Source organism: Cervus elaphus, chromosome 11 (genome assembly GCF_910594005.1).
Source record: "Cervus elaphus chromosome 11, mCerEla1.1, whole genome shotgun sequence".
Taxonomy (NCBI): Eukaryota; Metazoa; Chordata; class Mammalia; order Artiodactyla; family Cervidae; genus Cervus; species Cervus elaphus.
In genome coordinates, this window is record NC_057825.1 from 36,374,488 (window position 1) to 36,609,841 (window position 235,354).

General features: G+C 39.3%; 2 protein-coding genes and 1 non-coding gene across 5 annotated transcripts; 1 reads left to right on the forward strand and 2 right to left on the reverse strand.

The window, feature by feature from the left end:
• The first annotated feature begins 30,453 nt into the window (after nt 1-30,453).
• On the forward strand, nt 30,454-218,839 carry LCLAT1 (lysocardiolipin acyltransferase 1). 3 transcript variants are annotated; one of them, XM_043917508.1, is made up of 7 exons: nt 30,454-30,618; nt 36,462-36,505; nt 103,010-103,178; nt 110,096-110,294; nt 136,737-136,883; nt 141,005-141,121; nt 214,751-218,839. In XM_043917508.1, exons 3-7 carry the CDS (start codon nt 103,014-103,016, stop codon nt 215,251-215,253), a joined length of 1,131 nt encoding a protein of 376 aa, XP_043773443.1. In that variant the 5' UTR covers nt 30,454-30,618; nt 36,462-36,505; nt 103,010-103,013; the 3' UTR covers nt 215,254-218,839. The 3 variants fall into 3 exon arrangements, with proteins under 3 accessions (XP_043773443.1, XP_043773442.1, XP_043773444.1); XM_043917507.1 differs by lacking the exon at nt 36,462-36,505; XM_043917509.1 differs by lacking the exons at nt 36,462-36,505; nt 103,010-103,178.
• Nucleotides 87,664-87,736, reverse strand: TRNAE-UUC. Its single transcript has one exon. It is a non-coding gene; the product is annotated as a tRNA-Glu (tRNA).
• On the reverse strand, nt 156,782-157,329 carry LOC122703318 (tumor suppressor candidate 2). The gene has a single exon (XM_043917510.1). It carries the CDS (start codon nt 157,242-157,244, stop codon nt 156,912-156,914), a length of 333 nt encoding a protein of 110 aa, XP_043773445.1. The 5' UTR covers nt 157,245-157,329; the 3' UTR covers nt 156,782-156,911.
• Nucleotides 218,840-235,354: the final 16,515 nt, after the last annotated feature.

A 235,354-nucleotide genomic window follows, 5' to 3' on the forward strand; every position in this document is an offset into this window, starting at 1 on the left:
TCTTGTTGATTTCTTTCCTTGGGATAAATTGCCAGGAGAGCACTACCTAGCTCACAGCGTGTGGCTGTGTCTGTGGGTTGTGAGACGCATTGTCATATTACTTTCAGAATGGGTTACAATGATTCAGATCACCACCAGTAATGGAGGGCTCTCCCTTGTCGCTCATAACCTGACTAGCACTGTATGTCACACTTTGTCTTAACCTCTCCGATTTTACAGTGTAAACTGATGCTTTGATGTTGCTTTTACCTACATTTATTTTGTTGCTCAAAAATCCAAATGCACCTTTTGGTCAACCCAATATTTAATTATAAACTTTTTTCCTTCAGTTTATAAGCAATCTATAGTTTTTATTGTTATAAATTAGTTCTCAGTTCCTTTTCTCATTTGCATATTGAGATCTTAATATTCTGTTCTGTCTTTCTAATGAGTAACTTATAAAATATCAGTATATACTCTTTTCCATGTTCAATAAAAATATTTCTCCAGTCTTCTCTTGGCATTTTATATTAGTTAACATTTTCCATCATTTAAAAACTCTTAAAATATTTATTTGAGCCTATCAGTTTTGATTATTTTCTTTATTGTTTCAAAACTGGCAAAACCTTTATGCTGACTTTTTTGGTAATTTTGCCCTATAATTTATCTGTTTATACATAATTCTTAGCCTATGTGGTGTTTCCTTTACGATATGACTGAGAGTATTGATCTAAACAGATCATTTTCCAAATTTATTATGAGTGATACAATGGTTATTAAAGTAAGCTTTTTTTTACTCTCTTATTTATCACATATCAGATTTATACTTTTGTATAAGTAAACCTGAGTTCTGGATTCTCTTTTCTTCTGTGTTGATTCATTTTCCCTATTTTGTGATTTTAAAAAATCAACCTGTTTTAATTATTTGTTTTTCTTTGTATCTCTTGTGTCAGCTATATTGACTGCCACGTAGTATGTGTTAAATGAATCTTTATTGACTTGTATTAAATTGATAGCACATACCATCCTAAGGTTTCAATTTTAAGTATTTTTTTATTTAAAAAAATCAATTTTTACCTCTCTTTCCTGGGTGATTGAATCATACAGAGGAGTCTTTTACTCTGTTATCTCCAAAACATCTCAATTTCTTCCTACATTCATTTCCTGTCAAGTACTTTTGAGAAGCGAGAGAAACTGAAATAATAGAATATGAGGGTAGGGAAGTTTCCAGCTGACTTGCACTTGTGCATGGTATCATCTGGTCCTCAAAGCATCCCCTAGAGGCAATCACTCTCTGAACAGAAGAAGGTAGAGCTCAGAAAGTTTCGCTCTCTGCCTAGGGTCATACAGCTTGGAACTGTGGCTCAGACCTGGGTCATCTGGTTCTCAGCCCAGTATTCTTTTTCTTTCTTTCTTTCTTTAATAGATTTTCTAGATCTAGGATTTTGTGCTTTAGTTATCTAGCCTGTACAGCTTATGAGCCGGTCAATATTTTCAGGCCAAAGGCTGACACGATGAGATATTTCAAAGCAACATTCTGGCAGATCACCCACAATATCAGAGAGACACAGCACAGTGCCCCACCCAGAACTAATTCTGACCACAGCACAGGCTACGGGTACAGACATGTGACGGGGGTGAAGGAAGCCACACACCCAATCTGATACATGGCATACCAGGGCAAGGGGAGGGCAGCTGGTGAGCCCTTATCACCAAGATGGCAGGCTGAAGGAAAGCTGCGGTGGCAGGCTTGAACTTGAGCACAGAACAGCTCTTTTTAAACACAAGCCTTGAGCCGACCACAGGGATCACAGGCAGAATGGCAAGCAGACAGGACTATAAATAGCAGCTGTGACTGGAATGCACAAGACAGGCCTGACCTGTGCAGAGTATAGCAAGGACCCTGGGGCAAGCATCAGTCTCCCCCAATGCTCCCTCCCGCAATGTGAGCACCCCCAACCCCCAACAGGCATCCTGGTCTCCCGCGGAGCCGTATCTCTGGGAGGCCAGTGCTCCTGGATCGATTTCTCCACTCCAGTCTTAAGAGTCAAAACTCAAAACGTCAAGTCAGCCTGGGATTTGGGGACAAGGCTCTTCTGGGTCTGTCCTGCAGGCGGCCGTGAGCTGATCCTTTATTTATGCTGGGTTGTCTGTCTTCGTTCAGTTCTGTCTGCTTCGCCAGATTGGAAATGGTTTGCTGGAAAAAATTATGGTGCTGTCTAACATGATGTAACAAGATGTCATCTTCTAACTCCAACGCATAAAATGGATTTACAGGAAGGAGGAGAGAGAAAAAAACAAAGCCCCAGGGAGCACTTGACTCAGATAAAAACCACTGGGTTTTGTTTGCGAATGTCAAAAAGCTGCATGTTATTTTACTTAGAAGAACATGAGAACATACTGGCGTTTCAGGGGGAAAGCAAAAGATATGTGCTCTCCAGCCCAGAGAAAAAGTTTGCTGAGAAAACTTAAGTTAATACTCATTTCACATGGCACACATAGACAAACACATCACCAATCCTACATAAAAATCACACAGACACACAAAGCAAGTGCCACAAATACCATATGCACAAACAGATAGTGCCCTCACCGTCCAAACCTCACCCAGACAAAACACATACTCACCACCCACACGCATCAGCACACATCCTCCAGAATCACCCCAGTGATGTCACCACAAAGGCAAACACCCATTATTTTTAATCAAGAATTCAGTAATTCCTATACCAATGGGCCATGGGAGTGAGCCTAGATTCTGGGTCAAAGCTTTTCTAAGGAACATCTGCCAAGTCTTACAGAGCTCTCTTTTATGAGGAAGCATAATGGAAAAGACAAAGTGGAAAAAGGGTCAAAGGTTTTGTGGTTCTTTTTAAATGTACAGTGCTTCTAGAAAGGCACATTCCAACCCAATGTTAATATGGTGTAGGAAAGAAACATGAGTAGGAAAGGACATGATAGAGTTCCTCAGCCATTAGTGTTTCTGAGAACACCAGTGCCTTATTTACGCATTCAAAGCAAGTTCTCGGGTGGCCTCTGGGGATTGTCTACATAAACAAACACACATTGACATAGAAGGGAAGGCACTCCTAGGGCAACTGGTGGTCGTTTTTCCTTTTAGTCCTTCCTAACCCATCAATAGAGTGGAAGACAGTGTTGGTAAAATGTCATGTATCAAGAAATTAAAACAATTGAATGAGTTGTATGCAGCATTTCCACTGTTCTGGAAAAAAATGAGTGGATATGCAAGTATGAGCTATGAAATTCTCGTTATGTAATGTCATGATCACATGGGAGAATTAAATGCTCTTGCACTTAAAAGTAGCATTGCATACTATAAAGTGAGTGAAGTGAAGTTGCTCAGTTGTGTCCGACTCTTTGCGACCCCATGGACTGTAGCCTAACAGGCTCCTCTATCCATGGGATTTTCCAGGCAAGAATACTGGAGTGGGTTGCCATTTCCTTCTCCAGCATACTATAAAGATGAATGGTAAAATTCATGCAGATACTTTTGAAATGATAGTTGTCTTGGAATGACAAGAAATAGGACATAAAAAGTGCTATGACAAGTCAAGAGGGAGATTGCAGGGGGAATAAAAGGAAAAACTGTATAATTTTGTACTTCTCATGGCACTTTTTCCTGCTGTTTTGAACAAGAGGCCCCACAAACTACACAATTAGCCCTGATTGTAAGTCTCTATCACTAGAACGTAGAACTCTGGTACATCACAGGTGAAACCATCTGAGTACAATGAGAGGCACATGTGGGTCCCAGTCCCCAAAATCCTGCGACTAGAAAGGCCTCTAAGTCTGATACCCATGTCTGCAGGGAAAAACGTCAATCCTTGAGTTGGCCCAGACAGATGTGAGGTCCTCTTCTTCTGAAAGTCTCGGCCAGGCAGGATGGGACTGGCGCTGGGAGGTACAATGACCTGTGAGCACTACCTGAGAAATGTGAAAAGGGTGAATCCAGGCTCTGAGGCCCCTGTGTTCAAGTCACTGTGCCAAAATGGAATCATCTGATGCAGATGAAAAAGCTATTAATTAGCTAACCAAAAGCTGTTTCCACTCTGACTAGCCTGGTCAGATGTTCATTCTGGATTCAGCTTTTCCACGACCATAGCTAAGGGTGCCAAGACACCAAGTCAAGCTGGCAGCCTCCTAGCATCTGAGCCTCAGCATTCCCTCTCCAGCTGTGGGTGAAACCCTGAGTTGCCAATAATGAGAACTTATCCCGTGCATCTCCCCTCTCTGGAGCACAGTGGGCCAGGGCTTGAGGCTTGAAAATTGTTACTTTACGAAACATAAGGTTGGCAGATTGATTGAAGGACCAGAGCTGATGAAGAAGTGATTCAAGATAAAACCTCAAAAGCAGGACCTGTGGGGCCACTGGATTCTTAATGCAACTGTGAACTCCAGAGAGCTCAGGGCTCTTTTGTTTCAAGTCAGTTGAACATTTATTGAGTTCCTATAATATACCTAGCCCACACCTGTAGGGAAATTCACAACACTTTTTGTTGTTGTTCAGTTGCTCAGTCATGTTCGGTTCTCTGCAACCCCATGGGCTGTAGCATGCCAGGATTCCCTGTCCTTCACCATCTCCTGGAGCTTGCTCAAACTCATGTCCATTGTGTTGGTAATGCCATCCAACCATCTCGTCCTCTGTCGTCCCCTCCTCCTCCTGCCTTCAATCTTTCCCAGCATCAGGCTCTTGGCATCAGGTGGCCAAAGTATTCAAGCTTCAGCTTCAGCATCAGTCCTCCCAATGAGTATTCAGGGTTGATAACACTTTTATTCACCAGGAAAAAATTAAGTGATAGGGAGAAGTAGAAGATTATGAGCAGTAGTGACCTTAATGGGTAAGGTACAGGCTCTTGATGTGATCGTCAGACCTGCTATTCCCCAGATGCTTAAATTTGGGCAAACTGAACCTCTACTTCCTCATCTAAAAATGGGGATGATAATAGTGCTTTCTTCATAGTACTGAGATAAAGATTACATAATGTGTTAAATTTAAATCTCTAGGCCCAGTTGAACACCATAAGTGCTCAACATCTGTTTGGATGGCGATGGTGATGATGATTTATGATGCTGATGACAACAAAAGGAGGAAGGGGTCCTTGATTTTCTATGAAATGTGGGGGAAGTATCTGTTTGCAGATATGTTTTTCCCAACCTTTAGTCATTTTTCTTCAATCTCAGAGTGCAAAGAGGAAGGTCTTGAATCTTGTGACAACCTAGTAAATATTCATTGGTGATGGAGATGCTGAATTGATGATCTGGGAATGGGACACCAATGGGTTGACTGAGAGGAGAATTTGAAAGGCAGTATTAGAAGCATGGGGTCCAGGCCTTGTGTAGGAAAGCCATGTCCAGCATCTAGCCAGAGGGGCAGCAAAGACCTAAATGAAGAGGACTTGAAGGTCAGATATATACAGAACTCAAGTCTGTGTGCAATCTCGCAGGTTCACACAGAGGTTAAAAAGGCCAGTTTTAAAATTCTACACTAGTGAGGCTAACCAGGCAATTCCTTGGTGCCCTTGCATGGGAACTGTAAAGTTTTGGGATCTCAGAAGCTGAGGTCCTCTGTAGCATTTGGGAGAGCTGTCATCAATTTGTCTGAGTCACCCCTGGCTTATACGCCCCCACGTGTGTCATGGACATAGTGATAAAGGACAATAGGGTTCTTTTCTGGAAAAAGACCAAGACTTCTAAATGCTTCCAATTATCCAGAGTCTTACAAAATATTCTTATCCCTTGTTCAAACTGCCAATTCTAACCCCTTGTCTTTCTTCATCCTGCTTTGTGTAATTGGATTTCCTATTTGGTTCACATATTTCCCCCTTTATTCCATCAAATTGGTTTCTATTTCCTTGCCTTGCACCACATCTGCCTTTGCCAACCATAGTAACTAAATAAAATAAATCTTGTTTTATTTGATTGTTTTGTCCTGTATTATTGCTTTGCCTTTGTTGTTACTCTACAACCAGGAAACTTGGATATGATACATTGGTTGTCAGCATCCAAAAGAAATAAAATGTTGCTCTCCCAAATCTCTTTCCGGCAGTTCATCACCAGCAATGTCTTCCTACCTTGAAACATTCGGTTTTATTGCTCCCCTTTATTTCCTGCCCTCAGGCCAATCCATGTTCTGCCAGTGCCAGCTTTCCTCTTGCCCCTCACACCCCACCTTCAAAGCCATTGTCATTTCAGGCTCTGATACGTGAGTCACAAGCTTATTGCTTTTCTGAGTTCCTGTCTTTCTGGCAGAGACCCTCCATGAGCTGCAATATTTTGCTTGCAATTTCCCCGAGTCCCTACCAGCCTTTATCGCGACAGAAAAGCCAAGGCAATAACTCTTCTGCCTTCTTTATCTAGATCCAGGGCTGTCTGTCTGGTGCAGAGAACCCTCCTGCATGTGTTATCTGAATCCTCCGTCTCTTCATCGCTTATAGAATTGCTCCTGTTTATGTTTAGCAGCATCCTGTGTTCAGATTCTCTCAGGATTTTTTTTTTTTTTTTGCTTTTGTTTTTGTATGGTTCCAAGTCTGATGAATCAGGAGAGAACTGATTGGTTATTTGCATATCAGTTCAGATAATGGAGAAACTCCATAGCTTATTTTCATTCATTTTTCTGATTTGATTTTCAGAAACAACACTTGAATGCTTTGGTTTTTCACACTTGAAATCTGCTAGAGTCTACCCTGCCTCCTTCTATGTACTCTTTTCAATCTGATGCCATCTCCTGGGTCCGGAGAGCTGAGTACCAGATAATATCTGTGAAGTAATTGTATCAATCGCAACAGAAGCAATGTTCAGATTTTATCTTCTTGTCCCCATGAAGGTGTTTTGTCACAGATTGGAACTCTCCACTTCTCTAAAGCAAACTGAAGTGGTGATCAAGTTTTGCAGCCCCTAAACATGCTTCTCTCCTTCCTAAGTGTCTGTGTGCTGGGTGGGAGGTGCACCTCCAGTGTCTTGCTGATTTTGAGGAACAATAGTGGGCTGGCATGTTCAAACCTACTCCGTAGAGAACTCCTTCTCAGTTTGCAAAGTCTCTATGTCCAGGACTCCCTGGAGGTCATTTTACTCAGTATGTCTCCTTGTCTTGCTTGGAGGAGAGACCATAGAGTGTAGGAGGTAATTCATGGAGTTAAAATGAGAGTAGGAAGTGATCCCCAGCATTAGATGTTCTGAGGTTCCCATAGACTTCATTAGCAAGAATGAAGGTTTCTTTTTTTTTCTTTTTCCCCCAGAATGAAAAATAGCGTTATTAAGTCTGGCACTTCCAAAGAACCAAAAAGAAGAAGAAAAAGGAGAGGGGTGGGCAAAGAGGAAGAAAGAGAGAAGGCTGAAAGGGAAGAGGGAGGGAAGTAAGAGGGAGGGAGAAAGGGAGAGAGAAAGGAGAAAAAGAGAAAGAAAAGAAAGAAAAAGTAGCCAAAGAAAGAAGCTATATCTCTATATTGCAGCCCCCCCTCCTCCCAGTCTCAAGCTATCATCTGCCTTGCAGGCAATGCAGGCCTAGATGGGTTGACCTATAGATTCTTTTGAAGCTGCTTTTTGCTTCAATTCCTTGAACCTCTCTTCTACTGGTTATCTCATCTAAGGAAAGCTGGAGCTAGATGAAGGGATGGGTGTATTTGGTGACATTCTGCCCTAATAAAGCTTAAATTTGAATGTTTAGATGAGAGCTTTAGAGTCTGGCCTTAAAACTGTAAAAGTAATACAAAGTGAGTCTAAATTCACTATTTACTGGATGTGCAATTTGGAGCAAAGTCACATAACCTCTCCGACTCTCAATTTCCTCCTCTGTGAAATGGCAATAATAATAGTACCAACTTGGTAAGGTTTTATGAGATTTAAATTAAATAATCCACAGTCCTTGACCCATGGTAAGTTCTTAGAAAACACTATCTATTGATCTAAATATATTTCAAAACTATTAGAGAATAAAAAAGAGATAAACAGTTCCAACAGAATATAATTGGTCAGTTTTACAGTATTTCCTGCTATGCATCTTTCCAGTGACCCCTCTCTTTTTTAAAACATAATTCTAATCATATAATTCTAATTATATAATCATAAATCTAATCATATAATTTGGGCTTCCCTGGTGGCTCAGGTGGTAAAGAATCTACCTGCAATGCAGGAGACCTGGGTTCAATCCCTGGGTTGGGAAGATCCCCTGGAGAAGGAAGAGGCTACCCACTCCAGTATTCTTGCCTGGAGAATCCCCACGGGCAGAAGAGCCTGGTGGGCTACAGTTCATGGGGTCACAAACAGTCAGACACAACTGAGCAACTAAGCACAGTCATGTAATTTGGTACCCTCATCATTCCAATTAACATTACAATAAGAATTTTTCATATGGCTACATAGACTTCATAACATATGGTTGGAGATTAGGACACAAACTGATTAAACACAAACCATGTTGACCTTGCAATGCCTCCCCATCAGATGAGGAAACCCCATTAGCCAGGAGGTGAGGGCACTGCAGCTGGCAGATAAGTAACAGCAGCCTGAGCAGCAACGTGGCTCAGCCCCAACTCCTCCCAAAAGAGCTGCCAGACCTCCTCCATTTGTCTATGCATCCCAGCATTCACAGAGAAGGCAATGTGTTACCTCTCAGGATAAAAAAGACTAAGCAGACCCCAACCCCTGCCCTTGGGAGCGCTTAGTCTCCTTGACAAGAAAGTAAGGGATAAAGTACAGGAGGCTTGCCACTCTACCAGAATTGTCACAGGAGGCTGTGAGTCAGGTGGGGAGGCTCACCTCTCTCAGAGTGGGGAGACCAGGGCAAGCATCCTGGCGGAAGCTTCTGACTTCTTACCCTTCATCTCTGACATCTTAATCCCCTCCTTGCTGTCTTTTGACCATTTGTTCACTGCCCTTCACTCCATTCTATTCATTTGACCCTCTGACCCTGCTATCTGCATTGCTCTCCCCAACTTCTGTTTCCTTTACAGTCTCTCTGTCATTTCCTCTTTGTGGTTGGCTGGGCTCCATCAAGTATAGACTTGGCAGGAGGTGACCTGGATGAGAGAGCAGCCAATTCAGTTCATTCAACTAATGTTTTCAGAGCTCTTCTAGACGCAAGATGTGCAAGGGGCTCTTTGGGTATGGAGGGATACACAGATCAGGAAATGAAACGGTTCCCTGCTTGGGAGGATCATTTGGTTCAGGGGGTGGAGCGGTAGAAAGAGTTGAAAACTGTAACAGCTAGACCTGTGAAGGTGCTTTGGTGAAGATACAAACAAGAGGTAATGGGAACACAATACAGAAACTCATGAATAAAACTGGTTGGTGGTGGGATAGAGTATCTGAATAATCTGATATTCAAAGTTAACTGGGCAACCCGTGTTTTTATTTGCTAAATCTGGCCAACTTATTTTTATTGAAATTCTTAGTATCAGATGTTAATGTCAAAATGCTATTCTCTTTCAGCCAGACCTCCTGGCCGAAGTTCATTTTCTTCCTGCTTCCATTTCATTATCTTCTTAACTATTTGCTCAGTTTTCTGGAAGATCTCATTGACTTTATTTTCCAACCTTCTACTACTTGTTTTTACTGTTTTCTACTTGTTTTCTACTTGTTTTACTGTTGTTGCTGTTTAGTCCCCGAGTCATGTCCGACTCTTTGTGACCCCATGGACTGTAGCCTGCCAGGCTCCTCTGTCCGTGGGATTTCTCAGGCAAGAATTCTGGAGTGGGTTGCCATTTCCTTCTCCATGGGATCTCCCTGACCCAGGGATTGAACCCAAATCTTTTGCATTTCCTGCATTGGCAGGCAGATTCTTTACCACTGAGTCACCAGGGAAGTTCTACCTTTTCAAAGAAATATTTTTTGTTCTATGGTTCTCATTTAATTGCGTACTATTCTTGTTTTATAGATTAAACACTTTTTCATATCTCTTTTTACATCCCCCACCCTCTTATTCCCTAAATTATCTCTTTTTCTTCTGAGTTCCTTTTTTTCTGTTCATTGAGTTAGTTTTTTTATGTTGGGTCTTTTCTCAAATGTCAGGTGATTATTGGTTGTTTGTAGGTATTTAAGAGCATGGTAAAAAGCTACTGGAAACTTTGAAGAATGGTAGAGGTTGAATAGTGGAGGAATTCCTTTTTATTGATGGGGTGAATCAGACATTTCGCTAGCACAGTGGAATCTCATTGATCAATTTCAGGAGGTTCTTGGGGCTGTTCTTTGTGTCGAAAGAAGGATTCTTTGAGCCTCAGCCTAGAAGGTGAACATCTGGTTGCTAATTTGCATCTCAACTCCTGTGATTAACAGATGTGTTTTATATTCCAGTGGTACCAATGAGCTCCTCTCCACACAATTTCATTTACTTCTATATTCTTTATTTCTGGAATGTCTTCCCTCCATATTCTCCACTTTACAAAATCTGCTCATTCTCCAAAACTCAAATATATAATGCTCTCCCAAGATGTTGATTCTTCCCAAATTGATGTGCAGACTCAATGTAATTCCAATCAAAATCACAATAGAATTGTCTGCAGAAACTGACAAGCTGATTTTAATAGAAATGCAAAGGTCCTAGAAGAGCCCAAACCACCTTTTTAAAAAAGGACAGAGTTAGATGACTAATTTTGATTGTGGTAATGATTTTGTCAACACAAATAATCAATAAACAAGCTATAATAGAAACAGAAATGAGTTTTATTTGAGCCAAACTGACTACAGTCCAGGAGACATAGATTCAAGAAGCACTTAATTGGGTTCTGCCAGACTACAAAAGTTATGAAAGTAGTTCATCAGGAATTAGGACTGGAGCTGGTAAGAAGTAAGGGTGCTTGTTAAGCAAGGATTGTTTGGGATCCGAAATGGCTGCATAGTTATTAATACAAAGGGAGACTTTGGCACCAGAAGGTTGAAGCTGGAGTTATTAACACTAGCAGGTGTTGTCTTGAAAATGGCTAGTGATGTCCTTGAGTTTGATACAGTTTGGAAAATTCAAGTTCTCAGTGATGAAGGAATGTGTCTGCAACCACATCCACTAGGGCTACCAGGCTCCATTGTGAATGCCTGAATCACTGTTACTCCATTTTGATTTTTAAATACATTCTTGTCTTTAACGGTTAAAGCAGATGTACAATGTATATTTGATAGGCTGAAGACAGGCTGTTCTTAGCATAAAGTTCAAGCCAAATCATGTATAAGTCAGAATGACTTCCCCACACCTTAGTATGTGAAAATCTCTCCCATCAGTCTCATCAGTGGGTCTTTGTCAAAATTTATGGAACTGCACACTTTATGTGCAATTTACTATATGTCCATCATAGTTCAATAACATGTTTGCAAATTTAAAAAAATCCTCACCTACATACAAAGGAGGTAGCCATAAAGTTTATTGGTTTTTTTAAATTTTTTATATTTATGTATTTTCATGTATTTTCGGCTGTACTGGATCTTTGTTCGTGTGCATGGGCTTTCTCTGGTTGCAGTGTGAGGGTTTCTCATTGAGGTGCCTATTTTTGCTGCAAAGCATGGGTTCTGGGGGCACGGGCTCGGTAATTGTGGTACACAGGCTTAGTTGCCCAGCAGCATGTGGAATCTTCCCAGACCAGAGATTGAACCCATGTCCCCTGCATTGGCAGGCATATTCTTAACCACTGGAGCACCAGGCAAGTCCTGCTATAAAGCTTAAAATTGAGGGGTCGGGAAATAGCAATATAAGCAAACTATTTAGAAACATGGAGCTAAATACCAGAAGAACTGCCAAAAAATAAAGAAGTAGAAGCTACCTCGGTAGGCAGAGCTGGGGCAGGGATGGTAGGAAATCAGTGGGGAGTAGAAACAAGTGAACGATGTTTTCCATTATGGGTCTTTTGTTTCAGTTTAATTTTTGAACAATGTTCAGGTAGTACTTGCTTTTCACAAATATCAGAAGAGAAAATTTTTTTTTAAAATATTTATCTTCTTGTTTGCACCAGGTCTTAGTTGCAGCATGCAGGGTCTTTGATCTTCATTGCAGATGTGAGTTCTTTTTAGTTGCCTGTTGCAGCATGTGGTATCTAGTTCCCAGATCAGGGATTGAACCTGAGTCCCTTTCACTGGGAGTACAGAATCTTAGCCACTGGACCACTAGGTAAGTCACAAGAAGAGAACATTTTAAACAAGAAAATACAGAGAGTATAAAGATTACTCAGGGTGGCATTTGGGGGAGTGAGTTGTGAAGAATGGCATCTGGAAGCAAGGGAGCTCAGTTCAGAAGTTCCTGCCATAACCTTGGCGGAAGGATGAACCTAGAAGGTATCTGAATGTAACCTCCCCTTGTTTGATGTGTGTTGAGAGTGATACCTCCTGTCTTCTCTCTCAGTCTGACTCCTATCACTCTCCCTGCAAGCCTCCATGCCCTCCCCTCCACCAGCCATCATGCTTCTTATTCTGAGGCATAGCTTTTATAGGAGGTGCCCAAGGTGTGCACGTGTGTGCACTTGGCAGAAGAGCTCCATGAGATCGGGGGAGGAGACCAGGCCCCAAGGCAGTGGGGAGGGGCTTCTCAGGATACTGTGAGCCAGCTGCATGGTTGCCAGAACCTGAATCCTAGCCTGGATTCATTCTTTACACAAATACGTGTTATATGCCTGCTACCTTACCCACTCCGGGGAGGGCCAGCGCCTGTAATCTAATTTCTGAACGCTGACGCTGGAAGCCAGTACCTTCTGGTCATTTTCATCGAGTTTTTTCCAGTTACCCATAGTCTCTCTTAATCAAATTCTTCCCTTCCTTTGAATTCCTACATTCTTTTCTTGCCTGGGCTGTTGACATTGGCTGTAGTGATGGAATTTTCCAGTTTCATAGAAACTGTAGCAATTTTAAGGTTATGGCTGCTCAGTAAACTCTTTGTTTCTGTTATAGCCTGAGCCCTGGAGCCCTTGATGAAACAAACATTTCAGGGGATGTAGGGCTTGTTTCCAAGCAGACACCACTGGTCAAAGCACAGATTACCACTGCATCAGTTAGCGAGAAATGCTGTCCCCGTTGCTGACTGATTCGGGTTGTTTGGACTTATGTTGCTCATTTTGTAAATAACTATAAGCAATTGATGACCACAGAAGTGGGTCCTTGGGGGTGGGGATTAATAATAATTCAAGATGACCATTTAAGGCAGTGAGGCATTGTTATGTGAACAAAGCAGGTCACAAATCACTAAGTACAGGATGACCCCATTTTTCTAAATATGTCTCTGTGTGTGTGCGTGCACGTGTGTGTGTGTGCATGCATACACAAAACTAGGAACATTAAACAGTGATTCTCTAAGACTTAGGGATTTATGAAAGATTTGTGCTTTCTTAATTTTTGCTTGCCTGGTTTTTCCAAACAAACATGTGTTATTTTGTAATAATATGAAAAACAAGTTATTTAAAAACATAAATAAAAACAGCAAGATCATGGACAAACACCATATGTTTTGTCTGAATTCCAAATCCCCCTGAGAGAAGGGCCACGGCCTGGCCTGGCTGGTGGGGGCCTAAAGAGCTGTGGGTCGTGGGGCAGATGAGTCTCCCATATGCTATCAGGGTACATCCAAACTGAGGAGCCAGCAGATTCATGCCCCTTTTAGGAAACCAAGTCCACAGCCATGAGATACATGGCCAGAGAGTTGACAAAACAAAAGAGACAGAGGCACATATTAACACTGTACTCAAAGGCAGAAATCCAGGCACATTCATTGATTCATCTACTGAGGATCCACTTTGGGTCAACACTGTGTTGAGAATCAGGGACTTGGGAGCAAAGGCAAGCAAGGATGGCCTGGGGAACATCTGACTGCTCAAGGCTTGCTGGGATGTGGGTCAGCCTGCATGAACTTCAAGATCCCCAAGAAGAATAGCCATGCTGGACCCATACTCAGGGGGACAGAAACACCACCACTGCAGTGGGGGCTTCCTTCCCACTTGGACCCCTCCATCAAGCCTCCACACAAGCAGTTTCTGCATGTTTCCAAGTTTGATAGAAAAACTAGGCAGCAAGGATGACTGTTAGGTGTGATTTCTAAAAATGTCTTAAAGCTATACAATACAAATAGGCACTCTTCCAAACATTATTTTCACAATAATGCTGTGAATGAAGTAAAGTGGGCCCTATTATCACAAGAGAATAAACTGGGACTTAGAGAAAATAATTGCCCATATTTGCATAGTGGTTGGGTCAGGGCAGGCCCGTAGTGATTGGGATCAATCTCCAGCTCCTCTCCCTTTCCCAGAGGTCAGGGGTAGGACAGAAAGTTCCAACCCTCTAGTCACAGGGTTGGTTCACCTGGCAACCAGCCCCCATCCTTAGGTTACCTAGGAGCTTTCCAAAAGCCACCCCATAATACTACAACAGAGGACATGGTTTTTGGGCCTTCTGTCCAAATATTTTCTGCATGCTATCTCATACTTATTTGTTCATCCATGTGTTTATCTGTCCACCAAACGTTTATTGCATACCTACCATGTGGGAGGCACCTTGTTAAGTACTGGGGATTCACTCAACTATGCTACTTCAGGCCTATCACTTGTGCTATTGCAGATATGTTCAGAAATTCAGGTACGGGCCCCAACAATTACATTCCAGCCTCTGACCTAGATCGATGCTCAGTCAATCTTGAATGCACTTAGAATTGCCTGGGGAGCTTTTAAAAAATATCAGTGCCCAGGCCCCATCCCAAACCAATACAATTATCATTTCTGCTGGTTTAAAAGCTCCCTCGGTGATTCTAAAGTTTAGGCAAAGTTTAGAACCGCAGTTCTTGGGAGCAAGCACAAAGCACGACCCTTTCAGCTGCCTTAAAGGAAGCAGCAGCTGCAAACACCTGTGAACCGACTGATTCTAACAGGACTCTTCTGAACCCTGGTCTTGAACCACCTTAGCTCAGAGAGTCCTCTTTCGTCATCAGCCACTCTCTGAGGGGTAAAGATTGAGTTGAGCGTGGTGGGTGATGACTTTGTAATAGACAGATCCAGGAGAACAAGTGTTCTGGCCTGACATCAGAGGCCCCAGTACATACCTCAACTTCATGCTGGAGAGAACTTGCTCTAGACATAAGGGCTTGGCTTAGCTCTCCATCACTATTACTAGTTTCTGTTTTGTTTTGTTTTTTAAATTCAAGTAGAGTTGTAAGAACAGGCTTCCCAGGTGGAACAAGTGGTAAAGAACCCACCTGCCAATGCAAGAGACATAAGAGACTCAGGTTTAATCCCGGGGTTGGGAAGATCCCCTCGAGGAGGGCATGGCAATCCACTCCAGTGTTCTTGCCTGGAGAACCCCATGGACAGAGGAGCCTGACAGGCTCTAGTCCATACAATCGCAAACAGTTGGACATAACTGAAATGACTTAGCACACATGCAGAGGTAAATGGTAGAAGAAAGAACTGAGAAGAATTAGACAGAACATAAAGAGGATCTTGCCAGGCTCATGCTTTAACTAGCTGAGATACTGAATCCTAGAGATGGGAAATGACTTGAAACAATTAGCGAACAATGCAAAACAGGACATGATTCTGTGCCAAAACCTGGCTGCAGGCCAAAACTGCCTACTCTCAGAGCTTTTGAGGACTAATGGTTCGCCATGGGTCGTGGTATACTAGCACTTTCTTTCTAGGTTGATTGACGTTCACATTTTCATTTCGCCTGAGGCATTTAGCTGGAGCAAATTCATAACCCAAATTAGATAAAGGTGGACGGGAGAGGAAGAAGAGAAAAGCAACATCCATCTGCTAAGGATCTATTGCATGTGTCTGCGCCTTGTAACAGCTCCATGGATCAGAAATGATTTATTACTCTTGTTTGACAGATGAGGAAACCGAGGCACAGGGAGTTAAGCTACTTTGCCTCAAATCATGGAGTGGATCAGGAGCAGTGGAACTTAACTGCGTCAGACTCTCTCTGCTGTATTTACCACTCATGAAACCATGACTATAAATCTTAAATTCACTTTATATAATAAATTCACTTTGGTAGATTGCCTGCAGGTCTATGAACTGGACATAGGGCTTTATGGTGACAAATGAAGATTATGACATCTGCTATTTCCCCTCCTCCTTTTTTTCATCATACTTTTGATTTATTCATTCCTATTTTTCTAACTTGATCGATGTGACCAACATAAGCTTAATGTGATCATCTAACGCACAGGGCCTTGGGTGGGAGAAGTAGACAGAAAGGTCAAGAAATAGGAAATGAACCCAAGGTGACCCCTACAACCTGAATCAGAAGCCTAGGACAGTCCCACCAGGGAAACAGCAACCAATGAAGAATTCCAGAGGAAATTGGAAACGTGAACCCTTTCTTCAAGACATTTTCAATTTATCTAGGAACAGAAGATGCTATCTTTTAAACACATGAATACATAAATGAGGGAAACATGGGTACATTTTCTTCTTTTGAGGAAACCATGGGACCGGTTTTGGGTTTCTGGGCCAACTGGAAGCGTCATTCTGTTTTATTTCACCACTTTGGATCAAGTGTGGTACATCAGTCAAAAGGGCTCTGTGATCTTGGTACAGCAAGCATTATTTATAACCCTGTTTACAACAGTGGGGGGCTTCCACATGCTTGCTTCCTCTTACTTGTTCATGAGCATCATCTCTCATCATCAGGCAGACAATTGAACCGCTGAGAGACCCAAATAACACACTTAAGTCAGATCCTGTGTGTTGATTTGCATTCTAGAGTCTGAGATGTTTCTGGCTGAGGCAAGACCTATTTAGTAACCTGTTAGCTCCATTTGGCATTTTTCTTAGATACCTTTCTCTCTCTCTCATGGAGAACATGGTGATTTTCAAGCTCTGCAAACTAGAATCTGTTCCAGGATACTCAGAAATTTTGACTAAAAGGAGAAAGGGAAGGAACTGGCCATTTATGAAGCATCTAACCATGGACTCAACAGCCCTAAGGGGCAAGTATTATCATCCCAAACATGATAAGAGGATAAAGGAAAGGGAACTCTATCACAGGCATAGATTTTCAGCATCAGGTTAACAGACCTGGATGTATATCTTAGTTTTACCACCTGCCTAGTTCTGTAAACTTGGCCAAAGACCTTGAGCCTTGGGGGTTTTTCTCATTTAATTTCTTTTTACAGCTTTATTGAGGTATAATTGACATACAGCTTACTGCATGTATTTAAAATTTGCAATCTGTTAAGTTTTGACATATGTGTGGTATACCCATGAAACCATCATCCAGTCAAGATAATCACATCCATCACCCCCAAAAGTTTTCTCCTGCTCCTCTGCAGGCCCCTCTTCCTACTCCCCTCCACCGTGGTTCCCAGCAACCACTAAGCTGCTTTCTGCCTGAGTGGAGTAGGCAAAAATAACATCCCCCCTCCCAAAGATGTCCATGTCCTAATCCCCTGAAAGTGTGAATCTATTACATTAAAGGCAAAGGGAGTTTGCAGGTGAGATTTTCCTGAGCCTAACATAATCACAAGGGAAAGAGAGAAGGAGGCATGAGGGTCAAAGAAGGAGATGTGATGATGGAAACAGGGTCGGAGTCAGTGAGATATTTGAAGATGATACACTGCTGACTGTGAAAGTGAAAGTGGAAGTAGGAGCCACAGCCAAGGAATTCAGGGGGCCTTTAAAAGCTGGAAGAGGCAAGGAAATGGATCCTCTCTTAGACCTTCCAGAAGAATGCAACATTCAGGAATGCTGACACTACCCAGTGTGTTAGGCTGAATGGTGACCCTCAAGAATACCCAGTGCTTATTCTTGTAACTTAAGAATGTTACCTGATATAGCAAAGGGACTTTGAAATTCTATTGGGAAAGGAATAAACACGTTTATTACATGAGCTAAGATAGGAGGGAAGAGGATTTAAGATGTTACAGGAAAGCCCAAAGGAATTTTTTGGCCAACCCAATAACTGCGTGTTCATCGGAAGGACTGAGGCTGAAGCTGAAGCTCCAACACTTGGCCCCCTGACATGAAGAGCCGACTCATTGGGAAAGACCCTGATGCTGGGAAAGATTTAAGGCAGGAGGAAAAGGGGGAGACAGTTGATGAGGTGGCATCACTGACTCAATGGCATCACTGACTCAATATTCATGAGTTTAAGCAAACTCCAGGAGATAGTGAAAGAGAGAGAAGCCTGGCGTGCTGCAGTCCATGGGGTCACAAAGAGGAGGATACGACTTAGCAACTGAACAACAACACAACAATAAATTAAACTGAGAATTTTGAGATGAGATTATCCTGGATTATTTGGGTGGGCCGTAAATGTCATCACAAGTGTCCTTAGAGGAGGAAGACAGAGGTTTTTTTTTATGGAAAAGAAGGTGATGAGATATTGGAAGTAGAGATTGACATGATGTTTATGAAGGTGAAGGAAGGGGCATGAACTAAGACAGTCACTAGAAGCTGAAAAAGGTAAGGAAATGGATTCTCCCCTCAGAGCCTCCAGAGGGAAACAGCATGGCCAGTAAAATTGATTTTGGTCTCCTGACCTCTAGTGAGAGAATGAATCTGTGTTATTTCAGGCCACCGAGTTTGTGGAAATTTGTTACAGCAGCAATAGGAAATGAATACACTGAGTCTTAGTTTTATATCTGTAAAGTGAGGTCAATACATCTTTTCTGGGGTTAGAGTAAAGTTAAATAATTTAATTCCATAAAGATGGAATTCTAGTCCTACTTTGCCTCTTATTCCTTTTTCCTCAACTCTGAGAGCATGTGGTCTTTGATGTAAGTTATCCTAACAGAGGTGGCCAGTATCAGCAAGGAAAGATTTATTTGTTGTAGGCACTATGCTAGGAAGACTAGGGGACAGACGAGCTGACTGTGGAGAAGGAGAGTAAGACCTGACCAGTTGGAGTCCAGGGCAATAAATTCACAGAGTTGGCCCCTGAGTAGAGAAGGCAAATAGGTAGAAAACCACCAAGGGAAGTAGGTTATGGGGAAGGGTTTCATTTTTAAAGGTGGGTTTTGTTATTATTCAGGACTGGTGAGACAACAGATCAGGGGATTGCCATTGAGAAAATAGGTTGTTACAGTTCCCAAGAGGAGGGGCGGCTACATGGGGAAGTACCTGATTCAGTCAGGAGGCGGAAGTGGTGGAAGAAAATGTGGGCAAAAGCCCTTATTGTGGTTTCCTTGGGAAGGAATGGGAGAGATAGGATAAGTGGTTTAGGATTGGTTGGTTTGAATAATTTCAGCAGGCTCTGGGGAATTTGGGCTCTCTCAACTAGTCTGGTACCTGGCCTTGGGGGATTAGGGCAAGGAAAATTGCCTAGAGTTGGATGTAAGGGTGTGTGTATGTGTGTATGTTTGTGTGTTGAGGCAGGTCAGGGTAAGCCCTCGATGGTTGGTTTACATATAAAAAGTATGTGTGTTCCCCACTCCTTCCGATCCTATGGACTGAAGCCCACCAGGGTCTGCTGTCCATGGGATTCTCCAGGCAAGAATATTTAAGTGGGTTGCCATGCCCACCTCCAAAGGATCTTCCCAGCTCAGGGATAGAACCATGACTTCTGCAATTCCTGCTTTGCAGGGGGATTCTTTACCGCTGAGCCACCATGGAAGCCCACATCAATAGCACTCCTAGGCTAGTTGTTTGCTATCTTTAGGAATGAGGCCTCAGATGCCAGTGCATCAGAAATGCAGAAAATAAGAAAATGTATTTAGTACAGTTTTCTGGATGGCCTTCCCAAGCAGATTATGTGGACATCAGGGGTGTAATTCAATAAAGGTCATAAATAGATGTTGAAAGAACTTGAATTGGGTCTTAAAGTTTATTACTATTTAGAAAAACAACAGACAAGAGGTAACAGGCTTTTCTTTTTGGAAGATAGCATAAGTAATTTCTCAGAGAATGACACTGGGCTGAAAGTTTACCTGCAGCATAGGATGTGACAGACTCTTGGCTGGTTGCTCAATTTCTATTCCCAACCTCAACTTTCTTTTGATACCTCCCCATACAAAGACTAGGATGACAGATAGTTGCATACTCTCCTTGTAGAGGTGGCCATGTGACTAAGTTCTGGCCAGTGAGACAATTGGAGACATTTGTTATGAAATTTCTGGGAAGGATATTTCTTCCAGGAGAAAAAGATAAAGCCTCACAAAGAGAACACCTTTTCTTCTGTTTACTGTTTCCTGCCCCTGGATATGACTGTGATGCCTGGAGTTATGGCAACCATCTTGCAGCTATGAGGCAGCAAGCATGAAAATGTAAAGTCAACATACTTTATATTGGCAAAGCAGAAAGATGGGAAGAACCTAGGGCCTTGCTGTCATCCTTGAGTTACAGAACCAATTAGGAGACTGCTTACCTCTATAGTTCAAATTAAGTAACAATAATGTCCTTGTGGCTTGCTGCTGCTGCTAAGTCACTTCAGTCGTGTCCAACTCTGTGTGACTCCATCCCTGGGATTCTCCAGGCAAGAACACTGGAGTGGGTTGCCATTTCCTTCTCCAATGCATAGAAGTGAAAAGTGAAAGTGAAGTTGCTCAGTCATGTCCGACTCTTTGCGACCCCATGGACTGCAGCTTACCAGGCTCCTCCGTCCATGGGAAGTTCCAGGCAAGAGTACTGGAGTGGTCCTTGTGGCTTAAGCCATTGCAAATTGAGTTTGATGATACTTTTGGCTGAAAGCACTCTTTACAGGTATAGAGAGTTTGCTGTAAATAATAGAAAGGTGAGCTTGCCGGGTGGCTCAGTTGGTAAAGAATCTGCCTGCAATGCGGGAGACCTGGGTTCAGTTCCTAGGTTGGGAAGATCCCCTGGAGAAGGAAATGGCAACCCATTCCAGTATTCTTACTGGGAAATTCTGTGGACAGAGGAAACTGGTGGGCTACAGTTCATGGGGTTATGAGAGTTGAACACAATTTAGTGACTAAACCACCCATCAGGAGAAAGGTCTGTGTTGGATGAGTGGCTAGATTTGCTTTCTTGCATTTTAATTTTTTTAGCCTAAGTGAGATCTCAGTTCATCAATATATCAGTTAGGGTTTTAGCAAGAAACAGAAGGAATGACTAGAGAGAGTTAAAGGGATTATTACAAAGGTGTAATCAAGGTGATGAAGCATCCTGGGGCTAGATACAATAAATTAGGCTGCTACACAGTGGGCCTTGCCCAAGGGAAAAGGAGGGAGTGAGGCCCAGAACTCCTGAAAGCTGGGCTATAGGAGAGAAGTGAAAGTGAAAGTCGCTCAGTTCTGTCCGACTCTTTGCAACCCCATGGACTGTATAGTCCATGGAATTCTCTAGGCCAGAATACTGGAGTGGGTAGTCTTTCCCTTCTCCAGGGGATCTTCCCAACCCAGGGATTGAACCCAGGTCTCCCGCATTGCAGGTGGATTCTTTACCAGCTGAGCTACAATGGAACCGAAGGAGAAGAGAGGTGGCCTTCAGTTCAGTTCAGTTCAGTCTCTCAGTCATGTCTGACTCTTTGCCACCCGATGGACTGTAGCATGACAGGCCTTACGTGGTGTATGAAGCCACCTCCAACCCTCTAATCCCACAGGGAGAGAGTCAAGAGAACAACACTTCTCTTTCTCAGTCCACCCTGCAGACTCCTTCCAGCCTCGCCTTGGCTTACTTAACTCTGCTAGAAACAAAAGACCAGGGAGCCAGGAGATGCAAGCTGGATAAGTCCTTGGTATAAAATGTAGGGGTGGGGATAGAGGAAGCAGTTAGAGGAGCAAAAAGAGAATAATCAGAATTCATTTCCACCACTGGTCTGTTTAGTTAATGTAAAATTGTCACTTCTAAGCTACTCCTTCTAGCACCAAGGCTCCTCCCAAACTACCAAAGACTCGGCTGCCTTCTCAGGAAATCAAAACCTTGGATTTCAAATACCTTTTGAATTCCAGAATATCACTGGGTGACACAAGGATGCTAAGTCCCAGCCATAGGGAGACTGCGGGTAGAAGCTCTAAGCCTCCAGTTCAGTATCTGTGGCCTCTGCCAGCTCTGGGCTGCTTGTTCCCTCCACTCATTACCACTGAAGAGCCGTCCCAGTGTTATTGGCTGCAGCTCACTTGGCTCTTTTCTGAGGTCTGTTATTGAGTGCATGTTTTGCACCTTATTGCTCTCACGTTTTGAAGAGGAGGAAGCCATTACAGAGGCATAGAGAGTACCCCAATAAAATAAAAGAGCAATAAGAATGAGGAATTGGGATTCCCAGCTTGTCACAGGGTTTCTCTGCAGAGAGACCTATTAAATCTGATTGTTAAGTTGATGGCTTATAAGGCTGAGAAATCCATCAGTTATGATACTCTGTTGCAGGAGTCAGGGAGGATTCAGAAACTTCTGGGGAAAATGACCTTCCTGGGCAGCAGAGAAGGTTAACCCCATCTCTTAAGCTCATAGGCACCTCAAAGGGGGTTTTCACTTTTTCCTTCCCTAAATTAAAATGGTAACACATACATCTGGTTAAAATGCTGTCAGTATGAAAGGAAATATGATGATGTGCCAATGTACTGTGTCCAGTTTCTCTTCCCAGCAGCAACTAGAGCAGTGGTTCTTGCAGAGCCTTCCCAGATATTCTGGGCATATCTGATCATAGATGTATTCTTCTTTTTTTTTTTTTTTTGGCCTCTCTGCATGGCTTCTGGGATCTTACTTGCCCACCCAGGAATGGAAACCCCACTCCCTGCAGTGGTAGCACTGTCTTAGCCTTTGGAGCGCCAGCGAAGCTCCGAAAAAACTGACTTTTACTTAGTATTTATATTGTGTCTAGAGCGGATGTTGTTGGTGCTCTACTCAGATGGGGCCCTGGTCTCCCAGCTGCTGTGACCACTGGCAGCTGATGGCTCACAGCTGCCCTTGGGCTCCAAGCATTCCTTGTAGCCAAAAAGGAGCTGCCTTACTCAGCTGGTTATGCACCCTATTCTCAGGCAGACTGCAGTTGATAACTGACTGATACAGGAAAATAACAGCCTGGACCCCTGTCTCAAAGTTGAATAACCCTGTGGTATAATTCATGCTCCAGAACTTCTGTTAGATCAGGCTGAAGTTAGTCTCCTGCTGAGACTAGATTCTTAATTTTTTCTGCTGCTTCTATTACTCCCCTGCTCTTGAGAGCAATACTTCAAAGAATAATCTGTACAAGGGTACTTGCTTTAGGTCCTGCTTCTAGGAAGTCTTCTTAAGAGCGCTGGGTCTAGAAAACAGACTCTAAAGATGGAATTCTGAAGATAAATCATTTGATGGCAGGATAGTGAGGAGGATCCATCAGTCACTAGTTATAGGTGGAATATCGATTGTTTCTGATGTGCTGTGGTGTGGCACATTGCTTCTAGTGAGCCAGGAAAGGATGCAGGTGGTAAAGGAGGCACTGGCTGGTGCAAAGTCCCTGGGGTTTGAGAGATATGGAGCAAATTAGTATCTACAAGGACTGTGGAAATGGGTGACTATTGCTAAGCAAGCAATGTGCATAAGTCCGAAGCCTTTTAAAAAAAAAATTTATTTATTTGGCTGTGCGGCATGTGGGATCTTAGTTTCCTAACCAAGGATCAAACCCGCACTCTGTTCATTGGAAGCATGGGATCTTAACCACTGGACAACAAGAGAAAGTCCCCTCAAAGGCTTCTTATAGAAGCATTTAAAGAGATTCTCATCATCTACAGCCAGAGGACAGCCAGGACTGAAGATCAGACATAGGACTTAGCTGTAAGAACAACAGACGTTCAGAGAAGGCTGTCTTCTCTGCTTGATAAATCACCAATGTCAAGGTCACCACCTTGATAGGAAACAAGTAGAACCCTGAGAAGACAAGATAAGTGCTGGCCAAGTTGTGAAGACAAGGGAGCCCTGGTACACTGTTGTGCTAATGCAAACTGATGCAGCTGTCATGGAAAACAGTATGGAGATTCCTCAAAAGATTAAGAAGAGAATTACTACATGATCCAACAACCCACTTCTGGTTATATATCCAAAGGAAATGAAACCACTATCTGAAAGATATATCTATACCCCCATGTTCATTGCAGCATTATTTATAATAGCCAGGACATGGAAACAGCCTAAGGGTCCACACAGATGAATGGATAAAGAAACTGTTTTATATACATATAAAACATATATATGCTTTTTTAATACACACACACACACATAAAAAATATAAAAAGAAGGGAATTCTGCCATTTGCAACAACATAAAAGAAGGCATTATGCTAAGTAAAAAAAAGTAAGACAGGGAAAGACAAATAGTGTATGATTTCACTTATATGTGAAATCTAAAAATAACTGAACTCATAAAAACAGAGTAGATTGGTGACTGCCAGAGATCAGGGGAGGAGTGTGCAGTAGGGAGAAGAGGTGAAGGTGGTAAAAGGGTATAAACTTCCAGTTATAAGACAAATAAGCTCTGGGGGTCTAATATACAGCCTGGTGACTATCGTTCACAATACTGTACTGTATACTTGAAAGTTGCTAAGAGGGTAGATTTTTATTTATTTATTTATATATGTTCATTTATTTTTATTAGTTGGAGGCTAATCACTTTACAATATTGTAGTGGTTTTTGCCATACATTGACATGAATCAGCCATGGATTTACATGTGTTCCCCATCCTGAACCCCCCTCCCACCTTCCCTCCCCATCCCATCCCTCTGGGTCATCCCAGCGCACCAGCCCTGAGCACTTGTCTCATGCATTCAACCTGGACTGGCGATCTGTTTCACACTTGATAATATACATGTTTCGATGCTATTCTCTCAGAGAGGGTAGATTTTTGAAAAGTTCTTACCACACACACAAGATAACTGTGAAGTGACAGATAAGTCAATTATTTCTTGCGGTCATCATTTCAGCAATATATGTGTATGGCAAATCATCACATTGTACACCTTAAATTTACATAGTGTTATATGTCAGTTATATCTGAGTAAAGTGAGAAAAAAACCCTGGAAATATGGGGATGGGATATCTGAGTAGATGTACTTGAGAATCCTAAAACTTCAGATTCTCTAAACTGTCTGGGCCTGCAGAAGCGGGTCTCTCTGCCTTGTTGGAAGAAAGAGGCAACGCTTACCTAAAAGAGATCTCACCTTGGCCTCACCAGGCAAGTTCTGGGGCTATAAGAAAGAGAAAGGATTCTATGCCACAGGGGCTATAGGTCCTCGCCCACCAGACTACATTCTGCCTACATGTAGAACCTGAGGTGTTGGATTAAGGGGATAGAGAACATAAAGCTAGTTTAGGGGAATTTGACCATGAGGCCTATTCCCATGACATAGTATTTAAGAACATGGTAGGAGCTCTAGGATTCAGTTCTAATATACTGCTGGCATGGTACTTGGAAGTTGGGAAAAGCAATGACCACATTAAATAAAGCAGAGTTGCCAGGACAGTCATAGCAGAATATAGATGTGGGAATCAAAAAACTCCAAGAAGCAAGCATCCTAAAATGCATCAACCAAAGAAGACCAGAAAGCTTTCAGTTGACTCTCTTCTTCAGGAGAGCCTGGACAACTGTCCAGGTGATAGCAAATGCTCTGGAAAGGGGACCAGCATCATTGAGATGCTCAGTTGTGCTTGTCCTCTGCAGATCAGGGCTCATGCTTTTATAGAATAAGATCTAGTAGCAGTGGAGAGGACAGGATCCTAGAATAGTAGAGATAACTAAGAGAAGCAGTAGTGACCGGATTACCATAATGGATAGTAAGGATCAACCTGACCAATGGCAATGTCTAGTAGAACACAGTATTTCTGGGGACAAGACAGATGGGCAGACAGAAAGGATACTGATTAACACACAATCAGTTCAGTTCAGTTCAATCGCTCAGTTGTGTCTAACTCTGACCCCATCAACTGCAGCACGCCAGGCCTCCCTGTCCATCACCAACTCCCGGAATTTACTCAAACTCATGTCCATTGAATCGGTGATGCCATCCGACCATCTCATCCTCTGTTGTCCCTTTCTCCTCCTGCCCCCTCCCAGCATCAGGGTCTTTTCAAATGAGTCAGTTCTTTGCATCAGGTGGCCAAAGTACTGGAGTTTCAGCTTCAGTATCAGTCCTTCCAATGAATATTCAGGACTGATTTCCTTTAGAATAGACTGGTAACACACAATAAGAAGAGATTAATAGTAGAAGGCTGGGGTCAACATTACTCCAATGAAAAGTTATAATAACTTGCCTGATTTAAAGACCTGAGCCTGTACTCAAACCTAGAATGCGTGAACCAAAGGAAAGACTACATGTCTATGAGAAAGAACCTGGAACACCAGGGCAAGTGTGTACAGATTTTTTTTCAGTTCTTCTCCAAAGTGATTTATGGTTATTTCCTTGGATGGGAAAGAGGACTAATCTAATATTTTGAGGGATGTTGGATACAGGGTCTAAGTTGATGAGGATACCCAAGAGTCCAAAGCACCATCAGGCCCTCCTGTTAGAGGAAGAGCATATTGGAATCAGATAATAAATGGAGACTTCACCCAGGTCTGTCTCAGAGTGGGCTCACTGGCTCCTTTTATCAAACTGACGGTCGTTTCCTTGATTCCCAAATGTATGATTGGAATGGATGCACTTAGTAGTTGCCAGGATCCTCACATCGGTCCTTAGACCAATAGTCTGTAGAGTGAGAGCTATTGTAATAGGAAAAGCCAAGTAAAGCCCCTAGAACTGTGTCACCTCTGCCCCAACCAAGTAGTAAACCACAACAATGTTCAAAGGAAGATCACATTCACGTGGGCAAGAACACAATTCTACTTTTATAGTCTTGCTCCAGGGCTATGTTTATTTTCCTGCTTTCTGTCATAATACATTCCAAAGGGACCCAGGCCATCTGGCCATTCCACAAAACATCACATTAGTCTATCATAGTGAAATACCATGTTGCTTGGACCTGACAAGCAAGAAATGCAAGTAATCTGGATGTCTTGATGAGATACAAGCTTTCCAGAGGGTGAATAAACCCCATAAAAATTCAGAAGCCTGCTACACTGATGAAAAATTTAAATGGCAATTATTACTTTTAACATTTTGAGATAATTTTAGATTGATAGGAGAGATGCAAGAAGAACACGGATTTCTGGAAGCATTTTACCCAGCTTGCCTTTATATTAACATCTAATATAAGCATAGAACATATATCAAAACTAAGAAAATAACCTTGTTGCTGGGCCGTGCTTCAGTCATTTCTCATTCTTTGTGATCCTATGGACTGTAGCCCAGCAAGATCCTGTCCATGAAATTCTCCAGGCAAGAATACTGGAGTGGATTGCCATGCCCTCCAGGGGATCTTTCTGACCCAGGGATCAAACCCGCATCTCTTATATCTCCTGCATTGGCAGGTGGGTTCTTTACCACTAGCACCACTGGGGGAAGCCCAACCTTGGTACAATACTATTCTCTAGAGCACAGGCTTTATGTGGATGGTGAAGAGGTCCAATGGTCAAAGGCATGCCAGAGATTTGTCTCCACAGTAAAGGACAACTTACCTTCCACCACTAAGAAAGAGTGCTTGGTAGATCTCTTCAGGTTAAGGTGGAAGGTTTCTAGTTTTAAGAAGGGCTCAGATCCATAAAGGACTCAATAGCAGGTCCAGCCTCATTACAAGCAGTCCTGCGATTTGTGCTCTATCACTTGACACATCTCATGATACTAGAAGTATCTGTGGTAGAGAAAAGGCCAACTGGAGTCTCTGGCAAGACCCAAAAGAAGAGACACAGCACAGCCCATTACAGTTCTGGAGAACGGCCAAACCAACTGGGAGAAACATACACATTTGAAAAGCATCTACTCTAGTGGTCCAACGATAAGACTTGGCGCTGGATGGGCTGGGACTGGGGGGTGGGGGAGGGCAGATGCCTGTCCAAATGCCTACTCCCCCCTCTGACAGTTAGGGGCTAACAGTTTTACAGACAGGGAATTCCCTGGTAGCTCAGTGGATAAATAATCTGCCTGCAGTGCAGAAACCTCAGATTCAATCCCTGGGTCGGGAAGATCCCCTGGAGAAGAAATTGGCAACCCACTCCAGTATTCTTGACTGGAAAACCCTAAAGACAGAGGAGCCTGGTGGGCCACAGCCCATGGGGTTGCAAGAGTTGGACATGACTTAGCAACTAAATCACCACCAGTTTTATAGACCTATAGATGGGGAGTGAGGTGAGCGGGGTGTATATGCAGAAACAGCATAGTCAGCTCTGACAGTTATTTGAAATTGATCGGTGGTCTGACCAACATCACCTTGATTAAGTACAATTAATCTTTAGTTCCAGGGTTGGTTTGTTCCCAGTTCCTTGAGGCCAGTTCTCAGAACTGTGGCAGCTTATGTCATGGCTACAGCCTGGCCATCATGTAGTTAACTTCTTCCACCTGGTAGGGGTTTTAGTATCTATAAAACAGCTCATAGGATATGGCTCAGAATATTATCTATAGTACTTAAGAAGGAAATAAACATCCTTGACTTTGCATAATGACTAACCTATAATTATTTGGTCTTCTTTGGTTGTTTTTCTTTGTTTCTGCATTTTCCTCACTTTTCTGATTAATCTTATTATTTGGCTAAAGTTTTTCCACAGACAAAAGGCAGGTGAAAGTTATGGTGAGGAAGGACCACAGAGTCCTGCTCCATTTCAAAGGGGGATAGGAGGGTCTTTTGGTATTTATAACAAATACCTCTGAGCCTGTGTTTAAGCTAATGAATTGACTCTGGGAAGAGGGAAGCTGGTTGCCAGAGGAACAAACCCTGAGATTAGAGGCTTGAAACTTTCAACTCCACCGTTCAACCTCCAGGGCAGGGACTGAGTTAATCATTACTGTCAGTGATTTTATTAATTATGCCAAGATTGAAAGCAGGAGAAGAAGGGGATGACAGAAGATGAGAAGGTTGGATGGATATGAATGTGAGTAAACTCCGGGAGTTGGTGATGGACAGGGAGGCCAGGCGTGCTGCAGTCCATGGGGTCGCAAAGAGTCAGACACGACTGAGTGACTGAACTGAACTGAATGAAATCTCCATAAAAAAAACACAACAGAGTTTCTGAGAGCTCCCTGGTTCATGTGAACCGCGGGGTGCTGGGACGGTGACACACCCAGAGGGGGAATGAAAGCTGAGTCCCCTGTCCACAACCCAGACCTTGCCCTATGCCTCTCTTCCATTTGACTGTTCCTGAGTTGTATCCTTTAGAATAAGCCAGTAGACAGACGTAAAGTGTTCTCCTGAGTTCTGTGATCTGTTCTAGCAAACTGAACCCTGAGCAGGGTATTGTGGGATGCCCTGACTTACAGCCAGTTTGTCAGAAGTACCCAAGGTCTAGACTTCCCACTGGCATCTGAAGTAGGGAGCAGAGTTGCAGAACTAAGCCCTGAGCCTCTGCGGTCCGCACTACTTCGGAGTAGTGAGTGTCAAAACTGAATTATCTTGCAGGACACTCAGTGGGTGTCCACAGAGCACTGGAGAATAACTTGATGTGGAAAAGCCACACACATGGTAAACAAGAGCTAATGCCTTTAGGCTCGACAGTTTTGACCCTTTCCTTCAGGTTCTACAGTTCCATTGTGCGATGGGTAGCTAAATTTATTCTTTTTAGGATTTTAAATCAGTGAATCTTTGTTGAAAACCAGCAGGAGGAAGGTACTGTGCAGGAAATGAAAAAAGGCCTAACTGCAGCCCCCACCATCATGGAGCTTTAGAGTTTAGGAGGTTAAGGAACATATGTCCCAGGACAGAAAGTGGCAGTGAAAGCCTTCTGAGAGGGATGCTCAGAGGACGTAAAGTTTTCCTCTGACTGGGAAAACTTCATGCTAGGGAGAGCTTGGTGCTGCGTGTCAAGAACCTGAATTCTAGGACTGGTTCTATTACTGATCTGCCTCTGTAGGTTAGGCTTTGTGGACAAAGAATATCACCAGCCATATCAGTGAAGACAGGATGTTGTGGCCATCAGCCACTCCCCCAACCCCCCCCCCCCCACCCCCCAACAACCCCAGATAGTTAAGGTGCCTGTCAGAGGAACTATTTCAGTGAGCCCAGACTCTTGCATCTTCCCATAGGTAGAAAAGTGCTAACTTCATTAATTTAAGCTGTCTGACTTTTAATTAACAGTCATCTTTTAATATTCCCACTACCTAGTTTTTATTGCAAAAGTTCCTAAATATCCTGGCTCCTCCCTTATCTCTCTGAACAGCCCCTCAGAGCGAGGGGCTGCCTCCTGGGCTTAAGTCCTCAGTATGTTCCTCCAGGAAAACTCAGTTCTCAATTTTTAGGTCATATATTCTCCCACAGTACAGTTTATAAATAAAGCTCCCCAGATTTCTATTGTCACTCTGAAACTCCAGGAGTTAGAGGGACAGTGACCTTCAGATTTCCTATTTCTTATTGCTACTCGCCCCTACACCCCCTCGCTCTCTATGTCCCTCTTCTTCTGGAGGCCAGATGGAGAAATGAAAGTGGTCCCTTTAAGGGAGCCCTCAGGGTCTGGCCCCGGGGAGCCCCAGGCCGGGGGCAGGGGCGGGGCTCCGGGGACCCGGGCTTCCCACGCAGCCGGGGACGCCGCTGCGTCACGGCGCTCACAGCCAATCAGGATGAAGCCTGCCTGGACGCATTACTAGGGCGACGGGCCCGACGCCTCCTGCTTCGGGATGAATTAGCGGCGGGTTCTGCACCCAGGTTGTGACCCCCACAGATTCTGAAGCTCACCCACGCGGTCTCCACTGCGTCGCGCGTAGTCTTCTGCTGGCCACAGGTGAGAAGCTGGAACCGTCAGGTGGGGGTTCCGGCGCCGGGAAAATGGCGGCGGTGGCCGGGGGATCCCCGGTTGGCGGAGGGGGAGCGGTCCCATGGGCTCTTCCCTGGACCGCCGGCCACCCGGGGATGCGGCCCCCTGTAACGGTCACTTAACGGGGAATTGGGGTCCGGATGCGGGTGGCGGTGCCACCATCTCAGGTGAGAGGAGGCGTGGGGAAGTGATTCCCGGAGGCTAGCGGAGGCGTCGGGGGCCACGGAGTCGCTCGGCCGGCTCGATGGGCCGCTTTGCTCGGTGTTTACAGAGAGAGCTCCAACACGTCCCTGCTACAGACCTGGGCGGGTCCAGGAGCTGCACCGCTGCGAACACAGTCCAGCCTGTCACTGTTAAATCGGATGTGCAAAAGGTCCCAAGTGGCCGCCACGTGCGAGGCTTAGATGTGAGCTGGAGAGGGCAGGGGCTGGAACTGGTTTATCTGTGTATCCTCCAGGCGCCTGTCTGTAGGTGACAGAATGGCAGTGCCACGAAAGGAAGGGTAGGCCCTGACGAGGGGCTGATGTCAAGTCCGATCGTTAATGCGAGTGTCTGAGCTCCTGCTTCTCCATTGGAAGAGAAGAAGTAAAAAGTTCGGGCGCTTAGGTGTTGGGGAGACATTCTTCCTCCTTGTACTTTCTCGGTTCGGGTGGGTTCCCCGGGGGCATTGCCCCTGCCTTCGAAGTTCTTTAGCTCTATCCCACGTGCATGTGGAGCATGTACAATTGAGGATTTGTTGCCAAAATCTTGGCTCTCTGTGCACCAAAGCCAAACAGAAATAGGGAGACAGTTATGGAGGAGAAAGAAAGAATGGCTTTATTATTTTGCCAGGAGGCAAAGCAGGAGCACAGTAGGCTAGCAGGAGAGGTTATACAGTCAGGCAGCAATATGTGATAAGGATCAAGGCAGTGACAGTCTTGTATTTACTTCTGATAAGTTTCAAAAGGGCGGGTGGGGGGGTTGCTAACAAGATGAGGGTGTGTACAGGGTCTCAGCAGGTCAGTCTCCTAATCTGGATGAGCCTCTCTGTTCCCTTTAATCTTTGCCTCAGGTGGTTTCCCTTGCTGTTCCTCCTGCCCTTTGGAACTAAGAGAAGGTCATGGGAGACCGGAGTCTTGCCTACAAGGAGTGGGGAACAAAAAGGCCTCCATGCCCAGGAGCCCCACAGGTCCCTGCTCAGTGTCAGACTGACATTCAGTTTAAGCTCAGGAATGTAATAAAGATAGACTATCTGTGCAGGTCTTACAGAAACGAAATTTTGTCCATTCCTGTCAGTCCCTTATTTGAGCAAAGACTTGTCATGATATATGAGGAAGCACAAATAATTAATTGAAGAAGGTTTTAAGTTTTTATTAAACTCTTCAAAAGAATACTTCGCCAGATGACTTTTACAACATAATTTGTGTTAGGTATTAAGATTCATTGCTTTGATGTATTTTTCTAGTTTCTATTTATAATAAAAAGATAACACTGGTTCTTTCATTAAGCCTGCTGTGGAACTGCCCTGCCAAGTCTTTGGGATATAAAGATTAATTGCTGATCCTGAGTGAGACAAAGAAGTTTGATTCACTAATGCAGGTGATAAGGACTTAAGTATAGTTGTGGTGGGAACAGAGAGCTGCAGGAATGCATACCAGGTAACAGTCACTTCTGCTGTGGTCCTGTGCAAGAAAGAAGGGGAGCTGATTGCAAGGTAGAGTGGGAAAGAGCTTTAGGCAAAGGAGAAGGCAGTGCCAAGTTAGGTTGGGTTAGTTTAAAAAAAAACTGTCTTGACGAAAGTCCTTTTTACAGAACTGTTGTATCTTTTGAGAGTAAAAGAAAAAGATTAATTTAATTTCCCCCCCTGTTTTTAAAAAAGCTCCTATTGTACATTGCATGAAATATACTTTCATGTGACAGAAAAGCAGGTTAAGTGATTTTTGTTTTCGGTAGCAGTCTTGGTTTGGTGGAGTGCCTTGTTCTGTTATTGAGAGAGAGCACAGTGGCACTTTTCATTTGTTATCTTTGGTGCCTGCTGTGCATCAGGCACTGTAAAAATGAGGCGTCTTCCTTGTTCTAATTTGAGCAAATGATGGTCCATTTCTTCCCACCAGGTGCTTTAGTCAGGCTGTTGATGTTGCTGAGGACCAAGGGTAAACAATGGGGAAAAACCCAAAAGAGACTTTCTTCCACACTGCATCTGTGGAGATTTGGTGCTGGGCTGGAGTTAGGCACAGTTTCTAGTTCCTACTCTGCCACTGAAAATATCTTAGGGAAATCATTATTTCCTTATCTTTGACATGGACAAAGCGTTTCTCCTCTAAGCAATATCACTGTGTTGTTGTGAGGAGAAAAAAAAAGTATAGGTAAAAGGACTTAAAAAGGTTAAAAGCACTGTGATGACAGTTAACATAGAAACTGTTCCAGGAGCCTGGTACGGGCTCACTCACTCAGCAACATTGTGCAGTGAGTACTTTATCATCTTTGTTTTACAAATGAGGAAACTGAGACACATGGAACTTTTATTTTCCCCAAATTGCGCTACTAGCGTCATGGTGCCAAGCTGTGTTCTTAGCCACTGGGCATACTATCTTCTGTAACATGCAGACCTTAATGTGTTAAGGGGATATATATGAACAGGCTTTCAATGAAGTAATTTGTGTGTGGTCTTTTAGTTGTGTAAATAATGACTGATTCATTCCATTGGCATCCAGTAGTGATTTATATGGTGATGACTACAGTTGCTTTGGTTAAGTGATATAGTCATCCCACCTTTGATGTCCATTATTTTTAAAAGTATTTTAAAACAGGGTTGTTACTGATTTCTAAGAGGAAGCACAAATCAATAATTGAAGAAGGTTTTAGTTTTTATTAAACTCTTTTGAATACTTTGCCAGATGACCTTTACAACATAATTTGTGTTAGGTGTTAAGATTCATTGCTTTGATGTATTTTTCTAGTCTCTGTTTATTAAAAAAAGGTAACATGAATAAAAGTGACTGGGACAGTCATTCTTTCATTGAGCCTTCATGGAACTGCCTTGCCAGGCCCTTGGGACATAAAGATTAATTGCTGATCCTGAGTGAGACAAAGAAATATGATTCACTGATGCAGGTGGTAAGGACTCCAGTATTGTTGTGGTGGGTACAGAGAGCTGCAGGAATGCATACCAGGTAACAGTCACTTCTGCTGTGGTCCTGTGCAAGAAAGAAGGGGAGCTGATTGCAAGGTAGAGGGGGAAAGAGCTTTAGGCAAAGGAGAAGGCAGTGTCAAATTGGGTTGAGAGGGCATGAATACCCAGTAGTCAGGCCAGAGTTTTGCAAAAGTTGGTGAGAAAGAAGCCAGGAAAGGTCAGAGCCAGATTATGAATTCTCAGCTGAGAGAGTGATTTTATCCTGTGGGCAGTGGGACCTATAGAAGGATGAGTAACATGACCAACTTTATGCTCTGTAAAGGGAACTTTGGTGATGGCAGGGTCAAAGACAGAGTGTAAGGAAGAAACCAGTTAAGGGCAGGTTCCGTACTCCAGACCAGAGAAGGTGAGGGAGTGAGGCAGGGCGTTAACTGTGACAGCAAAGTTCAGAGTCCACCACACACATTGTGAGGGCAGAATGGAAGATGGCTGGGTGTGAAGAAGAGTGGGGCGGGGAGGGGAGCACCTGCTGAGCGAGTGAAGGTAAGACTAAGGTGTTATATTTGGGGTGTTTTGGGTAACCATATGGTTAGAGATCCGAAGTACTGTTAAACATTTTAGGGAAAAGGATGGAGCAAGGAGTTCTTTGTTACTGGGTTTTGGGAAGCCTGTAAACCCTCTGAGGTGCTGGGTTACATAAAGTGTAACAGAACCAGGTTTAACAGAAGCCTCTAGTCTTCTGATTTCTGAGACTACAGAACTTTTAATTATATCCTTGAAGACAGTAGGGTCTAGTGTAAAGTGACCCATTGAAAGAAAGCCACTCAGAGGGAATGGGAAGAAGGTATGGTTGAAATAAAATAGTAGAATAACAAGTGTTAGAGGGTGTTTCCCACCCCCCCCCCCTTTTTTAACATTATGTTTTAATATATTTGTACAGAAGTCATATTACGAATGTAGTCGCAAATGAATTCTCTAGTTGTAAAACTGACAGCCGCTCAGGCTTCCATAATACTAGAGTTGTCTTATCACCAACAACATAACTTGAATGCATTTGAAATCAACCACATGGTGAAACTGTAAACCTTGCAAAGGTACAGGAATTCATGAATTCAGAGCAGGGCCAAGAACTGTTCAAACCATAAGCAGAAATCAAAGGACTACTGAGTAGAGTAGGCATAGATTTCTTTAAAAAGACTTAAGGCAGTGACTGTAACAATGATTGACAAATTTGACTTCAGACTTTGTTAAAATTGAGAATTTTCTCCATCTAAAGATAACATTAAGAGAATGAAGGGCAAAATACAGATTGGAAGAAGAAAATGGCAATCCATCTGGCAGATGTATGTATATTATATAAACTTAATAAGAAAAAGACAGTTTTATTTAAAAATGTACAAAAGTTTTGAATAGGCACTTGGTAAAAGAGAATCTCTGTGGCCAGTATGCATATAGAGAAGTGTTCAACATCAGTCAGTGGAGAAATGCAAATTAATTAATACAATAATGAAAAAACAACAGTGAGATACTACTCTCTGCCTTCTGGAATGGCTAAAATGAGAGACAGTGGCTTTCTTGGCAAGGATGTGGAGCCACAGGATCTCTTGAATGTTTTGGTAGGGATGTAAAATGGTACAGTAATCTTGGAAAACTGGCTTATCTAATCCTACCCATGACCCATCATTTTCATTCTTAAGTATATACCCAAGGGAAATAGATGTATATTCTACCACTCCCCCCAAAAGTAAAAGGATGTTCATAGCACCTTTATTCATGATAACCAAAAATTAGATGAAACCTAACTGGATGTTGACAGTAGAATGGATGAATAAGTTGTGGTTTATTTATATAATGAAAAATTACAGAAGCAGTAAAAGAGAAGGAACTACTGTACACATCAACATTGATGGATCTCATGGACTTAATGAGCCAGATAATTCATTGAATACTATGTGACTCCATTCAAATGAAGTTCAAAAACAGGTAACGACTGTTTCCAGGTCAGAATAGTGGTTCCTCCAAGGAGTGGTGTTGGTAATGACTAGAAGGGGCATGAGGGAACCTTCTGGGATGTTGGAAATGTTCTGTATTCTGAGATGGCATGGGTGTATGTATATGAAAAATTCAAGTTGCATATTTAAGATTTGTACAATTTCTCTTATACTTTAATTTAAAAAGAGGTGCTAGTGAGAATTTGGCAGTGTTAGACCAGTTAACTTTTGATGAGGAAAACCAGCAGGAATGACAATGAGAAAGGTGCTTTAAAGGAATATAAAGGGAGTATGAGAGGCTCTGGGGAAATGATGAAATCTAGATTTTTTTATTTTTTATTTTACAAAAATGTCTTTATATAATTGTCTTGTAAAAGGCAAATGTAAAATTAAGACTGTTATATCATGCTGTTTTACAGTTTGGTCTCCAAGTTATGTTCCAAACTCTGTACCAATTGATTAGTTCCTCGTCCTAAGAATTAGTGCATAGTTTCAAGTGTAACCTAGATTTTGGTAAATACAAGATATGTTATGGGAAATAAATTGATGTGTATTTTGTTTAATTTTGAGGGGAAAAATTCTAATCAAATCTCTTTTTCATCAATATGAAATGTGCCTGTTTAAGAGAAGTCACTGTGTGGCTTTTCCACATCCCTGCTGATTCCTGTTGGAGAATGAGCCCTGAGTTGTGATTCTTTTGGCTGCAGGGTCTTGAATGTCTTGAACGTGATGGAGCTAAGAAAAGCCTTTGGTGAGTTACCTGTAGCAGCAAGGTAAAGCTCAAAAAAGGCATTTGTGAGCTACCATCGTGATTTGACAGTGTTTATCACACCTCTCCCTGGTGGTGGTGGTGGTGGTTTAGTCGCTAAGTTGTGTCTGGCCTTTGCGACCCCATGGAGTGTAGCCTGCCAGGTTCCTCTGTCCCTGGGATTCTCCAGAAAGAATACTGGAATGGATTGCCATTTCCTTCTCCAGGGGATCTTCCCAACCCAGGGATCGAACCAGGATCTCCTGCATTGCTACTGAGCTACACCTCTCCCTAGGTCTCTCTAACTGACAGTGAGGACAAGGGGTGGGTGGATCCTATTGTGATGACCTGGGAGGCAGAAGTCTGAGGGGCAGCCACAGAGCTGACTGGAAATGATTAACCACGTTATCAGCTATAACTCTGTTACAGGTGAGGTTTCTGCACACGTACAATGCTCACTTCCTCCCAGGAAGGAGATGACTATTCTAGGGATGATGAGGAGCAGACTTATGCTATCCTTAGTTTTCCATTTCAATTAGAGATCACCTTCTTTTTATGTTTGTAAGTGAAAGTTAACCCCCTCCGGAGACCTTGTGGAGCAGGGAGATAGCTTATTTCTGTGGTGAGCTAGTGTCTACTGGTGTCATAAAGCAAATGATGGATAAGAGACAGGAATAAAGATGCAATGAGGGAAGAGATGTGAATGGTGGCAGCCATTCTTAGGCTCTATGTGGCCAGGAATGTGGACTGAAAGGTTTTTTTGTTTTTTTAACTCTGACAGTGGCTCTTTCCACACATGAATGTTAAGTATCTTGGGGAAGACATCTTTGTCTGGGTTTTTATTATTTCTGCCTTCCTTTTCAAATATGAACACTTTTATTAGATTTATTTTTTAAATTATGTAGCCTTTAAATAATAATTTGCCTTTTGAGGGTTTTGGAGAAGAACGATGGTAACAGGAGTGGCTTGAATACCAAAATGTTTATTTGTTTAATGTGAACATTTTTGAACCGTTACTATGAGCTTGATGATGGAGACAGAATTGAGTAGGTACAGTTTCTGCCACCTCCAGAGGCTCTAGGGGAGCCTCTGCTCCTGGCCTCTTCTAGCCTCTGGTGGCTACCTGCGTTCCTTGGCTTGTGGCCGCATCACTCATTCCTTGTCTCTGTGGTCACTGCCTTCTCCTGTTCTGTCTGTGGTCAGATCTCCTTCTGCCTCTTTTTTGAAAGAATATGTGTGATTGCATTTAGGGTCCACCATGATAGTCCAGCTTCCCAGGTGGTGCTAGTGGTAAAGAACTTTCCTGTCAGTGCAAAAGATGTAAGAGACACGGGTTCAGGTTCGATCCCTGGGCCGGGAAGATCCCCCAGAGGACAGCGTGGCAACCCGCTCCAGTCTTCATGCCTGGAGAATTCCGTGGACAGAGGAGCCTGACAGGCTACAGTCCATGGGGCTGCAAAGAGTCAGACACGACTGAAGCGATTTACAGGCATGATATTCCAGGATAATCCCTCCATCTTAAAAGATTTAATTTAATCATATCTACAAAGTTTTTTTTTTTCTTTTCTGCTTAGGTAATGTTTACAGGTTCAAAGGATTAATACCTTATGTGGGTATCTTGAGAGGGTCATAATATAGCCAAGGTATTTGTTAATCTGTGTATTGAAGGTGAAGAGATTCATTACTTAAAGTCACAAAGTTAGAATTAACTTCTCTCTCTTTATATATTTGTTTCCCGTCTGTGTACCACCTTTTGGAAGAAAGTAATATTCTGTGTTTATGTGGATTTGTTATAAAGTTTAGGGATTCTTTTTTGTTTTCTAAAAGACTTGTTATTTTGAGATAATTGTAGAATTACATGCAATTTTTAAGAAATAATACAAAAAATCCCCCATGTCCCCGTTATACAGTTTTTCCCAATGTACAGTATTACAATCAGAATATTGACATTGATACAGCCAAGATACTGAACACCTTCCCCACACGGATTCCTTATATGGTCCTTTGATAGCTACACATCCCTTTCTCTGACCTCTGGTTATCACTAATGTGTTCTCAATTTCTAGAATTCTGTCATTGCAAGAATGTTACTTAAATGGAATTATACAGTGGGTAACCTTTGGAGATTTATCTTTTTTTCACTTAGCATGATTCCCTGGACATTCATCCAAGTTGTTTTATGTATCAACTTAAATTTATTCAGTAGTTTATTCTTTTTTCTTGCTTAGTATTTCTGTATAGTCTTCAGTATTTTTTGGTATTGCGCGTGCATGCTCAGTTGTGCCTGTCTCTTTGCGACCCTGTAGACTGTAACACTGATGTGAAGAATTGACTCACTGGAAGAGACCCTGATACTGGGCAAGACTGAAGGCGGGAGGTGGAGGGGATGACAGAGGATGAGATGGTTGGATGGCATCACTGACTCAATGGACATGAGTTTGAGTAAGCTTCAGGAGTTGGTGATGGACAAGGAAGCCTGGAATGCTCCAGTCCTTGCAGTCACAAAGAGTCAGACATGACTGAGCAACTGAACTGAACTGAGACTGTAGCCCACCAGATTCCTCTGTCCAGGGAATTTTCCTCCAGGGGATCTTCTGGGCCCAAGGATGGAATCTGTGTCTCCTGTGTTGCCAGGCAGATTCTTTACCATAGAGCTACCTGATAATGGAGCCACTGAAGGACATCTTGGTTTTTTTTCTAATTTTTGGCTGTTTTCACTAAAGCTGCAGTGAACATTCATGTACAGGTTTTATGTGAACATAAATTTTATTTCATTGGAATAAATGCCCAGGAATGCAGTTACTACACCATATGGTAGTTGTATGGGTACATTGAACTCTTAATTCTCTTCCATCCTGATACTAATACCAAACTGTCTTAATTATCGTTGCTTTGTGGTAAGTTTTGAAAACGGGAAGTATCTCCTACTTTCTTTTTCAAAATTGTGTTGTTTTTTTCTGGGTCCCTTGTAAGGCCTTACAAATTTTAGAATCAGCTTGTTGGTTTCAACAAAGACGTCAGCTGTGGATCTGTTTGTCAGTGATTTTTAATACTGTTTTCATTGAATTGTACAACTATTACCACAATTCATTTTAGAACATTTTCTTCACCTCAGTAGGAAACCCTATATCTGTTAACAGGGACACCTCATCTTCTTTCATCCTCCTCTACCTTTGACCTAGGCAAATACTCATCTACCTTCTGCCCATGCTAGGCATTTCCTTTAAGTAGAACTACACAATATATGGCCTTTTGTAACTGGTTTCCTTCACTTCTTAGCATAATGTTTTAAAGGTTCATCCCTGTTGCAGCATATAACAATACTTAATTCCTTTTTATGTCCTAGTAATAGTCCATTGTATGGATACACCACTTTTTATTTATCCATTCATCAGTTGATGGACATTCATATACAGGTTTTTGCATAATTTTTTTGTGTAATTGTGCTGTAATTTTTTTGGGGGGGGTATATACCTGGGAGTTGAATTTCTGGGTCATAGGATAGCTTATGTATTTAATCTTTTTAGGACTTTTCCAGACTCTCCCATTTTACAATCCCCTTGCAGTGTGTGGGGGTTTCCATCCTCCTCCAACACTTGCTAGTATCTTTTTGATTATAACCATTCTAGAGAAGTTGTAATAAAACATTCTCTTGTAATAAAACATCTCTTAAAGAATAAAAAAAAATCTTTATTACGATAAAATACAATATTTTATTGTAATAAAGTATATTTCATAATAATTCACTCCTAAATTCTTCACCATATATCTTCTAAAAACAAGGTCATACATAACAAGAGTATAATATAATACTGTTTAATATAATACTGTTGTTTAATATACAATCCATACCTATGTTTCCTCCGTTGTCCTTTATAGATGTTTATTTCTGTATTAAGAATCCAATCAAAGAAGTGTTTTCATGTCTGTTTAGCTTCTTCAATCTAGAATAGTTGTAAGAAAACATTCTCTTGGATGTGAGGTGATCTCTCATTGCAGTTTTGACTTGCATTTCCCTGATGACAAATGATGTCATCTTTTCATGTGGTTATTAGGCATTTGTATATTTTCTTTGGGGAAATATCTATTCAGATCTTTTGCCCATTTTTTCCTCTGTTATTTTTTAAATTATGAAAATATAACATGTTTGCAAGAGACTTGGAAAATACAGAGCAAATTTACATGTAGATCTACTATATATTATAATTTAAGTAGATAAATTAAGATTTTTAGTTGGAGTTTCAATATCAAGCTCAAAAATTAATAGAATGACTATACATAGAAGTAGAAGGATATAGTAGACCTGAAAAGCACTATGAACCAATTCAACATAATTAAGATTTATACAACTTTGCCCGTTTTTAATTGGCTTATTGTCTTTTTACTACTGAGTTATACAAGTTCTTCATATATTGCAGTTAGAAGCCCTTTGTCCTTTGTATGATTTGTAGAAGTTTTCTTCTGTTCTGTAGGTTGTCTTTTCAATTGAAATGCAGTTTGCAGTTGATTTTCTTTCTTTTTTTTAAGTTTATTTTTAATTGAAGGATAATTACTTTACAGGATTGTGTTGGTTTCTACCAAACATCAACATTAATCAGCTTTTTCTGGTATGTTTATCTTGTATCTGCAGCCTTACTGAATTCACACTTTGGGAGATTCTAAGACTTTTTGGGACAGATTCTTTGGGATTGTGTATGTAAACCATCATGTCATCTGCAAATAGGGACAGGTTTATTTCTTCTTTCTGTATGGCTTTTGTTGCCTTTTTTTGCCTTCTTGCATTGAGTAGAATTTCCAGTACTGTGTTGTACAAGAGTGGTGAGAGTGAACATCCTTGTTCTCAATAATAGAGGCAATGAATGCAGTGTTCATTTTATTCATTTATCATTATGTGTAGTAATGTTTGCTGTTTTTTTAAAATAGATGCTCATTATCTAGTTGAGGAAGTTTCCCGTATTCCCTTGTTTTAATGAGAGCTTTTCTCTTGAACAGGATTTATTTATTATTATTATTATAGCTGTTACCAAGTTTTCTGGTCTCTTTTTTTAACTTTTTATTTTATATTGGGGTATAATTGATTAACAGTGTTGTGATAGTTTTGTGATGATAGTGTTGTGTATAGCAAAATGATTCAGTTATACATGTGTATATTCTTTTTCAAATTCTTTCCTATTTAGGTTCTTACATAATATTAAGCAGAGTTTCTTGTGCTACACGGTGGGTCCTTGCTGGTTATTCATTTTGTTTATTAAAAAAATTTTTTTTTCCTCTGTATAGCTCAACTCACTAAATTTTTATTTTAAATGAATTGGTGTTTATGGTATGTATGATGTCACAGACAGTGGACATACAACAGTTTATATTGTTGGGAACAGGCACAGTTGAAAAGTGGCTGACTTGCTACCCTTATATTACACAGGAGTAGGTCAGTTAGGGAGTTAAAATAACAGTCAACAGAATGCTTTTTTTTTTTTTTAAACTTTTTATTTTGTATTGGAGTATAGCTGATTAGCAAGCAATGTGGTGATAGTTTCAGGTGAAGAGTGAAGGAACTTAGCCATATACATACATGTATCTATTCTCCCCCAAACTCCCCTCCCATCCAGGCTGCCACATAACACTGAGCAGAATTCCATGTGCTCTAAGTAGGTCCTTGTTGGTTGTCCATTTTAAATATAGCAGCAGTGTGCATGTCAGTCCCAGACCCCTTAACTATCCTTTCCATCCAAAACAGGATTGATTTTTATCAGATGATTTTTTCCGTGTAGACTGGTATGATTGTATAAATATGTGGTTTTTCAGTTTGTTAGTATGTGGGTTACATTGATTCTTGGATATTGAACTAAGGATTTTTGTGATTATATTCATGTATTGCTCTATAGGTTTTTTTTTTTTTTTGTAATGTCTTTTCCTGGTTTTTGAGGGTGTTTTTTTTTTTTTTTTTTTTTGAGGGCTTCCCTTGTAGCTCAGTCTATAAAGAATCTGCCTGCAGTACAGGAGACCTGGGTCCGATCCCTGGGTTGGGAAGGTCCCCTGGAAACGGAAATGGCAACCCACTCCAGTATCCTTGCCTGGAAAATCTCATGGACACAGGAGCCTGGTGGGCTGCAGTCCATGGGGTCGCAAAGAGTCGGGCACGACTGAGCGACCAACACTAACACACTACTCTTCCTGGTTTTTGCATCAGGGAGATACTACATTCATAAAGTGATCTTGTGTTTTCCAAAGATATTGTGTTAATTCTTGAAACATTTGGCAGAATTCTCTAATGAAATGATCTGGGCCAGGAGATTTCTTTTTGGGGAGGTTTTTAATTACAAGTTTAATTTCCTTAATAGTTACAGGGCTGTTCAGATTGTTCATTTTGAGTGAGTTGTGTGCTTTCGAGGAATTGGTCCACTGATACACAAAGCCGGGCTCCTCACCGCTGCCGGGCAGAGGGGGGAGTTTCAGCTCCTCTCTAGGCCTTTACTGACAGACTCTGCCTCCTTGCTGTTCCCCACACGGCCTCAACTGATACCACTGGGAGGGGATGGCCTTCTTAGGCCTGGGGATAGAGAAAGTCCTGACTCTCTACTAGGCTGTCTCATACCATTCTGGTGGAGATGAGAAGGGGAGCGTCATTACTGTCATAGAAGTACAGGCTCTCCAGGTGTTCTCCCCGGATGCTGTGGGGCAGGGGACAGGGGTCCTTAGCAGGGCAAGGAAGTTCTGCCTTTGGTATCATCCCCACAGGTGAAGGTGGGAGGTAAGGGAGGGAGTAAGGGGGTGGCCTCCTGTAATGTTGAGGCACAACAGTAGATAGCCCGGTGAGAGGGAACGTTTAGGCTCCTTACTTGGCTTACCTTGTCACGGGGTGAGGGTGAGCTACAGTTTACTCTGTGGTTTTTGGCTGGAGTGCCAGTGGTTATTGTCTACAAGTTTTCTGTTTTGCTCTGCTACTCTTTTCTTGGTTCTCTGAAAGAGCAGGAACTTTATTTGTCTGCCTCCACTGGCATTTCTGGATGATTGGCTGCTTCAGCTCTGTGTCCATGAGATATTTGAGGCAAAAAGAAAACCCGGAGAATTCACCACCATGTTGTTCCACGGATCCCAAGGTCCCTCCCGAACTAAAGTGTCTTCTCTCCACCTTCAGAGTCTTCTTTTGTTTGTTTCACGTATAATGTCCTGAATTTCATCGGAAGGACTGATGTTGAAGCTGAAGCTCCAGTAATTTGGCCACCTGATGTGAAGAACTAACTCATTAGAAAAGACCCTGATGCTGGGAAAGATTGAGGGCAGGAGAAGAAGGGGATGACAGAGGATAAGTTGGTTGGATGGCATCACCGACTTGATGGACATGAGTTTGAGCAAGCTCAGGGAGTTGGTGATGGACAAGGAAATTTGGCATGCTGCAGTCCACGGGGTTGCAAAGAGTCGGACACGACTGAGTGACTGAACCAATAATGTCCAGGGTTTTTATTTGCTCTTAGCTGGAGCAGTAGGAGCAGTACATCTACTGGATTTTATGGAGCAGTAGTTGGACTGGGATTAATTTTTTTTTTTTAATGGAAGAAAACATAGGGTAGAAATGAAGATACGTAAATTGGCTAGTTAGACACTTATGTTAGTTTTGGGTCAGTTACTTGGAAGTGGCAGTTTAACTGTGTCTTCTTTTCCCCTAGAGAGTAACTCTTGTTTGTCATTATTCAGTAAAACCAAATCCTCATTCGTTTTAGATCTCTTTTAAAGAAGCTTGAAAATCCAATGAACTAATTTATTTCTGCATTTATATATATTATAAATGCATTGTAATTCTACATTTCTGGCTTAGTGTGTGATAGAAAAAAATTTATTGCAGTGAAAGTGTAGTTTTATAGAGGGACTAACTCAGTTTTTCTAATAGAGATCTTGAAGCTGTGGATTCTTTTCTTAAAGAAGTAAAAGGCATTGTGCGTGGTGGTGAAGAACTACATAAGGAAAATTTGTGGAAGTCTTTGAAATGTACAGAACAGATTATGGGGTATCTTGGAAACTGGGTGGTCTAAAACACGTTTCCTGGAGATTTGATCTATGGAATCTGCAGCTTTTATTATTTTTTTACTTATAACTTTGTAAGTTGTGAATAACTGACAGCAATGCAAATTACTCTTGTCTTTGGACATGCGGATTAATTTTGTTGGTTGGAGGTACTATTGATTTCTTTTCCTCTTTTGTGGGAGAAGCCGGTTTTAGATCTATTAAGCAAATACATTTCACCATTTCCAGTTACCTGTGTGTTTGTGTTCTTTGGATTCACTTTAGAACCAGATGAAGCATGTTATTTATTCCATAATTAATTGATGAGTTAAGTAAAATCATAGGTGTTCATTTTATATTTGTATGAGAGACACAATGTTATCTTTTTGTTTGTTTAAATTATCCTTTTAACAACTTGAATTCTGATGTGCTTGAATCCCACTGTAACACTTACTGTCATTGTGATTTGGAGCAGGGAGTTTTATCTTTTAACCTAAGTCTGTCTACCCACTATAAAAAGGGGTCACAGTGCTGTTTTCCTGTTGATGTTTTTGTGAGGACTGAAAGAAATGTTGTAAGGAACACCCATCTCACTGCACCTCGTACATCTTAAGAACTTTGTTTTTAATGTTATAAGGCTGTGGGCAACCATTTTACCTTCCTCAGACTTAATCTGTTTTTTAAAAAAAGGAACTTTTTTACTTGGTTGTTAGGCCATAAGTTTTACTAGTCATAATTGCAAAGAATGGAAGAAGTAGCAGTAGTTGCTTTTGGAAGGAAGAGCATTTTAAACATGCAAGTCACCTTGCTGCTCTGAGAAAGAGAAATGTTGAGTTGGATCTGGTGAACCATTCATTAGGACAGCAGCCTGGTAGTTCGATCAGTAAACATTGATTGAGGGGACCCTGCCGTGCTGGCCTGTGTACTAGGAAGAAGCAGTAGGGCTGGAAATGGAGCTTACCAGAGTAGCAGGAATATTCTTTTTGCCATAAAACAATTTGGAAAGTGGATCAGGATAAGATGAAAGACTTGGAGCTCAACACCCTGATGGATGTGGGCATGCTCACCAGTGAGTAGAACTGGAAAGGGCTGAGTTTTGTTAAACAGGGAGGGCCATTTGGAGTTGTAAGGGCAATTGGGGGCGAGTGGGGAGGTGGGATGATTGAAGAAGAGGGAGGAGCTGGAAAAATGGCTCCAGGATAACTGTTACTTAAGTTGACCATTCCCTCTGACCCTCACTATTGACCAGTGTTTTTACCTAGGGGTTTTTTGGGCTTTTGGGGGTTTAGGTAGATGGGAGCAGGATTGAGTTGGTGAACTGGTTGAGCTAAAAGAGGGGGTCCTTAGACTGAGAGAATTTAAGTCCCTTAGAATTTAGCACTGGTCTGGGAAAGACCTTGGCCTTCTGGGAAAGACCTATAATTGGAGCAAGCCAGGGGATGGTTCAAGGCAAGGATATCCCCAGCTACTCTTAGTTTAGGAGAGTGAAAATAATTCCAGCTGCACTACGAGGTGAGTATGGGGAGGAAGAAGACTTTCCTCTGCCTTCACAATCCTTCTGACTTGTCTAAGAATTAAATTGACATGAGACAGATTAATGGGAGAAATCAATCCTAACTTTGTAAATACAGGAATCCCACGTACATGAGAAGGTCAGAAACTTCACATCCATGGGGTATTCAAAGACAGAAAGGTAAAATGAGGTATGTATGTCATCTGAGCTGAGGGACTTCCAAAGTACACACGTGTGTGCTCAGTCGTGTCCTGCTCGTGACCCTATGGACGGCAGCCCGCCAGGCTCCTCTAGCCCGTGGGGATTCCCCAGGCAAGACTACTGGAGTGGGTTGCCATACTGGTCTCCTGGGGATCTTCCTGACCCAGGGATCGAACTCACGTCTCTTACTTCTTCTGCGCTAGCAGGCAGGTTCTTTACCACTAGCGCTACCTGGGAAGCCCAGGACTTCCAAAGAGAGGAAGGTTATTCACAGAACGGAAGAAGAAGAGCAGGTGTTGGGTAATTAGATGGTTGTCCTGTCTTAACAGATGGGGCCACTTAGATAGTTAATGCTGATAGTTACTCTTTTTCTGACAGAAATCCCCAATTTAGATTCTTCTTGGTGGTCAAGGGAGAGGCAGTAGTGATAGGTGAACAGTGATTTGTGATCTCCGAAGATCTAGCTTTGGGACCAGAAACGAGGCTTGACCACTCAGGGCTCTTGTGTGGCAGAAGTTCTATTACAGTGAAAGGGGACAGGAAAAGCTTCTGACATAGACATCAGAAGGGGGCGGAGAGTGCCCCACTCCCTAGTCTTTAGCAAGGGAATTACATACTTTTTAATTAGTTATTACAATAAATCAAAAGAAGGTCTCAAGGTTGTAAAAATTTTGTCAGACCCACTCCCACAATTTACATTTTAGGATAACAGGATTAGAACTTAACAGTAGGAAGATCCTACCAGACCCACTCCCATAATATATGTTCTGAGATGTCAGGATTAGTCAGAAGGTTTTCAGGGAGGAGAAACTGCCCTCAAGCAGGATACATTATTGTTATATAATCCCTAGTACAGAGTTTAAACTGAGTTGTTTGTTGTGTAATCATCAATTTAAAGGACCTAAAGGAAAAAATTCTTTTATGTGACTAAGACTAAGGAATTTAGAGGGAAAAAAAAAAAGTTTGTCCTTTCCTCCTCCTTGAATTCCAGATCCCTATCTCCTCCTCGAGAACCCCAGGCCCCTCTCTCCTCGGGGACCCCCGAACTTCTTATAAACCTGCCTAGGAATTGACTCTCTCAGTAGTATCTCTTGAGCCTCCAGAATCTGGATTGATTTCAGCTCAAAATAGTCTTCTCACAAGAGGGACACATCTTGGGGATGCACGTTCTGAACCTTTCCATGAACAAGGAGTTTATACATTGACAGATAACCATAATTATAACCGGCTTATACACTGATTCTCACTTAACAAAGTTAAGTACTACTATAAATGAAAGCAAGAGTCTGCCCAAACATATTTTAAAGTTTTTTGCATAGTAAAATAGTCCTTGTGATTTGGGGCCCAGGAGGTGGGGAGAGTGTTGTGATTGCTTGCTTTCTTACAGAAGGTCTTAAGGTTCCTCTTGCCACCATTGGAACCTGAATACCCCAAGTGCTGGGTGTGGGGAGGGGAGCTGCCCCCTACCCCATTCCTTCTGGAGCTTGAGATCTGAGCTCTGATTTTGCCTTCACTGTCCAAATTCTGGCTAATGGTGTTGTGGTGAGGGGAAAGCTGAAGCTTCAAGGACCCGGCTGGTTTTAGCACTCTAGCCTTGGGCTTCCCAAGTGGCGCTAGTGGTGAAAAACCTGATGCAGGTTTGATCCCCAGGTTGGGAAGATCCCCTGGAAGGAGGGCACGGCAACTCACTCCAGTATTCTTGCCTGGAGAATCCCATGGACAGAGGAGCCTCATGGGCTACAGTCCCTGGGGTTGCAAAGAGTCAGGCACAACTGAAGAGACTTTGCACTCACCCACTGCATCATGTCTTCTTTCTCTGGAGCCTGAGGGCATGGGTGCACATATTGGGCTCTCACTGCTCTCTGGCACTCCTAACCTAAGCACAGTCCTGCAGGCTTCCTGAGTTAATAAGCCTGTTCATCAATCTAGTCAGTACTTGAATGTCTCAGTTCCATGGCCCCTTAGCCCTTTTATACAGGAACCAGTGTGCTGGCCCAAATTCCACTTTGCCTTTCTTCTCCCACTTGTCACCTTTACTGGCTGAAACGGCTAGAACTTTCTTCTGTTAGCAACAAAAGAATAAGATGATGTGTAAGTTGTAGGGAAGAGTAAATTGTGATGCTTCATAACAGTGGGCAATTAACAACACAGTTTCTAGTTATTGAATGCGCTTTCTAAAAGCTGGCAGTAAAAGCTCTGAATGTCTGTGTAATTGTTTCCATGCTTGAAATGTTCATCCTGCTTCATGTATCTTTACAGGAAGCTTTCCTAAATTGATCATAGTTGTCCTGTTTATGTTGTGTTGTTGAAATGTTCTGTGGTTGTTCCATAAACTTTTCTTTGAAAAATAAACATTTCTGTTAGAGAGATGTATTATAGGTTTCCTGTTGATAGAAAATAAAATGATCCTTTTCTATCAAAGAACAAAACCCAGCATTTCTGTTTGGCATTTAGTCACGTGATTCTTTTTGAATCTTTATGTTAAAAATTAGGTATACCCTTTTGTTTAGAGTTCAAAATATTAAACCAAATATGTCCTAGAATTCAGCCCTTATATTTTCTGCTGTGTGTGGTAACTTGCTTTTTTTTTTTTTTTTGACTTAGATGGTTATGTAACACCATTAGCTGATATCCTCCTTTGAGTAGTGATGGCTTTTTTGGTTGTATGTTGTGGGTGGGGGCAGATTTTATCTCCATGGAAAACTCTGACAACTGATTCTGGCTGTGATCTCCCCAGTCACTGGGCTCACATTCTCTTTCTGTCTAGGGTCCATTTGAAATCCCTGGTCATTGCCACCAGTCTCAACTTGGCTAACACTAAATTCATTCTGAATCTCCTCTTTGTTTGCCTGGATATGCCTGTTCCTGTCTATTTAGTCATCCAGGCTTGAATCAATTTGACACCCCTTCTTTTTCCCCCCTAGTGTTTCGTCTTTTGTAATGCTTCTGATTTTTTTCCTTCCTTATCTTTATGCTTGTATTATTTTTGTAGCCTACTACTTGGTTTTTAAGATAATAGCTTCCATTTATTGTGTATGTGAGATAATAAAGAATATATCTGGTCTTTGTCCCTGGTTCCAGACACAGACCTTCAAAAACCCTTGGAATTTCCTGAGTTATAGGACTGTCCTTTGTTCATAAGTCCCCTTTAACCATACCTGAGTTTATGCTAATAAAGTGACCCAGGGTGGGCCCACACATAGTTTTAAGGGAGGGGCTGGTCATACCAGAAAGATTTTGCTCTTTTTTTAAATTTTTTGTGAGATTGTCATTTTTATTTAATCTATAACCTGAAGCTGCTAATTGGTTTTTGTTTTGTTTCTCTTAAAAATTATACTCCATTTATAGTTTCTATAAAATATTGACTGTATTCCTTGTGTTGTACAGTGTATCCTTGCAGCTTATTTTGTATGTAATAGTTTGTATCTCTATATCACCTACCCCTGTATTGTCCCTCCTCCCTTTGCTCTCCCCACCCGTAACCACTAGTTTGTTCTCTATATTTGTGAGTTTGTTTCTTTTTTTACTATATTCACTAGTTCATTTTATTTTTAGATTCCGCACATAAGGAATATCATCCAGTATTTGTATTTTTCTGACTTATTTCACTTACCTTCCAGTCGATCCACGTTGCTGTAGGTGGCAAAATTTCATTTTTTTTCATGGCTGAGTATTCCATAATCCATTCATCTATTGATGGACACTTAGGTTGCTTCTATATCATGGCAATTGTAAATAATGCTGTGAACATTGAAGTGCATGTATCTTTTTGAGTTAGTGGTTGTTTTTTTTTTCCCACTTATATATCCAGGCATGGAATTGCTGTTCAGTACAGTTCAGTCACTCAGTCGTGTCTGACACTTTGCAACCCCTTGGACTGCCGCACACCAGACCTCCCTGTCCATCACCAACTCCTAGAGTTTACTCAAACTCATACCCTTCTCCTCCTGCCTTCAATCTTTCCCAGCATCAGGGTCTTTTCCAACAAGTCAGTTCTTTGCACCAGGTGGCCAAAGTATTGGAGTTTCAGCTTCAGCATCAGTCCTTCCAATGAATATTCAGGACTGATTTCCTTTAGGATGGACTCATTGGATCTCCTTGCTGTCCAAGGGACTTAAGAGTCTTCTCCAACACCACAGTTCAAAAGCATCAATTCTTCAGTTCTTAGCTTTCTTTATAGTCCAACTCTCACATCCATAAATGACTTCTGGACAAACCATAGCTTTGACTAGATGGACCTTTGTTGGCAAAGTAATGTCTGTGCTTTTTAATGTGCTGTCTAGGTTGGTCATAACCTTTCTTCCAAGGAGTAAGCGTCTTTTAATTTCATGGCTATAGTCACTATCTACAGTGATTTTGGAGCGCAGGAAAACAGCCTGTCACTGTTTCCATTGTTTTTCTATCTATTTGCCATGAAGTAATGGGACCAGATGCCATGATCTTAGGTTTTTGAATGTTGAGTTTTAAGCCAACCTTTTCACTCTCCTCTTTCACTTTCATCAAGAGGCTCTTTAGTTCTTTGCTTTCTGCTGTAAATGTGGTGTCATATGCATATCTGAGATTATTGATATTTCTCCTGGCAATCTTGATTCCAGCTTGTGCTTCTTCCAGCCCAGCATTTCTCATGATGTACTTTACATATAAGTTAAATAAGCAGGGTGACAATATACAGCCTTGACGTACTCCTTTCCCCATTTGGAACCAGTCTGTTGTTCCGTGTCCAGTCCTAACTGTTGCTTCCTGACCTGCATACAGATTTCTCAAGAGACAGGTCAGTGGTCTGGTATTCCCATCTCTTTCAGAATTTTCCATAGTTTATTGTGATCCACACAGTCAAAGGCTTTCGCCTAGTCAATAAAGCAGAAGTAGATGTTTTTTCTGGAACTCTCTTGCTTTTTGGATGATCCAGTGAATGTTGGCAATTTGATCTCTGATTTCCTCTGCCTTTTCTAAATCCAGCTTGAACATCTGGAATTTCGCAGTTCATGTACTGTTGAAGCCTGGCTTGGAGAATTTTGAGCATTACTTTGCTAGTGTGTGAGATGAGTGCAATTGTGCGGTAGTTTGAGCATTCTTTGGCATTGCCTTTCTTAGGGATTGGAATGAAAACGGACCTTTTCCAGTCTTGTGGCCACTGCTGAGTTCTCCAAATTTGCTGGCATATTGAGTGCAGCACTCTTGTAGCATCATCTTCTAGGATTTGAAATAGCTCAACTGGAATTCCATCACATCCACTAGCTTTGTTCGTAGTGATGCTTCCTAAGGCCCACTCGACTTCACATTCCAGGATGTCTGGCTCTAGGTGAGTGATCACACCATTGTGATTATCTTGGGTAATGAAAATCGTGGGTCATGAAGATCTTTTTTGTACAGTTCTTCTGTGTATTCTTGCAACCTCTTCTTGATATTTTCTGCTTCTGTTAGGTCCATACCATTTCTGTCCTTTATTGAGCCTATCTTTGCATGAAATGTTTCCTTGGTGTCTCTAATTTTCTTGAAGAGATCTCAAGTCCTTCTCATTCTGTTGTTTTCCTCTGTTTCTTTGCATTCATCACTGAGGAAGGCTTTCTTATCTCTCCTGGCAGTTGTTTGGAACTCTGCATTCAAATGGGTATATCTTTGCTTTTCTCCTTTGCCTTTCACTTCTCTTCTTTTCACAGCTATTTGTAAGGCCTCCTCAGACAACCATTTTGCCTTTTTGCATTTCTTTTTCTTGGGGATGGTCTTGATCACTGCCTCCTGTACAATGTCATAGTTCTTCAGGCATTCTATCAGATCTAATCCCTTGCATCTATTTGTCACTTCCACTGTATAATCGTAAGGGATTTGATTAAGGTCATACCTGAATGGTCTAGTGGTTTTCCCTACTTTCTTCAATTTAAGTCTGAATTTGGCAATAAGGAGGTCATGATCTGAGCCACAGTCAGCTCCTGGCCTTTTTTGCTGACTGTATAGTGCTTCTCCATGTTTGGCTGCAAATAATGTACTCAATCTGATTTCGGTATTGACCATCATCTGGTGATGTCCATGTGTAGAGTCTTCTCTTGTGTTGTTGGAAGAAGGTGTTTGCTATGACCAGTGCATTCTTCTTGGCAAAACTCTGTTAGCCTTTGCCCTGCTTCATTCTGTACTCCAAGGCCAAATTTTCCTGTTGCTCCAGGTGCTTCTTGACTTCCTACTTTTGCATTCCAGTCCCCTATAATGAAAAGGACATCTTTTTTGGGTGTTAGTTCTAGAAGATCTTGTAGGTCTTCATAGAACCGTTCAACTTCAGCTTCTTCAGCATTACTGGTTGAGGCAAAGACTTGGGATTGCTGGGTCATGATAATTCTATTTTTTGTTTTTTTAGGAATCTCTATGCTGTTTTCCATAGTGGCTGCACGAGTTCGCATTCCCATCAGCAGTGTACGTGTTTCCCTTTTCTCCACATCCTTGCCAACCTTTGTTATTTGTGTTCGTTTTGATGGTAGCTGTTCTGACAAGTGTAACGTGATATCCTCTTGTGGTTTTATTTGGTGATTCTGTGATGATTAGTGAGGTTGAACATCTTTTCCTGTCCCTGTTGGCCATCTTTGTGTCTTCTTCGGAAAAAATGTCTGTTCAGGTCTTCTGCCCATTTTTAAAATTGGCTTTTGTTGTTGTTGTTTGGAAAGATTTAGCTTTTGATTGGGGGGTGGGAAGTACCACCCCCTGATCTCTGGGGTGGGGAGAGGGACTAGAGATTAAATTCAATCACCTGGCTAATGATTTAGTCAACCATGCCTGTATAATGAAGCCTCTCATATAAACCCTGGGATACTGGAGTTTCTGGGTTTTTGAATGTGCTGGCCGGGTGACACTTATGTCTTAAAGAGAGGGCATGGCATCTCTGAATCTCTCTGTCATCTCTTCCTAGACCTTGCCCTGCACATGCCGTCCGCTTGACTGTTGCTGAGTTGTATCCTTTGATTATAAACTATTATCATTTAAGTGTAGTTTTTGTTTTTTAGTGAGTTCTGTGACTCATTCTAGCAAATTATTGCACTTGAAGGAGGATCATGGGAGCCCCTAAATTTATAGCTAAATTAGACATTGGTTCCGATAGCTTGGGGATGTCTGAAGCAAGGGCAGTCTTGTTGGGTGTCTTGCCCTTTCACCTGTGGGATCTGATGCTCACGCTCAGTAATAAGCATCAAAATTGCATTGTAGGACCCCCCAGTTGGTGTCAGAGAATTGGTGTCCGAATACAGTGTGCTCACCCCCTCATCAGGATTGTGTTGTAGGTAATACTCCCTATGGCTAGGTAGGCTCTGGTTTTCTCATCCTTGTTTTATAGATAAGGAAAAGGAAGCCTTTAAGAAGCCATATTACTTGCTTAGAAGAGTTAGAAGGGTTAGAGAATGCAGTGCTTTCTGATTTTAACCCTTTATGCAACTGCCTCCCTTGCTTTAGATGTTACGGGCTTTTCCAAATCTAGATGAAGGAGTGCTTCTTCTAAAATACACTTTTATTACATCATTTTCGAGCTTAGGAACTTTATTTTCTAGATTATTGCAGGATAAAACCCACACTTCTTAGGCTGCTATCCAAGGCTCACCACGGTCCATCAGGCCCAAACTATTAACTGTCGCAATCTCTATATAGAAGCAAAGGAAACAAACAACTATTGTATTTCTTGGATGGGCCTCTCATCTTGTATCTCCAGTGAATTGCATTAGAGATGGAAGACATATCTTTCAGTTCCTTATAAACTATAACTGGGAAGTCAGAATATATTTAAAGATTGTCAGTATAAAAATAGCACATGCTGATCAAGTACAGATACTGAAATACTTCTGGAGTTCCAAAGAGCAGCAGCTTCATGAGCAGATGTATTTGGAGCTCAGTCTTAAAGAGATGGTAGGGTTTTGATAATTGTCATATCTGGGGAGAGGACCCTTGTAGGCCGGAAGCTCATGAATGGAAAAGAATGGAGTGGGTTACTGGACATGTATGGAAGGGTGGTGTTGATGGCAGTGAATAAACTTATCTGAAGGGAACCTTTTTCTGAAGACCAGGGTTCTAGTCCCTGTCTCAAAACATTATTTCAAAAACTGTAGCATAATATTTTAACTAACTGAATTTGTGCTCGGTCTCTGTTCTTTGAAACCAGAGTTGTTTGAAATGACCCCAAAACTATTTTAGGACCTCTTTAGGTACAAAGGTGGAATGATCTTACTGGTTAATACAATTTTACTTAAAAATAAGGTACAAGTACAATTGAGTACAAGTATAATTAAGGTACAAGTATAACCTTTTTATATGTCACCTGAGCTGATCAAAGGACATTTCAAACTATAAAAGTTCAAAAATATTTTCAGTAATGCAATATCAGAATAAATATAGTATTCCAAATAACCAGTCTGAAGGAGATAGCATTGTTTATATTGGGCAGGTTTTGGTAAATACGTATTTTAAAAGGTCTTCTTTGTACCTGAAGTCACTGCATCATTTTATACTTAGTCTCCTGTATTCTGTAGGGTTTGAATCATTCCTGACTCTAAAGCATATGAGTTTTTTGGGCTCCCATTTAAAAACAAAGCTTTAATTTTTTTTTGATTTTGTAAATAATACGCATTTTGGAAAATAAATGTATAAAGAACAATCAAAATCACATTATTACTCAGAGGTAATCACTCACCCTTATTAATACTGCACTGTTTTTGTTTATGTAATTACACACACAATTTTGTAATCTATTCTTTTCATTTAATTTTATAAGGATTTTCCCATTTCATAAGATTTTTTAAAAAATATGGCTTCTATTAATATTACAATATGTATAACTTTGTTATTTTGTTTTTCCCTTAAAGTAAAAACAATAATTTACTTACTATATTTCAAGTGCTTTTTCACTTAATGTATCATGGCTGGCTTTCTAAATGACAGCTTGTATTGTTGTATTTAATTTTTCACTGGCCACATTGTATTCCATTGTAGATATATACCATCATTTAGCCATTTCTCTATTGATGGGCATTTATAATATTTCTTTCACATACAAATAGAATTTCAGTGAGCATATACAATATTTATTAAACTGAAGTACAGTTGATTTACAAATATAGTTTCAGATGTACAACATAGTGATTCAGTATTTTTATAGATTATATGCCATTTAAAGTTATTTTAAAATATTGGCTGTATCCCCTCTGCTGTACAATATATCCTTGTAGCTTATTTATTTTATACACAATAGTTTGTCTCTTAATCCTCTGCCCCATCTTGCCCCACCTCCTTTCTCTCTCCCCATTGGTAATCCATTAGTAGTGTATTCTCTACATCTGTAAGTCTGTTTCTGTTTGGATATATTTATTCGTTTCATTGTGGTAACATACAGTATTTTCGCTGACTTATTTCACTAAGCATAATACTCTCCAGGTCCATCCATGTTGTTGCAAATGGTAAAACTTCATTCTTTTTTATGGCTGAGTAATTTTCCTGAGTAGAGAATATGGCTGAGTAGAGAACACACTACTGATTACCAAGGTACTTGTATGAGTATTTTTGTAAGATAGAAGTTAGACATGGAATTATTGGGTAGAAATCTATTTAACTTTTAAATCTTGCCAGCTATGCAGAACTGCCTTTTAAAAGGTCTCTATCAGTTTATTCAGTTTATACTCAGGTAATAGTATGTTTAAGAGTCCCTGTGTCCCCACACCCTCACTTTTGCTAGGTATTATCGTTATCAAATATGGAAGGGTAATAGTTGGAAACATGACATCACATTGCTTTCTTTTTATATTTTTTTTTTAGTGCTTCATATGTGACTATTTTCCTTGCTTATTTTCTCTTTTGCTATATTTTATTCTAATTCTTAATGCTTTCATAAAGCGTCTGCCCGCAATGCGGGAGACCTGGGTTCGAATTCTGGGTGGGAAGATCCCCTGGAGAAGGAAATGGTAACCCACTCCAGTATTCTTGCCTGGAGAATCCCATGGACGGAGGAGCCTGGTGGGCTACAGTCCACGGGGTCGCGAAGAGTCAGACACGACTGAGCCACTTCACTTCACTTTACATATACCTCTTTAATTCATCTGGAATTTATTTTGATTTTATGGAATGAAAACTGCTTGATTCTGGAGGAGATTCAAGGGCTAGGGGGGCCTTGAAATTATGTATTGGAAAAATTTAGACAATAAAATTTTTGCTGTTTTTGGAAAGTAGTCCATTTCAAATTCATTTAAAAACTTAGTTTATTTTTACCCAATTCTATAAAGTTTGTTGGAGAAATAAGAAAACCCTGACAACAGAAAGACCCCTCTTTACCAATGTAGAAGGGAGAAAAAACTTGATTTATTGGGTAAATTTTTATTTATGTAGATAGTTTAGGAGAGACTGCACAATTTGAGTAGAATTTCATTCATTTTTACAGTAAATAGAGATTTAATTTTTCTTTTGTATTTTCAAGAGACAAATGGATGTCTCCTGTGATGGTTTCTTATATACCTGGTGATATATTCCAGAGAGTTCTGAGAGTCAGGTTTGTGACCTTGCATTGTAAAATCTGGGGATTTAAGATTACCTAATTCCTGACCAAAAGGTTGCCCTGTGTTTTTAAGGAGACACGCTGTGGTAGGCTGAAAATGGCTTTCCAAAAGAGAGTCAAGCGCTAATCTCTTGTAACATCATATGGCCAAAAAAGGGTCTTTACAGATGTGATTAAATTGGGGGTCTTGAAATGGTGCAGTTATCCTGCATTATCTGGTTGAGACCTAAAGGCAATCGCATAAACCCTTCTAAGAGGGAGGCTGAAGCAGATTGTACACATACAGAAGAGGAGGAGCAGGGTGACCCATCAAGGAGGGAGAGATTGGAGTGATGAGGCCACAAGTCAGGGAATTCTGACCACGGTCGGAAGCTAGAGGAGGCAGAGAATGGATTCTCCCCTAAAGCCTCTGAAGGGAGTGTTGCCTTGATACTTTGATTTCGATAGCAGCCTACTAATAACTGATTTCAGACTTTTTGCCTCTAAAACTGTGAAAGAATAACTTTCTGGCGTCCTAAGCCATTAAGTAATTTGTCATAGCAGCCATGGAGGGGAAATATGTCTCCTAAGGAGAGGAGAGCCTTAGCTCTCTCCTCTTTATTAAACTAAGAACATTTCATTTTATTTACCCTTTTATTAATTATTGGTAATAATGCTTGGCTCTTGGCTTCTCTTAGCTAATGACCATTATATATTTATTTGTTCCTATGGACAGAGGAGCCTGGTGGGCTACAGTCCATGGAGTTGCAGAGAGTTGGACATGACTGAGCATACACACACATACATTGTTGAATAACAGAGGTTAAACTTAAATAGGCTTCAAATGACTTTAAGATAAAAATGAAAATTTTAACTTCGATGGTATTTGTAAAGTTGATAGTGATAAAATTTGACTGATAAAGATTTTCAGCTTTTTTTAAACCTGAAAAATGAGTAATTTAGAATCATTTATATCATGAGGTTTTTTTTTTTAGATTTGCTTTTGAATTGTAAATAAAGTCTATTGCTCTTATTAGTGAAACTGTGATAGTTACTAGATACTTATTAATCAGTTTGAATGTTTGACTTTTTTTTTTTTTCCTGCAATGGAAAGAATTTAAAGTTCATAGAATTTTGTTAAGATTTTCCTCACTTTATAAGTTCTAATTTTTTTTTTAAACCAAGTAGCAGATTAGAGGGCTTCCCTGGTGGCTCAGGTGGTAAAGAATCCGCCTGCAGTGCTGGAGACCTGGGTTCCATCTCCGGGTTGGGAAGAGGATATGGCATCCCACTCCAGTATTCTTGCCTGGAGAATCCCCATGGACAGAGGAACCTGGCGGGCTACAGTCCATGGGGGTTGCAAAGAGTAGGACATGACTGAGCAATTAAGCACAGCCCTGCACATCAGATTGTAACTAATGTCATAATTGAACTTCTGACTTTTTCATTGATAAATCATTTCTTATATTTTTGATGAACTAACCATGTAGAGATTTAGTTATTAAAAAATCTATTTTCCAGAGTTTTCTGAAAAGTTTGTTTTATTTTTTTAAAAGATGATGATTAATTTTCCCCCAATTCTACATTTGTCTATTTGAGAATTTATTTTGTTAGAATTTTCAGGACTGTAACCAAACTCATTTTAAAGTTTTGCTTTTTTAGTTTCTTAGTCGTGTAATTTTAGCTTCATTGATGTTTGTTTTCTTTCATAATACCTTTATTTTAAAATTTTAAGTTGACTGCTTAGTTTATATTCTCTTAAGCTTTATTATTTTAGACAGTGTATATGAGTACAGCTTTGTGTGAATTCCATAGCTTTTGATACGCAATATTTTAGATTTTTTTCTTAATATTTTGTTATTGTTTTTAAACTTTGCTGGATATGGATGCTCTAACTCCACTCTTGACCTATTAAATGAGAATCTCTGGATGTAGGGCCTAAGCTTCTGTGTTTTAAACAAGCTCCCCAGGTAATCTGAGTGTACACCAAAGTTTGAGAACTATGTCTTACTTATCTTTTAATTAAAAAAAGTAATTCAACATTATTTAGGAGTTTAAAACTTCCCATTCATTAGGATTCTTTGTTTTGAATTTATTATTAATTCCTGGTTTTATTGTGTTATAATCAGAAAATACACCTTGTAAATTCATTAAGATTGCCATTATGGCTTAAGAGATGACTGATTTTTTTGTAAATAACCTCCACTGTGGATACTTCATAAAGAGATTATGACATTTGGTTTCTATATCTTAATTTTAAAATGCTGAGATGAAATTCACAAATCATACAATTAACCTTTTTAAGTGAACGAATCAGTGGCCTTTAGTACATTCACATTGTTGTGCCACTGGTACCTGTCTAGTTCCATGACACTTCATCACCCCAAAAGGAAATCCCATTTCTCCCTTTTCTCCTGAGTCCCTGGCAACCATCAGTCAGCTTTCTATCTATGTGAGTTTACCTATTCTGGATATTTTATATAAATATTATAAATATGTGATATTTATAATCTTTTTTGTCTTGCTTCTTTTGTGTCTTTTTGTGTCTTGCTTCTTTTGCTTAGTATACTGTTATCAAGGCTCATCCATATTGTAGCATGTATCAGTACTTCATTCTTTTTTAAGGCTGAGTAATGTTCCCTGTATGTATATATGACAGTTTGTTTACCCATTCATCCATTGATGGGCACTTGGGTTGTTCCTGACCGTAGGTAAATGATGCTATTATAAACATTTGTGAACATGTGTTTGAGTATCTAGTTCTAGTTCTTCTGGGTATATACCTAGGAGTGAAAATGCTGGATGATAAAGTAAATCTATGTTTAACTTTTTGAGGAACTGCCAGCCTCTTTTCCCACAGTGGCTGCACCATTTTACATTCTCATCAGCAATGTATGGGGGTCTTACAGATTTTCTGCATCTTCACCAATACTTGTTATTTTCCATTTTAAAAATTATGGCCATCTTTGTTGGGTCTGTAGTGGTACCTCATTGTGGTTTTGATTTGTGTTTCCCTAATATTATCATGAGTTTGAGTAAACTCCGGGAGTTTGTGATGGACAGGGAGGCCTGGCGTGCTGAGATTCATGGGGTCGCAAAGAGTTGGACATGACTGAGCGACTGAACTGAACTGAACTGAATATTATCATTGAGCATTTTTTAAATGTGCTTATCAACCATTTGTGTATCTTCTTTGGAGAAACGTCTAGTTTAAGTCCTTTGCTCATTTAAAAAAGTTGTCGTTTTATTGTTGAATTGTAAGAGCTCTTAAGAAGAGGTGGCAAGAATACACAGAAGAACTGTACAAAAAAGATCTTCACGACCCAGATAATCAAAATGGTGTGATCACTGACCTAGAGCCAGACATCCTGGAATGTGAAGTCGAGTGGGCCTTAGAAAGCATCACTACAAACAAAGCTAGTGGATGTGACGGAATTCCAGTTGAGCTATTTCAAATCCTAGAAGATGACGCTATGAGAGTGCTGCACTCAATATGCCAGCAAGTTTGGAGAACTCAGCAGTGGCCACAAGACTGGAAAAGGTCCGTTTTCATTCCAATCCGTAAGAAAGGCAATGCCAAAGAATGCTCAAACTACCGCACAATTGCACTCATCTCTCACACTAGTAAAGTAGTGCTCAAAATTCTCTAAGCCAGGCTTCAGCAATACGTGAACCGAGAACTTCCAGATGTTCAAGCTGGATTTAGAAAAGGCAGAGGAACCAGAGATCAAATTGCCAATATCCGCTGGATCATTGAAAAAGCAAGAGAGTTCCAGAAAAACATCTATTGCTGCTTTATTGACTAGGCGAAAGCCTTCGACTGTGTGGATCACAATAAACTGTGGAAAATGCTGAAAGAGATGGGAATACCAGACCACTGACCTGTCTCTTGAGAAACCTGTATGCAGGTCAGGAAGCAACAGTTAGGACTGGACACGGAACAACAGACTGGTTCCAAATGGGGAAAGGAGTACGTCAAGGCTGTATATTGTCACCCTGCTTATTTAACATATATGCAGAGTACATCATGAGAAATGCTGGGCTGGAAGAAGCACAAGCTGGAATCAAGATTGCTGGAAGAAATATCAATAACCTCGGATATGCAGATGATACCACCCTTATGGCAGAAAGTGAAGAGGAACTAAAAAGCCTCTTGATGAAAGTGAAAGAGGAGAGTGAAAAGGTTGGCTTAAAGCTTAACATTCAGAAAACTAAGATCATGGCATCTGGTCCCATCAGCTCATGGGAAATAGATGGGGAGACAGTGGAAACAGTGTCAGACTTAATTTTTGGGGGCTCCAAAATCACTGCAGATGGTGACTGCAGCCATGAAATTAAAAGATGCTTGCTCCTTGAAAGGAAAGTTATGACCAACCTAGACAGCATATTAAAAAGCAGAGACATTACTTTGCCAACAAAGGTCTGTCTAGTCAAAGCTATGGCTTTTCCAGTGGTCATGTATGGATGTGAGAGTTGGACTGTGAAGAAAGCTGAGGGCCGAAAAATTGATGCTTTTGAACTGTGGTGTTGGAGAAGACTCTTGAGAGTCCTTTGGACTGCAAGGAGATCCAACCAGTCCATCCTAAGGAGATCGATCAGTCCTGGGTGTTCACTGGAAGGACTGATGCTGAAGCTGAAACTCCAGTACTTTGGCCACCTGATGCGAAGAGTTGACTCATTGGAAAAGACCCTGATGCTGGGAGGGATTGGGGGCAGGAGGAGGAGGGGACGACAGAGGATGAGATGGCTGGATGGCATCACCACCTCGATGGGTGTGAGTTTGAGTCAACTCTGGGAGTTGGTGATGGACAGGGTGGCCTGGCGTGCTGCAATTCATGGGATCGCCAAGAGTCAGACACGACTGAGCAACTGAACTGAACTGAAGAGCTCTTTAATATTCGGTATACTAGGCCCTTGACTTGCAAAAGTTTTTCCCTGTTATGTGCATTGTCTTTTCACTTTCTTGATACTGTTTTTTGATGCACAGATGTTTTAAATTTTTGATCAAGTCCAATTTATCTATTTTGTTTTCTCTCACTCATAGTTTTAGTGTCATATCTAAGGATCCATTGCCAAATCTAAGGTTGTGAAGATTTACCCATATCTTTTATCTAGGAGTTTTATAGTTTCAGCTCTTACATTTAGATTATCGATCCATTTTGAGTTAATTTTTGTCTGTGGTGTAATACCAAAGTTAGTTCATTCTTTTGCATGTTGAAATCCAGCTGTTCTTGTCTTATTTGCTGCAGACTATTCTTTCCCCATTGAGTGGTCTTGGCACCCATGAGAGAAATCTGTTGACCACAGACATATGGGTGTATTTCTGGACTCTCACTTTTATCCCATTGATCTGCATGTCTTTTCTTATGCTACTACCATACTGTTTTCGTTACTGTAAGCTTTGTGGTAAGTTTTGAAATTGGGAAGTGTGAGTCTTTCAACTTTGTTCTTTCTTTAAATTAAATGTTTGGCTACTTGGGACCCCTTGCAATTCCATATGAATTTGAGGACCAGCTTTTCCATTTCTTCAAAAAAGGCTGTCAGAATTTCAAAAGAGATTGCACTAAATCTGTAGTTTATTTCACTGTTAAGTATGATGTTAGCCATAGTTTGTTTTTCTTTTAAATTTAAAAATTTTTTGAAATGGAGTTAATTGTAAAACTTTATATAAGCTAATTTAAATATTTTTGCCAGTTTATGGGAAGTAGTCTCCCGTACATTGAGACACTGAAATTGAGAACAGAAGAAATTTTTGCATGGTAATAGTTTTTGGTTCATAAATGGTCAAGAATATACAAAAAGCATTTATGATAAAGGAGAGAAAAGGAGACAGGACCTTGAGAACTCACTGAATACAGAGTGTTACTTTCTGAACTACTGCCAGATTGAATCTTTTAAAATTAAACATGGGTTTAAAATTTTTTTTTTTTTATCATTTGGCCATGCTGCGTGGCATATGGAATCTTTGTTCCCAGACCAGGGATCAAACCTGTGCGGTTCGCACCCCGCCCCCCGAAACTGGCTGCACAGTCTTAAACACTGGACCCCCCCCCGCCCCGGGAAGTCCCAAAAAATGTTTTTTAATGTGTTAATTTCTTTGTTGATTTGTAATAAATGTTTATAAATATCAGTAAGTTTCTTTTTCTGAGGCCTACACAAGAGGAAAGAACCAGTTGACCAATGACTACATCAGAAGTTGCTCAGAAAAATGGAAATTCATTTTCTTATTAAAATGGAGTGGCCCTAAGAGTCAGAATGCACATTGATCTTGCAAGATATTACTTGACTTCCTTATAGCTATTTTAGTGACATTTAGATAGGTTTTATGCAAAATATTTTTGATGGACAAGGTCTTAGAAATATATTAGAGAGAGACAGGAGGTATTGCCTTTCATATTCATTTATTTTCAGTTTTCCTAAACATTTTAAGGAAAAATACCTAAGAACTTTTTTTGGCATTTTTTGGTATTCGGTATTGTGGTATTTCAGCATACCCAATTTTGCTTCTTTGAATCTTGCCAGCCATCCTCCTCCCAACCCTGCCCCTTGTCTTTTGTGCCATGTTCAGCTAATGCATTCAAGTGAGACTTTTTAAGTCACAGAGGTAAGGAAGAGAAAAGATTAGCGTGGATCAGTGTGTTTCCAAAAACTTGTTGCATTAGACAAACCATAATTATCCTTTTCTCTCCATCCTCTCTGGAGTTTAAAAATGATTTGTTATAGTATAGAGTATAGTTGATATTTGTATACAATGTATCTGTGGCCTCACCAGTCAGTGGAGAGAGGTTTTTCCTCTTGGAAAATAGTTTGCCTGGACTAGATATTTCTGATTGCTAATTTATTTTATATCTATATTTATTTATTTCTGAGACAGCTCTGAACAAGGGCAGGATGTCTGTGTGTGTGTGTGTGTGTGTGTGTGTGTGTGTGTGTGTGTGTTTATGTATCTATTAGCGTTCTCCAGAGAAACAGAACCAGTAGGAGATAAGACATTTGTATATATATCTGTATCTTAAATATTAAAAATTTAAATGTATTTAAAATTTATATATATTTATTTTTAATACATATATATCTGTATATGTATTGCATCTGGAACATCTTCTTTGCCTCTGTTATCAGTATGTTTCTCATCCCTTTACTTCTCTTTATGTTAATGATTCTCCATAATTATACTCTTATGAAACTAAACAAAGATTTTTGTATTGATTTCTTCTAGAATGAGATAAAAATTGATTAGTACCTGCTTTTATGGGTGGGAGGAGAACATGGATACATGCAAAGGGATAGTAACATTTGAGAACCTTTAATAGAGCAGAGACTGCCACGTGTATTTTTCCATCTTCTGACATGAATTCTGCCATTGGATTGGCTATTATCTTTAGTCGTTGAACTTTTTAAAGGGAGTCATTGAATGGATAGTGGAAATGAGTAGTCCGCAGCTTCTGGTTGCTATTCCTTGGCTTCACCATCATCCATAGTCTGAATATGGGCTTTCTGGTTCTGGCTTCATCAAGTGTGTATGATTTCATTCATTTCATGCCAATCCAAGTCACAGGATTGATTTTTCAGAAGCCAAGGGTTAGTTTATTAATTTACGTGGGGAGATGGACCTTTCCAGTCTGATTCATACTCACTGTTGGAGTATCATTTTATGTTGATAATCTAAGTACTGAATGGTGTCTTTCCAATAGTAAGAAAGTTGACTAGTGCATTAAATGATAATATAATGACTTAGATATAAAAATAAACATGTGTTAAGGATTTTATTTAATTGATACTCAGTGTGGGAATCAGGCAAATGGTATATAACCAGTTCAAAGAAAAGTAAAAAAAAGTCTCATAAATGTATATGTGGAGTAAAGTAATGTTGAAATGGATTGCAAACGGATACAGAAGTGGTTTGTGGGGGAGGGGGAGCCACTGAGAAGTGAGTGAAGTCAGTTGAACCCTCTTCCTGACAGGATGTCTCTGCTTGTCTTTCAGTTACTTACAATCTACAAGTTTGTAAAATTTCCATAGAAGTTGGAATGTGATGAGGTGTAAGGGTGTGCTATAAATAGTGCCTGGTTTTCTATGGTTTTCGCTCTGTGAGTGGGAGTTAGAGGGTGTTCTAGGACTGTTCTTCTGATCCTCTTAGGACCTGATAGACCTCTACAGTTGTACCGTCACTCTGTTAATGAATGTGGACATATTAAAATAGTTTGGTTTTGGATCATTTAAATAATTGGTAATACACAGATCCAGGTTTGAAGATTTTTTTTATAGAAGTTGGTAATTTTCTCCCTGGTACTGGGTCTTTTTATGGAAAGCTGGTGATGGAGTATGGCTGCAAGGAACATTAATAAATCACCCTGGTTTTGTATGCTTTTCTCTTATAAACACATAAATTTTGAAATTGCTTAAAAATTTTTGGAGGCCTTATTGTGGAGTTGGAAAGAGCCCAAGGTTTATAATAATCTGAATTATTTATCTTATATTATACAGGGATATGTAAATTATGATTTTATAGTCTAACTTCCTTTTAATTCCTTCTGAACATTTTCATGTATGTCTAAACAGAATAATTTTTAAGTTAACATATATGTTTTATACAGTTGGGTGTAGTATTTCTCTATTAGCCAGAATAAATGTTGAGTGATTCTTTTCTTTTCATGGTCTTTTCTGATAGATGATTTTTCCTAATATTGTGATGCCATCTAGTGAATTCAGCCTTTCAGATAAGAAGTTATGAGAGGAAGTAATAAGTACAATGAAATCTTCAAAGGGAACATTCTCGCAATTAGAACTGTTTTTATATGTCTTGTTGAGAAGGCAAGTTTCTGTTCCAGGAAGTGTTTAAGCAAAGATTTGATAATCCCCCACAAGTCTTATTGTTTAAGACTTGTTCCAGATGACCTCTAAAATCTCCTTCAATTTCAAAGTTCTAGATTTCATATGAATTGCTAGTCTTCAGTCATAAATAATGAGCATCCAAAGTGTTTGGCACTGTCCTGAGAGTTGTGAAGATTTCAAAGATATTGTTACTGCACGAATGTGACTTCAAATAACTTTTTTTCTGCATCAGTTTGGAGAAAACAATAGTGTTTACCCTTTGTTGAACACTTACTCTGTTCCTGAAGCTTCTCAGAATAATTTACCTTATGTCATTTAATCCTCACAATAATCATGAGGTAGTAACCTCTTTAGTTCTATTTTAATAGTGCAGAAATAGAGACTCAGAGAGGTTAAATAATCTATCCAACTCATACAGTAAGTGGTAGAACCAGGATCATATTGTGTAAAGTAATAATGAATAGGTTAAGGTGATTTTTAATTGTTTATAGGTTGGTAGCTCTCTGATTGGGTGGTTAGTTCTCTTATTTCAAGCTAGTTTAGATTACTTTTGGATACCTTATCTTTACATTGCTACACTTAAGAGTGTGGTTTCTCATGTATATTATCTATGGTGAAACAGATCACCAGCCCAGGTTGGATGCATGAGACAAGTGCTCGGGCCTGGTGCACTGGGAAGACCCAGAGGGATCGGGTAGAAAGGGAGGTGGGAGGGGGGATTGGGATGGGGAACACATGTAAATCCATGGTTGATTCATGTCAATGTATGACAGAAACCACTACAATATTGTAAAGTAATTAGCCTCCAACTAATAAAAATAAATGAAAAAAAAATAAAAAGAGTGTGGTTTCTTATTTCATACAAGAAGTGGTAGTTTACTAATTTGTATCTAAATTTTTTAGTCTGTTAATAATTTTTGGTCCATTAGATATTTATTTCAAAGACTTATTTGACAGAATGATACAGTCTTATTTTACTAGTTTGCTTTCAGTAAAATATCTGTCTTTAAAGTTCAGAGAATCTACTGCTTATTCCTATGCTTAAGAATTCTTTGAGGGCATTTATGACTTTTGGCTTTCAGAGTCATTTACCATCTTCTTCATTGAATCTTAAGGCCAGTGTAGCTCTATCCATTTGGTTTTCATTATCTAGACTAAGTAGAAATTGATTTCTCCATTTGTTGGTAAGTTAATTTCATCAGATTGAGAGTGTTGGCTTTTTGATACCCTGGATTTTATCTACTTGTGGTATACTCTGGTCAGTGTTACTCATACAGAAATAGTATAGCATTTATTTTTGGTATAATTATTGAAAAGAGAAGGTGCACCCTAGAACAAAAGAATGTTGAATTGTGATGTATAAGGTAGATTTTTCTTATTCCTGGAAGCTTGTCTGGTATCATTTATGGAACTGTTTCTTTGCTCCAAATCATTTGTGTACAGCTCCTAATTTATATTTAATAATTGGCATTAATGTTGACCTTAAAGGCCTGACTCGTCCTTAGTCTCCCTTCCTCCCTATTTCGGTTCTGTGTTTATACCTGAAGACTTGTTATCAGTGTGCCCTTTGCTTTATTTTTCCATTTAGGGTCTCAGTAAGAAATGAGAGAGAATGTGAGAAGGAACAAAATAGCAGCTTTCTTAATGGAAAGGAGATACTCAAAGTGCCCAGCCTAGGATTTTTAAAAGTCTAGAAAGGTTGAGGAGGGCTCTAGAGAAGGTAATGTTAATGAAAGTAGGAGCTTAGAAAAATTGGATGCAACTCCATGTGCCTTTTGGCACATCTTAAATTTCTTTTGAGATTTTGTGATCCTCCTTCATTTGTTTTTCCTATTTCTCTTTGTCCTTCTCCCCAAATTTTTTTCTAGCAGTGAAAAAATCTTAAAAAAGTTATTTCAGAGATGAGAATTATGGGACAAGTTGTGGTCTTGAATTCTGTGACCCAGGATCTGGGAAAATAAAATGAACAGTTTTGGTAAGAATAGGTATAAGCTGGCCACGTTCAAGAGAAAAGACAAGAGATAGGAGTGAGGGAAAGGAAAGAATGAAAGATGACTCCTAGGTTTCTTGGTGGAGAATCTGGTTGCTGATACCATTTACAGAGATGGGGAAGGACAAAGGCTGAGTGGTGAGTAGAGGAATGGGGGAATGGCATTTATTCTGGATATGCTGTCGGCTTCCCGGGTAGCTCAAATGGTGAATAATCTGCCTGCAATGCGGGAGACCTGGGTTCAATCCCTGGGTTGGGAAGAACTCCTGGAGAAGGAAATGGCAACCCATTCCAGTATTCTTGCCTGAAGAATTCCATGGACAGAGGAGCCTGGCAGGCTCAGTCCACGGGGTCACAAAGAATCGGACACGACTGAACAACTAACAAACACTTTGACTTTCATGCTCAGTTTGATAGAACACCCAAGTGTCAGGTAATCAGCTGAACCTGCGAGTCGAGCTTGGAGGAGAGGATTGTGTTGGAGATATATTTTGGAAGGGTCACAATGAAGACAGCAGAGAAAGAGGGAAGGAGGAAAAGGATAGAGAGAAGACAGTGTCCCAGTGATCGGAAGCCCCAGAATTGAGAAGTCCAGTAGAGGAGGAGGAGCCACAGGAGATCCTGAGAGAGGGAGCAGTGAGGTCACAAGAAACCCGGGAATGTGGTGTTGAGGAAGCAAAGAGAGACGAGCATTTCAGGGAGGAAGTGCCCGTGCACGTGGAATGCTGCCAAGGGGTGGAGTCAAATGAGGTCAGAGATGTGGCCATTGGATTTGACAAGGTGAAAGTGGACTTTTTTGCTGACATGGTCACAGTAGAGTGGTAGAAGCAACAAGTCAGACTGTAGTTGATTGAAGAGGGAGTGGGAGGTGAGGGACTCTGTCATCATGATGCATTCCTCTACTGGGCAGACAGAAACTTAATGTACATGAAGAGTCTTCAAAACCCATTCAGTAAGCCTGGAGGTTTGCTTTATCCATAAATGACTGTAGGAAGTTAGCAGTGACCTTTGTCTCCCAGTAATTTTCTTTGGTTAGTAGTTGACTGTTAATTTATAAGGTTCTAAATTTCATAGGTGGCTTCCATTTTAGAGTAAAATCAAATGTTCAATCTCTGTTAACTTCGAAAGTTAATATTATATTAAGTTAAAACTTAAGAGTATTTACCTTTTCAGGAAGGTAATTACAAGCCTCTAAAGTTAAGCCAGGACTGTTTCATCTTGAAACACTTAGAAATTCATTTTGGTTTTTTGTAATTACAGCGTTTCAGTGAACGACATCTAAACAGGGATTGAGTTTGGCAGTTATGTACATATTCTAAACTAAGCACCGTTTCTGTGGTTTAGATTTTTCCTTTATAAATAGAATTTTAATCAGTATAGCTTAAATTTTTTTCCAAGCATGTTATAATTAGCACTGGCAACAACTTAATCCTAAAATGTGCATAATAAATTTAATAATATTTTGTAAGTACTGCTATTAAATGAAAGTAAATAGGACTTATTTGAATATTTAGAAACGTCTCTGGTTTGTGTTTTTCTGTTACAGTGTGGGAAGAAAATATGGCTACTTAAAAAGAAGTCGTGTTACCTGCTTGGTCCTATCATTGGGAATGATGTTATACCTACATTTTGGAGTCAGATTTTATATTAGAGCGACATGGTCTTAAATACCATGACAGCTCATTCATATATTCTTCTGAATATACTATGTATTAATATAGTTACTGGCAAAAAAAAACCTATTTGTTGTAGGATCTACTTTCCAAGTGTGATTGAGCTGCCAAGTTCAGGCCCACTGCACTGACCAACACATGGGACTTTTAAAAATTCCAAGGACAAGAAATTTGATTTATAGGAAATTGTTTTGCCGAGTTGTTTTTCTGTAAATTTAAACCTGTTCTAAAATAACAGTTTATTTCAGGGGGAAAAAAGAGCATGTGGGATAGGAGATATTTTTGCAGCCATTGTTGGGAAATACAGTCTGCCATACTTTTTTACTCTGGTTATGTAAGCTTTGTGGATCCGAGTTTCCTTATCTTTAAAATGGGGATATAATGTGCCTTCCTAGTAGAGCTGTTTTGAGGATTAAATGAGGTAATGTAAGTGCCTAGCATACTGTCTGATGTTGTAGATGTTCAATAAGTGTTATTAAACAGTAATAATGCCAACTTGTTAATTTTTTTTTTAAAGTCTGCATAAGAAACAAAGCACATTCATACATTTTGACTGAGCTATGAGAAGTGTGGCCTTCCCATGCTGGCCCTAGTTTAGGGCCTAACCTCGTTGAACCTCTATTCTTAGTTGACTTTTCTGTAGTCCCTGCCTCCTCTGTATAGTAGTTGGAATTGACATCTCTAAAATTATGTGTATTTCAAAATCACATTGCATATTATTAGAGAATTTGGGGGGTTCTCAGTTGCCTTAACTTTAAAACAAAAACCCTTAATGAATTTTAAAGGCAATTCTACTTTCCTCTTCTCAAGCCTTGAAGACCATAAGCAATATAGTGTATAGGAAAGAATACTGAACAGGAATTAGGAGACTTGACATTTAGTTCCTAGTTTGGTTCTAAATAATGATAGTTAGGTGATTTGGGGTAATTTCTTTCACCTCTTAGAAATTTAGTTTTCTTGTTGATCAAAGAGTTGGACTGAATGATAGTTGTAAACGTTGATTCACATTGACATCTAAGTGAAAAATGTGCTTGGAACAGACACTTTGGGATTCTTTACTATTCCAGGGTTGTCTCACAAAAGAATTGTCATTGCCTTATTTTATCTCTGTCCCTCTCTCTTTTTTTTGGCTGCGCTGCACAGCATGAGAGATCCTAGTTCCCTAGCCAGGGATCAGACCATGCCCCTTGCAGTGGAAGTGCGGAGTCTTAACCACTGGACCACCAGGGAATTCTGTACATCTCATTTTTGACCAAATATATATTACTCTGTTGATGATCCATCAGGTTCTCTATAGCAAACCTGTGTGACGCCGTCATTGGTTTAGAAACTCAAATATGCTAAGATTGAAGATTCATCAAGAGTAGTTAGTAAAATACGCTAAACGTTCTGCAGAGATTTCCCAAAAAGGAATTGTAAAAAAAATACTTTGAGCATCAGCAGCATGTTGGAGTAAGTATTGTAGCTTCCTAAGCCAGTTTTTTTTGTTCGTTTGTTTGTTTTTAAAGCCAGTGTTTTTTGAAGCATACATATCTTATTTGGAAATAATGACTCTGGTATTTCTTTATAAGTTGATTTCCTTTATGGGACTTACTTCCCATTGATCTCTGCAACCCTAGATTTGACACTCTTATTTTAAACTCTTATTTCTAATGATTTTTCAATGTCATGTAACTCTTAACGTTCCCATTGACCAGTATTATTGTAGTGCTGGAGGAGAATTGTAGGCAAGAGCTATGTTGTACAGAATAAAATCCCTAACACAGATCTGGTGTCTGTTTCTTTCCCCCTTGCTTAGGGGGAACTATAGCTTGTCTATACATGGGATAAATCTTAGCTATCAGATTTTAATATTACTAAAACTAGTATGGTCAGTGTGTATAACAGTGTTTGTCTAAGTGTGTAGCATTTAGTAACATATCTGCCAGACATTTTTAAAAAAGTGATTTAATTTTAAAATAATGAAAAATTGAACAGTTTATCAGATACTACTTCATTTTTCCAAGTATGTGGTAAATTGAGTTTTAGTAAACTGAAACTTTTTATTTGTATAAATAATTTTTCATATCTTTTATCATGGTAATGGTATGTGAGTGTTAAATTTTTAAAAAGCAGTAACTTAGGGCTTCTCTGGTGTCTCAGTGGTAAAGAATCTGCCTGCCAACGCAGGAGACGCAAGTTTGATTCCTGGTCCCGGAAGATCCCCCTGGAGAAGGAAATGGCAACCCACTCCAGTATTCTTGCTTGGGAAATCCCATGGACAGAGGAGCCTGGCGGGCTCCAGTTCATAGTGTTGCAAAGAATCAGATACGACTTAGCAACTACAGAACAACAACAGCTCTCAGAAAGTTCTTTAGAACCTGACTAAATGATCCAAACTATGTGCTATGTGATGAAAGTGAAAGAAGAGAGTGAAAAAGTTTGCTTAAAACTCAACATTCAGAAAACTAAGATCATGGCATCTGGCCCCATCACTTCATGCCAAATAGATGGGGAAACAACGGAAACAGTGACAGACTTTTTTTTTTGGGCTCCAAAATCATTGCAAATGGTGACTGCAGCCATGAAATTAAAAGAAATGCCTTGGAAGAAAAGTTATGACCAACATAAACAGCATATTAAAATGCAGAGACATTGCTTTGCTGACAAAGGTCCATCTAGTCAAAGCTGTGGTTTTTCTAGTAGTCATGTATGGATGTGAGAGTTGGACCATGAAGAAAACTGAGTGCCGAAGAATTGATGCTCTTGATCTGTGGTGTTAGAGAAGACTCTGGAGAGTCCCTTGGACTGCAAGGAGATCCAACCAGTCCATCCTAAAGGAAATCAGTCCTGAATATTCATTGGAGGGACTGATGATGAAGCTGAAACTCCCGTCTTTTGGCCACCTGATGCGAAGAACTGACTCATTTGAAAAGACCCTGATGTGGGGAAAGATTGAAGGCGGGAGGATAACGGGACAACAGAGGATGAGATGGTTGGATGGCATCACTGACTCAATGGACATGAGTTTGAGCAAGATCCAGGAGTTGGTGATGGACAGGGAAGCCTGGGTACTGCAATACATGGAGTTGCAAAGAATTGGACATGACTGAGCAACTGAACTGAACTGAACTGATGTGGTAAGAAATGGTTTTTGATGATTCCACTTAGACTGATCTTTCACCAGTGAATATTTGAACATTTTTCATGGAAAGCAAATTCTAAACTGCATAGAAAGATGTGTGACTAACATTTGCATGATGTTTGGAACTTACTGAAGCATACTCCAGGCTTCCAATAAGTAGAATTTGCATCGGTTCTACTTCTTTTGACAGCTTTTTTCTCTCCATTTTTAAGAAAGCATGCTGTGCAGTGTCTTCATTTCAAGCCTTGCCATTAGTGGTATATAGGAAAAAAGGTAGAAAAAGTGGTTTTTATAGGGCTTTGTTCTTTAAGAGGCTTGGAATTAGCTTTCTGTCTTTGATAAGCACGTATTTCCATTGATTATAAGCAGTTTCTAAGTGTTCACTTTCTTTAGTGTTTAAATTTAACATGTCTTTATTCCAAATAAAATTCTTATTATTATCTCAGAGTTGAATGATGATGCTTGAATTTCTCTAGTGAAAAGAGCATTTCACCTGCAATTTTATTTTGGTTTTTCTAAATAGACAAGTCACTTCTGTAAACAATAGGATTTTTGTTTCAGCCCCAGCCCCTCATTCCTTACAACTTTTTGGTCTCACATATTGGCTAGAACTGTCATTGTTGTTTAGTTGCTAAGCCATGTCCGAACCACACCAGACTTCTCTGTCCATGGGATTTCCCAGGCAAGAATACTGGGGTGGTTTGCCACTTCCTTCAGTTCACTTAGATCACCATTCCCCCTTTCCCCCCATCCTTTCGTACTTATTGCAGAGAGTTACATGTGTCATTAGTCCTATCTGACCCTTTGTGACCCCACCAAGGCTATGTAGCCCACCAGGCTCCTCTGTCCATGGAATTTTCCAGGCAAGATGACTGGAGTGGGTTGCCCTGTCCTCCTCCAGGGGATCTTCCCAACCCAGGGATTGACCCTGCGTCTCTTGCATCTCCTGCATTGGCAGGCAAGTTCTTTACCAGCTAAGTCACTGGGGAAACCTTTTGTTACTTATTAGGTATTTGCTAATCTTTATAAAATAAAGCATGGATTGTCTGCAATGGCGCTAAATTTAGTTAACTTCATTTAATTTTCTCTGGTTACACTTTCATCCTAAAGGAGAAAAATACTAAAAATCATTTTAATAAATTTGGACAAGATCTCACAAGCTAGTAAAATTTGCAATAGTAAAGTCACTTTCTTTTATCTCTTCTCCCTCCACCTTTCCCTTCTACAAATGTGAAACATTTACAGCAGTGTCCTGTTCCAGGCCCTAGGGGTACAGCAGAAAATAGACAAAAATTGTTGCCCTCTTGGAGTTTGCAAGTGAAAGTCACTCAGTTGTGTCCTACTCTTTGCGACCCCATGAACTACACTCCATGGAATTCTCCAGGCCAGAATACTGGAGTGGGTAGCCTTTCCCTTCTCCAGGAGATCTTCCCAACCCAGGGATTGAACCCCAGTCTCCCGCACTGCAAGTGGATTCTTTACCAGCTAAGCTACAAGGGAAGCTCAAGAATACTGGAGTGGGTAGCCTATCCCTTCTCCAGCAGATTTTCCCGACCTGGGAATCGAACCATAGTCTCCTACATTGCAGGCGGATTCTTTACCAACTGAGCTATCAGGGAAGCCCTCATGGAGTTTGAGTTTACAGACAGTCAGCATTGGAATGCTAGATGTGATCAGTATCTGGGGAAAAAGAAAGTGTATGCGTGGGGTAAGGGTGGGGTGTGGCAGGTGACGTGATGCTTGACGTGTGTGCTACATGGGTGGCGTTACAGGTGTTAATTGGGTGGTCAGGGAAGGCCTTTCTGAGAAAGTGACCTTTGGGCTATGACCTGAACCAGGTGAATAGAAACTGTGTGGCTAACTGGAAAAAGAGAGCTATTAAATAGAGGAGACCACAAGTGCTCTTCAGCCTGAGGTGAGAATAATGAAAATGTTCTAAAATCGACTGCGGTGCTTGTCTCACTGTTCTATGAATATACTAAAAACCACTGAAAAGTACACTTTAAATGCGTGAATTTTCTGGTATGTGAATTATATCTCAGTAAAGCTATTAAAAAGAAAACCATCAAGCTTTAGAGATTTTCATCTTTGACCCAGGGAAAATCCTTCTTTTCCTTACTTCTCTCTTTAGAAATGGTAGGGTGTGTAGTAGTAGTTATTGCAGTGAATCACACAGATTGTGTTCCAGTTAGACCAGATACTGGGAAGCATGATAATCATTACGAATTATTAGTGAATCCATGTCAGGTTATATGGGCTGTTTTAAGTTTTTAAAAATTTCAACAGTAAAATGTGGTCGTGTATATGCAGTCTTCATAGCTTGCTGCTAAAGTCACAGTAGATGATTATCCATTTTTTATATAACTTGGGAGGAAAAGGTACTGTTGGCTTATGCTCAGCAATGACTGATTTGGAATGGAGACTCAACTGGCTTTGCAAGTCGCTTCCCTTACCGACATGGCACTCACCCGAGAGCATTGCCCTTAGACTCAGGCTTGCTTTTTGTTTCCTTTTAATGATTTATATTCAGAACATCTTGGCTGTCTTAGCTCCTTCCCTGGATCTTGCCCTTTCTGATTCTGGCTCTTAGGTACTACCTTCCATTTTTTTTCTGGAAGTAATTTTTAGCATTCTGGTTCCTTAGTTCCGCAAGTCGACCTAGGTCCCACCCACATAGGCAGCGTGGATTTAGATCTTCCTAGACACTTAAAAAATTTAGAGCTAGAAGGAGTCTAGTGTTCAGAGTTACATAGTCACTGCAAAACTTGTATTAGATTCTCAATAATCCTGAATTCCATCCTCAGTGTCTTTTTCTAGTTCCATCACTGTACTTCCATAGGAATAAATAATGCTTATAAAGGTAGCTTCCCATTGACCCTAAGGAGATTATTTAGATTCTATTACAGTGTCTAAAAGTATTATTGATTCCAAATATCTTATATAAAGCATCAGGTCATTTTGTCTAGTCTGTAGTTACTGTTTGTCACAGGACTGGTTTCCTCTTGTAGGTAAGGAGGCAGGTAGGTGGTCTGGTATTCCCATCTCTTTAAGAATTTTTCACATTTTGTTGTGATCCACACAGTAGAAATCTATATGCAGGTCAAAAAGCAACAGTTAGAACACGACGTGGAACAACAGACTGGTTCCAAATTGGGAAGGGAGTACATCAAGGCTGTTTATTGTCACCCTGCTTATTTAACTTATATGCAAAGTACATTATGAGAAATGCCAGGCTGGATGAAGCACAAGCTGGAATCAAGATTGCCAGGAGAAATATCAATAACCTCAGATATGCAGATGACACCACCCTTATGGCAGAAAGCGAAGAAGAAATAAAGAGCCTCTTCATGGAAGTGAAAGAGGAGAGTGAGAAAGTTGGCTTAAAATTCAACATTCAAAAAACTAAGATCCCATCTGGTCCCATCACTTCATGGCAAATAGATGGGGAAACAATGGAAACAGTGACAGACTGTTTTCTTGGGTTCCAAATCACTGCAGATGGTGACTGCAGCCATGAAATTAAATGATGCTTGCTTCTTGGAAGAAAAGCTATGACAAACCTAGACAGCATATTAAAAAGCAGAGACATTACTTTGCTGACAAAGGTCCATCTAGTCAAAGCTGTGGTTTTTCCAGTAGTCATGTATGGACATGAGAGTTGGACCATAAAGAAAGCTGAGCACTGAAGAATTGATGCTTTTGAACTGTAATGTTAGAGAAGACTCTGGAGAGTCCCTTGGACTGCAAGGAGATCCAACCAGTCCATCCCAAAGGAAATCAGTCCTGAATATTCATTGGAGGGACTGATGATGAAGTGAAACTCCAGTCCTTTGGCCACCTGATATGAAGAACTGACTCATTTGAAAAGACCCTGATGCTTGGAAAGATTGAAGGCAGGAGGATAAGGGGATGACAGAGGATGAGATGGTTGGATGGCATTACTGACTCGATGGACATGAGTTTAAGCAAGCTCTGGGAGTTAGTGCTGGACATGGAATCCTGGCGTATTGCAGTCACAAAGAGTCAGACACGACTGAGCGACTGAACTGAACTGAGTTTCCTCTTGTACTGATTAAGTTATCAAATGATTTTATTGCAGTTTGAACTGTTTACTTCCACAGTGATTCTAGGCCTGGCTCTGCCACTGACTTACTCTGTGAGTTTGTCAAGTAGTTTTCTGATTAAAGACAAATTTTGTATTTTAGAGGTAGATTTTATCAGCAGGATTTTCCCACCCCCACTCCCCACCAAGAGAATGGATTTTACGTTGATATTACAGCTGAAAAGATACGAGTAAGAGAAAAGCAAATGTAACATAACCTTTTTACTTTCCTAGACCTCTGGAAGGAAAGGAAGGGAGTTTTACTCCATAAAGAGCTTCACAGCTTTTCTTTTTTTGCATGGAAATGGTTATTATTTATTTATTTTAATTGGAGGCTAATTACAATATTGTGGTGGTTTTTGCCATACATTCACATGAATCAGCCATGGGTGTACATGTGTTCCCCATCCTGAATCTCCCTGCCACCTCCCTCCCCATCCCATCCCTCAGGGTCATCCCAGTGTACCAGCCCTGAGCATCCTGTCTCATGCATCAAACCTGGACTGGTGAGCTATTTCACATATGATAATATACATGTTTCAGTGCTATTCTCTCAAATCATCCCACCCTCACCTTCTCCCCGAGAGTCCAAAAGTCTGTTCTTTACATCTGTGTCTCTTTCTCGCTGTCTCACATATAGGGTCATCATTACTATCTTTCTAAATTCCATATATGTGTGTTAATATACTGTATTGGTGTTTTTCTTTCTGACTTACTTTGCTGTGTATAATAGGCTCCAGTTTTATCCACCTCATTAGAACTGATTCAAATGCATTCTTTTTAATAGCTGAGTAATGTTCCATTGTGTATATGTACCACAGCTTTCTTATCCATTTGTCTGCCGATGGACATCTAGGTTGCTTCCATGTCCTGGATGTTGTAAACAGTGCTGTGATGAACATTGGGGTACACGTGTCTCTTTCAGTTCTGCTTTCCTCAGTGTGTATGCCTAGCAGTGGGATTGCTGGGTCATATGGCAGTTCTATTTCCAGTTTTTTAAGGAATCTCCACACTGTTCTCCATAGTGGCTGTACTAGTTTGCATTCCCACCAACAGTGTAAGAGGGTTCCTTTTTCTCCACACCCTCTCCAGCATTTATTGTTTGTAGACTTTTTGATAGCAGCCATGACTCACAGCTTCTTAACCACACAGGCAAGATGCAGTGGGGAAGGAAACCAGCTCTGTATCATGTGGCCAAGGAGGAAGGGCTAATTTCGCCTGCAGGGCTTTGTAAGACAGGAGTTGGGGAGTGCACTATGACCTTGGCCTGGCCCAAGAGAACTCTTAACTTACATATGAAGCATTTGTATCCTGATTCAAACAAGGGCATCTTAATCTGGAGCCTGCTGTTAATAACAATGATAAAAACAAATATTTACTCAGTATATATATATATGCACCAATTGCTGCTCCAACCACTTTCCATGTATTAACTCATCAGATTTTCACAACTCTATCTGCTATTGACCTGACTTGGTACTGCTATTACCCCTATTTTTGAAATTGAGGAAGTTACAAGTTGGCAGTTCACAATTAAGTGGCAGAGCTCGGATTCAAACCCACAACCTGTCTGACCACAGGTTTTGGTTTAAATAGGGACAAGCCTGATATCAAGGACAAGTGAGTTTCATTGTAGAGGCCTAGGACTCCCTGAGAACCTCTAATCATAGCACTGAATTATTTCTCTGAGTTTATCTCTAAAATAAAGATTTTTAAGAAATTAGACCTTTAAAGTGCTTGCTGTTGGAGAAGTCTTAGGATTTTGAATCCACAGATAAAATGCCTAAGTACTTCTTTTCAATAAATTGAAGCATGAAGATTTTACTATAGATTTAATCTTACCTATATTCATCAGTATGCAGTATATACTACATGCGTTGCCCTGTGTCTAGTTGTGATGTGCCATAGGGTTAAAATACACAGCAGATTTTACAAACTTATTATGAAAAAATGAATGTAAAGTATCTTATAAGTAATCTGTTTACATTTGATCATGTTTTGAGATGATATTTGTTTATATTAGGTTAACTATTAAAATTAATTTCATCTATTTTTCTTTATTTTTTAATGTGTTTGCTAGAAGATTTCAAATGACAAATGTGGCTCTCCTTGTATTTCTGTTGGATAGTACTATTATAGGGAGTCTTAAGTGAGAGAAAGAAGGTATTTTTCCTATGGGTAGGAAACTAGTGAAGTAGACGGGAAAAATATGCTTATCAGGTAAATCTGAGTGCATCAATGTTATCTCCTGCTTGGCCTTGGGTGAAAAATATGTGTTATAATAACTTGAATATGTTTGAAGAAACAAATTAGTTGAAAGAATAGATATATTTATACCATATATAAGTCAGTAGTATATTTATTGAACTCTTACTATATACCAGGCACTCGTCTAAGCACTTTACATATATTAACTCTCTTAATACTAATAGTAACACTATTAGGCAGGTACTGAAGAGGGTGCAGTAAGGTTAAGTTAAGGCCTCTTAGTATAGTGAGTAACAAGAGTTACTTCAAGTCTGTACAGTTTGGCTTCAGAGTCAATACTCTTAACCATTCTTTTTATCACCTCTTTAAACCATTAGGTTCCCCAAAAGGTTCGTTTGGGGTCTTCCATAAGATGGAGTGAAAATCCCAAATGACCTTTTAGGCCAGCCCAGTACTTGACCTTGTGATTTGTTGTATTTTTTAATCTTATGATTTAGTATGGTAGTATGTCCATGAATATAACCCATAGAATTTTTTTTTTTAAGTTTGGCAGTTATATTTTGTTTATAAATTTATTTTAAAGTTCCTAAGAGTGAATAATTTTTGTTTAGCTTCCTCTTAAAAGGCTGGTTGTTAGTGCCTTAATTTTAGCCTATTAACTATATTTGTGGTAATATTCCATAAATTTTGTATATTATAAAAGTTCTGCCTGGACTTTCAGGGGAGAAATGTATATGACCAAATGATAATCAATAAACTTTTTATAATTTAAATGAGTGGGATCAAAAGAAAATACAGGAATGTGGCCTTGGGTTTTCTCTTTCTGAGAGCTATCATTTAGGCATTAGCCTTAGTAAAGATAACACATGTTTTAAATGTGTTTATGCTGAAGGAAAAACGATAATACTGTGTCTAAGTGGAGTGTACATTAGATACTTACACCACATGTATTACATAAATATTTAAGTACAATTCTAAATTAGTTGTTACCTAAAATTAAAAATATTTTTCTGCCTACCAAAAGGTGTGAGATGCTGTAGATGATACAAGAATAGATGTCACAGATCCCTGTCCTATAGAATTAAGACACACATGAAAAAATGAAATACTAGTTCAGTTCAGTAACAACTCTGTACATCATGAAGGGACAAATAGGTGTTATAGGAATTCTGAGAAAAGGAGGAAACTTTTGAACTAGTAGCTTGGGAAGGGTTGTAGGAAGAGGAAAGAATTGAGCTGGTCTTATAGGATATGTTGAATTTCCTTAAGTGGAGTAAAGAGGGCATGTGAACAAAACCTTAGACATGGGGAGGGACATGTAGAGCTTAAGAAACAGGAAGAATTCAGCCATGGTTAAAACAGAGTGCTAGGAAGATAAAGACTTGGGCCGGACTTGTAGAAGACCTTAAATTCCAGTAGTAGGAATTTGGATTCATTAAGAAATTTGGAGTTGAGGGGAGAAAAAAAAAAAGCTTTGGATATATGATACTTTATCCTTGATTTACTGCTTGTGTGATAGACATCACCTAATAAGTTATTTTCTTGACTTAAAATGCTAGATATCTTTAGTTGTTGGTAACAAGAAACACTGAAGGGTTTATTTTCTTGATTCCTAGTTAAGTCTAGTGCTTAAAATTAGCTTTTGTTAGCATCATCTGACTTCCTGATTGGAAGAATTTTATATCACTAGCAAATACTTGACTGTTTTTAGAGATGACAAATCAGTATTTTGCACTTATGGTTAATTTTGTTTATAAATTTCCACATTTGTATTGTAAATTTCCACAGTTAATGTATACCCTTATTACCAGGCAAACTAAAACTTGCTCATATTTTAAAGCTCTGGCTTATCTTGGCCCTGCTATCTCATTAATCCAGCAGCTGTGGGCTGCATTGTTTAACCTGCTGAACTCCATGTTCTTTCTTTGTAAAACTGGAGAATTATCTCTCTCCCATCGGTGGGAGATTGTTTAATGAGATAAGATTGTTTAAAAGAGAATGCAGTAATGATGTTTGGCCCATTTTGGAAGTAAATATTGAGTAAATTTTCTCTCCTTCCTTTCTGATTTTGAAATGGTTGTGAGTAGAGACTAATTATTTCTTAATTTAAATAGACTCATAGAACTTAAATTTGGAAGGCAGTTACTTTTGTAAAGTCTGACTTTGTTGTATAATAACTTGAATTTTTAAAATGTCGATATGCTGAGAGAACTTATCAACAGTTAAAAAAAGATAAATTTGCAGTGGTTTAATTAGAATCTCCATAAAAACATCTGAACTGTTAAAGGACTAAAGTGTTTCTACCAGGTTATTTCGTGAGCTGAAAGCAAAATTGGGCTGTGGCATTGAAAGGAAATGAAATCCAGGAGAAATATTCTGTATCCATTTTCTATATCATGTTGTTATGGAAAGGCAGTTAAACTTTTTTCTAAATGGATTTTTTTTTTTTTTTTGGTGTTCTCTATCACTGTTAATGTATGTATGGATTTGTGTAACTCCCACCATAGTCAGGAGCAGAATAGTTCCACCACCCCCAAAATTCCTTTGTGCTATCTGTCCCTTTATAGTCACACCCTCACCTGGCCCTCACTGGTCTGTTTTTCATTTCTTCCTTTATGGATGTATTAATGAAGGCTATCAAATGATAAATATCTTATCAAATATAACAAAATACGAGGAATATCAAGTAAGAATGTATACAAAAGTGCTTATAACACGTAAGTACCAGGACTTAATGAAAATTAGTTTCATGTGTAATATTAGGTCGACAGGTGAAGCTTAACTGTGATTTAGGGTCAACTTTGCATAATGTTTAGCAGCTCTTTTCTCCTTGCTCAGAGGCTTTTAGGCATATTTTGGAAAGACTTTTTGTTCTACATGGCGTTTACTGCTGAAAGTCTCTGTGTTAAATGTCTTTTAACTTCATGTCCTCTGGAGAAGGAAATGGTAACCCATTCCAGTTTTCTTGCCTGGGAAATCCCATGGACAGAGGAGCCTACTGGGCTCTAGTCCATGGGACTGCAAAGAATTGGACACGACTGAGCAGCCTCATGTTCCTCATAAGCAAGAGTGGAAAATAGTATCTACCTTGAGGGTTGTTACAGTAATTAAATGTGATGTAATTAAATATATAAGCATATATATATATGAAAAAATAAATCTATAAATATAAATACATGTTTACACATAGACACAGGTGTGTATGTTCATATATGTGTAAGTGCCCTGATCCATAGTAGGCATTCTACCAATTAAAAAAAAGTTATAAATAATACAGTTTATAGTAACTTTGGAACAGCTTGGTAAAAGAATATCATGTCCTCTTGTTATCTGGATTTTCACCCACCTATCCATCCTTCCATGAGCTTCAGAATGGGAAGGTTGATCTTCAAAATACCAACTTTCTGTTTTAATAATTTTTCATAAGTTTATTTTTTTTTCCCAGAAATTTATCACCAATAAATTTCTGTTTTGGGTTGGAGGGGAGAATACCAAGTCTGTTTAACTTTACCTTAATATTTCAGAGTTCATATCACATTATACCTATTTCATAAAAGGTGATTTTTTTTTCTTTAATTGATGATTGGGACATATGGGCTGAATCTTTGCCAACCTCAGGGCTGCCTTTCGAACATGTATCCCTAAGCTTCTACTTGTAATAATGACTTTTCAGGCCATTTAAAACTTTTCCTTAAAAGTAAAGCACACAGTATTCTGATATATAACACTAGGCAGTGGGATATGATTGTTTTTCAACAAATTTAATTATTTAATCAAGTACAGAAGCAGATTTAGAGTTTTTTTCCTTACCCACAGTAAGGAAATTCTTTATCAGTGTGTTTTGTCTCATTATTAGCATTGAACAGGTTAATAGAATCAGTAAATTACAAGACTAGAAAGAACCTTTGAAATCTTCTTGTCAAATACTCTTAATTCTGTCTAACCCAACCCCCCTTTTTGTAATAAATATTTTGCAGTACTCTTTAGTGTCCAGAAGTAAAATTCAGTTAATGAAAAAATTTTCCCACTTAATTAAATCAATTTAATTCTGTAAGTGTAATATAAAGGAAAAATAAAAGGAAAATTATTGAAAATGTAATATGAGGTATGCTGAAGAAGGAAATGGCAACCCACTCCAGTATTCTTGCCTGGAGAATCTTATGGACAGAGGAGCCTGGTGGGCTACAGTCCGTGGGGTCGGCAGGAGTCGGACACGACTTGGCAACGAAATCACCACCACCACCATGCTAGAAGACAAAACCTCAAAGACAAAGAGCAACCCAACAGATTTCTAAAATGCTCCTTGTGGGGTGAGCTGCCCCATAGAGAACCATGAGTTTTCTCATTTCATGGGTAAAGAAAGTAAGGGGTGGGTATAAGAGAGCAGAAGGGGGATATTGGATGGGCCTTGGTATACTTCTCAGAATTATACAAGTGTTGTTAGCAGTAGAGTTTGGGTAGGAACTCTGGGTTTGAGGATCTGCCTTGCTGCTCTTGTTATTTAGTGCTTCTGAAGCTGCCCTGGATTCTGAAGGAATCCAATGGGCCACAAGTCCAGGGTGCCACTTCTAGGTAGTCAGTAGGTGCCAGACTTTGCTTCCTAGTTTTCTGAATACCTACCTTCAGGATGTCACACATTTTGTCCTCTCCCCAGCAATTATCTTCACCAGCTCAGTCCCCACCTCCTCCTCTTCATCCCTCAGTAAGCACACAAACAAAAAACTTAAAGCAAAATTTTTCTCTTTTAGCTCCACTACTTGTATGTCAAGGAAGCCTTCTAGAAGAACACAGAGCCCTTGGTTAGATGCTTGCAGAGCTTTTTTTACACTATCACTCTTTACTGATTTGAATTTTTATTTCCTTGCTCAACTGTAGGTTCTATGAGAATTTTCTAGTCTACCCTATGTGCTTGTGTTGAAGGTAAAAGTATTATTTCCAAAATGTAGTAATATTGACTCTCAGAGGAGAAGTGTTCTGTTTATCTTCCAGTCTCAATCCTCTGTGATACTCTGGTGTTTCCAGAAGTGCTTGGAGTAGAGCCCAGTATAAAATACCACCAGCACACAAGTTTGGGTTCCTTTTTATTTTCATCCCGTTTAATTTCTTGGAGGATGCATCATCCCCTATAACTTTCAGACTGTTGCTCCTGAATTTTACCAGTTATAGAGAATTCTGTTGTAGCTTAATTAACTTTGATACGTCTGACTTTAGCCTTATACATTGAATTTTTTTATAAAATAGATTCCAAGTAATCAAGATCAAAGATCAGTTAATGAAGAACTAATACTTTTGTAGTATTCTGTTAAACATCTGAAAGACATTTTACTGTTTTATAAATAGTTTTGTTTTAGGTAGAGTATGATTTACTCTTTTACAGTAGCTGTCTGACTTTGTATTTTAGACTTCATGTTTTTTTCCTCTTGTATTTTGGAATAAATTCATGTTTTTGCTTAAGTACAGTAATTTCATTTCTCATCATTGATTTCCTGAATATGCGTTGGTGATACTTTCTTTACTTTCGGCAGCTATGCCTCATTAATTTAAACATGGCTTTGCTTTGTCTTACTGTGTTGTCAGCTATCCTTCTCACAACCCCATTTCAGTGCTGCTCACTTAGGGTGTTCATGTCAGTAAATACCTTGATACTATTTTGGAGACTCTCTGGATGTTTTTCTTGGCTCAGACCATGGATTCCTCTTTCTTTTCTTCTGGCATTTGTGCTTTGCAGCTGTAACACAGTTCATTGGAAAGAGCACAGGCTTATGAGTTAAATGGATGCAAGTTTAAATCCTGGCTTTGTGACCTGTCAGCTATATAGTCTGGGAATATTTGGATGCTTTTGAGGTCACTTTCTCCAACTGTAGAATGGGTGTACTTTTACCCATTTTTCAGAGTTGTGAGATTAGGAATATTGTATGTAAAGTACTTTGTCTTTTTCTCTCTTCTGTGTCTCTTAACTGTCTCTGAAAGAGAGGCAGAGTAAACTTGAGGGAGATAGACTGAGAGTGAGAAGTCCTGGATAGCCCTACCCTTCTGTCTCAAAAATTATGTGTGTTTGTGACTGACCCAGAATTCTGTATTTATGAATAAAAGCAGTTAGTGGATTTCAGTCAGAAAAACCTTGAATAAAAAAATATTTGATTTCATTCATATTATGAGGTATTAAATAATAGCAACGTTTCAGATCTTTTTAAGACAAGGCTTACTGCAAATAAATAAAAATAAAATAATTATGATCTGTATTATTTCCACCCTTTTCCACCACACTTTGTTGGTTATTTGACTTCTTAATGAGAATACTGGCCGTATATGATTTATCCTTGGTTCTATTTCCTTTTCCAGATACTTGTGTTTCATGGAAGAAAATTACATAGCATAGTTTCTTGAGAGTTAATGTCTCCAGAATTCCTGGTAACAGATGACCATTTTAGGCTATAATTCAAGTATTTCTCTAAAGCTTTAGAGCCCTGAATACATTCTGTGAACTACCTATAGGTAAACTACCCTTTGCTGTGTGAAGAATAGATTGTGAATATTTTCTTCATTTCCTTTTATCTATTACAAGAAAAAAATACTGTGAATGATTTTTTTGTTGTTGTTTAGTCACTGAGTGATGTCTGACTCTTGGTGACCCCTTGGACAGTAGCCCACCAAACTCCTCTGTCCATGGGATTTTTCCTGGCAAAAATACTGGAGTGGGTTGCCATTTCCTTCTCCAGGGGATATTCCTGACCCAGGGACCAAACCCACATCTCCTGCATTACAGGTGGATTCTTTACCGGCTGAGCCATCAGGGAAACCCCAAATCCAAAACTTGGAAGTCTTTTATTAAAGCTATATAAACTATAGCTTTTAGAAATAATGTGATCAACTTGTTTTGTAATAAGAAACAGGAAGAAAAACATTTTATTCCTTGTCCAGTCAAATTACTTGCTAGATGTTCCCCTATAACAGTGGTATTTTATGCCTTCCAGTGAATACCAGTAATTAGGAGGAAAAAAAAAAAAAACTATTGATGTCAGAATATCAGCTCTTTCATGTATGGAGAATGTGGGACCAGTGTCTTTAATATTGGATGGTTCACACTTTATATCTCTCTTGGTGGTTAACTCTACCCTCAGTATTTTCTTTGTGATGCACCCTGTCCAGTCTCTTAATATAAGAAATTCTGGCACTTGATTTTTCCCTTTGAAATAAATGTTGTTGAGACTTTTGAAAAATTCTTTAAAAATAATACTGTTTGTCCACAATTTGGGAAAAAAATCAACCATAGTCTCACTATGCAGGGACACTCATTGATAACATTTTGATGTCTTTCTGTGGTCTTTTTTTCTGTTCTGTGATTTCATTCTGTCCATGTTTTGGTCCTCTTTGTTCTCTGGCTCCATTTGTATATGCTCTTGTTTCTAATTTCTTTTTTTGTCTGTTTGACAGGTAAGAGGTAGATTTATTTTGAGAGAAACACACTTCACAGACCAAATGTGAGTCATCTCAGAAGGCAAGAGCATCCTCTTGTTTCTAATTTCTGAGATGTCAGTTGTCATTTCTCTTTTCCTTCAGCATTCGTGATTTCCAGGCTAGAGTTGATTATAGAGTTATTCATGTCTTGGTAATTTCCCAGCTAATTAACTTTTATTTTGAGATGTAATTCACCTGCCATACAATTCAGCCATTTAAAATATACAAGCAGTAGCTCTTAGACCACCACTATTTGATATTAGAAGACTTTTTTACCCTCAAACAAACTTTATACTCATTAGCAGTCACCTCCTCCACTTGCCTTGAGCCCTAGTCACTAGTGCTAAGTTGCATCAGTCGTGTCCAACTCTTTGTGATTCTGTGGACCATAGCCCACCAGGCTCCTCTTTCCATGGAATTCTCCAAGCAACAATCCTGGAATGGGTTGCCATTTCCTTCTTCAAGGTATCTTCCCAACTCAGGGATTGAACCTGCATCCCTAGAAAACCACTAATCTACTTTCTGTCTCTGTAGATTTGCCTGCTCTGAATATACATAAATGAAATCATAGAATATGTGGACTTCTGTGGCTGGCTTCTTTCACCTAGCATGAGTTTTCGAAGTTCATCTGTGTTGTAGCATGTATCAAGTACTTTGTTCCTTTGTTTGTTGAATGATAGCTGATATCTATACCACTTATCAAATGAAGAAGATTGGGTTGTTTCCACTCAGACTATTATGAATTGTGCTGCTATGAGCATTCCTGTATATGTTTTTGTCTGGACATAGAATTGCTGGGATGAGAATCATGTCAGTAATTTGGATGGGGAAAAAACTCTCGTGAATAACAGGTAAGAAATATAATAGTTATACCAACCTGTCTTTCATGATTTTATCTAGTAATGTTCCACTTAGTGTGGGTGTGTGTGGTTTAAACTTTTACATCTTATAAGGAAACCTCGTGTAATAACAGGAAATTGTTAAAATATAGTGAGTGTGCATGCCATTTATGCAGAAAAAAATTGGTGACATTTTCATTTTTAAAAAAATACTTGCTGTTAATAATTCATACTGTTTGAAACAATTTCAAAGAAACAAAACCCAACAGAAATCCTGAGACTTTGGAAAAACTTCCTTATGACTAACTAGCCCCCATGCAGTATGCATCATAAAGAATAACGTCAAGAAGTCGGCCTCTTGCCTATCTTTTGTGTCCTAGCTTGACAGGGTACTGTTCTTCCTCCATGCCCAGGCCTTGTTTGCATCCTAATTCATTCTGCATGTTTCAGTTGATTGCCTTAGACCTTTAGGATCCCTTTCCAAGGGAAAGGACACTGAGCTGCTGACTGAGATGGGAGGTCCTCACCTAGTTCCATCATCACTGGTTTTGCCGCTGGGAGCACAGTCAGGTCCCTGAACTTTTCTGCTTTTCACTTTCTTCACTGGTGTGATTAGAGAATCATTTGTGAAACCAAATGAGGTGTAAAGCTTGGTGATCTTTGTTTTTGTTTATTTTTTCAATCTACCATTTTCTTTTTTTGGCCATCCCATGTGGCTTGTGGGATCTTAGTTCCCTGACCAGGGATTGAACCTGGGTCCATGGCAGTGAAAATACCAAGTCCTAATCACTGGGCCACCAGGGAGTTCCCAAAGCTCAGTGGTCTTAATTCTAGTTCTGGACTTCTAAATCTTACACACTGCTTGTCACACATACTGATTTTTCATGAATTTGGCATTTAATATGTACTTTATTGTATTGCCTTCTTCCCATCTTTTTCAGTTTTGTTCTTCCCTCTCCACCTAGATGATCTGCCCTAGAAGGGCAAAGACTTTTGTTAACAGTAACAAAGAATAGTCTTTAATACCTTGCCTGAGGCTGGTTAGTGTTTGATAGTGCAAGTATCATGAGTTTTCAGTGACTGTAGAATGACTCTAATTGGTCATATTCTCTGTGTAAATGAAATGATGAAAAATAACTTGGTAAATTTAGATAGATATTTTAACTTTTTCTTTTGAAGAGTATGCTTTGAGTAAAGTAGACATGGTATAGTCAGAAATGAACATTCTGTTTTTGATAAATTTTCTTTAGATTAATTGCTTTATTTTAATTAGAGGCTAATTACAGTATTGAGGTGGTTTCTGCCATACATCGACATGCATCAGTCACGGGTGTACATGTGTCCCCCCATCCTGAACCCTGAAACCCCTCTCCCACCCCACCCCATCCCTCTGGGTTGTCCCAGAGCACCAGCTTCGAGTGCCCTGCTTCATGCATCCCTCTTGCACTGGTCATCTGTTTTGCATATGGTAATATACATGTTTCAATGCTATTCTCTCAAATCGTCGCACCCTTGCCTTCTCCCACATAGTCCAAAAGTCTGTTCTTTACCTCTGTGTCTCTTTTGCATACAGGGTCGTCGTTTCTGTCTTTCTAAATTCCATATATATGCGTTAATATACCATATTGATGTTTCTCTTTATGACTTACTTTACTCTGTATATTTAGGCTCCAGTTTCATCCACCTCATCAGAACTGACTCAAATGCATTCCTTTTTATATAGCTGAGTAAATTCCATTGTGTATATGTACCACAACTTCCTTATCCATTCATCTGCTGATGGACATCTAGGTTGCTTCCATGTCCTGGATGTTGTAAACAGTGCTGTGATGAACATTGGGGTGCACGTGTCTCTTTCAGTTCTGGTTTCCTCAGTGTGTATGCCCAGCAGTGGGATTGCTGGTTTGTGTGACAGTTCTCTTTCCAGTTTTTTTAAGGAATCCACACTGTTCTCCATGGTGGCTGTACTAGTTTGCATTCCCACCAACAGTGTAAGAGGGTTCCCTTTTCTCCACATCCTCTCCAGCATTTATTGTTTGTAGACTTTTGAATGGCAGCCATTCTGACTGGCATGAGAGCACCTCATTGTGGTTTTGATTTGCATTTCTCTGATAATGAGTGATGTTGAGCATCTTTTCATGTGTGTGTTAGCCATCTGTATGTCTTCTTTGGAGAAATGTCTGTTTAGTTCTTTGGTCCACTTTTTAATTGAGTCATTTATTTTTCTGGTATTGAGCTGCATGAGCTGCTTGTATATTTTGGAGATTAATTCTTTGTCAGTTGCTTCATTTGCTATTATTTTCTCCCATTCTGAAGGCTACCTTTTCACCTCGCTTATAGTTTCCTTCATTATACAAAAGCTTTTAATTTGGTCCCATTTGTTTATTTTTATTTTCATTTCCATTCCATTTTGTTTTCGGTAACTTTAATAACTGTTTTCTGCTAGAATTTTATCTTTATGACACTCATGTGTATATATTCATGGGCTTATATTTTGTGTATAAGAAAAGATTTAGTAAACTTGCTTTCTGACAGTCTGTGTACCTCCATTACTTAGTACTTTAATTATACATTTTACTGGCTATCTCTGTGTCTCATGAGGGAAGAAGCAAAACATGAGTTTAAACTTCAGGTTGATGGAAATAAAGTGCTGTAAAGTAAACTGAACGATGGTTTTGAGTGACCTTTGTTAGGACAAGGATCCTTGAGGGGGCCCGTGTAGTTTTAGTTTACCTAGGATGCTTTAATCATTCATGTCTCAGTGTATGTTTTGAGTGGTTTTTGTCTGTAAAAATTAAAGTTTGGCAAATAGTAATTTGTCTAAGAGGTATGGGTTATTTCTGCCTCCTGATTTTTACTGTGATTATGGCATCACAGAAAAACTGGCATTACCAGCAAGCTGATTTTTTTTTTGACTGTGCCTAAGCTGCTGCTTTTTTCCTTTCTCTTTTCCTCCCTCCCTTTGTTCCTTCTTTTTTTCCCTTTTACTATGTAAGTGGAAATGCTCTCTTTTTAAAACATAGAAAGCCCTATTCCTTTTTGACCACCCTTAGTCACAACCTCATCCATCTTCACTGAAGCAACCATAGTGACGTTGGCATGTATCCTTCTGAACTGATTTATGTGTATTTACATTTATTTATGTAAGCCAGATAGCATAGCGTTTTATGGGGGTGGGGGGAGGAAATGTTGTTCCCCCCTTCCAGAAATGGTACCGATTCTTTTTCACTTAGCAGTACCTCTTGGAGAGCTGTTTATCTTAGAAAAGACAGCTTGCCCTGTGTTCCTCTCCAGCTGCCGGTAACGTTTCACGCACCACAGTTTATTTAACCCTTCTCTCATCAGTGGGCGGCTATATTTCCGATTTTTACTGTTATAGGCAATGCTACAATGAAAATCTTCGTACCTAAAACTCAATTATTTCTCAAGGGTAGATAGTGAGAAAGCATTACGATGGTAGGGACTTAAAATTCTAATAACTGCTTATCTATTTTCCCTCTAAAGTATATTCCTCTCCAACTGTGAGGGCAAAGATCCTACCAGATGAGTTTCAGAATATCAAAGTCAAGACATAGGCATTTTTCTCAATCTTCGAGAAGGAATGGTGTTTGTTATTTTAACTTTTGCATTTTCTAAAAATAGGTTGAACTTTGTTGACTTGACCATTTGTATTTTTTTCCTATAAATTGCATATGTTGAATTGGATTCAGTTCAGTTCAGTTGCTCAGTCATGTCTGACTCTTTGCGACTCCATGGACTGTGGCACGCCAGGCCTCCCTGTCCATCACCAATTCCCAGAGTTTACTCAAACTCATTATCCAGTTTAAATGATAACTTTGGGGATAAATATTATTGAAATATACATATAGGAAAGTGTATAAACCACAAGTATACAGCTCAGTGAATTTTGTTTTTTTTTTCCATTTATTTTTATTAGTTGGAGGCTAATTACTTTACAATATTGTAGTGGTTTTTGCCATACATTGACATGAATCAACCATGGATTTACATGTGTTCCCCATCCCGATCCCCCCTCCTGCCTCCCTCCCCATCCCATCCCTCTGGTTCTTCCCAGTGCACCAGCCCCGAGCACTTGTCTCATGCATTCAACCTGGGTTGGTGGGCTGTTTCACCCTTGATAGTATACTTGTTTCAATGCTGTTCTCTCAGAACATCCCACCCTCGCCTTCTCCCACAGAGTCCCAAAGTCTGTTCTGTAAGTAAATACACCATGTGTAACCAGCACCCAAATAAGAAACAGCATTGGCAAAGCCCTTGAAGCCTCCTGGTGCCCCTTTCAGTAACTAACCCTGCTCTGCACTTCCAGGATAGCTGCTATCCTTACTTTTAATATTATGTTAGTTTCTATGCTTTTCATTGTTAGGTGAATAGAATCATACAATACATACTCTTTGCTTCTTTCTTAGTATTAGCTTTTGAATATGTTTTAAGTGAAAAATTGTTATCACTGTAGAGATCTTTATATTTATACAGATAATTCCTTCTCTCACTAAACTTCAAGAGATAAGTTGTGTCATTTTGTATAACCCTCAATGCCCTTATACAGGTCTAAGAACTCAAGAGTGGACTCCCCCAACCAGGGCGTTAACAGACTTGTTTACTCACTCCAGTTGATGGATGAAAGTTCTTGCTTGGGTTTGGCGCAGAGTTATGGTTTGATCCTATTCTGCTCATTAGCTGTCTTTTTGTGTTTGGTCAGAATTTGCAGACCAGTTTTATTTCTTCTTAGTGCTCTGTAACGAGACTGCTGCTTAACGTTTTATCTTTTGTTTGTATCTGGGAGAGTATTATTCTCTTGTGCTGCTTCAGGAAGAATGAAACTGTATATGTATAGTTTGTCCCTTTCCTGTTGTCATTGTTTTCCCAGACAGGTAAAGGGACCTGCCACAACTTTAAACATCATCCTTTCCAGCTTCCCGTGGTTGCCTTATAAGCATTTAATTGATAAGCAACGGTTTTAACTTCTGTCTTTTAACTAGTAAAATATGTGAAACTGAGTAAGGTTCTTTATAGGTGACATTGTTTAAAATTATTTTTAATTGATAGTCTGCTTCCTAAAGGAATTTAAAGTGATTTATAGTAAAAGACATATGAAGTAATGCCAATAAGAATAAAAATATAAGATTGTAAGAGGAGAAAAAATCATTACCATAATTTTTGCTTCCAGAATTGGGTGTTAAATTTACCTTTGAGCCTCTGTCTTTTGAGACTTGGAAACAAATATAATTGTCACTTGGGAATAAGGAAGCTCATTATTTCATCAGGCAAGGCAGATGTGTCTGTTACTAAATTCCAAAAAATAAATAAATGTTCCTCAGAATCAGGTCATCCAAATTAGCATGTGCCTAGGGATTTTAAAATGTATTGATGGGTTTAAAAGAAATCAGTCAGCTCATAAACATTTCACTTAGTTTGTGAAAAAACTAAATCAGTGTGATGGTACTTGGTTGTGAAGTATTCATCTAGCTTACAGGAATAGAGCATAAAGAGCATGTGCTTAAATTATTTAAATAATGAACAGTGTTAACTTCTTTCAGGTTGTAGAATAATTTCAATCATCAGGCTATGATTGTTTTAGCTGTCTGTTAAAATTATTTTCATTGCAAAGTGATCTTAACTCTTATTATATATTGTATATATGCAGTGATTGATATTAGTGTTGATACTCTCACTTTATGTATTTGATTTTGTCACGTGAATCAGAATCAGCATGTTGCTTATTTATTTTGGAGTAGTCTTAGAAAAATTATAAACTTGTCCCATATATTTGTTTCAACTGATTCCCAAGGATTGCTTTTTCTGGCAGAGTATTTGATTAGGGATTATAACATCATTCTAACTTGAAATAATGTGTTCTTAAACAGTTTTATAATTAAAATATCTTTAACTGTAAATTAATATGTTTATTCTTTATAAAATTAGAGTAATATAGAAATACATAAATAAACAAGTGAAAGCTGTGTTCTTTCCCTGTTTCCACCAAAGATGGTAGTCACTAAAAGTTTTTGTTATTCTTGCTAATGTACTATATAATTAGAATAGTGTATGGTATATGGAGTGTGTGCAGACTAGAAAAAATTGCCCTTGATAGTATATTCTAAAAGTCATTGCTGGTGAACATATAAATAGCCACCATACTTAAGAAAGCTATTATCCTTTTCTGTTAGTTGTTCTTTTACTTTAAAAGTTTACTTATGTATGTATCCCTGGACTATATGTATATATATATATATATTTTGCTTTTTTCTTCTTTTGGAGAACTTGAGAGATCAACATAGTCTGTTAAACACTGCCATCAAACACTGCCACAGTTAGATGAAGGCTCCTAGAGGCACAGAGTCAGCGGGTGATAGTCAGACTTCAGCTTCCCAGAAGGCTCACCAGATAGATCCTTTTTAAGGGGAAAACAGTAGGCAAGTTCCTGCATAAATAAGTCCCGGGAAACTACAGTGGGAGGGCTCAGCACAGTCAGGACTGCGAGTGTTAACTGTCCAGCAGGAATACATTTTGTGCTCCTGAATTCACCACGCCTGCCCTCCATCTCTCAGGAGTGGGTCAGAGCAGAGTACTTACGATAGATAAAGTGAGTATCATCAGCTGATCTGGCAGCTGGGTGTGGAAGAGAAAACAGGAATTTTACCAGCACCTGTTCAAGAAGCCAAGTACAGATTAGAACCTGTGTTGGGTTTACCTGGGCATTCTCTTCTGTTTAGCAGCAAGGATTTGGGTGATACAGCGTCTTTTTCTTGAGTCACCCCCACCACCCCTGGTTTGTTTAGATTGGATATCTTCTCTGTCTTATGCATGACCGTTACCCTGGGATCTCCCTTCATGAGTACCTTAGAGGTTTTCACATAAGTTGGATCTCATTTCCTGTGTTTCAAGTCTCCCTCAGTCTTGTTTACTCTTTTGTTTTAGCAGAGACCATTTTTCCAATAGCTTCTTGAAAAAGAGATTTTATGGGCGGTAACTTTGAGACCTTGTTTTTACTGCTCTTATACTTGATTGATAGAGTGACTTGAATGGAATCATTTTCTTGAAAATTTTGTAGGGGTGGTTCTGTTTTCATCTTGCTTTTGGTATTGCTGCTGAGTCCAAAGCCAATCTAATTTTTGATCCTTTTTGACCCATTTTCATCTCCTCCAGAGATTTTGTAGAATGTCTGTCGTCTCCTCTAATCTGAAAGTTACAGCCATGTGCCGAAGCGCGTGTTTGCTCTTTTCCATAATCCTAGCTTTCAGTAGGCTCTGTTAATGTGGAATGTCATGTTCTCCTGTTCTGGGGAGGTTTTTGTTATTTTGTTGCTGATTTCCTCCGGTTTCTCACTGCTTTCTTTTTGGAGTTTATATAATTTGCCTATGGCCCTTGTCTTGGTCCTCTAATATTCTTTCTGCTTGACTTTTGGGAGGATTTCTTCAGGTTTATTTTCTAACTCTTCTGTTGAGTTTTCATTTTTGCTGATGTTTTTACTAAACATTTGCCATGTTTTAAACTTCCAATTGCTCTCTTATTTTCTGAATGTTTCTGTTTTTCATTTTACTTAAATATTTTCCCCCACAAGAACATATTATTGTTGTCTACCAGAGACAGTATTTTTTCTCTTTTTGAAAATGTTAAAGATAGTTTTTTGCCTTCCTAAATAGTTTGTTTCTTTCAAGTATACTTTCTTCTTGTTTTTGTATGTAATGTCATGTTAAAGTCTTTCCCCAGATGTCTCATAATCGACTCAGAATAAAAACCAAGGGACTTAAAAAGCCAACTAGAAGCTTGCACATTGGTGTGGGTTATATGAACTTTGGGCATCACAGTAGTTAATAGGTCGACTTTTTATTAGCGGGGTGTTTCTATGGTTTCATCTTGCCTCATGGTCTTCATCTTACCAGAAGTTTGTTCCTGTAAGTCTGCATAGAGCTGTACAGTAGCCACATGTGCCTATTTAAATTTAAATACCATTGAATTAATAATTCAGTTTCCCTATTGAGCTAACCACATTTCAAGTGCTCAGTAGCCACATTTAGCTAATGGCTGCCATGTTGGACAGCACAGCTACTGAACATTACCATCACTGCAGAAAGTTTTATTGGCGTGCAGTGGACTAGAACTAAAGTCTTGTTGCCGTCATCTGAGAACTCAGTGAGGGAAGACTCTGTGGGGTCTCAATATTCACAATTCAGTAGGTATATGGTTACCTAATCCCACTGTTTTTAGAGCAGTGACTGCCCTCAGCTGTGTATCCCCCAGCCCAGAAATTCTTGTTTTATCTTCTCCAGAGGAGACAAAGGCTTAAACAATATTTGTAACTCTTCATTTTACTTTAAATACTCAGTATTTACTTTTTGGCCTTTCAATCCTACTGGTCCCTGTTCTGAATTCTTCACTACATTTTGCAGGCATGCCCCTGGTAATAGATCCCCTCTCAGTATAAACAGTGTTAGGGACTTTTCATTAAGAGAACAAAGTCCCATATTTCCTCACATGTAAATAACCACTGATATAATTAATATCTTGTTTTGAAGTATTTGAATTGGATGAGACTGTTTTGTAAACTGCCTATTTCAGGACACATTGGCATTATCAAGTTTTATAGCAAAGTCTTTGTAAGTGAAAGTCGCTCGGTTGTGTCCGACTCTTTGCGACCCCATGGACTGCAGCACACCAGGCCTCCCTGTCCATCGCCAACTCCCGGAGTTGTTACTCAAACTCATGTCTATTGAGTTGGTGATGCCATCCAACCATCTCATCCTTTGTCGTCCCCTTCTCCTCCCGCCTTCAGTCTTTCCCAGCATCAGGCAGGGTCTTTTCCAATGAGTCAGTTCTGGCATCAGGTGGCCAGAGTATTGGAGTTTCAGCTTCAGCATCTGTCCTTCCAATGAATGTTCAGGACTGATTTCTTTTAGGATGGACTGGTTGGATCTCCTTACCATCCAAGGGACTCTCAAGAGTCTTTTCCAACACCACAGTTCAAAAGCACCAATTCTTCGGCGCTCAGCTTTCTTTATAGTCCAACTCTCACATCCATACATAACTACTGGAAAAACCATAGCTTTGACTAGACGGACCTTTGTTGGCAAAGTAATATCTCTGCTTTTTAATGTGCTGTCTAGGTTGGTCAACTTTTCTTCCAGGGAGCAAGCATCTTTTAATTTCATGGCTGCAGTCACCATCTGCAGTGATTTTGGAGCCCCCCAAAATAAAGTCTGTCACTCTTTCCACTGTTTTCCCATCTATTTGCCATGAGGTTATGGGACCAGATGCCATGATCTTAGTTTTCTGAATGTTGAGCTATAAGCCAACTTTCCACTCTCCTCTTTCACTTTCATCAAGAGGCTCTTTAGTTCTTCTTCGCTTTCTGCCATAAGGGTGGTGTCATCTGCATATCTGAGGTTATTGATATTTCTCTCCGCAATCTTGATTCCAGCTTGTGCTTCATCCAGCCTGGCATTTCACATGATGTACTCTGCATATAAGTTAAATAAGCAGGGTGACAATATACAGCCTTGACGTACTCCTTTCCCTCTTTGCAACCAGTCCATTGTTCCATGTCCAGTTGTGACTGTTGCTTCCTGACCTGCATACAGATTTCTCCAGAGGCAGGTCAGGTGGTCTGGTATTCCCATCTCTTTAAGAATTTTCCAGAGTTTGTTGTGGTCCACACAGTCAACGGCTTTGGCATAGCCAATAAAGCAGAAGTAGATATTTTTCTGGAACTCTCTTGCTTATTTGATGATCCAACGAATGTTGGCAATTTGATCTCTGGTTCCTCTGCCTTTTCTAAATCCAGCTTGAACATCTGGAAGTTCATGGTTCATGAATTGTTAAAGCCTGGCTTGGAGAATTTTGAGCATTACTTTACTAGCGTGTGAGATGAGTGCAATTGTGCAGTAGTTTGAGCATTCTTTGGCATTGCCTTTCTTTGGGGTTGGGATGAAACCTGACCTTTTCCAATCCTTCCTGGTTAAGTAGGTGGTCATGATTATCAGGCTGTTGAGAGGTGGAACTGGATCAGGTGCTCCTGGCTCACATACCTGTTACCACCGTCTATCAATGCTGCATTTTTGCTGTCAGTCCCATGCACTGTTTTAGAGAGCAGAGAAGCTCTTTGCTCTTAATGACTTTTAATCAGAGTGCAAATTGATTTTATTTATTGAGTCCAGGCTTACCTGCTCCATGTCACTTTTAATATTTATCCTAAAACACACCTTAGGTTTTTTCCCCACCCACAGAGAAAACAATCTCTCCCCTCCCCAGTCTCTCATCCTCTAAGAATCTGATGCCTTCTTTACCCCCTTTAGCAGAGTTCTTCTCGCCTATTTTGATCTAGCCTTAGCACCCATTGCCTGTCTCACACCAAATTATAATCATTTCTTAACACACAGAGCTTCCCTCCTAGACTGTGAAAGCAGTGCTTGTTAATACTTGAATTGTTAATGGGAATTTAAAAACTGAACAAATTTCGTGAAGTAAAGCATCTTTCTTTCCTGAGTAAGGAAGTATAAGTATCCCTAATAGAGTCCACTAGTCCTTGTCAGGGAGTGCCCTCCCATATCGTCATACTCCAGGAATGATATATGCGACCGAGGAAGAAGTCCAGGTGGTCTGTGTTTTGGTTCCTGCCTTTGCTTGGCATTGCAGTCATTGTAACCACAAATGGTTAGACAAGGACAAGGATTAGAATTAGTTTATGAGCTAGGAATTTAGTGGGGTAAGAGATCTTATTAACTCATTGAAAGGACAGTCGTCTTAAGGGGAAATGCTTCTGGATTATACTGACGTGGGCATAGGTTTTCTAGAAGAGCTTCAGTTTAGTTCTGTATATCTGTATTCGGCAATAAAATGGATATGCCATTTTAAAACTATGGTTATTTCTTTTCCAAATGGCTTTTATTTTTTGAGAATGTTATCAGTATTATACAAAGAATGCACAGAAAATAGTAAATTGTGGTGTTTGTGGTGGCTTTTCAGTGATGTGGGCTTTATTTTGAAGGATTTTAAAAGATTAGGTGATTCATTTATCAGTTAAAAACCAGATTTTCTTCCAGCAGAAGCTGGCAACCCCCATATTCAGCTCTCCCCAAGTTCTTGTATGCTATATGTTAAGTACTAGGGAATATTAAAGTAAGAAAGGCATTAAATTTCGTTGACTAAGTCACTGTAAACTTCTCTAACTTTCAGAATAATTTTGCATGATACATTAAAAATTTGGTTTAGATTTGTAACATCTTGATTTTATATACTGAATCAAGTCTGTGTGTGTTTAATTACAAAAGCAGTATCTGCTTGATACTGATAGGCTGAGCATGGACTCTGACCCCAAATTACCCAGATTCAAATCCCAGCTTCACCATTTACTAGTTGTATAATCTTGAGCATGTTATTTAACCACTCTGTGCCTCAGTATACTTATATATAAAGTGTGGGGTAATGAAAATATCTATACCATGGGATCACTATATTAAATAGGTTCACACAGTTAAAATACATGAAACAATGCCTGGCATATTCCAAAAGCTTGGCATAGTTCAGATATGATTATAATTGAAATAATCCAAACATACAAAATTCTCCAGATCATAAAAGCTTAATGAATATTCTATCAGATTTTATCTTACATAGCACATTCCTTTTAACTTAGTTCTTATTCTTTTTAACTTAGTTCTTATCCTACATACAATAAAGGTCAGTAAAAATATGTTCTGTGAGCTTCAACAAATGTGTAGTCTAGTAATCATCACTGCAATCAGGAAACAGAACAGTTTCCTCAACCCCTAAAAATTCCCCTGTGCTGCACCTTCACAGACTCACTCCCTATCCCTGACCTTTGATCACCATTGATCTGTTTCCTTGCTTATAGTTTTGCCTTTTCCAGAGTGTCCTATAAACTAAATCATACAGTTAAAAAGAAATCATTCCTTTTGAGCCTGGCTTCCTTCACTCAACATAATGCATTTGAGGTTAACCCCAGATGTTGCATGTATCAGTCACATGTCTTATCATTGCTGAGGAGTATTCTTTTCTATAGATGTATTAAGTGTGTGCATCCACATACTCCCAGGCTGACATGAAGGTTGTGTCTGGTCTTCTGCAATTATGAAGAATGCTGCTATAAACAACTGTGTACAGGTTTGTGTATCAGCATAAGTTTTCAGTCTGTCCTGTATACTCAATAGTGGGATTGCTGGGCTATATGGTAAATGTAAATATTTTAAGAAACTGAGAAGCTGTTTTCCAGAGTGGCCATGCCATTTTGCATTCCCACCTGCAATGTGAGTTCTGATTGCTCTACATCCTTACCAGCACTTGGTTTTGCCACTTAAAAAAAATTTTATTTTAGTTGCTTTAAATAGATGTGTAGCTAGCATAATTCTTAACCAAGTTTTCTAGCAAAGCCTTGAGACTTGGAAGAAGAGATAAAATGGGGCTTGATTAAATGCAGGTATCATAAGGAGGAGTTGGAAAGACCGTTCGATTTGTGAGAGCTTGGTTTATCTGTGGTGTTCACTATTGTATCCCCAAATGACTGGCACAGTGCCTGACACACTGTGGGAATCTCTTTGCATGTTTCTCAAATCACTGAACAAATGCTTGAGAGGTTAGGGAAGAAGTAGAGGTTAGGACTAGAATGGAAAAGTAAATTTAGGTTAGACTTGGTCTGAGTAATATTCATATTGACAGCATCTCTTAACTCTTCTGGTTCTCAGCTTCATCGCTGTAAATTGAGAAGATTCTCTTAGATGATATCTAAGCTCTTTTAATGATTTTTTTTCCTTTTTATGACATCAAATGAAAAATAATTCAGTAAGTGAGGAAGAAGCATGTCAGATCCTTAGACGTGGACATGTGGATGTAATGTGATGTATAGCCCTTCAGGGGAGTTTAGGGGTGAGTGTCTAAACAGAAGCTAGCTAGCTAATGGCAGAAACAGATTAAAAAGTAGTTATAAGAGGCTTTTCAAATCAAGTAGCAACATTGCAGGGATATATTTGGGACAGGGGCTATGAAAGGAAGTAGGGGTTGAAAGTATTGAATTTAGAAGCTCATTTTTATTGATATTATTAGTTTTAAATGCTTTAAGTTAGACTAGAGAGAAGCTCCCTCTGGTTAATGCAAAGAGGAGGAGCTGAGCCTCAGTGAAAGCAAATCCAAGGGTGTACTGTAGGACTTTACAGAGCATCCTGGGCTCTGTATGAGCAAATGTTTGGCTGCTGTTTTCCCAGTGTTCTTTTTCTCTGCCCTCATTCCCTCAGTGTTGTTCTTAGAAGTTCCGATCTGGAATTTAGCAGGAATCCAGTTCTTAGCAGATATTTGTCCTGTTTGTACTTTGAAGGATTTTGTCTATAACACTGTCAGGTATTGGTAGAGATTTTTAAAATATACCAAATACACAGATAAACTTGATTCAGCATTAAGGGATTTGACCTGTTTTGTCTGCCATTTTTTTAAAGCACCATGACATTTGAAATTTTTTTTTTCCCTGTTGCAGTTCTTTTCAAATATTCAAAGGTCTTGATTGCTGAAATACTTTTTTTAATATATACATTTTAAGGCCATTATTGTTTTCATGGTTTTAATGTTTCCAGCAGTTTTATTATCCTGAAGCAAACCATATTTTTGCTCTAACAGAGTTTAGGTTGTAAAATCAAACATTTGATTATTCATTTTAGACTGTGCTTGCAACACTTCATTTTAAAACATCAATATTATATTCATCTGGATATGAGGACCCTAAAAAGTAATCCTCTGGCAAATAATTGAGGCAAGTGATTGAGGAATCTGACTTCTACTTAACCTTTCTGCTCATAAAGACCAATTGCCCAAAGATATTACTTTTAGGTTCTAATGTAAAGAATTAATATTTCTAGACTAAAAAAAAAAAATTTAGTACACTCTATAAAATTGCCATCAGTTTTAAGCATAGTCACCCTTAGGAAGCTGTTCTGCAGTTCTTAGTCCATTTAGTCTACTTTTTATAGTAAGAGATTAACAACAAAAAAAACCTATGGAATATTTTAAGATTTTGTGTTGGATAACATCTTGGAAAAGAAAATATATAGTTTTATTTTAAGACTAATAGCCATGAAAAAAAAAAAACAAACCCAAGACTTTTAAAACAGCTTTTTTTGGGGGAAGAGCGGTCAGACATTTACTCTTTGAGTTGTATATATTTCCTTTTTTCATCGAAGTATAGTTGATACACTATGTTGTGTTAGTTTCTGCTGAACAACAAAGTGATTCAGTTATACATATACATACATGTATACATACACACAGAGACATTTTTCCATAGTCTTTTCCATTATGACTTATACAGAATATAAACAGGATACAGAATATAATTCCCTGTGCTGTATACAGTTGGTCTTCCCTAATAGCTCAGTTGGTCCAGGATCCGCTGGATGTTGTTTACCTTGTTGTACTGCAATCTCAAACTCCTGCCATTTCCCTCCTTCACCTCCTTTCCCCATTGGTAACCATGTTAGTTTCCTATGACTTAAGTCTGTTTCTGTTTCACAAGTTCATTTGTGTCATGTTTTAGATCCCATGTACAAGTGATAGCTTACCAGTGTCTGTCTTTCTCGTTCTGATTTACTTAGTATTATAATCTCTAGTTGCATTCATGTTGCTGCAAGTGGCCTTTTCATTTTTTTAGAGCCAAGTAGTAGTCCATTGTGTATATATACCACATCTTTTATCTATCAGTGGACATTTAAGTTGCTCCCATGTCTTGGCTATTGCAAATAGCCACTAATAGTGTCCTTTTGGATTATGGATATATGCCCAGGAATGGGATTGCTGGATCATATGGTAGTGCTTTTGTTTTTTAAGGAACCGCCAGGGACTTTCTTGGTGGTCCAGTGGTTAAGACTCTGTGCTTGCAACGCAGGGGACACAGGTTCGATCTTTGGTTGGGCACTAAGATGCCATATACTGAGCAGTGTGACCTGACAAAAAAGGGCGCAGGGAGGCTTCATATTGTTTTCTATAATACCTGCACCAGTTTACATTCCCACCAACACTGTAGGAAGGTTCCCTTTCCTCTATACCCTCTCCAGCATGTTACTTGTCGACTTTTTGATGATGGCCATTCTGACTGGTGTGAGGTGGTACCTCACTGTAGTTTTGATTTGTGTTTCTCTAATAATTAGCAGTGTTGAGCATCTTTTCATGTGCCTTTTGAGCATCTGTATGTCTTCTTTGGAGAAATGTTTATTTAAGTCTTCAACCCATTTTTTAAATTGGGTTGTGTTTTTGTTACTGAGTTGTATGAGCTGTTTGTACACTTTGGTAATGAAGGCCTTGTCGGTCACATTGTTGGCAAATATTTTCTCCCATTTCGTAGGTTTTTTCATTTTGTTTATGCTTTCCTTTGTGGTGCAAAAACTTGTGAATTTGATTGGTTCCTATTTAATTTTGCTTTTGCCATGGGAGATTGATTGACCTAAGAAAACATTGCTAAGTTATAGAATGTATTGCCTGTGTTCTCTTCTCAGAGTTTTATGGTGTCGTGTCTTAATATGTAAGTCATTTTGAGTTTATTTTTGTGTATGGTGTTGAGGGTATGTTCTAAATTCATCAATTAACATGTGGCTGTCTAGTTTTCACAATACCACTTGGTGAAGAGACTAACTTTTCTCCATTATACATATCCTTGCCTCCTTTGTCAAAGGCTTTTTTTTGTTTCCCCCTTTGGCCTTGCCACACAGCATGCGGAATCTTAGTTCTCCAACCAGGGATCCAACCCGTGCCCCCTGCAATAGAGGTACAGATTTCTAACCACCTAGGGAATTCCTGTCAAAGATTAATTGGCTATAGCTGTGTGGGTTTATTTCTGCTCTTTATTCATTGATCCATAGGTCTGTTTTTCTGGAGAGCATCCATTTCTAATGTACTGACAACTTGTTACACCTGTAGGACATGTAAGAGGGCATTCAAACTCATATTCTTTATCAGAGCCTATTATGTAGCCCTATAATTAAAGATCATTAAATGTATCATCTGAAATTGAATTTGGGCAGTTGTAGTAATAAAATATATTGATTTTTTGTGTGTGTCTTTCAGAATCATGGTGTCATGGAGAGGGATATACTTTATACTCAGTCTGTTTTGTGGAAGCTTTTTTGGAAGCATTTTCATGCTGGGTCCCTTTTTACCTTTAATGTTTATAAGCCCATCTTGGTATCGCTGGATCAACAACCGGATTGTGGCAACCTGGCTCACGCTACCTGTGGTAAGTTACACATATAACAGAGAAAGAGATCGTACCAAAGTAGCCTATCCTATTGATTTGTATTTTGTGAGTCAGATTTAGTTAAATATTATGAGAAACATATTTCTATTACATAAGAGGCACATTAGTTTTTGTTTTTTTCATCTTTAAATGCTAGGAAATGAAATAATGTGTTTGAAATAGAATATCTATTTAAGGACTATATTCTAAAACAGTTTCTTCCATATTCCTCACGAATTTATTTTCCTTTAGTGAGGTGTGCTTTAGTAAAATGCATAAATCTGAAGATGCAGACTAAAGAATTTTTACATTGTTAGTTTTATATTGCATTTTATTTTTTATTTCTCATGTTTGTCTATATACATGTATCCTTTTTCAGATTTTTTTCCCATTTATTACAGAATATTGAACAGAGTACCCTGTGTTATACAGTGGGTCCTTGTTGGTTATCTGTTTTAAATATAGTAGTGTGTAACTGTCAATCCCAAACTCCCAGTTTATCCCTCCTCCCAACTTCCCCCTTTAGTAGCGATGTTTGTTTTCTAGTTTGTGAGTGTGTTTCTGGAAAAGTTCATTTGTATCTTTTTTTTTTTTTTTCAAGGTTCTGCATATAAGCAATATCATACGATATTTGTCTGACTTACTTCACTTAGTATGATGATTTCCAGGTCCATCTATGTTGTTGCAGATAGCATTGTTTCATTACTTGTGATTGGTCAGTTCGTATTTTCTATTTCTTACTGTTTCAGTTTTGGGAGATTGTTCCTTTCTAAGAATTTGTCCATTTCTTCCAGGTTGTCCATTTTATTGGCATATAGTTGCTTATAGCAGTGTCCTGTGATGCTTTGATTTCTGTGGTGTCCATTGTAACTTCTTTTTCATTTCTAATTTTAGTAGTTTGTATCCTCTCCCCCGTTCTTCTTCATGAGACTGGCTAAAGGTTTATCAGTTTTGTTTATCTTTTCAAAGAACCAGTTTTTAGTTTCATTGATCTATTGTTTTCTTCATCTCTATTTATTTTTGCTCTGATCTTTGTGATTTCTTTCCTTCTACTGATTTGGGTTTTCTTTGTTCTTCTTTCTCTAGTTGCTTTAGGTTTAACATCAGGTTGTTTGGGATTTTTTTCTTTCCTAAGGTGAGATTGTACGCTGTAAACTTCCCTCTTACAACTGCTTTTGCTGCATCTCATAGGTTTTAGATCATCATGCTTTTTTCATTTGTCTGTCAGTATTTTTGATTTGCTCTTTGATTTCTTCCATAATCCATTTGTTGTTGTTAGCATATTGTTAGGTCTCTACATGTTTGTGTTTTTTACAGTTTTTTTTTTTTTTTTTCTTGTAGTTGATTTCTATTCTTATAGTATTGTGGTTGGAAAAGATGCCTAATATGATTTCCATTTTCTTAAATTTACTGAAGCTCACTTTGTGGCCCAGCATGTGATCAGTCCTGGAGAATATGCCATGTGTTCTTAAGAAAAATGTATATTCTGCTATTTTTGGATGGAATGTTCAATAAGTATCAGTTGAGTCCATCTCATTTAGTGTGTCATTTAAGGCCTGTGATTCCTTATTGAGTCTAAAGCAAATATTTAGAGGTAAATAATTTTTTTAAGATGTCATATGTTGCCACTATACTTCATTTTCTTTAATGTCATAAATTTTCCATAGTGTATGATCTTTTGATTGTAAGTCACATGTTTTTGGCTGAATCTCTCTACCAAAACCTTAAGAGTTCAAAGATTTTCTTAAGTTACTACATCGGTAACTCATTATAACTGTTATGCTTCCCAGTATCTAATCAATCTAATTTCTTTGGAAAGCCAGTGTAAGCAGAGTGCTTATTCAGATATTAGAGGCAGACATTTGGTTTCACTATTGGCCTTCCAACTTTCTAGTAATTTGAACTTGGCTACTTGGCATCTCTAAATGTCTCTTCCTTCATCAGTTAAGGGGAAAAAAGTTAATACCACCTACCACAGAGTGTTATTATGATGACTAGATGAGATAATGAATATAGACTTTGCAAAGTAAGCAGTAAATGTTTTCTGCTTTACAAGCTTTAGAGGGTAGGCTAAACTGCATTATCAAAAAGAATTCAGAATAGCTTGAATAAGGCAAAACCTTCACCTTCAAGTCCTGGTTGCCAGGTTAGCTCTGCTCCCTGATATTATGCAAGGACTCAGATTCCTTCCATACAGCCTGCCATAGCATGTTCTTCTGTATGGTTAAGACTGTTCACTGCCCCCTTCTTTGTCCTGCTCAGCAGGGAGTGAGGAGGGAAGGAAGTCCAGAGCAATAGCTTTGCATTTATACCAGTGAATTACAAGTTGTATATAATCTCTCTTGCTCACCACATAGGTTAAGAATAGCTAAAAGCTCTTACAGAATCTGGGAAGTGTCAGAAATATAGTCTTTTGTTTTCTGGATGGCCATGTACAAATCTATTACTTTGGAAGAAATGCCGGATTTTATTGGACAAATTAATGGACAGATTTTGCCATAGCTGCTACCACTGCTATTACAGCCAATAGCAACTGATATTGTTACAGCAGAATTATGTCATATCTATTTACCTTTTACAACCTCAATTCTATGCCCTAGAATGGATGAGGGGAAAGATAAGAATGAATGTTTGAAATCTGAGTGGTCTGGTGCTAAATATGATTCTTGTGTTTAAAACTGCATGCAAACCAATAATTTCATCTGATGGTGGGTTGGAGAAATCTGGTCCAACATTTAGAAGAACCGGCTAAGCTGTACTTACTGATGTGTGCTAGTCTTTCGTAGGTACTTTTGTTTGAGATTTTCAAGGGTAATTTCAGCTATTCCTGACTGTTGCCTTATTACCTGTCTTGAGAACTTATAGAGACAAGATTCAACCCCCATGGTAGTGTCAAATTGGTATATATTTGTAAAAACTTCTGTTACCCAACTGTTTCACTCACTGACTTGCTCGCTGGTGATGGCATATCGAGTAGAGTCTTCAGTTAGAAATCTATAGAAGTTGAATCCCTTGTAGCTAGGTTACAGAAAATCATGTTCTGATTTTTGAGAAAGTGAATGTCTCTGTTAAATGAAGGAAAACTGTCATGGTGTCTTTATGATTTTTTATTTCATACTTTTGCAAAGTGCTAATGCAATTTCTACTTTGAAGCAAATAGTACAATAGATCACTTTTTATTCAGAAGGAATTTTAGTTTTGTCTCCCCTATAGGTGTATTTTATTTGAAATACTCTCAAACAGTTAAAAATCATTTTTCACTAAAAATAAATTAGGATAAATGCATTTAGACTAATTATTGTTTCATAGAAATAATCACAAATTATTCTTTTGTATAATCTTTTGTAAGTTTTGCTTATTCATTAAAATGACTTCATTGGCAAGATTTTTCTTATCTTACTATTTTTTAACTGGCACATTTTCTGTTAAATGAGGTTTCACAATAAAATCATCTAGAATTTTAGAATTAGATGAGACTTAGAGGTCACCTAGTCTAACTTACCTGTGTGTCCAAGAATCCTTTCCCAAAGTCTGCAAAGTACTTGAAGTTTGCAAAGTAACCATTCATTCTCCTTTAAAATATTTTTGTAATCAGAAGTACATGTCTTCGTTCATTTCATTTTTGGGTGGTTCTGTTCAACATAATCAATACTGTCAGGTCAAACTTTGTGCCCAGAGCAATTTTTCCTTCTCAAAATTCTGAGTCTTTCCAACTGTCTGAATGTTAGCTAATTACCAAGATTATGAGAACTACTTGGAGTTCTGTCCTTTCACTGTAAATCATGTCTTAGGAATTTAGTGGTCATTTTCTAACTCGCCATCTAGGACACATGTCTCTTCCCACAGCTTGCTGATTCCATTCCTGTTCTAGAACACAACAGGTGTTCAGCAAACATAGATGACTGAATATAATTTCTGTCTAGACTGCTGCTCTTAAAAAAGAGGGTCTCGGTCTTTGAGTGACTTGGGATTGTGCATCCTTAAATACCTAATGATTTGAGGACCTGGGTCAAAGCCAAGGCAGACTTGGAGATGAGGAATGTCACAGGTCTTTCTTACATCAGACTAAGTAAAGATCCACTGGACTTGATAGGAGCATGGGGCATCATGGCAAAACTGATTCTCTGTGACCATGAGGAGAACCCCTCATCTTTGTTTTCACACACAGTGGGACACTTGGAGGTAGTAAACAGTGGTATATAAAAGATTCTCAGTAATTCCTCATACATTTCTAGTTCTAGGTGAGATCTTTGACCAATTAAAGTCCTGAGAATTATTACCACTCTTAGTTCAGACATAAAGCATTATAAAATTTTATAAGATTAGGTTCTTACTGCTGAAACTTATCTTCTATACTAGAAAGAGAACAAATATAAGAATAGTGTCTTTTTTAACAGTTTTTGATCTGTATTATTTGAGTTCTGGAATTCTTTATAAGTATTAGAACTTTGTCTCTGTGTAGTGTATTTGTTATTCTGCTTTTGCAGGAGCTGTAAATAATGTTGACTAGATATGTCTTTTCTGGTATTAAAAATGATTAATGTGAACTAGAGCTCTAGGTTGTCCAGAAGGTTATATATTATAACTCTCAAGCACATTCTGAGAGAGTGCTGGATGGCAGGAAAGAGAATACTTCATGATATGCTCCTCAACAAACAGTCTGGGATTTTTTACTTTTGACATTTACTACAATGAAAAGCTAAAGATTGTTTTGGGATTCATAGGAAACACATATTAGAAATTTTACATGTAAGGCTAGAGTTGATATTTGGGATTTATAGGCTTAAGATTTTCAACCCTTTTCTATAGTACAACATGGGCTGTCCCAGGTGGAGCAGTTGTAAAGAATCCAGTGGAGAATCCAATGGAGAATCCAATGATTCTCCATGGGGGTCCCGAAGAATTGGACATGACTGAGTGACTGAGCATACACACACATAGTATGATACACATTTAGTAGTCAGCTTCCTCTTCTGACTCTTAAAGGAAGTGTTCCTGTATTTTAGTTATTTGCATACTCTGAAAATTATATATCGTATTTGGAATGCAGAGTGGAGCCAGTCCAAATTAACCTTGGATGGTGACTTCATACACATCACCTGGGCCAAGACATATAATTCAGTGATTTCATTTTGGTAGTTGACAGCCCTTTACGCCTGTAAGTGGAAAATGGATATTTCTTGCTGTGGGTCCAAGTCTAGAGGACTCCTTCCTGATCCTCTCCATCCTGAAGTCTCTTCTACATTGGAATTTAACTTTCCAAACTTTGGGGGGGAGGGGGTTATAATTATTTGAGTGGTTATGGACGCTTTAGAAAATTTAACAAAAAATACAGGCATTTTTCTAGCTACTTTAGTCTAAATGATCATGTTTTACATCTTAACACTCTGACTCTGTAATACTTTGGACATAATAATAAATGTATCTAATCTTTTATTTTTTAGCTTATATTCCTCTTAACCTGTTTTTTTCTTGGTCCTATTTGAAGTCCTATTGTTCTTTTGTATGTATTTTTTAAAAAAGCTCTTTTTGGAAATATACTGAAAAATTAACAAAACATGAAAGCACTTTAATAATTTTATTAAAGTATAAATATCAGCCAGGTCAGGAAATAGAAAATTGCCAGCAAACCACCTACCTTCTCAGTCACAAAACCCTTTTCAACAGAAGGAATATCCTGACTTACAGTTATTTTGTTGCTTTTCTTTTTAATTTTGCCACCTGTATATTTACCGCTGGGCTTCCCTGGTAGCTCAGTGGTAAAAGAATCTGCCCACCATTGCAGGAATCACAGGTTCAATCCCTGGGTCAGGAAGATCCCCTAGAGAAGGAAATGGCAGCCCACTCCAGTATCTTGCCTGGAACATCCCAGGGACAGAGGAGCCCAGTGGGCTGCAGTCCATGGGGTCGCAGAGTTGGACACAACTGAGCATGAACTGAGCACGCAAGCATGTTTACCCCAAGAATATCAGTTACTGTTTGTTTTAGAAAGTTTTATGTATGGACACTATGTCCTTGTTTTGTTTCTCTCAACATTATGCTTGTATGTTGTCCATGTTGCTATTGATACCCATAGTTCATTTATTTTCATTGTTGTATTATATTCTGTTGTATGACTATACCACAGTGTGTTTATTTGCTACATTTTGATCAAAGTTTTCTTAATATTGCCAAAGAGAACATTTTCTTTTATCTGCCATGGACCAGTTTTCTGTCCCTAAGTTTGTTACTTGCAAATTATTCAGAAATTTAAATGTGCATTGCAGTCAGTAATCAGGGCTTCTTAACATCTATTATTGTTCTTTCAAGAACCTCAGTCTATAATTTATTCAAAATATTTCATATATAATTTATGTCTCTCCATCAGTAAAGTTAATTAAGTAACTTCAGCAAATATTTGAGCATCTCCTATATGTCAAGCACTGTTTTAAGTACTGTGGCTGCAGTACTTTAGTTAATATACGTTACTTATATATTTAAAAAATAAACAAATACATGTATTTGTTTAAAAGAAACCATAGTACAAAGAGGTATAAAATGAAAATTTTGACTGTTCCCTCAGTCATATATCCAGCATTAAATTTCTTGACTATTCTTTTATTTTAAAATGTAATAATCTTATATATCTGTAGACTTAAAAAAATTACACGGTGGAGATCTTGTTGTATGCCTTTTTCACTTTTTATCTTAATCTATCTTGACGATTTCATTGAAAGTTAGCATTTTTAAATTAGGGAACTGCTGGAAGCTTAAATTAATAGAACTGAAAATACAAACAGTACTTTGTTCCAGATTAATTTGTTATAGAAGCAAGAATAATGGGGGAAAATATGCTTTTGACTTATTAGAAATCAGGTTTATTTATAGGACATGATATAACTTTAATTTGTTAAATGTCTATGTGGTTTTTTCTGTAGGCATTGCTGGAGACCGTGCTTGGTGTAAAAGTGATTATAACAGGTGATGCATTTGTTCCTGGAGAAAGAAGTGTCATTATTATGAATCATCGGACAAGAATGGACTGGATGTTCCTATGGAATTGTCTGATGAGATATAGCTACCTTAGATTACAGAAAATTTGTCTCAAAGCCAGTCTCAAAAGTGTTCCTGGATTTGGTAGGTTTACATAAATTCTTTTAAGTTGTTCATTTATTTTATATGTGATGTACTCAAAAACTACAGAGTAACTTACTGAATTCCACTTAAGTACTAAAGCCATTTCCATTTTTTTTCCTCTCCCTAGCCAAAAACAATCACCAGTTTTTCTTTTTCCTTAGGGACTAATAGATTATTTTAATCTCTTTTTTGGAAATGTCTTATGTTGAAAGAGAATAAACTATTCTTAAGGAAGTAGATATGGTCCCAGAAGGACAAAAATTTGAAGGATATGAATTAATAGTTCAGTAACTTCTTATTTCATGCCATACTTGTGGTAATTTAGACCAGAAACTGGTCTGTGCTGATAAGATACTTGAAAGGACCTGATTCCCTCACGTTCATCTAATAAATAGTAATGAATACCCTTTGGTTCCAAGCATTATACTAGGTGCCATTGTTTTCTGAATTTACCTAATCTATCATTTTAAAATTCTAGAAATGTTTACTTTCCATAGTTAGAAATGCAACGTGTTCCTTGAGTGGTGGATGACTATGGATTTTTCAGCATTGCCTAATTGCCCTTCACTCCTTAATGTGAAGAAGGGGTAAGGAGCAGACGAAAATGTATTCAAACCTGTTGTTCACATATGAGTGGATGAAGCACCCACTAAACTCCCTGACAGCCTCATCCATTACATTTGTACTTCTTTGGTTTCCTATGTAATATTTTTTATTTGAATTCTTTGCTCTCTAAACCATGTCCCTATCAATAGTGTACTGAAACTGTGTAGGATTCTGACAGCAAAGGGCAGGCATTGTCCTCAGGACAGACTGGTAAGAAATATTGCCTGTTTGTGTTTTACTTGCCTTCATACTTATCACATAACAGTATTATAGTGTCAGTATAGCCAGACTATTTAACTCATTATTGAACCTGGAGATTTTCACAGAAACTAAATGCCTGTGGCTCGCAATTTGTTATGTAAATAAATATCGAAACATCTCTAATCAATAACATTCAGGTAACAAAAGACATATTAATACATCTCTGTTCAATAATACATTAAATGTCAACTGACTTTCCCTCGAGCAAACATCTCCATAGAACTAGCAGAAAGCTGCAAGGGATTTTATGACATAGTGCCAAAATTCATATAGTAGTCTATCCACAGTACCTTATTGGTAGAAGCTGTCACTGTCCTCAAAGAGTCTAGGGGAGGGAGCATACACATCACCTCTTGATGGCAGAAATGTCAAAGATTTTTCAGGGTTTTAAAAACTGCCACATTCATCAAGAATGATAATGTCTTGTTTATCATTCCTTATTCTACATAAATATATTAACAGAATATTAATAGTATGTGAATGAGCTTGAAAATGTATGTGAAAGCAACAAGTTACATTGAGAAAAATACAAATGAAAAAGAAAAAATTAAAACAGCTTTGTGTTTCATAGATTGAATCCATAATAAAAAGCCTTCCCAGAATGGTTTTTGGAGGACAGTGGCAGCTGCCTGATTTTCCTTATCCTTAAAAAAAATAAAAAAATTAAAAAAAAAATCATCCAGTCAACAAGCAGAGGGCATACAACCACATATCACTCATCTTTTCTTCCACATGATCAGGAGACAAAGAAGGCATTTAGAAGGTATGGTATTAAGTAGAGAAATAAAAAGTCTAAAAGAGTTCTCCCATCCATCATTGCAAACCTTTGGGTTCTAAGAGTGAGGAAAGGCTTAAGAGTAAAGGCATTGACAAATTAGAAGAAGCACAGACAAAAGCTTCCCCAGAAAGATTCCAATCTAATGCTAAATGTCAAAATACCAACTGAACACGGGTCAGGACCTAGTAGCTCATAGCACAAGATATAGGAAAGTGATTAGAAAGAGAGTGAGACCTGAAGATGCCTCAGAGAAGCATTGCTTCTGAGGGAGAATCAGATATATAGAGATGGGGTAAACTTCCCTTAGAAGTGTGACAGTGAAGGAAAAGGAAATTGAAGACCTGAAATAAAAGAGAAGCATGAAATAAAAATCTTTGCTCACTCCATGCAAATTATGCACCCAAACTCCATAACCATAAGTGGTTTTTAAAAAACTTAAGTAGAGGGGAAAACTGAAAAACCAAAAAGTCAAAAAGTGTACACCATAACACAGCACTCTAAATTGAATGAATTATTAAATAAGCATTTGACTACTTTAAAAAACCTACTTTTGAGAAATACAGTGAATAGTAATGGACGAGAAAATTAGAAGAAATATGTCAACTGAATTCAAGCAAAAAAAAACAAAAAGAATTAAAAAGCAAAATCAGAAATAGTGAATTATGAAATAGCCAAGAGGAAATAGAGTAAAATGACTCAGTGGTGAAAAGCTGGAAGGATGTCCTCAAGATCAGGAAGAAAACAAGAATGTCCACTCTCACCACTTTCTTTTGGCCATGCCATGTGGCTTGTGGGATCTTGGTTCCCTGTCCAGGGATTTGAACCTGGCACTGAAAATGCTGCATCCTAACCACTGGACCTCCATGGAATTCCCATACTCTTGCCACTTCTATTCAACATAGTTTTGGAAGTCCTAGCCATGACAGTCAAATAAATAAAAGGAATCGGAACTGGAAAAGAAGTAGTAAAACTGTCCCTCTTTGCAGATGATATGATACTACATAAAGAAAAAAATCCTAAAGATGTTATCAGAAAGCCACTAGAGCTCATCAGTGAATTTGGTAAGGTTGCAGTACAAAGTTAATATATAGAAATCTCTTGAATTTCTACATACAACAGCAAAAGACCGAAAAGAAAAATTAACGAAACAATTCCATTTATCATCATATGAGAAAGAATAAAGTACCTAGAAATAGGCCTATTTAATGAGGCAAAGGATTTGTACTCTGAAAAGTGCAAGATGTTGATGAAAGGAATCAAAGATGACACAAACAGATGGAAAGATATACCATGTTCTTGAACTGGAAGAATCAATATTGTCAAAATGACTACAGATAATAATCTACAGATTCAGTGCAGTCCCTATGAAATTACAATGGCATTTATCACAGAACTAGAACAAAAAAGTTGTAGATTTGTATGGAAATACACAGGACCTCGAATAGCCAAAGCAATCTGAAGAAGAACAGATGGAGGAATCAGGCTCCCTTACCTCAGAATATACTGCAAAGCTACAAAAACAGAAATGTAGATCAGTGGAACAGGATAGAAAGCCTAGAAATAATCCCACACACCTATGGCCAATTAATCAATGACAAAGGACATAAGACTACACAATGAAGAAAAGACAGCCTCTTTGATAATCAGTGCTGAGAAAACGGAACAGCTACATGTAAAAGAGTGAAGTTAGAACATTCTCTTAACACCATACACAAAAATAAGCTCAAGATGGATCGAAGACCTAAATGTAAGGCCAGACACTATAAAATTCTTATACGAAAATATAGAAAGAACACTCTTTGACATAACTTGCAGCAGTATCTTTTTCAGTCCATCTCCTATTAATGAAAAGAAATGAAACCTCATTAAACTTTTTTTGCATAGCAAAGGGACCCATAAACAAAACAAAAAGACAACCCATAGAATGGGAGAAAATATTTGCAAAGGAACTCACCAACAAGGGATTAACCTCAAACATATACAATTTATGTAGCTCCCTGTCAAAATAAAACAACCCAATAAAAAAAATGGGCAGAAATCTAAACAGACATTTCTCCAAAGAAGACATGTAGATGGTGAAGAGGCACGTGAAAAGATGTTCAGCATCACTAATTATTAGAGAAATGCAAATCAAAACTGCAGTGAGGTATTACTTGACACCTGTCAGAATGGCCATCATCAAAAACTCTACAAACAATAAATGCTGAAGAGACTAGAGAAAAGGGAACCCTTCTATACTGTTGATGGGAATGTAAATTGGTACAACCACTATGGAGAACAGTATAGAGGTCCTTAAAGAACTAAAAATTGAACTACCATATGATCCAGCAGTTCCACTCCTGGGCATGTATCTAGAGAAAACCATAATACAAAAAGATACATGCACCCCACTGTTCAATGCAGCACTGTATATAATAGCTAAGACATGGAAGCAACCTAAATGTCCATCAACAGAAGAATGAATGAAGAAGAAATGGTATATAAAATGGACTAGTACTCAGATGTAAAAAAGAATGAAATAATGCCATTTGCAGCAACATGGATGGGCCCAGAAATTATCGTACTCTGAATTACTTCAGAGAAATACAAATGTCATATCAGTTATATGTGGAACCTAATTTTTTTTAAAAGATAAGATGAACTTATTTACATAATAGAAACATATCAAAAACAAACTTATGGTTACCGAAGGGGAAATGTGGGCGGCAGGCCAGAATAAATCAGGAGCTTCGGGTTAACATAAACAAACTATATAAGACAACCAACAAGGACCTCCTTTAGCACAAAGAACTCTGTTTAATAACCTACATGTTTGTGATAACCTACATGAGAAAAGAATCTGAAAAAGAATGAACATGTGTATAACTGAATCACTTTGCTGCACACCTGAAACTAATAACAACCTTGTAAATAAACTATACTCCCAACAACATTTTTTTTTAAAAAAAGAATGAAAAGGAGGAACAAGAAAAAAAATGTCAGAGGAAGTAGTTGAAGTGAAAGACAGTCATAGTTATTCTAACATCTATATAACTGGAGCCTCTAAAGAGTCAATCAAAACAATGTAACTTAAATATTACAAGGGTTATATTTTAAAGTATTACCCAAGAGAAATGTTGGGCATAAAAGATGACTGGAGAGGTACTTTTTTGACAGCATGAGGAGCTCTCTATACCCACTTCCCAGTGAAACTGAAAAAGTAGCAGTCATTTAAAGTCTCTGGAAATAGTCCTAAAGGCATACAGAAAATGAAGATACATTTATTCAAGAAAATTTATACCATGATTTGTCAAGAACAACGAGAACCTGTGTTTTTTGAAACAAGACACACTCATTTTCTCCCACCTCCCAGTTCAGCCTGACAGAAGCTCTGTCCCATGCTGGTGCAGCCAAGAACACAGGGTGACCCACAATCAGGAGAAATCTGACAACTCTGAGCTTCTCCCTCAGGAGAACCCCACATTTAGCTCCCCAGTTTTAACACTGGCACCTGAGATAGGAGTCTTCAAAACACCTAACTTTGAAAATCAATAGTTTTATACCTGTGAGATTCATATAGGATATATAGGAAACTAATCCTATATAAAATAGGATAGCAAAATAATTTTTAAAGGGCTCTTGCATACTTGTGTTGCTATACTCCCGGATCCAGTGCAAAGGCAGCTGAATGGAAAGCAGTCAGTCTTTCTGTGAAAGAGGGCTTATCTGTGAAAGATTCGCTTGTCTTCCTTGCTGTAGCCAGAGGGGCAGGGTTCTAATAACACACACATCTAAGGGCACACTGTAATCCTCTCCAGAAATCTTGGAGGGTGGGTATATCATTCACATACCACCTCTGGTCACCAGTGTCTCTGAGAAGGGAGCTTATGTACTTGTCTGGCACTCTGACTTTATGGCTGTTACCCAGAGAATACATCCCTTGGGACTCTGGCTCTTGTAACCAGGGGTTTATGTTCACGGGGTGGGAGTGGGAACAATGGGATGGTAGCAACCGAAGAAGAAACAGTTCTTAGCTAACCATTGCTCTAGGGCTCAGTGTGGAGGGAGCAGGCAGAAAAACCCATCTCCAAGTCTTCTCCTAAAAGAAGAGAAGTATGTTTGCATAATTTAAAAGCTGCTGTCTGAGGGTGTGACTTCCAATTGGCCTGAATCAAGGTGTTGAGATCCTCTCTATTGGCACATCTGTCCTCAACTAGTGGGAGCCACTAAGAATAAAGTAGGTAGGCTGCTTGGACAATCACAGGAGGTGAGACAACCAAGAGCTAGAGTATGGTTGAATGGTAAGGTTCATCTCCTATACGAGGACACTCCTTCAAGACTGAGAGAGGTAGGTGTTTTATCTAATGCATAAAAATGAACACAGTCAAGGAAAATGAAGAGACAGAGGAATATATTCCAAATGACAGAACAAAATAAAACCTTAGAAAAAGACCTAAATGAACTGGAGAGGAGTGACTTACCTGGTGGTAAAGCGTTCAAAACAGTAGTCCTAGAGATGCTCATTGAGCTCAGGAGAACAATACATGAGAAGTTCAACAGAGATAGAAGATATAAGAAGGAACTCACAGTGCTGGAGAACTCAATAACCGAACTGAAAACATAGGAGTTTAACAGTTTAGATAAAGCAGTAGAAAAGGTCAGTGAACTTGAAGATGGAGCCATACAACTTTTCCAATCAAGGCAGCAAACAGCAAAAATGAAAGATTGAAGATAACTTAAGGGAATTATCCCTGGAGATTCCCATGGACAGCCCAAGCAGGCTACAGTTTATGTGGTTGCAAAGAGTCAGACACAACTGAGCAACTAACACTACTACTACTACTACTACTACTGCTACTGCTACTGCTACTGCTACTGCTACTACTACTACTACTACCACTACCACCACTACCACCACTACTACCACTACTACTACGGGAAATATGGGAAATACCAAGAGGCCTTACACTTGCATTATAGGGGTCCCAGAAGGAGAAGAGAAAAGGGAAAGGGCAGAAAACTTATTTGAAGAAACAGTGGCTAAAAACTGCCCCAGCCTGGGGAAGGAAACAGTTCCAAAGAAGATGAACTTAAAGAGACTCATGTCAAGACACATAATTAAAGTGTTGAAATAAATGAAACTAGAACACTTTCTAACACCATACACAAAAATAAACTCAAAATGGATTAAAGATCTAAATGTAAGACCAGAAACTATAAAACTCCTAGAGGAGAACATAGGCAAAACACTCTCCGACATAAATCACAGCAAGATCCTCTATGACCCACCTCCCAGAATATTGGAAATAAAAGCAAAAATAAACAAATGGGACCTAATGAAACTTAAAAGCTTTTGCACAACAAAGGAAACTATAAGCAAGGTGAAAAGACAGCCCTCAGATTGGGAGAAAATAATAGCAAACGAAGCAACAGACAAAGGATTAATCTCAAAAATATACAAGCAACTCCTGAAGCTCAATTCCAGAAAAATAAATGACCCAATCAAAAAATGGGCCAAAGAACTAAACAGACATTTCTCCAAAGAAGACATACAGATGGCTAACAAACACATGAAAAGATGCTCAACATCACTCATTATCAGAGAAATGCAAATTAAAACCACAGTGAGGTGCCATTACACACCAGTCAGGATGGCTGCTATCCAAAAGTCTACAAGCAATAAATGCTGGAGAGGGTGTGGAGAAAAGGGAACCCTCTTACACTGTTGGTGGGAATGCAAACTAGTACAACCACTATGGAAAGCAGTGTGGAGATTTCTTAAAAAACTGGAAATAGAACTGCCATGTGACCCAGCAATCCCACTCCTGGGCATACACACTGAGGAAACCAGATCTGAAAGAGACACGTGCACCCCAGTGTTCATCGCAGCACTGTTTATTATAGTCAGGACATGGAAGCAACCTAGATGCCCATCAGCAGACGAATGGATAAGGAAGCTGTGGTACATATACACCATGGAATATTACTCAGCCGTTAAAAAGAATTCATTTGAATCAGTTCTAATGAGATGGATGAAACTGGAGCCCATTATACAGAGTGAAGTAAGCCAGAAAGATAAAGAACATTACAGCATACTAACATATATACGGAATTTAGAAAGATGGTAATGATAACCCTATATGCAAAACAGAAAAAGAGACACAGAAGTACCGGACAGACTTTTGAACTCTGTGGGAGAAGGTGAGGGTGGGATGTTTCAAAAGAACAGCATGTATATTATCTATAGTGAAACAGATCACCAGCCCAGGTGGGATGCATGAGACAAGTGCTCGGGCCTGGTGCACTGGGAAGACCCAGAGGAATCGGGTGGAGAGGGAGGTGGGAGGAGGCATTGGGATGGGGAATACATGTAACTCCATGGCTGATTCATGTCAATGTATGACAAAACCCACTGAAATGTTGTGAAGTAATTAGCCTCCAACTATTAAAAAAAAAAAAAAAAAAGTGTTGAAATCTAAAGACATGGAGAGAATTTTAAAAGCATCAAGTGCAAAACATGTTATGTACAAGGGAATTCCCATAAGATCATCAGCTTATTTTTCAGAAGAATCTTTGCAGACCAGAAGGGAGTGACATGCTATATTCAAAGTGCTGAAATTTAAAAACTGCCACTCAAGAAGACTGTATCTGACAAAGTCATCCTTCAGAATTGAAGGAGAGATAAAGGGTTCCAGATAAGCAAAAGCTCAAGGAGTCCATCACCTCTAGACTGGCCTTACAAAGGAATGTTAAAGGAACTTCTTTAAGCTGAAAAGAAAAGGTGCTAATTAGTGCTGGGAAACAATAAATATCCTTGGTAAATATAAATATATAGTAAAATTTAGAATAATGTTGTAAGGGTTGTGAGTTAACCACTTCTAAAGCTGAAATAAATGTTAAGACAGAAGTGTTAACAATAATTGTAACTATAACAATTAAGGGATACAGAAGATAAAATGATGTAAATTGTGACCTCAGAAACAAAATATGGAGTAGTAAAAATGTATAGCCTTAGAATGTGTTCCAAATTAAGTTGTTGTTAACTTAAAACAATATTATTTTATGTCTCATGGTAACCATAAAGCAAAAATCTATAGTGGATGCACAAATGATTGAGAATAAGGAATCTAAGCCCACCACTACTGAAAATCATAAAGGAATAGAGCAAGAGAGTAAGAAAGGAACAGAAGAATTCTAAAACAGCCACAAAGCAACCAAATGGCAGTAAGTACATAGCTATCAGTAATTAAAAGATATTCCGTGCAAATAGGAATAAAAAAAAAGCTGAGTTAGCTGTGTTTCCTATCAGACAAAATAGACTTTAAGACAGTCTTTGATAAAAGACAGGCTCATTATATAATGATGAAGAGGTCAGCCCAACAACAGGATATAACATATGTAAATATTTATGGATCCAACATAGGAACACCTAAATGTATAAAAAGATATTAAGAGACCTAAGTGAGAAATAGCAGTACATTAATAGTAGAGGACTTTCATCAATGGATGGTCATCCAGACAAAATTAATAAGGAAACACTGGCCGTTAAGTCCAATTGGTCTAATATAATTTAATAGACATATATAAAACATTCCAAATTCCATGGACTGTGCAGTCCATGGGTCACAAAGAGTTGGACACGACTGAGCGACTTTCACATACACACACCATGCAAAAGCAATGAAATACACACTTCTTTCATTTTCCTATGGAATATTCTCCACAATAGATCACATGTTAGGCTGCAAAACAAGTTTTATTACATTTAAGAAGATTGAAATCACTTCAAGGAAACTTCTTTAATCATAGTGTTATGAAACTAGAAATAAATTATTTGAATTTTCCAGTTATTTTCTTATATGTGGAAATTAAATAACGTATTGCTGAACAACCAATGGGTCAAAGAAGAAATCAAAAGAGAAATTAAAAAATACCTTGAAACAAGTGGAAATACAACACACCGAAACTTATGGGATGCATTAAAAGTAACTCTAAGAGGGGAGTTCAATAAATCTATCCTTACACCTCAGGGAATTAGAAAAAAAAAAAAAGACCAAATGAAGCCCAAAGTTAGAAGGAAGGAAATGAGACAAGTTAGAAGGCAGGAAAGAAAGAAATGGAAGAGAGGCTAAAAAGACAACAAAAAGATCAGTGAAATTAAGTTGGTCTTTTGAAAAGAAAAAATTGACAAAGCTTTAGCTAGACTCACCAAGAAAAGACACAAATAAATCAGAAATGACAGCGAATACATACAACTGATACCACAGAAATACAAGGAATCATGAGAGACTGCTATGAATAATTATTATATGTCAATAAGTTGGACAAGCTAAAAGAAATGGATGACTCCTAGAAACATATGACTTAGTAAGACTGAATCATAAAGAAACAGAAAGACTGAACAGAGACACTACCAATAAGGAGACTGAATCAGTAATCATAAAGCCCAGCAAACAGAAGTCTAGATGACTTCAGTGGTGAATTCCTACCCAATATTTTTAAAAAGTAATGCTAATCCTTCTCAGTCTCTTCCAAAAAATTAGAAGAGAAGGGAACATGTCATTTTATGAGGCCAGCATTACCTCAATACCAAAACCAAAGATGCCACAAAAGAAAATTATAGGCCAGTATCCCCAATGAACATAGATGTAAAATTCCTGGACAAAATATTAGCAAACCAAATTCAACAATACACTAAAAGGATAATGCATTATGATCAAGTGAGATTTATCCTAGGGATGCAAAACTGATTTGACATCTGCAAATCAATCAATGAGATATACCACAGTGGCAAAAGAAAGGATAAAAATTATCTGATCATCTCAATACATGTAATAGATGCAATAACAAGAAAAACATTTGTCAAAATTTAACATACATCAGTGATTAAAACTCCCAATACGATGGGTATAGAGGAAATGTATTTCAGTGCATTAAAGGCTATAGATGACAAGCCCATAGCTAACATCAGACTTAATAGTAATGAAAACTTCTAAGTTCAGGAATAAGACAAGGATGCCCATACTGTCCATTCTTATTCAACATTATATTGGAAGTTCTAGCCAGAGCAATTAGGCAAAAATTAGATAGATAGCATCCAGATTGGAAAAAAGTAAAACCGTCACTATTTGCAAATATCATATTACATATAGAAAACTCTTAAGACTCCAGCAAAAACTGTTAGGATATGTGAATTCAGTGGGGTTGCACAATACAAAATTAATATACAAAAGTCTGTTGCATTGCTATGTACTAATAACAAACTAATCAGAAAGAGAAATTAAGAATATAACCCCATTTACAATTCCATCAAAGAGTAAAGTAGGAATAAATTTAACCAAGAAGGTGAAATACTGAAAATTATACAATATTGATGAAAGAAGTTGAAGAAGACAAATAAATGTAAGGATATTTTATGCTTGTGGATTGAAAGTATAGTTTTCAATTTGAAAAGTTTTCAATTTGAAATTGTTTCAAAAACAATTCATTGTTTTCATAGTTGGCATTTTTTGACCGAAATATAACAAACAGTCCTAAAGTTTGTATGAAACTGCAAAGGCTTAGAATAGCCAAACCAATCTTGAGAAAGAAGAACAAAGCCACGGGTATAATAGTCCCTGATTTTAGGCTATCCTACAGAACTATGGTAATCAGAACAGTATGGCATTGGTGTATAAACAGACCAATAGATCAGTACAACAGAATACAGAGCCCAGAAATAAACCCACACATATATGGTCAATTAATTTATGACAGAAGAACCAAGAGTATGCAGTAAAGAAGGGATAGTCTTTTCAATAAAAAGTGTTGTGAAAACTGGACTACTATCTACACCATATACAAAAACTAACTCAAAATGGAATAAGGACTTGAACATAAGGCCTGAAACCTTAAAGATCCTAGAATAAAAAATAGGTGGCAAGCTCCTTGACATTAGTCTTGGTGATGATTTTTTGGATTTGGTACCAAAAGCAAAGAAAAAAAAAGCAAAAATAAGTGGTACTGAAGATCTTAAGCACAAGAAAGGAAACCATCATCAAAATAAATAGGCAACCTCTGGAATGGGAGAGAAATATTTGCAAGTCATATTATCTGACAAAGGGTCAGAATTCAAAATATATGAAGAACTTATAGAACTCAATAGCAAAATAACAGTTCAGTTAAGAAATGGGCACAGGACATAAATGGACATTTTCCCAAAGATGATGTACAGATGACCAACAGGTACATAAAAAGGTGTTCAACAGCACTAATCATCTGGGAGATGCAAATCAAAAGCCACGAGATACCACATCACACCTGTTAGAATGGCTACAGTCGAAAAACTGAGAAATAATAAGTGTTGGGAGGATGTAGAGAAAAAGGAACCCTGGTGCACTGTGGATGGGAATGTACATTGATATAGACATGGTGGAAAACCAGACAGAGGTTCTTAAGATTAAAAATGGCACTACCATATGATCCAGCAATTCTACTTCTGGATATTTATTGGAAGAAATCACACACACTAACTTGAAAAGATATCTGCATTATTGCAGTGTTATTTACAATAACCAAGAGATGGAAACAACTTGTGTTCATTGGTAGATGAATGGATAAAGAAAATGGTAAATATATATTCAGATATAAAAAAAGGATATTCTGTAATTTGTATCACCTGGATAGACTTTGAGGGCATCATGCTAAGTTAAAAATAAGATAGAAGAGAATTCCATGTGATCTCACTTACATGTGCAGTCCCCCAAAATGAAATAACACAAACCCAGGAAAACCTGAACTGAATATAGAGAATGGATGGTGGTGGTTAGAGGCCAGGATTTGGGGATAGGCAAAATGGGTGAAGTTGGTAAGAAGGCACAAACTTCCAGTCATAACATAAATAAGTTATGGGGATGTAATGTATAGCATGGTGACTGTAGTTAATAATATTCTACTATATATTTGAAAGTTTCTGAGAATAGATGTTAAAACTTCTGGTCTTAAGAAAAAAATTTGTAACTATATGTGGTTATAGATGTTAACTTAGACCTACTGTGTCATCATTCCGTGAATATACATATATGGAATCATTGTGTTGTGCATCTAAAACTAATGTTATGCCTGATGTTATTTGTCACTTATATCTCAGTTTAACAAAAAAGTAATACAGCTTTATTGGGTGATTGTGAAGATTAAATTAAATGCCAGTACACTATTGCTGCTGCCTTTTATTTCTCTAGTTCCTTTTGGGACATCTACACTCTCATCTTTTGCCTTACAGAGATCTGTATCAGACCTCTGATTTTTCCAGTGTCTCACAGACCCACATTCTCTTTCCCTGACCACCTAATTTTTACTTCCTCTTGTTCTGCAGTGGTATAGTCATTTTTATCATTGTTAAACTGTCTGTTCTCATTTTGAGCTCATATGTATTTCATTCTTAGCTATCCCATTTTCTTATCCCCCAAATTACAAGCTTCTTATAGAGTGTCTTTCATATTGTGGGCCCTTAAAGTATACGTGGACTTGATAGGATTTCCTGAAAAGGCAAACCATTAATGAGAACAGATTTTGGATTGAAGAAGACCCAATTTTAGAACTTTTAAAGTGAATAAGTAAAGCAAGGCAAAAGTGTAGGCAGGAAAAATAAAACAGAGTGTGTCAGCAAATGGAGTATTAAGGTTGGACTTTGCAGGAGAAAATGAAAAAAAAGAAAAAGAATGGATGTGTCTTACTGGTGAGCTCTATCCTGCTTCAGACTATGCTAGACTTAGCTTGTTGACAATTGCCATGACCTTAGAGTGTATTTAATGTTGCTATTTATAATCACTTCTAAATAAATGTTTGCTTACCAGAGTTTGGAATATAATCATCTGGTTCTTTTAGTTCATTTACAAATGACTAAAGGGAAATAATAATATCTGTAGTATCCATTTGGAGAAGGGATGAGAATTTAGAATTTGGAAATTTTTTTAAAAGTATGTAAGTAACAGACGTTATGTAAGAAATCATTAAGACTGTTTAGATTCCAGTTCAAGTAGTGAAGAGTTTTGGTAAGCTAACTATAGAGTTTAGAGTCTCCTAAGTTACGTGAAATTAGATTTTAAAGAAAAATGTCAGATAGTTAGATTTCAACTGTCTGTAATGGTGGCTTAGACCTAGATTTTCATTTTTAGCTAACTTCATAACTACTTAGTAACAATGAAGGAAATACTAAACCCAAAGGTGTCATAAACAGTCCATTTGCCTGGTGTTTTTGTACCAAGAAATTTGTGTGCCATTTGGCCCACCTAGCTCACGGCTCCTTGGGTTTTTCTGGATTGCTAACTAATCACACTTGACTGGCAAAGAGAGTTTCGGGCTTTTAGAAAGCACTAGAAGAGGAGTAAACATTAAAGAGATAGTGATTTTAAAAGTGGCTAGGTCATATATTCAACTAAAAATCTACCTCACATATCTCATGATTTCAACTTAGATTGTCATATAATCCTGCTGTTCTCAAACCGCAACATAAAGAATTGTGGCAAAAACTCGGAACCACCACAGATTGTGAAATTTATCTAGATTGTTCAGGATGAGATCAAGAAGTGAGAAGTAACCACGTGGCTTCTGATGAATGCTTTCATCCATTCTCAGTGTGTTCAAAGCATGCAAAGTCTGAATGAAGCCTCAGAGGCTCCTGTGGTGGTCCTGCTTTAGCAAGACATTTGAAACTGGGTCAGACACCACTTCTCCTAAGTCTGACCTCCCTGAATATAACCTGTCTGACAAAATATTAAACATTCTTTGGTCAAATCTGATTTACAAGAATAACTGGAACTTAAAAAAACTGCCCTTGGTGTTGTATATGCATTCTCCTTTTTTCAAAGATCATAAATAGAAACTACTCAGTTAAAATCTATTGTCCATCTTGCCCAATACACTGGAGAAACAGTGATTATAGTGCACACTGCTATTACACATGAACATGCAACCAGACAGGGATCATACATTAGTTGGGAAGGTAATCCATTTTATGGGGTCAAATTTTCAGTTTTCACTGTATTTCATTAACATATTTATGTTAGGTATAAATTAACTTAAAGATGTTTCTCACACAGTTTTAAGAGTCACTAAATTTACTGAAGTCACCTAAATTTTATTATCTGTTGTATATTAAGTAGGGTTTCCCAGGTGACAGTAGTGGTGAAGAACCTGCTTGCCAGTGCAGGAGATTTGAAAGAGATGAGGGTTCGATCCCTGGTAAAGTCCCCTGAAGGAGGAAATGGCAGCTCACTCCAGTATTCTTGCCTGGAGAATCCCATGGACAGAGGAGCCTGGTGGACTACAGTCCATAGGGTCACAAAGAATTGGATACAACTGAAGCGATTTAGCACACATGTATATTTAGTACAAAGAATGGATAATTTTCTATTTGAAATACTGTGTTTATAATACCGAACTTAACTCCAGGGAGAAGGAAAACTCTCTGCTTCCTACCCAGCTTCCTCCTGATTAAAATGGACATTCACTAAGACTAGAATCATCTTTAAGCCATAAATGTCTTTGATATCATCCAATTTGCTGGACCCCCCTCCTTTTTTTCTTAAGGTGGGGATATTATATTATTCCCCTGGAGGAGGAAATGGCAACCTACTCCAGTGTTCTTGTCTGAAAAATCCCATGGACAGAGGGGCCTGGCAGGCTACAGTCCATGGGGTCACAAAGAATCGGTCGCAACCGTGTGACTGAGCACACATATCATTTTTACTATAGGTTTTTTTTTTTTTAGCACACTTTTAAACTTATAAACATGTTATATGTCATACATCTCATATTTATATAAATTCAGTAGTTTTACGTGAATTGACAGAGTTCTCTATCAACTGACCAACTCCCTGTCATTCATTTTTTTGGCTGAAATGTCTCAGCCTTTTATGTCATCCACAGCATTAATAAGGTCCCACCCCCTCAGTACCAGGTTGTATCTGAAGTTTTCAATAACCCTCCATTTTCTTTTTGCTGCTATCAATAGAAAGTGTCACTTTTTATAAACTTCAAGATTAATTCAACTCATCTTAAAAACTCATTGATCGCCTCTGACCCCTCCACTTCCTCACTTTGTTATGTTTACAAGGATCAAAGAGAATACACAGCTTGCTGGGCACATTAACATAAGTTTCAAAGGCAACTATTACAGCAAATAAAACATTTTTGTGCAATTCTTTCTCTAAATTTCCTCCCAATTATGAAAAATGACATAACTGAACCCTCTTCAAATTATAGCAAGACATAAACATAGAATTACCCACCAGGAGCGCTGATTTTGGTATAGTGTGAACCCTTTCTAAATTTAACAACATTTCATGCCTTTCTTCTGTTTTTACAACTCAAGAGAAAAGATGAATACATTCTAGTTTGAAGTAAGACTCTCCACAAGAGTCAGTAGCAGCCCACTCCTGCCAGTTTCTTTAGTACACCTGAGACATTCAGTTTTATTACCTTCATTAAGTAAGTGAGCCTAGTCCCCCTGAGTAACAGCTGCTGTGGATTTCTACAGCAAATATATTTGAAGCTCTCTCTGTGACCCTTTCTTCAAAGGGCGCTTCTAGTCAAGGATTCCTAACCATTTAATGACTAAAAGGTAGATTGATTGTTTTATTGCTTCCTACTGTATCAAAATCCTGGAAGGTTTCATAGCAGCTTTCTTTCCTGTGTTGTTGCATCAGTTACAAAATATCTAAGGCCAGAGAAGAAGTTTCACTATTTTTAACAATATATTTCTACGATAAGCACATCCCATGAAAGCATATGAAAATACCCCATATTGCCTTTCTTAGCCTTCTATCAGCCAGTTCCACCAAAGGCATGTAATAGGGAGACTTCTTGTTAGGAGGCCCTGGGAAAGATTTTCTTCCTTAATAAAATAGGTTCATGAAGGGACAATGCCATTCCTTTCCTACTTTGGGACATTATTGTGAGAACACATCATATTTGGAGCTGCTGCAACCATCTTGCATCCAAGAGGATGGCCAAATAGAAATGTGAGAGACTGGTTTCTGAACCAACCTTGGGGCCAGACTTCGCTTTATGTGAGACATGTACACCTAGGGTGTAAGACCTCTGGATTGGTATTCTGTTATCTAACACAGCCCAGAGCATCCTGATGCAACTTCTTTCCCACATTTCACCAGTGCATAAAGTATCCAACAATTGACTTACTCATTCAGTAAATTTTATTAAATGGTTGTAATGAATTAAAATTTATATGAAAACTGTCTGAAGAAATAGGTATATTAAAATATTTTACTTCTATGACTGATAGCGCATACAACTATATTTTTAGATATGTAACACGGAGCATTTTCTTCTTAGCTGTCCTACTACTAGTTGAAAAATAAGTCTTTGTAATTTCAGTTGCCAGACTTTCTTGGCTGAGACAGTTTTGATGTGGTGTTTTTTTTTTTTGTTTTGTTTTGTTTTTGTCAAAGAGGCAGGGAAACCCATTGGGAACAAAGGTTTAATACATTTAGTTAACTCATCTGCCAGGCAGTATACCAGGATTATACTTTTTTCTAGAATTACATTGAGAACTAAGTAATTTTTTTAGGGTTGCATTGAGATGTGTGTGTGCGTGCGTGTGTGTGTGTGGCCTCATGGGCTGCAGCCCACCAGGCTCCTTTGTCAATGAAATTATCCGGGCAAGAACACTGGAGTGGGGTGCCATATCTTACTCCAGGGGATCTTCATAGCCCAGGAATCGAACACCATGCAGCTTTCTTGAGTCTCCTGCATTGGCAGGCAGATTCTTTACCACTCACACCACCAGGGATGTTAAATGAAGCTCTTGTTTTGACTGCATTCACTGACTTCTTAACGAAGCTCAAGCTCTGAGCTGTGTGGAAGTTGACAGATTCTTTGGTTGGGAGAAATGGTTTTGGGCTTTAAGATTATTCAGTCAGTCACTTACTGGTGTTACTATGGTAAAAGTGCAAGAAAAAGTAAAAGTTGCTCAGTTGTGTCCGACTCTTTGCAACCCCATGGACTATACAGCCCATGAAATTCTCCAGGCCAGAATACTAGAGTGGGTAGCCTTTCCCTTCTCGAGGGGATCTTCCCAAACCAGGGATCAAACCCAGGTCTCTCATATTGCAGGCAGATTCTTTACCAGCCGAGCCACAAGGGAAGCACTTAACTACAGTTGGTCATCTAAATTGGCTTGCCCACTGATGGGTACCTTCTCTTAACACCTCAGTTATCTGCATCGCTTCAGAATGCAAGGCTTCCCACAGGCAAGGTGTGAAGCATATTTTGACTCTAGGCCTTTCCGCACCCTTAATTCTACTGAAAATTGAGGATTTTTTTTTTTTTTTTTTTTTGCCTAAATTAATAAGCAGTTCTAAAAACTATCTAAAATGCATAGTTTTTTTAACAGGGCAATTTTAGGAGAAAGCAATAAGAGTTTGGGGGAGGCTTTGCAGTTTTTTGTCTGCTTTGCACTTAGTAGAGAAGCACAAATAAAGTTAATCTGACAATGACCAATTTGAACCAACATTGAAAAGGGTGTTTTACAATAATAGTAAAAAGATAGGAGAGATGCACTCAGTGTACTTTATAGTTTGTCAACCTTAGTTTCAGTGGATAACTGGATTCCAGTGCCTTGACTTGGCCTTTCAGTTGTGACTAAGTAAGTACCTATAAATTGTAATGGTAGTTTTAAAGAGAAGGGTAATACTGGGGATCCAGTGAATTAGCTGTTGTTCATATATGTCTTTGTTAGGGGGGTTTACAAAGGCCGATGTGACTTTTTATTTCCTTGTTTATTCTTTTTCTAAATCTTATGGCAAATACTCAAGTCTGATGTTTCTGAAAGTTATACCATTGTGTAATGACTACCAGGCAGGAACCTATCATGTGACCAAGATTTAACATGTCCTTCCACAATAAAAGGCCCAGACTGTATCTTAGTATTGTTGCTACTGATAATCTTCCACTATTAAAATCAGATAAATGAATCCCAACTAAGAACACTTAGGTCTTTAATTTTACAATGCAATAACAAGTAGCTGTTATTCATGTATTTAATTAAACAGAAGTTTGCATTAATGTTAGATATTCTTAAATAACTTTTTATGAGGAATAATTTTAGATTTATTGAACATTTGCAAAGAAAATAGAGAAAAATTTCCTATTCTTCCCCTGATGTTAACCTCCTACACAACTGTGTGACATTTGTCAAAACAAAGAGATTAACATGGGTATACTACTACTGATATTAACTAAAGTACAGACTTTATTCAGATTTCAGCAGTGTTTTCCCAGTGTCCTTTTTTTGTTCTGGGATCCAGTAGAGGATCCTGGTTTTTTGTTTTTAAATTTATTTATAAAACTTTAATTGAAGGATAACTGCTTTATAGAATTTTGTTGTTTTCTGTCAAACCTCAAGTTGAATAAGCCATAGGATCCTGTAATTTTTTTTTTTTTAATCACCATGTTCCCTTAGTCTTCCTCCATTCTGCGGCAGTCCTTTATTTTAGTGCTTTTGAAGAGAACTGGTTGGATATTTTGTAGAATGTCTCTCATTTTGAACTTGTTTTGCATTTGCTTTTTCATGACATTTTCTCAGGATTAGTTGGGGGTTATGGGTTTTGGGGAAAAGCCCCACGAATGTGAACTCATTTCATGGGGAAGGTTCATAATATCAACCTAGCTTATCATGGGTGATATTAATTGTAATCATTTGGTTAAGGTGGTGTCTGCCAGGACTCTGCACCACATAATTAATGTTTTCTCCTCTCTCTGTTTTATTCAGTAAGAGCAGCCCACATACAAGTGCTGGCTGTGGATAGCGGAATTAAACTTCACCTCCTAGAGTGGGGAGTATCTACGTATTTTATTTGTAATTCTGTGAAGGAGATTTGTCCCTTCTCCTCAGTTGTTTAATTATCCAATATGAACTTATCAATATTTTATTCTTTGGGTTATAATCCAGTAGTACTGTTATTTATTTTGTAAATTCTGAGAAATAGAACTTACTTGTTCTGGGTTTGTTTGTATAACTATTGTTATGCACAACCACAGTCAGTAAATATAGTATTTGCTCATGATTGTTGTGATATGAGTTAGTATAAAATTTGCATCTGTTCATATTATCACTCCTTCTCATTTAGGAGAGGCCTGTGGGTAACATTTCCTTGGTGCATCTATACCCTCTATTCAGGATTAAAAATATGTGGAAGAGAACAGTTTGTCTTCTCTCTTGAACATTGCTTTTTGTTTCTGGCATTGCATTCATAGTATCATAGTAGATACTGTAATGAATTAATAAAAACTTGGACAATAGTGATAAATTAATCTATCTTTGAAGTTCAGTTTTTAGCACATTAGGTGAGTAGTATAGATATTTCTGTGGTTCTCTTAACTACAATTTATCCTTGAACACCACTGGTTTGAACTGCATGTGGATTTAATCCACTTAAGGTATTTTTTTTCCTAATAAACATGTACTCTAGTACTATACAATGTGTGGTTGGTTGAATCCATGGATGTGTAACTATGGATATGGAGGGAATAACAGTAAAGTTATAAGTGGATTTTCGACTTTTCTTAGGGGCAGGAACCTCTAACCCCCAGGCTGGTGAAGGGTTAACTGTATATTCATCTACACTAAGATGAAAAAAAGAAAAAGAAAATGCTGTGGAGGGCTTACTTTTTATGGAAAAAGAATGCATAATGTTAAAAATACACTCAGTTTTTTTCCCCCAGCCAACTCTAAAACTTGATAAAAGAAAATTTAAGCCAAGGAAAACCAGGTTCTAAACTTATGGAATATCTTTAGACAATAGAGTATGCTCAGAGATTATGCCTGTTTTGAGAAGGCAGTGCTGATAATGTAAATGGGGTTTTTGAAAAAAACGATGGTGGTAGCAGAGCCACGCCAGCACCCACAGAATCTCTCTTTATAACCTGCTAGACTCTCCATCCTTGTCTGAGAAATTAAGGTGATAAGACAAAATGTCCTCCAATGGAAAAAGTATAAAACAGGCAGGTTATATAGACTAATTCCAAATTACATGATCAGTTGCACTGTCATTTATCAGTCCATAAAATTATGAAATAAATATATGATGACCTCAAGACTATTAAGAAAACTGCTAAGAAACATCTGGATATTGCTTTTTAAGAAAAATAGGGCTATTGCTTTAAACATGAATAACATGTAGCGTTGGCAATGAAATGGGGAGAAAAAGACTCACAAGGTCTTCCTGTGATTTTTATGAAAGAGAGAAGAACATTTAAATTGAAGAGAATAAAAAAGATTGAAAAGCATTAGTGATATATAAATGGAACATGAGAAAGCAAAGCACAAAGAATCATCATATCTTCAAAGGAGAGTTCTAAGAAGCTGACTGATTCAGTCATTTTACTTGCCTTTCTGGGATTTCTGAAACATACATAAAATATTATAGAAGTTTTATGACAGAGTCCCATGGGTCTTCCTATTGCTCCCTTCCCCCAAGCGAGCAACAGCTATCTCACTTGGAATGGAGAAATACACTCAACCTGTCAGTATGTTCAGTCTAGAACAACTATGAAGACAATGCAGAATTCACATTTGAGGAAAATACACAGCTTTAAAGAAAGTCTAAGAATAGACTCTCTGAAGAACAGGTATTTCTCTGAGGAGAACATCAACTGTGTTTAACTAATACCCTTAGAGAGATTCAAGTACATATTGCAAAGAGGCTGTTTAGTACAGTGGCTAAAAACATCAGCTTTGGAGCCAGACTGCCTGCATTTGAAACCTGGTTTTACCACATACTAATTCTTTGAGTCTCAGTGTACCTCAGTTTCCTCATCCATAAAATCGGCATAATTTTACCTAATTTATATAGTTGTCTTGATAATTAAATAAATTAATTAATGAAAAATGCCTCAAAGAGTACTAGGCACATAGTAACCATTCAGTCAACATTTTTATTAAAACTACTGTCTGTATGTGTCATAGCTTATTATAGTTTTTGCTCTTTGTCCTTAAAAAATTGGCTTCTGTGATAAAGAACCAGTTGTAAATTTTGAAAATTAGAGTTGCTTGCTGAAATGATCAATTAGTAGACCAGACACCACTGAAGAGCAAATTAATGAGTCAGGTGACCAAGCTAAAAGATTTTTCTTAAACAAATGATAGGAGATGAAAATTATGAGAGGAAAAATCCAGAAGTTTTAACATTTATCTAAGAGACGTTCCAAATAGAAAGTCTGAAGGAATGAAGAAGAGAAAAAAAATAGTATTTTCTTAAATAATGGAAGGATTATTCCCAGTTTTAAAGAAACTCGTATTAGAAGAGTATACTAACTGCTAAGCAGAATTAGTGAAAAAGTTGCATACCTATATTCATATTGGTAAAGTTTCACAAAACCAGGGATACAGAGAAAATCAGTAAAGCTTCCAGAGGGGGGAAAATTAGGTTATGTACAGAAATCAGATTGATATCAGACTTCTTATTAGCTGTATCAAGTTACAGAAGACTGTGGGCAAAATAGCTTTGAAATTTTGAGGGGAAGATTACTTGGAAGTCTCAAGTTCTGTTCTAAGCAAAACTAGCCTCCAAAATTGAGAACAACAATGAAAATTACATTTCAGAAATATGAAGACTCAAACATTTTTTGGCAGAAATTCCTTAAGGAGGACTAACAGAAGGATGTGAGATATAAGAAACAAATTATAAAAGAATCCAACAGACTTACTGAGTCAAATCTAAATATTTAGAAATATTCCTGTGACACAAAAGGAATAGTAGTAGTAATAATAATGGCAGTTAGGGGGAACTATTGGGTGTTTTGTTCAAATTTTGGAAGAGGGACAAGAGGAAAGCATACTTTTTTGTTTAGGGGAAGATTGTTAACTCAATGTTGACAGTTATTTAAATTTTGTTAGGAATAGAAGAGTGAAGTTATTTAAATTTAAATGTTAGAAATAGAAAAATAAAGTATGACCTTTAAAATAGTAGAGTTTATAATTTCCAAGTTACTAGAAGAGGGGTGAGCAATTGTGAATGGGAAAATTTTTTGTTACATTTTTATGTTCCTTGATGCAGTATCCTTGGTATTATTGTAACTTAAACATGATAATAGTGATTACTTATTGAATACTTTGTGCTAAATAATCTTGTTTATTTCTTACAATTCCTATTAGGTAAAATACTATTGTGGCGTTATGCTTATTATTACATTTGGGATCAATGAGGGACAATGGCTTAAGGCTGACCAGCTGGTTTGTGGTGGCTCCCTGATTTTAACCCACACAGTCTCACTCCAGAGTCACACAAAGCCTACAGACTGCACTGTGGGTGTAGGTGTCTTCAGGTGAAAGAGGAGAAACATGTAGGTGTCTATCAGGTGGCTATCACTGACAGTAAATATAGTGGGTAAGCAGCAGTTGAACACGTCTCAGCAAGACCTATGCTAAACTTATTTATATTTGTAGAATATAGTATTCTAGTTTGAACTTGTTTTTGCTTAGTCACTCAGTCATGTCCAACTCTTTGAGACCCCCAACCAGGGTCCTCTGTCGATGGGGATTCTCCAGGCAAGAAAACTAGAGTTGGTTGCCATGCCCTCCTCCAGGGGATCTTCCCAACCCAGGGATCCCACATTGCAGGTGGATTCTTTACCATCTGAGACACCAGAGGAAGCCTACGAATACTGGAGTTGGTAGCCTATCCCTTCTCTGAGGGAACTTCCTGACCCAGGAATCGAACTGGGGTCTCCTGCATTGTGGACAGTTCTTTACCAGCTGAGCTATCAGGGAAGCCCCAGTTTGTACTTACTCAAACCAAATAACATGGTCAAAATCCTTCAAGCTAGGCTTCAGCAGTATGTGAACCAAGAACTTCCAAATATACAAGTTGGATTTAGAAAAGATAGAGGAACCAGAGATCAAATGGCCAACATTCATTGGATCATAAGAAAAGCAGGAGAATTCCAGATAAACATCTACTTCTGCTTCATTGACTACACTAACACCTTTGACTGTGTGGATCACAACAAACTGTAGAAAATTCTTGAAGACACCACCATACCTGCCTGCTGAGAAACCTCTATGCAGGTCAAGAAGCAACAGTGGAACCAGATGTGGAACAGTAGACTGGTTCAAAATTGGGAAAGGCATATGACAAGGTGTATGTATGCTGTCACCCTGCATATTTAACTCCTATGCAGAGTACATCATGTGAAATGTGGGGCTGAATGGCTCACAAGCTGAAATCAAGATTGCTGGGAGAAATATCTTCAACTTCAGATATGCAGATGGTACCACTCTAATGGCAGAAAGTAAAGAGGAACTTAAGAGCCTCTTGATGAGATTGAAAGAGGAGACTGAAAAAGCTGGCTTAAAACTTAACATTCAAAAAACTAAGATAATGACATCTGGCCCGATAATGACATCTGGCCCCATGACTTCATGGCAAATAGATGGGGAAACAATGACAGTGTTTATTTTCTTGGGCTCCAAAATCACTGCGGACAGTGACTTCAGCCATGAAATAACAAAAAAAAAAAAAAGTCCAAATAAAGTCCTACAACTTTACTAAATAATCAAGTCCAAAAAATCAAATAAAACCCTACAGTCTTTAAAATCATTGATTAAATGATGTAATGATAGTTCTATATGTTTTCAGGGTCCTACAGTATCTACCTAAGGACAATAACTATTGTCTTAGTTGTGTTTGATTGCAAGAAACTACCACTCATCCCCTCTAGCTGAAATAAGAAAAGCATATTGTAAAGATACACAGTAAGGGAGATGGAGTCTTGTGGATATTCAAGAAGAGAAACCAAAGACTGACCAGCCCTTGTTGAAAACTGCCTTTTGTTCTGGATCACAATCAGCTTTAGGGGCCTCAATAGCAGAAGTTGTTTAGGTCTTCACTACAGTGCGCCCCCTTTATTTTGCCTAAGGTACTACTGTCTCTATCATCTGCTTTTTTGTCCTCTGTTTGTCTTATATAGCAACTTGTTTTCTTCATGGTCCCAGGTAAAATTTCTGAGAGAAGACATTTGACTGGCCAGATAGTTACTGTGCATGGCCCAGGGTTTTCATGCTCATGGAGTGTCAGATAAGACTATTGATTATCTGCCTTAAGTCAGGTATATTTACCACAGTTCAGTACAGTTCAGTCGCTCAGTCGTGTCTGATTCTTTGCGACCCCATGGACTGCAGCACGCCAGGCCTCCCTGTCCATCACCAACTCCTGGAGTTTACCCAAACTCATGTTCATTGAGTCGGTGATGCCATCCAACCATCTCATCCTCTGTCATCCCCTTCTCCATCTGCCTTCATTCTTTCCTAGCATCAGGGTCTTTTCACATGAGTCAGTTCTTCACATCAGGTGGCCAAAGTATTGGAGTTTCAGCTTCAACATCAGCCCTTCAAATGAATATTCAGGTCTGATTTCCTTTAGAATGGGCTGGTTGAATCTTCTTGCAGTCCAAGGGACTCTCAAGAGTCTTCTCCAACACCACACACAGTTCAAAAGCATCAATTCTTTGGTGCTCACCTTTCTTTATAGTCCAACTCTCACATCCATACATGACTACTGGAAAAACCATAGCCTTGACTAGACGGACCTTTGTTGGCAAAGTAATATCTCTGCTTTCTAATATGCTGTCTAGTTTGGTCATAACTTTTCTTCCAAGGAGTAAGTGTCTGTTAATTTCATGGCTGCAGTCACCATCTGCAGTGATTTTGGAGCCCAAAAAAATAAAGTCTGTCACTGTTTCCACTGTTTCCCCATCTATTTGCCATGAGGTGATGGGACCAGATGCCATGATCTTAGTTTTTTGAATGCTGAGTTTTAAGACAACTTTTTCACTCTCCTCTTTCACTTTCATCAAGAGGCTCTTTAGTTCCTCACTTTCTGCCATAAGGGTAGTGTCATCTGCATATCTGAGGTTATTGATATTTTTCCCAGCAATCTTGATTCCAGCTTGTGCTTCATCCAGCCTGGCATTTTTCATGATGTACTTTGCATATAAGTTAAATAAGCAGGGTGACAACATACAGCCTTGACGTACTCCTTTCCCAATCTGGAACCAGTCTGTTGTTCATGTCTACTAACTGTTGCTTCCTGACCTGCATACAGATTTCTCCAGAGGCAGGTCAGGTGGCCTGGTATTCCCATTTATTTCATAATTTCCCACAGTTTGTTGTGATCCACACAGTCAAAGGCTTTGGCATTTACCAGAGTAATTCTAGTCATTTCTGACCAGGGAGGGATTCCAGCTAGAAGAAACCTGGCTTGTCTAGGACTGCCTCTTCAGTAGCAAGGTTGAATTTGCCTTAGAGAAAGGAAATGTGAGCAATGTGTTTAGTGGCCATTGCATTAAAAAAAAAAAAGAAGTCACACTGAAAATAGCAATGGGATTTAGAGATTGAGTAGTACAGAAAGGGAAATATTAAAGACTTTGTACACATGACTTGAGAACAGATCCTTTGCTTACTGCTTTTGTAAGCCTGATAACACATAGTAAATTGGTTAAAATGTTTGTTTAATTTGGGATTTAATTTTGGATGAGTTACTAGTAAATATTAAGGCAGTTCTTCTTTGTATTTTAATAGCTAGGTTTGGCTTGAAAAGAGGTTTTGGAGAATTTTGAAAATCTTAGAATTTAGCTAACTCCTTTAAGAATATCCTCTGGTGTATCTGTTTTTAATCCAAAGTCAGTGCTGAATTTAAGGTATGTCATGAGATGCTCATTATGAAAGTAATTTACAGTAAAACCCCAAAACTCTAAAATAGATTTTTGAAATGTGGTTATTTTTTAAAATTATATGTAAATACTTGTTAAATTGATTCTAGGTTGGGCTATGCAGGCTGCTGCCTATATCTTCATTCATAGGAAATGGAAGGATGACAAGAGCCATTTTGAAGACATGATTGATTATTTTTGTGATATCCGTGAACCACTTCAACTCCTTCTTTTCCCTGAGGGGACTGATCTCACAGGTAAGGTGGCCTGGGCTTGGATCACAGAACTTCACAACATGAAGGCACTCTGAAATCAGCTATCTAGTCTAAACTTCTTGGTCCTCAGGCAACTGAGCACCAGTGAGATTAATGGCCCGTCCCTGGAGTCATTCAGTTAATCAGTGGCACATCAGAACACAGGACTCCTGGTGTTCAACCCATAGAATTTATAATTAGCAACTCCAAGAAATAGTGTTTTTATATATTAGTGTTATATATTATATACTTAGTATGTTTATATAACTAATATATATTATATAACTAATTGTATATTAGTATGTTTGATTTTTATAGTTAAAATTCTAGTAGTAGTTAGATCACAGAGGGTAATACTGAACATAATATTGGCTGCATATTGTTTAACTTTGAAATTATATTGTAAGTTGTAAGTTTATTGATTCCCAGAGCTGAATTATCCATTGGGAAATTTTAATGGATAGACTGCCATATTTACATTTTTTAATAATTTAGAATGTGTAATAGTTAAATTTGGGTACTGAAATCAGCTGACTGAAAGTCACTTACAGAAATAATAGATTTATATTTGTGAATGCCAAAATGTACACCAAAGAGTGGCTTTGGAATTTATTTAGTTATTAAAAAATAATTGGATAAAAGCTCATGGGTTGCTGTTACTTTGGTATATCAGTATAGAAATGTTCATATATTAGATGTTCAGAAGTTATAAAGTAGATATTTTAAAGTTTTTTCACTGTATTTTTTCTCAAGTATCATTTTTAAGTGTTGAACTTAACATATATTTGAGTATTTTCAGGGTTCAGAATACTCATTATTCCATGATATAGTTGCATGTTTTTAAAGTCAAAACAGTATTTGCCAGATAGAAGAAACAGACTGATCTTAAAGCTTAAAAAAATTTTTTTAACAATATTTTACAAATAGTTTTGAGTTGGGATATGATTTTCTTTTTTTTTTTTCCCCAAGTAGGCTAGCAAATTACCTTTGGTGTGAAAAAGTATTTGTTAAAGGTGTTTTTTTACACCTTTATGATTTTACACCTTCCATGATTAACTTTAAACTTGGGTTTTTAAGCCCAAAGAGAATGTTTTATGATCCTCTTTAGGTTCTGAATCCAAATTGTTTGCACATTTTAAAATTAGTGCATTTAAATGTAACTTTAAATATATTCTATTTTCATATGTTATCATTGTTTATAAACTTTTTTTTTTTTTTGCTTATGCAAGTAATATACACAGTACTACACAAGTTAATTTTGGGAAATTTATACTTTTTGTACTTAATGTTATATGTAATATCACACATTGTTAGTCATGGTTGTTCAGAAAAATAGAACCACCTCTGTGTGTGTGTGTATGTGTGTAGAAAGAGAGGGAAAGAGAGAATGGGTGGGTCAGATTAGGAACTGGCTCACACGATTGTGGAGGGTGGTAAATTAAAAGTATATAGGGTATGTCCACAGGTGGAGACTAGGGGAGAGGTGCAGTTTGAGTCCAAAGGCAGTCTGCTGGCAGAACTCTTTTTTTCGGTTTGAGGAGTGAAAGTCGCTGAGTCATGTCTGACTCTTTGTGACCCCATAGACTATATAGTCCATGGAATTCTCCAGGCCAGAATAAGTGGGTAGCTGTTCTCTTCTCGAGGGGATCGTCCCAACCCAGGGATCGAACCCAGGTCTCTCATATTGCAGACAGATTCTTTACCAGCTGAGCCATCAGGGAAGCCCAAGAATGCTGGAGTTGTTAGCCTTTCCCTCCTCCAGTGGATCTTCCCAATCCAGGAATTGAACCAGGGTCTTCTGCATTGCAGGCAGATTCTTTACCCACCTGAGCTACCAGGGAAGCCCTTGTTTAAGGAGATTAATCCTTTTCTCTTAAGGCCTTCAAGCCCTTGAGTGAGTGGATGAAGCCCACTCACATAATGCAAAGTCTACTGGTTTAAATATTAATCTCATCAGAAACACATACAAACAGATACAGCTGAAATAATGTTTGACCAATATCTGGGTACTTTGACCTAGCCAATTTGCCACACAAAATTAACCATCACAATTGGTATACTATGATTTTGTGTTTTGTTTTCCTGGTTTGGAAAGGAAAGCTTTTCTTAGTATTTAACAACTATAATGTTACATGCAGTTCAACACCCTTGTATTAGTAAACTTCTTCATTTAATAAATATATGAGTGCCCAGAGCCTCATATACCAAAAAATCTCTACTTTCATGAAGCTTACATTCTAAGAGGAAAGACAGATAAAAAAATAATAAAAATATGCCAGGTATTCATGCATGCCTTACAGGAAAAGCAAGATAAGGAGAGAGTAATAAAAGATGGGGGCATAGGGTGCTGTTTAAGTAAGGTGGTTTGAGAAGGCCCCTTGAGTGATAGTTGCTCAGTCATGCCTGACCCTTTGCAACCCCATGGACTATAGCCTGCTATAACCTTTGTCCACGAAATTCTCCAGGCAAGATTACTGGAGTGGGTTGCCATTTCCTTCTCCAGAAAAGACCCCTTAACTTTTCATTTAAGTAGAGACTAAATGAACAAAGAAGAAGATCATGCAGATGTCCAAGTAGAAGGCATTCTGGCTAGAAGGAAGAACCTGAGGTGGAACAAGACTGGCTGGTTTGAGGACATCTGAGCAGCAGTATCACTGGAGTGGCAGGGCATGCTGGTGTTAGAGGAGCCAGCTAACGAGACAGGAGGCTGTGGCGAGAATGTGAGATGCTAGTCCATTAGTCCTAATAGTCACGGAGTCTGGGGGTGGGCAGATGAAGTGGGGAAGCAGGAGAAAATCTGCATCTCTGATCTATGTCTGATTATTTCTGTCTTTCCACGTCGTGCCCATGCCTTTTAGAACTACTTCCACCTCTATTCACATTCTACATCAGAGTTCAGTTTTGGTCTTCAGATCCCCCGAGTCTATGACCAGCTGGAAGGGAGAACTGAAGAATAGTTACCTACTCATCTTTGTGGTGACTCTGGGATTCCCCATCCCATGTAAGGTCCTTCCAGCTGTCTATAAAATACTGTTCTGTAGTCCCATCCCATGCCCAGAATACCCCCAGAATGAGAGAGGAGCTTATTCCTTTTCTTGTTTGTGGGCTTTTACTTTTGACCTGCTGGAGATCTGTTTAATTTTTTGACTCAGTTTATAGGAGTGTTCTTTGAGTGTTTTAGTGTTGTGGAATCCATCTATGCTTTTTTGAGATTTTGAGAACTCCATGGTCTTAAATTTACTCCTCAGAAAGTAGTATTTATTTATATAGTTTTTTTTCACCCCCTGGTGACTTGGAATGGTCTGAATTTCAGGATGCAGCTGAGAATTGTAGGTTCTAACATCTGCTGTCATCAGAAAGTATTTCATGATCTCCACCAGCAGCTGAGGCCAAATTTCTGAACACTACTTTTTCCAAATATAATTGTTGAATAATGGGCTTGGTTCTTCTTGGAACTTATAAAGTTACCTCATGGAATGGAAAAAGCTTTTGCCAACAGTTGGAACATATACTTGACTCGGTGACTATATTCAGCCAAACCATGTTCAGATGTTTGTGCATGATGTGCTAATCACATGCCCATTCTGTCATGGAGTGGTTTTAGTTAGTAGTATAAGTGTGCTGTGTGCCTGAGCAAGGAGATACTTCACTTTGCACTGAAGCCCTAAATTATTGGGTTAAAACAGTGTTGATCTATTTGGCAAATTGTTGGTTATTTCTTCTGGATGTACAGATCCTTATGTTTTATTACTATTTTAGTTTTATTTCATTTTTATATTCTAGTATTTCAATTTTTATTATGAAATGACTTTTATGAAAATTTTATTTATTATTTTATTTATATTTCAGTTTTCATTGTGTATTGACAGTTTTATAAAATCTCTTAAAGAATTTTAAGGATTTGAATATGTTATAAAACATCTTTAATACCTTATTATAAAAATTTTCAAAATCTCAGTAAGTAGGTAACTCTAGGATTGTTGTTAGGGATTTAATAAAGTATTTCTATCATTTGATTCAGCATGTTATATTGAATAATTACAGAAAAATTAATTGCCATTTTTATAAAAAATTCTGTACTATTTCCTTTCTTTACTTATGGCTTCTACTATTGTTTTGTTTAGAAAATAGTATTACTCGAAGTAATGAATTTGCTGAAAAGAATGAACTTCAGAAATACAAATATGTCTTACATCCAAGAACTACAGGCTTTACTTTTGTAGTTGACCGTCTAAGAGAAGGTAAGCAGCTGTCTCAAAATGTACTTTTTTTATGTAAGTGACAAAAATTGGTGAACTTCACATATAGCTCTTTTGAATTTACAAAGCACTTCTTTATACTTTATTTCAAGAAATAAGAATAATAGTGTATTTTTATACTGACTTGACTCCATGCACTAAAATGTTTTAAAAGAATCAAAAGAAAACATTTTTTCTCCTTTTTTGGAATAGAAAATAATAAAATAATACATACAGTTAGTCTATCATTCCATTTTAAAATGTTTCTTAAAAGTCGTAAAACTGTCTTGAGAGTATCACCTATAGTTATTTATAGCTTAAAAAATATTTTTATGTTCATTATTCCACTCAGTGCAACAAATGATTCTGGTTGGTGGAAAGGAAGTACTGCTACCTCCAGTTGATTGTTAAACAGAATTGGCATCCAAGGTGGTTAGTAAATTTCCATAGGTCATGGATAGAACCTCATTCTTCTGCTTCCTACTCTGTGGCTCATAGTACCCTCTGCCCCTCATGTCCTCTAGAACCATGTTTATCAAAGGGCATCTAGAGATAAGGTTGATTCCATTGACCATGTCACACTCATTTAAATGCTTACATTTTGATATTTTTATGGGGAAAAAAACAATTGTACATTTTGTTCTAGCTGCATACTTAAGTAGTTATATCTTCATACACACATGTACATACAAATAAATAATAGACATATGGATATATATGAAAAAAGGAACTATCCAGAAATACCCTAATTGGCATCACTGTTGTTCCTTTAGGGTTTAACGTACTTTAAGATGTAATGTATAACCTCATTTAGTGAACCCTGCCAAAAGAAGTATCTTTACAACTAAGTACTCATGAGTTAAAAGAAATGTATAAAAAGTCCAAAATCACATTGGTATAGTAAACTAAAGATGTTATCCCTGTTAGTTTGACTTGCTTTTGGAATTCTGTGGTTATAACTAAAATGAAATGGAAACATGGGCTTGATGGTCATATTGTTTATGACCATCTACCCATAGAAACTCATGGAGATCACAGTTCTTTATGCCTATGGAATAGGACAGGGAGCCCAAGACACTAAAGCAGTGATCCTGCTATTTGTTTTTCTTCCTCAAAACATGGTACCACTTACTGTGGCATTCAGTTTAGGCTCACCCTTCTCATTCCATAATATGTTTTTTATTTTCTAATTGTCTGATATTTTATAGTATTTAATGATTACTTTTAAAGTATTTCTGACATCATGGAACATGCTGTTGGAACACATCTTTTGCTAATAGAGATCATTTTAATTGTAGGCAGGATAATGGAGAAATTATTTTACAGTGGATAAGGATATATCTGTAGAACTATCTGTTCTAAAATCTGGAACATATTTTATTAGCAAACTGATTTATAACTTTGGGGAACATGTATTACTTAGTCATCACTCAGAGTACTAGTTAACAACCACAGTATATAATTTTTCCTGCCCAAATTGGCAACTGATCTTCCCCCTTCAATGTAGCAGTCAAAAAATAGAAAGGTAATACAGATGACTCCATTTGCTTCAGCTAAAAAAAGTTGATGAGTCTCTTTACTTCAGTTAGAAAAGTAGAATGGGTCCTATATACTATGATAATAATAGAAACAGGAAATGTGATGGCTATAATAGTAATCAAATTAGAACAGCAGCTAACATTTATTGAACATTTACTAAGTACCAGGCATTATGCTAAGTGCTTTGTATGCGTAAAGTCAGTTAACCCTCACAACAACCAATATTTAACTTGTAGAGCAAAACTAGAGCAGAACTTGAGGCAAAGAATCAGTTCAGAGTTATTGGAATATAGTTCATCTGACTGAGTAGGCTGTGGTCCTTCTACTGTAATATGGTGCCTCTTATATTTATAGTGTGATTTCAGTTAAAGCACCTTTGTAATAATAATGAGCTGGCTGGTTTCTTCAAGGAAAGTATTTAAAAGAAAAAACAGGCTCAATGGAGGGATGGTAGTCACAAGTTGAAGTGGTTATGATGCTACCTGAGATGACAAGGTGAGCAGGCACAGTCTGGTGAGGGTGAGGAGGTGTCAAGTGAACAGAGAGAGAATAGGTTTCATCAAGAATCAGAGGTAAAGTGGTTCTAAGACCACCATCTAGTCAGAGTGTCCTTTTAGAAAAGCAGTCTAATACTCAAAAAGGGCCCAACACAACTTTCTTATCTTTTTGAGATCTGCTTTTAGTAGTCAATTAAGTGAAAAAGCAGCTTGTGTTAAACAAATGACCATCATAAATAAATATTCCAGTGGAAGCCCAGAGACCACATATTAAAGCCAATTACTGAAGAAATCTTTGAAGACAAGATGGCAGAGTAGAAGGACTCAAACCTACCTCTTCTCACTAAAATACCAAAATCACAACTGCTGAATAACCATCAACAAAAAAGACTCAAACCTACCAAAAAAGATACTCTACCCACAAAGACAAAACAGAAGCCACAAGAAGATGGTAGGAGGAGCACTTTCATGATATGATGAAATCCCATCCCTCTGATGGGCCACCCACAAACTGGATAATAATTTTATCACAGAGGTTCCCTCACAGGAGTGAGAACTGAGAGCCCTGTGTCAGACTCCCAAGCCTGCAGGTCTGGTATCAGGAGGAGGAGCCCGCAGAGCAGTTTGGCTCTGAGGCCAATGGATCTTGAGTAGAGGAGCTCCATGGGACTGGGGGAAACAGATGCCACTCTTGGAGGGCACAGACACGGTTTCATGTGCACAGGGACCAAGGGCAAAGCGATGACTCCATAAGAATGTGGGCCAGACCTCCCTGTGGGTCTTGGAGGGCCTCCTGAGGGAGACAGAGGTAGGCTGTGGCTCACTCTGGGGACAAGGACACTGATGGTTGACACCCAGGGGATTCTCATCAGTGTGAGCTTTCCTGGAGGTTGCCATTTTGGCACCAAGATCTTGCCTCACCCAACAGCCTGCAGGTTCCAGTGACAGAACGCTTCAGGCCAAACAACCAACAGGGTGAGAACACAGCCCCACCAATCAGGGGGCAGGCGCCTAAAGCTGTCCTGAGCCAACAGCCGTCTATAAACACACCCTTTGACACAGCCCTGCCCTCCAGGGGGATGGAACCCAGCTCTACCCACCAGGAAGCATGCACAAGCCTCCTTGGACCAGCCTTACTTACTGGAGGACAGAAACCAGAACCAAGAAGAATTATAATCCTACAGCCTAAGAAACAGAGACCATGAACATAGAAAGTTAGACAAAATGAGATGGCAGAAAAATATGTTCCAGAGAAAGGAATAAGAAGAAGAATAAGTAAGCAAACTAGAGATAGGTAATGTATTTGACAAAGAATTCATAGTTTTGATAGTAAAGATGATCTAAGATCTCAGAAAAAGAATGGAGGCACAGACCGAAAGGATATGAAAATGTTTAATAAAGAGCTAGAAGCTTTAAAGAACAAACAGATGAACAATACATTAACTGAAAAAATACACTGGATGGAATCAATATCAGAATAAACGAGGCAGAAGAATAAGTTAGCTGGAAAACAGATTGGTGGAAACCTCTGCTGCAGTACAGAATAAAGAATAAAAGAATGAAAAGAAATGAGGACAGTATCAGTTACCTCTGGGACAACATTAAACACACCTTGCATCCCAGGGGTCCCAGAAGAAGAGAGAAAGGGCCTGAGAAAATATTTGAAGAGATAATAACTGAAAACTTCCCCAGCCTGGGAAAGGAAATAGTCACCTAAGTCCAGAAGTACAGAGAGTCCCATACAGGAGAAACCTAAGATGAACACACAAGACAAATAATAATCAAATTGACCAAAATTAAAGACAAAGAGGAAATATTAAAAAGCAACAAGGCAAAAGCAACAAGTAGCATAAAGGGATCTCCCATAAGGTTATCAGCTGATTGTTCACCAGAAACTCTGAAGGCCAGAAAGGAGTGGCATGATACATTAAAGTGATGAAAGGGCAAAAGCTACAACCAAGAATACTATAACCAGGAAGACTCTTGTTCAGGTTCCATGGAAAGATCAAAAGCTTCACAGACAGGCAAAATCTGAGAGAATTCAGCACCACCAAAACAGCTTTGCAGCAAATGCTAAAGAAACTTCTCTAGATGGAAAAGAAAAGGCCACAACTACAAACAAAATTACGAATGAGAAAACTCACCAGTAAAGGCAAACATACAGTAAAGCTAGGAAATCATCCACTCACAAATGTAGTATCAAAATGAGAAACTCTGACAAGAGGAAATTACAAATGAAAGATGTTGGAAATGCGTTTGAAATTAAGAGTCCAGCAACTTAATTTGTGTATGTGTGTATATCCATGGATATGTGTATGGATATACACACATACACACACATACATATAGACTGCTATATCAAATCCTCAAGGAAACAGCAAACCAAAATTCTACAGTAGACACACACAATAAGTAACACAAACAAAACACTAAAGATAGCCGTCAAATCACATGAGAGGAAAACAAAACAGGAAGGGAAGAAAAACAACCAAAAAAAAAAAAGCAAAAAACACACCCCAGACAATTAACAGGATGGCAATAAGAACACAAATATTGATAATTACTTTAAATGTAAATGGATTAAGTGCTTCAACCAAGAGACACAGACTGGGTGAATTGACACAAAAATCAGACCTGTATATATGCTGTCCACAAGAGACCCACTTCAATCTAGGACACAGACAGACTGAAATAAAGGAATGGAAAAGGTATTCCATGGAAATGGCATTCAAAAGAAAGCTGGAGGAGTAGTACTCATGTTAGAAAAAGCAGACCGTAAGAAAAGACTACTACAAGAGACAAAGTAGGATACTACATAATGATCAAGTGATCGAGAAGATAAAACAACTGTTAATATACATGCACCCAACATAAGAGCACCTCAATCTATAAGGCAAATACTAACAGCCATAAAAGGAGAAACTGACACAGTAATAGTGGGGACTTCAACACCACACTTAGATCAATGGACAGAATCATCTAGAAACAAAATCAATCAGGAAACATTGGCCTTAAGTGACAAATTAGATCAGATAGACTTAATTGATACAAATTGACTTATTTACAAAGTAGAAATAAAACCCAGACTGAAAACAAACTTACGATTACCAAAGGGCAAATGTGGGAGGAGGGATAAATTATGAGTTTGGCAGTAACATCTACATAGTACTGTATATAAAATAGGTAATCAGCAAGGACCTAATGTATAGGATCGGGGACCCTACTGAGTAATCTGTAACAACCTATATGGGAGAAGAACGGATATATGTATAACTATTTTGCTGCACACCTAAAGTTAACACAACATTGTAAATCAACTATACTCTAATATGAAATAAAAATTAAATTAAAAAAACAATTATCATGAGGTAACATCTTTACTGCTAACTCACACATGTGTGCTCGCTTCGGCAGCACATATACTAACTCACACATGTAACTGAATTCACCATTTCTGACACCTAGTAGCTAGCACAAGGCAGGTGAGAAGTTTAAGACATCAAGAAGTTATGATTAAGAAGTCTTAGCAGGAAATACTGAAAAAGAGAAAATGCATAACAAAGAAAGTAGTTTCTGAGCCTCTGTTTACAATATACTTCACCAAGACTAAGAACATTTAGAAACACACACTTAACTTGAAATACAGCACCCATTATATAACATGATGCAGATGTGTTCTTGTAATAATAATGGTGAAAAGTTTTTCCTGAGTACCTTGATCTCCATCATTTTTGTACTTGATTTTATATTTTTACTAGATTATAACTGTCTTAAGGATATGTATTGTCTTTCACGTAATAAAGACTAAATCAGTATTAGGTGGGTTGAATGTTTTCTTTTGTCTGAATAGATAAGCACAGTGTACTGCCATCTTCCCAGCGCTATGTGTTGTTACACTGATCGGTCTCTATCATGGGAAGTTTATTTTTTATGTACCTCTAATCACAGGACAATTCAGTAAGTGATTATGTAACTCTTTTTGGTACTAGATTAACCCAGATCCAAAAGAAGTTGCTCACTTAGAAAAGAGCTTTTCCATGAGAAAGTTTTTGGTTTTGATTTTTAGTTACACAGTGTTAATAAATTTATCACACAACTTAAAAATTTTAACTTAATGCACCAAAATTTAGTTATACTCATACCATCACTGCTGCTATATTATTTTTAACAATAGTAGCTTTATTCTTCTTTGATTTTAATCAAGTAAGGATTTCCTCCAACCATTGGTTTTGTTACATGTTTGGAAGCCATCACTAAGTTGTAACCATGCAGTATTGCCTTCATCATTAGATGGCACAAGTGTGCACATTTGAGGCAACTTAAAATCAAGTTAAAGTAGTTGGGAGTGAGAAGTCAAACACTCCGTTGAACAAAACCCTGCCTTCAAGAAGTTTATAGTCTTCCTGGATAGATAAGAATAGTGTTTATGGAAATATAAAAAAAATAATATGACTGCTTAATTATGTGCTGGGTTGTGTGGTGTATATAGTATAAATTATTATGCTGAATTACACAATCACTTCATGGCAAATAGATGGGGAAATAATGGAAACAGTGACAGACTTTATTTTCTTGGGCTCCAAAATCATTTCAGATGGTGACTGCAGCCATGAAATTAAAAGACACTTGTTCCTTGGAAGAAAAGCTGTGACCAACCTAGACAGCGTTTTTAAATGCAGAGACATTACTTTGCCAACAAAGATCCATCTAGTCAAAGCTATGGTTTTCCTGTAATCATGTATGGATGTGAGAGTTGGACTATAAAGAAAGCTGAGCACCAAAGAATTGATGCTTTTGAGCTGTGACATTGCAGAAGACTCTTGAAAGTCCCTTGGACTGCAAGGAGATCAAACCAGTCAATCCTAAAAGAAATCGGTCCTGAATATTCATTGGAAGGACTGATGCTGAAGCTGAAGCTCCAATTCTTTGGCCACCAAATGTGAAGAACTGACTCAATGGAAAAGTCCCTGATGCTGGGAAAGACTGAAGGCAGGAGGATAAGGGGACAACAGAGGATGAGATGTTTGGATGGCATCACTCGATGGACATGAGTTTGAGTAAGCTCCAGGAGTTAGTGATGGACAGGGAAGCCTAGTGTGCTGCAATCCATGGGGTCACAAAGAGTCGGACACGACTGAGTGACTGAACTGACTGACTGACACAGTTACAGATATATTCAGTGAAAAGAGCTCATGTTGAAATACTCAGGTAAGGCTTCTTTAAGAAGCTTCATTTCCCTTGGAACTTAGAGACCTTATGTAATTAAGATAGGCAGAAAAAAATTAAGGATGGCTGAGGAGAGGAACAGGAGAGTATAAGAACGGGCACTGAGTTTGGGCCAGGTGGAGCTGAGTGGTCAGCTAGGGAAAAACCAATCTGATTGAACTGAAGACGTGTGCTGTAAACTAACAGATGGTACTTAAGAAGGTTGTTTGGAGCCATTATTGTTGAAAAATTAAATTCCTGCTCCCGAAGAGTCATGTTTTTATTTTTTTCCATTTCTAGATCAAGTCACTCAGCAAACAGCTCACGTGTTAAGATGCTACAACATATGGATATATTTAAGTTTCAGATTTGAAATAAAATGTTTTTTTAAGTCAAAGTAAAACAATCCATATTTTAGCTTGTATTTAGTTCATATGCCTAAATTCTGAATATGAAGAATACTGTCTTGCCACTAATCTAGAGGATATACACTTAACACGTAAAGATTAAGTAAATTCCCACTAGGCATTTTGGATCAGCACACCTGACCAAACTTCCTCAGTTTATATTCAGGGAGAGAGAAGTATTAACTGAACACCCAGATTACACTTATAGGATCTGATAGTCCTGTGTTAGGCTCCCTCATTTTGGTCTGTGGTAGTTATTTGTCCTGAGAAAGCTGGTGGTTTTCTAGGAAGTAATAACAGTATATTGATCATAGAGAGCTCAGTCTTCAGTGGCATTTTTAGACCATTTTTATGTCTCAGGCTTTTTGCTACCTACTGATAACCCAGTCTGTTCTTGCCCATAGTGGCTGTGTAAATGGGGGACGAACAATGGCCAGCAGGAGTCATAACACTGCACATAACTTAATTGGTGAGCCTCCCCCAGGATTGCATTTCAATGACCGTTCTACCAAACAGCGTGTTCAAGGAGGCCAGGAAGAAACGCAAACAAACTATTGGAATATTCTGTGCATTAAGTTTCATTGCACTCTGACCTGTTTATGTGACTTTTTTATTGCTGGAAACTGTTTGTAAAATACAATAAGAGCCTTCCCTTGTGTTAAAAAAAAATGTAATTGTGGAAGTAGATCTCTGAGATTTATTAGAATATTTCCTGAGACCTAAATTTTCATCTTTCCCCAGATTTGCAGATATCTTTGTAGACTCTCTTTTGAGGCCATTTTTAAAAGAACAAAGCTTTTATCTATGGTGATGAATAAAATACAACAAAACCTAAAGGAAATTTGGATACTGATCAGTGGGAAATCACACAGATCAACTAAGTAACTTGGTCTTAATACATCATGAAGCAGAAATGATCCACACTTGCCTGAGCAAAATTATATATGACCATATGTTAAAGAACTTTGGAGTCGCTTATTTCAAATCTTTGAATGCCATGGTACTGCTTTAGATCATAAATGGCATTTATATTGTTCATTTTCATTTTCTCTCTCTTTGTCATAGTAAAACATCTGAGATGCTCACTTCGGACAGATCTTGCCATTGTGTTCAGTGAAGAAAGTCATGACAGCCTTAATTAAAAATGGTAGAAACCCTATTCTGTCCATAAAAACAACCAGGTCACATTTATCAAGTACTTGCCAGGTTCCATGCACTGAACTGTTCACATGTTGCTGTCATGCAATAGAATTGCCCAGGGAGCTTTTTAAAACATACATACTGGGGTTTAGGCTCAGATCTGCTGAATCAGAGTCTGGTGGTACACTCCTGGGCTCAGCTACCTCACTAGCTACTTTCTTACGGATCGCTTAGTTTTCAAAGCTGTGCTTCCTGGTGGTTTGCCTTGTGGTACACCAAAGGAGACTGGCTCAGTTAGCAGCTTGCCCAGGTCTCAGTGGCTGCTGAGTGGAGTACAGTGAACTCAGGTCTCTTTGATGCCAAAGCCTATGTTTCTTCCTACTGTGTAATAAGTTAACAGTTTTTCTATTCTAGATGCTACAAAAATATCATCATCATTGTGTAGAGGTTTTTTCTCTGTTACCCAGGTTGCTCTCTGATATCCTTGGCTATACTATGAGTTTTGTTTAAATGGAAAAATACATTAAGGATTTCCTTTTTGTAAGCACCTCTTTTTTTTTTTTCTGATTCCTTTATTTACCAGCTCTTCCTTTATTTTTCTGATCCTTAAAGCTTAAACTATCTTTCCTTTCAAATTGTAGTTCTATCTTTTTCTTTCTTTTTGCCACCAACTCTCAAATAGCTTGATGACTTGATATTCTCAATATTAGCTCTTTTCATATATATGTGTGTACACACATACACACACACACACATATATATATAGGATGTATATGTGTGTGCTGAATTGCTTTAGTCATGTCCAACTCTTTGTGACCTTACAGACCATAGTCCACAGGCTTCTCTGTCCATGGGATTCTCCCAGACAAGAATACTGGAGTGGGTTGCCATTTCCTTCTCCAGGGGATTTTTCCAAACCGCTAGGGATCCAGCCGCCATCTCTTATGTCTCCTGCATTGGCAGGAAGGGTTCTTTACCACTAGTGCCACCTGGGAAGCTGCATATATAATGATATATATCTTTTTATTTATTGTAAAAAAAAAAAGTAGTTGGAAAATTAATTACAAAAAAGAAAATGGCACCTGTAGTTTTGGCAGGCATTTCTCAGAAACATCCAGTGCCTTATGACTTACAGTCTTCTTGTGTCTCTCCACAATTTATTTTTAAAATCTGGGTAAATTCTATTTTGTTTGTAAAGTTTTTTCTTTTTTTACTTGCTATAATGTGCACATTTTTACCATTCTTACATAATTTTTTATAAGTATGCTGTGTTAATGTATGCATGGGGCTTCATCAGATAGAGGTACCACTTTATTTAATGAGGCCTCTATTATTCAGTTAAAACGGTTTCCAGTTTTCCACTCTTATAAGATAATGCCAAAGTGTGTGTACATCTCTGATTATTTCATTAGGATATATTTCCAAATCTAATTACTGAGTCCAGGGTATATTTTTTTTTTAAGTTAAAAAAAAAAATATTTGTCTTATGCTCCTCTCCATTTCATTCAGTCACCAAATTCTATGATATTGCCTTGGAAGCATCTCTTAGAGAAACTTCCTACATTTCCAACAGTGGCCCCATTCAGTGGGGTCTTTTCAGTCTTCCAGGCTTTCTCACTGGTCTGCCTCTGGTGTCGTCTTTGCTAATCCATATTGCACACATTTAACAGTTGGTCTTCATAATGTATGACTCTAATGTAATTATGTGTGTTTTCGTTTGTTCAGAAAATGTTTCTTGGGCACATATGTTACATGAATTGCTGAGTAAAATGCATTATCATTCAAGAGATATGAATAAAAAGTAACTTAAGCACATACAGAAAAGTTAGTCCTTTTTGACATGGAAGAGGTGGCATGTGAGCCGAGAAAGAATAATGAGGAATTTTCCAGGGAGAAAAAACATTTAAATATTTGCATTACTTCCATATTCCTTAGTCAGGACTTTTTATAATGTGGTTCTAATCTATTTTTTAAACTTTATGCAGTGTGAGCCAACCTATTTGAATTAATGGACTATTCCTGACTGTGCCTTATGCTTTGTGACTTTTGCCTCTGGTTATATCTGTCCAGGCTAAAACCTGCCTGGTTTTGCTCTTATCTTTAACCTCCAAATGCTATTCTTCCCTTAATGATCTTCATCTAAGGGTCCATTCTCATTTCCCCTGCCTGGCAGACATCTGGACTGAATATCCTTTTCCTCTCTAATAGGACTTAGCACTTCCCTTAATAGCCACTTTAATACATTTTACCTCTTACCTTCCTAAAAGGACAGCAACAGCCATGTCACCTAAACCATTAAGGGCAAAGATTTTATTTCTAAATCTAATGAATACCTTCATGCTTTTATCTTACTTTCCTCTTAGCAACATTTGGCACTGTTAATTCTTCTTGATATATGCTCTCCCTTTGGCTTTTCATTTTTTCTCCTACTTCTCTGGCCTCTTCTCAAGACTTTTTTTTGCAGATTCTTCATTCCTTTCTGTGTTCCTCATAAGGGTCTCCCAGACTCCTTTGTTCTATGCCACGCATTCTCCCTGGGACATGTCATTCAGGGTGGTGGCTCAGATAATCATCCATGTGCTCGTGACTCCTAATTCTAAATCTTTAGTTCAGAACCACCCAGTTCAGAGCCATATATGTGACCTTTGCCACATGGAATTTGTGCAGGCATTTCAGTATGCTTATAATTGAGTTTATCATTCGCCCTAAACTGCATTTCCTTCTCTAGTCCTCACACCGTGGAATCATCATCATCATTGTCAATCAGGCCACTTCTAGGTGAATGTGACAGCACACTGCATTAGGCACTTGGGGCCTAGAGTCAAAAGACCTGGTTTCGAATCCTGGTTTCCTTGGGACTAGGAAGTATGTAGCTGGTCAGATCCATTTCTCTCATTAAGCTTCATTTTCATCTTCTGTAAAATAGGTGTAATAACAGTGCTTACTTCCTGTGATTTTATATGATTCTTGAGGATTCAGTAAAGTCAGGCATGTAAAGCACTTAGCCCGTGCACGTGTTTGTGTGTGTGTACTTAGTTGCTCAGTTGTGTTTGACTCTGCAACCCCATGGACTGTAGCCCACCAGGCTTCTCTGTCCATGGGATTCTCCAGGCAATAATACTGGGCCTGGGTTGCTGCCTCCTCCTCTAGGGGATTCTCCCAACCCAAAGATCCAACCCACGTCTCTTGCATTGGTAAGTGGATTCCTTACAACAGCGCCACCTGAAGTAGCCAAGAGCACTTAGCACAGTGCCTGAAAAATAGCAAGGACTCAATAAATGTTACAGTGCAAATTGGATTCTGTCAGCTCCTGGCGAATGGTTTCAGGTTTCACGTTCCAAGGTTAAATCTTCTCCTTTGACTGATTTGCCAGGCCCCGTGTGACCTGGTCCTTGCTTACCTTTTTGGCCAACTGCCATCTCTGATTGTCCCACTGTCCTAGCCATGCTGATCTCCTCTCCTCACCCAGGGCACACAACACTCTCAGCCTTCCCCTAGAGCAGAACCTCTCCTCCTCAGCCTGAAGGGTGCAGCCTAGATGACATCATGTTCATTTGGGAAGCCTTTCCAGCTATTCTGAGACTTCTTTGTTCTCTATGTGAATGCTTTTCCTACTATATTTGCCCTATATAAACATTTTTTTCCTGTGATATTGTCACTTATTTAATTATCCATTTTGTCCATTAATTCTCAGTTTCCTGACCATAAGGATCAGGTCAGGTCCATTGACAGCTTTTATCCTAGACTTCAGGACAGGCCTGGCATATTAAAGATGCTCTTCAGATTTTTTGAACCGATTGCTATTTGGTTGAGGTAGTTTATACCCTGCTATGGTTCAATACTGATTTAAAGTGGCAAACATAAATATGTGTATTATGATAACAGCAGCAGCACAACATAAGAAAAAAATTTAAGGTAAAGGGACAATAAAGGTATGAATTTAATAGACAAAGTATTTCTTAGAAGGTTATTATATATGTAAGATATATTATAAGCTCTATATTCCTATAAAATATGGGTCTATCAGTTGGCCCTGTGCTTTCTGGCACCTTCTATAAATAAAGGAACCAAATGTTATCATTGACAAGGGGCCATAAGATTACAGTAAATCATATGCCTCCGAAGCAGAAAGACATGTAGAGAGAGGACGGTAGGGTAGCAAAGGCCAAGAAACAGCAGAGGTCATGAGTTGATAGAAGACATAATTAAAAGCTGTAGAGGAACCAGAAGGTATTAGAAGGCAGAAGCCATTTAAGAAGGAAAAGGAACTTCTCTGGTGGGAAATTGGATTCTGTCTGCCTGTTCATGGGACATGAGTTCGGTCCCTGGTCCAGGATGATCCCACATCTTGTGAAGCAGCTAAGCCCATGTGCCACAACTACCAGGACTGCGCTTGGAACCCACAAGCCACAACTACTGAAGCCTGTGTGCCCCAGAGCCCATGCTCTGCAAAAAGAGAAAGCCACCACAATGACAAACCTGTGCATCGCAGTAAAGAGTAGCTCCTGCTCGTCGTCACATCTAGAGAAAGCCTGCACCCAGCAACAAAGACCTAGTGTAGCCAATAAACAAACAAATAAATCATCATTTTTTTAAAAAAGAAGAAAAAGGAGGACGCAGTGGTAGTGAGGAGGAGGAAGAAGAGAAGATGATGAGAACAGGAACTAAAAGGACCCTTGAGTAAAAGAAGCTAAAGGATATTAACATTGAAGAGGAAGATGATTGTTTGGAGGATAAATGTCAAAGAGCTGAGCCCCTCCAATTGCAGAGGACCTCAGTTGGGACTGTCAACTCCAGCTGTTTGGGGGATGTCCAGGTGACCCAGCCACTAGAACTAACTACACTGGACCCCGATGATCTCCTTGTTCACCAACCCTGTTCCCTCCTCTCCCTCTGAGGCCTGAGTGAGCAACTGTTCCTGAGTTCCCATGAGGCTTGGCCATGGGGCTAATGGTCCAGTCTACTTATGCCCAAGGGTATCCTCAGGATTTATCTTTTTTTTTTTTTTTTTTGAAAAAATAAAGCAAACCACATGCTCGGAAAAAGCATGCCCATTTACGAAACTAAAGCTCTTTGGTTCCTCACCGAGGACATTGTGCACTGTGGTGACCAGCAGCCTCACAGCATCTTTATGTTCAGTGTTCCACATAGCCTCAGAGTGCTTGCCCACATTGGCTAATGGCAGAATGAGAAAGAGCAGTTCAGTAAAAGCAGCCTCGTAAGAGGTCAAGACATTGTTTTAACTAAAGGTATAGGGAGGCTGCATGTCCTTTAAACCATTCTCCACAATTGGTATTTAACTCATGAGCTTTGGATGAGAATTGATTTGTACAGATTCTGGTGACTCTTCATAAGGCATATTTTGTATCATAAGTTAAGTTCTAGTCCAAGGGCTTTAGTTGTAGGTGGAGCTGGAAGTAGGCTTCTCTACTGAGATTTTACGCAGGAGCTGAAGGTGACTGTACCTGTGAACTGAGGGTGGCCAGTGTGACCTGCAGAAAACAATTGCAATTTATGTGATATTGCTGGCAATGTTTAACAGAATGGTGCCTTGCACAGAGAGCAGACCATTGCCCAAAGCCCAGTCCCTGTCTGTGTGGCCTTTCTGGTCGTGTTTCTTGCTGTAACTCCATGCCCTGTCTTTATTTCAGACAGGTGGGACATGCTTTTCTCATGCTAGTTCTTTTCCTGCACTGTTCCCAGTCATCTGGGTAGCTCTTCTTGGTCCTTCAAAGCAGTTCAAATGTCTTTTCCATTTCAGACAATCTCCTGATCAGGTTCTCTCCTCTTAACTCTCATCATACTCTGTGCATTTGTCTTAATCTTTTTTTCCATATTTTTTTTTTTTTTGCAGGGTCTACAAATAACTTTATTGAACAAATAACACAACAGCCTTCCTAGGTTGAGGACTACCCTCCCCAAGCCATTTCTCACACGCTTAAAGCACAGAGTTTGCACAGTAAGGAATAAAAAAAAAAAATCATTTCTATGTAGAAATCAGACTCTGCCCCCAACAACATCATGGACTAAACTATTTACAAGCTTTCACATTTTAAGTATTCCTATTATGGTTGTTCTCTCCTTTCCGCCCCTATCCAGGGGCTCCAGTACTTTTCTTTTGATTGATCCTGAAGGGAGGGGTATACTGTAGGAAAAGGGGTGGTGGGCTCCTCAGAGCTACTGGCACCAGCCCTAGGGTGCTGTGCCTCACCACAGGGTGGCGGATGTGTAAGGGCAAGGGGGATTAGATACAGTAGGTGGGATGGGGCACAGGCATCCAGAGCCCTTCCTGATCCCCATCCTATGCCCTCTCAACTTGGGGTGGGGGGGGGCAACTAGTTGCAGTGGGGAGGGATCGGGCCAGCCCTGGGTAGAGGGAGAAACCTCCCACACCAGTCCCTATTCCTATTAACAGCCAGCAAATTGTTCATCCATCTGGGGCTGGGAACAAATGGGCAGGTGGGCAGGAAAAATCAGGCTTGTTCTGCCCCCAGCCTCTATCCAACACAGGAGGAATCGAGGTAGCAAACGGCTGAAATGCTCCAACCGAGAGGGTAAAGGAAGTGAGGGAAAGGAAGTTCCCACTTTTGTAGAGCTCCCATTGCCCTGGGGCTGGAAAAAGGCAGACCTTGCTTGTAAAGTGCTGCAGCCTCTAGCAGGGCTGGGCCCTAGGCAAGCTTGGAAGAATGCAGGCCAGGCAGGGGCACAGGAACCAGGCATTCCTGACCAGCATGTGCCCTGCCATGCTCCTTGTAGGGACTGCTGGGAAAGGTGGACTGGTAACTCCGCCATCAGCCCTCACCAGCTTCCAGCCACCTCTGGTCCACATACAAACCAATACCCAACCAGCACTGTAGGACTGCCCTGCTCACAGCTGAAGGTTCCAGGCCAGTGGAGTTTATTCACTGTTGTGGCCCCAGCCTAGGTTCCTCAATGGAAGCCACACCTTGAGCCTGGGGGTGTCTTGCTGGGGCAGGGGGTGTTTATGCCTGCCACCCCCCAGGCTCACACCTCATAGAGGATCACAGGGAAATCCACGTGGATGCGGGGGGGATCCAGCTTCACGGTGCCCTGAGGAATCAGGTTCTTATGCACCCGCCTCAGCTTGGCCCGCTTCTGCCCGTTCTTGGTGACGATTGTCTCCTCATAGAATTCGTGAGCCAGATCCCCATCCTCGTCATAGAACATGGAGCCGCGGCGCGTGAATACGAAGGGGGGCACGACTCGGCCTCGCGGTCGCACCAAAGCTTGCTCAGCGACCGCCGCCTCTGGGCCACCGCCCCCCGCCGCCGAGGTGAAGGGCCACAGGCCCCGAGCTTTGGAGCCGCTGGCGCCCATGTCAGGGCCGCCGGCGCATGGCGGGCCCCGCGGTAACTTCGCTCTTACAAGACCGTCGGCGCCACCATGCCCTGCCTGGGCCTTGGCTTGCAGATGCCGCCGCCGCCGCTGCCGCCGCCTTCCGCAGGCTCCGCTGTCTCCTTTTTTTCCATATTTTTTAATCAGTGATTTTTTTTTTAATCTCTCTCTTGGACCGTCTATGTGGTCACACAGATTTCGGACACAACTGAAGCGACGCAGCAGCAGCAGCAGCAGCTTGGACCCTGAGCTCACTTAGGGTAGATACTGTCTTGTTGTTTTTATATCTGAGGTCCTAGTGTCATGAATATTACTGGTACTCAGTATAGATTTGTACAAACTTTTGTAGATACTATTTTCAGTATCTCACAGATAGACAAATGCACCTCACATGCTTGTTAATGCACTTGTGATTAGTAATGCTTTCTACCACGTTCAGTCTAGAGATCAGACACTCCACGTAGACCCCTTCATTTTAGCAGAGGTGAGATTTATGGCAGTGCTACAGGGCCACATGTAAGGCCAGTGCACAGTTGATTTTTTTTTAAAAAAGGCCATCTTAAGACAGTTGCATGTTTTGTTTTGCTTTAAACTACTACAGGATACATGTAAGGCTGATTTTTTCCATATTATTTATACTATTAGAAGGGACATACAGAAGAATATTATTTGTAACTTAGATGACCAGCTCTTGGCATTTGATCATGTAAAAATCAGTACAGAATTGTAGTTCTTAAATGTTTGCCTGGTTTATTAGTATTTCTACTCAACCAGTTTCAAGCTTCTGAGATAGCCCTCACAAGACAGTCACTGCAGACTTTTGCCTCTCTGTACCACTTGAATTCAGTAGGAGAGAAATCTGGTTCTTGGGTTATGTACTATTTCTCTTAACACTGGCCAGCTATGATAAATGTCAAGGTAGTTATTTATCATAATGTGAAAGGTAGGCCTGGGTGATGAGTTCATGTCTTATGACACCATTATTAAAAATTCTCAAAATACATATTTTCCTATTGGTTAGAAGATTATCATTTTCATAAATGAGTGAAAATTATATACAAGTATTGGTACTCTGTGTAATGTTTATATTATTATCTTAATAGTAGTACACTGAAAAATGCTGAGAGCTGACACAAAATATGTTTATTTTAAAATTTAGAATTGTGGAAGAAGCTTTGTAAGTAAAATTTGTGGAACTTCTTTGAGTGATAATTTTCTGTAGACTGTATCTGATTGTAAAAAATACTGTTACATACATTAAAATCTTTCAGTTTTTCACTCTGAACGTGTTAGGGCGAGAGATGAATCAAGAGCAGAGAACGCTAGCAGCTCTGCCCTCACGGTGTTATCTCACCACCTGGCAGCTAAACACTCAATCTTCATGTCCTTATAATGAAGCAGAACAAGAGTTTCAGTGCATATACACAGTGTATGTAACAATATACTTTATCTTCCTGTTCATCTGAAAATCAAAGTTATTTCTCAACACCGAGATGTTGGCCTGAATCTAACTGCTGTGGGCCTTTTCATACAGAAATTCTTTTGAACAGGAAATTATGTCTGCCTTTTGGTTTTATATAGTGTATAATTTCATCGTGGATGTATCATTTTTCTTTTTTGGGCCTGTCCTTTTTTCTGAGCACATGTCCATTTCAGTACTTTTAAAGGTACCTTTCTCTTTTAGCTTTGTAGATTTGCCTGATAGGTTTTTTCCTTCCTTATTTAAAATAATTAAATATAAAATATTTTTTTTCTATATTTTGCAGATGCTAGGACCTCTTCTTATTTTGTTTTTTTGTTTTTAAATGAACTGATGCTCATTTTGAGTATTGCAAAGGTATTCTTAAAAGAATACTGACCTTTGCTGGTGTGTGTGTGCATGTGTGCTTATGTGTGTGCACATGTAAGCCAAGTTCATGTGCCTCCACTTTTTAAACATATATTCCAACCAGAAATCAGTCCCACAAGCACATGAAACTAAGTATATAAATTATTTGCTTATTAATGTTGAAAATTACCTGAATGGCTTTCTAAATGAAAGAATTGTTTTTCCATTTTATTTCACATAATATTTCATATAAAATAAAATTATTACATTTATATGTGCTATTGTATATTTTACTATACAGCCATTCCCCTGCTTATCATCTGATTGCTAAGAGCACCCAAATGCACTTTGTCATAGATGGACTGAGCAAAACAAGCCCTGGTGCAGTTATCCCAAGCTGGCCCCTCTGTAGTTCACGAAATGTAAGATGTGAAAAGTGTGTTCGTAACTTTCTAATTCACCTGCTTTCTCATAATAGAGTTATATAGGAGGGGAAAGCACATGTGTCTCAATGGCTTGAATTATTAAGAAAACTAATATTGGAATCAACATATTAAAGATATTTTTACAAATAAGAGGGTATTATTAATAATTTCTTTAACAAAAATTAATTCATTAATTATTTGGAAACTTCATTTAGATTACTGTTATGAACCTATTGTCATTGTTAAAATTCTGTTCTGGATGAAAACAACTAAGTCCTCTGACCCAGAAAAGCATGTTCAAAGTATAATTTCCATGTACTCACACCAATAGTGTGAAGTCCCTCTCCTGACTAGAAGCATATCAGGGCCAAATGGTAGATCTTTTCTAATAATGATGTCTAAGTGCAATCTGCAAAAACAGGAATAATTTGTTGTTCAGCTTTGAGGAGTGCTAGTTAACCAAATTCAGACAGGTCTGCTCCCCAAGAGCAGTGATAACTGTGCCCAGAAAAGACACTGACTGACACTTCCTTTTCTCCTATAAGCTAGCGCATCACCATTGTAAATCACCAAAAGCTTAATGCAGTGAGCAAAATCTAGGAAGACTATGCCTTGACTTCTGAGAAGGTCACTGTTAAGGTTTATGTTTGATTAGAGCAGTTTTTCTTAGCTTGGATAATAATATGCCTTTCCTTCAAGCCCTGTGCACACACATATTTTAATACCCGACTTTGGCACTGTGAGCCATGTTTTTATCTTCTGTTAAAGGCCATTTTAAATCTACGAGGAAATGGGGAAGATGTAAATCATAAATAAACTATGAATACAGGATTTTAAAACTTTCGTACCACAGTCTCAAAAGTTCTATCAAAGTCTCCCACGTGGAACCCCAAACTGTTTTCTTTAAAAGACATAATCCTATATGATCAAGGCATGCTGCTGACAGCATGAGAGTAAAAATTTATGATGAGCATCTTCCTGTGCTCACATTCGGAAAGTTAGTGTATGATCAGTTACCATGGAGACAGTACACCAGGCAGAAGAGAAGGGTCGATAAGAACTGGCAGAACAAGGGGAGAGTTTAGGGAACCAGACTTTGACTTAGATCCTGAGCAACAATTGGCATTTGATTTGGTAAAGATATTGGGAGAGTACAGTCGGGGTTGGAGATCCAGTGATGGAGACTGGCCTAACTGGAGTTCAGACCAGAGTTCATCTTTTTAAGTGATAAGAGTTAGAGAGATAGTCTTAGTTGCTGTGAAATCTCACTTTTAACAAAGTGAAAAACAAAAGGAGTCAGAAATGGTAGAAGTTGTGAAGGTAGTTTTTGTTACTTTGTAAAAATTCTGGGCTTTTTGAGTAAATTGTTCCCTTCTTAGTATTCTAAGAGTTGATTATCTTCCTAAGCAATTTACTACTTGTTCTCGGATAAAATAAGATCTATTGGCTTTCCGTCATCATAGTCATCCCAAAATAGTCTTTCATTTTGAGATTTCTGCCTTAATTATATTCAGCTTAAAGGAAGACTCAGTAAAAGTGACTGCATCTCATGTTTTTCGTTTTTTGAAACATCTTTTTTGATCTATGAGAGAGGTATTTGCAGACTGCATGATGGCATATCGTAGGGAAAAAAGTATAATTCATCCTAATTACAAAGCTGTTCCCTAAGAAAGAATCATTGGAGAAATGTCTTATTTGTGTTCTTACAAATAGTTTTGAGACTTAGACAAAAAATTTTTAGCCTTTTCTGTATATGGCTGTAAATGGCCATGATTTTATATTGCAATTTTTTTGTGTATGGGACCATTTACTTAGTGACTGCCACTCTGGTGACCTACAGAGTTAGCCATAAAACTTAATCCCTACCCCGTAATACCCCAGTTCATACTTTTAATAGCTATGCCTTAAAGTATGTTTTTAAAGTTGGAAACCCAGATAGGGAGTCCCTTAATAAATATCAGTAAATAATGATTTCATCTAAATCAATCTTCTTCAGCAATAGTTGGCTGATTTGCAAGGCTCAATATTCATTGAATTTGAGGGATTCTTTTTCTAAAATATTATCAACTTATCTGAAATTCTAGGTGCCAATAGAATTTTTGGATGTAAAGTCAGAGAAGAAGCCTTTGGGTGCAGCATTAGAGTGCATTTTTTGACCTTAGAGTAGTTTCACAGGAGTTAGGGCTGCCAGAAACCAGATGTGTGTGGAGTGAAGACTGATGTTAGTGAGTCAAGACAGCAAGTTTAGGTGCTTCCTACAGGGAGTTTGCTGGAGTAATCAGCAGAAGAGGAAGCCATATCAAGTATTACTAGTGAAGTTGAGTGTTTTTAAAGGCTGAGGAAATTTATTAGTGGAAATGCTGAAAGAGAAATGGATTGATGGAGCAAGTTTTCTGAGAAATCAGGAGTGATTAGGAACAGAAACAAAATTAAAGGGATTCCTCCTTTTCTAAGGCAGGAAGCATGGCTGAGCTTGAATATACATTTTGGTTTGGGTAAGAGAGAGGTGCTTGGATGAAAGACTGTTCTGTCAGGTCAGAGGTTAGGTGGTAATGTGATGCTTATGATGGAGAGAGATGGGGGCAGAGGTGAATGATGAGAGTCTGGAATAGTTGCTGTAGGAAATGAGAAAAGGAAGGTGATAAAAACAAGTAAAAGCAGTGGTGAGCTCTCTGAGCTCACGCTCCAGGCCCAGTCTGGCTTCCCACAATAATTAAAGCTTCAGCCAAAGTGGAGACTCTCTTTGCCTGCCCCGGTCTCAGTCCTTCCTTCCTGTCACCTTTTACAACTGTCTTGTCTCTTCAACCTTTCTTCAGAACTACCGTTTTCTTATACCCAGCTCAGGTAGATCATTTCTTGAATTCTTCAGCTGACACCCTGTAGTCTTCTACAGTAGCTGAACCACTCTTAAGAATCATGTAACTTGCAAGTGTATTTTATCTTCTTTCCTAGATTTTAGATTTTTGGGGGGGTAAGAATCATGAATTTGCCAGTTGTCTTTGTTTCTGTTTCTCTGCCTAGGGCAGTGCTCTTCTATCGGTCAGTAAAAGTGAATGAATAAATTAGTGAATGAAGCAAATCCACCAAATTGTGTGAGAATGGTGGATGGACCTCTTTATGAACCAGTTAATTTCATTTTGTACTTTAATTAGCTCCTCTTGAGGGGGGAGGTGTTTTTAAAGTGTTGGCCTACACAAATTTAAGATATAGCTAAGTTAGCTAAGAGATACAACTGGTCATTTATTGGGTATCAATTCAGAGGATATTATTGTGGCTTATTGATAAAATAAAACTCTGTATTTAGATCTTAATTTACATTACAGAATTTCATTTGGCATTATTCATTTGAGGAGCTAAAATAGAAGTTTCTCAGATGCTTCTAATTGCCTCTTTTGCCATATGGACATAGAGGTACAAATAGCAATCATAATTCAACTCCAAGATCATAGGCTTCATTATTTTCATTGAAATGCAGTAAAATATTGACTTCTACATCACCATAGCAATAGAAGTATTCCCCATCACCATTGCCCATACCCAAAAGCTCAGAGAACATACACTTGATTTTTTTTCCTTATTTCAGTGATACTGGTCCATCCATTTGTATCCAGGTTTTCCCATCTCAACCCCAGCACAGTATCTGGTAAGATACTGTTAAAATGTCATACTCTCACCTTGAGAAGAAGTGGTCACAACAGATAAAACCCTCAAATTCTAGGTCTGTCTGCTGACACATCCAGACTAGGCCAGTGAAGTGAATAAAATGCAGAGGAAAGAGGAAAAGAAATTTTGCCAAAACTACTATCACTTCTGTGCTAGTTTCTACCTATAATGTTAAATTTCCACTCTTTGGATTTTTCAGGTTCCTATGTATTGGTGTATGTATGGTATCGGGTATTTTCTTTGGATAATCACTTAGTATTTTAGCTTTGTTTTGTTTTTCCTACTGAAATTATTAAATAGAGATATTTGATATGGTCAAGAAGATGAGCTAAAGAGGATCATTATTAGTTGTGGCCACCTCATCCATGCACCTTCCAGATGCTATCATCTAGAAGTAATCTCTTCTTTCCCTAAATTTCTATAGCCATTTAACTGTATTAATATTGAGACAACTCAGTTTTAACCAGATATGGATACAATCTATTAGCAGATGAATGGATAAAGATGTAGTATATATAAATATATATACACATACACATTTATACACACAGTGGAATACTATTCAGCCATAAAAAGAATTTTTGCTATTTGCATATCTATACAAAAAGAGATGTGAACCACTATGTTCACAGCAGCACCGTTCACAATAGCCAAGACATGAAACAACCTAAATATCCATTGACAGATGAATAGATAAAGATGTGGTATATATATACAGTGGGATGCTACTCAGTCATTTAAAAGCAGAGACACCACTTTGCCAATAAATGTCTATATGGTCACAGCTGTGGTTTTTCCAGTAGTCATGTATGGATGTGAGAGTTGGACCATAAAGAAGAATGAATGCCAAAAAATTGATGCTTTCAAATTGTGGTACAGATGACTCTTGAGAGTCCCTTGGACAGCAGGGAGATAAACCAGTCAATCCTAAAGGAAATCAACCCTGAATAGTAATTGGAAGGACTGATGCTCAAGCTCCAGTACTTTGGCCACCTGATACAAAGAGTGACTCACTGAAAAAGACCCTGATGTGGGAAAAATTGAGGGCAAGAGAAGGGGGCCACAAAGGATGAGATGGATGGATGGCATCACTGACTCAGTAGACAAGAGTTTGAGCAAACTCTTGGGGATAGTGAAGGACAGGGAAGCCTGGTGTGCTTTAGTTCCTGGGATCTCAGAGTCAGACATGACTTAGCAACTGAGTAACAGCAACAACTACTCATTCATAAAAAAAGAGTGAAATAATGCTATTTGCAGCAACATGAATGCAACTAGAGATTATCATACTAAGTCAGAGAAAGATGAATACCATATGATACCACTTCTATGTAGAATCTAAAATATGACACAAATGATACAGAAACAGAATCTGTGAAACAGAAACAGAGTCTCAGACATAGAGAACAGACTGGTGGTTGCCAAGGGGCAGCGGGTTGGAGGAGGGATGGAGGAGAGGTTGGGGTTAGCAGAGGTAAGCTTTTATATATAAAATGGATATATACAAGGTCCTACTGTATAGCACAGGGAACTATAGTTAATATCCTATGAGAAACCATAATGGAAAAGAGTATATAAAAGATGTATGTGCATGTATAACTAAATCAGTTTGCTATATAGCAATAATTTACACAACATTGTAAGTCAACTATAATTCAATTTTTAAAAAATTTTGCCATTTTCAGCAATATGAGTAGGTCTAGAGGATATTATACTTAGTAAAATAAGTCAGACAAAGAAAGACAAATACTGTATGTTTTCACTTGTATGTGGAACCTAAAAAATAAAATGAATGAATATGACAAAATAGAAGCAGACTCATAGATACAGAGAACAAACTAGTGGTTACCTGTAGGGAATGGTTAGAGGAAGGGAATGATAGAGGAAGGTGATTAAGAGATATAACTTAGGTGTAAAATAAATAAGATAATATGGTGCACAACACAGGGAATATAACCAAAATTCTATACTAATTTTAAATGAGCAAATCTATAAAAAGTATTGAATAACTATGTTATATACCTGAAACTAATGTAACATTGTAAATCAACTATACTTAAATTTTTATAAAAGACACCAAGTTTGTGTTGCAGTTGCATACATGAACCTCACATTCCACACTACTAACCTGTTGACTACCCTGCTCTTGCTCCCTGTTTTTGCAGTCCTCAATACATATAGCAAAAAACAGCTTCATTGTTTCAGTTGGGTTTTTTTTGTTGTTAATTATTCTGGTGATCTGATTCATATCTAGAATGGCATTATTTTTTGGCGGTGGGGCAGTGCTTCTTGGTGACTTGAATGAATACATTCAAGATATGTGTTTTGTAGGTACAGATGCCAGTCTTAAAGAAGGCTAAAGAAGATCATTGTTTTGTATAGTGTAGAGATTGATGGCATATGGCCACACTCTGACAGTATTCTGGAAGGTTCTTTGGATGTCTTCTTATAATTGTCATCTGAAATTGATCACAGTTGATGATGCAACTTACAGAAAAAAAATCTTTCTGTGATGACAATTAGTGTGACTTTTTTTTTCTACTTTTAGGTTATTAGACTTCCTTAATGATTAGAATCCATAAGAACTGGCTAAGCTATTCTAGACTGATATAAATTCTTATTTCTTCAGTGATGTCCTTTGCTGCTCAAGCACACCATAAAGTATTAGTGATCTTTCTTTCCAACAATGTTCTTTGATGCCCATGGAAAAAGGAAGAACCAATCGATAAGCTACCAACATCACTGTGTTTAAAAACTCGAGGCTTCCTTGAAGGACATGAATAAAGGTAAAGTGTTAGATATTAGAGTGGCTTTGTACTAGCCAAGTCACAATCTCTGTAAGAGAAATAGGAGGTAGATAAGAAAAATTCTCTCAATCAGCAGCAGGGTAGGTACTTTCCTATTGTCCTCTCGAGGGAAAACTAGTCATTGTCACACCTTACTACCTTACGATCTTAATTCAACTCTAATGTAATGCACCTTGGAGTTAAAAAAAAAAAAACCAAAAAACAAAACTTGATTCTCTTCTGAGCCTTCTGTGTCCAAATATGGCAACTTTTACCCTTCTCAGATATCAAACCTCTCCATCCTCTGCCTCAACCCTCATTTCACGGGAGAGAAGAAACTTAGCACCTCTCTTAGCCTTCCACTCCACCCTGGTCCAGACATCCTCATACTTCATCTACACGGTAACACCTTTAGCTCAGTTTCTTCCTTTCATACACAAGCTTCTTAGAAGAGCTGTGGACACTGTCGCCAGAGCCTTACCCCTAGCAGCTTCACAAGGTTTGCAGTCAGTCTCCCACGCCCACATTCAACTGAACCAGGACAGTCTCCCCAGTTTCATAAAACCCCGACCTTGTCCCTTCTTGCCCTCCCCACCAACACTTGACTGTGGTAGATATTCCCTTCTAGAAACAGCCCCTGCCTTGAGAACTAGGGGAGAGGATAAAATAGAACTAGAAGACTTCTGAGATCTCTCCCAACTCTCAGTAAGGCTTGATGATTTTCTGAAATTTCAAGAATCTTCAGCTTTTTTGTTTATAAAAATTCTCAGCAATTTTTGGCTTGGTAGTGCTTTAAACATGGTAGTGCTTTAAAAAAAATAACGTTGAGACTACAGAATGCAGCGTCTTTCTCACGCGGTTACTGTAATTTCAAAGAGATTATTTTTAGTGACTGTATTTGTTACACAGTTTCTCAGAAATAGAAAACACATTAGGGGAACTTTAAATAGAAACTGACTGTCCTGAATTTAAAATTCTGTGATTCAGAGATACAGACTTTGATGCATCAACTTATCTTCTGAAGTTCTGAAGCCTGAAAAGTTCTCTTGTAATATAAGGTTTTTACATCTATTAGAATAGGCTTTTTATCTAATTTATTTTTTTCAGAGAGTAAGATGACAAATAATCTAAGAGAAAATGAAAACTAAATGGTATAAAAGAGTTAAAACTGAATAGTTTATAATTTCCTCCCTTTCCTAACAATGTATATAGTATGAAGAACTCAATTGTTTAAGGCAAATTCTTTGAACAGTTCTCCCTGTAGACAAATAATTTGTCTCAATTAGAAGAGGAGAAACTAGATTTTTAAAAAATTGTTATTTATTTATTTGGCTGTGTTGGGTCTTAGATGCTGCATGTGGGATCTAGTTCCCTGACCAGGGATTGAACTCAGTCCTCCTGCATTGGGAGCTCAGAGTCAGCCACTGGACCACCAGGGAAATCCCTGACTTTTTTTTTTTTTTTTCTTTAAGCAACAGAAATTTATTTTCTCCTAGAAATCTGAAATCAGGGTGTCAGCAGAGCTGTGGAGCAACTTGGTTTTAATTCAAGAACAATGTTTAAAAAGTATGTTGCCAAGTCTTCCTGGCCCAGAGGTGCAGATGAGCTCGGACTAATGTCAGAAAGTCCCATCTGGAGCCCCCTCCAACCTGGCTGCTGAACCTTGTCATTTCTCTCCAAGTGTCCACTAGAATTACCAAGTATTGCTGTCTCATGGGCTCTGACCCGCTGGGAGAAGTCTGCTCTGCAGTGCACGCAGGGAAGCACCATGACCAGGTCACCCCGCGGCTGGCACGAGACACTGGGTCGCTGCCTGAGGCATGGCTCCACGTCTCTACAGGGGCCAGGCAGCCCTGTGTTCCCGCATCCTGGCAGAAGTCCCTCCAGGAAAGAGTTCTTGAGCTTTCAGTCAGAATTTTCTCTTTCCCCGGGACTCAGTCCTTGGGGAAAAGCACCTTGCCTCCTTCTCACCAGTTTCTGCCCTGTGTCTAGGCCCCAGACATCCTCTTCAGAGGGTCTCTTTCCTCTTCCAGACCATACATTCACATAAGTAGCGGTTGAGAAGGGGCAGAAGAGTGGAAGCAAAGTCCCATCAGAGAGGCCAGCACAGCCATTGGAACCAGAGCTCCACGACCCTGAGGCTTCAGACTCTCCCCTTACCTTTCAGTCTCTTCCTCTTCCCCCTCAATTTTGTCCAGCTGTAGCAAATTAATAAGATAGTCAATGAAAGCCAATCAAAACCTCAGAAGTTGTCAAAAGTTATTTAAAAAAAGTTTTTTCCTTTCCAGTTTGAATTGCTACGAACTGGATAGTTAAACAAGATTTTGGTAAAGAGTACATTTTGTAAATTCTGCAAATTGGTTATTTGGCAAATCAAACCTCTAGCAAATTGGCCTGCTTTCCAGTTCATCAGATATTAAATCTCAGGTTCCCTTGGGACTTCCTACTGCCATAGCTCTTTCATGACAGTGTGCTTCAGAATCTTTAAATATTATGTCTTCAAATTCCACATTTAGTTTTATTGAGAACAAAATGTTGTCATCTCTCTGGGGTTTTTGCATGCAGCACAATAACACGAGTTCTAGGATATCATGTTAGAGTCCTCTGCAACAGAACTGGATGGTGACCTTGCTTCTATTTATTTTTAATTGGTTGAATTTAGGAAGGAGTGGTACTGGAATGTGTGTTTATTCTGAACCTGGAGAAGCACTACGAGGGGTGCCATGTTGAGTAAAAAGTAGAGAAAGGGGGTAGTGTATTGCTGTCTACTGAAGACTTAAATTAGACATGCAGCTGAGTAAGAATGTGTTTTTCTCCTGTTCCCCTAATTCTCAAATTATAAAACTACTGAAATTGGATGTATGTTCTTTAAGCACTAATATTATCAGAGTGAATCGAGTTTATGTATTACACTAGAAATCAAAGCAACAACACAAACCCCAGATTTGTATACCTGTAGATAGATAAACTCTAAATAAAAGCTATTTTATATTTGCTATATCAGAGTATCCTACTATAAAGGGATGAACTTTCACCCACTAGATTTGTATCAGTAGTGCCCTTTGGGTCTTCTGTTGCTCTTACAAGCTTCTGTGGTTCTTTTGCTGTCTTTGACGAATATTTAGCAACAGGGTAGGATTCTTTCTTGTTGTTGGTCCAGCATTTGAGAAAGATCCCTTGTAACCAGCTTCTCTTATATATGGCATTTTCAATTTTATCTTATTGAATTGTTTTGAAACAGGGGTGATATTAAATATGTTTCCTTATGATTGAGAGTTCAAGGACATCTGCCTTCAGCTCTGCCCTTCAGGTGTATTTGATTTCACTCATAGAATCATTCAATTCGTAGACGAATATCTAGACAAGATTCTTGGAACCTCCTGTGTAAGAGTTCTGGATCCTTCTGCTTAAAAAGGGCTTTCCTCCAAACTGCTCCTAATTCCAGAATATTTGTGGGTAAAGATGTGGCTTAAAACACCACTTAAAATAGTTTTTGTCAGCTATTCACTTTGAACCTCTCCCACTGATCTTAAAATACTCAAGGGCTTTTGAGAGACTGCCTTTTAGAGAAGAAAAAAGCTAGTTGCTTACCTATCCATTAGCTGAAACAGCTTTATAGAGGGCAAGGAAGTCACTTGATTTTTTAAAAGAAGTGAAGAATGCATTAGAAAGGAGATTTGATTTGTTCTACCACGATGTAATACGCCTATTTGTTAGCCACTGTTAATGTGACAGTCGGTCCTCATATATATTCTGGGAGTGATGAAGCATGGCTCCCACATAGCAGAGAGAAATTAATAGGCAAATTACAAACTTGGACTGGAAATTTGACACTAAAACAGATCATCATATGTGTTCACTGCTTGAAACTCAGGAAGAGTTTCAAGAACTAATTATCTAGCAGCAGGTAGTAACATGGAAATAATATTAAATATACATAGAACACTCAAATCCTTGAGCATGCCAAAGGGTCAGGTCAATTTATTTTTACATAAATAAGTTCAAGGTTGCCAAAATCATATTAAAGCCAGAGAAAACAGTAAGGACCTGTAAACCAGCAAGGATATGCCTAGCCAAGGCTAATTAATGTGCCAGACATTACTTGTCCAGATACCACTAATGAAATACACTAATGTAACATCAAAGCATGCTGTGATGATACAGGTTTAATGTTCTAAATGTTCCCTTCTTTTCAGTCCTTTAACTTAGAGGTAAAATTGGGTAGCTGACATGCAGTTTTCTTTGCATTTGTCAATTAGCAGGTAAAAGGGTGCTATCTCCTCAGATTAGTACATTGTACAAATAGTTTGTATATCTAAAATGTATGTATTGCAACTATAGAAGAAAAAAATGTTACTTTCCACCTGCTGAACTACCCTCATCAGATCTGTAAAATGAGGATACCCACCTTTTAGGATTATTGTCGGGAACATAAATGACAGTCTGTGTAAAGAATTTAGCTCATTACCTGGGCCATACTAAAGTGTTCCATAAACACATCTTAAGTATTACTAAGTAACTGTTCAGGTTCAGATTGTAGCACCCAAGCTTTGAGGTTAGCATTGAATTAAGAACTAGAATATTTATACTGGACCCTTTAAGGGCAAAAAATGAAAGTCCTTTTGGCACTATTTTTATTGCATTAAATAAAATAATATATTTAATTTTCAAATGTAGGTTATCAGTGTGTACAACTGTTAAAAACAAGTATATTATATTCTTGTGTTATTTTTGAAATGTTATAGTAACAGAGGAAATAATCCTGCAAAAGTTTTATTGAGCACTCCCTATAATCAGACCCTGAAACTACAAGTTAATAAAAAACATAGGCCTATCTTCCTTAATGATCTAAAGCCCACAGGCTATTAAGGGAACAAACATGAACAATTAATAACATACTACACCATTTCATCTCTCTCTTTTTTTTTTTTTTTAAAGAAATAGAGTAAGTATTTACCTGTCTCATCCCTTCCATTATATTTCTTTCTTTGAATGTCTCTGTATCTAGTACATTCTTATACTGGCTGTATCAGTTCAGTCCAGTCACTCAGTCGTGTCTGACTCTGCTACCCCATGAACTGCAGCACGCCAGGCCTCCCTGTCCCTCACCAACTCCCGGAGTCCACCCAAACCCATGTCCATTGAGTCAGTGATGCCATCCAACTATCTCATCCTGTCGTCCCCTTCTCCTCCTGCCTTCAATCTTTCCCAGCATCAGGGTCTTTTCAAATGAGTCAGCTCTTCGCATCAGGTGGCCAAAGTATTGGAGTTTCAGCTTCAACATCAGTCCTACCAGTGAACACCCAGGACTGATCTCCTTTAGGATGGACTGGTTGGATCTCCTTGCAGTCCAAGGGACTCTCAAGAGTCTTCTCCAACACCACAGTTCAAAAGCATCAATTCTTCAGCACTCAGCTTCCTTTATATAGTGATTTGTTTATTTATATGCCTGTTCTCCTACTAGACTGTTAATATCGTAAGAGTTATTGTTCATCTTTGTGATTTCATCTCAGCACAGGGCTTAGCACCTACCAAGCACTCCATAAATGTGGATGGATGGATGCTGTCTACTCTTCCCTCTCCAAGCTGTTTCTCATTTTCCAACATGCACCTTGAAAAGAAGTGATGGAACATATCAGAAATGAATCAGAACTCATTAATAGAAGGGAATATTAAATATTTTGATAGATAAAATATTTTTCCTAGCTTAATAGTTAGTCATGTATAGTGAAACTTTATGAATGTGACTTGCTCAATTCAGAATGAATTATATTGTTTATAATACATCATTTCATGTATAAGGAAAGGGGTTGCAAAGCAGAGAACTGTGTGAATAAAACTGCTGGAGGATTGTTTAATCTGCTTCATTTTAATAGCATCCATTTATATCCATTCAGTTACTGGACTGATTACAAATGTTAACAACAGAGTCACTTATTTATTAAGGTATGTCCATTAGGAACTGTTATTTGCCAAAGTGCTACTAGCTGTTTCCTTTTACAAGATATACATAAAATAATCAAAATGCCATTCTTAAAGCAATCTGAACTGGGAAATAGCTCTGCCCAGTTAATTCAAATTAAAGAGCTCCTGAATTCCCTATCCTCAATGTTTAAAGACTGGACAATAAAGGCTTAGTTGAAAAACTTTTATAATTTCAAATCAAATCCAATAGATAAGTATATTGTGGCATATGGATCATGCTAATAATCATTATTTATGACAGAGCATTCACTGGTGGTTGATTTTAATCCAGGATTTTAGTAGATGTATCTCAAAACTGTTACTCAAAAATCGTTCTCAGCACTTGAAAATCCACTTTTTGTGAAATGAAATGAGCTAAATCTAAGACCCCATTAGGAAAAAGAATTATATTTATTACTTACGCTGATTTTTGTTTCAGTGTTGCCCTGACTTGACCCTTTTATGATTCTATACAACAAAATTAACTATTTTAGGATAATGTTCTAATTCTTTGTTTCTTGTCAACCATATTTGTTATTTGAAAACTAAGACATTTACTTTTACATTTATATTACAATGAAATTTGTTTTGTATGACCAAGTTGGACTTAGATAAAAACTTAATAGACCTGGAATTGATTTTGTATCTCCTGGACTTCCGTGAGTGATATTTAACTGTGTATCAGTCTACCTACCTGCCCCTCACCTCTGCATTCACCTTTATATCTTTTTGATTCTCAGTTCATGTAAGTTAACACTCAAGAAATCCAATGCAATTTTCAGTTATCTAATTACTTAAGCCAAAATGAAGTAAGTCCTAGACTTAAAAATTATTGAGACTATTATACTTTAAAATAATACAATTCAATATTAAATGTCAGTAAAATATCAGATTGATTATATTTTGTCTTTCCAAAGAAAGTCATATTCAGAAAATACTTTTCCTGTGCTTGGTAAATTGTTCATTTAAGTTATTGTTGGGATTATTTAATTAGAATTTATCATCGCCTTTGAAAAATAGTATCACTAGCCAGTTAATCTGGCTGGTCTATTAAATCTTAATATGTCTGCAAGTTCCATATGAAAATATTAAAAGTCTGGCAAATGGCATATTTTCCTTATAGATTTTACCTGAGATTGATCCTAGCATCTATCTAGTTAGAGACTAATACAAAGTTTTTCCTGAATCACTTTTCGAGGAAATATAATCCAGTCCTCTCATGTAATATTTACTCAGGCTGGGGTTTTAATCAGTGGATTGGACAATGATACACATTTTCAGGTCTCAGAGATTATTGTTTTGTCTTCTTAGTCAGCTGAGCTTTCTCCTTTTTCTCTTGTCTCAAAGCACCACTAAGAAACTGCTGCTGTACTAGGCTGCCTGTGTTTTAGAAAACAACTTCCTATGAGTTTCATCAGAATATGGAAAATTCTAAGATCATCATTCCATGACTCTCCATTTTATTCCCCCCACACATTCAAAGATATGGTAGGGGCGTGCCATTTTTCATCATAAGCCTTATCGTGCTTATTTGATTTTTTACTCTATGTGTGTATGTTATTCTAAAATTAAGGAAAAATAATCAAAAGTTTCAGAAACTTGTTTATGCCAGAATACATGTTTTCTCTGTATTCACAGAGCCCTGTCAATTCACCTAGTTGGTTTTTATACAATATTTCTTTATGAAAAATTTAAAATATACAGCACAATTCAAAGGAATTAACAGTGAACACCCATGTACCCACCATCTAGATTCTACCCTGAAAATTTTACTCTATTTGATCAAAAATCTGTCAGATAACTGATTGTTAGGTAATCTCAGACTAGAGTTCTTCTAAGAATTCCTTCTTTGGCTTACTGGTTTTATTAATTGGCGTCAAGTTGTATTGCTATTTCATTTAGCCTCATTTACTGAGAGTCCTTTAATAACATGTGTGGGGGTCTGTATACATTTTCAAAATCACAGTTTCCAAGTATTTGTACCAAAGTGGCCAGTTTTTTTCTGTTGGATTAACTGTTATTTGGGAAGGTCTCTTTGCATAATGTATAAGATTTTGATCTCCCATCTTTCTACTCTTGTCTCAGGAATTCCATTTTAATTGAAATTTAACTACATAATTAATACTTCTCTAGGAATAAACAATGAAACAAAGCATTGGACATTTTTAAAGGTATCTACAACATTTATGCCATACTGGAATCTTGTTATATAATCCTCTTATTTTAATGAAACATAAAATGAGCATTATATACACATATATTCCCCCCATAAATCATGAACTTAAAGGCTATCCCCTCGATTATTCTAGTTTTCAGAAATGATGCCTGTAAATTTTATTGGTTTGTCTTTGACCTTTTTTCCTTCTCTTTGTGTTCTGTAAAGATCATTTTTCATCCTAGCTTTTTTTATGAATACGTTTCTTACATATCTTTTATTCCCTGAAACTTCAAGAGAATCAGTTTTCATTGTTTTCTGGTATACACCCATTTCTTAGTATGGAATTTCTCCCATCTCATATCTGTTTTCTTTCTAGGTACTGTTCTGTGATAAATTATTAACCAGTGTACAGCAAGCTCCTGACTTTCTTCCTTCTTACTTGGTTTCCCATTCCTTGTCTCTTTCTCTTCCTGATTTTTATAGGAGACCTAGAATTTTTCTTAAGTTTTCATCTTCCATTCCAGTCACTAATGAACTGAGTACAGTTATGTGCAAGCTCGAACTTGAGTTATCCTGATACCTCCACCTTATCTTCATTCTGCTAAACTAGAATTCTCAGTGCTTCCTGAACACACTGTGCTCATTCTCAACTGGAATAGTTGACCTTGTTCACCAGCACTGTTCTCATCCATCCATCAAGACTCAGCTACACTGAGCTTTTGCTGACCTTAATTAGGTATATTTAAAAATAATACCTTACAAGGTTTATTTATATCAAGGTGATATGTATACCAAGGCCTTCAAATAATAGGTCTGCATAGTTTTGCAGGAGAGAGCCTAAATTTTGGGATTCTAAGTCTGAATATGGTATGCTATCACTTTTCAAATATTTTTACTACATGCCAAGAACTGTTGTCGTATTTCTGGGCGATTTTTCAACACTAAAGTTCCTCTGTGAGTGAAGATAATTATTGAAGTGGTAAAACAACCGGAGCAGAACACTTACTTTACTTCAGTATATTTATTATTTCTTTTGGTTAAAGACCAATAAGACCAAGATTGTGGGTTTAATTGCATGTGGACTGTTAACTTCCCACCCAAAAATATTTTTCATTATTCACATGCATATGACTGGTTTAGCACAAACCCATTTATCATGGTCAGTGGTGCAAACTTCATATTCCAAAGTTAACAGATGCAGAAAATAATACATTTTAATGAAAGCATTTAAGTTATTTGGCAGGGTTTCTGTTTTTGTTTTTTTTTTCCAGTGCAGTGCCAGAGACATACCAACAAAGTGACATAGATGTTGTATGTAATTTCTTTGTAAATAGTATAATTCAGTTGGTGTATCACATAAATATCTTTCCTTTTCTCCTTTGCCTTTTGCTTTCAGCTATTTGTAAGGCCTCCTCAGACAACCATTTTGCTTTTTTGCATTTCTTTTTCTTGGGGATGGTTTTGATCACAGCCTCCTGTACAATGTTACGAACCTCCATCCACAGTTCTTCAGGCACTCTATCAGATCTAATCCCTTGAATCTATTTGTAACTTCCACCGTATAATCATAAGGGATTTGATTTAGGTCATACCTGAATGGTCTAGTGGTTTTCCCTACTTTCTTCAATTTAAGTCTGAATTTTGCAATAAGGAGTTCATGATCTGAGCCATAGTCAGCTCCAGGTCTTGTTTTTGCTGACCGTATAGAGCTTCTCCATATTTGGCTGCAAAGAATATAATCAATCTGATTTCAGTATTGACCATCTGGTGATGTCCATGTATAGAGTCAAGAGACATAAGAGATATGTTGTTGGAAGAGGGTGTTTACTATGACCAGTGTGTTCTCTTAGAAAAACTGTTAGCCTTTGCCCTGCTTCATTTTGTACTCCAAGGCTAAACTTGCCTGTGACTTCAGGTATCTCTTGACATCCTACTTTTGCATTCCAGTCCCCTATGATGAAAAGGACATCTTTTTTTTTTTTTTGGTGTTAGTGCTAGAAGGTCTTGTAGATCTTCATAGAAGCTTCTTCGGCATTACTGGTGGGGGCATAGACTTGAATTACTGTGATACTGAATGGTTTGTCTTGCAAACAGAGATCATTCTGTCATTTCTGAGATTGCACCCAAGTACTGTATTTTGGACTCTTGTTGACTGTGAGGGCTACTCCATTTCTTCTAAGGGATTCTTGCCCACAGTAGTAGATATAAATGGTCGTCTGAATTAAATTCACCCATTCCAGTCCATTTTAGTTCATTGATTCCTAAAATGTCAATGTTCAATCTTGTCATCTCCTGTTTGACTTCCAGTTTAGCTTTATTCATGGACCTAAAATTCCAGGTTCCTATGCAGTATTGTTCTTTACAGCATCAGACTTTACTTCCATCACCAGTCACATCCACAACTGGGTGTTGTTTTTGCTTTTACTCAGCCTCTTCATTCTTTTGGGAGCTATTTCTCCACTCTTCTCCAGTAGCATATTGGGCATCTACTGATCTGGGGAGTTCATCTTTCAGTCGCATATCTTTTTGCGTTTTCATACTGTTCATGGGGTTCTCAAGGCAAGAATACTGAAGTGGTTTGCCATTCCCTTCTCCAGTGGACCACATTTTGTCGGAACTCACCACCATGACCCATCCGTCTTGGGTAGCCCTACAAGGCACAGGTCATAGTTTCACTGAGTTAGACAAGGCTGTGTGTGATCCATGTGATCAGTTTGGTTAGTTTTCTGTGATTGTGGTTTTCAGTCTATCTGCCATTACTTTGCCGACAAAGGTCCATCTAGTCAAAGCTATGGTTTTTCCAGTAGTCATATATGGATGTGAAAATTGAACCATAACCAAAGCTGAGTGCCAAAGAATTGATGCTTTTGAACCGTGGTGTTGGAAAAGACTCGTGAGAGTCACTTGGACTCCAAGGAGATCAAACCAGTCAATCCTAAAGAAAATCAGTCCTAAATATTCATTGGAAGGACTGATGCTAAAGCTCCAATACTTTGGGCACCTAATACAAAGAACTGACTCATTGGAAAAGACCCTGATGCTGGGAAAGATTGAAGGTGGGAGGAGAAGGGGATGACAGAGGATGAGATGGTTGGATGTCACCACCAACTCAATGGAAATGAGTTTGAGCAAGCTCCGGGAGAGGGTGATGGACAGGAAAGCTTGGTGTGCTGCAGTCCATGGGGTCACAAAGAGTTGGACACAACTGAGTGACTGAACTGAACTGATCATATAAATAAAAAACTACAAAAGAAAGGAATAGCATAAATTTGGGAACAAGAGAGATTTGGGGCCAACGCCAACAGTAGGCTATTAGTGCAAAAACTCTGTTAGGGGACTGGTTGGTTGCTATCTACCCAGTTTCTTTCTCAAAAGGATTTCCAGCCTTAGGCTACAGTAGGTTTATTGGGTTTTTACCAGGAAATAATGCGCTGATAAGTGTGTGTGAGAGATTATCCTTGCAACTCTCTTAACAGTACAGCACTGTAGATTACTGACCTTTTAAAATCATAGACACTTTCTACTATGGTGGATCTTATTGAATCTTACTAGCAGCTTGGAAAATGCCCCCTCCAGAAGAGTGTTTATTTCATTCTTTCTGCACAATACAACCAGGTCAAGTATCTGAACCCCAAGAGTTAGAAAGCCTTGAGAAGTTCTTTCATGAAGCCAGTCTTTAGTAAAATGGTTAAAGAGATAAGGTTTGTGTCAGAGGTAACCTGTTATGCTTTCTTTACTCCTCATCCTGGACTGAGATCCTGCTCATCTTTGGCCGTCTTAGGTTTCTACCTGGACACACATGCACTGGGGATTGTTCTAAACTCTGAACTTGTCCAAAATCATTGCTTCTGTGTCTCATTTAAGAGCTTTTCACGACCAGTTAATCTAATCATTTCTCCCGAATGCCTTTCTCTTTCTTCCTTTCTATGTATCATACACATATAGTAACCGAAAGCTTTTGTTTTAATGCTCTGAAATACAGGAGCGATCCTAAGCAAGCACCTTGGCCACCTACTTGGAAGACTTTACCTGCACATCGATCCTTGAATGGTGTGCTCTTTCAGTCACGCTAACTGATCCCCTGTTTCCCACCACTAGTCTTTAGATCAAGCACATATAAATCTAGAGAAAGATGACATCTCTAGAAATGGAAACTGTACAACTTTTCTTTCAGAGACAGTAAAACAATAACAGAACATTTCAACTAGGAAAGGGAATCTCCAGCACAATGATGAAGGGAGATCCAGGATGGCAGCTGCACAATCAGGACTTGAGACCATAGTCCTGATCAGAGCAGGAGCGTGGAGAGTTCCACAAAGAACTTCTCCAAGAGGATGAACGTAATAGGCTGTCTGGTGCGTGCGACGGTACTGCAAGGAGATTTGTACTTCTGGCTAAGTTGGGAGATGAACTAGTGGCAGGTTTCTAGAAAACTAAGCAAACAGAAAAACAAGACCATTATTAACTCCAGAGGAAATGATTAGTAGCACAAGAAAAAGATGTAATAGCTACTAGAAAACTACACTGTGAATAGCTGCCTTGTTTTTTAATGTAAACACTAAATGATAACCTTACCAAGATTATGATACAACTGTATTTAGGGCCATGGAGGAAGGAAGGAATAAATGGGAATAAATGTTACAAAATTCTCATTTTTCATAGTAGAAAGTAGATAACAGGAAGAGTGCGAAAAAAAAAAAAAAAGAAAATGTCAGCATAGGCATTTTACATAGTTGTATGGAGGTAAACATGAGAATAAACAGCTTAAAGTGTTGGAAATGGTTATTTTTGGGGAATGACACTAAGGTTAGGGAGGAATTGGGCAGGTGATTGCTTTTTATATTGATTAGAAGCCATGGTGGTTACTAATGCTCATCCACATTGTTCTTCTCTCATTCCTGGGGAACAGAAACATACGTGCCCAAATACCCTTCCAGCTAATCTGAACCTTAGGACTAGCTCTGGCCCACACAGAGGTGAAGGGATGTGTGTCATTTATGGACTACAACTGTGTGACCCTTCAACTCCTTCTTCCCAGACCTCAGCAACCTGCAAGGGACAAGGACAGACTGGAATCCATCCCGCAGTCTGGAAATCTTTCCTGCGTTCTTTAGAACTGTGACTTCTTAGAAAGGACTAAGAGAAGAGTTGACAAACTTTCCTGGAGAGGTCCAGATAGTAAATATTCTCGGCTCTGCAGGCCATATGGTTTCTTTCGCAACTACTTAACTCTGCTATTGTGGTGCAAGTGAGTAAGGGTCTGTGTTCCATTAAAACTTTATTTATGGACACTGCAATTTGAATTTGATGACTTTCACATGTCATAAAATGTCACTCTTTTAATTTTTTTTTCCCAGCCATTTAAAAATGGAGGGGAAAAAGTGTTTTTAGCTCATAGGCTGCACAAATAGAGGTGGAACTGGCCTGCAGTTGGCCTACCCCTGCTCTAAATATTCAAAAAATTGTTATGCACAAACACTAATAGCATCATACGTTTGCTTTTAGAGAATAAAACTAGAACAAAGGAGTGAGAGTCCCAAGGGGATCAATTTCAGCCTCAATTTCCTCCCATAATGAGAGCATTACTGTAAAATAAAAGCTGCCTGCAATGAAAAAGACTGCCCCAAGGTGTCCCTGTGCTTGAAACATTCACCCTAAGGTGGGAGGGGGCACTTGGTGTCCATGTGCCCCTTTTATCCTTACATTTCATGGCCCTGTAACATGATTAAGATGAATCATTCTGATGAAGCTGTTTACTGTTTTTCAAAGTACAGTCATTTCCCACTGGTCTTAGGACAGTGCTTAGAAAAAGTTAGGTTAGAACGTGTACTTGAGGGCTGAGGGTGAGCATAAATACTTTCTATAAGCATAAATACTTTCTATTAAGCATTTGTGGCGCCAAGGTTTGCAGAGACCACTTGCTAGCCTAAACATGTTTGAACACAGCAGTATCTTCTAATTTAAATTCAGTCATAATCTCCAAACAGTCCTAGCCTAGACTAGCTGAAGGTATAAACTTCATTTTCATCTCATTAGGCCACCTGGAAGCTGCAATCAGTGACTAGTCCTGACGTCAGTAGTCTGTCTGCTTCATTAAAATGTTAATTTCATGGCTTTAATTCTCTTTGTAAAATGTACCACTGTGGGACACTATATGCAGATTTATTCTAAGGCAGACCAATTTGCGTGTCACATTTTAGTATATTTATTTCTCCAGATTTCTCTGTGTGTTGCTTTTCTTAGGAATTGCTTTCATGTTTAAAGAAGTGTTTAAATATCTAACATATTTAGATATTTAAAGCAATTTTAGCCTTGCAACATTAATTTTTTTTAAATTCTAAAAGCTATTTAATAGTTTCCACATCAGTGACATAAATCCCCCTTCTTAGAGTGAAATACACATCGTTTTTTCCCCTGTAGCACTGAATCTTCACCTTAAAGAAAGATTGAATAACCGTTTTCATGAACAATCAGAATGAATCTAGATAGTGCCAGGTAGAAAAATGGATAAGCAAAATCTTCTGTCATATGAAGTCCTCTGAATTATCCTTTATGTTCTGAAAGTGCCCATTTAAATTCCAAGTTCATATTTTTACTCCTAAAAATCTTGAGTTTTGACTGATTTCCCACGAGGAAACATTAATCAGGAGATAACCAAGAGGCTGCTGTTGCCTTGACAAAACTAAGACTCCCTCCCGTCTGTGCCCCAGGCCGGTAGTCAGAGTGACCCACTACGCACGTGCCAGTGCTGAGGGCCTGCTAGACCCGCGCTGGTATCCTGGACTCTTCCTTGTACACATGTACCAGGACCTTTACCTCTTGCCGATTTTCCCCACGATTATTTTCTTTTAGGTGTCCTTCGCTGGCTTCCTTTCCTACTTTCTGGTCTCCAACAGAAAGACCATTCCCCAGAGTTCTGTCCTCTGCTATCGGCTCTTTTCTCAGTATAGTCTCTCCTTTGGAATATGCCTCCATTCTGTGACTATCACTGCCATCTGTTTGCTAATAATTCTCAAATGTATGCTTCAAACCAACCTGTCTCCTGAGGTCTGACTTACCTGGATCTCCAGTAAGTAGAGACATTTTATTTATAGGTATGTCTCTATCACCCCAAATATAGTATTTCTAATACCAAAGTACTTACTTTCTTCTCAGCTTCTCCATTTTGTTCATCAGTGCCACCATTTTTATATACTCATCAAGCTAGAAGTATTCTGGGAGGAGGCCCACAAAGATTTAATGTAGAAAATCAAAGAATAGTTCACCTCTTCCTTTTCATGAATGCTCAAAATTTATCTTGTGCTAGACCCACTGAACAGAGTCAAGTACTTCTTAGCCCAAGCACACACACGAGAGTCCTGTTCTGTTAATGATGACCTAGTGAAATCATGGTTCTCCCTCATTCGTGTGCCTTCAGTTTACACCATGGCCACCATACAGAGATTTATGTTATTCCTTTTTAGGAATGGAGGATGGGCGTTTAATCTGATCAACAGTTTCAAATCATTTGAAGTTTTTATTGAACGTAATTCCCAGTCAGTCCTAAAATTACTGTATTCTCAAGCTTCATGAGTAAAACGTAGCTCAAGGTACCACCCTAGGGCTATTGTTTGCTTATGGGCTATAAACAGACCTACCTTAGTGACATTCTAAAATAGTTTAGTAAGTGGCACTCCACTCTGTGTTTCTTGGATGAGTAGCTCATGCAGCTTTTTTTCAGCTTCATGACTGAGGATCAGATACAACTGGGCTTCAGATGCAATAAGAAAAGCAAGCACCCAATTTTTTGGCCAATGTTGATACCATTTTCATTAGTTATCCCAGGCGACTGGGTATATGAGTCATGAGTTTAGAGTTTAGCCACATAAGTCACTGTTTTAATCATTGATTAAAGGATTAAATAATCATTTTATCTTAGAATAAAGTGTCTGTTATTGGTACTTTAATGGAAATGATTGTTAGCAAGGCTAAGCCATTTTTATTAAGCCAGTTACGATAGTTATAACTCACAGCAGATATTTATTCAATATCCATAGTGAGACTGCATCAAACTGTAAGTGCTATATGACATACAAAGACATTGCAATACTCAGACATTAGTCTTGAGGAACCTGTACAATCTAGTATAATTTCTGACTGAGTTGGTGAGTTACAAACAAAACAATTACTATGTTACAAAAAAAAACTATGACATTAAAAGCATTCTGTTTCCATATGAGTTGATGAATTTCTAAGGTCAGTTTTGGGACATCTAAGTATCAATGCTTATGTAGGTATTGAGAGGGCTCTAGATCTGATCCTATGACTACTTTAAACCATTCTAGACACGAGTAGGATCAAGAATGATGTTTTTTTCAGGGACCAACCTAAGACCCCTTCCGCATGTCGCCCACAAGCAAGAACAGCTTAGTTTGACTTTGAAACCAACTTTGACCTTGGAACTTCGGGCAGGATAACACACACACACACATACACACACAAGTGATCTCAAAAGAAGCTGTATCGAGGAAAACATGGCAAAACACTCTCTGACATAAATCACAGCAGGATCCTCTATGACCCACCTCCCAGAATATTGGAAATAAAAGCAAAAATAAACAAATGGGACCTAATGAAACTTAAAAGCTTTTGCACAACAAAGGAAACTATAAGCAAGGTGAAAAGACAGCCTTCAGAATGGGAGAAAATAATAGCAAATGAAGAAACAGACAAAGGATTAATCTCAAAAATATACAAGCAACTCCTGCAGCTCAATTCCAGAAAATAAATGACCCAATCAAAAAATGGGCCAAAGAACTAAACAGACATTTCTCCAAAGAAGACATACAGATGGCTAACAAACACATGAAAAGATGCTCAACATCACTCATTATCAGAGAAATGCAAATCAAAACCACAATGAGGTACCATTACACGCCAGTCAGGATGGCTGCTATCCAAAAGTCTACAAGCAATAAATGCTGGAGAGGGTGTGGAGAAAAGGGAACCCTCTTACACTATTGGTGGGAATGCAAACTAGTACAGCCGCTATGGAGAACAGTGTGGAGATTTCTTAAAAAACTGGAAATAGAACTGCCATATGACCCAGCAATCCCACTTCTGGGCATACACACTGAGGAAACCAGATCTGAAAGAGACACGTGCACCCCAATGTTCATCGCAGCACTGTTTATAATAGCCAGGACATGGAAGCAACCTAGATGCCCACCAGCAGACGAATGGATAAGGAAGCTGTGGTACATATACACCATGGAATATGACTCAGCCGTTAAAAAGAATTCATTTGAATCAGTTCTGATGAGATGGATGAAACTGGAGCCCATTATACAGAGTGAAGTAAGGCAGAAAGATAAAGAACATTACAGCATACTAACACATATATATGGAATTTAGAAAGATGGTAACGACAACCCTATATGCAAAACAGAAAAAGAGACACAGAAGTACAGAACAGACTGTTGAACTCTGTGGGAGAAGGCGAGGGTGGGATGTTTCGAAAGAACAGCATGTATATCATCTATGGTGAAACAGATCACCAGCCCAGGTGGGATTCATGAGACAAGTGCTCGGGCCTGGTGCACTGGGAAGACCCAGAGGAATCGGGTGGAGAGGGAGGTGGGAGGGGGGATCAGGATGGGGAATACGTGTAAATCTATGGCTGATTCATATCAATGTATGACAAAACCCACTGAAAAAATAAATAAATAAATAAAGAGAGAAAATGAGAAAAACAGAAGTCAGTCAATCTTAGAATGACTGAGCTTTTTTCCTAGACTGAAAGATGCATCAAAATGTAAGTTCAGCCTTCATTTTAACTGCAAGCTGCTGTCTCTGAGTGAGTCTTATTGAATGTATCTTACTATCAATTTGCCTTTCCTAACTTTCTCCATGTAGGCAATAGTTTTGTATATATACTTATGGTTAAGAAAGGTGGAGGCCATATCTACAGAGAGACTTACAGAGAGTCATGTCAGACTCAAAGTAATACTGTAACTCCAGCTGAACCAGGTATAACAGAGTATTTCTATTTCTTTAGAGAGAAAGGGAAATATTGCCCCAAGAGTCACTGATGCGTTTTCATGAGAATGATGGATAGTAGCAGCACCATAGAGATAAAACTGTAGACAGAGATGAATGAACCACAGGAGAATATTCATTTATATGGTCATCCTGCTCACTTAGTAACGTTTAGTTTCCTGTCAGGCTGGATATAATAGATACTTTACTAAAATGAGGTGTATTCATATTAAGTAGCAAATTTACTCTAAAACAATGTACATTCACTGGAATAAAAAATAACCTAGTTTGGCCTAGAAGTGTGATTCACCATACCATTTCTCACTTTATTACAGGTCAATTAAAGACCATTTAAAAGTTCACGTGTGAGCTGCTAATTCTTTCGGGTAGAATTAGGTATTCATAATCGTACCTAGAAGAGTAATGGAAAACTTTTCCATTTCAGAAAAACGTGCAAGAAAATATACCATAGCCCAGTCCTTTTCCATTGGACACATTCTCAATTAAAATAGTGTGTTTCTTCTGCTGTGGGTAAATGTTGATTAATTGATGTTTTGTTTGTAATCTGTTTCAGAAATGGAAAGAATTTCAGTTATATTTGTAGTGTAATAAAAATAAGATATTAAGTTGTCTAAAAGGCTTTTGCTGCCAAATTTAACTTTTTGAGAGACTTTTTAAAAGATAACGTAAAGACCAATTATATTCTTCTAGATCTTAACTTTTAAAAATTGTGCTTATTGAGAATACTAAAGTACAGTTTGGAGGCCTGCACTTCACTCCTTTTATGCAATGGAAAGAGCTAACTAAAGCTGGGAGGCAGGAAACCTGACTTCTAAAATTAAGTCCTTTTAATTCAGCTAACTCTAAGCCTCTTTGAAAAATTACTTAATCTCTCTGATCTTCAGTTTACCAAACTGAAAATGAGAAATCCTAAACTGTCTCCCTATATTGAATTCTTGATCCTATCCCCAGGGCTTTAGAATCAGATTGCCCTAGGTTAAAATCATCACCTTGTTCCTTACTGGCTTTGTAACCTTGCATAAATTACTTAACCTGGGATTCAGTACCCACTTCATAGGGTTATTTTGAGTATCGAATGAAAATAGTATGAGGAAGTACATAGCATACTGTTTGGTTTAGTGTGTTTCTCTTTTTTCTTAGTCTTCATAATACAGAGGAATCATTTCTCTAACAGGTTTTGTATAAGTAGTATGTCCAAAGCAATGTAGAGAATATGAAGAGAAAGACATGCAGCCTGCCCTTGAGTATATAATCTAGTCCAAGAAATATAAGTGACAAAAACTCCTAGTATAAACTATAAAAATGTTAAGTGCTATAAGAGAAGTTCACAGAAAGAGCTATAGAATTTAGAGAAGTGATAATATATAATCATCGAATCCCAGAGTTCAAATAACTGGGAAAAAACATAACCTTTGAATGTTATCATCATTAACATAAGCCACAGCAATGTGTACATTGAAAGTGAATGTTGCCCATCCACGTTGCATCAGTTTGTATTAAAAGTCAAAACGGCTGACATCAAAAAACTCCACAAACAATAAATACTGGAGAGGGTGTAGAGAGAAGGGAACCCTCCTACACTGTCGGTAGGAATGTAAATTGGTACAGCCACTATGGAAAACAGTACGGAGGTTCCTTAAAAAACTAAAAACAGAGCTGCCATATGACCCTGTAATCCCTGAGCATGTACCCAGGGAAAAACATGACCCTAAAAACAGAGAAAGAAATGCACCCTGTCACTGCAGCCCTGTTTACAATAGCCAAGACATAGAAGCAACCTAAATGCCAATTGACAGAGGGATGGATACAGCGGATGTGGTACATATATACAATGGAATATTACTCAGCCATTAAGAGAGAGTGAAATAATTTGCAGAAACATGGATAGACCGAGAGATTGTCACACTGAGTGAAGCAAGTCAGACAGAAGGGGAAATATTGTATGACATCTCTTATATGCATAATCTAAAAAGAAATTATACAAATGAACTTATTTACAAAAAAGAGACAGAGAGTGAACTTATGGTTGCCAGTACGGGAAGAATGGGGAGAAGGGATAGTTAGGGAGTTTGGGGTCGAAATATACACACTGCTATATTTAAAATGGATAACCAACAAGGTCCTGCTGCATAGGGTATGGAACTTTGCTCACTGTTATGTGGCAGCCTGGATGAGAGGGGAGTCTGAGGGAGAATGGATACATGTATATGTATGGCTCCCTCCCTTTGCTGTCCACCTAAAACTGTCACACATTACTAATCGGCTATACTGCAACATAATATAAAAAGTTTTTTAAGAGAAAGATAGTGGATGGTGATATGCTTCACTGAGAAGGGTGCATCATCACTTATGAAGTTTTCATGCCAAAATGCATAACTTGGATTTAATCATAAGGAAACATCAGACAAACCAGATTGAGAGAAAGTAATTGTCAACATTGGTTCCTGGATTGGATCCTGAATCAGAAAAAAGGACAATAGTGGAACAAATCAGCAAAGTTTGGGTAAAATTTGATCAATAGCAAAATCTACTATTAGCTAAGTGTCAATGTTAATCTCTTGGTTTTATTTAATTGTATTACAGTTGTATAATATGTTAACCTTTGGGGAGGGTGGGTGAAGTTCACTCCGAGTCATTTTAGTACTTACTTTGCAACGTTTTTATAAACCTGAAATTATTTCAAAGTAAAATTTAAAATAAAGAGAATAGATCCTCATATACATCCTTTGCAGAGGAAGATAGTTCAAATAAAGATGTGTCTTAGATTCACACACAAGAATTAAAGGGGACTGATCTGAGCAGTCACAGCAAAGCTGTTTCTAAATTTAAAAATATTTTGACAGGTTTCATTTGACTCACAACCCAAAACTAAAATGTTGCACATTAAAACCAGAGATCTAAATAATCTCATCCTCAGAATTTGTAGTACTCCAGTTTAGAATAGGTTCTACTGGCCAAGACAAACCTCCCCCATCCCACGATGTGTATTAAAATTATAGTGTTCCATGGCAGTGGGGATTGAGCTTTATATCTTGCTTCAAAAATTTTGTTAAATCTTCCCTTCTAAACATGGTATTTATTTAACATGTATCTTTTTGCTTCTATTGTTCCTATAAAACTTGTGTTGTTTTGTATTCCTGTATTTTTAAGTGTGCACAAATGAGACACCTAGATATCTATTTCTTGCATTTTCACTTAGTCTTTTGCCTTTAAAATATCAATACATTTGTGTTTCTTAACCAAAATTTTAGGAGACTTGATTGAAATAAGGTGTTTATGTGGGGTTTATTAGGACAGCATCCAGGAGCTACAGATTCAAGAAGCGCTTAAATTGTGTTCCACTAGACCACGAAATTAGGAAGATTTATAAAGGCAAAAACCACAAGCTTAGGGTTATGTGAGCGGTTTATCAAGAATTAGAATTGGAGCTGGCAAGAAGTAAGTTAAGAGTGCTCCTTAAATAAGGATTGGTTGGGGCCCGAATGGTTGCACAGTAGCAGGGAGACATCTTGAGACCATGATGGTGCAGCTGGCACATGTCATCCTGAATGTGCTGATGGGTCTCATACAGTTCAAAGAAAGTTCAGGTTCTCAGCAGTGCAGAGATATATCTGAGAGATCCTTAGTGGCTGTCCAATTCCATTTTTTTGTGTGCCTGAACTGTGATTACTCCATTATAGTTTCAATTTGTCGTCATACTGTTTTCCATGTGTCCCTAATCTTTGGCTTCTGACTACTGTCTTCTGCATCTCAGAAGAGATGCCCTCCCTTCCCCATCTCAAGTTATTGATGCTCCCAAAGACATACATACAAGATAGCTTCTAACTCTCACCAGCACAAAAGCACTGCAGTTAATATCTTATGGTATCTTCTGTACACATGTGAGAATTTCTCTAGGGTATACATCTAAGAGTTCAGTTCAGTTGCTCAGTCGTGTCCGACTCTTTGTGACCCCATGGACTACAGCACACCAGGCTTCCCTGTCCATCACCAACTCCCAGAGCTTGCTCAAACTCATGTCCGTAGAGTCGGTGATGCCATCCAACCATTTCACCCTCTGTCGTCCCCTTCTCCTTCCGCCTTCAGTCTTTCCCAGCATCAGGATCTTTTCCAATGAGTCAGTTCCTCACATCACATGGCTGAAGTATTGGAGTTTCAGCTTCAGCATCAGTCCTTCCAATGAATATTCAGGGCTGATTTCCTTTAGGATGGACTGGTTGGAGCTCCTTGCAGTCCAAGGGACTCTCAAGAGTCTTCTCCAACACCACAGTTCAAAAGCTCAAAAGTTCAAAAGTTCAGCGCTCAGCTTTCTTTACAGTCTAACTCTCACATCTCATGGCTGCAGTCACCATCTGCAGTGATTTTGGAGCCCCAAAAATAAAGTCTCTATTTCCCCATCTATTTGCCATGAAGTGATGGGACCAGATGCCGTGATCTTAAGTTTTCTGAATGTTGAGCTTTAAGCCAACTTTTTCACTCTCCTCTTTCATCAAGAGGCTCTTTAGTTCTTCGCTTTCTGCCATAAGGGTGCTGTCATTTGCATATCTGAGGTTATTGATATTTCTCCCAGCAATCTTGATTCCAGCTTGTGCTTCATCCAGCCCAGTGTTTCTCATGATGTACTCTGCATATAAGTTAAATAAGCAGGGTGACAATATACAGCCTTGATGTACTCCTTTTCCTATTTGGAACCAGTCTGTTGTTCCATGTCCAGTTCTAACTGTTGCTTCTTGACCTGCATATAGATTTCCCAGGAGGCAGGTCAGGGGATCTGTTATTCCCATCTCTTGAAGAATTTTCCACAGTTTGTTGTGATCCACACAGTCAAAGGCTTTGGCGTAGTCAATAAAGCAGAAATGGATGTTTTTCTGGAACTCTCTTGCTTTTTTTGATGATCCAATGGATGTTGGCAATTTGATCTCTGGCTCCTCTGCCTTTTCTAAATCCAGCTTGAACATCTGGAAGTTCACAGTTCACGAACTGTTGAAACCTGGCTTGGAGAATTTTGAGCATTACTTTACTAGCGTGTGAGATGAGTGCAATTGTGCGGTAGTTTGAGCATTCCTTGGCATTGCCTTTCTTTGGGATTGGAATGAAAACTGACCTTTTCCATTCCTGTGGCCACTGCTGAGTTTTCCAAATTTGGTGGCATACTTAGTGCAGCACTTTCACAGCACTGTCTAAGAGAGAACTGCTGAAACACTACAGGCCTGCCTTGGAGATACTGCAGGTTTGGTTCCAGACCACAGCAATAAAGCAAATATTTTAACAACAACAACAAAAAAAGTAGAATTGCCGAGTCAGGAGGATTAATTAGGTAGCCCCAATTTGACTAGCTCCCAGTAGCTCTCCAAAATGATTACTTCCCTCTTAATTCCCTCTGGCAATGCATCACCCTCTCACTGCTACCAGCATTTGGCATTATCCAGCATTCTACTTTGTATAAAGAAGTCCCTTATTGGTATTTGTTTGCTGTTGTCTGATTTCAAAAGATTTTCAGCTGCTAGTTAGGTTTCTGCATTTCTTTTTCTACATTTCTATCTTCTGTTTTTCTCTTGAGATTACTTTAGTGACATTGATTTGTGCTGGTTCTTTTTGCTTTATAGATTTTAATCCCTTGTTCATTTTAGATATTGCAAATATTTTCTTACTCTATTACATATAGACTGAACAGAAATGGTCAATATAATCAAAACCATTCATATTTTTGTCTTATAATTTATGCTCTTAAAAATATTTTAACCTTTCTTGCTACTTGATTAGAAAAATGGTCTTCTGTTAAGTGTACAACTGCATCTTACATTTAAATTTTTATCATCTCAAGTCCTCCTTTAAATGTGTTGTTGGTGAGAAGATGCAGTTTTATTTTTCTCCAAGACTGTGTATTAAGCAACTATCATCCCCCTGTTGATCTGTGATGTTATCTTTGTTGTACATTAAATTCCCATGTATCCATGAGAATGGCTTTGAACTCTATTCTCTATTGTATTAGTCTTTTTTTTTTTTTTTGAGACATCTGATTTTGTTTTTTATAACTACTTGATTCTTTCAGACTGTATTTTCCATATTGAAAATGCTATTTCTTCTAAATCTCAAGGAACTAGTTCATGCATATGTTAAACCGGAATATCCTTCTTGTTTTCAGAACTGTTTAGGCATTTCAGCCCCGTGATCTTGTCCTTCTATGAACTCACCCATAGTATTTATTTTCCATTGCACTCAGTTCTTTTACAATTTTGTGTTAACTTTGATTAATTTCCCTTGTTACTGCTTTTCACATGATTATATCTTGTATTTCCATGACTTTGAATCTACCAGAGTAGCTGTAGCTAGCACAGGATCTGCAATAGTCATTGTAGCCATGATTTACTAGACTTTCTGGGGATTCCCAGGTGGTGCTAGTGGTAAAGAACCTGTCTGCCAGTGCAGGAAACGTGGGTTCAATCCCTGGATCAGGACGGTCCTCTGGAGCAGGGGACAGCAACCCACTCCAGTATTCTTGCCTAGAGAATCCCTTGGACAGAGGAGCCAGGTAGCGGGCTACAGTCCATGGGGCCGCGAAGAGTCGAACATGACTGAAGCAACTTAGCACTCACGCACTAGACTTTACATCAGCACCTTTGATTTGATGGATGGATGTCTTCTTAACTGAATTGTAAGCACGTAAGGGCAACGACTAACTTAAAGCAGTGGTCTCCAGCCTTTTTGGTACCAGGGACCGGTTTCATGGAAGAATATTTTTCTATGGACCAGGATTGGGTAGAGGGGAATGGTTTCAGGATGATTCAAGTGCCTTACAGTTATTGTACACTTTATTTCTGTTATCACATTTTCAGCTCTACCTCAGATCATCAGGCATCAGATCCCTGATCATTAAAAAATGTCAGACAGACATCCAGTTTCTAGATGTAGTAACTGAACACAGCCCTGCTTTCTGCAGGACTTTCTCCCCCACCCCCCACATCATTAAACTTCTTGTTACATCTGAATTTCTCTACATTTAAAAAACAAAGTTTTAATTTACCTATTTTTTGTTCCCTTTTTATTTTTAGTAATTACATTTTACTTAGTTTTCCTTAGTGAACCAAGTGAAAAGCAGTTGTGATAAATAAATCATGTGCAGGGGAAAGCAATATATTATAATTAGGATTTATTATCATTTAATTAGGCCTTCCATTATTGAATTGGTATCTCTGGTTTCACCTGGTCTCTGACTAATCCTGAAACAAATTCTTCTTTGTGGACAAATATTAGCCTGTAATAATTAAGAGGATTCATCTATGCCAAGGCTTTTCATTAAATCTCTTTCTGATTAAGTACAGACTGATTTAATTTAATGATTTATCCACTTGTGTATCAAGGCCTGGTGGAAATTGTTTTTAACACCAGAGCATTAGGAATATTAAGATCATCTTTATAGTCGCAGATCTCTCAGGTTTTTAAGACCTTGCTGTTTGAATCATTCTGTACACCTAGGTGTGATGTCACTGCTAAATTCAGGAGTGTCACATGTACTGAAACAGCCCATCATTGAAAACAGAAGACTCATTCTGTTTTATATTAAAATACTGACCTTAAAGTTATATATTCTTATGTTCCTTTGGTTTTGGAGTCAGTTTTCATCCCAGTTAGTTGGTTCACCACATTTAAATATGCCTCTTCAGTTTTACCAGAAGTTCAGTTTTAATAGAAACAAGCTTTATAGATGAATATTCTGAAATGGGGGCCTCCATGGACGAGTGTTAACTGTTTTTTTAACTCCTTGAATTTGACCATTATTGCTTCCTCACCCTTTACCTTCCTTCTGTTTTCCCTCTGTTTTTCATTGATGGACCTTTAATAGATATTGAATTTAATTTTGTTTGGTGTCTTTTTCTTCTTCCTTAATCATCTTTTCCCCAACACTCCCCCTACTTTATCCAAGTCTGGCCCCACCACTTGCTCTTATAACTTTTCCTAACCCTTTTGTCCAGTTTTTCATTTTTTGGTTCTTTTAGCTCTTCCTCTTCCCCACTATGTGTGCCAGAGAAAATTTACATTGCTGTCTGCATGTGAATTGATTAAAGTTACATAAATTAACTATATGAAGCCAAAACATATATTCTAATTTGCTGCAGCCAAAAAAACCCCTGAAAATACGTTTGTGGGTGGGGGTGGGGGTGTGATACCAGTGAAGCCTATTATGAAGCCAACCAAATGATGTCTTCTGATCACGATTTAGCTCCAGTTTCAGGAGGCCCCGGGGAGGGGAGGGGAGGGGAGGGGTGAGTGAGTGTATGTGTTTGTGTCCACGCATGGTCTCAGTGGAGCCCTCTGCAGAGGGCGGGCGGGCCATGGGGCAGGACGGAAAGGCTGTCCAGCCTCCTGAGCTGCCATCTGCTGCCAGGCCCTCTGCTTCCACCTTCCTGAGAGTGGCTGACTGCCTCCTGTGCCCCCATGTCAACCACTCCTCATGTGGAAACTGGTTTGGTAGGGACCTGAGTCAGTAGGGCAAAAGCTAAATAGAAGGTGCTCTGGAGTCCAGACTAGCAGCAGAGGAATCTCAGACCAGGTCAGGCTAAGATTCCTCACAGGTCTGGGGTGGTTTGAGGAGGCTCTAAGCGGCTTGTCTGGTCAGCAGGGGAGGTGGTTGATGAACCCATTAGCAGGCCACGTGAAATAACAGCATGGAATACTGTGGTCATTTGCAGAAGAGACCCCTCTGGGAAGCGGTCAGAGTAGACATGGCATGTCATATAAGGCAGCAATTACTGGTTTCAGAGTAATGGAAATGCCAGCTCTGCGAGAATTTTTTTCAAGCTAGTGAGAACCCTGTGTGTCTCATGGATAGCAAGAAAAAATAGCACAGTAGAGAAATTACAAGGCTTTGAGGAGGTTGGTGATTCTCTTTAAAGACATATTTTTGGAATTGATTAGGAAACAAATGCCTCGGCTGTAATACTTCAGTTAATGAAGGGGCAGCTTGCCAGCAAGCTTAACGATGTATCTTTTGTTGTTCGAGAGTAATGATACAGAAAGCTCTCAGTATTCTATTCCAAAATTTCAGGAAAGAATTTTACTTTAAAAATAGCATTATGTATTTAACGTTGTCGAATATGCCATAAGCTAGAAAATATTCATCTGGGGATGTGAAGGGAGTGAGAGGGGGAATGTCAGCCTCACTCAGCTCTCTACACCTGTAAGGCGCGCCTGTGCGCGGTGAACAGACCCCCAGCTTCCTGGCCTTGTGACAGCCTGGAGATGTCCTTGGGTTCCTCAGTTTGCATCCTCGACCTACTGTTACTGCCCCACACACATGGTCTTGATTCCCAGTATACCACCTGAAATCTATTATTATCTCAAGTGGCCCAATAACCTGTGAAGAATACCAGTGCTTTAAAATATATATAGCAGTGTTTGCACAAACGGAGGTGGAGAATAGCCAAAGCAGTGTGTCTGGGACTTAGCAAGGAGTGTCTGATGCTCACAGAACAGGAGCATAAATCGCCGTCTGCCTTCTCTCCTCTGGTCTGGAGGATCATTCATCACAGTTACTGTCCAGCAGCAAGCCCCAGCCGCCACCTCCTCCCCGCCCGCCCCCAGCCGTGCCCCTTCCTCCTGCAGGCTGTTAGCAAAGGCGCTATTCTTGGGTGCTCTTCCTGCCAGAAGTGTTCCAGAGAGGGAAGCTTTGCCCAGTTTCCCTCTTTCTGCTCGTTCAGTGTATTCAGTAAATAGCTATTTTACTGAGCATATTGAAGAAGTACTGGGGATATGCCAGTGAGTAAAAGTGACAAAAATACTACTCCCCTCTGATGCTTTCATTTTAGCAGCAGAAAAACAGGCAATAAACAAGTAAAAAAAATATAGTACATCCAATAGTAAGTCTACAGAGGAAAAATAAATCCGGGAAGAGGAAAGCCTGCCATCTTAAGTAGGGTCCTTGGGGCCCCCTGAAAAGGTGAATTTGGGGGAAGAACATCTCAGGTAGATGAACAGCTTGGGTCCCGGAATGGGACTGTGACTGGTGTGTTCAAAGGAGAACACAGAACTCAGTGTGGCCAGAGCAATGAGTCTGGTGGGCAGCAGAATAAAATGAGGGATAACAGACTCTTGGGTGAGTGTAGGCCTTGGGCATTTTCTCTGAATGAAATGGGGTGAGGAAACCAAGGTGGGTCCTAATGACTAACATTATGAAAGGATGACTCTGGCTGCTGTGCTGAAAAGAATCTGTAGGAGGGAGGGTGGTCAAACAGAAACCAATTAGATATTTGCAGTAATTGGGTGGGAGAAAGTAGCTTGAGAGAAAGTTTGAGAAGGTGGCAAGAACTGACTGGACTCGATCTATTTTAGGTAGAGCCAATAGGACCTTATGATGGAATGCATATGGAGTATAAGAGAGAGGAAGCAAGGATGACTCAAGGTTCTTGGCCTGGAGGAAGGACAGCTACCTTCCTCCTTGAGACAGAAATGGTGGGAAGCGAGACTGTGTTAAACTTGAGATTCTAATTAGGCATCCAAAGAGAGATGTGAAGTTAGTGGTCAGATACGTGAGTCTGAAGGGAGAGTGTCAGGCTGGAGGTACAGATTTGGGAAGGCATCAGCACATAAGCTTTAAGACCGAAAGAGATCACCTAGCGAATGAGTGCAGATAAACTAAAGTAAAATAAAAGACTTGACACTGGTCAGTGAGTCTGGAAAAGCAGCAAGAGAATAATAAGGGCAGGGAACAAGGTAAAATAGTTTTTCAAGGAGGGAGGGGATCACTGGAGTCGGTTTTGTTGAAAGTCACTGATAACTTTGGCGAGCAGTTTTGGCAAAGCTTAATGGGCACAGGTTCAAGAGAAAGAAGAGAAGACGGTGAGAAAGAAGAAAGATGGTGAGAGTAGACAACAAGACATTTAGCTGCCTGGGTGAGGAGAGACGTGAGCAGTAGCCAGAGGACACATGTTAATAGGGGATGATGGGAGGAATTACATGCGTGTTGATGTGCAAGACAGGAATGATTGATTATCGCTGGAGAAATGTCATCGTCAGAATCAGCAGAGTCGACATGATGATAGGGCACAAAGGTGGAGGGACAGGCCCTAAGTAGGAGTGTGGGCAGGTCATCTGTATAAAGAAGAGAAGGCGAAGTATATGTATGGATTAACCTGCAAGTAGGTGGGTAGATGTGGTGGTAAGAGCTTGTAGAAGTTTCTCAGGAGTTGTTTTCTCAGAGAAATTGGATAAGACTGAGGGATAGTGAAGTGTAGTGGAGGTTTGAAAGAAAAACAAAGGCATAAAATACTCAAATCCGGGTGGTTGGGACACGAAACAGACTAAAGAAACCTGTGTGGTTACCGAGCAGTGCTGAGGGTAAACTTTCAGCTAATAATCATGAATTTACCAAGGACCCTCACTAGCCTCCAATCCCAGTAAACAAACAAACAAACAAAAATCAAATACTCCTATCAAAGCATGTACCCATCCAACAGGCTCAGGTGAGTGTCTAGTGATGAGGAGGCAGCAGAGAAAAAACCTCCAGCGGGCAGAGGGTTATGTAAATGAGTGAAGTGAAAGGAGGTATAAAATCTTAGGAACTGAGCCCGCAAATTCTATTTCATTTATTTGCTATACGAAGCTATGGAGGAAAAGTTGTACCAGGGAAAGGTAAATTATACATCGGGAGGACTAAATCAGATTTCTTCCTGGTTTTATGTCTCAAGACTGGTTGAATAGTTAAGAAATCTATTCATATCATATAATCAGTCAATAGATCAGCCTGTGTAAAGTACTATAATGAGACCCTTCCCCATTGAGTAAAGGCGGGGAGGGCACTAAAGTCCAGGGCAGGAGCCTCTGGACACACAGAGTGACCACCTCCCCATCAGCCTGGCCTGGCCTTGTCAATGGCCACTGTGTGTAAATAATTCAAAGCTAAGCAAAGTAATCTTGCTGCCAGGGTCACATATTCTGTGGCACTGACAGAGTGCTGCTGTTGAGTTGCTGTGGTATGTGAGGAGATTGGTGCTCCATTTTGGATGGTGGTAGAGAAAGTATTTGGTGGAGGGCAGCAGTGGGGGCAGCTTGGGGGAGAGGGAGGTTACAATGTGTATGTTAAACCAGTTCCCAAATGTTTCATAAGTTTCTATGTCATAATGTTGGTTAAAAGCAGAAATATATCCTCCAAAATCTGAACTATTAAAATAGATATACTGTCTCAGTATTGAAGGGTGCAGTGGTGTGTGTGTGTGTGTGTACATGTGCACACACGAGCTTTGTTTGATAATCCTGAAGCCCTGCCCTGCCACCACTGTGGTAATCTAATTAGAGAGCTCTGCTTCTAAAATACTGATCACAAGACACATTGTCTCCCACTTTATTGTTATCTTTATTGTTTGTCAATCCTAATTGAATTATTTGCAACTGCTTCAAAAGTATGTTGATTCAATCCTTTTCCTTTCTAGATGGTTAAGCAAGAAAACATTTTAGGTATTATTTGTGACCCTGAAAGAAATTAGGGTGGTATGAAGTTTTAAAATGTCAGGTTGCACTTAGCATAATTTTTTAATTAGGGAATTACATTAGCCAAGAAAGGAAAAACTTGTGCAAAACAATAATGCAAAACTTATGGATATGTCAGTGTTTATTTGAATGAATAGGAAAATGTTCTGTTTCCAATAAAATGCTAAAACCAAAAAAAAATCACTAAAAATTAGTGCATGTGAATAAATTTTGGACTTGTTTCAAACTTTAAATACTCTGTTTTCTAACATTTTAGTGTGATGAGAATCCAACCAGTGTAAATAATGCTGTATTTGGATTATAGCAGATACTACAAATTTGTTATATTGTGTCTCTTAAATATTACCTTAGAGTACATATTTGAGAAGCTTTCAAAAATAACAACTTTTAGAGGTACAATTTACTTGCTTTAAAATGCAAGTACATTTTAAATGTACAGTTAGATGCATTTTGAGAAATGCAGTCATATAACTACTGCTATAGTCAAAATACAGAGTGTTTCATTATCCCTAAAAGTTCTTTTAGGACCCCATTTGCCATTAAACCTCTTCCTTGAACCTACCGTCTCTAGAAACTGCTGATCTGCTTTCTGTTACTGTAACTTTGCCTTTTGTAGATTTTTATATAAATGGAATTAAACAGTATGTAGTTGACTCTACCTCGCTTCTTTCACTTAGCATAATGCTTTTTAAGTTTCGTTCATATTGTTCTACATTATCAGTTTATTCCTTGTTATGGCTGAGTGGTATTCTGCTGTGTGGAATATAACACAATTTGCCCATTCATGGACTGATAGCTATTTGGGTTGCTTACTGTTTAAGAATATTATGTATAACATTTCCATGAACATTTCCATATAGGAATTGACATAGGCTAATGTTTTCCTGGGTAAATACCTAAAAGTGTGATTGCTGGGCCATTGCCAAACTGTCTTTTCCAAAGTGGCTGTACTAAATTACATTCCCATCATCAGTGCTGGAGAATTGTTGGGCATCATCATCAAGACTTGTTATTGTCAGCTTTTTAAATTCTAGCCATTCTGTTAGGTATGCAGTGTTAACTTACTGTCGTTTCAGTTTGGATTTCCCTAATAACAAAGACGTTAAGCATCTTTTCCTGGATTTACTTGCCTTTCATATATGTTCTTTGGTGATGCCAACTCCATTCTTTAACGTATTCTTGAAAACCGGACTGTCTTATTACTGAGTTGTAAGAGTTCTTAATATTGGGTTGGCCAAAATGTTCATGAGGTTTTAAGTAAAAATAATTTTTTTTTCATTTTCATCAAGAATTTTATTGAACAATCTTATTCACTAACTAAATGAACTTTTTGGCCAGCCCAATATTTTAGATTCAAGTCCTTTATCATATATATGGTTTGCAATCATTTTCTCCCAATCTGTAGCTTGCCTTTTCATTTTCTTAAAATTGTTTTTAGAGTCAAGGTGTTTAATTTTGATGAAGTACAATTTCTCCACTGTTTCCTTTCTTATTTTTGCTCTCTGTGACCTATCTAAGAAGTTGTTGCCTGATCAGGGTCACAAAGATTTTCTCCTATGTTTCGCTATAGAAATGTTACAGTTTTAGCATTTAAATTTACTCCTCTGCTTAGAGCCATCCTTATGTTTTCCGAAGTGTGACCCTTCAACCCTCTACATCAGATCAGAATCTCCTGCAGTGCCTATTAAAACGTGGATTCCTTGATTTCACCCATACATGTTAAATGAGCATCTTGGGAATGAGGTTCAGGACTCCTCATATTCAGCTAGTTCCCCAGGTGACTTAGGCCACTGAAGGCTGATAACCACTGGCACAGCCTCTTCTTCTCAACTAAGGAACAAGTCTCAGCAGTTTGTAGGAACTTTCATAAATTGGTAGCTCTGCATTCTCCATAAGAACCTGTAGCTACTCTCTTCAGATAAACTTAGGAAACAAAGTGTTCATTTTCCATACATTTTCCATAACTGTCTTTGACAGTTAGGTGACCTTGCTCTTTATTCTCAAAATGCCACTTTATAACTCAAAAGTACAATAAATCTCTCGAAGAAATGTCCTTCCCCAAAATAAAGCCTCAGAAAAGAAGCAATCCTTGACATTTGATATTGCTTAATGTGTATTGTGTCAGTTTCCTAGGCTGCCATTAAAAAAATCACTACATATTTGATGCCTTAAAAATAAAAAAGATGAAGTCTGAAATCTAGGTACTGGCTGGGGCCATACCCTCGCCCAAAGCTCTAAGGGAGAATCTTTCCTAGCCTGTGCTAGCTTGTCGGCTCCTGGCATTCCTTAGCTTGGCTGCATAACTCTAGTCCTCCCAGCATCTTTACATGATCCCCTGTTCTGTCTTGAAAGGACATCTTTTAAGGTGCATTTAAAGTCCACCTTAATCTACTGTGATTTCATCTCAGTCCTTAACCTTAATTACATCTGCGAGAACCTATTTCCAAATAAAGTCATATTCTGAAGTTTTGGTGGACAGTACATTTTGGGGGAGAGAATACTCAACCCACCGTGCTGTGTGTTTAGTTGCTCAGTGGTGTCCGACTCCTTGAGAGCCCATGGACTGTAGCCCTCCTGGCTCCTCTGTCCACAGGGTTTCTCCAGGCAAGAATACTAGAGTGGGTTGCCATGCTTTCCTCCAGGGCATCTTCCCAACTCATGGATCAAACCCTGGTCTCCCGCATTGCAGGCAGATTCTTTACCATCTGAGCCACCAGGGAAGCCCAGGAATACTGGAATGGGTGGCCTATCTCCTCTCCAGGGGAACTTCCCAAGCCAGGAATTGAACCAGGGTCTCCTGCATTGCTGGCATATTGTTTACTAGCTGAGCTACCAGGGAAAGACCATTCAACCCACTACATATACTGATCTACTTCCCTAATTTTTTGTTATTCTTACAGCTCAAGTTTCATAGTAGCTATTCATCCAGATGTTAACTCTCCTTACATTTCTGAATTTAAACACAAAATCCAGTTATTACCCAAATGACTTTTTATGCCGATTCACAGGAGTTGATCCCTGGATGGAAGCACTTTTCTCTTACTTCCTGTCTCCCGATGAATATCTTCAAAGAAAGCATCTGCTCTTTAATACTTTACTTACTGCAGCGTTCCCATCCTGATTCCCCCTCTCTGACTCACATGAAACAGCTGTTTAGTCAACAGTTGGGCTAGATCATCAGCACTGACCTCTGCTTGAGGTCTGACTGAGGAAGCTTTACAGAGTTAACTAGGAAATGAATTCGCCTTAATACCTTCCCCCACCACCCAGTCTCCATTGATGCTTTGGGGAGTATTATTTTGAGAAGTTTGTCAGCACTGAGGAATTTCTGGTTTAGAAGAATCCTTGATCCTGTCTCATCTTAGGAGTAAAATATGCTGAAAAAACAAGTGTTATACAGAACATTTCCTCCCCTGTATCAGCAATTGACTCCTCAGGATACAAGAAAATCAGTTTTCTGCCTGGAAGAAGATATAGCAGGCCACAGCTATTGAAAACCCGGAATTGTAAGTCTATAAATGTAGATAACAACCTGTGTGGATTCTGCTCATTTACAAAGGTATAGAGTACTTGGATTAGTTTTCAGTTTGGTATAATGTTAGCATGTGTTTTTGAACTTTATACACAGAAAAAAAGAAAGAGAGGGAGGGAAGGAGGAAGAAAAAGCACAAAAAAGAAAAGAAAGTACTAAAAGAAAAGGAGGAAATTTTCACCTCTTTTGGTCAGAAGTATCAAAATTGTATATGATGTTATCGGTATGTCCGCTCTGTTCTTTGGAACATATCTTTCTGAACTGCACAAAGTCCGTTTTCTTCTTCTCATTTTAAACTTCAGAAGATACTCTATAAACGCCGTAAGAACAGAGTCTGTTGTTCCTTTGCCATATTGAAAGAACCTGAGACTTCTGTCTTTCAGCTGAGCTACATACAGTCCGGTTCTTTATCATTTTATTGGAAAAGAAGTCCCAGTCCCGTTAAATGGTCCTTTCTTCCCAGTAGTGGCACCTTTTGCATAAGTAAAGACCTGCATTTGAGACTTCACCATTTGAAATTTTGAATATTTCCTGTGTTGATCCATTTATTTACTACTACCACTGCACTTTACAGGACTCATTAAAACAAAGTAAAAAGAAAAAGAAGAATGAATGATGACTATTTCTACTAAAAGAGTACAAAAGCCATAGAGTATATTCCCTAGTAGAGTATTTAATTTGGTCATTCAGGAGAACAGAATAGTAGTGGGTTGTGGAGGAGGGAAGAAGTAGGAAACCTAGCCTTCAGAATAACCTTGTTCAGAAATATCACCTCACACACCTTCCATCAACCAAAAGGACTTTGGGATTACTAAGCCCCTGCTGTAGAAGGTGTGCAACCATGGTCGGATCTGTCCTGGTTGATGGGGAAAAAAACAAAAAAAACCAGCAAAACCTTGTGGTAAGATCCTCAATCCCCAGTCAGGCAGAGGTCAAGTTTACTGATTGGGGATTTTGATTTCCAAGTGACTGAAAGCAGGTAACTTAATTCTTGGGTCATCTAAGTAGAAGACTAGGCAGGAAGTGTAGCATAAACCTAAGGCAGTTTGACAGCCACCTTGATACCGATCAGTGTGGCTTCCAATGCAGAGCCCAGGGCCACAGAAAGGACAAAACGTGTCACCTGCAATCAGAAACCTTCACTTCTACTCTACCTTCTACCTATTTTTGAAGAAACCAACTTGGTCTCCACTCATTAATAAGATCGCATCCCCAACCAAATTAAATTTCCCTCTCAAAGGAGAAAAGGATGAAACTGCAGCAAACTCTGTGTTATATGCAAAATCACATACACAATAAAGCTATAGAGAGAGTAGTAGTGGTAGGCTTTGATTTGGGGCCATACTTTTTACTAGTTTAAACTGTATTGTTAATTTTTTAGATTTATAAGATTGTAACTTACACACTCCATCCACTGTGGTTTAGGTAACTCCTACAAAGTGGATGGTAGGGTCTAGCTTGTGGTTTGGTGAACCAGTCAGTTAAGCTTGTCCTAGGAGTGTATAACAGAAATGTATACAAGATCTAATCATTTATACTTTGTATAAAACTACAGCAAGACTCTGTTAATCAGAATATGTGAATGATATACTTGAGATGAGAATAATAATAAAAGTGCAAGATTGGAAGAAAAACACCCAGATCTTTCATTTTTGTAGAACTGATGTCCTTACTAAGTACTGCCTTTACGGACTGGCTGACAGATATGTTTTGTTTCTTCTAGCCCTCCAAGGGAAGCATTATTCCTAGATTGCAGGTGAGGAGCCTGAGGCCCAGGGAGATTAAGTAACTTGTTCAAGGTCACATGTCTAATAAGACTGTGCCTGGGTGCAAAGCAGGTCAGTCTGACTCTGCACCTACTGTTCTTAATGTGCAGTTCATAGAAGGTAGAATGGCATAGTGGAAAGGCTTTGTAATCGGCCACAAAGATTGCTACTAATTGTGACCTTCAGCAAGTGACAACTTCTTTGTACCTCAGTTTCCACAACTGCTAAAGAGGGATACCACCAGAAAAAGTGATTGTCCTGATAAATGCCACAAGGGAGGGGTCTTCCTTTTGTCCACCAGTATACCCCAAATGCTTACAGCTTTTGGTCCTACTGTTGAATCAGTTATGCCTGGTACTTAGTAAGCGCTCAATACATGGATAAAAGAGCCTGGTGGGCTACAGTCCATGGGGTCTTAAAGAGTCGGACACAACTGAGCAACTTAAGTGCACACACACACACACACACACACACACACACAATACATGGTAATGTCCAACTGCATCATTAGTCATCTTCAATCCTAACCTCAGAGCAGAGAGACTATAATAATGTGCTGTCTCCAATCTCATTTAATTCAAACACTAGAAAATTAGTACAGTATGCATATGCTGACATTTCTAATCTTTTAATCCAGTGTTGATTCATGTCCATGGGCTTTGGAACATCAAAACAAATTTGTTGAATACAACAGTAAGATAAATTATATTTTGTTATTACTCTTGTTTTTTTGCATTGATTTTTGAATGCCTTCTCTAAACATTCTAGCACATGTTTTTTCTTTTAAAGAATAATGAAAACAAAGAGTATGAAGTTTTGAAAGAATAGGCAAAATAAGTCTGTGTCATCAAAAACACAATCTACAGATGCACCAGTGTAAGTAGCGGTTATGCTTAGTAGGTCCTGGGAATGAAAACAGTTTGAAACTAGAACTCTTGTCTTTTTCCCATCATAGCACTGTGTTATTTTATCCCTCACTGTCTATGTTTGCTCTGTAAATTCTGCACTAAAATCCTGGGCGCTGAGGAGACCCAGCGCATGAGCTACATTGGCCTGCCTGTAAAATTAGCACCCATGCTCTTTGTCCTTAGTACACAGCGAGAAGAGCTTGCATTTCTGTTGAAAATAGACTGACTAATGATATCTTACAATTTTTGAACCAAACACAAATTTTCACCAATCAGATCTGAAGCATAATGTGTAGTATATATGTCCATGGATCCTCTACTGTGGTTTTTGTGTTAATATATTACCTCATGTGTAGATTCACATTCTCACAATTGTTTTAATCTCTTCTGTATTTGTGATTTTGCTTCGTTTGGTATCTGTGATCTTAAATATGTATGCTCTCTTTTCCCCTTAATCACCTTCATAGAGTTTAATCTTTTATTCATCAAATACCTAGCTTTTGCATTTGTTTATTCTTTCACTGTTTATTTTTGGTGAATTTTGCTAGAATGTTTAGAGAAGGCATTCAAAATTTAACTATATCCCATTGATTCTCTTTTTCATTTCTTGTAAGTAGTTTGCAATTTTTCTTTTGATTTCATCTTTCATCACAGAATTAAATGTGTTCTTTTAGAGGGGGTTATTATATTTTGTTTTTTATTTCTATTTTTATAGAATCTTGATTTGAAAATGTGACTTTTATAAAATTCTTTAAAATCTTTTTGCCACCAAGTTAATGATCAGCCATCAAAGTGTTTAAGATATTTTTGAGGGACATATGGATCTATATGTGGAGAAGGAAATGGCAACTCACTCCAGTATTCTTGCCTGGAGAATTCCATGGACAGAGGAGCCTGGCGGGCTACAGTCCATGGGGTAACAAAGAGTCAGACACAGCTGAGCAACTGACACACACACACGGGTCTGTGTGAGTCTCTTAAATCAAATTTATCAATATTTATTCAGTTCCTTTATTTTTTATCTACTGAGTTGTTCTATTATGAAAGATACCAAAGCTTGCACTATAATTATTTTTCAGTTTCTCTTTGCATTTTTAATATTTTTCCTTTTAATAGTTTGGTTCATAGACCAATAGTTTCTTTTTTAAAAAAATATGTATTTGATCCTATTCATAGTTGCAAAAAAATTTTTGATAAACTTAAGGCATTCATAATAAAAATTAGAACAAAATAGAAGTTATTTAAATGTAGTACTGTGTTGCCAAAACTCAACAGTATCTCGTATGCTAAAGCATTTAAACCCACATTTTAGTTAAAGTCAGAACTGTGCTTATTATTAAGCAAACACTGTTGAAAGCACTGGAGAAGTCAGCGGCACCCCACTCCAGCACTCTTGTCTGGAAAATCCCGTGGACAGAGGAGCCTGGTGGGCTGCAGTCCATGGGGTCGCGAAGAGTCGGACACGACTGAGCGACTTCACTTTCACTTTCATGTATTGGAGAAGGAAATGGCAACCCACTCCATTGTTCTTGCCTGGAGAATCCCAAGGACAGCTGAGCCTGGTGGGCTGCCATCTATGGGGTCACATAGAGTCGGACATGACTGAAGTGACTTAGCAGCAGCAGCAGCAGCAGTAAAAACACTGAGAAAAGACCATAAAGATGAGAAAATTGAACATGGGAATACCAGACCATCTCACCTGCCTCCTGAGGAACCTGTATGCAGGTCAAGAAGCAACAGTTAGAACCAGACATGGAAACAAAAAACTGGTTCAAAATTGGAAAAGGAGTATGACAAGGCTGTTTGTTGTCACCCTGCTTATTTAACTTCTATGGAGAGTACATCATGTGACATGTCCGGCTGGATGTATCACAGGCTGGAGTCAAGACTGCCAGGAGAAATACTCAGATATGCAGATGATACCACTCTGATAGCAGAAAGTGAAGAGGAACTTAAGAGCCTCTTGATGAGGGTTAAAGAGGAGAGTGAAAAAGCTGGCTTAAAACTCAGCATTCAGAAAACTTAAGATCATGGCATCCGGTCCCACCACATAGAAGGAGAAAAAGTGGAAACAGTGACAGATTTTATTTTCTTGAGCTCTAAAACCATTGCAGACTGTGACTACAGCCATGAAATTAAAAGATGCTTGTTCCTTGGAAAGTAAGGTATAACAAACCTAGACAACATATTAAAAAGCAGAGACATCACTTTGCTGACAAGGTCCATATAGTCAGAGCTATGATTTTTCCAGTAGTCATGTATGGATGTGAGAGTTGGACTGTAAAGAAAGCTGAGCACCGAAGAATTGATGCTTTTGAACTGTGGTGCTGGAAAAGACTCTTGAGAGTCCCCTGGACTGCAAGGAGATCCAACCAGTCAATCCTACAGGAAGTCAACCCTGAATATTCTTTGGAAGGACTGATGCTGAAGCTGAAGCTCCAATACTTTGGCCACCTGATGTGAAGAGCCAACTCATTGGAAAAGACCCTGATTCTGGGAAAGACTGAGGGCAGGAGAGGGGGGCGGTAGAGGATGAGATGGTTAGAGAGAGTCACCAACTCAATGGTCATGAGTTTGAGCAAACTCTGGGAGATGGTGAAGGACACAGAAGCTCAGCGTGCTACAGTCCTTGGCGTCACAAAGAGTCGGACAGGACTTGATGACTGAACAGCAAGCAGTGATTGCCTAAAAGCATTAAGTAGGAACATGTATCCCATCCACAATAGTCCAAAGAGTTATGAAATTATTTAGGAATAAATTTTAAAGAAAATCACAAAAGTTTTGTGAAGAAACGTGAAGTCTTTTTGGAGGATAAACTAAGATTTGAGAAACACATTTTTCTTGAAAAAACAATATAAAAGTGTCAGTTCTTTCAAAGTTCAGTTCAGTTGCTCAGTCATGTCCGACTCTTTGCAACCCCATGGACTGCAGCACGCCAGGCTTCCCTGTCCTTCACCATCTCCCAGAGCTTGTTCAAACTCATGTCCATTGAGTTGGTGATACTATCCAATCATCCCATCCTCTGTCATCCCCTTCTCCTCCTGCCTTCAATCTTTCTCAGCATCAGGGTCTTTTTCAGTGAGTCAGTTCTCCACATCAGGTGGCCAAAGTACTGGGGTTTCAGTTTCAGCATAGGTCCTTCCCATGAATATTCAGGACTGATTTCCTTTAGGATTCACTGGTTGGATCTCCTTGCAGTCCAAGGGACTCTCAAGAGTCTTCTCCAACACCACAGCTCAAAAGCATCAGTTCTTCAGCACTCAGCTTTCTTTATAGTCCAACTCTCACTTTTGAAAGAAAGACCAGTTCTTTCAAAAGTATAATGTAAATATAATGCAAATGCAATTTCAGGATAAGTTGAGATGGGGGTGGTTTTTTGTGTTAGAATTGTGCATGTTAATTCGATTCAGTTGTGTCCAACCCTTTGACACCCTATGGACTGTAGCCCGCCAGGCTCCTCTGTCCATGGGGATTCTCCAGGCAAGGATACTGGAGTTGGTTGTCATGCCCTCCTCCAGGGGATCTCCCCAACCCAGGGATTGCACTCCTGTCTCTTCAGTCCCCTTAATTGGCAGGGTTATTTACCTGGTTGATCTTAAATTTATATTGCAGAATAGGTGCCAGCAGGAGCCCAGTACAGTGTGAAAAAGAAAACAGATTTGCTTTATTAGATATTAAGTAACTAAGGAAAGAATAAACACAGCTCAGTGGAGAAGAGAGAAAGGAGACTGGATAGCTGTATATCTGAGAATCTAATATATGACCAAGTGGTATTTCAAAATAGTAGAAAAAAAGAGTTATTTAATAAAGGATGCTAGAAAAACAAATGTCTTGAAAGAAAGTAAAGGTGGGTTATAAAATTAAATGAAAAAATTTTTTCATCTTGTAGAAAAATACAAAGTATACAAACAGTCTAGGGGCCGGAAAGACAAGATAGGAATCTAAAAGCTATAACAGAAAAAATAATGGACTTGTATAGACACAGACACCCACACATATTGGAAGTATGCCATAAATAATGGCAACAGATAACGGAGTTATGAAACTATTTGCAACAAAGAATACAGAGTATTAATAATTCATGGTAAAGAACAAGTTTTGCAAATTGACTAGAAAGAAACAAACAGTCCATAGAAACTGGATAAAAGACTATTGGATAAAGCTACATTTCATAGAGCAGCAACAAAATAAACCCATCCATGACCAGGGAAACACTAGTGTCAGATGACCAAAATTGGTATAAAAGATTTAAAGCATGTATAAAGAGGTCTTACAAATCCATAAGATGACAAATCACTGAATCCCAAAACCTAAGGGATAACCCTAGTGTATATACCCAGTGATATGTTGTTTTATCTAACCAAAGATACACAAATTAAAACAAAAATGACATATTTTGGCAGCTTTCTAAAAGTAGCAATTGCACGCATTAGTGAAAGTGTGAAAAAGAAAGCACCATCATGCATTTCTTGTGTGTTTTTATTAAACTGACCTTATTGGGGGTCAGTTTCCCATGTGCAGCAAAAGCCTATTCATATTCTTTGATCCAGCAATTTACCTTACTGGAATTTACCCTATAAAACCCTTATTATTAGTTACAAAGATACCTATTTAGAAATTGATAGATATTTAATATTATGTGAAGACAAATATCTGATAAAGTAATTTTCAATGTTGTATACACATCTATAAAATGATATTTTTGAAAATTATAATGGCATGAATGGGAAGTACATGTAACCGTTATAAAACAGTGTATACAGTACGAATCTCATTTTTGAAAGTTTATGTATCTTTTTCTGAGGCACATGTGTTATACTCATGTGTGCATATGAGTGTCTTTATGTCTGTCTGTCCTTAGCAAGTGCTATATTGTTATTCACATCTCGCCTTGATGATCTTCTAATGCACCAGTATTGTTGAATTATGGAAGATGTCAAAAGGTTTCCATTGTACCTAGAATATAAAACTTGTTTTGAAGATCCATCAGAAGAGAGAGATTTGTAATTGAAAAGATTCATGCATTTACACAGAAAACAAAAAGTTCAACAGATTTAGGATAGGAAAGTGAAAATATGTCTCCCTAAAACTGTAGGTAAGAGCTGAATTCCTGGATAAGCATAATTGTTCACAGGGATACCATTTTTAGTGTCACTTTTCAGCTGAAGGTTGCTTTTTAAGTGCAGAATGGTTCTTTCTTAGAAAAAGAGTAGAAACTCACTTCAACTTATTAAAAACAATAACAGCAACATGGGACAAGAGACCAGTGATCCTAGAGCATAAGTCATCAGCTTCTAATTCTAAATGCCATCAGAGGATTCAGTATCTATGCTGAGCGTAAAATGTCCAAGAGATGAGTTATTAGGGTTGAAAAAGAAAATGCATCAGGAGATAAATTGAGACCTTGATGCACTGGCTTGATATGCTTGGACTTACCTGGAGAGCCAAGGTCAGCCCCTAAATGACTTGACTTCTCTACTGGGGAGAGGAGTAGACAGAATATTAGACAGTAGACCTCAGTGTCACTACAAGAGACTTGTCTGTGTCCCAAAGAAAGAGGAAATCTAGAGGAAAATGGAAGGTAAAAGATAGCAGCCTAAACCAAACAGGGTAGGTGATCGTCCCTCGTGGAGGAATAACAGAGTTTGAGCACGCACCTCCTGCCAAGCCCTTCTGTAGCCATCCTGCAGTCTTGTTCCCAACTGATCTTCACAAAACTTTATGAGGGTCGCTACTGTTTTCATCTGCATTTACAGATGAGGCTTCTTGTGAACTTGCCAGGTCATAGAGCTGATAAGAAGCGAGGCTGGAAGCCTCCTGACACGACCTTTTGTTCCATATGCATCCAATTTTTACAGAAGGAAAAATGAATAATGTTCCTAGGAGGGAACAGTAATGTTTTCTCTAACAAAGAAAATGGTACTGTTTGAGTCGCAATACTAGTTTTGTGGTTTTAAGTGATTCATGCATGCCCCATTATTTTGAAGATGAAAGATTTCTTCTTTATTGGTATTTTTTGTGTAAATATATCCAAATCTGTCCATTCAAAGCTGTTCTTTAAAGTGTACTGACCAGTGTCAGTCTGTCATGCTTATTTTTAGCCATGTAGTATTCAGTATCAAAGTGGAACAGTGAATGACTGCTTAGTTACTAACTCCCACTTTTATCCTTTTTTTTTTTATCTGATAAAGTAGTGCACAAAACCAGTGACCTCAGCATTTTAACACAAACACATCTTAGATGACAAGCTGCTTTGTTGAAAACTCTCCAATATATATAGGTAGATTTATGGATCTAGATCTAATAGAAAGTATAATTTTTTAAAAGCAGGCATTAAAATGAAATCCTAAATTTTTGTGTATGTTTTGCCTATATTTGATTATGGTATAGGGAAAGAAAAAACACTTCAGTTGTTATCAACTTTATTAAAGTTGTCCGACTCTTTGCGACCCCATGACTATACAGTCCATGGAATTCTCCAGGCCAGAATACTGGAATAGGTAGCCTTTCCCTTCTCCAGGGGATCTTCACAACCCACGGATCAAACCCAGGTCTCCCACATTGCTGGCAGATTCTTTCCCATCTGAGCCACCAGGGAAGCCCAAGAATACTGGAGTGGGTAGCCTATCCCTTATCCAGCGGATCTTCCTGACCCAGGAATTGAACCTGGGTCATCTGCATTGCAGGCAGATTCTTTACCAGCTGAGCTAAGGAGAAGCCCCATCAAAGATCACTTTGGATTAAAAAAGAAAGAAAAATAACATTTCTGTTATTCTGCCACTGAACTATATAATTGAATCTGGGCAAACTGGGATTTCTTCTCTTGGTTCTTTCATTTTAAACATACAGATGTGTAAAGACTTGGCCTTCCCCCATTCCTGGTGAGTAGAGCTCTGCTGATAATCATTGGCCCCCTTGCTATTCAGGGAGAAGCGCTCTTCTGCATAGGACGACATTCATGAAGTCCAGTCATGCCTTTTAAACTTCTATTGGTTAAACACAACTGAAGTATTAAGAATTCCCCCAGTCTCGGTCTGAGACTAAAAATTAAGACTTGAAATATTAAGTAAGTGCTTTTTCTCTCCTAGAGAACAAACATCTCTGGACCCAGCTGAGTGTTGTTCTTCTAACAGAATGATTGCTTTTCAAAATAACACTCAAGTATGAAACTGTCCAGTAGACACAGTATCAGAAACAGAGCAGATCCATTTTCTAAGCCCCATGTAGGCAGACAGCATCTAGACCAGATGGAGCTTTGAGATTTTTAATTTAAACTATCTAAAAAGCAATACAGTCTTCTAAAAATGGCTTTTACTGATGGCAACCATCATGATTCACATACTAAAAAGGCTCTTGTTCTCATACCAGAAAATTTAAAGGTAGTGTAACTTCTTTGTCATTGCAGGAACTTACCTTAATCTATTATGCATTGTTTTAGCTATTATAAATTGGTAAATGAAATAAAGGCACATCTCAACTTTTGACTATCCATTTCATTATTGTCACTTACATATGAACCAAGCTCTGCCAGCCTGCCCACCCCTGCGAAGAAGATACCTTGTCTGGTAGTAAGGACTCCCCTGGGCTAGAGGCCCCAGGGCAGGAGGTCTTGAAGAGATGGTGTGAAAAGTAATCTCTTTTCTTAGCAGTTTTATGTTGATAGAACTCAACATAATTAAAATATCTTATATACTATTAAATATAAATAGCACTTAAATACTATTATGATACTATTTTAATTATGTTGAGTTCTATCATTCCACAGCTCTAAATTTCCAAACAAGCAACTTATAGAAACTTTTGGAATATTGCCTTTTTGTAAGGTGATCTCCCAACACCCTCACCCAAGATTGTTGTAATTCTTTCAGAACCAAGAATACACAGAACCAAGTTGCTTAAAGATCCAGTGGAGCAAGCCAGTCTCATTAACTGAATATAGAAGTTGTAGTGGATGCTAACATTTAAGAACTTCCCTTGTGCCCGTCCTATGCAAAGAGCCTTGTGTATAAAAGTTTAGTGAATTGTCATAACAGCCTCATGCAGAAGGCATTATCATTCCCTCCTGTATCTTTAGATGAGAAGATAGACTATAGATATTGGTAAAATATGTGTTTTAGGTGCAGGGCAGTATGTTAGTTACTAAGGTTCTAAGGAGTCAAAGACATGGTCCTGCCCTTAAGATTCTTATGTTTTCCTGGGACACTGGGTTCTCGTGAGCTTCTCCTACTGTCCTGCAGGATGGTGGGTGAATGCCCAAATGAGCACATCGAAACGTATGCCTCAGGCACTCACTGCAGGCAAGACCACTCGGCCTGAATACGTAAGGAAGCTCTTCTTAGAACCCTTAGAATTTGAGCTGGTCATTGAATAAAGCTGAGATAAAATATTTCAGGGAAGGAGTCTGAAATATTTGAGGCAGAGCAGTGTCCTTGGCCACTTTGTGAAATAATAGTTTGAACATTTGTCTTATGTGGAAGACATGTGGTCTGTAATTGGTGTCTTCAGGGCCCAGAAGAGCAGTGCCCTGGACAGTGGTTTAAAGATGTTTGAATGCAGTATTTTCCCCACTATCCATGCTGGCATCTGTGGACTCAGTTCAGTTCAGTCGCTCAGTCGTGTCCGACTCTTTGCGACCCCATGAACCGGAGCATGCCAGGCCTCCCTGTCCATCACCAACTCCCAGAGCTTGCTCAAACTCATGTCCATTGAGTCGGTGATGCCATCCAACAATCTCATCCTCTGTCTTCCCCTTCTCCTCCTGCCTTCAATCTTTCCCAGCATCAGGGTCTTTTCAAATGAGTCAGCTCTTTGCATCAGGTGGCCAAAGTATTGGAGTTTCAGCTTCAACATCAGTCCTTCCAATGAACACCCAGGACTGATCTCCTCACAGTCCAAGGGACTCTCAAGAGTCTTCTCCAACACTACAGTTCAAAAGCATCAATTCTTCAGTGCTCAACTTTCTTTACAGTCCAACTCTCACATCCATACATGACCACTGGAAAAACCATAGCCTTGACTAGACAGACCTTTGTTGACAAAGTAATGTCTCTGCTTTTTACTCAAAGCTAAATTCACGTTAGAGCCCAACATGCTAACATTATGATTCAGTAACAGCCACAGCAGCTAACATTTGTTGAGCACTTACTACATATCAGATCCTGTTTTGTGTTTTTACTTATCTCATTTATTCCTCACAACAACTCTATGAGGTAATTTATAGATATAGGAACTAATAAATAAGCCACAGAGATTAATTCATTCACTTACTAAGAAGCAGAGCTAGGATTTGAACCTAGGCAGTCTGCCTCCACAGCTCTCATGCTCTGCACTACAATAAATCTAGAAATTTTTTTCACAGAACATTTCTGTAAGTGGTACCATCTCTGTCCCCAGACTCGCTGAATGTATTTTGAGCAGACACTTGTCTGCGTGTACACACACACCTCCTACCCTACAGGTTGTTAAGAGGAATGCAGAAAGGGGCATCTTCAGTTTTTTACTACTATATAGTATGTATTCTATATACTTTGCTACCAATTTGTGATAATACAAGGATTATGGTTCTGGTTGGTGGGCATCGATGAACAGGCTCTGAGGTCTACAGGTAGAGGGGGCACTAAAACATCAAACTCACTTGTCAAGGAAAAGTTTGATCAATACAGAGCAGGGTAGTCATGATTAATGTTGAATTGACACAAGGTTGATCAGTTTTTAGTGCAGGTGAGGTTAACAGGTAGGACATATTATATTACCATCTTAGTGGATGTATCGTGCTCAGTGTTCCAGTGACAATTGGTCTTGGGTGCTTGACCAGACAGCCTTCCTTCCTGTGGGTAGGTTCCTGCTACAGTCCCCCAGGTGGGAGTCAGCCAGCCTTTTCTCACACAGTGGGCACATCACCTCTCGACAGCTGTTAAAAAGTATTTTCCTGTGGCTTCTCACCACAGGACCCATTTCCCTCCTCTGAAGCCGAACAGGTCGGGCCTCGTCTTTCCCTCAGACCATCAGGTACAAGTGCACTGGAGTTGCCTGGACCAACCTTTCATGGCTTCCTCTGCTCCGAGGTACACAGTGCCCAGCGTCCCAAAAGGACTTCCCTCCAGTTCTGAGTCTAAACCTTGTCGATATGGGCATTCTTATTTCTTATGACATAGCTCTTAAGGGCTGGAGTATTTTATAAGACAGTTCTGAAACCAGATTGAAACCTAGTCCTTTCCCTAAAGTAAATCACAGAGGAGAGGAGACTGCCTGCCAACATTTACAGAGAAGTTGAGCACAACCTAATGGTTCAGGAGGAAGGGGAAACATGGTGATAGCAGGTGGGGAAGTTGCTTCGTATCTTTGTTGTTCTTAAGATTGAGGTAAAATTGGGATAGAGTGAAACTGCACAGGTCTTAAATAAATGTACCATTTAATGGAATCCAAACTCTTAATCAAGACACAGAATGTCTCTGCCCCCCCCCCCGAAAATTTCCTCATGCTCCCTTCCCACCAGTCCCCACCCCCACAGGCAACTACTGTTCTGATTTCCACCACAAGTTAATTTTGCCTACATCATAGAGTTCTGTGATGAATCAAACGTTCACATCAAAAGTCTCTTACTGAAGATTACTTGGTATGGAAGAAAGCAACATTGAGAGATTATGCATCAACACACTGTGTGTCCTTGGGCCAAAAACTTAACCTTCCTGGGCCTCTTACAGGATTCCATGGGTGATCCTTTTGATTCCTTAAAGATGGCACTCTAGTCACATTTCTAATCTCAGAGATCCCTTCCCCCAGTCCGTTCAAGAACCCCAAACAGAAATAAACCTGGGCTCATTTCACCCCCTCCAGTTGAGCACTCTGTCAGGTCAGTCCTCCCTTGTGATTTTTTTTGAACACGTCACTTCCTTTAGTCCCTACCTCCTCTTCATTTCTTGCCTTGTATGACCAAACTACTCTTCCAACCTCTTTGCCCCTGGTCCTCTCCAAACTATTCTTGTTACTGCTCTCAAGCTAACCCCCGCTCAGATGAAACAAATTCTGGTTCCTTGTCTATTTAAAATCCTTAAGAGGTTCTCTACCACTTAAGGTGCTTCTCTATCACCTACAGACTTGCGTTCCCGTTCTCAAATGTGACAGTGAGGGTCTTCAGTGAACGCCTCCAGCCTAGTTTAGTGCCTTCAGCCCTCCATGCTCTCTGCTGGGAGGTTCACCCACCACGGCTCCCCATTAGGAGACTTGCTGTCTCCCTGGTTCTGCTGTGAGCTCTGGAGTGAAGTTAGGGATTGGTGTTTTTTGGTTCACTTCTCCATCTCCAGCACCTGGCATATGACTTTGCTGAAAACACTTAACCCCACAGTAACCAAACAATGAAATTTCTTATGATGACGGCAGTACTAAGTTAGGGTCTCATTCAGTCTCTGAATTCAACTTCACACTGACATTTCTAGAAATTAAAAAGTCATATGGAAGTTTTCAGGCAATTCTGAGCACTGTATCAACTCTGACACAGAGTTTTTCTTTCCAGTAGCCTTTGTAGTGATATTGGGTCAAAAGTAAGAACGTTTTTTATTTGGAGAGAGGGTGTCTTGTTGATAGGAGATCTCTATAAACAGTGAATCCTGTTGGTGGAGAAGAGCTGTGTTCTTTAATTCCTATCTCAAATCTAATTTAAGGTGCTTATTTATTTAATTCTTGAATGGCAGATTCCTATTTCTAGAAACAAAGATGATTTCTTTCTAAAGGTCTTTGTGGTAATTAGCAAGCAGATAAAAAACTAAAAGTGACTGGTAAATATTGACGCAAGAGCCCGGGAACACAGGTATTTATAGCCCTTGTTTGTTCATCTTGGTTCACTCTGTCCTGATTTTTCTTCCCCTGCCTTCAGTGTGAATCAGCATTGCTGTCCAGATGGATCTTTACTCCGTCTGTATTTTTATCTTTTCCAAAATCTAGATAAGAACCTTGATGCTGTCCATGACATCACGGTGGCGTACCCTCACAACATTCCCCAGACGGAGAAGCACCTCCTCCTCGGGGACTTCCCCAAGGAGATCCACTTCCACGTCCACCGGTACCCCGTGAACACCCTCCCCGAGTCCAAGGAGGACCTCCAGCTCTGGTGCCACAAGCGGTGGGAGGAGAAAGAAGAGAGGCTGCGCTCCTTCTATCAAGGGGAGAAGAATTTTTCCTTCACGGGGCAGACGGTCGTTCCTCCTTGCAAGTCAGAGCTCAGGGTGCTGGTGGTCAAATTCCTCTCCATCCTCTACTGGACCCTGTTCAGTCCCACAATGTGCCTGTTCATCTACCTGTACAGTCTTGTCCGGTGGTATTTCATCATCGTCATCGTCATCTTCGTGCTGCAGGAGAGAATATTTGGTGGACTGGAGATCCTCGAACTTGCATGTTACCGCCTCTTACACAAACAGCCACATTTAAACGCAAAGAAAAATGAGTAAGATCATTAAGGTTCACGGTGGAAAAGCCTAGGGCGTGTTTCGGAAATGTTCTAAGCCTTTGTAAATGGAGATGCATTTTTGCATGACTATGTCAAATATTTCTTACGACCGTCATTATTTGTTAAAAGATATTTTGCACTTAGTTTTGTGGAACAATATTGCTACACACACAATTTTTTTTTCTTTTTAAATCTCTGAATGTAATTTCAACACTGTGTAGCAGGGAGCGATGGCGGCAACATTAACGCGGGCCGGAGTATTAGTAAACAATCATCAGGCTGTTAGCAGTCAAGGTACACACAGACCTTACAGGTTCAGCCCTGCTTCCTGACAAATTCCCCAGACGGGAGGCAGAGCTGAAGCTCCTGAGCACCAGCCCAGATCAAGTGCTGGCACTTGACTGTGAAGGTGAGGGACCTTCCTCCCAGCTCCCTCCCGGCACTGTCCCTGCACCCCTTTCTATGCCAATCAAACCCTTGCATCCTTCCTTAAGACCAGAAGACAGAAACCCTTTCTCCTTAAGCCGAACAAACATTTTGATAGGAAGCCCTTCATTATTCATGAAACCTTGGCATTTAGCCTTGCACTGACCGCGACATCAGAAAACCACCGGTGCCCTTTTCTCACGCAGAAAATAAGACCTAGACGAGTCTCAGGGAGCAACCACAGGCTCTCCACTCAGAAACCTTAGTGTAAATTTTTAAAGCTCGGACTTCAAACAGTAGTTCTTCACTTCTGTGTACCTTTGCATATTTAGCACTTGTTTCTTTACAGCTTGTTGGCAGGTGTCGCTTTTCTGCATTAACAATGGTATACATCAAAGTCACTTACCTTTTTGAGAACATTCTGGTATTGCCGTCAGAAACTCACTTTTGAAGTTCTGTCTTGGTTGAAATATTTCTTTAAAACCTTCCACAAAAAGGAAAGTTATTGTATTTTCTACATGTGCATGTGTGTCTAACTTCTGTTGCTAAATCAACAACAAAAACACTTGCAGACAGGGCCGTAATGGTTTAACCTAAATTATTCAACCCTTGTAGCCTTGACAAATTTTATTAAAATCAAAATGGTCACAAAAATGAATCCTTTCTTAATGATAGGGATCTCTCTCTTTTTTAGTCTCAGGCTTCCTCTTTCACTAGTAAAATTTAAACCCACTTTTGACCAATTGTTCTCCTAAGTATTCTTGTCGTTTGGAGTCAATGGAAAATCCAGCAAGCCAACAGTACCAGTCTCCTTCTGAGGCATAAAAAAAAGAAATATGTGGTCGAGGTTTCCACTCCACTGGAGCCTTGCAATTACTTTTTAAATTTTATTTATTTATTTTATCCTAATCGGAATGCTGGTCAGAATAGCAGAAAAGATGGGGCAATTAAAAGTCTTGTGCTGTAAAGCAAACCTGCCTGCTTATTCCTGCCTTGAACCAGCCCCAAACACTCTTTCTAGCTTGGTATACTCTTGGCGCAAGTGCTTTCTCCTTAATGACGTCTTATTTTTGCTGGACGGTGATTTCCATCCAGTGAACAGTGGACACAAGCATCGCCAGGGAAGGCAAGCACGCTGTGAGCTGGACTTACCGGGCAGACTCTTCCAGAAGGTCCTGGTCACAGCAGCCCTTTGTCAGCACACCACCTTCACTGGGAGAGTTCTAACTAGGGCCTCTACTGAAGGCCCAGCCTGTTTAACTCCTCCCCCAAGGCTGTTTTCAGTACTACTGGGGCTTCTGATTCGTTACTACCCACATCTGCTCCAGACCCAGGTCTTCAGTGGTTTTTAAGGTGGTTATTTTGTTTTTAAACCTTCTCCCCACCCCCAACCTCCAATAAAAGATGTTTTTAATTTAGGTCTTTCTCAGACTCCTGGTTATATTTGGAAACAAGAAAATAGTTTAGCAAGCAGGATTGCCTTTGTCCTGGGTAAGAGATACGCCGCACTTTCTACCCTTCAGGTGTTTGTAATGTAGGCTGTTCCCCCTTCCTCCAAGCTTCTCTTGGCTCCTCTGGCTTTAATGGCAGGTCCTCTTTAACCTTCTGAAACCTGTAAAGGGGGAACTCTTACTTTCTAAAACACAATTTCTTTTGGTCTTAAAAAAAACAAACAAACATGTTTTATGATAAAACGCAAGCTCTTTTTTTATGCCCAGAACTCATAAGCCCAGAAACTGAGACATTGTACTTGCTCTAAGACTTAGAAATGGTAACTTTAAAAAGAAAAAAGTTACCTCTTTGGGGGTTTTTTTTGGGGGGGGGAGGGGTGTTTTGTTTGTGGGGTTTTTTTGGGGGGGACGGGGAGGGGTTGCAATAAGGCTTCTTTTAAAATTGTAATTATTTGCGTTTTCCTACCCAACTTTTTCTTCTCTTCTTTAAAGAAATATATGGTCCATGATTTAGACTCTAAAACTGATAGCAAGTAGAGATTAGTAGTAATGTCAAGTAGAGGTTAATGCAGCTTCAGTCCTGCTTGGCCCCAGGAAGGAGCCCCTCCCCACCTCCAACCCTCACTCTGGACTCAGCAGCCCCTTGTCTGGCTGCATATGGGCCCTCGCCTCCATCTAAAGCCCTTTCAGTCCATCAAAAGTAAACTCAGTGGAGTTTGAAATGTTTACAGCACTATGTGTCCACTTACTTGTCACATCTTTCCCATTTGGAAACGTTTTAAATAAAGCGAGTGTGGTTTATAGGGGACGTGGAAGATTACACTTAAAATAGGAACCTACAACTGAAGGGCACTGATGAGGCCATAAGGCTTCCCACCAGGCCTCTTTGATGAAACAAGCCAAAGTACTTGTGAAATCCAGTAGAAGAACATGGTGGAAGACTGAAAGAAAAATAAATGTCAGAGCCCATAATTTAAAGCTGTTAGTAAAATCCTCTCCTTGTTTGTCATGCTACTAAAACACAGCTTCCTCTTGAGTCACTTTGAAATGAGTTACGTCCACAGCCCTAAGTCAGACGCTGTCGACCGTCGGCAGCTGAGACTCCAGGGAGACGTTCCCATCTCACCCGCACTTCAAGCGCCTGACCATGCTGCCCTTGTGCACTTTTATAATAGAGACTAATGGAGGGAGCCTGTTGGTATTAAATTGTTTACATTTCTTTATATAAATAATGTGCTTTCAGTGCCTTAGTTACAGGTCCCTTTCTTTTTCTTGCTCCAAGAATCCTGCAGTGTGTCTCTTAGGTAAAAGTCTCTTTGCTATTCACTGGGAGAAATACGGTTTATAGAACACTGGTCACTGTGGTCAATACTACTTTATGATGCCATCTGGAAAAGAGAACTTGATGCTGAGGGTAGCGGTTGCCTCAGGGCTATGATTTATGTTGTAGAAAACAAAGATGCTCTTGTCACATGATGAACTTCAGATTAGATATGGCCCTAAAGTTGTCTTGTGCCGACCTTATATTCTTACTTCAGAAGAGAAATCTTGGTTTTGGTAATTCATTTTTTTAAAAAGATCATTATGTGCAAAACACTAGGTTTTAAAAATAACTCACAGAATGGCCTTAGTTTTCAATGTCCACTGCTATGTTTGTGAGTTGTGGTCTCTAGTATCCATCCCAAAATAAAGTGGAATGAATTCAATAGAGTTGACATGTGTGTTGGGCTTCTGTTTGTGCAAGGATGACTGACTGGGTGCTGTGTTGTTACAGTCTCACCGTGTGTCCTGTTGGGGAAGAGCTGATCAGTTAGGACTCTCTTTCACAGATATTTGAAACAAAATGCCAGAGCAAAAAGGGGATATAATGCCTTCATCCTTGAAAAAGTCCAGGGGCCACAGCCAAATTCAGGGCTCAGTGAATGTCCTCAGAACATTCTCTTCCTCCGTCTCTCAATTCAGCCTGAAGGGAATGTGGTCATTCCACAAGAATGGGGGTCAATGGGAAATACCCACATCACCAGCTGTAAGAGGCAAGTGGGACTCTCATCACTGCTCCTCTGCTGTCTGGGAAGCTGGAACTAGGAAGGCAAACCTTTTACCAAAGCCTGACAAGTGCATACAAACATACTTAGCCAACAGACGAAAAAGTCATGGGACTTAAGGGTAGCAGAATATGCCACCCCAATATTTGCATATAGGAGCTCAGGGCATGTCACCCCAATTAGACCATGTTGGTATGCTGATTATTTTCAGTTGTAGGAACTTGAAAAATAGCAAATACAGGGAAGGGCTGTCTCTGAACTCCCTTTTTCTACCTAAAGAGATTCTCCAAAAGGAGCTCAGTCGCCATAAATCCCCTCCCTGGGGGTTTCATCAAACTGACTGACTCTTGTCACAGGAAGGGACAGTACACACCCACACATTTTATCACAAAAGGCCATACTTCCCTCTCCCCCATCTATTCCAAGGGCCCATTCATCTTTCCTGATCACCATTCACTCTCCCCTAAGAAGGCTACTTTCTCTCTCCCCTTTCCATTAAGTAGTATTTCAGCCTGGATTCTAAGCCACCTTGGGGAGTTCCTCAGTTTTCCCTGGGTATCTCCATGAATACAGGAGGGATAATACATGCTAATCAATTTTTGATTGTTCTTCTCTTGTTAATCTGTCTGATATTTCAAGAACCCAGAAGGGTAGAAGGAAAATGATTTTATTTCTCTGCAGAACCTGAGCTCTGCAGCACCCCACACTGTCTTCGGATCCTCCAATGAGCATCTGCTTGAAAGATTCACTCTAAGGGGAGCTCCCATCACCACTCTCTGGGAAAAGGGTGTGCAGGACCAGAAGAGCCAGGTTGCCAGGACGGGGGTCATCAGGCTGGTGGGATATCTATAATCTGATTGGACAGAGGGGAGAGGAGAGCAGGGTCTTTCTGGTCTCCCATGTGCTTCCACATACTCATTTCACTGATAAATTATATAAAGGGCTTCAGCAACCCCCTGTGAAGGGTGGGTTTCTGATGAGGTACTTCAAATGCCAGCTAGTAGGCCATAGGATGTCACAGAATCTAACCTGCAGTCAGGCAGTGCACTCTTCATGCCAAAACATTTTTAAAGTAAATACTTAAAAGACAACCTGTGCTCTCTCGGTGTTGACTTGATTCCCAGGAGCCACATGGTGACTTGATGCCTGCAGTCACCTCAGCCTTACATCCCCTCAGGTTCAAATCTAGTGGGAAACAGCCAGAGAGACCCCTTCCCCAGTGACTCAACACAAATTCTAAATTGGGTGGCAATGGTCATTCCTGAACCATGCACTTGCCTGAAAATATTAGGTGGGTTGTATCCCTGGATTACTCACCACCCCCCTAGAACCAGGTCTGGAGGGTGTCCCCTTGGACCACAGGGACAAGGTTTTGGGGAGGGATGAACTTTAACAGGATTGCTATTGAGAACAGGATAAAAATGATGCTGGACGGCCAGATGTCCACCTTGACTCTGCAACTTCGAAAACCTCCCAGTGGAGTCAGGAGGAAATTGACACGGCTTCCAGAGAAAGTCCCAAACCCTGCACCACGAGAGACACAGAAGAGCTCGGCCATCTTCTCCCTCAACCCCAGGGGACATCTAGGTCCCCGGGAGCCCACGGGTTCTCCAGAGTTGCACACAGACAACCTCATCAACAACTAGCCCCTCTGAGGACCTCACGTCATGACCTCCACCCAGATTGCCCAGACTTAAGACAGGATGGACAGCATTTCCATGGGAAGTCGGTGGAAGTATAGATCTCTCCCTACTGGCCAATACAGTCCTCGTTCCCCAAGCACTGCAGGCACAGAACCTCACCATGTCACTCATCCCTTGCTCACCTACCCTGACAGTCAAGTCATCACCCCCACGTGTGCCTTCCTCCTCGGGGGCAGCTCTTCATTCCTGTTGCATTAGATCTGGCAAGTCTGCACCATCTGGCAGCTCTCCCTGCTCCAGGAGATGATGCCTTTGTCTGTCCACAGGACCCAGCTGATCTCCCCACAGTGCTAGTTTAATCATGGAACCCCACTTCTCATTGCCCTCAGTGGCTTCCTAATGATGTCAGGCAGCCCAGACTCAACCTCTCTCTCCCTGTTCTTCCCAACCCAGCCTAACCTTGGGCCCAGGATTTTCCCCAGATGTGGACCATCGCCTAAAACTCACGTGCCCCCTGCCTTTTCCCACCTTCACTCATAAAGGTGCTTCCTTCACAGCCCAAATTCAGTCAAATCCCACTTTTTCTCTGAACCGTTTCCTGATCAAGCTAGCTTGAAATGTCCTCCTCTCGTGGTGATATTTCTCTGCAAATCTTGCTTAGCTGTATTACATACTATCTTATGTTATAGTTATTTTTCAGTCCTATTACCTCAGCTGGATTATAAGATTCTGGAAAGCCAAGATAAGAATGTCTCATATTTCTCTTATCATGAACAGCGTTTAGCCCAGCATCTCACCAATTCCTTTTGCACAGTAAATTCTAAACAATGATTCCTTGGAAGTCATTCAGAAAAGATCCTGAACTAAACTCAAGCTGGGTGCAAAATTTTATAAATTTAACATAACAAAAACAAAAGTTTGAAATGCAAACCCATCTACTTCTGGGAAATTATTAGCTTTTCTTTTTTACATGAATCAAGTAATTTTTGATTGATGGTATGATTTACCAAAATATATTAGCATCCAAATTCTTGAAAGCAGAAACTTGACTCAAAATGTGCATCCTGCGGACATCCCTGCTGGCTCAGTGGATAGGAACCTCCTGCCAATACAGGAGACTTGAGTTCAATCCCTGGTCCAAGAAGACCCCACATGCCACGGAGCAGCTAAGCCCATGCACCACAACTGTTGAGCCAGTGCTTTAGAGCCTGGGAGCCCCGACTACTGAGCCCATGTGCTACAACTACGGAAGCCCAAGTGCCCTAGGGCGCATGAGAAGCCACCGCAATAAGAAGCCCAAGCATTGCAACAAAGAGTAGCACCTGCTTGCCTCAACTAGTGAAAAGTCCACACAGCAACAAAGACCCAGTACAGCCAAAAATAAATAAATTATTTTTTTTAAATGGGCATCCTTAAGAATCTTATCCAACTAATCTCACCTCCCCCCAGCTACACCTGTAGAGGAGAATTTTCCAATCAGTTCAGTTCAGTCGCTCAGTCATCTCTGACTCTTAACAACGCCATGGACTGCAGCACACCAGGCTTCCCTGTCCATCACCAATTCCCAGAGCTTGCTCAAGCTCATGTCCATCGAATTGGTGATGCCATCCAACCATCTAATATTCTGTTGTACCCTTCTCCTCCTGCCTTCAATCTTTTCCAGCATCAGGGTCTTTTCCAGTGAGTCAGTTCCTCACATCAGGTGGCCAAAGTATTGGAGCTTCAGCTTCAGCATCAGTCCTTACATTGAATATTCAGGACTCATTTCCTTTAGGATAGACTGGTTTGATCTCCTTGCAGTCCAGGGGACTCTTGAGTCTTCTCCAACACCAAAGTTCAAAAGCATCAATTCTTTGGCACTCAGCCTTCTTTAAGGTCCGACTCTTACATCCATACATGACTACTGGAAAAACCATAGCTTTGACTAGACAGACCTTTGTCAGCAAAGTAATGTCTCTGCTTTTTAATATGCTGTCTAGGTTTGTCATAGCTTTTTTTCCAAGGAGCAAGCGTCTTTTAATTTCATGGCTGCAGTCACCATCCTCAGTGATTTTGGAGCCCAAGAAAATAAAGAATTTTCCAATACCTAACATAATTCTTATGCATTGATCTATCCCCAAAAATGCACTGACTAAAAAAATAAGTAAGATGCATGCACAAATCTCTCCACTGTAGCTCTATTAGTAAGAATAAAATACTACCAACAATCTAAATGTCCATGGCAGGGAATGATTGAATACACCATGGTAAAACTATATGATTGAGTTCTGTACAGAGGCGTGATGCACAGCTCCATACACTGACATGAAACATTTCTCCAAAATACTGTTAAGTGAAAAAAGAAAGATGGAGAACAAGGTATATAGTTATGCTTTTATCAGAAAAGGTGAGGCCATATAGATACACACACATACATGCTTAATCTCAAAGCTAATTCATTCAAAATAATTTTAACATAGAAATTATAAAAGTAAAATGGTAACATTGGGGGAGGGAAGGAGTTTGATGGATGGGACTAGGATAGGAAATAGATTTCTTTTATGTACCTTATTTTATGCTATATGCTTGACTTTGGAACCAAGTTAATGTTTTACATAGTTATAAAACTAAATGAGAGTTTTATAAAACTAACCCCTGGCTGTCCAGTGGTTAGGACTCAGCACTTTCACTGTGGTGGCCCAGGTTTAATCTTTGTCTGGAGAACTATGATCCTGCACACCGTGTATTGTGGCCAAAATAATTTTTTTAATGTTTTTAAATAAAATTAAATGAAAAATGTAAAAAGCAAATTCTAAAAATAAAAAGGAAAATGAAACAAATGACCCTAACATATGAAATTTGTGGAATAACTACACACAGAAGAATGGTTTCATTAATTATAATATATATCCTTAACAGTATATATTTTAAGGCAAAAAGAATTTTTTTAAAAGTTGTTTTTATCATCATTTTGATAGTAATGATACCAGCTTATTTTCTGAAATTATTACATTTATTGTTAAATTTAGGCATGTAAGTGATTATGATAATGTTGCTAGAACCAAGATCTTCAGTGTGAAAGATATATAAGTATAGAATTTTAAAAGTTCAATAAAATCCCCATAATCCTAAATTTGAACTGAAAATAATCAGTATAAATTTATGACGTATTTGGTCTTGAAAATGAAACAAAAACAGCAGAGAGCTACTTGGTTGTCCTGTCCATTGAAAATGCCATAAATACTGGCCAACTATCAAGTAGCCTAGTTTCCAGATAGTGGAAAACCATTTTCCATTCAAACAAACCAGATATTCTTGGACAAATGGTCCAGGACTGTAGAAGGTAAACCTGGACATCTTGAGATACTATTTCAAAAGCGAGGAAGTTTTCAAAGACTTTTGAGGTCAGTGATTAGGGCTTAATCTCCAAAATACACAAACAATTCATATAACTCAAAAACAAACAACCCAATAGCAAAATGAGCAGAAGACCTAAATAGACATTTCTCCAAAGAGGATATGCAGATGACCAACAGGCACATAAGAAAGTACTCATCATCACTAATTATTAGAGAAATTCAAATCAAAACTAAAATGAGGTACCATCTCACACCAGTCAAAATGGCCATTATCAAAAAGTCTAGGACTTTCCTGGTGGCCCAGTGGTTAGAAGCCTTCCTGCTAATGCAGGGGACACAGGTTTGACCCCTGATCTAGGAAGATTTCATATACCATGGGCAGCTAAGCCCATGCACCACAACAGCTGAATCTGTATGGTCTCCAGAGCCCCTGAGCTGCAATTACTAAAGCCCGTGCACCCTAGAGCTTGTGTTCTGCAACAACCAAGGCCCCCGCAACAAGAAACCCACACATCACAACTAGAGAGTAGTCCGCGTGTAGCAACAAAGACCCAGTGCAGCCAAAAATAAACAACAAAATAAAATTTTAAGAGTCTATAACATGCTGGAGAGGTTGTGGAGAAAAGGGAACCCTCCTACATTGTTGATGGTACTATAAATTGCTTACAGCCACTGCAGAAAACAGTATGGAGATTCCTCATAAAAACTAAAAGTAGAGCTACCATATGATCCAGCAATTCTACTCCTGGGCATATATCCTGAGAAAATCATAATTCTAAAAGATACATACACCCAGTGTTTACGGCAGCATTATTTAAAATAGCCAAGACAAGGAAGCAACCGAAATGTCCATTGACAGATGAATGGATAAAAAAGAATGAAATAATGCCATTTGAAGCAATGCGGATTGACCTAGAGATTATCATACTAAGCAAAGTAAGTCAGAAAGAGAAAGACAAATATCATATGATATCAAATAATATATGTGGAATCTAAAATATGGCACAAATGACCATATCTATGAGACAGAAACACTCACAGATACTATGTAGAGAACAGATTTGTGGTTGCCAAAGGGGTGAGGGGAGAGGAAAGGATTGGGAGGTTGGAATTAGCAGATGCAAACTACTCTGTATACGATGGATGAACAGCAAGTTCCTGCTGTGTAATACAGGGAACTATATTCAATATTCTATGATAAACCATAATAGAAAAGAATATGAAAAGGAATATATATACGTATAACTGAATCACTTTGTTGTACAGCAGAAATTAACACAACATTGTAAATCAACTGTATTTCTTTTTTTTTTTTTTGCGGTTGATTTTTATTTATTTTTTCCATTTATTTTTATTAGTTGGAGGCTAATTACTTTACAATATTGTAGTGGTTTTTGTCATACATTGACATGAATCAGCCATGGATTTACATGTATTCCCCATCCTGATCCCCCCTCCCACCTCCCTCTCCACCCGATTCCTCTGGGTCTTCCCAGTGCACCAGGCCCAAGCACTTGTCTCATACATCCAGCCTGGGCTGGTGATCTGTTTCACCCTAGATAATATACATGTTTCGATGCTGTTCTTTTGAAACATCCCACCCTCGCCTTCTCCCACAGAGTCCAAAAGTCTGTTCTGTATATCAGTGTCTCTTTTTCTGTTTTGCATATATGGTTATCATTACCGTCTTTCTAAATTCCATATATATGCGTTAGTATACTGTATTGGTCTTTATCTTTCTGGCTTACTTCACTCTGTATAATGGGCTCCAGTTTCATCCATCTCATTAGAACTGATTCAAATGAATTCTTTTTAAAGGCTGAGTAATATTCCATGGTGTATATGTACCACAGCTTCCTCATCCATTCGTCTGCTGATGGGCATCTAGGTTGCTTCCATGTCCTGGCTATTATAAACAGTGCTGCGATGAACACTGGGGTGCACGTGTCTCTTTCAGATCTGGTTTCCTCAGTGTGTATGCCCAGAAGTGGGATTGCTGGGTCATATGGCAGTTCTATTTCCAGTTTTTTAAGAAATCTCCACACTGTTCTCCATAGCGGCTGTACTAGTTTGCATTCCCACCAACAGTGTAAGAGGGTTCCCTTTTCTCCACACCCTCTCCAGCATTTATTGCTTGTAGACCTTTGGATAGCAGCCATCCTGACTGGTGTGTAATGGTACCTCACCGTGGTTTTGATTTGCATTTCTCTGATAATGAGTGATGTTGAGCACCTTTTCATGTGTTTGTTAGCCACCTGTATGTCTTCTTTGGAGAAATGTCTGTTTAGTTCTTTGGCCCATTTTTTGATTGGGTCATTTATTTTTCTGGAATTGGGCTGCAGGAGTTGCTTGTATATTTTTGAGATTAATCCTTTGTCTGTTGCTTCGTTTGCTATTATTTTCTCCCAGTCTGAGGGCTGTCTTTTCACCTTGCTTATATTTTCCTTTGTCATGCAAAAGCTTTTAAGTTTCATTAGGTCCCATTTGTTTATTTTTGCTTTTATTTCCAATATTCTGGGAGGTGGGTCATAGAGGATCCTGCTGTGATTTATGTCGGAGAGTGTTTTGCCTATGTTCTCCTCTAGGAGTTTTATAATTTCTGGTCTTACATTTAGATCTTTAATCCATTTTGAGTTTATTTTTGTGTATGGTGTTAGAAAGTGTTCTAGTTTCAGACTATACTACAAAGCCACAGTCATCAAGACAGTATGGTACTGGGACAAAGACAGAAATATAGATCAATGGAACAGAATAGAAAGCCCAGAGATAAATCCACGAACCTATGGACACCTTATCTTCGACAAAGGAGGCAAGAATATACAATGGAAAAAAGACAACCTCTTTAACAAGTGGTGCTGGGAAAATTGGTCAACCACTTGTAAAAGAATGAAACTAGAACACTTTCTAACACCATACATGTAAATCAACTATATTTCAATAAAATTGAAACAACAACAAAACCCAAAAAATCTTTGACATCAGGATTGAAAGATTTAGGAGCCAACTTAACAAGTTCCCACCACTCAAACAGGGACAGTTTGAATATCAGTAAGAAAAATAATTGAAATACTAAGATGTCAAGTGTGGTAAAAGCCCAGAGTTAATGATGCTCAAAATAAATAAATAAAAACACACATTGATGCATTTGGAGGATGCTGGATAACTAATTCTTTACTCTGATAACTGGTATCTAGAGGAAAAGAATTTAGCATTTAACCTTCCTTTCCTACAAAATGATATCTCAAGCTAAGTATTTAATGAAGGAAAGTTTCTCTTAATGGGAGTAATTCAGCTTATAATTGATAAAACCTATAGACTAAAAATGATTTCAGAGTCACATTAATCAAATGCAGTGGGTAAATCTTATTGGGTCCTCTTTTGAGGAAATAAACCATAAAAATAAACTATGAGATAGTCAGTTACACTAACTGGATATTTAATGATATGAAGGAATTATTTTTTAGGTGTGAAATGGTGTGTGATTATGATTTTTAAGAAGTCTTATCCTTTGCAGAACTCGATGCAGTGCTGTGCTGTCTGGGGCAGAGAAGAACTGAGCAGACCCTGAGCAGGTGGCCCTGTGTCTCCTGATGGTAGGCGAGCCTGCATCGTTCTGGTCTCTAAAGTGTGCCCTTGGAGTAAGAAAATGTTAAATGAGATTGCTGCCTCGAGAGATTTTAGGACCCATACTTGTTTCAGCTCTTTCACTAATGACAAGAAGGCACAGGCGTCTGGAGAAAGCTGGGCGTGGAGGGCTGGGGTCCTGTCTCTTCCCTCAGGACAGTGGGACTCTGATCTTGGCCCTTTCTCTCTAGTCTGGGCTCGGGACTACCTTGGGACGCCTTGCTGGCCCTTAGCCTATCCTAGGTCATCCAACCACAGTGCAGGTTTCTCGGCACGGCCAGGAGACACAAGATGCACACGTGTTGAAATGCCCAGTGCTCTCTCCATCCACTCAGCTCACCAAAGATACCCCTCCTTGATGGGGGTCGGCAGGGGCACGGACAGCACCCTCTCTGGTCTGGTCTCCACATATAGGCTCTGCCTTCACCTCCCCGAGGCCAGGGCCCGCCAACCAGATCACCTGATCACCTGCAGAGCTTTCACACCTCCACCTTGTCCCACCCCCGGATTCTGACTTAATCGGTCAGGATGCCGGCTGAGCATTAGGTGCCATCAAGGTTCCCAGACAATACTAACAAGCGTCCAGTCTGTCCACCCTTCTCAGGCCCCACACAGAGGGCATCCACTCCCCGGGTCCCCACACCCTCATTTGTAAAATGAGCCCTTGGTCTGAGATGCTCTGGATGAAGTTTGAGCTGATTTAATTCTGTAAATATTTATTATCTACTCACTGCCTGTGGGGCCCTGCACAAAGGAGGGAGCCAAGATGAGGGGGCTTTACTCTTTGTCCCTCCTGCCCACACACAAGCTTTCCTTCTCTGCAAAACAAAAACCACTGTTTATGAGGTGTAAAGCCAACCAGACAGAAATGAAGAGGGTCAACTAGAGAGGGCATCTTGCCCAAAGCACAAACTGTTCCTGGTGCCAAAGTCTGGGTGCAGGCGGGCCTGGAGGGGCCCCACACATGGTACGTGAGCAGGGGCACCCACCCTCTGTCCACTGCCCGGGGAAAGAGGTGATGCAGACGGTAGCTAGCACTGCTATGTCAGAAACTGTCATAAGATGACAAAGGGCCATAGCCCACAAGGGGTATTTTCCATCCCACAGGCAGGCTGAAAGGAGGGTCCGTCTTTCTTCACCTCTTTATTCTGCAAGATCTCTGTTGGAACCGGGAGATTACCATGAGTGACCCACACTTGCAGGGGACCGAGTGGCAGATGCACTTTCCCCTTTGGGCCCTGTCAGGGCAGCGAGTGGATGAGGAAGGAGACGGGCTGCCTGGAGGGTGCGCGCACAGTGATAGGTGAGTGTGGGCCTGCAGTCAGATGCCAGCCACACCGGGCTTTGAGGAGCCAGGAGGTCATTCCGAGGAGAGAGGCCTGCAGAGGCCAGCTCCACTCTGCCTGCCCCTGCTGTGGAGATGCCCTCACTGGTCCCGAGGAGCCATGGGACTGGCTGCCTTGAGGCCACCCATGACTCTACTCATGGCGCTCAATACAGACAGAGGCCCCAGACTGGATCCTGGCAGATCTGCCTGTGCTTTGTAAGTTAGTCAGTATTCCTGTAGGAATGTTCAGTTCCTGGGTTGGATGACCATCCTCTGGCTAGGTAAGGGTGTCAGCTCTGGGGAGCTGGAGGAACTATGCTCATCAAAATTATTTCCCTGTGGTCCCTGCTGCCAAGATGCTGTTTCCCAGATAACACGTGGTTTGTTCCTTCAGTCCCTTCCTGGCTTTATTCAGACACCTTGAGGCCTGAGGAGTCATCAACTTTTCCACTGCAGGCATCTGTCATTCAACCAAGCCACGTGCTCCCCATTCACTTTTTGGGAAACATCCCCATAGTCTTCCTATTGAGATGAGAAGACAAATATCAAATGTGGGAGCAGCCGGGCCAGTTCATCACCTTTTCTGGCTGGATGAAAAGGTCAGGGGGTAGGAGTGGGAGGGGGGTTGCGAACATCCAAATGAGGGTGCTGTCAGGCAGAACAAAGGGCAGCTTCTGCTCACCACTTCTCTCTCGCAGGCCGGGGGCCAGAAGCAGGCTGGTCAGCGATGAGGCCCGTGGCACCCTTTCCCCAATCAGCGGTGGGGCAGAGGTTCCCGGACACCACGTGCTCTGAGGCCAGGGCGTGCAGGCCTACTGTGTGCCCCTCATCATCTGGTGCAGGGCGTATGCCCACTTTGGGCATGGGAAGAGGCCAGACCCTGTCACAGATTACTGCAGAAAACTGCCAAAAACCCATCCCCCTGTTCCACACACACTTTGCTTTGAATCTCACAGCATTCCCTGCTGGAAGCCAGGCCCCAGGCACTGCGTCCACTTCTGAGATGGGGATCCTAAGACTTGCTCTAAGTGTCCTGCTTCTAATCACACTGAGGATGGGATCCTAAGACAGCTTTTTGTAGGGAAGTGTTACGTCTGTTGCATTTCTTCCCAAGACCAGTTAGCGCTGTATGTGAACAAGTGTTTGGGGTTATGTGGCATGATGCTTGCTATGGATATTGTGAGTCTGGGTCCAGCCCAGCCATGTAGGCCCTGAGTCATCGTGGGCATGGCCCTTAATCCTTTTGGGGTTTCTATTGCCTTAATGTAAGCACAGGAAAGCGCTTTGCAAACTTCTTGTTCCTTGTTAGTGTCTGTGTGTGGATAGTGATAGGGCTAATATTCTATGGCTGTGTGAGTGTGTGTGAGAGTGTGTGTGTGTGTAAGTTGCTCAGTCATGTTCAACTGTTTTCAACTCCATGAACTGTAGCCCACCAGGTTCATTTGTCCATGGAATTCTCCAGATAAGAATACTGGAGTGGGTTGCTATTCCTTTCTCCAAGGGATCTTCCTGACCCAGAGGTCGAACCCAGGTCTCCTGCATTGCAGGCGGATTCTTTACCGTATGAGCCACCATGGCTGGTGGATGATAAATGGCCACAGTACAGTCACTACATTTACGGAGCGCTTGCTTCTCACCAGGCACTGTGCTGCACATCTGATGTGGATTATCCTTTCAAATCTTCCCTGGAATTTCAGGGGACCATGTTTTCTATTGCTGGGTAACAAACCTCCGAAGCCCTAGAGACTTACTGTAACAACCATGTACTCTCTCTCATGATTCTGTGCATTGCCCAGGCATTTCTTCTGCTTCACATGGTGCTGACCGGGACTCTGGACCCACTGGACGGTCCACAATGGCCTCAGTCACATGGCTGGCAGGTGGTGCTGCTGCTGGCTGGTGGGAGCTCAGTGGGGCTCTTGGCCAGGCCTCGTTCTCCTCCACGTGCCTGCCTGGGCTTCCTCAGTGTGGTAGTTGGGTTCTAAGAAGAGATGTCCTAAAAGGACCAGCTCCAGTGTGCAAGTGCTCACCAGACCCCCGCTAGCTTCACCCGTGCACATGTCCCTTTGGCCACAGCCCGTCACAGAGCCACGCCCAGAGTCAGGATGGAAGGGGACTTCAGCAGGGCAGTAGCACGCTGCACTGAGGGCCTCTGAGTAGGAGTCTACTGCAGAGCAGTACCTACTGCTCTCCCCGCTTTACAGACGAGGAAACTGAGGTTTAGAGAGTTAAGTGACTTAGCCGAGGTCCTAGAGTCAGAGCTGAGATCGGAAAACTCAGCAGGTTTGGCTCTGGGGCCCCTGCATTCATCCCTCCTGTGTGGACTGTAAAAAGCGATGCTACCTGCACGCTTTTGCTACATTTCTGCACCTCCTTTCCTCACCCCGGGTCCCTCCTTCCATTAACTGTGAAATCTTCCTTCTGGGAGCATTTTCCTCTCCCACCTCACAGTGAACTTGGATGCCTCCTCTCTCTTCCTCCTTGGCTTCCCTCTTGCTCTTAGAACAGTGAGGCCATCCTCCTTGGGGCTGACTCAAGATGTTCTCAGAGGTCCTGGAGGCAGCAGGAGCTCAGGTTCAGCCAAGAGGCTGTTGTGGAGTGACCAGGGCACGCAGATGCTGGACTGCATCCCATCCTGGGTCACAGCCTATTGGGGTCCAAAGGAATGCTGAGGCCACTGGCTCCATCTGAGGGTCCTCCATGACGGCTGCGAGTCCCGGAGTTTCCTTCCTGACTTTGGAGCCCAGGCCCTGCCCCGCCTCTCCCTAACCTCGGCCCAGTCACTTCCCCTCTGCAGGGCTCCCACGATCACTGCATCAGGATGTATGTTTGGCTGAACAAATCCCTTTAAGAACTTCTTCTATTAATAGATGCTGGGAGGAGTGAGTGGGAATTTGGTCAAATCTAGTCAGAGGAAAGTAGAAAACTGACTTTCTCCAAAGTGAGGTCCTTACGCTCAGAAGAAGGGGATTGGAAAAGATAAAGGGGCTTCTGCACAGCAAAAGAAACAATCAGCAAAATAAAAGGACAACCTACAGAATGGGAGGAAATAGATGAAAATCATCTGCCTGGTGAGTTAATATATAAAATACATAAGGAACTCATATAATAGCAAAAAAAAATCCAATTAAAAAATGAGCAAAGGATTTAAATGGACATATTTCTAGAGAAGACATACAAATAGCCAACAGGTACATGAAAAGATGCTCAACATCATTGATCACTAGGAGAAAGGCAAATTAAAACCATGAGATATCACCTCATATCTGTTAGAATGGTCACCATGGAGAAAATAAGTGTGGGCGAGGATGTAGAGAAGGGGAAACCATGTATATTGTTGGTGGGAATGTAAATTGGTACAGCCATTATGGAAAACAGTATGGAAGTTCTTCTAAAAAAATATGACTACCATATGATCCAGCAATTTCATTCCTGGGTATTTATCTAAAGGAAATGAAAACACTATCTTAAATATCTGCATTCCATATTCATTGAAAAATTATTTACAACAGCCAAGACATGGAAACAACCTAAGTGTTCCTCAATGACCTGAATGAATAAAGAAAATGTGATGTACATACAACAGAATATTATTCAACAGTAACAAAGAAGGAAGTCTTGCCATTTGCAACAATATGGATTGACTCGGTGGGCATTCCCTGGTGGCTCAGACAGTAAATAATCTACCTTCAGTGCAGGAGACCAGGGTTTGATCCCTGGGTTGGGAAGATCCCCTGGAGAAGAGAATGGCTACCCACGCCACTATTCTTGCCTGGAGAATTCCATGAACAGAGGAGCCTGGTGGGCTACAGTCCATGATGTCATAGAGAGTCAGACACGGCTGAGTGACTAACACTAACACTTTGAGGGCATTATGCTAAGTAAAATAAGTTGAACAGAGAAAGACAAATGCTGTATGTTCTTACATGCAGAACCTAAAAGAGCTGAACTCATGGAAAGTAGAATGATGGTTGCCAGGGGCTGGGTAGAAATAGGGAGATGTTGGTTCAAAGGGCACAAACTTCCAGCTGTATGCAAATAAGATCTGGGGTCTACTGCAAAGCATGCTGACTGTAATTAACAACTGTATTCTATATTAGAAAGTTTTTAAGAGAGTAGATTTTAAATGCTATCACCACACACATAAAATCATAATTATGTGAATAGATAGAGGTATTAAGTAAACTTACTGTGGTAGTAATTTTGTAGCATGATATACACCTAAAACTTAAGTATGTTGCAAGTCAAAAATACCTCAGTAAAGCTGGAAAAAAAAGATCAAGGGGCAGACACAATTTGATCAGTAGCTCAGGTCTACTTGCCCATTTACTACTAAGTCATTCAGCACTTATTGAGTCTACATGGGCTGAGGTATGCATGGGGAGAATTTGCTCAGTTTCTATAGCAAATAAACTGAGGTGCAGAGTGGTAGGAGGTGGGTGGAACCTGGGCCTTGTGGGCCACAGCGTAAGATGTACATTGCATATTGCTTGTCTACTGGAGAACTGTCACATTGTCTGAGTTACATGGTGAATAGAGATCACAGTAGGATTGTGTGAAGGATGGACCTTGGGGTTAAGAGCAGAACCAGAGTGATGAGCTTGTCAGGTCAGGGCAGGCCACTGGATGAAGGCATCTGTTTGCCCTACAAAAGGGAGCACCAGTATCTCACATTCCCCTGTCTTCTGCCAAACCTGCTCTGGAATCTTTCCTAGATTTTCCTGCAGCCTAGTGACTTTGCCCACCCTCCTAGCCACTCGTCCTGCTGTCAAATATCTACTTAGTGCAGATCCAGGCAAAAACATGTACTCTCGGGCCCCAGATCCTGTCCTAGCTCCTACATCTGGTTTAGGCCCACCCACTGTTGGCAGATACCTTGGAGACACACACTATGGCTAGTATCTCTGAAATTCTGGGCAGCCTTAGAGAATTAAAGGGGGGAAAATGTCCGCATTTGCAAAACTTCCCATGATAAAGCAAAGCCTTCATGGGGTACCACAGGTTCAGTTTCAATGCTGGCTTTTTTCCCCCCTCTCCTTCCTCGAACTAAAGATAGAAGGCTAAGAACCCTCTGCTTCGCTCAGAGCCCTAATACTGCTGTTCACAAATTAGCTAACACCATATGATGAGTGAAGCCTGGCTCGGCATCCCTGCCCTCATTTATACCCTTGACATTCACCATGACTTGACCTCTGGTGCCAACAGCTCTTTTTCCTGCCTGCCTGGTCAGTAAAGCTCAGCTTGAGTTGCCTGTCTTCAGCAGAGACTGAAAGTCATTCCATTCTGAGGGTGGAACTTTGAACTTTCCCAAAGGGAAGTTTGTGCTGTGAAATGAGCACAGGCTCTGAGAATAAGCCAGTTTGGGTTCAACCTCAAAGTCATCACGGAGCCTGGGCAGAGCTCAGGGCTGCTCAACCTTTCTGAGCTTGTTTCTTCAACTGGAAATTAGGGATGATAACACCTGGGTCAGGGTCACCATAAGGATGATAAAATGATGAGTCTCAAACACATGATACACTGTAAGTGATGAAAACACATCACTTCCTGCCCCCCACACTGGTAGCTAATATGGGCTGGCTCTGCATCTACCACCATGCATTTCAGATTTATCCCCATAATTATAATTTGGAATGCATGCATTATAGAGGTTAGTGTGAGTTGCACATATGAGGTGGTCTCATTTTCACTGTGAGGTGGAATAGTTGACCCTTTTAGAGTGGCCTGCAGTTTTCTGAACTGAATGTCACCTCCATTCAGCGGTCCCTGTGGAAGGAAAGCACAGAAAGACCCTCTGATCATCTGGTCCAGCTGTTTCATGCACAGATGGGAAGACAGAGCCCAACAGCAGATGAAGGGTTTACCTAAGTATATAGAGAAAACAGTGGCAGAGTTGGACTAGGACTCGGGATTTCTGATACATGGACATCCTGGTCTCCAGGGCAGCCTTTATCTGGGCTTGGAAGAGCTGAATTGATGGGTTGATATGAAATGGGACTGAACTCACAGTACTGGTTTCTTGATTCTTAATGCCAGTTGGCGCAGATGATGTCTAACAGACGTTTTCTAGATTTATTCTGGCCTCAAGCATCCCACAAGAGGTCCACAGTCTTCCAGCTTGGCCCTGAACTTCTAAGGCATGACTTATTTCCTGCCCCCTTTATGCCTTGCCAAAGAGTTTCAATTCATTCATCCAACAAACATGAATGGGCTTCTTCTAATACAAAGAACACAGCTAGCACGCGTTGAGA

Coding starts and splice junctions, on each gene's coding strand:
- LCLAT1 (XM_043917508.1), top strand. CDS start 103,014: ATGGTGTCATGGAGAGGGATATACTTTATACTCAGTCTGTTTTGTGGA. Junction 110,295..136,736: donor CAAAAGTGTTCCTGGATTTG/GTAGGTTTACAT, acceptor AATTGATTCTAG/GTTGGGCTATGCAGGCTGCT. Junction 136,884..141,004: donor TGAGGGGACTGATCTCACAG/GTAAGGTGGCCT, acceptor TGTTTTGTTTAG/AAAATAGTATTACTCGAAGT.
- LOC122703318 (XM_043917510.1), bottom strand. CDS start 157,244: ATGGGCGCCAGCGGCTCCAAAGCTCGGGGCCTGTGGCCCTTCACCTCG.